The 229,531-nt window shown below is 35.9% G+C and overlaps 3 protein-coding genes across 3 annotated transcripts; 1 reads left to right on the forward strand and 2 right to left on the reverse strand.

Moving 5' to 3' along the window:
* Window positions 1-31,676: 31,676 nt before the first annotated feature.
* LOC149414733 (ATP-binding cassette sub-family F member 1) lies at window positions 31,677-60,061 on the reverse strand. Its single transcript, XM_089643481.1, has 20 exons — window positions 59,701-60,061; window positions 58,531-58,635; window positions 54,714-54,794; window positions 53,575-53,619; window positions 53,142-53,201; window positions 51,462-51,524; window positions 50,215-50,349; window positions 48,798-48,896; window positions 48,004-48,176; window positions 46,550-46,865; window positions 46,133-46,420; window positions 44,491-44,567; window positions 43,770-43,918; window positions 42,554-42,637; window positions 42,201-42,438; window positions 41,406-41,580; window positions 39,907-40,085; window positions 38,832-39,065; window positions 38,185-38,343; window positions 31,677-36,154 (listed from the first exon to the last, which is right to left on the reverse strand). The coding sequence occupies exons 1-20, from the start codon at window positions 59,957-59,959 to the stop codon at window positions 36,053-36,055; spliced, it is 3,021 nt and encodes a 1,006-aa protein (XP_089499607.1). The 5' UTR covers window positions 59,960-60,061; the 3' UTR covers window positions 31,677-36,052.
* A 1,470-nt stretch (window positions 60,062-61,531) lies between these two features.
* On the forward strand, window positions 61,532-197,321 carry crb (cell polarity complex component crumbs). The gene is made up of 40 exons (XM_089643311.1): window positions 61,532-61,661; window positions 137,281-137,436; window positions 141,328-141,542; window positions 142,820-143,012; window positions 144,035-144,283; window positions 144,387-144,500; window positions 144,768-144,893; window positions 145,306-145,451; window positions 146,593-146,794; window positions 147,996-148,124; window positions 149,854-149,966; window positions 152,253-152,406; window positions 154,001-154,179; window positions 154,787-154,958; window positions 155,759-155,863; window positions 157,481-157,603; window positions 158,379-158,527; window positions 158,853-159,048; window positions 159,447-159,645; window positions 163,382-163,564; window positions 163,992-164,214; window positions 164,798-165,040; window positions 165,192-165,404; window positions 165,856-166,108; window positions 168,027-168,192; window positions 168,855-168,996; window positions 170,375-170,467; window positions 171,460-171,591; window positions 172,080-172,273; window positions 173,117-173,332; window positions 174,706-174,905; window positions 177,815-177,978; window positions 178,444-178,569; window positions 179,548-179,894; window positions 181,368-181,555; window positions 181,980-182,107; window positions 183,906-184,065; window positions 188,389-188,488; window positions 189,931-190,177; window positions 190,623-197,321. Exons 1-40 carry the CDS (start codon window positions 61,631-61,633, stop codon window positions 190,851-190,853), a joined length of 6,900 nt encoding a protein of 2,299 aa, XP_089499437.1. The 5' UTR covers window positions 61,532-61,630; the 3' UTR covers window positions 190,854-197,321.
* Window positions 197,322-200,128: 2,807 nt separating this feature from the next.
* Window positions 200,129-203,238, reverse strand: LOC149414735 (nitric oxide-associated protein 1). The gene is made up of 2 exons (XM_089643157.1): window positions 202,080-203,238; window positions 200,129-201,971 (listed from the first exon to the last, which is right to left on the reverse strand). Exons 1-2 carry the CDS (start codon window positions 203,070-203,072, stop codon window positions 200,748-200,750), a joined length of 2,217 nt encoding a protein of 738 aa, XP_089499283.1. The 5' UTR covers window positions 203,073-203,238; the 3' UTR covers window positions 200,129-200,747.
* Window positions 203,239-229,531: the final 26,293 nt, after the last annotated feature.

Genomic DNA, 229,531 nt, shown 5'->3' on the forward strand with positions numbered 1-229,531 from the left:
AAGGGTAGGTACTCAGCGGCGTAGCTACCTAGGGGCTACGCGGGGCAGTGCCCCGGGGCCCTCAAGCTCAGGGGGCCCTCGAATCCTAACCAGAAATCTCGATCGAACTGAACTTTTGGAAATTCAAACCATTTTCAAAATAAATATGACAGGTTACAACTTGCAACCCCACTTTAATCATGACAACTCAGTTGAGAGAAATTCAAAAGTTAAGCCTACGGAATTCCCCTAAATTCAACTAAATTCAGAAAACAGCATCAAACGTTGGGATCTACTGTCAAAATTCACTGGCGAATCGGACACCACTCTAAAAAAACTCAATTCGACTAGATGGTCCAGTAGGGTCAATACGATATCTGCAATAAAACTTCGTTATTTTGATATTATCAAAGCATTATCAGAAATAGTTCTAAAGAGTCCTAATAAAGATGAGCGTAGTGAAGCAGAGAGTATTAAAACAAAAATGCTAAATTTCGAGTTCGTGCACAGTGTATTGAACGACATCAATTATGCATCCAAAACTTTACAAAAATGCGACATCAATTTGGGCGAGGCGAGCAAAGTTTTAGCAGAGACCAAAGCAAAGTTGCAAATTTATAGAAATGATTTCGAATTATTCAAGTGCAAAGCCAGTGAAACTGCAAGAAAATATGGTATTGATACCCATTTTCAAGAAAAAAGGCAAAGAAAAGTTTAAAAACATGTTGATGAATTAGCTGCTGATCACAGATTTCCAAACCGAGAAAAAATATTTAAAATTGAGATTTTCAATAATGTACTAGACACAGTAATATCTCAATTAGATACACGGTTTATTGGTATGAGTGCAGTCTGTCATATATTCGATTTTCTAACACCAACATTTTTATTACATGTTGATGAAGCAACTTTATTACAAAAGTGTGACGAATTCCAAAGAAAATATTCATATATAATAGGCCCTAGTTTTTCACTTCAATTTATTAATATTTACCATCTAGTTTTACCTCAACTAACTCAAGCATGGACTGTTCACCAATTATGTAAGGAAATAATGAGCAAATATGGAGTGCTAGAATGCGACCTAACGGAAGTATTTACAGCAATGTTATTATTCTTTACAATTCCTGTCACTTCTGCAGCAGCTGAAAGGTCATTTAGCAAATTAAAAATTATTTAAGAAATAAGATGGGCAAAACTCGACTCCGACATTTATCGCTAATAGCAATTGAAAACAAAACCGCATCAAGCCTGGATTTAAACGAAGTCATTGATACTTTTGCGAAAACTAAAGCTAGGAAAAAATTGTAAATATAATTGTTATTTAGTCAGTTGGTAAGCCCGACCTTTATATAATAAACCCTTGAATCTTATCTATTTCGTTTTATTAGCCAAACCTATACCAAGTATTAATTGTAATTTATGTTGTTACTGTTTAATATTTTTATTACCTGCCCTGCAGTCTGCAGTGCACAAAAAAGAGCTTAAGTAGCTTAGCATTTTTAAAGTGTTTGTATATTTCATATTTTTATTTGATAAAACCTAATCAGTTTACATAGCAGTGGGGCCCCATTTTTAAATTTGCCCCAGGGCCCTTGGTTACCTAGCTACGCCACTGTAGGTACTATGTTTATCGGCAGGTACCACAACAAGCTTTAAAGTGGATTTACCCGGCATCGAGGTCAACCAACTTCAGATTACATAATAATAAATCTCAATTTGGGAGGCGGGTATGGATACCGCCGCCCCGGGAACCATTCATTGGATAACCAACGCCTCTTCCACAGGTCACCTCAAGCGGCAAACCTACGGCCGGTGACTTAGTTCTTAGATCAGGTCAGGTCTCCTGTGTGGAGTTAATCTAAAAAGTTTTTATTATCATGTCTGGATGGCTGCCATGTCATCGTTCCATAACCACACGTAGAGTGTTATTTGTCGATTGAGCGTAACGAAGTCCTGTTTAAAATCGACCGTTTGGCATTTCATCTGTCTGTACATTTGTTTGTGTGTTCCGTTTCCGGTTCAAGATGGTACCCGTGTTCGATATTACATATTTATCCCGCCAGAGTTTGCACGAGCGTGGATCCTTTTACAAGCTGTCAAATCGGAATATTCAATATTATCGTACCTTTCTACCAGAAGAAAGTTTGAAAAAATAATTGTCATTAAGATAATGACGTTTCTTTGGACAAATTGTATATTTCTTTATTTAAAATTTTAAAAATGTTGTATAAAATAGTATGGTTCATAATAAGTAAGTAGGTAGGTATCTTGATAATGAGAGAAAATTAGAAATATTTAGAGGTCTACTGTTCACAGAATTACTAGTGTAGGTAGGAACTGGAAACTTACAGAACCGGTAAGAACTTGTTCGTTATTTTCCGCAATTTGAATGATCCTAATAATTGCTATTATCATCGGTATAAATATATTCGGTACGTACGTGAAGTGATAAGGATAATACACGGGGTCCCCCAGTGTTGCTATTCCGCGCCGGATTTAAGCGGTTCGAAGATATTAGCAGTCATTAGAGGCTACTTGCTACTTACACTCACATCTTCGCAGCCTGTCAGCTGCCTCCATTCGCATTCATACATTCAAACGTCCACGTACACCTACATCTTAAAATAGACATAGATTGCACGCTTTGTGGAGACTAGACTGAAAACAGTTAAGTGATAAAAACGCACCTCATTTTTAAAATAAAGTTGTCATTCGAAAAGGAGCAAAATCTTTCATAGCCTAATGCCTAATGGACCGAAAATTTACCATCATAGGAGGGGGCGGGGGGTGGCTAGAGAGAGCTAAGAAAACCAGTTCCTTTTATCCGTTTTCAATTTATTCGTGGGCCAAGGGGGTGGGGTTTATACAGCTTGACGTGGTTAACTTTGCAGTCGGTTGTGTCGCAAACTTATGTATATTTTCTAATACCGTAATTTTTTTTAACACAACAATCATATTAAAGCAAAAACAAAGCGCCGCAGGTGAAAATTTATTTGTCTCGAAAGCTAAACCAATAAATTCTGCCTATTTTATTATTCTAAAATATTAAAATAACCAATTTTGAAAACAGACAGAAAAAAGGGTGTTACGAAATCCTTAGTTTTTTTTATATTTGATTATAGCACCCGGAAATCCGACCGATTTAAAAAAGAAATATCTTTTGTAACTTAAATGTTTTCAGAAACATAATTTGGAGGTGTATCTACTATTTTAAAACGGATCCCACGCAAAACATCAAGATATCGGGACTAAATGTTTCCACTGAAGCCTTTTACAAAACAGAACAGAAACCTTTTGATATTTTTTACAGCTAATGTGTTGGGCTCGCGGGCTGGGTGTTGCTTACCACTACTCTACAAGATTTTCCCGCTCGTACTACGAGTTTCTGGATACCGTGCATATTATTATTCTAGAAAGTGTTGTTGAATTCTTGTAATCAACTTTAAAACCGTTTTATAAAAATCAGACTTGTGCCCTTTCGCATAATGTCGCCTTATTTGCTACACAGACAGACTTAGATAGCACTGCCACCAAAAATAGTAATTTTCTAGAAGCTACAATCAAAGATCAACAAATTATCTGAAAGCAGATTTTACGCGATTCCCCGTGATGTCAATCGGCCGGTTCGCACCGGTTCAATCGAATCGGTTGAATATAATTGTACATCGTTCGGTAAACCGGTTGCGTAAAACATTTCAAAATAGAAAAGAAATGGCACCTATTTATTTATCTACGCATTTTTTAAAAGACGGCACCATTCAAACTTCTATACCTTCTATCTTCCTTATTGTTGCGCTTCCCTCTTCTTTAGCGGGTGATGGACACTGCAAGGCAGGGCCAGCCCTGTGCAGGTGCTCCGGGCGCCGACCGGTCAGGGAGCCAAGGCGCTGATAATACAGGGTTTTCCAATAAAAGGTGTTATTTTGATATTCAAAGAAACTTTTCCCCTTAAAAGATCAATGGTTTCGTTGCTTGTGTGGCACGTAGCGCCATCTTGTTGAAAGTAAGCGTTGTCCAGATCATTACCATCATCTCTCGATAGCGCAATCCATTCACCGTAACTGTTGCTCCAGCCTTATTTTCGAAAAAGTAAGGTTCAATGACTCCGCCGGACCATAAACCGCACCAAACAGTCACACGTTGAGGATAGAGAGGCTTTTCAACAATAACTCTTGGGTTTTCCGAGCCCCAGATGCGACAATTTTGCTTGTTGACGAAGCCACCGAGGTGGAGATGGGCCTCATCACTCAATATGATTTGCATTTGATTCACTCAGTGAATTTAAATAATTTCAATGCGTTGTTGAAGCGTGTATCGATATTCCATTTTTATTAATGACGTAGTTTCTACTTGTCAAATGTCAAAAAATGACAGCTTTAAAAGTAACATCTACCGAAATAGCGGGCTATTCAAAATAACACCTCTTATTGTAAAATCCTGTATATCTCTATATCCCATCGGAGAGTGGTTTATTTATGCATCCCATAAACCTAACCTAACCTAACACAGCGCCCTTGAGGTTTTCACTACTGCCAGGCTGTTTGGGTCAAGTCCCTGTGCTGGCGCAATCGGGGCAGTCCGCTCCGCAAATATACAAATCATCCAACGATTGCAGTGATCACCTACCTAGGCGTATACTAGTTTTGATAAGGGGCGTCAAAATTTTACCCGCAACAGGCGCCGTTTGGTTCAGGGCCGGCCCTGCAAGGCTGTCTAAAGGTTGACTAAAGTAGGATTAATTTTTTTTACATTAACCCCATTCAGGAGGCCCTGGGGAAAATAATTTCCCTCTGATGCTGGGAAGAGGGTCTTTTTTAAGGAAAGGAAGGAGACTAAGTTCTGGGAAGGTAAAGGGTATGAGGGGTGGGTAAGAATCTAGGGATCAGTGTGTCCAGGAGTGACGGACACATGAATATATCCATCCCACTGCGATGGGTCGAGAGACCAGTCGGAGAGGTTAAAGGGTATCTCCAAAACAGCCTCTCCCGATTTAAACCAACATGGCGTAACACCCCTAAAATCAGTCACGATAATGCTTTTGACCGTTAAAATGTCAAATCTTTTCTATGTACATTCTGGAGTCCTCTCCCATCGGAGGTTGGCTATCATGTTGGCAGTCTTCGCTCGCGACTGCAGCCCAAAAGAAACAAATCTGCGGAACCGCACCCATATCAGCCACTATTTGGCACTGGGTTGATATCGGGACCGAAAAGTAAAGTTCACTATCACCACGATTTGCTCACTAGCACACCATTTGTGGGATTTTCTCCTGTTTTTGTGGCTTTCTCTGCTTCATCTTACATTCATCTTTCCTTGGATAACCTTGTATTTGTCGTTCCTCATAATAAGGGTCAAGATATTGGAGAGTACTTATCTTATTTTTATGGTCATTCGAAGAAGAACTTCAAAATTGTACCTACATATCTGTCCAACTAATGGGTTTTCCAATAAGAGGTGTTATTTTGATATTCAATCGTAAAAGATCAATGGTTTCGTTGCTTGTGTGGCACGTAGCGCCGTCTTGGTGAAAGTAAACGTTGTCCAGATTAATACCATCCAATTCCGGCCATAAAAAATCATTAATCATCTCTCGATAGCGCAATCCATTCACCGTAACTGTTGCTCCAGCCTCATTTTCGAAAAAGTAAGGTCCAATGACTCCGCCGGACCATAAACCGCACCAAACAGTCACACGTTGAGGATAGAGAGGCTTTTCAACAATAACTCTTGGGTTTTCCGAGCCCCAGATGCGACAACTTTGCTTGTTGACGAAGCCACCGAGGTGGAAATGGGCCTCATCACTCAAGATGATTTGCATTTGATTCACTCAAGTGAATTTTAGTAATTTCAATGCGTTGTTGAAGCGTGTATCGTTCCATTTTTATTAATGGCGTAGTTTTCTACTTGTCAAATGTCAAAAAATGACAGCTTCAAAAGTAACATCTACCGAAATAGCGGGCTATTCAAAATAAAACCTCTTATTGGAAAACCTGTAGTTTAGGGTATTTTGTTTTGAGGAAAGGTACGCTTAAGTATCCACATTCAAAGACTTCTTGCGTGTCAATGCTTGGTTTAGAGTCCATGTCCCGGATAGTCCGATATCCTACCTTTGTGTACTATCAGCGCCTTGGCACCTTGGCGCTTTGGTATATCGGCGCGGCGCCCGGAACGGACTGCTACAATTGCGCCTCCACATGGCCGGCCCTGCTCTACCTTCGTCTTCAGCCAACGGTTCGTACATCGTTACAGTGACAGATGTGTAATCAAGTGCTGTCCGAAGAGTTGGCTAAATAAGTACTTCTTAAAAAGTTGGTATTTATTAGGTATATTACAACTATAAAACTAATTTTTACTTTTGATTTGGTTTACTGCTTTGATCTGTAATGTAGTAACTCATTGTGGGCACGTTATTTATGTTATTTAAGGTTTAAAGTCCAATTATCATATCCTATTAAAATGTATACTGAATTTAGGGCGTAAACAAATAAAGTAACAAATTCGTAACCAGAAACCAACCAATGTTTCGACATATTTTAATTAGAATTTGTATCGTTTGGACTGAACAATCACATTACAATTAAAACAACAACAAAAAGATGATTAACAAAATAATCATCGTGATAAATGTAATATTTAACAATTTTAGCCAGTATTCAATACCTAATGGCTAAATTAATTGGTCATGAAACTTTTGTGAGATTCTTCTTTGCCGCCAAAATCACATGTTCATTTTAATTCGTGAATTATCTGACGTGTGTGAATAATTTCGAGTAAAGTTTTGTAGTTTGAATTCTTGGATAAACATGGACTTTTGTCTACTTTCTACTACCTACAAATTCAACAATAAATTTGAGTGTGTTGACTCAATATTTATACACAGAATTTTAAACAATGACATTGACTGTACTGAACTTCTGTCCCTTATTAACTTTAACATACCTTTGAGACGTCTCAATGTATGTCGTGTACGTACACGACATACAGTGCTATTCCACACGCTAAATTATAAAACAAATGCAGCATCTAATTCTCCAATTAACCGAGCTCTTCACACTCTAAATAATATTTGTCTAACTCTAACATTGACATTTTTTCGGATTCACTGCCCAAATTCAAACGTGGCATCATGTCAATAATTTAAACTATTCAATGCGCATACGTACAGACACACACGCACACACAAACACTCACAGATACATTACACACGTCACACACACACACCTATTAACTACACAAGTCACCTGGTAATTAAGTAATAAACATACCACTTAGCAGACATTACAAGGAAACATAGCATAGGTACCAAACATGAAGTATCTTATTCCTGTATATTGTTTCATCTCTGTAAATCGTGTACTGTTTGTTTCCATAATATAACATAAAAAAATACCTAATATTCATGTATCATGTATGTAAACCTTCCGGAAGAAATTCTCTAAATGATAGTGAAAACCCCATCAAAGTTCGTTGCGTAGTTTAGAAAAACTAAGCACACAAACAGACAGACAGACGCGGATAGCGGCTTTTTTAATACTATTTAGAAATTAGAGATTCGATGGCGTTGACGTCACGCCAAGTGACGTTGCTGACAGTCGTCTTACCAGACATTGGCGTTGTAGCCAGTTGGAACCATTTCGGGATGTGCGGTTTTAGATCGTTTTTTAAATCAATAATTATTGCCTGAATTATGCCTGTAAATATTTTAGTACGGTAATCATCAGAATAAATCTTCCACATAATTTAATGTTAATGAAGATACGCATTGTCCATATTTAAAAGTCTATAATGCATCGCTTTTTGTTCTGTGATTCGTTCCATCGGTAAAAGCGTATGTTTTGTTAAATATTTCGGCTGACAACAACAGATTTGGTCATGAGTTCGCGGGTGGTGAAACAAAAATACTAAAAATATCCAGCACTGGAGCATAAGGTTATCTCAAAATTCTGTTTTTCAGTGTTTTTCGCTGTCCGCCTACAAAAAGTAACGAACGCGTACAATTAATTTTATCTTTTAACGACGAGATGACGTAGGTACTTCTCAGTGTAAATGTAATTATTTTCATTTCAGCGAGATTACAAATCCAATTAAAGTTCCGAACGAGCCAAATCGAGCCTCTTTGATTTGTGAAATTTTGACAGAGATTTTTAAATTGTTGCATCACTAACTTACACGAATGGAAGTCTCAGGGTTTATTTATGTGAAAATAGATACTTCCGCCAATGTCGGAGATGTAGTTTGTGATATATTTTGTAGGATTATGGGCGTATATAAGGGGAGATATTTAGGGGGTAGAACCTACCCCCATCAGCCTCAGAATTGCGTAGGAAAAAAGAGAATATATGATACATAGCTATTATACATGACATTCCTGGAAGATACAACAATATTATTGGCACCCCCTCTTCTCCCTAGCTCTCCACCAGGGTCATACCACCCCTCATGTGAATGCTATAGCTATGCCACTGGGAAGGATGGTCGACTACTAATGTAGTCGACCAATGTCGACTAGTATACTACTAGGTACAACATTGATGAACAGATTAATTTAAATAATATCTAAACCAACGAACCATCCCGCCCTTTCCGCAGGGGTAGGCAGAGAGGAAGGATCTCCAAACAACTCCGTCTTGGCACACACACACACACACTCCTTGCCTCATTCACACTCATACTGTCTCATACATACTCTTCTCTTGTTCCTACTCCTTACATAGCCCGACTCACGTATCTGATTCACTTGATCGTTACATGTCTTCCACTGGCGTCTCGGACTTTTTCTTCCATTCACATTTGTGTCATAAAATGTTGTCCTTACACTCCTCTCTTCGTTCATTCGCTCAACACGCCAAAACCATATGAGCGTCCCTTTCTCAATCTTACTCATTACGCTTACATCAGCCTTAAATTCTTTGCGGATCTCCACATTCCTCACACGATCATACATGGTTTTACCACACACACGCCTCAGGGATCTCTTTTCTACAGAAATCAGTCTACTTTCATACTTCCTCTGCCAGTTCCATGCCTCGCTGCCAAACATCGGAGTAGGTAACAGAATTGTGGACTTCGCTTCTTAGTATAATATCATGAAATGTTTAATTTACTGCCGCGCCGGGTATGGACGGAAAAATTGTGAACACGTGTTTGTCTTGATATCCACCCGAGCGTTTTTTTTTGCATATAACGTCTTGAGCGATCGCTTGCTATAATGTGCCTAATTTATAGAACCTAAGAATATAGAGGAAACGGTGAAATCAAGGTGGATTCATTGACTTTAAAACGGTATAAAATATACCATATACAATAAATTATAAACAGTGACATCAGAAAATATACAATTAACAGAAACTCTAGATGGATATAAAAAGTTAGAGATACAAGTACATGCAAAGCTTAGACTAGGTTAGATTAGTATTGATTGAAATATATGATAGTATAGATACATGATATAATATATTACAATAGTTAAAATGTATGCATTTATTTTCAGGTTTTGGTTGAAAGTAGGTAAGTGCCAATCAATCGCCGTATTGACTATTATTATTGACCCAAGTTTCCTCAGTTGCCCCAGGCAGTTCATTTTATATACCTACATATTTATTTGACTTTTTACGTAAGTATGTTGTCATATTAATATTTTGAGAAATGGTTTTAATTAAATAATATGATAAATATACATATATACAGGGTGTATCGGCACGTACCCGACAAACTTTAACCAGCTTTTCCTTAGCACATTTGGAGTAAAAAATGTTATAGGCACTTTGCTGTCCGGTAACATTTTTTTTCAATTAAAAACAAAAAATTATAAAAAAATCCACACTCCGTCACTGTCATTGGCATTGTTTCTCGTGTTCAACAGCTGTTATTAGCAAGTGTGTCAAAAAGCGTCTTACCTCTTTCATATACACTAAATAATAATAGTTAGAAATGAGACGAATGGTGCCATGCCATTTCGTTGTGATTGTAAAAGCGCGCCAATGTAGGTACGTACGTATATTATTCAACGAAACTCGAATAAAATATTGCCAGATGGGTTTTCAAACTGTGACAAAGGATAAAACAGTGGTGACATGTGGTGAAAATATGAATGATAATTTTTTTATTAAAAAAAAATGTTACCGGACAGCAAAGTGCCCATAACATTTTTTACTCCAAATGTGCTAAGGAATAGTTAGTTAAAGTTTGTCGGGTACGTGCCGATACACCCTGTATATGACACCAATCGCTCGATATTATGGTCTGTCTATCTTATTTGTGTGTCGATTGCGAAGAAATTAAGAAGTTTGAAGAACCCACGTTGTTTACTGGAATATTGATGCAGCCTCCAGACATGCAGACGTGCTGGATTGCGGGTAGCACCGGACACCAGTCCCAGCAGTCAGCAGACACCAGACACCCGATGTAGCAATGTGATATTTGGGGCAACAGATAAGAAAATGTCGAGTTTGCTCTCCGCCTAGCAACCGAGCTGCGACTAGCCAGTAACAATTTCAATCTACTCTAGGTTCAACAGACAACAGGCTATACATGACTTCCACAGGTGGTGTCTGCTGTCCTTGGATTTTAAAATTATTTTATTAATGTGCGCATGACGTAGGGGTTAACAAAATGAATGAATACCAACCGTACAATAACGGTTTACAACAATATGTAAAAATAAACAATTATTTTACTACCCCCTTACTCATAAACCCTTACATAGATGGCGATAAGGTTTAAATTCCCGCTTAACACCATCCGCCTGTTTTGATTTATGCAAGAAAAAAACATGGCCAAAAAGTGCCTTTCATTTTATTTTGTTGATGTTCAGGCATAAATATTTTTTTTTCGATCATTTTATAAATAACTTAATTTGCCACATTATACAATAAAATCATAACCGAAAATGGGTTCGTAAGTAGGATATTTTGAACTTTAAAGCAGTTTTCACAGGCCTATACATTATTTTTTTCTGGACTTATAAAAAGACTTATCTAAAAAATACTCGATTATTTCAAAGGCCAAGATGTATTCTATTCGCAGTATTTAATTAAAGCATCTGAAACATTTCTAGGCGACCAAATTTTCAAACCAAAAACACATGATTTTAAATTACTACGTAGTGCATCGCCTTAAATATTTGCAGAGCTGATGAACAATTGTGTTCATTTATTAAAAAGGCCCTGAGTGTGGTTATCAACAACAACAAAAAGCAATCTTAAGTTAAAAGAGAGATTCAAGTAATTTGTGAAATTCTGAGGGTTATCGCCGAATATGCTAATGTAATCTTGCTACTACAGTGGATTTTATATTGTAGACAAATTCGCACAAGAGTTTGGGAGAAGACTAACTTGGTTCGTTGGAAAGGAATATAGAAAGTTTCGGGATTTCTTAGTAGACGGTGATTGGATACATAATATCTGTTACTCCTAAATACATCTGGCTATTCAGATCTAGTCACTAAACACGGCTAAAGCCTCTTCAAGCAAGGTTTCGGTCCTGATTGGTGGCCTTTCACCGTGGCGATACGGAGAGTTTATCTACCAGACCAGTACAACTTCTGATCGAATAATTTTGAATACCTACTTGAAATGCTCTCATTAATTTTCAGAGGGTTTTATTATAATTGAAATGTGGCGAAAATTCATCACTATAATGAAAAATACGAAAATGTTTTAAAAGGTAAATAGGGTAGGTACTTTTTTGGATTTTTGTCAACAGCCAAAAGTTAGTGAATAAGGAACTCCGAACCCTTTTTTATATTTTTTATTAATAATGATCCTCTAACTTGAATATCAGTATTTTTATTGTTCAAATTATTGACTATATTTTGTAAGGGAGTCGAGATGTTTTTTATTCGTAAGATTACCCGCTTTTAACATTGGTAAAATGTTAGCGTCTCGTCACTAATGTTGTTGTACTGATCCATAGTGCAAAAATACATCCACGACCGCATCTGATAAACAATTTACCGGTGTTTAAAATCCTGCTTTACTACGAAAGAAAAATACATTGTAGACCATAGATATATTACTCACGTAGACTGGTTGCGATGTCAGAATAAGCAGATTCATTCGTACCAACAAATGTGATGAAGTTTTATTCAATTTTAAATGACGATTTATAGATTCTACGAATAATAATATATGATAAAACTTATATATTCAAAATCGGCGTTTATTGATCTATATGAAGATATTAAAATATTTTTCACTGAAGTTCCTTATTCTGAGAGACCTGCCTCGCATACATACCTCACATTAATATTATACATAATATCATAAGTGAGAACTAAAACTGTTTTTATTCATTGTTTATTTTATCGGTGATATTTTAAATTACATTGAACTTTCTACAACTATGTCTACGAACGGTACCTACAGTAAAGAACAACAAATGACTGTTGTGCGTACAAAAGGGCGCACGTTTTCCGGAGAGCTGTATTTGTATTTTCCGTCTGTAAGTAGGTATTGTTTTAATAATTATTATCTGTTCATAACAGTTTGTCTGACTATTCGGAGTAAACTGGATATAACTGGACCCAGTGGAGATACGGATACTGTAAGGAGCGGATTCTGAGAAATCCATCACAATCTTTGCTATTTCATGGTCTTATTGCGCGACAGATGATACACTAAATAAGATGCACATGGTGTTCTGATTCTGGTGGTATAGTGTCACAGTAAAGATCTTGGCATGAAACAACTAGTTGAGGTCTACCCGGCGTTGCTTGGTTTGGAGTCAAGTTTTGAGGTTATGAATTCTAGTGTACTAGTGTGATGGATGTAAAATTATTGTATTTGATAAATGTTTGTTTCACTTGATCCTGCCATGTCTTCCTCGAGCGTTCTCGACTTCTTATACCATTTACTTCCACATCCTTTCTTCGTTCATCCCATACGCCACTTTTCACCACACATAAGTATTTGATCATGCCGGCGTTCCCTACTTATTCAACCATTCACTTCCATTCACCTCTTCAGATATAGATATTGTTCACGATTGCCAATGACAATATTATTTTCTAACATAGACATATGAATATTAGTAGACCTGCCCTAAGTGATTAAAAGCGTATTATTCCCCACTCCCCATACCGGTTTCAATGGAGCCGGCTGGGCTCGCGTATGGCCTCAAGTGAATTTAGAAAACGTGACGTCATCATTCTTGTGCGAACTATGGTCGAGGCATCATCGGTTCATTTTACGAAATAACACGGCAAATTCGTGACTTGTACTATGAAAACCTTTAAAAATAGATGTGAAAAAGAGAATAAACCCAATTGTCGTATTACATTCCATATATAAGCATTATTTTACTTTATTTTAAGCATATTCACATCGCATAATATGGATCAGTTGTAGAAACATATTATACTATCACATCGAGACACGTCTGGACGTGAAACACAAAGCTGGTTGGTTGCTGGGAAGTAAATTATGAACATTTATAAAAGTGTCTTAACTAAATACATAAACGAAATATTCGACTCTGAAAATAGAAGAAATTTATTTTGCCGAATTTGGACTTCGCAAATTTGTTCCTAACGTGGCGAGTAATTTGCGCTCCCATGTAAAAATGTCTATTCATTCAAAAGCAGATTTTACTTTTAAGAACTAAATGGTGATATTATAAGGCGAGATGCCTATATACTATCAGATTGATTTATTGACGAATCACAGTCAGCTTTACCCTCTTCGTTCTTCAACAGTTGATTTTACCCCTCATCCTTAATTTCTAGTCTATTAATATTCATATGTCTGTGTTTTCTAATGTCAGTTCACGTTGACTAAAGTGCGGTTGCTTGGGCGCAACCGGTCAGTTCGTAGAGAAGGTTGTCTGTAACCATCGAGAGACAGATCTAAATTTGGGGAAAAGGAATTTCCACATCAAAACGATCAAACGAAATCAAACAATTCTTTCACCGGATTTTACTTTCCTAACGGTTTCATCAAATTTTCATTTGAGGTAAATCAGAGGTTTCTGCACGCCAATTCACCAAACGTAGTAAACCCTCTATTGTTTTGAAACGTCAAAACAATCTAATAACGCCGATTATCGTCGATTAACGTCGTACAACGACAAATAATGTCAAATAGCGTAATGGCGAGGTTATAACGACTGCGACCATAAGGGCGTGAGCACACAGAGAGCGGTCAGAGTTCTGCGTTCTAGTGACCGTTGACCGCTCAAGAGTTCCAACGCACACAAGCGGCGTTCAAATTCTCGCGTTCTAGTTTCGTTTGGGTCTTTGAATATGCAACATGTCACTAGAAAGTTCATCATCCGTGAAAATATATTGCTCTTGTGGAGCTTAACAGCTTCTAAAAAGAAAAGAAAGTATTGGGTGCACCCAATCAACACAACGCGAGAAGAACAAGGCGAATTTACTAATAATAAAATTTAAATTTACTAGTAGCAATTTCAAACCAAGCTTCGACTTTTTTTTCGCGTTTTTTATAATTTACATCACTTAAATCGTATAACAAACTCCTTTCCCTAACCAATTCAATTAACTTTTCTGTGTTTGTAACCTCAAACATCGCGGCGTTCTGGCGTTCTCTGCCTCGGCGGCAAAAGAACTCTTAGAACGCGGCGTTCCGTTTTGACCGCCGCGGTCTGACTGCCCGCTGTGTGCGTTGTTGTTATAGTATCAGTACATTCTAATGAACGCCGAACGCGGAACTCGGAACTCGGAACTCCTGACCGTTCTCTGTGTGCTCACGCTCTAAATAAACCACTCAACTAGGAAGGTTTATAAAAAAAAAAACGAATGCTAGTCTGGGGGCATTTTTCCGTCATGTATTCGACCGAATTTGTCTCACGGCAACAGAAAAATAACAAACACCAATAAGGTCACGAAATTTAATTAAAAGTACTTGAGCTTAAGTTCTAGAAATTGAAGTTTGAAAAGTGAGATAACTGCCCTCGGAAATAATACACATTGTGATAATATATTCTTATTTTACTGAAAGGTGACCTATTAATTCATTCGTTAAAGGCTGCAATCCCGTTTTCAGCCGGATTACCAATAATTTGAAGAGATTCTTAATAAATTAGCAACACTCATTTTCCTCCGAGCAGCATAGCGCAAGTTGACAAGGCCCACTGGGAAATGATTTCTTCAGGGTCTCCTCTGTATTTTCTCCTTCGTATAGTTTCCCTGTCTGTACACTCTACAGAGGCGGTGTTGGTTAGATAAAAATTAAAAATACATTTATTTTCCCCATAGGGACGGGCAATCCCAAGCAAAGTAATTTATGCCGACCTTTTTGCATGGGTGCATGGGTTCGCTGCTTTGATGCGCCACAGAATAGCCGGGACGAGTCAGCGCTACCAGAGATGGAGAATTTCACTCAAGCCACCATAAAGTCCTAATGTGCTCATCAATGTATTGATTATTTTATTTTTATTTATTTCTTAATTCATTTTATTTTTATGTATTAACTTAAATGTAAACTTTTATGGCAGGCAAAGCATTGCACACACCGCTCTGTCCAACTGAAATAAACATTATTTTTTTAACTACCGATTTAGTTGTCCGGGTTAAATCTTCCCCAAAGGAAAAACTTAACCCTTCCACTCACTTTTCCACAAATGATCATCTAGTCAATCAACATTATGTAAGTGCATTATATAAGCAAAATAAATACAAAACAATACAAGAACAACACGTCAACTCACCAGAGATCAAATGGGAAAATAATTCACCGACTCCAGATATTTTCATATCAGAGGGTTCGGCTCGGTAGAACTTCTAACAGGGCCTATAAATCCTACTGATCCCTCAACATAAATATTTAAAAAATCTTTCGTTATCTTACATGTATTCAAAATGACCGACTTTTGCATCTTTATATATAATTTTTTTGATAGATCTAATACGCCTAAATTTTTAATTAGAGAGCTAGGTATAATGCCAGTAGCCGAAATAACGAATGGTAATATTTTTATAGTCTGAGAATGCCAAATTCTTTTTATTTAATTTCCTAAATCTGTGTATTTTCTTATTATTATTATTATTTTTACATAAGACCCTTTCGGCTCCTAGGCCCCAGAAGAGCCCATTTAAATTGGTAATCTCTTCGATAGAGAATTTCGATGGGTGGTTACCTATGCACAAAGACATGCCCACAATTCACTTCTACGGATTAATCTCTTCAGAGGATGTCACGAAAATCCGGTAATTATTCATTGTGCATAACGAAATTATACATTAATTATTATTATATAATTTGGGATGCTGGTTTGGGTACCGCCGCCCCGGGAACTATTTATTGGATAACCATCACCTCTGCCATAGGTCACCCCAAGTGGTTCGCTACGTTTGGTGACTTAGTAGGGGTGATCGGGTTCATCTGGTGAGGTGTGTTCAGGAAGCGCCTGGCCACTAGCTGCGTGGCGTGCCAGATCGAGAGAACCTGGTTTGGGGAGACCCTTTGACCTCTCCTACTGGTCTCTTGCGCCATCGCTTTGCGCCTCAGTGAGGAATATATTTATAATATGTCACTCCTGGGCACAGTGATTCCTATATTCCTACCCAACCCTCATACCTTTTACCTTCCCAGAACTTTCTCTCCTACCTTTCATTAAAAAAGCCCCTCCACACAGCATCCAAAAGATGACACAGGCAATTAATGTAAATGAAATAAAATGTACTTATAAATTAAGTGAAAGCTTAGAATTAGTTACGGAATATGTCTATCTTGGTGTTACAGTAGATTGCTTTTTCAAATGGGACAAACATATTAAAAAAACCTGTAAAAGACTCAGATCAATTGCTGGCAGAATGTACACATTAATTTTTTTCCTATCAATTGAAACACTTAAAATAATTTATATGTCAATGGCAGAATCTATTATAAGATATGGATTAACCATATGGGGAAATACTACTATAACCAATCTGAAACAAGTCCAAGTTGTACAAAATGCAATTGTAAAATGACTAGTTGTCCCTAATATTTTTAAACAGACACATAATACACCGTTGCTGTTTCAGAGTGCCAAAATTTTACCTGTTAAGGCTATTCTATGGCAAAAAATCATAATTCAGTAAATATTTACCCCGCAGCATAAAGAAAAATTAGAACATAAATACAGTACTAGATTCACGCGCAATGACGGGTTAATAGTTCCGAAATTTAATAATAAATACGGACAGAGAACGTTTGAATACAACATACCGAAGATATTTAATTTATTATCTGACACTATAAAGGAATGTAAGTCCATGAATAAGGTTAAATATATGGTGAAAAATTGGCTATCGGAAAAAAATATTTATTTTAATATGTAAGAAAAATTGTATGAAAAAAAATGTTTATTCTCTAGATAATATATAAGATGTAAATTATAACTTATAAAAATGTATATGTAACTAAACTTTAAGCACCTGTTGACAAGCCAATTCAATTGGCTTAGCAGGACTTGTTGATATGTATTAACTATTTATTCAATAAAAAAGCACATTATCGTTGAAAGTAGGTACATACACAAGGTTTACACTACCTACCATGTGTATGTTGAAAACAAACATTGTTATCTGTTACCGAGGCCGTGTGGGGTCTATTACACTCGTCTATAAGTAATATTATTAGGTGTAACTTTATAATAAACCTACTGAAGTTCCCAACGTTGCCCGGGCTTTACGCAGACTTTATCAAATTCTCATGCGACCTTCTTATTTCCAAGATTTGTAACCTTTGAACTGGGGAATTAATACAATAGTTAGTTTTAGATGAATGAACAAAGAACAACTAAGGTCACGTATTATGAATTGGTACTCGGAACGTTATTAGCTTAGTTAAGTCAGGTATGACAGTATGTATGTATGACAGTACCAAATCGCTCGTGGTTTTTCTCAAACTCAAAGCAAATTTGAGTTCATTGAACCAGTTTTCACGTAGGACTAACGCACAACACAGACAACCAAAATGGCTGTTTGATTATTTATTTGGTACAAGAAGAATTCCTAATATAAAATTTCAACCTGTCTAATATATATATATATTTTCATCTGATTTTAAAGATTGTCAAGTAAATCAATGATTGATAGGTAGGTGTCTATCGAAAGTTACAAAAAAGCTTTTCAAACTAGTTTGAAACACCCTCCCGCAGTCCCCTCTTACCTCGCAAATACTTAAAACAGTGGTGTAGCTATAGCATTCACGTGTGAGGCTCGACTCTGGTGATGGGGATGAGCAAGGGAGAAGGGTGGGGGTGGAAAATAATTGAAATTCCCCCGACTGTTTCAAATCGTCAGCTTACCAGTGGGGTTAGTTGTGAGAGTGGAGGTAGCGGAGAGGAGAGAGAGATGGGGCAGATCTGGTCACCAAACACGGTTAAGAGGAAGCTACAAGCCAAAAATGTGTATATTCTTGGTATACCTTATACTGTAGGTAATAGGCAATAAAATCCTTTGACAAACGGAGTCTTCAACGTTCGATTTCAAGCACAAAACTGGTTTTTATTTATTTTGTAAATAATTTTATAAGAAAGCAAAAAAGTTAATCAAGTGAAACTGTCACAGATAACCTTAGCTATAATACTGCATTTTTAAAAAGTTGTTTCCTTTTTGCGTTCATACATTTCTATTGAAAAAAAAAATTATTAGCTTACATTTATATTTTTTATTGAGTAATTTATTATTTCACTTGTATTCTACTCAAGCGAAACGATAGGAAAATCTTCAATTTATCTAAAGGATATTTTTGGTAATCATAATGTACGTTCGTTGTATAATGTAATTCGTTATAAAGATTAATCAAAATATTGATTTAGCATTAAGCTTTGTCTTAAAGCCAATTCAAACGATGTTTCGACAGAAATGTTTGTAGATTTGTACTTTGCTCCATTGATATTTAAAAAAACAATAATGTGAACTCACCATTTAATTGCTGCGAATTTTGTCCCAGTTCAAAAGTTTTCATACGATATTATTGTTATTATATATTAATCTATTTTCACAAATTAAATATTATTATTATGCTTTGCAGAATTTACTAAACATTTTCACAAGGAGATGCGGTTTGTGATAAGATGTGTTCATATTGCTGACTGTGTGGCGTTGTAACCTCTCTTGTCACCTCCGCGACACACTTTTAACTGGTATGACATTCATTTTAAACTTGATCAAAGTTCTTTCTGACACTCCAAATGCTCATCACACGTTTTGCGATATCAAATAGCTATTTAGTGGGTTCTTTTAAATGAATCGGTCTAAGGACCCAAAGTGAAGTTGGTGTTATAACTAGTTCTAGCAGGGCGCCGTTTGCACTCTCTCGGCTCGCGCTAACCGTATCTTCGACTGTCGGCCTTTTTTTCAAAAACGAATAATTTGTTAAAAATGTTTTAAAAAAAGACTCGTTTGACGGGTAGTGGGACGGGACGTGGGGTATTATGATGTAACTGCGAGAGGATGCAGCCTCATAATGGGAGTTTGTCTAAATAAGTTTGAAGTATTTCACAGAAATTCTAATGTAAAATAGACAATTAACTGCATTTTGTTTTTATTTATTTATTTATTAACACTCTTTTTAGGTGCTTTTACGTATGAATACTAAAAATGGGTTCCATGATAACTCAACACAGTGACAATTCAACACACATTTAAAAAGTGATATAGTCATTAGAAACGATGAAAAATTTAAACCTAACCTAACCTAAACCAACCTAACCCAATTAACCCAGTTAATAAAGTTTTTGTTTCATCACTTTCCATGACTTTATATATATATATAACTTTTTAAAGATGTGATGAATTATCGTTTTGATGATTTATCCGGTCACCCTAAAAATGATAAAGGTTTTGTTATACATAACTAAACTGCCTTTTGTTAAGTGATAAATTAAAGATATCCACTTACTCGGTATAATTATTTCCGGAAACTGAGGAATACATATGGTAGTTAGTCCCGGAGTTTCTGATAATTATTACATTCGAAAGTCCCGTTGAACGACGGTTATAGATCCGTTTCGGCTTTTGAACAATAATTAGGACAAGTAATCAGCAACTATTATTGCTAGTCATTTGATCACAATTCCATAAATGAAATGGACCTATAATTAGTACGAAATTTTAAATTTAAAAAAAAGGCGTTACTGAACAATTTTCTATAATCTATGAGCCGGACGGGAAGCATGGATTAGATTTTTATACAAATCAACATATTCATTCTGAAATTGATGAAATTTTGCACTCTTGACCTTTAAAACATGATGAAGGTCAGTGTTTACTTGAGATTTCGAAAAATCATCCCATTTTCCCACCCCTTAGAGCAGAATGTTGATACTTACTATAAGAAAATTACTGTCCACGTCTGATTTCGAAAAACTCTTTGTAAAACCCGGGCAGCGCCGCGGACTTCGGCTAGTTCATACACAAAATACCCATAAATGAGAAAATTATATGCTACACCTATACCACATACCATCGAATTATCTGTTTTCAAAACTATTTCCCATGAGAAGTCCAATTCCAATTTTACTCGTTTATTGAGACAACGCATTCAAACAAAAAAATTAGAATATTGACCGAGAAACTTACTTTTTTTTTCGTTCTGTAAGTAGATACTAAATGAATAATATAGTATATGATTTTTTTTTCTTATTTGTTTTTGGGGTGTTATGCCATTTTGCGCTAACTCCTTATTTAGCCAACGTTACAGTGTCCATCACCAAGGCAGATGTATGACACGCATCTGCTCTGATGAATGACACTGCAACTAGCGTTGTCCGAAACGTTGGCTAAATAAGTAGTTAGCGCAACACGGCATAACACCTCAAAAACAAATAACGAAAATACTTTCGCCGTGAAAATCTTAAATTATATTTTAGTATATGAGTTGTCCGATGTAACATATCTTCTCGAGCAGGGGGCGGTACCAACTACCGATCTTTGCTGGGGGCATTCGACCAACTTGTGTCTTATAATACAATGGCCGGTTTAAATATATGATACGACAGAACCGAACTCTAACTGTTTTGTTCACAAAATAAAGAAGTTCATTTCTCTTCAGTGATATTAATTAAAGCTGCTCCCAACTAGTAAATAAATAAATGGCAAAATAAAGTGTTTGTAATCAATCGGGATTTGGACCTACCCATCAAAGGATTAGCCCTTTAGACGGATCACTCAGTTTCCTATAATTATATTATTATTTCCGTTAATAATAAAAAATAATTGCACATTAATTGTAAATGTGTTAAAAAGCAAAACGAATACATTAATATTATACATTATATACACACCAGCGTACACATAACTATACATAGAAAAAAACAATGCAAACTATTTATTTATTTTCTAAGAAACAAACAGCTTTTATATAATATACAATGATAGATATAAATATACAAGTTAACTGAAGTCAAGCCACAGAAGTTTCTTATGTTAAAGTTCATTAGAAATTAAGTTTTAGTATCTTAAAATTAAGTTGGTGTTAAAGGAAGGGGAGAGGAAGAGGAAAATAGGAAGAGGATAGGAGATGCTCCCGATACATTCCATACTCTCATATTAATAATCGATCGTACGCATTACTTCATATCGATATTTCTTTAGGTTATTACCAAAAATGTCAATGCTGTAAAATTTTGTATTATATTGTGCACATATACGAGGAATTGGGGAATTTTTTTGAATGTTTGTTCTACACGAGGGTAGATAAAATAAATCAGATTGTCGGGTTGATCTAGGCGGAATATGAAGATTTATTAAATTGGTAAGTTCTGGTGAGTCCAGAAAATTATTTACGATTTTAAACAATAAGATTTGATCAAAAATTAGACGTCGCGTTTGTAGGGAGTTAAAATTATGAAATTTAATGGATTAGGTATAATTTGAGAAGTGTAAGTTTAGTTTATAATTTATGTGTTTAAAATTTTTTTTGAATTCATTCTATTCTTTCGATATGGGCTTGGTATAAAGGAGTTGAGATCAGTGTACAGTGTTCCAGGTGCGGGCGAATATATGAGGTGTAAAGGGAATATAGAGTGTTTATGTTGTGGAAGGGTTTTGCTATGCGAATTATAAACTATAGTAATAATTATGCGCAAACATGATCATGTTAATACTAGAGTCAAACACCAATAATTAATCCAAACAATAGGCGTACCGTGCGTAAGTACTGCCACGTACCTCATCACAAATTACTAGAGATGTGCCGATTATGACTTTCGCCGACTAGCCGACTAGCCGATTAGTCGGTTGTAATAAGACCGACTAGTCGGCCGACTAGTCGGCTAAGCCGATTACGGTTTCGGGGATAGTTCTAGGTACCCTGAAATGTCGCGCATGGCCAAAGTGTACCTCTGCTGTCCCGCAAGTTCTGTTTACAGTGAGAAGCTGTTCTCAGAGGCCGGAAACATATATGAAACAAAAAGAAATCGATTGCGACCAGAAAGGGCAGAAGCTTTAGTCTTCTTACATCATAATTTACCCTTAATTAAAAAAATATAAGTAAGTTATAAAAAATATAAGGAGATTATGATATTTTTGGTTGTACCAATTGTGACTTTAATTTGATTAGATTATGTAGGTATGGTTATAAGAAATATGTTTTTTTCATTTTTTTTTGTTTTTATCAAACAGTTCATGTTTAGAATTTTTATATATATATATAATATATACATATATTACTGTGCATCTCGTACATACAATCTTGCTTTAATACATATAACTGAGTTTGTTAATTTAAAAAATCTACTTTTTATTTTAATAATAAGAAATACTTATAAATGTTCATTGAAGATAAGAAGATATTATGTTGTTTTTTATGTTAAATAGGATAGATACTAATTTTGTTCAATAAATGTCATAATTATGTTTTCTTTACAAGCAAGTAATTTTAAAAACTGATTACCAAAGGAAAGATTGCTTTACATTTTTAATGTGTAAGACTGATTATAAAAAAATATATATAATCAAGGTTTTTATTTCATGTAGTTCCCCCGCATTCATATTATTGAGAAATACATACAACGTAAGAAGCCGGATAGTCGGCGCTCTTTGCCGATTAGTCGCCGACTAATCGACGACTACAATAGTGGCCGGATAGTCGGCTTTACCGACTAGTCGGGACATCTCTACAAATTACATAACGAAACACATCTTTATGAAATCAGCGGCTATCGGAGGCGGGCGCTATATCTGCCTCACTAGCGTATTATTGTACTGCGTTGTGTAGCCGGCCGCGTCACACTGGTTCAATGAGTTATAAGGTGTCCTAGTGAAATACGAAAATATGAAAAGGTACAACTTTAAGGCTTATACCTACTATTGAAGTTAGTTTAAGTTAAGCTATTGAAGTTATATGATAATTTGGTTGCATGGCTAATTGTATCTTTTCGTCTTTCCCACCTCTTTTTAGGGGAGGCACAGCCTCCCCTGCCTCATTGTACTCTCCGCCACAATGCGAACGCAGGCGAGAAGGTGATAGACGCCCTAGAAATGTGATGCAGTAGTAAAATACACAGAACAGAAACCAGGCGAACTACTAATGTATCCATTTTAGAAAAGCCAGGCATCCACAGTAGGCTATCAACTGTCTGCACACAGCTTATTCTAATGCTACGTGTATACATATACATACGCGAGCCGAACTGCCGAACTGAACCTCAACTTATGGGAAATGAACAAACCAACCGTAAATGGCGTGAAACGGCGCTTGCAGTTGCTTCGTTCCTTTCCCGTAATTCGTGGCTCGGCTCGAGTTACGTTTCGTAAATGTATACGTACCATAAGATAATTTCGACACACTGCTCGCCAAACTGGGAACTCAAACCTAGAGAAACATGAGGACCATGAAGTCACTGGCAAACTATTTGGCAGGAAAAGCAGATTCAGCAGATGAAGATCACCGATGCGTTGGTGTTTTTTTTACATTAGCCGGAGCTAATTTATATTTTAAATTAGCTGTGTGGACACAGAAGTCCCTGAGGGAGAGAGATAGAGAGTTCTAATGGAGAGGTCAAAAGTCTACTTCAACCAGTTTTTCCCGATTAACCGGCCCACTGACAGACAGACGCATCCGCAGCCAAGACCTGGACAAACCCGGGCACCCCTACTAAGTCACCACACGTATCGAACCACTCGGGGTGATCTATGGCAGAGGTGTTACCCGCCTCCCAAATTGAAGTGATCAAATATCAGCTATGTCCGGAACTAGGATGTACTTGATTCTCTACTCAACGCAGGACCGCGAGGATGAGAGGATCGTTGTCCACCAATGTAATGAGGAAAATACCAAATAAGAAGAAGAAGACGGGAGGGCGAGTTATATAACCGATGCATTTGAGAGAGAACTGGAATCTTTATCTATTGTGAATGACGTGATGAATATGAGTCCGGCCAAGTCCGGCCCTGTTGGAGGATTCTGCCTATTAATAAGTAGAAAAAAGCGGGTTCTTTGTATGGGGTCCTCTCTTCATTCAAACACTATCCCGCCGCGGCTGATAACTTTTATGTATAATTTATTCGTTACCTTCTTTGATTGAATTTTTAGGATGGTCATCTTTTTGTAAAGTTGCTAGGACAACTACTGACTTTGAATCTGGGGGTTTCGAGTTTCTAGTTTCGAGACCGATTCCCGTTTAACTACATACAAATTAAGATTTCTTCTGTTCTTGGAATTTTATTTATAACTAGCTGTACCCCGCCACGCGTTGCTGTGGTTCAGTCCATCTGCGCAGATAGAGAAACAATTGCGCGTTTTGCTTTCACGTCCAAATGTAATATCTTTAAAAAAATGTTACCGGACAGCAAAGAAGTGCCCATAACATTTTTTACGCCATATGTGCTAAGGAATAGCTGGTAAAAGTTTATCGGGTACGTACCGATACACCCTGTATATAAAAAGGTTCCATGATAACTCAACATACTGACAATTCAACACACTTTTAAAAAGTGATATAAAGTCATTAGAAACTATGAAAAAAAATAACTAACCTAACCTACTTAACCCAGTTTACAAAGTTTTTGTTTCATCACTTTCCATGACTTTATATAACTTTTTAAAGATGTGATGAATTATCATTGTGATTATCCGGTCACCATATAAAAATCACGTGTCACTGTGTTCGTACACGCTAATCTCCGAAACCGCCCAACCGATTTCAATGAAATTTTGTGAATGTACCTATATGAAATACAACAATATCCAACAGATTGAAACAAGGGATAGTTTTAAACCCGATAAGTGGCGCTGTTGTCGATGTATATATATATTTTTAGCTTTAATATGCAAAAATACATACAAACACAAATTTTAACTTGTCCACACCCCCCCCAATATTTTTTAATTCAATTTTAAGTTTTTTTTATAGGAAAAAAGGGTGGTAATTCATTTATAAGTTGTGTAAGCTTTATCTATTCATATTGGCAAAAGACGGATAAACAAAATTTATTGTTCACCAAATCGCACTACATTAAATTAAAATTCATGCTACAATTAAAATAACAATATTGTGTAGACTAATCAATCTTTATTTAATTCATTTATAACATTTAATTTTATAATTTGATCGATATCAAATGAAACGTCAAAACAAAATATCTACGATGGATGTGACTTGCGCATGTATTCTATGTATGTCAAATGCATAGAATATACGACCACAGATAAAAGGCAGTCTATATAAAATGTAGTGTTTTTATACAGGTTTTCCAATAAGAGGTGTTATTTTGATATTCAATCGATCAATGGTTTCGTTGCTTGTGTGGCACGTAGCGCCGTCTTGTTGAAAGTAAACGTTGTCCAGATCAATACCATCCAATTCCGGAAATAAAAAAATCATTAATCATCTCTCGATAGCGCGATCCATTCACCGTAACTGTTGCTCCAGCCTCATTTTCGAAAAAGTAAGGTCCAATGACTCCGCAGGACCATAAACCGCACCAAACAGTCACACGTTGAGGATAGAGAGGCTTTTCAACAATAACTCTTGGGTTTTCCGAGCCCCAGATGTGACAATTTTGCTTGTTGACGAAGCCACCGAGGTGGAAATGGGCCTCATCACTCAAGATGATTTTTCGATGGAATTCCGGATCATTTTCACGCATTTCAAGGACCCAATCAGCAAAGATACGACGTTGTTGGTGATCGGCCGCCTTGAGTTCTTGTGTTAACTGATCTTTACAAATCTTCATGCAAAATACGGTGTAATGACGTTTGTGGAATGCCTAATTCCAAAGAACGACGAGGAATGGACAAACCTGTGTTTTCTTCAACACTTTCGGCTACAGCAGCAATATTCTCGGCTGTTCTTGACCGACGTGCACGGGTTTTATTCTTCACATCACTAAGTTGTCCCAAGAGCTCGAATTTTTCCACCAATTTCTGTATTGCGGTCCGACAAGGTGCTTCACGAAGACCCAAAAATGTTCGAGTTTTACGAACCGTCTCTGCCAAATTTTCACCATTTTTATAGTGAATTTTAATAATTTCAATGCGTTGTTGAAGCGTGTATCGTTCCATTTTTATTAATGGCGTAGTTTCTACTTGTCACATGTCAAAAAATGACAGCTTCAAAAGTAACATCTACCGAAATAGCGGGCTATTCAAAATAACACCTCTTATTGGAAAAGCCTGTACAATAAGGCGGGTCTGTGACAGGACAACGTCTGCCCGGGCCCACTAGTAGGTATATAAAAACATACGCGTATTGACGAACATTCATATTTTTATGTATGTAGATGTAGATAGAAGATTCAATAATCTACCAATGTACGTCTCTTGTTTATATTGCCATTTTCGTTCCGGATGATGTCATTTTATTAGGTGAACCTACACGGACCTACACATCGCAAATAAGTGATATCGATTAATAATAATCAATTGCACTTACAATAATTATTTTCAGAAAATGGGATTTGTACCCGCTGTCAGCAGGAAGCGACTGATCAATCATAATCAAAGAAACATAACTTTTCCACTTTTTTTACATTTCTGGGAGGAAAAGCGTAAAAAACCGTTTTAACTCAGGCCTCAGCCATATTTTGACATAAATTCAGAGTATTTACGCTTATGTTTTAAATAAAAATATAATTTTTGATATATTCAAAATTTGAATGCGAATTTGAATGCATGAAAAAAAAATTTAATTGACTCACCTTCCGTTTTTTGTGACAAAAATTACTGATAAAAAAATGGTGACCGGATAACTCATCAAAATGATAATTCATCACATCTTTAAAAAGTTATATAAAGTCATGGAAAGTGATGAAACAAAAACTTTATTAACTGGGTTAAGCAGGTTAGGTTAGGTTAGGATTAATTTTTTTTTTCATCGTTTCTAATGACTTTATATCACATTTTAAAAGTGTGCTGATTGTCACTGTGTTGAGTTATCATGGAACCAAAAAAATATACATAAAAACACATAAGAATTTATAAGATAAATGTATTACAAACGTTATTGCCACTTATATTTTTGTTGTTACATGTAAAAATAATTAATAAAAAATTCACGAAGTTTCATAATTTCTTTTCGAATTGCATTTGACGGCCGGCATAGTCCAGTGGTAATTCATTGGACTGCCATTCCGAAGGTCGCGAGTTCGAACCCGGCGTGCGCAAATAAATTTTATTTGATAAATTTGTGTTATTTCACAATTAATTAATTAAAATAATATATAGTATATTTGCGGCAAGTTCCAGAGTGGAAGATACTACCAGTATCGCCCTGGTGTAAGACCACCATTCAGAATTGAAACGTTGCTCCAAATGGCTTTAGCCGTGTTTAGTGACTAGATCTGAATAGCCAGGTACTTCCCCACCTTCCTCTTTCCCTTCCCCACTTACCTTCAGCCTCACAACATCCCCCAATTGGGGATGCCATAGTCTCACTGGCTCCAGACGGGAGCAGTTGGGACTCTTGTGAGGTATTCAAAAATTTGGAACCTTCGGATTCATAAAGGTGGGGCCGGAACTGATACAAGTAAGATGCTCCCCGTATACCTTAACGAGGCAATAATAAATACATGTTCAAACGTAAAATACTTGGGGCACATTATTAATCAAGACCTATCGGACGATGGCGATATCGAACGACAAAGGAGAAGCCTAAGCATAGTGTCTAATATGATTGCCCGCAGATTCTGCAAATGCAGCAATACCGTTAAAAAATACTGTTCAACGCATTCTGTACTGACCTGTATACGTGTGAGACATGGTGTCACTACCGAACTTGCTCGATGGAACGACTCCGAATTCAATATAATGACGCCTGCAGAATCATATTGGGATACCCAAGATACAGCAGCGCATCGACAATGTTCACGGAATTAGGACTAAATGGATTTGCCGGCCTGATGACACCGGGTCACTGGAGCCAGGATGCAGCCTACCAGCACCAAGCGCCACTCCTGAGTGAGCGCTGGGCCCAAGCTCACTCAAGACCACGCCCTGCATAGTTGTACTCTGTTGTGAATTTATTCTTCTTCATATATTTTTTAATTTTTCTCACACCTATTGTACAAAAAATATGTATATCTATATTAGACGTGTGGGATTGCACTAAACTCCGCACATCCTGGAATAAAAAATATTATTATTATAAAGGGGCATATTTTATTTCTTCCATGGTTAACTTCTAGATTTGAATATAAAGCGTGGTGTTTCCTCTGTCTAACACCGTTTAGATCATAGTTCTCACCGTGACAGTAAGGGAGATATGAGTTGTTCCCAAAAGCGAACAAATTAGCCTGAATCCTGAAGGGTTACATATTTTACTTAAAAAAATATATATATTTGTACCTACTAGCCTTGTAGTTGCAATGCTAAGTAGAGTAAAAATATTTGCAGATTAATAAACCGCATAGTGTTAATCTTCAAATGTTCATAATAAAAAATGTAATTCATTCGCTAAAATATGATCAAAATGTGAAATGATGCAGCCTAGAGATAGCCATCACGGTGATAAGGTTCCTACCTACGTGTAGCTATTTAAGTACTTTGAATATAATTGTCATTTAGGTAAGTAATCGTGACTTGTAATATTTGGGTCAAAAATACGAACGGACCGGATTTAACCGGTTATGCGTCTCAAAGTTGAAAAGATTTGTATTTTTGATTGAGATCGTCTGCTCACTGCTGGGTGCGAGATAAGCCATGATAATAACCAACAACAAACCTTGAGTGTGCCAAAATAGCTTAAATTATATGAAAAACCCTATCTAATCTGATGTGATGTCAAGCCAACTTCCACATTCCGTAGTTGTCCATAATAATTAATAATATTAATATTAGGTGCAGCTTGGCATGGATAATTTTGCAGGCTGTCTAAAGATAGGTGACTATTTATACTCAGTATGTACTGGCTTTTGGTCATCTGCCCTGGTTAGTAGTTATCCCAAACCAGTACATAAAAATATCCAACAATGGAATATTGTCTATCCCCAAATTTCAGAAAGGGCCATCAAGCCGCGACATCATATCAGTGAAAGGGGAGACAGAACCGAAATCGAAACACCTCCAAATATAATCTACGAAGGTTGTACAAAATGTAGATTCAAAAGTTTCCCGCTTGAACTACCATATACATCAGTAAACTAGTGGTACAAGCGGGAAACTGGTAAATCTGTAAAACCAGAGTTGATACGAAACGAGAATGAAATTATTGATAAAACCAGTGACGATATCAGTGATCTGTGATGAAAGCGTAAGTATATCTGTTATGAAACCTGTGATGAAACCAGAGATAAAAATCTGTGGTGAAAACAGCAATGATATCAGTGATGTAACACGTGATGAAAACTGTGATGAAATCTGTGATGATAACAACGATGATATCAGTAATGTAAACTGTGATGAAACCAGCAATTAAATCTGTGATGAAAGCAGCAATGATATCATTTATGAAACCTGTGATTAAAACAGAGAACAGATGAAATCTGTGGTGAAACAGCATTGATATCAATGATGTGACACATTATGAAAACTGTGATGAAAGCAGCGATGAAATCTGTGATGATAATAACAGCGATGATATCAGTGATGTAAACTAACATAAGCCCAGCGATTAAATCTGTGATGAAAGCAGCAATGATATCAATGATGTAAACTGTGATGAAAGCAGCAATGAAATCTGTGATGATATCAGTGACGTAAACCGTGATGAAACCAGCAATGAAATCTGTGTTGAAAGCAGCGATGATATCAATGATGTAAACTGTGATGAAAGCGAATATGAAACCTGTAATGAAAACGGTATTAAAATCAGTGATGAAAACTGTGCTGAAAGCAGCGATGAAATTATGATGAACACAGCGATGATATCAGTGATGCAACCGACGATGAAATCTGTGATGAAGTCAGTGATGAAATCAGCGATGATATCAGAGATGAAACATGTGTTAAAACCAGCGATGATACCAGTAATGATAAAAATTATGAAACCTGCGATACTATCAGTGATGAAAACTTATCTAGCTGCTTGTTATGGATATTTTAGAAGAGGTGAAGAAGAAATTAGTGGGAAGAAGTAAAGAAACTATGGGTACGAAATTGGATTAACAGAAGATATAAAATTGGAACTACGAATTCTCTTCTCAAAATGCATTAGAAGATCCCAAAGAATACTTCGAAACTTTGAGAATGACTGAAAGGTTTTTAATTTTTTTGTTAATAAAATGCTGTCACAAATTCAATGTAAGGATACCCTTTTAAGGAGTGCATTTCTCGCGCAGTTTGCTTATGCTTATAAAGCGGACACTTAACATACCATAGGCACTCAAGTTGTAAATATGGCATTACAAGTTTTAGAGTTTAATCTTCGCTCCAATGAAATGACATTTTTGCAGCAGCTAATGAACACTACTAATACAATGGAATCGGACTTGTTTAAGGCTGGTTCGGACTAGGCTAGTAATTTAGTATCTAAATGTGTCTGAACAACATAAATTTAGCCGAGCAGTCAGTGGTTTGGTCGATTCAATCCATTTTGTTCTATTTTTTAGGGCGAGTAGCGCCCCCCACCACGTTTTACTGCTCACTGGCTCAACCACTAAAAAGGCTGGTTAAATAAAATAAATTACATGTTTTTTTGGAAAATTATGTACTGTCTTACCAGATAATCTATCGTATATATAAATACAGTTCTATGACTATTGAAAATGAAAAATTATGTCAATAATTTACCTTATTTCAACCGTTCGGTGGCCGAGTTGACATCGCGTTTGGGTCCCACCCAGGCGTAGTGTGTTCAATTCCTCGGCTGGCTAAGTCCTCCATCACAACACAAGCAACATTTTCAGCTTACTGTGGTGGTAGTAGATTTTTAAATATTGTCAGGTTATTCATAACCCGGGAATATTTGTCTTTCTTTAAAAAAAAAAAAAAATGTCATTTGACACAGAATTTTCAATGCACTTTTTCACGGATAAAAAAAATCGGTGACCTAAAATGTCATCAAAATGACAATTCAACACACCTCCAAAAAGTGATATAAAGTCATGAAAAGTGATGAAACAAAAACTAGGTTAAATAGGTAAACCTAGTTTTTGTTTCATCACTTTTAATGACTCTATATCACTTTTTAAAGGTGTGTTGAATTTTCACTTTGATGAAATATCATGGAACCAAAAAAATCAATGTTTTCAAGTGCAAATGAAAAGATAGAATACAAGAGCATTTTTTAAGGTTCAGTATTATATAAGTTGTCATTGTATTCTGAGTGAAGTTCATACATATTTAAAAATAAATAAAACAAGACTGTAAGAATCAATAATTATTTAATGGACAAATAATAAATAAACATTGCGTATGAATGTACAAATCAATTGCCTATAATTATTATCATACATTATTATTTCTCAGACTGCGTTTTAAAAAAGTGACCTGACTACCATCACATAAAATACACATATTATACAAACAGTTCTCCATTACATTCGACATAACATACAATATACCTACAATTTATTATCCTATCTAAAAACTAAGTTTATTTAAACAAGGTAAACATGATGTTAATATAGAAAGAGTTGTGCGTCAGAAGATGTATGGTATTCTAGCATCTCTGCTTGCGCCACTAGATATAGGAATACAGAAGTAGCCAGGTTCTGGTTTTTGGGGGGATTCATGAAAATTAAAACCCTCAAAAAGCCCTGGCGTGGCGAGGGGGGTAACGTAAGATTTTTACAATACATCGATGTAATAGTGGACATTACACAAATGCTTCTGAAAGAAACGTTCCGCGCACCGTGCAGAAAAGTGCAACAATGAACTGCGCTGTGAAGAAGCGCGCAGAATGGCGAGCCTAATACAGTACAATTACATCTATTTTTAGTTAGTGTAAATCTGTATTGTAGTAGGCACATTTAGTTAAGTAATGGCACAGTTAAAAAATAATCGTAATCTGATCACGGTGATAGTTATTATGTCTTGAAGGTAACCGATTGAGGGAATCATCGACGGCGAGTGGCAGCGAGCTTTATTCAAAATATCGAGGGGGAGTGAACCCCCAAAATCCCCTGCGGCTATGCCCACGCGCTACGTGTGATGGTATACATGTATTAATATTGTAAATTTGGCCCCAAAATGGCCGACGTTTGTCAGTTTGATTAATATTATGAATAAAATTATGACTTTAAGTCTACATTAGCAAAAGTCCGTCCTGCACAATTGGACGTCTTAAAAAGTAAAAGTTTGCGAAACGCAACAAACAAATTAACCTTCCACAAGCACAAGTTACCAAACAAAACATGTTCTCATACGGTGTCACTGACTAGCCCCCTAAAATTAGCAACAGTAAAACTCTCTTACCCAGAGTTAAGGCGATGCACTATGTAGTAATGCAAAATCATGTGTTTTTGGTTTGAAAATTTGGTCGCCTAGAAATGTTTCAGATGCTTTAAATAAATACTGTGAGTAGAATACATCTTGGCCTTTGAAATAATCGAGTATTTTTTAGATAAGTATTTTTATAAGCCCAGAAAAAAATATAAAAACCTATAAAAACTGCTTTAAAGTTCATAATTTCCTACTTATGAACCCATTTTCGGTTATGATTTTATTGTATAATGTGGCAAATTAAGTTATTTATAAAATGATCGGAAAACATTTAAATATTTATGCCTGAATATTCACAAAATAAAATAAAAGGCACTTTTTGGCCATGTTTTTTTCTTGCATAAATCAAAACAGCTGAATGGTGTTAAGCGGGAATTTAAGCCTTAACGCCATCTACGTAAGGAGTCTTATTGATGGCGGCTCGATTCAAAATATTACATGACGTAGTGCATCGCCTTAAATCAAATGTGCTGAGAAACGTCCCATACCACTTATGGTGTCTCGTTCATTAATCTGTAGAACAGTAATGAACAGTAAGTGCTGCCATCTACTTTTAATTTTAAATATCATTTTAAGAGTCGTACACTAATCACTTAACTCACACCGGACAAACTAATTATCCAGTTTGCCGGCCGGTATATCACATTATATACCTCACTAGTGGTTAAAAGGTTTACCGAAAACAAATCTTCTTATGCGAGTTCCGTGTGGGCCATTTTATAAAATCAGTTTTCAAGGGATTAAGAAAAGCGTGTATATCTTACGTGGGTTATTTATATATAAGTAGTTGTTACTAGGAGAATTTGAACAGTGGGGTTATTCAGTTACCCCTAATGGTTATGGGAAAGTTAAGCTATTGAATGTTAGTATTTAAGAGTTGTTGGTTATTTGTATGTTAGCATTACACATTGCCTATTACGTATAATGTTGAAAGGTAGGATATTAAAATGGCGCTTGTATACAGGTTACAACCTAACCAGTGATCCCTGACCTTATTCGGAGTAAAAAATGTAGGTTAAAGTTTGTCAGGTACCTCCCTTAACACCCTGTATACGTAATGCGTTAAGGCCATAGAATTAAGAACACAAGAAATGCGATGTTTGGGCATGTTTCATCATCCAAAGGCCAGACCGATCGTATACAGAACTGTGTTTCATCATCAAGAAATTTTCATTTAAATCAAATGTAATGGCGATATACGAAGTCAAACAGTGTAAGAGAGACAGAGTGCATGCTAAATGGGCTAGAACCAAAAGATAATAAGTCAGTGCGACATCGGTTTCCATTCAAATCAACATGGAAGGCATTTTTAGCGTGTATAATCGATTCACCAAAATATTAAGTAAGAGGATTAAATAAATGATCGTAAAATTAATTTTGCATACCTATTTATGCAAAAAAATAATTCCTTTTGTAAATAAGGCTGAAATGACTTCTAGGCCTTTATTCCATAGGGATACGCAAATATCCGATACTCGATGATTCAAGTATCTTGACGACTACAGCCGTACATCCCGGCGGAGGTTGGTACATATAGGCTCATGTTACCGACATTTTGTAAACTTGTCGGGGATGCCAGTCTCCCGTGACCAGCCAGTCGAAGTCGTTACCATGGTTCCATGATAACTTAACACAACCACAATTCAACACACCTTTAAAAAGTGATATAAAGTCATCAAAAGCGATGAAAAAAACTAACCCATATTAACCTTTTGAACGCCTTAATTTGCTCCGTTTTATCTATACCCGTACGCGGTACATATTTTCAAATACCTATGCACGCAATTAAATGTTAAATTATAGCATTCTGGCATGATTTATTGGACTATATTAGATTTATTGGACTAGACAGAACAGATTATTCTCCACAATATGAAAACAAATCCTCGTGTGTCAACACTCTTAGATGTTTATAAAAACAATAACATAAAATTTCATACAATATCTAGTATCTTTTGAATGTGGTCCCGCCATTCACTCGGCGTGTGTGTACTTAGGTGATAGACACAAGTGGGACACCATGAGCACTTATCATTTTTAGTTATGAAAAGTTGTGAATGACATACTAGTACTAACGCCATCCGTTGACAAAAATGTAAACTAAAGGACTAAAAGGCGCGAAGAGGCGCACTTGATTATCAATCTTTTTTTATGAAATACAATTTTATTTTTGAGAAATTCTTGTAGATGTCAGTATCGTGATAGTTCTACGAATGTTCAAGTGAGCAAGAAATACATTCATGACGAAAGAGCGCTGGAATATCGGCCGTCAAAGTTTCCGTATCAACTGTTGATACAGTCGCGTGTGAGTATAGACTTTTTGCCGTAACAACAGTTGATACGGCCGCGTGCAAAGACTTAAAGGTGTGTTGAGTTATTCGGTCACCCGTTACCACACACGTCATCGAGATTTTAAACACAGCGGAGCAATTAATAAATATGAGTCTATCATCACTTGTGTCAGACATTTTCTAACAATGCGTGTGCTTTGACCGATCGATGGCTGAGTTGACATTGCGGTTGGGTTCCACCCAGTCCTTCATCTCAACACAAGCAACATTTTCCGCTCACTGTGGTTGTGGTTAGGAGATTTTCAAATATTATCATGTTATTCGTAACACGGGAAAGTTTGTTTTTCTTTTTAAAATAAACATATATTTTTTTAAATTTTATCTAGAAATAAAACAGTCAACAAAAAATGACATGTTGTGAAAAAGGTTATAAAAGCTAGTTTGGAGGTGGTAGCGATGCGAGTCTCGTGATTTCAGTAGTGACGTGTTCAGACTGTATGCGACAAGTTGTTTGCAACGTGAATACACGACATCAGTATCGGATGATTGCGTATTCCTGTGGGAGAAGGGCCTTACTCTGTTCACCATGAAGAAATCACTGGTCAACCAATGTATTATGAAATTTTTATGCAATGTGTATAAATTGCAAGCACCAACGAGGAATATATGATAAAATTAACCATGCTAAGTACTAAACGCTTGACAAAAAATACCCAAATCGTATGCAAATCATAATTTGTTATATCCTTTTACGAAATTTATAAGATTATTTTTTAAATTATGACTTCGCGGTGAACAGGGTTAAGCATACAATTTATAAAATATGTCATTTACCAAACTGAGTCATTTAAAAAAAAAAACTGTGATCAAATTGAAAAAAAATAGCATAGTTTTACATTTACATACAAAAATTTCATAATTTTTTCGCAACCGATACGCACTTTTAAAGTCGTACAAGTTAAACCTAAGGACACAATTGTTAGCACGCTGAACAATATTGCTCAGTTTCTATTGTAGAATGGCTGCGTTTGCGGCTATTGAAGGTGAGTTGATAACTTCACCAAGACTATCCAACAGTTCTTTCCTATAGTCATCGAAGTCCCCATCGATCTGAAATTATTCAAAAAATAAATATTATATGTATGTAGTCGGCGTCATAAACTAGCAAAAAACTGAGGGCAGAAATATGATGTTAGCTAGGAAATTTTTATTTATTGTTAATGGTCTTTGTAAAACTGTTATACACCAATATATCATTACAGATGTCTATGTTATCTTCGGAAGTGCTGCATGGAGGGCCTTTGTAAGGGTTCTGGGAAGGAAAAAGTAAGAGGGATGGGTAGGAATCTGGGGATCAGTGTGTCTAGGAGTGACAGACGTATGAATCCATCCCACCCTTGGACTTATACAAACCTCACCCCATGGACACAACCGGACAGCTCTGCTAAGTCACCAAACGTAGCGAACCACTTGGGGTGACCTGTTGCATAGGTGTTGGTTATCCAATAAATGATCCTCGGGGCGGCGGTCCCATACCCACCACCCAAATTGAATTATACAGGGTTTTCCAATAAGAGGTGTTATTTTGATATTCAAAGAAAAATGCCATTTTTTAATATAAATGATCAAATGTTTATTCCATTATGAAAAGGAAGGTATGCTGTTAATAGTGAAAAATAACATCAGTCAAATGATCACCACGACCACGCCTACAGGACCATATCCTTTTCATGAAATTTTCCATAACCAAATCGCAAAGTGGCTGCCTTATGTCCTCGATATCCTCACGAATTCCATCTTTGAGGTCTTGAATCGACGCTGGGCTGTTGGCGTAGACCTTCTCTTTCACGTGGCCCCAAAGGAAGAAGTCGCAAGGTGTTAAATCACAAGATCTCGGTGGCCAATTGTGATCACCTCTACGAGAGATAACACGGTACGGAAACTTTTCCCGTAAAAAATCAATGGTTTCGTTGCTTGTGTGGCACGTAGCACCGTCTTGTTGAAAGTAAACGTTGTCCAGATCCGATTGACCATCCAATTCCGGCCATAAAAAATCATTAATTCCTTAATTAATATTCAAAATAACACCTCTTATTGGAAAACCCTTTATTGGTATATCTAATATACTATATATATGAAAATACCAAAGACAACAATATCAAATTAACTTCCAGGAAGTGACATTTTTGTGTTATGTTACGTTGGTACAACTAGAAAAGTTTAATAGGAAATAAAACAATTATAAAATATAATTATAAAAAGGTTAAGTTTTACTATTTTGTGACAAGCGTCAAAAGACAGTCGCTAAAATTGTCTATAATTGAAAATGTCAATGGTCAGTGCAGAATCGTTAAGCAGTTGAGTCGCTCTGTTGATTGGCGCGCCCTGATGGACAGAAGTCCTCGCTTTCGGAGCATAACAAAGTGCATGGGATCTCCCAACAGTAAACTCGTTAGGCACACATGAGTTAACCTCTTCCAACATAGGTAGATTAAGTATTATGTATATTTCCTCATATACAGATATAGGTAAAGCATAAACCTCTTTTGTAATCTTTCTATTTCTAAGATGTGGTTTTGTTCAGAAGGAGCCCAAATGAGAATGTATACAATGAACACTAGAAAATGGATGTTACAGGATAAAGATGAATCAAGAACTTGAAATCTTAAAGATCATGAGACCGTTCTAAGATTCTGTAGGTCATAAAGATTTGCAACGGACTGGTCATATGGAAAGAATGTCTGATGATATAATGCCAAAGTTGTGACCGTGTTTGATGTGACTGAGGAGGAGGTGGATAGACTGTGTGGAAGAGGATTGGAGCAAAAAGGGAAGGACGTAGAACTAGAGACTAGAGGCGAGTGGCGAGAGACTGTAACCAGTGGACAACATTTTTGGAGGAGGCCAAATAAATGTTAAGGAAGCCAAAAGTCTTGCAGTTTTCGAGGGTTATGTCTCAATGATGTGAAGTCCAAATATAAGTATGTAAAAAAAAAACACCACGGGATGTAGTGCCGTTATGATGACGAAATTGGAGGAAATATTTGTACATAGTGAAATGGGACTGAAAACATGAAATATGTGAAACATAAAACCAAAGCTTTACTGTAAATAAAAAAATATGTTAGTTTTTTGTTTACCTCATTAATAGTCTGTTCTTCAATGACATAAAGCGTGCACTGCGTCTCTCGAATCAACCGTTCGTCGTGAGATACGATGACCACTCCTCCCTTGTAGGCGTTGATAGCCTCTGCCAGCGCGTCGATGGATTCAATATCAAGGTTGTTCGTAGGCTCATCCTGAGAAATAAAAATTTTTAAAATTACGATTGGATTCTCAAAAAGGAACCCAAAATGTAATTGATGAATTGAGTGTAATTAAACATTGAATAAAAACAGTTCTTCATTTTTCAATTCCTTTTGGCCATCTGGAAAGAAGTTTGTACATTATGTGTAGCTAATTTAACATGAGGAACAATTATAACCAACCGTTTTGTGAGTAACTCGTTGTTCGTTGCTCAGATCTTGCTTGTTATAATCAAGTTGGATTATAATATACTTAAGTATAGTATAATAAAATTATATAATTTATCAATGTAAAATAAAGAAAGTATTTCACATAAATTCCATTAAAATGAATGCAAAAACCCAAACCACTAGGAGGGGCTTGTGTAGCATACTGCCATCAGAATGAATGAGAAATGTCAGTAGTTGGAGGTATTACAACTACATAGTTGTAATACCTCCAACTACTGAATACATATTCTACAGTATTTGGTTGTACTCACCAAGATGATAACATCGGGAGCGTTGAGGGTGAGCTCCGCCAGGGCCACTCGGGCCTTTTGCCCCCCACTCAGGTCCTTCATCTTGATGATGTGTGCGTGTGACACCAGGCCGAAGGAACCCAGGGCCTTCCGGGCCTTCTCGTGCTGCAGCCCAAACAGGCGCTGGAGGTACTCCGCCGGCGTCTCCTCGGCTGTCAGGTGCTCGCCTGAGTGCTGGTCGAAACGCCCGATACGCTGAACACAACACAAGGTTAACCGAGAACATAATTTTACTGCTATAAAGAATATAACAAAGTTGAGGTAGGTACTTTCTAATGAAATAATTTGTGAATGTGTTCCATTTTTCAATTGTACGAAAAGAATGCAAAGCTGTTGTTTTGACAGATGAGTTATTGGAGGGAAAAAATAGCAGTGAGAAAGTGGGGTTAGGAAAAGTTTATGAATGATGGAAGGTTATTGTAAATAAAGTGGAAATGATTAATTAAGTGTAATTTGAGAAACAGGGAGAATTTTTGATTTATTTTCGTCTTCAAATTATTTTTCAGAAACGGCTTAACAACACAAATCTTAGTACGAATCAGAAGTATTTGAGGGAGGCATATCTCTGCTAAGATATGTAAACTTCATTGTAGGGGTATGATGAAAATATTATTTTACATTACTTTTATTTTCATTACTTTTATTTTCTTTAATAATGAGATCAAAGTTATCTGAGAAGATGCTAAGCAAGTGCAGCATTTGGTAAACTTTGGATTTTGGAGAGATAATAATAATAATAATTAGATATAGATATTACTATTATAATTTAATGAGCAGGCATCATTCTGCTGATGCCCTCATATCTCATTTCACAAAATGTTTGTGGTTTAGAAATGCGTAGAATTTAGATACACGAGGTTTACATAATATCTTAATGTCAATATTATGTCTTCACAAGTAATACTCCGGAGACTTATGAAGAAAATAAATACAAACCAGAGTTTACAATATTTTCTTCTTTTTCAGATTTTTTTAATGTTAATGTAATATAATAAGAATGTTAATATGTTAAGCGATGATCTAGTTGATTTCTTACCAGGCGATGGTTCCTGATCAGCTCCCCCTGGAAGGGAGACAGGTCCCCCACCAGCAGCTTGAGGAAAGTGGACTTGCCCACTCCGTTGGGGCCCACGATGGCAATACGCGATGACAGGTCGATGCCAAACTCCACCTTCTTAAATAGCGGCTTCTGGCCCTCGTAGAAGAAATCCACATCTGGAACACAAACATTAGGTGATGATCCAATGTTAGTCCAGCCACCCGTGTCTCCTGGTTCCCGGGGTATTTGAGCAAAGGACAAAGATAACATCCTACTAACTGTTTTGGACCATATGAATATTTAAAAATTAATTGATTTGATTGATTGATGAAAGAATTTTTCCCCCCCTATCCAGAAAAAATAAAAATTGGCAGTTTTCGTTTTCCAATTGCTGGCAATACTGGCTTTGCATGGTATTTTTTCATTGGATTCTAGCTACTTATTCAGGCGGTAAGTAGCCATGTTTATATTTCAACTGTGTTGACGTTTGCGTTTAACCTCAATTTGGTATTTATTGTATACTGTGTATGATTTGTTATAAGTGACGGGCGTGCTTAGGGGGTATTTCACTATCTCTGATTATGTTCTGACCAAGCACTAATCCGCGGATTAGTCATTTTTTCGTTTTCACTATATCTGAATAACGCTAACGCTCGGGTTAAAGTTCGATTTGACTAATCAGTGCTCGAACTTCACGTTAGGCGCTATTCCTCGAATCAAAGATGGCGTCAAAACATTCCGAGTTTGACAGCTGAGAAGTGAGTCGAATTTTGTTGAATGAGTTTGAATGCTTGTATGATCCATCCTGAATTATTTGATTGTGTTCAAAATAAGAAACAATGTATTAATTCGACACGAATCTATCTAAAATGACCTGATAATCAACATAACATAACCAAAAAAATGCACACTTTGCGGTGTGCGGACTGTGACGCATGACAGCCGTGGCAGTAGATGGAGTAACTGCAAACATTTTGCGATGTTGCCAGACTATTTCGAGTGTTATCTATCCGGAAGCTCGAAACAATGGTGAAACGGTCGCCGTTGAATAACGAACTTATTCCGATCTTTAAAGCCAGCCAACGGATAGCTAGTCAGATATTTAGCCCGACATAGTGAAATACCCCCTTAGAGTTTCAAATGATTTCAAATAATTCTAATAAGGACAGGTTGTTTCTCAAAAAATTTAACAATTCATCATATTTCAAAGTTGATTTTCAAGTTCTGTGAAGGTTCTGTTATTATATCATTATTGCCCAGTTGTTTCACAACACTGAAATGGTGAAAGAACTTGAATAGAACCTTCACAGAATTGTAACTCAATATTGAAATTTGATGAATTGTTCAAATTCTGTAAAACAACCTGTTGTTTAATTAACTTCCTTAATAGTAAATATTTGAATTCAAACATCAATTATGTTTTAACACTGCCATTTTTGATTCAGGTTCGAAATGGTTTTTAAAGTGACAAGTGGTGGCGGCGTGACAATACTAACTGTGCAGTCCCAGGATGGGCGGCTGCATGTTGGGAGGGTCGGGGAAGGAGAACTTGACCAGGTAGTCCTTGGGGCGGGCCAGCAACTCGCTGGGGCCCGTCTCCTCCTCCGCTTTCTGCATCTTGCTGCGTCCCTTCTCCTGCTTCCTCGTGAGGGCTTCCTTCGTCTTCTTCTCCTGTTAATCAATGCAAATACATATTAAGATTATTAAACTTGTGAGCATGGTTGGCACTAATAAATAATTATCCAAAATACTAAAATCCTAACTAACAAAAAACAATCCACCATGAAGTGTTGATACCAATCCTAATGCATGGCAGTGACGCGTGGAACTGGCAGAAGCATATGAAAGTACAATGAATGCTGTAGAAATGACTTCTGAAACTTATGTGCGGTAAAATTTCTTATAACCATGTTAAAAATGTGGAGATCCGGAAAAAATGCATGGCTGATGTAAATGTAATGGTTTAAGAAAGGGAAGCTCAGATGGTTTGAGCATGTAGAGCAGATGATCGAAGAAAGGAGGGTGAGAAGAATATGATGCGGAAATTAATAGTAGAAGAAATCAGGGAAGTTCATCATAACTAGTTCCTCGGAGCATCTTCCATTGAAATACCGGTAGAACAAGAACAGCATTTCCCCTGGCGCTGTGATTGCAATCCGTTTTAGGGGTATCTACAAAATAGACCACCTGTTTCTGCACGGAGTCTTTTCAGGTATTTTGGGCTAAAGACCAGAATGTCAAATTCTAAAGTGAGACGCATTAGGGCTAGTAAGTAATATATATCAACATACGGCAGCCTTCTTTGAAGTGCCGTGCGCCTTGAGCTCTTTGATGCGCTTCTCCTGCTTCTCGTACTCTTTGTTCTGTTCGCGCCTCTTCTGCACAAACATCTTCTTGAACATGGAGTAGTTGCCTTTGTAGTAGTGCAGCTTCAACTGGTCCAGGTGGATGATCTCGTTGCACACATTGTCGAGGAAGGACTGGTCGTGGGACACGATCAACAGGGTCTTCTTCCAGCCCTGCAGGTAACTGAAATTACAACAAATAGATTCAAATTAGATCCCGACCAAAATCCTACTTCATCGTATGTTTTTAAAACTCGGAATTGACTTAAAACAGAAGAGAAATGGAAATATGTAATTACTTGTCAAGCCAGATGACAGCGTTGAGATCCAGATGGTTGGTCGGCTCATCAAGTAGGAGCAGTGTTGGTTCAATGAACAGGGCTCTAGAAGAAATCAAACAAACATTAGTATGTACTCATAAACGGATCGGACCCTAAATCATAGAGAAACCAGGCAACTACTCAATATGGACACTGCCATCTCAGGAGATATAGGCAACTGTTGAAAGTGGAAAACACCAATTTATGCAGGAAATATGAAGAGTATGAAGAGACTCCAATTCACCTATGGTGCCAATGTCCTGCTCTGATGGGATCAAGGCTCAGCTACCTGAGAAGAAACCAGGAGACATAGCTCAATATGACAACGCTGGTGAACTTTATTAAGTGGACCGGGATAGACTTAAAGGAATGAGGTGAGCAACGGGAGATGACAATGGGCCCATGGCACGAGTGCTCCCGAAAACTATCCATAAACTGTCTAAACTTCAGTAAATAACAATGGTCATGATTTTAATATTATAGATGTCAATTTCACATAAAACAGTGATATGTTAACAAAACAATACAATGAACATGTGCCGCATAGTTGGCTCCTATCGCCTTCAGCTCTGTGTCTTCCAACAGCAAGTTTGGGGGTTTTCATAGAAATTCAAATGCAACATTATTATCAAATGGCCAATTTTTTTTTTTTGCATTTGAAAGGTCCCCGTTAAACACTGATTCCAGTCTGATTTCATCTTTAGACCAATGTTTAATCAGCAGAAAAGCACAACTGCCATGTTGTTATGTTTGTCGGCTGATAACGATTTCGTAGAAAGCTTAAATGGACCTAGGATTGGCGTTTAACGAGGATCTTTCAAATTAAAAAAATATACAAAAGGGCGCTGATTGGGCATTTGACGACAATGTTACATTTGAATTTCTGTAAAAAACTTCAACATAAATTATTCACGCAATGTACAAAATTATTAATATATAAGTGCAGACCTGTGAAAAATCATGGGATATTATAATTCCAATTTTGAAATAGACAATTCAAATAATTTTCTACTAAAATATTGTATTCTAGGTAGGTACCTACTTAATCACTTGTCTGAATTATTCTTCATGCAATCAGTTCCAATTTTGAAAATGACACTTAAATGAAAAGCAAATTTGATATCATTGAATGTGAATAATTTCACGCAGGAATAACGCCCACCACATACAATTGACATTAGCATGTTTGATGTACCTAGCTAGGGAGACCCTCATTCTCCAGCCTCCGGAGAAGTTCTTGGTGGCGCGGTTCTGCATCTCCTTGTTGAAGCCCAGACCGGCCAATATCCGCCGGGCTCGCGGCTCCGCAGAGTCGGCTCCTATCGCCTTCAGCTCTGCGTACACCTGCCAACAAATAAATCACGCACATGATAAACAACACACTTTCGAAGATTAAAACACGGCCATTCACATAAAACTAAATTGATTACTATCATAAACTGAAGAGAGAATTTAGAAAAGCAAGGAAGCCATTGTTCTTTAACTCCTAGGGACCAGAGCCCTGCATTTCCAGCGTTGAAGAATCGTGCCCACGCACCTTATTTATTGATTATATCTTCGGCTATGACTTCTACTGGGTTAGTTAAAGATAAAAATCACTTTATCAAGTATGATATTGTCTACGTGTTGTGGCTTTAACTAAAATATCATTCAATTTATTAAAGTTTGTTAAAATCGGCCTCTATGGGCTAAGTTAATGCAAAAGGACTTTATTTATGGTTCTTAAAAATTGACACTGTGGCCACTTCCCAATGTTTCAATGGTTTGTGAAAACATTTTGTCACGGGAGACCCGCTTTAGGGGGTCAGATCTGCTTGTGGTGGTCTCTCACCAGGGTCGTACAGAGAGTATCTTCCACCCCAAAACGTACCACTGAATGATAATACACAATACAAAATGAAATTGAAGATACTGACCTCATTTAATCTGTCTTGCTTGGATAACTTTCCCTTGACCACAACGGCTTCGAGTTCCACGCACTCTTTCATCAGGGCTAGAAGAATAAACAGGTTCCTAATAAAAAAATATTCTTTTGGACTAGTAATATTTTAGAAAACACTGAACACAAAACAGCTTTGTAAACATTGTACTACAAGTTTGTAGAGGAAATATCGTTAACCTTCCAGTTTACAAGATGGTAACTATGTTAACTATCTTCTATAATATCTCCGTAAGCTTTCAAAATTATAGCCTTAAATTGCAACAATATTACAAATTTTACAAAATTACTTTTGAACAACAAAAAAATTTCATTCAATTCAAAGGAGCCCAAATATTTTCAACAGATTTCACTTTCAAACTGGTTTAACCTTATGTAATCGAGCGATGGATATTTCCAGATGTTCAGTTTTCAATTCAGTCATTAGATTTTAAATATCATACCTCCAAATATTAATAATGAAACATATGCGATTTAAAGCCAATAAATCCACCTAGATTTCCTCATTTATCTCGTATTTTGCAGGTTTTTTTTAAACTGTTAAATTTATAAATCATTTTAATTTCGGTAGCCATTGCTCGAGTGGTTAGAACATTGGCCTTTTCAACACAATCTAGCCCATCATGCTGTGCATTTTGACACAATGTACATATGTGTTTTAGTGAACCTAATGGATCACAAATGTGACATCCGCGTAGAGGGATAGCGGCCGATGGATCACATATGTGAGAGCAGCGTAGATCAGGTTAAATACATATAATTAATATATACACTAGCACACTACGCTACACTAATACACTAGTGGTTATTCAATCTATACATGGATAATTGTACACAAGAATTGAAAGAGGTGGGATTGGGTGCGAAATTGAGTAATCAGAAAGTATGTTGCCTGTTGTATACTGATGATGCAGTGCTGATTGCTAACAGCATGGAAGATCTTCAGTCTCTCGTGTCTAGGATGAACGAAGTATGTATGAAGAATGAGTTAATGATGAATGTAAGTAAGTGTTAAGTCCCGATGTTTGAGAGAGAGAGAGTACGAAAACAGCGTGCAATATAGTTGTGAATGAGGAATACTTGGAGCAGGTGGATGAGTTTGTGTATTTAGGAAGTATATTTATGTGAGATGGGAAGGCTGACAGAGATATTGAACGAAGTGTAAATGCAGGTAACTCCATTAATGGAGGACTGAATGCAGTTGGCGCTAACAAAAAAAGGTCCAATGAAGGAAAGCTAGTAGTCTATAATTGGTGACCGAGTCGGTGGCAGAGTTGACATCGCATTTGGATCCCACCCAGGCGTAGTGTGTTCAATTCCTATGACGTAAATGAATATATGACGTAAATGTGAATGGTAGCAGAAGTCAGGGACACCCGAGGAAGACATGGCACAATCAAGTGAATCAGATACTTGAGTCAGGTCATGTCAAGAGTCAGAATAATAGAAGAGTATGTATAAGACAATGTAAGATTGTGACTAAGCCAAGGAGTGTGTGCCAAGACCGATTTGTTTGGAGGTCCGTCCTCTCTGTCTACCCCTGCGAGGAATCAGCGTGATGGTTAGTTAGTACATTGGCATATTTAAAAATATTTGAACTTTAAGAAGAGTGTTCAAACCTGTTCGTTTCACGTCGCTTTTCAGCACACTCTCCACGGCCGTGAAGTCATCGGCTACCACCTCCTGTTCGCAAAGCAATATGTCGATGGTGGGCGGTATGGCGAACGCCCGCGTGGCCAGGTGGCGCAGCAGCGTGGTCTTGCCATGACCATTGGGACCAACCAGTCCATAGCGCCGCCCGTTTGCAATCAAAAGGTTGGCATTGACGAACAGCTCGTTGCCCTTTGCGCTGATGGTGAAGTTCTCAACTTTGATGTCGATGGCGTTTTCCAGTGCTGCCATTTGACCTGGAAATTCAATGAGATGCAATCAACCTTTTTAAACAGAAGAGTATGTACTAGACTGTAATATATGAATGCGGTAGGCACAGGTTGTAATGCTAATTGGAATCAGAGTTTATTTATTATTTAAATTACCTGCTGTTTTTTGCATCTGACTAATAGTAAAGTTACTATCCAATTCGCTGGCCCCCTGTCCACCCTTCTTGGTCATCAGCTCCATTTGCTTGTCGTACTCCTGCTGCTTCTTCAGCTTCTTCTTGTCCTTGTGCGTCAGCTTGGTCAGGTCCTCGGCGGGAGCCGGGGCTGCCTCCGCCTCCTTGGCCTTCTTGTCTTCATCATCCTCGTCGCTCAGCTCTGCCTCCTCTTCCATCTCCTCGTCGCTGGAGATGGCACGCTTCTTGATGGACTTCTTTTTCAGCTCATTCTTTGAGAGGGTCTTTGATTTTTTATCCTGAAAAATGATGCGAACTTCTGTGAGGATTGAAGCAGGACGGAAAGGGCAAATGGCGAGGGACTGACGGAGTCAAATCCCCCTGTAATTAGAACCGAAATATTGTGGCGTCATACGTTTGCCTAACTATATCCACCAATGAAAAAACTCTGAAAATCTATGAAATAAACTTTCAATGTTTTTCATTGGTGTATAGTATAATAAGTAGGCTCCGAATGAGAATTCTACTGTCTATATATTGGCATATCTATGGTTTTTTAGGACCAATTTATTTCATACAAAGAGCCCGAAATTATCAATCTATAGAAGTTGATTTATGGTTCACGATGAGTGGACATATAGAGAGGTGGTGCTACATTTCTCCAGGAATTGCTCGGATAGTGGCATTGTTCGCAGACACGTGAATGAAAAACATCAGTTACACAGTATTAATTTAAACTTTGGCTCCACCATTTTACTTTTTATTAATTTTGTCATTATGTTTAAATGACGTAGCGCCCATTAGAATCATTATTTTAAACGAAAGTTGATAATACCTCAAGCCACAAGATTGTTGTAATCATTTTTTTCAAGTGAATTTAGTTTTTAATGCACAAGGACTCTTGTCTTGTAATAAATTCTGTCCTAATGTAAAATTTTCGCTGTCCGCCAGCTGATTCTATTTTTGAGATAACTTTTTTTTTTTTGCAAAATGATATTTTTGTAAATTTTACCGCCTCACCAGATAATATATAATACATTAAAGGATGGGGTGAAACTTATAAAAAACACAAAACTGCTTTTCATAACACAAAAATTAATAGTAAAAATAATTCTACTAATCCGTCAAATGGATACGGCGGGACTCAAGCGATTAATAGCTTAGCCAAGATACCAAGAGATGTGCGACGTATGAACTAGACAAGTGAGAACGAGTAACGAGCAATAGTGTGTGATTACAAATATCTGAATATATATTATTACAATCAGATTTTATTCATACACCTTATTTTGCTCTTTTTATGAGATGCATTTTCATATATTTTGGAATTTTCTTAGGTCCCTGGTTTTGTATTATAGAGTTTGATGGGCCTTGTTAGATCTGTTGCAGCACTAAATAAACAGCATTAAAATGAAAATAAAAGTTCCGTAGCTGTACCTTCTTGTCCTTCTTCTCCGCAGCCTTCTCTGGCTTGACCTCTTCTTCCGCCTTAGTCTCCTCTATCTTCATCTGCACCAGCTCCCGCTCTATCTCAGCTAAATCCTCCTTCAGGTCTTCGGCTAAATCCTCCTCTGGCTCCGACTCCGACACGGCCTTCTTCTTCGGTTTATCTAAACATAAATCAAATTAATATTGACAAATTTAGGTAACTGATATTCTGTTACATATATGTCTTATCTTCTTCTTTAATTGTTTCCTCATTGCAAGGATCGTGACCCCCTCTCCAATATCCCTGGTGGACAAGGCTTCTAAACTCCTCGCAGTCCTGCGCTGCGTGCAGAGTCAAGGACGCCGACAGTGTGTTTCATGTTTTTCTCATAATTTTCATCTTGTTCTTCATGGAGATACGTATCTATTACGAATGCATTCCTATTTTGATATACCTAGTACAGCTGTATTATGATACTTGATAACCCAAATTTAATGAGACTGTTTATTGTACATATATCTATTTTATATATTGTTCAAGTTTTAATAAATGTTTTCATTGTTTAAACATGTTTTTTGACGATTCTATTAAAAATAACCCCGATTAAAAAAGTTTATGGTGAGATATTAGCTGTAAAATAAGTGAAAACGAGGTGGCGGTAGATTTCCGCCCTGCGCTCACTAGTGATAAAAAAAGGCCCACCCGGATAAGGTTAAATAAAAGAAAATTAGAAACATACTTTTTTGGACGCGAGGTCTAGTTACCCATACAAACAAAATAATTATTTAGGAAAATAACTCACTCTTTTTCTTAGAAACTGGTTTTGCAATTGGCTCCTCTTCTGCGTCTAACTTGAGCTCCTTATCGCTGTCACCATCCGACCAGTCATCCTTCTTTTTAGCTGTAAATATGTACACATAAACATTAAACAGTGACGTTACAGCAAGATCTAGGAGTTACCATATCAGAAGACTTGAAATGGGAGCCGCATATCGCTAGAATTTTCAAAAGGGCAAATTTGATTAGATTCAATAAATAATTTATTCAATCAGGAAAATCTTCCTTTAACATGGGACTTGATGTTAAAAATATACATCTCCTGGAATACGCTTTCCAAATAAGGAGACCACATTTTACAAAAGATACAAAGCTAATAGAGAGAGTACAAAGACGATTCACAAAAATACCAAGAGCTTTAAAAAACTGGCAATATGAAGATAGACTCAAGGAACTAAGAATACCACATCAAAAAAAAGAGGTGCTTGATTGAGACTCAAAATTATATCTGGACATTATAGTTGCCCTTGCATTCAAGAAATCTTCACCAATAACAAAATTATATCTGGACATTATAGTTGCCCTTGCATTCAAGAAATCTTCACCAATAACAAAAATATAAATCAAACATTTCCTTGCAAATAGAGTAGTGGAAGCATGGAACAAACTTCCACAACATGTCATCCATACTACTAATATAAACACTTACTTGCAAATAGAGTAGTGGAAGCATGGAACAAACTTCCACAACATGTCATCCATACTACTAATATAAACACTTACTTGCAAATAGAGTAGTGGAAGCATGGAACAAACTTCCACAACATGTCATCCATACTACTAATATAAACACTTACTTGCAAATAGAGTAGTGGATGCATGGAACAAACTTCCACAACATTTCATTGACCAATTTAAAGCTCAATTAGATTCTTATTTGGAGAGAAGGATTAATTTATTTTAAATTTAAAACAACTCAATTAGCATATTGCGCATCTTAACAGAAAATTATTTTATTAACAGTTTAAATTCTGGACTAAATGGATTATAATTAACAATTTACTAATTATTCATGGATAAAAGTCGCAATTTTACACATCAATCTCAATTTTTTTTTTTACATACTATCTCAAAATCACATGTTTTGTAATTAAAAAAAATCATATTAATCCCAATCTTCTATGTCTTGGAGAAACTCATGTTGTAAGACGAAGGAAAACAAAAGTCGGCAAATCATTTCAAATACAAGTTCGCGAATAATGCAAATCGTGTTCGAATTTCGGATTTACATTTGCCGAATGGATCAATGAATCATCGTAGAACTTTGCATTGAAATATTGGTAGAATAAACAGTATTGCTACTTGATGTTCTCAAGATTCTAATTTGTATTTTTATATCCAAGATAGCTCTGAAGAAGACAAATGATTTAGACTACGCTTACCTTTGGTCTTTTTCTTCGGCTGCTGCTTGGCCAGTTTCTTTATTTCCGGCACGGAACCAACGGACTTCTTGTCATCTTCGGACTCCTCGCCCTCGTCTTCGCTGGACTCTGCTTTCTTTCCTTTCTTGGCTACAACTGAATTTTAAACAATTGAGGAACTTTGGTATCTCTAATCCCTTCTTTATCTGCTGTGTAAATATTACTTCTGTAGGTTTTACACAGACAGGGCTACACATAAAAGTTTGAACACTAGTTACAAGTGAATAGGTACTACGCATTTCTAAAATACTTTCCATGCGTTTTACTCAAAACTACATTTTTATCATAAGTCATTATTGCATCCAGTTTCTCAATTATTAGCATTTTGTTACATTTTATTATATTACATATTTATTTAGTGATTATACATTACAAAATAATAACAATAATGTTTATAATATATTAACCCCAGTGAGTTTTAAAAAACTAATTTCGGGAAAGACAACATTAATAAAATAAAAGAAACTTATTTTTACATCAGAAAACGAATTTAAAAGGGAGTTGAATGAACAGTGTGTATAGATTTTAAAACAGAATTTTAACACAGTAAAATGGAACATATTTCATAAATACATTAAAAGAAATAAAAACAGAAGTTAGAGAGTTCCAAAGAAAGAATGTGTCACTCAAATAAAACTGCTGAGGAAATAGCTTTTATGTATGAGTTCATATGAGTTGTGTAGTTGCAAAACCAGCTCTGGAAATGTCTGCAAGTTTTCATACATTAACTAAAAGTAATTCAAATAAAATTAAATAAATATATAATATTAAATTTTTCATCAAATATCAAAACATTAATGCATATACATATAATTATTAAGATATTTAGCAAAAAATTTATATTCGAGGTGTTCCAAACAGATTTTAGCTACAATTTCTCGATTTCAAAAATATTCCAAAGGTTGTTTTTTTCAACTCTGAGCCTCGTACATTCATTTTTAGGCCCTTTTAATCCAATTAAACTATTTTAATCTTGCATATTTGGATTTGTGACCGCTTCAGAAAACTTAGTGAAACAGAACAAAAGTAATTCTACAAGCTGCGTGATATACATATGGATTATTATTATTAATTCATTAATTAACGCCATTAATCTACCGAAACTCGACAAAAGGATAGTAAGAGGAACATTCCCGGGTTAACGCCAGTTACATAGCATTGTTATTGAAGCCGTATATTGGGATTATGTTAAGAATAAAATAACTAACCTTTCTTTCCTTTGGGCTTGGTATCTTCATCATCAGACCAATCATCATCCTTTTTACTTTTGCCTAAAAACGGAAAGATTATTTCATGAAATTATCACATTGTAATCAATGCTAAAACATATTAAAAAATTACTAATTTTTTTTTTCAAAACTTCAATTATTAGTGTATCGTGATACTTTTCAGAATACTCTGGGCGAGCGGTAAAATTTTATATTTCATAGGAGCCATAGACATTACAAAAGAGCAGCTTGCCCTAACGTAAAATCTGGATATCATTTTGACAAGCTAGAGACAAAACTACCTGACCATCTTTTTGGCACCAGGGGGGATCGAGAATGCTTTGGATAAACTAAGACATCAGTCATTCGTTGACCGCCGAAGAGCACACATTGAAATAACAAGACCCTGCGCAGAAAAGTAAAGTATGCTAAAGTAAGGTAACTATTGTGGGACTTTTCTGTAAAGGGTCTGAATGTTCGTTTTTAACTGAAACGTCTACAAATCGGGTTGCGTAGCGATGCAAAAATGGGTGAGGTGAGTAAATTATAACAGATTTGTAAAAGTGACTAACTAAGGACAGGTTGTTACACAAAATTTGAACAATTCATCAAATTTCAAAGTGGATTTTTAATTTCTGTGAAGGTACTATTCAAGTTCTTTCATCATTTCAGTTTTGTGAAATAATTGGCCAATAATCTTATAATAATAGAATTTGAATAGAACCTTCACAGAGCTAGAAAATATGAAATTTGATGAATTGTTCAAATAGTGTAACAAAATATTCAATTTTCGAAGCAAGCCAGAACTTTTGTTTACCTGATTTGCAATTTACAGTTAAGGTTTTAACGCAGCCGGCAATTTGCGCTCCATTGTTAAAGGACTAATTATTTGTACACTGTTATCGCTCCAGAAAAACAATCAAATTATAGATTATGAAATAACCAAAGTGCAAAAACGTGAAAAATACTGCATAAAAAACTGTGTTAACCACTATTGTTTTACGCAATTCCAAGTACGAAAACTGTTAAAAAACGTCAGCAAATGGTGTTCTGATTTGACAGTTGCCGGGAACAAATTTCGCAACAACAATAACATAGTGAAAAAGTTTGAAACAAAGTTCGGATATGCCTCCTTTTGATAAATCTCACTGTGCTCAACGCAAAAAGGCAACACATGAAAAAGATTTACGCTGTGCCAAGTGCAATCTATGTTACCATACAACATGTAGCTGCTTAACTCGTACCGAATTACAAGCACTCATGGCGAAATCGTCACATACATTGTCTTGTTGTTCACGCTCAAACCAGGATGAAATCCTTATAGACAAACTGAGCACCAAAGTAAAAAAAAAAACAACTTAAGAGCAAACTAACAGAAATAACTAAAGCAATATATTTCTCTTCTAAAAAAAATAAATCGAAGTTTGTAAGTAGATTTTATTTTGGAAGACCAAATACTGATAGGACAATGAGTTACCTGTACATTGTCGGATTCATTTATTGATCACTTAAAAGGGAGACGGTCACGCCCTTTCCCTTATTGAGAAGTTTATTGTTTTGTATGTCTATGATAGGAGTGCTGTATCAGACGTGCAATACAGCTGCTTACGAATGGTAATTTCTTGTTGTATCACACATATGATACAATCTCATTCAAAAGTTTAAGAAAAAGAATAATACCTTTCTTCTTAACTGGCGCTTTCTTAGTTTTCACTTCCTCTTCATCTGAACCATCCTTTCCTACAAAATAAGACAATGAATTAGAACAGGATAACCTATCAATGACCAGCGATATAACTCCGTATAAACTGTATTTATTTATTTCAAACCATATTATAAAAAATAATAAAAATAAAAATTTAGTGTTTTAGTGTCCTCCCATACTCTGTTACTCATGCGGATTCCGATATTAATCACACGGTTATTTAATACTTTCATGGAATTTTTAACTAAGGTTAGCGTGGCGACCCATCCAAAAAAAGTAGACACATATTTTGTTGTTCATTTAAATAAGTTTGATGTTTGCGGGAAAATTAAAAAATTAACATTTTATGCATTATATGGTTTGAAATAAATTATAAATCATATTATATTATTTTCTGTGTATTCTAACCTTTCTTAATTTCATCTTCCGAGTCATCATCCTTTTTGCCTTTGCCTGAAAACACAAAATACAATTCAATACATAAATCATTTGATAGTATTATCATTTCCAATGTGACTCTGAGATGTAACATGCCAAGTAATGGGAAAATTCCCAGAGATTTACTTTTGGGGAATAATCTAGGGAAAATTCCCAGGAATATCCCCAAAGGTGTAACATTGTGAAAATTTTAATTTTAAATGGAGAAATTCCCAGACTAATCAATATTGTTGTCTCCTACAATGAAATTGAAAGTCATTTACAAATGTATCACATTAATTAGAGCATGCTGAGGACAGAACTATTTTTAATTTTTGAATAATACCGAATAGTACCGAAGATATAAGTCATCAAAATGTTGATATTTGCGGACGGCCGATAAACATGTGATGTCATGGTACATACAATGACGGCGCAGCGGTACTGCCATTCGAATAGTGTGATATCACGATTGTATTAATTTTACCCAAGTTTCTTTGAAAGCTCATAACTTTGCTAGCTTTGGATATATCTAAAAACTAATTTTTCTGTCACTATCAACTCCATATAATTTTTTTTAAATATTGAAATAACCTCATCTATATAAATAACCTCATCTATATAAATAACCTCATCTATATAAATAACCTCATCTATATAAATAACCTCATCTATATAAATAACCTCATCTATATAAATAACCTCATCTATATAAATAAAAATGTTGATTTGTTCAAAATCTTAAATCTCCTAAATTTCTTCACCGATTGCTTTGAAATTTTGACACAGCGTTGCATTCGAATAAGCGTGTATTTTTATATACCTATATTATATATATGTCACCTGTGACAGGTAAAAACTTGCTTTTTTTTACAAAACAGCGAAAACTGTTGAATAAACATGCTTTTTTTTTTAACCTTCCATCTGTTAGATGTAATTTTTTAACGCGCTATTTTTTCTCTATCTGCACAGACAGACTGAGTCACAGCAACGCGTGGCGGGGTACAGCTAGTTTAGAATAACTTCCTTAGTAATTCCCGGGTGCACTTTTTGTGTAGTGCACTGAGCGTGCCAAATCTAAAAATAATACATTATACTTGAGACGCAAATTAAAATACAATTTTAGGTACCTTTTTTCTTAGCAGCTTTCTTGTCGGGTTTCTTCTCTTCCTCTTCATCGTCCGACCAATCATCATCCTTCTTTCCCTTGCCTATAAAAAGATACACAACAATATGAGAGGCTTTCGACATTCATGAAAACAGAAGGCACCGCCAAATAGTAGGCAGTAGGTATTCTAAGAAAATTATAATGCAGAAAAAACTAGGTGTACTAAGTGTGAGACATCGAAATATTTACAATACCTTATTATTTATATTTAAGCTAAAAAAATGATGCTCCCGAAATACATGTTTAAGAATGTAAATTTTAATTTTGCAATACATGGCTACCCCACGAGAAACTGTGGAGATTTTAGACTTCCAAAAACATATTTATCCGGAACCCAAAATAATCTCTATTTTAAAGGATTTAAGATTTTTAATGAGCTACCGACAGACGTTAACCTTTCCCTTACTGTGCTTAAAAAATCCACGCGTTCCGGTGCTGTGTAGTCAATACACATCTCAAAATAAGCCATTTAATAATGGAAAAATATTAATATTCATAGCTAATCGCTTATGTTTATTATATTTTATATCAAAAGTGATAATAATTGTAATTTAATTGCTGAAAACATGAAAAAACCATCAGCAGATGCTAAAAAAACGTGCGAGGGGTCCACATCTAACGACGGTCCACGTCTGACTGGCTGGGCTGGCGGCTGGCACACACACAGCTGTGCGATCGTAGGTATCGATGGTCTAAATCAAAATACAACTGCGGACGTGTGGATTTCTCATGTTCCCGCGTAGCGAACTAAAGCGGGACATCAATGGCGTGTCATTTCCTCGCACACTCTTCGCGTAGCAGTATCACGCGGTTGATTGTATTGGTGTATTTGTTTCCGGTTTTTAACAAAAATCTCTGGTTTTTAATTGAATTTGAAAACTATATAAAATTTTATTTTTATTCAGTGAATAAATGTATAGCGGAGGAATACCTAAAATCTGAACCCAGAATTTATTATATTTATAGAGTTATTAAAGTTATTAGAAGCAATGCTTAGTAAATACACACCACAGATAAGGAAAGGTTAAAGAAGCTAAAAGCCTTGCTGCTTTTCGTGGCTTATGCCTAAATACTATAAAGAATAAGTTTTAGATGTATTGCAAAGTGTCCTTAATGTCATAGAAATAAGTTGTTAAAAGGCTTACACTATATATAAAAATGTATTTTTTTATAACTAAATAAAAACATACAAAAAAAAATAAACAGCTTTTTTTTAAATGTAAGGTTTTTTAAGTTTTTACCGAGAAAGATGCGCAAAAGAAGCTTCTCTTATAACTGGTGTCAAAACCAGTTTCGGCTCGTGTCTTTTGAGTGTGATAGAGTTCGAAAAATTTTACATTATTGATGGTGTTTAACTCAGAAGATTTAATTTAAGTACAAAAGAATACAAAAACACAACATAAAAGAGTTTGTAGTGAAATTGCAAACCTTTCACAAGAGATTGATTCATAAAATTTTAGTTTAACTAGATAAAATTTATAAGAGCAAGACGAGACAACTAGGTCGCAGTGGCGGCTCATAAATTCCGTGCGGCTCACGGCCAAACTGTAATTTTGTGAAAATATTCATACAAAAAATAGAATTTTCGAAAAAAAAAAAAAAATCGTTTTCAGCTACAACAACATCAATAATGAAATTTTTTGTAATATTAGCACTCTAGTACACCAGGGTGGCCACAAAAAACGGATTTCAAAATTCCCTGATAATTCCAGGTTTTCCAGGGCAGTTTCTATATTTTTCCCTGATATGTTTTATTTGGTATAAGGACATATCGTTCAAAATTTTATTTTTGAAACACGATTTTCATCTACGCCAGAAAATTAGAACAGATACATAAATAAAGGGAATTCCGTCATTTAAAGCATTTATTATTTCCTTGCACCACAATGATCTATTCAAAACAAAATACACTTATTACAAATTTATGATATTTCGCCTGAAGACAATTTGTGTACAAATGAAAAGACCAGACAAAAATAGACAAATAAACAAAAGTAAGTACAGTAGAACCCCGATAATTCGAAAAAACGCGTAATTCGAAATTTTCGCCAAAAAAATTTCCGCAGAAAAATTTTTTAATTCGAAATTCGTTAATTCGTAATTCGAAATTTATTTTTGTCCGCGCACGAAAATTTGTTCGTGAAATTCGAAAAAATTTGATTTTGGCGAAAATAAATCATAATATTTCGTAAATCTGAATCTAAAAGTCAGCCGTGGCGGTAAAACGCCGAAAAATGTATTTTTACGTGGTTATACATCGTCCTAATTAGTATTATTATTTTGTAAATCTGAATCGATTTACACTGGAATGTTGTATTTTTTCAAATTTATTTCGAATATCCGAGTTTGAAGGGCCGAGTTTTACGCGGATATATGTCGTAGTTTTACGAGTTTACACCAAATATCTGTATTTAAAGGGTCGGCCGCGACGAAACTCGGCCGCGAAATTTCGATTTACGCGTAAATGTATCCTATATTTACGAATTTATTTCGAATATTTGAATTTAAATGGCCCGCTGCGACGGAAATCGGCCGCGAAATTTCAATTTACGCGGAAATATATCGTATTTTTACTACTTTACTTCGAATATCCGATTTAAAAAATACGCCGCGACAAAAAACTGCCGATAAAACTCGATTTACGCGGAAATATTTCATATTTTTACGAATTTACATCAAATATCTTAATTTAAAGGGTCGGCCGCGACGGAAATCGGCCGCGCATTCTCGATTTACACGGAAATATATCGTATTTTTGCGAATTTTTTTCGAATATGAATTTTAAGTGCCGGCCGCGACGGAATACGGCCGCGAATTCTCGATTTACGCGGAAATATATCGTATTTTTACGAATATCTCAATTTAAAGGGTAGGCCGCGACCGAAATCGGCAGCGAAATCTCGATTTACGCGTAAATATATAGCATTTTTACGAATTTATTGCGAATATCTGAATTTAAAGGGCCCGCTGCTACGGTAATCGGCCGCGAAAATAAAGAAATAATTGGTATTAATACGAATTTACAACTAAAATACCACCCGGATTTGAAGAGGCGGCCGAGAAAATCGATTTTCGGCGTTTTTTTTTTTTTTTTCATAAAAATTCGAATTGCGTGGGAATTAATTCGAAATTTGATTTCTGATGTCCCGTGGATTTCGAAACGACGTTCTACTGTATTGACACTTTGTAAAAATGTTGATAATGATGATCTTTAAATTTTATTACGGCCGTACTGGGTGTCCGACCCTTTTGACACTTTGTTGTAACTTTGCTAGCTTTTTCTTTACAGATTTCGCACCTACATAGTATAGGGGAAAAACCAAAGCGGGTGGTTTACGACATGATTGTGTTGCAAGGGCTATTTACGAAAATAATAATAAAAAAATACCTACTTATCTAGTTTGTCTTTGTCGGCATATCTTTTGTTACACACGCCGCAAGTAAAAGTAATAAAACACAACTTTGGGACTTCACAAATCGTAAATAACGAATTTCGTTTTATTTTTGGAATTCCCTGATATTTTAAGAATATTTTAAAATTCCCTGACATTTCCCTGATAATTCCCGGTTCGGTAAAATTCCCTGATAATTCCCGGTTTTCCCGGTTTTCCAGGTCTGTGGCCACCCTGTACACCCAAAAGTCACGAGCCGCCACTGCTAGGTGGGCGATCACGTAATGACTGGGGTCCGCCGGCATTAGTATTGCAACCCTCAGAAGTGACCAGTGCGTCAATGACGCAGCGACACTGATGCTACTGTCGCTTTGCTTGAAACTTTACCTTTAGCCTTCTTCTTCACAGCCTGTTTGCCAGACGGAGGTTTCTTTTTCTCTTCTTCGGAGTCACCCTCATCCAAAGATTCATCGTGGGCTTTTTTCTTGTTAACTGCAATCAAACAAAAATTATTATTCAAATACAATAAACAGATTAGGGTAAGGAATTGAGAAAGAATACATAGATTCGTAGTGATAAACTCTAGACCTAATATAATCGACAATACAGGTGAACTCCAAGAGAAAGGGAAATTACATGACATTTTGTCAACAAATTTACATACATTAGTGGTAGTGCAACACAATCTCATGATACCATTCATTTTTTGTCATAATCATCTTTGGCTCATTGAAGGATTAAATATTTTTTACCTTACATTCTATCAAAGTTATGTTATTCTAGCGAGACCTGTGAAAAAATCACAGGATAGTATAGAGACACAAGTGCTTACTGAATCTATCTCCTTGAAACGTGTTCCACTATTATCACACGAGTAGAAGTGCGTGGGGATTCGATAGTTTCCGGTCATTCAGGAGATTAAATTAGACTAATTGGCTATAAAATATATTCCTGAAAAATCTGTTACAATTTTGAAAATGACAAATTTCTCTTAAAATATTATATTATAGGTAGGTACTTTAACGCTTGTCTGGATCCTCCAAACAATCACTTCCCTTTTTTAAAATTAAGCTTATAAAAAAATTCTAGAGTTCATTGAGACAGAGTTACAGACAAGGGTACAACCGAAATTAGTATATCTAACTATCCTGATGCGGGAAAAGTAAATTGAACCAAAACTCTGCTGTACAAACCGAAAATACCCTACAACATTCAGTTCATACAGCACTTTTTAAAACATTTGACATTGTGTGATGTATTATTATTACATGATCTCGTATTGGTCCAGTATCAGAATGATAACTCGAAGGAAACGCGAGTAAAGTAATAAAATCAGCAGACCACGAAAAGAGTAATCTGAGATAGACAGAACTCTGAAATAAATTGTCAAGCTTTGTTTCGTGAATTTATTATTTCTGATCCAGTCATAATCGAAGGGCCATCAAAAACTATTAATAGCGGCCTCTATACAATCAAATGAGTTTGCACATAATATACCACAACATGAAAAAGACAGCATAAACATCGCCCTGTACAAATGTAATAAAGTCAGCTAACCTTTTTTCTGTGCTTTCTTTTGATTTTGTTTGGCAATCTCTTCCTCGTCAGAGTCTACAACAGGTTTCTTTGGCTTGGATTCTTTCTCTTCATCATCGCTCCAATCATCTTTCTTCCCCTTGGCCTTTTTCTTGGGCGCCTTTGCTGATTTTGACTTTGAGGTTATCTCCTCGTCATTATTTCCAGCTGCGACCTTTGGTTTATCTTCAATTTCGTCGTCGAAGTCCTGGTTTTTCTTCCCGCCCTTCTTTTTAGACATATTTAATGGATTTGTCTAAAATTAAACACAATTGTCACAACATACACGATAACGTGGCCTTGCAGGATTGTAGACAGATTTCAAGCGAAACGTCAGAATTCAGAAATGCCAGACTGCCAGACTTGAGTAAAGGTGTTACCAGTGTAAAAAACAATTTCGCCACATTCTTAATTTTGACTAACTCGGTGGTCCCAAAACGTTTTCGATTCGCGATGCCCGTAAAAAAACTGCCACGATAAAAACGTAAAAAATACATTTTATATCAGAACAAAATATTAATATCACTAACAATTATGGTTAAACTAAATTAAAATGAGTCGATTATTAGGTAAGTCTTCAGATCTACCGGATCTGCCCTGATGATGGACACTGCAACGCTGTCCGAAACGTCGGCTAAAGAAGGAGTTAGCGCAACACGGCATAACACCCCAAAAACAAACAACAAAAAAGAGTCGATTATTAACTTATTTATAATTTTGTAAATGTTTTTGCAGTTGGTTTTGTAGATATCCGTTCATTTATCCGTGCTGTTGGCCATAATAAGAATTGACGATCCGTACCTTATATGTATTTTATCTTCTTTTTTTCAGTTAGAAACAAAATGTTTACATGAGAGCGTCAAACAAAATAAAATTTACGTATAAATATCTTAAATAAATGTGTTTACGACGAGAAAGATACATTATTTGCATGAATCCCAATATACCTACAGAAGCCGTACCCCCGACCAGTCATGTTATTATTATTATTATACTTTATCATACATTGTTTCCCAAACTTCGGGTCGCGACCCGGAACAGAGCCACGAAAGAAAAAAATACCAGATCGGGTCCATTCCTTCACGAAAGACGAACTATATCTACCCACTTCCATAGAGAATCTACCGAAGCTCAACGGCATTTTTTAAAATTTTGTATATCATGACACCATCTGTATATGAATATATATTTTTAAATAATTTTTGAGAATATCAATAGTTGCTTTTGGAACATGATTTGAATGTTTAGTTTATTTTGATATTGGAGTTGTTAAAATTACATTCAAATGATGGATTTTTTTTTTCTAGAGTACGTAGAATGTGTTTCATTAAATTTAAACAAAGCGACAGTCCCGACGCACGCATTTGACTAGTCTTGTGGTAGTAAGTTCCAACATGTAAATAATAATATGTTTATTAAAAAATAAAAGCTAAAGGAATTTAAAAATAACATTTCACATCACATCCCATCACCAAATACCGAAATAAGTATGTTTGATTAAACATAAATATCAATATTATTATATGAATCACGAAAATAAATTATCTTATAAACTCGCTAGATCTAGGGAAATAAAAATAGCAACATTATGGGTGTTGTCAGTTAAAAAACATATATTTACAATATTTCAATCAACTATACCTAATGAAATCCGTTGTTTTTACAGAAAATTAACACCGGGTACTATTTATTTTTTACTAATCGTATTTAAACATAATATTTTGTTAAAAGAATACTTTTGTTAGATTTCAAAATATATCAGACACACGGTCAGCAACACTGATGACTGAAATTTACCTGCTATTTTTCCAACCAACTTCAGTTCAATCATGGCACCTAATTGAGGTGTTGCTGTCTGTTTGTGTCGTGTTTTTTGTTATTTTTCTTTTAAATGTCGCCGTTAAAGTGAACCATGGATTATTTTGGAATACTTATCTTATTCGGTAAGTCTTTATTTACATTTAACTAAACCCATGTAGCTAAAATTCGTCGAATATAAGTGAAATGTATACGGAAAGTGGGCGGTTGTTGGAATTCGTTTACCTGTAAATCGCAAAGGTGTACAATAGACAGATTTCAAAACCGTCAAGGCATAACATTAAACGTTGTTGTATTTCACCGTTCGCTGCCTTTTCGAGGCTGAATATCGTTGATCTTACTAGCGTAATTGAAAAAAGTAAAGGATCATTTTGAAGAGTTGGGTACAGGTAAATATGAATTAACGTGGCCGCGTTTTGATAGATCACGTTGAAGGGTCAGGTGAATGAATCACACAACCTGTGAGCCAACAATAGTGCGTTATTTGATTTCAATGTGTACGGCTTAGTACCGTATTGTTATTATTCGTTTTTCACGTTGGAATGTAAAAAGTAAACTTTTTGTAAAGTTGACAATTTGTGTAAATATTATCGTTTTTCCGTTGAAGTTTTTTTTTAATTTTTTAAAAGACGTAAATGAATAGCTTATCTCAGTCTTTAATGTATCGAGTTATTTTACGACAAATTTTAATATTATATCTTGTTGTTACTGTTTGTCCCTTTTGAACGGCATAACCACGGTTTGTCAGAACAAGACAAATAGGTATGATGCATGGATGTATTGATTCGTTCGTTGCAGAATCGACTAGTATTTCTATCATGCTATCTAAATACTTTCCACTAGTTTTATTTAAATAATGTGAATTATTATATAAAAAAATGGTTTTGTCTGGAATGGCAATGAAAATCTACTAATTGAAAATAAAATGACTTGGGTATTTATTCGTTGAAATGCTTCGCATATAAATAGGTACAAAGTAACATCTTATCACTTTTGATGTCGATTTCTTGTCTTAGGTTTCGGAAGTAGCCGACTTCCCGTACAGATTCCCGCTGAAAGAGATATGAATTCAAATATACATAAGTACCTACCGAAATACATGATTATTATTTAGGCTGGATTTAAAGGATGTTTTATTGTGCAAGTTGTCAGGAACACTTCCTGGTATGACTGCCTTAAACACATGCATTCTATAATACATCTTCCCTGATGATGGATGCTACAAGACTATCCGAAACGTTGGCTCGAGAGGGAGAAAAAATGCAAATTGTTTACCTAAGAGTACGTCAAAATCACCTTCCGTCTGCACTTAGTCCCAACTGCCCCCTACTAACCGGAACCATTGAGACTATGGCATCCCCATTTGAGGGAGGGGAGGAAATGAGGAAGATAGGGAAGTACCTTGCTATTCATATCTGGTCACCAAACACGGTTAAAGCCGTTTCAAACAACATTTCGATTCTGAATGGTTGTCTTTTATCTAGGGCAATACTACACCATCTCATCTCTTCTACAAATTCCCGGAAGTAGGAACCGCCGAGTTATGCGTGTTTTTTATGCGATTTTTTGCAACCTTGGTGAGGTAATCCGGATGATATTTATGTTTGTTTACGAGTTGCTTTCTTTATTTATTGTAATACATAATATTTTTTATTGTGCATAGTCAACGGGAAACTAGGTACCTACCTGAAATAAATGATCATGAATCATAACGATTGTTTATGGTATAGTGGTATTAAAATATAATAATTAATTATTGGGCTACTTATTTTAACACCATTATACCTACATGTTTTGTTTTGTTTTGCAATACTCCAACACGCAATCACAATTTGTATACTCCCGTTCGCCGTATACAGAATTTAGGTAATCACTAAATATAAACAAGTCTTTTAAGAATTTATATCGGCAAGCATAACAACAAATCTAATTAAACAAACTGTCTATCTCTGCTTCGACTTATTTAATTTTATTATTGTACTATGCCTAATCCTATTATATACTATTTTTCCATCTTGCATTAGATTTATATATATAGCTGAGCGTGGAAAATCAAGATAAATAAATAATGTTTCTTTTATAATAGTACGTAGGTACATTCGGTGGCATTATTTATATATTTTACGATTTGGGAGGCGGGTTGGGGTACCGCCGCCTCGGGAACCATTTATTGGATAATCAACACCTCTGCCATCGGTCACCCCAAGTGGTTCGTTACGTTTGGTGATCTAGCAGGGGTGTCCCGGTTGATCGGGTGAGGTGTGTTCAGGATGCGACTGGCCACCAGCTGCGTGGCGTGCCGGATCGAGAGAGCTGATTGGGGAGACCCTTTGACCTCTCCAACTGCTCTCTCTTGCACCGCAGCTCGAGGGATTTATTTATTTATTTTCATTTAAACGCCGATAGGGCTTTTACATACAATGCAATTATGTTTTCTAAATACAATAACAATAAAGAGTTTACATAATATATAAGAATATACAGATTACATAAAATATAAGATTTAACAATGCATAGGTTAACAAAATATAGGTAACATGAAACAAGAGTTTACGAAACTTAGGTAACATGAAATTTAAGTAAATGAAATAAAAATATATGATCTGCCAATATCCTCCAAATCAATTGAATAAAAAAGGATGAAATTGTTGTTCACATTAGCCTATAAACTATGTAACTCTAATTAACAATCTCTATTACGCAAGATTAGGAAAGAATCGACAAAAAGTCTAATAGAAAAACATTTAGTTAAGTATTACAATATTAAACCAAGTATCACAATATTAAGTCAAGTACCACAATATTAAACCAAGCATTATAATATTAAACTAAGTATTACAATATTAAGTTAAGTATTATAATATTAAACAAAGTACTATAATATTAAGTTAAGTACTATAATATTAAACTAAGTATTATAATATTTATTTGTTTAAACGTATTTTGTAGAGTAGTAGAAATAGTTCGCACATTTAATGTTTGCCAAGTTCATATTTGACATACAGATTTAATAATAATGTGTTTATAGGCTGATAGACACTCAGTACCGTTAGTGTTCACGCAATATTTATTCCCTGCACTGTGTAGTCGGTTCATTACTGAATTTATTTCTGCTTTGGTACCTGCAATGTTACAATGGTAAGGTACCTTCTGACGAACCGTTCTACTAGGCACATGATGGATCATACGTCCGTCACTCCTGGACAAACTGATCCCTAGATTCCTACCCATCCTTCAAACCCTTTTCCTTCCCAGAACTTTCTCTCCTTCCCAGGGTCACCTTCTTTTCAAAACTAGAAGACGCCTAGGTAGGTGATCACTGTAGTCAATGATATTCGGATGATTTGTAGTTTAACCGAACCCGCACCTTCTGATGTCCGGTCAGGTGCTCTGGATCACTGAGCTACGTCGGCTTATTTCCAACACGCCAAATAATTCAATATGTACTAGTACTTCAATCAACAATTACTGCCTATTATATTTTTTTCACCTGTAAACAACCAACTTTATTTTGTAGGAAAGGCTTTGTTAGTGCTTAATTTTCCACTAGATGGCGTCGAGACATATTATATCTACACTTGTTGGTGTAATATTTTGATTTGTCAAATATTATTATATATATTTTTTAATGATAAACTAATGTTTATAAGAAAACTTTTTTTATGCGTAGCACAAAGGATAATAAATAATTACAAGTAATAATTAGTCGCCTGAAATATCCATACAAATCGAAGATATTTATCTTTACTCGGGGATATATCAGGTTACTAATTATTGCTTATAATAATTTGATATACTATATGTCACTATCGGAACGCGTTAGGAAAGGGAATAATTACACCCAGAAAGAGGTGGGTAGGTATTTCTGTATACGGTAGATACTCCCCCATAACTGCTGTGTAGCCATATACAGGGTTTTCCAATAAGATGTGTTATTTTGATATTCAATCGTAAAAGATCAATGGTTTCGTTGCTTGTGTGGCACGTAGCGCCGTCTTGTTGAAAGTAATCGTTTTTCAGATCAATACCATACAATTTCGGCCATAAAAAATCATTAATCATCTCTCGATAGCGCAATCCATTCACCGTAACTGTTGCTCCAGCCTCATTTTCGAAAAAGTAAGGTCCAATGACTCCGCCGGACCATAAACCGCACAGTCACACGTTGAGGATAGAGAGGCTTTTCAACGATATCTCTTGGGTTTTCAGAGCCCCAGATGCGATAATTTTGCTTGTTGACGAAGCCACCGAGTTGGAAATGGGCCTCATCACTCAAGATGATTTGCATTTGATTCACTCAAGTGAATTTTAATAATTCAAATGCGTTGTTGAAGCCTGTATCGTTCCATTTTTATTAATGGCGTAGTTTCTACTTGTCAAATGTTAAAAAATGACAGCTTCAAAAGTAACATCTACCGAAATAGCGGGCTATTCAAAATAACACCTCTTATTGGAAAACCCTGTAGTTCCCGCCTCAACTTAGTACTTAGTACCCGTACCCGGTACCTACCTACACCTGCGCAGGGGTCAGGGGTGTGTTACCACAACAACCGAATTATTAAATACACAAACAACTTTGCAGTCGGTGGCGTGTAGATTTTGTGAATTAAAAAATGTAATTAATTAACCCTTGATAGACCGGCATACAAAGTTATCTTTTACAGCTCCCGTTTTGTGATTTTTCATAAAAACAAATTATCCTATTATTATTATTATTGATACACATTGCTTCATCCAGACTCATGCGTCATCTCATACATACTCTTCTGTTATTATGACCCTTGACATGACCCGACTCACGTGTTTGATTCACTTGGTCGTGCCATGTTTCTTTTTTTCCTTTCTAACTTATGGTCTCCATTATAAATACTGTCTCTCCAATAGCTTCAAGAACAAGAACAAACTAGGGACTGTCGGGGGCTTTATAATCTTATAATAGTGGCTTCATTTTAAAAACAATAGTAGAGTCTTGACTTTAGAACCGATAGACTGGTCGTGCCATGTCTTACTCGTTCGTCCCCGAATTCTTTTACCATTTCTATTTCGTCTCATCTATTCTCCTTACAATCCTTTCCACTTTCTTCCGCTCCACATTTGTCCAAACCATCTAACCGTCCCTTTATTAAAATTTTCCATTATTTATTTATTTATTCAAACGCCATAAAATGGCTTTTACAATACAGCGATAATCTAGTTACAAGCGTACAGTGGTAAACAGGATAATAACAGCAATAAATTAAAGAACAATTAATGTGTACACAAAAACACTATTGCAAGTGCAATAAAACAATGCATAATTCAAAAGAAATATATACCAGTCTAACAATAATTGAATTATTGAAGACAATATTAGTGATTTCTAAACGAAAATCAGAAACAGAAAAATCAGAAAAGGATACGGTCACATCTAGGACACGAACCCAGGACCCTTGTCTTGCCGGGGCACTGCTCTACCAACTGAGCTAATGGGACCCTATCTCCTTCGGTCACTTTTAACTGTATCATACTTCGAATAAGAACTACCAACATTGTCTTCATTTTTTCACCGCACATTTTTTTATTGGCAACTATCTTTATCTAATTAAACTATCTATCAATAATTAAATATTACAATTTGAGGTTTTACTCAATGAAGTTATTCCAAAAAATAAATAACAGTAATTGAACTAATTTATACTAGGCATATTATGCTATCTTCTTAACGATTTAGGAATAAATAAATTTAGACTGGTATTTTGTAAGCTTGCACTTTATTAATATTATACTGTTGATTGTTCACAATTAACGTAATATTAATAATACGTACTTATATAATTACTCTCGACCCTTCGAATGTGAAAGTACCCACAGTATCAACCTTCCCTAGTATATCAGTACATAGTACGGTGCAGTATTAAGTAGGTACTAACCCTGAATCTACTCTGTCTGCGGCAGCTACTCGTATAAGGCGGCATTACAAAAGCAATACATAAATACAGTGCAGTATTCAGAACCCGGGTTCTAATCCGGGCTTTAGAATTTACATTTGCAACCTGCTCTCTCTACACCTGTCACCGTGTACCTGCGACCTGCCACCCTTCTGTATGAACAGTACCTACCCTGTCTCTATTTACCAGCGGCGTGCTAAGATTTCTGATAAAAATATATTTGTTCTCTAAATTTGTGTCAGTTTTAATGTCATAATCGTTCCATCATAAGAAATTGTTCCTACTTGGAAAATTTCGGATTTTGATTAGCCATCTGTCAAATCAAATCAAAATGTTATTTTTTTTATTTATGTATTTAACGCCCAGAGGGCTTTTACATGTAGGAGATACAACTTTGATGACAGACAATTTTGAAACATGAGAAAGAAATAATAAAAATAAAATTACATTAAAAAATAATATATGCAAGAAACAAAAATAAAAAGAACATAAACCCAAATTAAAAAAATACAGCGATTTGACTGGTTTACAAAAATACAACTTCCATTTAGGTATAGTGTTGAAATAAATCTTTTATAGTGTGAAACCGTTGTGTTGGGGAGTTCGCAATGTAATTGCGCTTATGTGTGTTGCAGTGGAATAGTGTATTTTGTCGTGTTGTTATTGTAGGTATTCGTAAGTTTATGAGTTGCAGAAGTTCGCAACAGTCGAATTTAGAACGTCTTGAACGCGTTGTCCTCCCCAATACATCAGGTGTCCTCGAGTTATTTTTTTTTACTTTGCTTCATGAAGATTTGTAGCGAGAGCTACGAGATTTATCTAGAACGCTCGCACATACAAAATTCATTATAGCGGGAACACTTCAGACGCAATGCGAAGCGATCGGCGTTCCTACGTTCCTACCTACTGCCTACGAGTACTTGCCGCTGAGCGAACTACCTATGTCAATACAATTTCGAGTTTGACTTACACTAATTACATTTAATAAATCGGCATAAATCGTTTTTCTCCGTGCGCCACTGAGGATTGTGGGGCATTCTGGATGTGGGGCAATTTGTACAATCCCACAGAAGTGGAATTACACAGAATTCTGTATGTTAAGATTGTACGCATATCGTATCAAACGAAGCACATAATATTATAATGTAACTGATAACGGCGAGAACTGACCTAGTGTAACTTTTATAGGATTACCTCAGGGGCAGAGACGGTGATAACAATGTTTACTTTGTTTATATAGCTACATATATGCTTCAATTCTTTTAGGTCATGATTTATGACTCTGCAAAGTATTCGCACTGAAAATATATTATTGCCTATTTATATGGCGATTACAAATGACTATTGCTGATTTATTAAAATCCTGTTAAAAACGTAATTGCAGGCCATTTCCAAGTACATTAAGAATATATCGGAACACATGTTCATGCAGCTGTGTTTATCCTAATAAATATAATGACGAAATGCGAAAATATTTTTGTTTTTTTTATGAACACGTGTTCCGACATCCCCATAACGCACTTGTGTTTTACTGATAGTTTATTAGGAAACCTGTCAATTCATTCGTTAAAGGGCTGCATTCCCGTTTTCAACCGGAATACGAATAATTTTACCAGATTGTTATTAAATTAGCAATATTTTATATCGGGATAAGTTTTCTCCGCGCATATTATAGTTATTTTTGTACACGAGAGAAAATAATGTATGCAATCAATCGGTATGGAAATTGCTTTTGGATATGACGTCACGCACTGATTGCGTCCTAGCTAGCCATACCTAGTAGATTACGATCCAATGGTAATTGCGAATTTCCACATTTAGAAAATGGTGAAAAGGTGATATGGCCCACTTGGCTTATGGATTGGCCGAGGGATGGAGAAAGGTTGTGAAGTGAACCTGGCTATGGCTATCCTATCCTACTTCTTCTACCTTCTTCCTCTTCCGCCCACTAAATCCATACACTTATTTTTGGGTGGTTGTTTCTATGGGTTTTCTCATAAACTCTCTTAATCGATAAAAAAACTCCAGCTTCAACAAACACAGATTGACAGTGGCTCTGGTGTCTTAATTAGCAGGCGGTTGGAATAATCAGGATCCCGACCTTGAGGTTGCCACCTTATTGCAAGTTTAAATATATTTCACAACGGTCGCTTACGCCTGTTAATTATAATAGTTTTTTTAAATATGAACGCGCCCCCTCTATCATTCGTATTTACATAAATATCTCCCTTCAAAACCATCTTCAGTAATCTTCTTTTTCTTTTTGAACGCTTATAAAGATCCTCACGGTCGGTAACTATACCGCTGTAGGCAGACTGATAGAACCTAAGCGCAAGCCAAATACTAAGTTTGGTGATCTCGCTTTCTGAGCATCTGGGCCGAAGGCTTGGAATAAACTTCCTCAGGAACATCCATAACAAGTCCAACAGAATTCAGGTCTCAACTAACAACTTACCTTTTTAAGCTGCCCATATCCTTAAATTAAATATACCATTCCTAGAAGAAAGTCCAATTTTTGAAAGAATATCCAATTTTCCAATTATGTCCTAAATCCTGTATCTAAATTTCGCTAATATACAATTAGTTAACGTTAGTTAAGTGTTAATATCAAGTAACCTACCAGCTAAGTATTGTACTGTATGTATAATATCTCCATATATAGTTAGTGATAACATAGATCATTGCAGAAATGTATTATATATTTGTACAGCGCCCTTGAAGTGATTTTGCACAAAAACTGCGCTATTCAAATCGCCCAAATATGATTTATTTATTATTATTATGTAGAACGAAACGGACAGTCTATAGTCGGTACCTACTCAGGAATGTAATGAATCGGATGGGTTGTAAGTTGTCAGGATTACTACACGTCGGCGAAAGTAAATATCTCCGATCTTATAAAGCAACTGAAATACCAGACCTAACACAGTTAAGATCGTATCGCTCGTGCAAGATCATTAGATAGTGGGTATTATATGTATTATATATGGGACATGCGCGATATATAACGCTTTAAGTTACATGATAAGGCTTTATATTGAAACATGAATTCTTATTATCTCAAGCAGAACAATGAAAGGGAGCTATAAGACTGCTAAAAAAATGCTCTACTCAAATTTAAAGGAAAAATGAGTAGGTACTCTACTAAACATCCCAAATTTAAATCATCTTTTGGTCAGAAAAACCATAATTTATGTGCTACAGAGTATATTTCAAATGAAAATAAAAACACCATTAAGATAAAACAATATCTAAATATGGCTAGCTAATCATGATATGACATCTATACAGCAACCTACAGTCTGCCTCGTAACAGGAATACCAGGTGAGGAGGACTGTAACATTTTGAATAAAGCCGCTAACAATAACACCCCTTACGTAGATGGCGATAAGTTTTAAATTCCCGTTCAACACCATTCGTCTTTTTTGATAAATACAAGAAAAAAACATCGCCAAAAAGTGGCTTTTATTTTATTTTGCGGACTTTCAGGCATAAATATTTAATTGTTTTACGATCATTTTATAAAGAACTTAATTTGCCACATTATACAATAAAACCGTAACCGAAAATGCATTCGCAATAGGAGATTTTGAACTTTAAAGCAGTTTTTATAGGCCTTATTCATTATTTTTTCTAGGCTTATTAAAAGACTTAACTAAAACATACTGGATGATCTAGTAGGCCAATGTGTGTTCTACTCGCAGTATTTAATTAAAGCATCTAAAACATTTCTGAGTGATCTAATTTTCAAACCAAAAAACATGAATTTGCATTGCATCGCCTTAACTACTTTACTTTGTATTTTTTAAATAGTTATTAATTAATCTTAATATATAAATTAATCTGTCTTATAGTCCTATTCTAGACATATATCCAGTTAACCGCTCTGTTCTTCCTGGAATTCCCGTAATTACCCCTTCCACTTTGTCCACCCCTCCCTCAAACACTTAACATTTTTGTGTATATATGTCAATATTTTGTGTAGTAGATCAGTTTTTAATATTCTCCTGACGAAGGAAGGGTTCTTCCGAAACCGGTAGAGTGAAAATAAAACAATAGTGGTCAAAAACAAATTTATGTGTTTTTATTGTATTAAAAAAAATCATTTATTTTCTTTGTTTTAAACCACTTTATTGAGTTTTATAGGTCGAACGGTTTCGGTTGCACTCAACCTTTTTCAGGACAAGGATTTAAAAAAAAAATTAAATAATGTCAAGCCACAAAGTGTTTGCTTTCTTCGATAACCAATATATATTATAAACGTAAGTGTACAATGTGCGTGTCGCTAAAACTTAGAAACGAGTTCCAGTACGATCGAGGGAGTTATATGATGTGGTAGCCCTCTATCCCCAATTCATGAAGAAGGTTCCTGTTTTTACCTGAAGGGCGTGCTTTTTAAGATATAAGGGCTGGATGTTTCGCCATCTAGATATTTCAAGAACAGTCTAGAACATTTGTTTGTAGTGTAGTGTTTAGAGATGTTTACATGGTTGAAGAAGTTGGGGATGCCCGAGGAATACTTAATGCAGTGTCTCTGCACTGTAATGAGATACGCAGTCTAATTAAAGTCGATGTAATGTAGTTTAGTTAGTAAAGAACCCAAAGTGACGTGTTTATAGCAGGTGGTGGCAGCTTGTCTGACCAACGAACTTCTGAGTGATACTAAACGCAGTAAATCTCAACTATGTCCACTGGCCCTAATTCAGTGTCTCAGTTACTTTTCTTTTACTTCTCTTTCAATTCATCTAAAAATCTTCTATGCATCCGAACATACCCGAAGGATTTTAACGAGGTCATATTTGAAGTGAATAATACAAATGTCATTTTGCTGTCAGATGACATTTTTTTCAGTTTAAAACAACAAAAAATCCATCACACGTCGCTACTGGGGAGAGCCTAGCGGATCACGTGATATGCACTCTGTCTCTGATTTCAAAATTTCTTCTGTTCTTTTTCCAAACAAATGCACTCGATTTCAGACTCCTTGCCATTGTTCCAAATTTCAAACCTTTTTCCAGTAAGGTGGTGATTGGAGATAGGTGGAACTGGATAAATGACATTCCAGTAAGAACTATGCATATTTTCATTTCAAAACAAAACAGCCTGGTTAACAGATCACGACATATCACCATCTTCACTTCAGTAAGAAGTCAGAGATGCCTGATAAAGAATTTAGCGTCATCGAAGCATTTTGGGGAAAAAAAGAAAATTAAGAAAAAAAATCTTGGATGCTGCCAGGATATGTTTTGTTCAGCGTTCTGTATGGTTGCAGATATTCAGCTACGGCTTACGGAATAATTATTTACAGGTAAAGGAGGAGATGCGCTGCGCATGCGTGACGAATGGCAGCGCATCTCCGATGTGTGAATGTGAATTAATCAACAAACAATTACCTCAAATTAATTAATTATTACGCTAAATTTTATAACGGAGAATAATAATAGGTACTCTCAGAATCGCTCTTCCAAAAAACCCAATATATAATGACGATATATTTTCTTTATTCAGGATGTAACCAGTAACCACATCGTCTTAAGGCGATGCACTACGTCGTGTAATATTTTAAATTGAGCCGCTAGCAATAACAAACCTTACGTAGATGGCGTTAAGGTTTAAATTCCCGCTTAACACCATCCGCCTGTTTTGATTTATGCAAGAAAAAAACATGGCCAAAAAGTGCCTTTTATTTTATTTTGTGGATGTTCAGGCATAAATATTTAATTTTTTATCGATCATTTTATAAATAACTTAATTTGCCACATTATACAATAAGATCATTACCGAAAATGGGTTCGTAAGTAGGGGATTTTGAACTATACATTATTTTTTACATTATTTTACATTATTTTTTTCTGGGCTTATAAAAAGACTTATCTAAAAAATACTCGACTAAAGGCCAGGATGTAATTATTGAATATTGATCTAACAAAATAATGAAATTATTGATCTAACAAAAATAGCGATTTTATTATAATACAAGTGTAGGTATATTCATATGTATTTAAATTAACTTTTAAAATGACCGCCTCAACACAGGCTTGCCGCTAGCCTAGTGAGGCAGGTTATGAGAAACTTGAACCTTTTCTATTTGTTACATACTACCTATTGTTTTTTTTTATATTATTCTTTTGTGTTGTTAATTCTATTTACTATCAAATTTATACACAAATGTACACTACGGACACTTAACATGTATTCTTAGTTATATTTGCAAATTTCTTAAATAAAGATATATTATAACATTTTTTATTTAAAAAATAGTATTCTCTTCTTTACTATGAAAATATAAAATAAAAAGTTACCTATATTAAAAAAAACTATTTGGATGGGTTTAAATTTGATTTTTAAACGACCGATTTACGTCGGAACACATTCCGGCACAAATACGATTTTTTTTTAATGTTTTAATTTATATTTCATTGTATTTACACAGTAGGTTGGGAAATATAATTTTTTTAATAATAACCACTAACTCACAATGTCAAAATTGCCTCTCAAATGGCAATATTTTCTAATTTAAACACAAATAAATAAGCAGCACATACCCGAACTAGGTAATTGCTATATTTTTAATTTAAAAAGATATTATTTCGTTTGGTCAAGTATTTTGGCCACCAATCTAAATTTAAGCTTTATATGCAGAGGCGGTTCCTTGGTACGTGCATTTGTGCATTGCACTGCTTATTTATTTATTTATTTATTTATTTATTTATTTATTTATTTATTGGATAATTTGTATAGCGCCGCTTTTGTGAGATATCACCTCAGGGGCGCTTTACAGTTGATGCAGGTATTACAAAAAAATATAAATATTACAAAAATAGAGTGAAGTTAAGTTAAGTAAAATTAAGTTTAGGAACAGGTGACACGAAGATAGAAGATGGAGACTCTGCAGCAAGAATCCTAGGTGGTGAAGAAACTGGGCCAGCTGCTGCAGCGAAAGAGTCCACCGCGTTCACCAACAGTGCCAGCATGAGGTTCGTCATCCGTTCAGGCATGTGTCTGCTGCTAATAAAGCGCTGACACACTATCCTCTCACAGATACCAGACCTTGGCAGCACCGCTGTGACATTCTACGAAGATAAAAGATGGAGACTCTGCAGCAAGAATCCTAGATGGTGAAGGAACTGGACCAGCTGCTGCAGCAAGAGAGTCCACCGCATCCAACTACAGCGTCCAGGTATGTATCTGCTGCTAATAATAAAGCGCTGACACCTCACATGAATAAGAGACCCTGGCAGCACCGCTCTGACGTTGGGCAAGTCCATCATTTATCTCCATGTAATCCTGTTCCTGGTAATTGTTGAAGTGGTGCATTCTGCCCGCAATAAAAATCGACAGTTCACAAATTACCCTGGGCTTAGAAAAAAAAACTTGCCACGGTCCAAACTTCCCCAGTTTCCGAGAATCACGTTGAAAACATCTGGAGTGCATTTACCGATCGCCGTTCGTTTCGAATGTCCAATATTTTTGAGCAAATGTCCGATTATTCACTTTTAAAACACTGCACTCAAATCACATATTACAAAGTTCTAATAATTATAAAGTTTATTTTTATTTAAGTTCAAATGTTGATTGATTGATTTTACAAATAATTTCAAAGGGATGTTGCCTCATTTCCCTTGAAAATACAAAGCGGTTGTAGGACGCGTTAGGACGCGTCCTGCTGCCACGAAGGGCAGCTTGCTTGTCTTCAATCTCCACATAACAAATTACAACGACATCTGTGCCCCAGTGATCGATGTAAGAAATTCGTAATTCCCGTCAGGTCATTATTTGAGCTATCTTCAAGTAAAAAAATCCCGCCCAAGAGCAAGCGGACGTGCATACCCAGATATGCACAAAACCAACTTTTACCATACTACTAAAACAGCGTCGGGCAGTATCGAGACAGCCCGAAGTAGCCGAAACGGTGACATGAGCGAGACAGATTACACTCTTAACGTCAAATTACGTGTTAGAGCAGTGCAGATACATAACCCATCCGTGCATTATCGAAGTGTTTTGACGGCGAGTGAATTTTGCATCACTTTGATCATGCGTAATCCAATGCGTTTGGAATGGATTCGCTTAGAAATACTAATGTTCAATGTTAACGCAACAACATTAACACATTGGAACTCGTTCGCGGTAAAATCAAACGGTTTCGCTATATTTTCAACGATGAATTGAGAGTCCTTTATTTTCGAGATAATTTTGTATTATTTAATCAGTTATTTTACAAATATAACTTAGAAGATAGAATGAATTGCAGTAGGTGTTCCCATTCATTAATTTGCTCCACCTAAATTACAGACTAGGTATATTTTAAAAGTGAAATGCACTGCTGGTAATTACAGTCACGGGCCGCTTCTGTTTATATGACGAAGATTGCGCAACCGTTCCTCTTGGCGATGCCATACGTAGTAATGCAAAATCATGTGTTTTTGGTTTGAAAATTTGGTCGCCTAGAAATGTTTCAGAGAGTAGAATACATCTTGGCCTTTGAAATAATCGAGCAAAGTCTTTCTATAAGCCAGAAAAAAATAAAGTATCTACCTTCAAAAACTGCTTTAAAGTTCGAAATCGAATCTACTTTCGGTTATGATTTTATTGTATAATGTGGTAAGTGAAGTTATTTTACTTGCATATTTAAATATATGTGTCCTACTCGCAGCATTTATGTAATTAAAGCATCTAACCTATGAACACATGATTGTAGTGCTTCGCCATAACAGACATAATTCCCTTAAACAAGTTTGAAGCTTTTAAAAAATAAATATCTTATTTTTTAAGATATTCTCTGTAGATTTGCGGAGCTGAAAAGTAATTAATAATATGAAATTCCCTAATAGAAAAAATGTAAAGTATGCTTCGAAAATTATTAAAAAAACATATTTCGTGTTATAGAAATGAAAAAATCACATTGTTTCTTTAAATACAATTATGACATTTTTCGATAGATTATTTGCTTTTTTTTTAAATAACGTGTTTTATTAAATATTTTTGCTTATACCCATTAATTATAAAATTTAATAGTTTTTTAATATTTATTTATTTATTTCACGCCTATAAAGGCTTTTACATACATATATATATAAAAATATTTACGAAATTATTCACGAAAATAGTGCAGGAAACGACTATTTAAAACAATTGCAAAAAAAATAAAGTCAAAATATTTTTTTCCGTTTCAGTTGACAAAATTATTATGTGTTGTTCAAATTAAATACCTTTATTAAAATATTTCACTACTTGATGAAAAAAAACTTCAATAGGGTATGCTTATATTGAAATTGATGTACTAAATATATCAACAACATCGTAGTATTTGTTTCCTAGCTGTTGAATCCGTCGCATAGGAGTGTGATATTGGGACGTTGATATAGAATTGCTACAATAATATGGTAGGTACTGTCTTGTAACTGACCTGCTTGGAGTATGAAAAGAGATTACATATAATAAATCAGGGGTATCAAACATTCAATTAATGATTTTATACAAACAGGTTAAATCGGAAATAATTCTACGATCAGATAATTTTATTAAATTTACTGAACAAAGTACGTTATCGTAATTTAGGTTTTCTCTAGGAATGCCAATTTTAAAATACCTTTATGCTTTATAACTAGTCACAATTTGATCAAAAGCTAAAACTAGTCGAGAATCTGTTTTTCAATGTTTGACGGCAGTTTAAATTCACCAACCGACCTGTTGATTTCCTCATCTTATCTTCAATTTCCTAATGTACCTGCAGATAGAATCAACTTTATGTACTGGGGCTGCACATCTCATAACATAACAGATACACAGTTAATTGGGTAAGTTTGTGTCGTCCTTTCTACCTGAAATTATTAATTTTATGAAAAGGAGTTTGAGAAATGTTTGGAATCAAAAATCGCGCATTTTAAAAACATAATTAATTAAATTCAATCCCAAAGGCCTATCGCCTTCTTGGATGGTTGAACAACAGAACATAGCGGAAGTATTATTAGGAATAAGTTAAAACTACCACCGGATTGCAACACTACTACCAAAAAATATTTTTTTAACATCTTACAAATTGCCCTAAAGATGGAAATCGGCTGTCCGAAATGTTAATAGTAAATAATTTATTACGTATTCGTAAAAGAGTGGTTTAAAACAGATGTATGTGTTAAAATTGTAAAAAATGTAATACTAATAATTGCTAATTTATATTAGGAATAATTTATAATATTTTAGGAACACAAGACAAAATGTTACATTTTCTGCAACACATACACAAACAACTATCAAACACACTCAATGACCAATAGGATGCATGATCTGGGCAACAAGTTTGGGGGTACTATTTATATAATTACTGACTTGTAAAATTAAGCTTAACATATTTTTAACACTTTGCTGAATCCTACAAATTATAGTATCGCAGATAATTTTAGTGATTTGTCTAATAGTATTGTTTAAGTTCCTATTTTATTTAATGTTACAGTTATTAATATTGTTTGATATTTAGTTTATCAGTTTAAATTACTTCATGCTTTAGATCTTTTTGTAAAATTTTCGATAGTCCATCAGGCATCTTCTTTCTCGTATTCTATGTAAAAACCTAGCTGGGCGTAAAACCAAAAAAATAAAATAATTTATCGCCTTATGACCATTACGCGATCTCATAACTTATAACAACTAACCATCACGCCGTTCCTCCGCAGGGGTAGGCATAGAGAGTAGACTGCCCCACAAATTTTGGCACTCCTTGCTTCATTCACATTCCTTCATTGTCTCATACAAAGTACTCTTCTGTTATTCTGATTCTTGACATGACTCGACTCAAGTGTTTGGTTCATTGGTCATGTATTACTCAGGCATCCTCGACTTCTATCATTCGCGTCCGCCTCATATATTCTCCTTATACTCCTTTATTTAGGTACATATATTATATGTAACATCTAAAACATCATTATTATGACTAATATAATAACTAGTTATTATTTAACACTATATGGTCGGGCATTTCACCGCCAAATTGGGGGCGAAGCGCAGGTGTTTTTTAAATTTTAGCGCCAAAATTAGACTTTCCGCAAAATATTCATATCTTATGATCTATTTGATATTTTTCCATAAAACTTTCAACTTTAAAAAGATGTCTCTAATTATTTACTTATGTATGTATACTTTATGTATGTGTAATTCCTTTTTGTATGAACAAAAACTTTCTACGTTCTTGGGAATCGTAGAAAAAACAGTATTTCACAATCGAAATAACAAATCGAAATTTATTCATACAAAATTATAAGATTATTTAGAAATTTTCAATACATATAAAAAAACTATAACCTAATAATGCTTCAATGTGTGATAGCGTTCGAAACACTTTCCTTTACGCAGGGGCACATTGCAAAACTTGCACATGTACCACGTTTCACTGCGTAGTTTGTGTTTATTTTTTTGTTGTGTTTCAATCTCATTGTATTGACAGGTAGATAGATCGGGTACCGCCGACAATAGAAAACACATGACCCCGCACCCATTTAGAACCCCTTGTTTACAAGTTTCCCGCTCCTTACCGCTTTGCGCAAGAAAACGAGTAAACTCGTCTCCCGCGTCTTACTGTAAAAAGACGTATGACGAGTTTTCTCGTTTCCCGCAAAGAATGTGTTAATTGCAACGACGACGCCAAGTTTTGTAACAAAGTTAAAAATATTGCATATTTTTAGTAACGCCTTGGTGTACAAAGGACGTAGCCCTTAGACTTGCCGCACTTATTCTGTTGTCAACCTGTCAGTATTTACCACATACTATTTTAACTTCCACACCGACAAGTTAATTCAACAATATCTTTTATTATTATTAATTTCGTAATAAACAGCCACCTCTTGTCTTATTTTTAGCCGTCACGCGCAACGTTGATCGTGCCCTGCATTACAAATACATACTACCTATTCTGAATTCTGACAAAAAACGTTAACTTGCTAGAACAGGGGTTCTTAATCATTATTATTATGGGTTTCGTTTGTGGAAATGGTCAACCGGCCTTCATATATCACATTAACACTGGCCAAGTATTTAACGTTTGTAATAAAATCCTAATAAATCACAGACATAGGAATTAATAGACGAGAAGATAATGGCGAGGGGTAAAATCAACTGTTGAAGAACGAAGGGAGTAAGGCTGACTGTGATTCGTCAATAAATCAATCTGACAGTAAATAGGCATCTCGCATTATAATATCACCATTTACTTCTTAAAAGTAAAATCTGCTTTTGAATGAATAGACATTTTTACATGGGAGCGCAAATTACTCGCCACGTTATGAACAAATTTGTGAAGTCCAAATTCGGCAAAAAAATTCGGTTCTATTTTCAGAGTCGAATAATAAGTATTTAGTTAAGACACTTTTATAAATGTTCATAATTTACTTCCCAGCAACCAACCAGCTTTGTGTTTCGCGTCCAGACGTTTCTCGATGTGATAGTATATGTTTCTAAAACTGATCTATATTATACGATGTGAATATGCTTAAAATAAAGTAAAATAATGCTTATATATGGAATGTAATACGACAATTGGGTTTATTCTCTTTTTCAAATCTATTTTTACAAGTTTTCATAGTACAAGTCAACATTTTGCCGTGTTATTTCGTAAAATGAACCGATGATGCCTCGACCATAGTTCGCACAAGAATGATGACGTCACGTTTTCAAATTTCACTTGAGGCCATACGCGAGCACAGCCGGCTCCAATGGAACCGGTATGGGGAGTGGGGATAATACGCTTTTAATCACTTAGGGCAGGTCTACTAATATTCATATGTCTATGTAATAAATGTAATATTTCTGACCTTATCTAAAAACTGCTTAAGGCGATGCCATACGTAGTAATGCAAAATCATGTGTTTTTGGTTTGAAAATTTGGTCGCCTAGAAATGTTTCAGATGCTTTAATTAAATACTGCGAGTAGAATACATCTTGGCCTTTGAAATAGTCGAGTATTTTTTTACATAAGTCTTTTTATAAGCCCAGAAAAAAATAATGTATAAGGCCTATGAAAACTACTTTAAAGTTCAAAATCTCCTACTTTCAGTTATGATTTTATTGTATAATGTGACAAATTAAGTTATTTATAAACGGATCGAAAAAAAAATTAATATTTATGCCTGAACATCCACAAAATAAAATCAAAGGCACTTTTTGGCCATATTTTTTTCTTGCATAAATCAAAACAGGCGTTAAGTGGGAATTTAACCCTTATCGCCATCTACGTAAGGGTTGTTATTGATAGCGGCTCAATTTAAAATATTACACGACGTGTGCATCGCCTTAAGAAAGGTTATAAATATACTTTCAAATTTTACTATTATAAATTAATTTTTGATTTGTGGAAATTTAAATTGCTAACATTAAACAATATATAAATGGCTCCCCTTACATTTTTTGTAATTAAAATTACTGATAATATTTAATAAAAAATAAAAACACGCATTTTGTTAGACAAAAGAGATGTACCCCGCCTCGAGTTGCTGTGTTTTCAGATAGAGAAACAATAGTGCGTTTTGCTTTTACGTCTTTAAGTTGTTTATGGCGCTATTTTTTCAAAAAAGCACTTTTATCTCTAACGTATTCGAATGCAACGTCATGTCAAATTTTCAAAGCAATCAGTGAAGAACTTTTGGAGACAAGATTTTGAACAAACGAACATTTACATTTTTATTTATAAATATAACTAATATAAACTTTATTACAAACTTTACTGTCACCTCACTTTAGGTCGTTTCGTATAAAAATAAATAAAAATCACAAAGTATCAACTAAAATTAAAATCATAATTTTCTTTTAAATTGCGTTCGGAACAATTGGTTACATAAAGGTGCACATTTTAATTCTTCTGTGGTTAATTTCTAGATTTGAATATAAAGCGTGGTGTTTTCTCTTTCCAACACCATTTAGATCATATTGCTCACCATGACAGTAAGGGAGATGCAACGATTTAAATGAGACCATATGAATCGTTCCAAAAGCGAGCAAATTAGCCCGAACTGTTAAATATCTATAGTCATTACATATTTCAATTTGGTTTCCTACATTATTCTGATAGTATTTAATCTGTCTGTTCTGTGGACCCCACAAAAAGGTTGAGAATCCCTGGGTTGGAATATTTATACTATAATAATGTATTACCTACTTAGTGTTGGTACCCATTCTTCGCTGTTATAGTATGGTACAATATCTTCATGATTCATGATTTAAGCTCTTGCTGTATACAGTATATAGGCGAGACAGACGACATGCGGGAATGCTGTGATTGTTTTACCGGTATTTTAATGACACGCGCTCCGAGATATAGCGAGAGTATCTGCTAACGGATCAGTCTAAGAATTACTTAAATATGTTTCTTCTTAATATCTGGTCAACTTAACATAATTAACCGAGCTTAGCGAAGACCTGTTTTAACTCGACCGTTTTGCATTTCGTCTGTCTGTAAATTTGATTGTACGTTCCGTTTCAAGATGGTTGCGGTATTAATGGCATTTTTTCAATATTACTGTACCTAGCTTCCTGAAAGTTTGAAAAAAATAATTGTCATTGAGACAAATTGTAAAATTCCTTATTTGAATTTTTTTTAAATGTTACATAAAATATCTATGGTTTATAATGAATTAGGTAGGTATTTAAGTACCTACTTACAAATCTTATGATTTCAGAGGAAATTTTCTTTTTGATTTATTAAATAAGATAAAATTAGAAACAAGCTATTTTGGGCGCGGGGTCTACTGTTCACAGAACTTCTAATTAAACAGGTAAATTTTCTAGTCAGTATATTAGATAGATATTGCGACTTTTTTGATATTGTGTGCATCTGTATATTTCTTTAGCGCTAATTCCGAATATTGATAGTAGGTATATTTATTATTATTAGTACTAATGCATGACAGGAAACATCTGTGGACTGTGCATTTACCAAGCGATGATAAGCGACCAAGCGTTGTTTGGGTATTATAGGAAGTGTATTTCTTTATTTTTTGGCTCGGTTTTTAGCGTCCCTGGGGAGGAAGTTTCAATCCTCAGACAAACCAAAAAAAATACCTATTCATAAAAATAGATGTAATAAAACTTTGTTTTTACGAGTTGATTTTTTCTATTATGCTATTTAATTTCTTGCATTCAATAGTTTAGTTCACGATATTATTGTTGCTACGGTACGCCACAGTGCCAGTGTTTGGTTTGTAAATGCGCCTCGTGACCAGAGCTGGCTAGCCCGATATGTCCCGTCACGTTTCGTGCGCGCGCATGTCATCGCTATGGTCAATGGCCGGCGGTGGCCAATTCGCACATTCGTCTTGTAAATGTGTACCTCTGACTCAGATGGTTCCGTTGTTACCTTTCCCGGTCACAACCAACTGATCTGTCGGCGGTAGGGCCGTATTTTCTCAAACATACGTATTTCAAAACTAACCAAGGGGTATGCAGAGAGGATAGACCGCCACACAACTCTGTCTCGACACACACTCCTAGCTTCACACAAATGCAAACATGGCATTTTTTCTGCATGTTCTACCATCTTAGTCACACAAATGCAAATATGGGATTTTTTCTGCAGATTCTACCATTTTAGTCACACAAATGCAAAACATGGCATTTTGTCTGCAGGTTCTACCATTTTAGTCACACAAATGCAAACATGGCATTGTATCTGCAGGCTCTACTATTTTTGTTATACACATGCAAACATGGCATTTTGTCTGCAGGCTCTACTATTTTAGTCACACAAATGCAAACATGGCATTTTGTCTGCAGGCTCTACTATTTTAGTCACACAAATGCAAACATGGCATTTTGTCTGCAGGTTCTACCATTTTAGTCACACAAATGCAAACATGGCATTTTTTCTGCATGTTCTACCATCTTAGTCACACAAATGCAAATATGGGATTTTTTCTGCAGATTCTACCATTTTAGTCACACAAATGCAAAACATGGCATTTTGTCTGCAGGTTCTACCATTTTAGTCACACAAATGCAAAATGGCATTTTGTCTGCAGGCTCTACTATTTTTGTCATACACATGCAAACATGGCATTTTGTCTGCAGGCTATACTATTTTTGTCATACACATGCAAACAGGGCATTTTGTCTGCAGGCTCTACTATTTTTGTCATACACATGCAAACATGGCATTTTGTCTGCAGGCTCTACTATTTTAGTCACACAAATGCAAACATGGCATTGTATCTGCAGGCTCTACTATTTTTGTTATACACATGCAAACATGGCATTTTGTCTGCAGGCTCTACTATTTTAGTCACACAAATGCAAACATGGCATTTTGTCTGCAGGCTCTACTATTTTAGTCACACAAATGCAAACATGGCATTGTATCTGCAGGCTCTACTATTTTTGTTATACACATGCAAACATGGCATTTTGTCTGCAGGCTCTACTATTTTAGTCACACAAATGCAAACATGGCATTTTGTCTGCAGGTTCTACCATTTTAGTCACACAAATGCAAACATGGCAATTTGTCTGCAGGCACTACTATTTTTGTCATACACATGCAAATATGGCATTTTGTCTGCAGGTTCTACCATTTTAGTCATACATATATTATGCAAACATGGCATTTTGTCTGCAGGTTCTACCATTTTAGTCACACAAATGCAAACATGGCATTTTGTCTGCAGGCTCTACTATTTTTGTCATACACATGCAAACATGGCATTTTGTCTGCAGGCTATACTATTTTTGTCATACAAATGCAAACATGGCATTTTGTCTGCAGGCTCTACTATTTTTGTCATACACATGAAAACATGGCATTTTGTCTGCAGGCTCTACTATTTTAGTCACACAAATGCAAACATGGCATTTTGTCTGCAGGTTCTACCATTTTAGTCACACAAATGCAAACATGGCAATTTGTCTGCAGGCACTACTATTTTTGTCATACACATGCAAACATGGCAATTTGTCTGCAGGCACTACTATTTTTGTCATACACATGCAAACATGGCATTTTGTCTGCAGGTTCTACCATTTTAGTCATACATATATTATGCAAACATGGCATTTTCTCTGCAGGTTCTACCATTTTAGTCACACAAATGCAAACATGGCATTTTGTCTGCAGGTTCTACCATTTTTCATAATTTAACTCCTCGGGCAATTTGTTCGCTTTTGGGAACCGCTGAGAAATCGTTGTCTCTTTTACTGTCATGGTGAGAAATATGATCTAAAAACGGTGTTAGAAAGAAAAAACACAACGCTTTATATTCAAATCTAGAAGTTAACCAGAGAAAAACTGAAATGTACACCTTTAAGAAACCAAAGGTTCCGACCGCAATTTGAGAAAAAAATATGAAACGATAAAAAGAGACGTGGCAGTAATATTTGTTTATAATACGTTTGTCCAGTAAAATGTGTGAATGTTTGAGCCTTTGTTTCGTTATCGTTATCAGTAATCAGTGATTAGACGAAACAACGTAAGGAGGGCCATTTTTAAAACATTTTTTATTGAAGAAAAAATTAGCGATTTTTAAACGAAAATTTTAAACAGTCCTGGGTTCAAGTCCTAGACGTATCTTTTTCTGATTATTCGTTTAAGAATCGCTAATAGTACTGTCTTTAATAATTAAATATTACAATTTGAGGTTTTATTCATTAGGTTAGTCCAAAAATAAACATTTTTGCCATCAAAATTTTAATTTTAAAAAAATTAGAAGTTTGTTTCTAATAAAACAATTTGAAACCTTATTTCATCACCTTTCAAAAACAGTTTTTAGTTATCGGAAACATTCAGAGATATTCCATTTGTTTGAATTTAATTGCAATGCGGAAATACACACAAATATGCCACAGCCATTTTGTCGGTAAATTTAGTTAAATTTGATTGCACAACAACGTCTATAATGAAATGCACTTTTTAATATTTTCTCCTTTTAATTGCTCTCTCCTACCGGAATTTTTATCCTATCGAAAGAACTCTATAGAATTGCAGCATTTTCGAAGCCATTGAGGTGTAGCTATTTCCTTTATCATGTTTCCACTGTTCCTCCCCTGGATTATCGGTTGGCAAATTTTATTTTGTGGATATCTCAAATTCAATTGGAATCACTTGATCGTGCCATGTCTTCCTCGGGCGTCCCGGGGCGTCGTTCTTCTGTAATTTTGGTTCATATTGGTAACCTAGATTGCTATTTTTGAGAAATTTCCACTGAAAGGCGAACAATATCCCTAGCTTCTTCAATTTCCTTAGCTTCTTCAATATCCTTATCTTCTTCAATATCCTTATCTTCTTCAATATCCTTATGTTCTTCAATATCCTTAGCTTCTTCAATATCCTTATCTTTTTCAATATCCTTATCTTTTTCAATATCCTTAGCTTCTTCAATATCCTTACCTTTTTCAATATCCTTAGCTTCTTCTATATCATTATCTTCTTCAATATCCTTAGCTTCTTCAATATCCTTATCTTCTTCTATATCCTTAGCATCTCCAATATCCTAATCTTCTTCAATGTCCTTAGCTTCTCCAATATCCTAAGCTTCTTCAATATCCTTATCTTCTTCAATATCCTTATCGGCATTTCAATTTCTCGTAAACATGTCGTGTACTTCCTAAATACACAAACTCATCCACCTGCTCCGAGTATTAAGACGTGGAGTTTGTTGTGTGTCGATTTTCATTCATTTGAACACATTGTTATCATTTAAATTTCGTAATCCTTGCCTGCGATGAAAATAGGCCAACTATTAACTCACTCTTTGTGCATAATTCGTCCATCTCAGTAAAGAGTGACTATAGATCTTAAAATATTCATTAATAATTATAAATACATCTAAATATCTCTTTAATATTAAATTTTAGTCGTATAGTTCATGATTTATTTTTGAGTCAAGCTCCAATAAGGAAGGTTTTCCAATAAGAGGTGTTATTTCGAATAGACCGCTATTTCGGTAGATGTTACTTTTGAAGCTGTCATTTTTTGACATTTGACAAGTAGAAACTACGCCATTAATAAAAATGGAACGATACACGCTTCAACAACGCATTGAAATTATTAAAATTCACATGAGTGAATCAAATGTAAATCATCTTGAGTGATGAGGCCCATTTCCACCTCGGTGGCTTCGTCAACAAGCAAAATTGTCGCATTTGGGGCTCGGAAAACCCAAGAGTTATTGTTGAAAAGCCTCTCTATCCTCAACGTGTGACTGTTTGGTGCGGTTTATGGTCCGGCGGAGTCATTGGACCTTACTTTTTCGAAAATGAGGCTGGAGCAACAGTTACGGTGAATGGATTGCGCTATCGAGAGATGATTAATGATTTTTTATGGCCGGAATCGGATGGTATTGATATGGACAACGTTTACTTTCAACAAGACGGCGCTACGTGCCACACAAGCAACGAAACCATTGATCTTTTACGATTGAATATCAAAATAACACATCTTATTGGAAAACCCTGTATAATCCAATGTAAAATTGGAAATGTCCAAATTGTAGTTAAAATTCCAGACTCATTGTTTCCGAATATGATTTAGTACCGAATTAATCGCTGCATCCGTCGCGTCGGTTGCCCATTGTTTAGTGGTGTTCAGCTGTCGTTAACTGTTTTTAACCGTAAGCCGCGGAACTTACACGAATATTTACTTTAGCTAAAGGCATTGCTGTATTTATTTTTAGATGAGACACGAAGTGAACAAATAGGTTCCAATTACGTTTCTACGAAATATTAGTACGCAATAGCGCTTCTAAAAGGCCGATTTACACATTGTTCATCGACTCAAAACGAGTATTACCTATTTAATTTTCGAAAATATTTCATTTATATATAAAAACAAATCTTGGAGTAATGTTTTTTAATACATTACCAGAAATATAAACATCAATTTTTAAATTTCATCTAATAAAACTCACTGAAAATATAATACTCTAACACATAAATAACGAATATAATAACATATCCCCCATACACACAAGCCTAGCTTTATTATGGTCGTATAACATTATGTGAAATGATTAATATCTACAATGTACAAGCCTAGCTTGGTGGTACATCTTATATATGACATTATGTGAAATGATTGATATCTACAATGTACAAGCATAGCTTGGTGGTACATCTTATATATGACATTATGTGAAATGATTACTATGGATAATGTAACAAGCCTAGCTTGGTGGTACATGATATAACATTATGTGAAATGATTTCTATGGACAATGTAACAAGCCTAGCTTGGTGGTACATCTTATTTATAACATTATGTGAAATGATTACTATGTACAATGTAACATATTTTCTGTAAATAATGTAACATTATTTTTTTATAAACATTTTTCAAAAATGAGGTCTGTGGCATTTTTATGATTTTACATGCCTGTGAACGTACAATGCAAAACGCAAAGTGTAGACGGTATTAGTTGTAGCCATGTACACCCAATAACCGTTGCCGTACTAGCCAGTATCCATTTTGTCAATCGAAATTGCAGAAAAAATACTATTAGTAGGTTTGCCACCCCTGGAGTAGTTGAACCGTTGAATCACCTTAATCCATTAATTTGATGGTAATTTTAACAAGGCGTTGAACCGAAGCACCGCGGCTTAACAATATAACTTGAGGTGATTTTTCACAAAAACGGCGTTATGTATTCAAATGAATTATACTTAACCCTTTCAGACTGTGTGTAAATTTAAAAATACATAGATATCCGATTTTTTTCCCTCACTATCTAGACTCTAGATTCTAGAGCGATAAAATCATTGCGGATTTCGTTTTCCAATTGGCTTGCGTGCATTTTTTTAATTGAATTTTAGCTACTTGTTATGGCGATAGCCATTTTTATATTTTGATATGTCATTTTTGTGTTTAAGTTTCGCGGGTATTTTTTCAATTGATTTTTATGTATTTTTTTTTTTAAATTTAATAAAATGTTATACTTTTGGTATACAGTGTACGATATATCATTTTGTGTGAAACACGCCCTCTGAGACCTAATGTTCTTTCAAATGCAATTAGTAATAACTTAAACATCTAAAATTTAAAAATCATTTTACCAATTATTATCATGCATCAAATATGTTTTACCACTGCCAGTTTTAATTCGGGTCTGAAAGAGTTAACTTTTGTCGCAATGGTGTTCCCGCTTTTATAATTTTTACGAATTTTTACGTTTCATTTTGTGAATACGTCGCAAAGATTCCTCTACGTTTTGTCGGCTACTGATTACTGGTTTTATTTTTATAATTCAGAAACATATCATACAGAATAGACAAATATTAAAAATCCACTAATCTAACAGCATATGAAGTCTAAATCTATCGAAGGCTCATTATTTATCTTTCAAATTACTGCTTTACTAACAACGTGATTATTTTGATTACGATTATAATCGCAGAGAAAGGTTACAGCGATTATTCGCTCAAGATTAATCTTAATCTGTCTGACCTCGACCTCTCGTCTGTCCCCCTTTCTATTATCTATAATATTCTCATCACTTAACCCACATTATATTGTAGCTCTTCTATTATTTATATTTAATGCCCGATGCACAAGTAAATGGCGATTTCCCAAGAAATCTCATTTCATGTTTATAGTTCTAAATATGTTCATCAAATATTTTAACATTTACGTTTTTTGATATAAATTTAAGTCGTGCAAATTATATAGCCCTTGATAATTGGATATAATTCACCATTCTTTGATTTTTCAATCTGTCATTTGGTACGCAATTATATGATTATTTGCATATACGAAGAAAACTTACTGATATTAAATATTGTTAATTTATTAAAAATCTGATCGAATCATTCGTTTTCCTGTTAAAAACTGATATATGTGTACACTATTAGACCCTGCAATGCTTGGCTATTAGATAATCTCTTTCTCGGATGCAACAAGTATTAAGTTCTCGTAGTTCTTAGTTCTCGGATTCCAACATATAAGGATGTCGTCTACGTATCGGACATAATATACTATATGTTTAGCTAAGGGAGATTTAAGAATTATATTTTCAATATAATCCATAAATATCTGCGCTAGAAGTGGACTTGATTAATAACGGCTATGAGGCAAATAACATTGAAAAAATAATAAAAAATAAGAAATATAAAAATAAAATCAATTTAATATATCCGGTAAATAACAAAAATATGGAAAAATTTGCATGTCTCGAATTCCTCGGCCCAATATCTGAAAAAATTGCAAAAGAAATTAAAAAATGTGGTTTAAATATAGCTTTTCGAACAAACAATAATTTAGGAACAAGCCTTAAAAACTCTAAAAGTAAAATCCCTATACTCAATAACAGTGGCATATATGAATTAAAATGTGACCACGCCGATTGTAACGCCACTTACATCGGACAAACGGGGAGGGCATTCTCAACTAGATTCAAAGAACATATACGATGTTATAATAATAAAAACACATCCTCAAAATTCGCAGAACATCTCTTGGTGAATAATCATACCCCACTTAACAACAAGGGTCCTAAACCATTGCATATAGAAAAAAAGGGCATTAGATTAAATTTACTTGAACAATTAGAAATCAATAAACGAACGAATGACCCAAATTTAACACTAATTAATAAAGTACGGAAAATAATTTACTCACCACTTCTCAGTATTTTCACAAAACCCAAGCAGTATAATGCACCCAAATAATTCATAGCAATAAAGTAATTAGTAAATAATTAAGAACTCATTACCATTTACTGAGGGGAAAACATAGATTGGTTTAACCAACAATAGATCATGTCATCGGTTTAAAAAGTAATAAATCAATGTATGCACCTTCAAAATTTACATTTGAAATAGTATAAATACGTCGTCTCAATGTGGACTAACCACAGTTTGAAAATGGCCTTGTAAGCCGAAACAGCTGTCACAATAATAAAAAACTAAAACACTTGCAGAACTTAATAATAATATTATCAAATTTAATCTAAATTAAATTTATAAAAAAATTAAATGGAGTTCTACGAACTAAACACAAAAACAATAAATAAAAAAGCCTTGGTAATGTAAGCGCCCGAAAATATTTATTTTACGACTTGATTTCAAAACATCGACTTTTCTCTTCGACATCGACTCCACTTTCTGTAAGTGTAATATGCGTGTACTATATATATACATAATAAACCTTCCGGAAGAAATTCTCTAAATGATAGTGATAACCCTATCAAAATCCGTGGCGTAATTTAGAAGAACTAAGCGCACAAACAGACAGACGCGGATAGCGACTTTATTTTATACTATTTGGAGATTCGTCCAATTCAAATACCTTGGCAAATGACTACAGAAGGTTTCGTGCATATTATTTCGTTGGTCACTGTCTGCAGGAAACGTCGCATTTCTCCGGATACCAGATACAAAACATTCCACGGTATTAGCAAATCTTCAACCGTGATCCCGATCGTTCGAAGTGAATCATTGCTCTAACCGTGTTTATCATTCAAAGGCAGGCAATTCAATAACACTGGTTACCTATCGCGAATTTGGTCAGTACCTAACTGAACACTATTCGATTCATATTGACTTTATGTTTCATAAAGTATCCCCCACCGGGATTTCCTGCGCTGGGGAATATATTTTACACTTTCCTCAATTTACATTATAATATAATCTAATACCTATTACACCAGTTACGATGTGATATTTTTATGTATTTCTTAATACTTAACACCTTACAATGTAAATCTAAAACCTAACATAGTTTGTTTTGATTAAAATTATATTACTCGGATCTTACACCAGTTGTCTCACTTCGGCCAATATGTGTTAAATTGCAATATTCTGTCAATTTCGGGACAGATCTATGAATGTTTTATAATATATTGAATTTGTAGAAGAGCAGAGATGTGCTTTATTTCAAATAAATCAAAATGCAAAATGGGTATTTTCCATTTTGCATTTTAAATGCTTTTCTAAAAACCATTTTGCATTTTAAATGCTTTTCTCAATGCATTTTCCATTTTAAATGCTTTATTGCAACATTCTTCATACTATCTCCACGCATATTTTTTTCATAAGCCCCAAATATCAGTCGGTCCTCAACCTCGCTATGAGAGATAATTTACATTTGTCAAGTTGCTCCCTGGTAGGAGCCCTGGCAATTGAGTGATACCATTACAAAAAATACTGATTCAAATACTAAACAAGGGGCCATGACGCTGTAATATTAAATGTTAGATAGCAGTTTCTATGTTTTTACATTGGCAACAGTAGTCCCGCGCAATTTTTTTGTGGTTTCATAATCTGTAGTCGTAGTGTTTTTGGATTTACCATCATGTAATATGGCCATGACGCTGTAATATTAAATGTTAGATAGCAGTTTCTATGTTTTTACATTGGCAACAGTAGTCCCGCGCAATTTTTTTGTGGTTTCATAATCTGTAGTCGTAGTGTTTTTGGATTTACCATCATGTAATATGTTTGTTCTACATTGATGTCCATTATTAAATGACAAAATTGTTTAAAAATTCTATAATTATTTTAATTGTTTAACCTGAGAAACCATTTTGCATTTTCAATGCATTTTGAAAGTAGGTGTTCTGCATTTTGCATTTGAAATGCTTTTGTAAAAACCTTTTTGCGTTTTGCATTTTCAAATGGAAAAGTTTTGACCCATTTCCATTTTGCATTTCAAATGCTTTTGGGTACCCATTTTGCACATCTCTGTAGAAGAGTGGTAATCTGTTAAAAGTTTAATGCCATAGTAAATGAAATCTCTCTGTCCAAATGCCTTGTGCATTTTTGCTTGTTGGATGTAAGTTTGATTGAAGGATCTAGTGATATTGTTAGTTGTGTATTGTATTTGTGAGTATAAATAATTACGGTTGTGGTACAGAGTAGGTACTTTGTGAATGAGCGACAGATTATTTTTTAATGATAAACTAATGTCTATACGACCAGGTTTTATGCACAGCATAAAGGATAACAATCAATAAGCAATAATTAGTCGCCTGAAATATCAATACAAATTGAAAATATCTCCCGAGTAAAAATAAATGCCGCCGACGGGAATTGAACCTGCGCCTTCTGATGTCCGGTCAGGTGCTCTGAAGCTCTGAGCTATGTCGCCTTATTTCCAACCCGCCAAATGATTCAATATGTACTAGTACCTCAATCAACAATTACTGCTTATTATATTTTTCCACATGTAAACAACCAACTTTATTTTTGTAGGAAAGGCTTTACAGGCAGGGGTTCAATTCCCGTTGGCGGCATTTATTTTTTCTCGGGAGATATTTTCAATTTGTATTGATATTTCAGGCGACTAATTATATTGCTTATAATTATTTTGAGCGACAGATTGTTAGATTATTGTAAATTTGGTCAGATCAAGTTCATGTACTTTGAGTGTTATTTTCAAGATGGCTTGTTGTGTTATAATTGGGGGATTTAAAGTGGTGTTTGCACTTGCCCATCCAATTATTTCACATTCTAATAATTATGGACTTATAGCGGCGTAGATTCTAATGAGTTCTCTTTTGTCAAGAACATTTCATATTATTTTAAAAAAATATATAAGTTTTTTTTTTAAATTTGTTAATTGAACAGTTTATCTGTTCTGTCGATTTAAGATTTTTATCGATTTCTGTGCCCCTTCTACCTTATTGTGGTTGACATTGTCTGATGACGGACAGTCGTATATTCGTTTTATATCTTGGAAATCATGGATTACCAAATTAAGGCGATGCACTACGTCGTGTAATATTTTAAATTGAGCCGCTATCAATAACAACCCTTACGTAGATGGCGATAAGGTTTAAATTCCCGCTTAACATTATCCGCCTGTTTTGATTTATGCAAGAAAAAAACATGGCCAAAAAGTGCCTTTTATTTTATTTAGTGGATGTTCAGGCATAAATATTTAATTTTTTTCCGATTATTTTATAAATAACTTAATTTGCCACATTATACAATAAAATCATAATCAAAACTGGGTTCGTAAGTAGGAGATTTTGAACTTTAAAGCAGTTTTCATAGGCCTTATACATTATTTTTTTCTGGGCTTATAAAAGGACTTATCTAAAAAATACTCGATTATTTCAAAGGCCAAGATGTATTCCACTCGCAGTATTTAATTAAAGCATCTGAAACATTTCTAGGCGACCAAATGTTCAAACCAAAAACACATGATTTTGCATTACTACGTATGCCATCGCCTTAAAGTTCGATAATTCATCTTCCGTGTTATTTATTCTGACAGAAGTATATTAAATTTTCTTGTGTTAAAGTTTAGCCATTCCTTGAAATGGAACAAAACATATAATTTGATATGGATGCAACATTTCAATACAAAATTTCTCGTAAGATAGTTATGTTGAGGTGTTCACGTTTTAATTCCAACATTTTAGATCTATAGCTACTAGTCTGTCGGTGAGAAAATGGCTGTAAAAAAAGTACAATGTTTGCAGTTTTGAAGTGCATTAAGGTTGCCAGTTGTCACGCATTGTATTATATTAAGCATAGTCATATCTGCTGACACTAATCTCGGGGCACATGTTCCGAATTCCCACAGCCAACCAACCAACCAACCAACCAACCTTCTGGCGATTGTGGATTGTTCACTTTGAAACAAATTAATACGACTAATTGAAGTTACGTAGCATTGGCACTACTTAGGTATTATTATAAGGATACTTACGTGTGTACAATTTTATATTACATGGTTATGGTTAAACTAAAAACTTGCCTTCTGTCATACCCTTAAATTAAATATATTATTCCCAAGAGAAAGTCCAATTATATGCAATTTTCCATTTATGTCCTAAATCCTGTATCTAAATTTCGCTAATAAACAATTAGTTAATGTTAATTAAGTGTTAATCTTAAGTGACCTACCAGGTAAATATTGTACTGTATATAATCTCCATATATAGTTATTAATAACATAGACCATTGCATTGTAGAAATATATTACATATTTGTACAGCGCACTTGAGGTGATTTTGCACAAAAACGGCGCTATAAAAATCATCGAAATATTATTATGTTTATGTCTAGTAGGTACGAAGCATGCAATTGTATCAAGTATGTGGTTCACTTAATAATAATATTTGGATGATTTGTATAGTGCCGCTTTTGTGCAAAATCACCTCTTGATCTTGCCATGTCTTTAGTGGGAGTCCCCGACTTATTTTACCATTTACATTCGCTTCATATATTCTCTTTACACTCATTTCTTCTTCCTTTCCCTCTACATGCCCAAACCACTAAACGAACGTCCTGGTGAAAGATGAAAATAGCAATTAATAAATTGTCGACAAGAAATTGCAGTAACAGATTGCTTGTTTACCAGATCTTTAGTAGAATTTCGATATTTAACATTGTTTTTGTCAATTTCACAAGAAGTAAGGAAAATCCATTTATATAATAGGCATATAATATTCTTAGAAATATCCATAATAGCTTAAGTGGCTTGATTTAGCCAGTTTGGCCATGTTGTATTAACACAGTGATGCGCAAACTTTTTAACAGAATAATAATAATTGGATGACTTGTATAGCGCCGTTTTTGTGCAAAATCACCCCAAGGGCGCTGTACAAACTTATAATACATTTCTACAGTGATCTATGTTATTACTTAACTATTTATGGAGACAATATACAGTACAATACTTACCTGGTAGGTCACTTGAGATTAACACTTAATTAACATTATCCAATTGTTTATTAGCGAAATTCAGATACAGGATTTTCATATACAGGACATAATTGGAAAATAGAATATAACTGGACTTTCTCATAGGATGGTATATTTAATTTAAGGGTACGACAGCTTAAGAAAATAAGTTTTTAGTTTAATATATTTTAAAACAAAACTTTAACTAGGTAGGTGGTAGGATTCTAGAAAAAAGTATACTTTTATTTATTAATTTTTATTTGGTTTTGTTTGGTACTGATCCACACAGGAGGCCCTCAGGAAAATAATTTCCCTCAGGGCATATGTCATATTTGTGGATGCTGTGTGGGAGTCTTTTTTAAGGAAAGGAAGGAAATGAAGTTCTGTGAAGGAAAAGGGTATGAGGGGTGGGTAAGAATTCAAGGATCAGTTTGTTCAAGAGTGACGGATGTATGATTTTTCCCTCCCGCTAATGGGCGGAGAGACCAGTTGGAGAGGTCAAAGGTCCTCTCCCGATCTGGCATCTTGGGCAGGCGCATCCTGAACACACCTCACCCGATGAACCCTGACACCCCTGCTAAATCAACAAACGTAATGAACTACTCGGGGTGACCTGTGGCAGAGGTGTTGGTTATCTAATACATGGTGTCCGGGGCGGTGGTACCCAAACCCGCCTCCCAAATATTATATCTAATATGTTACTCCAATACCGCTCATCTAATACCTTTACAAACATTATATGTTCATTCTGAAGCAGCATCACGTTCATTGGTCAAATGCATTGTAACCTTAAGTTGTTATAACATTTTATCTAGTCTAAGGATAGCAATAAGAGCATTTTAGAAATATAATATATATATATTGACATCTACGGCGACGATATTCAATAATATTATTTTTCTATTTATAAAAAACTGTTTATTTATAAAGAAGTTCTGATGCAAAAAACGGTTTTTTGTAAATTGCGTAATATTATTATTAAGTATATAAAAGTGAACTTAAAATTAAAATGGCGTTTTTAAAAATAATCTTGATAAATATAAATAAAATAAGCAACTTTTAGATTTTTTATTTAGCAAATTATTAAATTAATTACGTAGGTACGAAACGTGCACGCGGGCCGAGGGTTATGCATCAATGTGTCGTGGGATTTTTTAAGTGTCAACTGATAATAATAATTTATGAAAAACATAACTTAACCGCTGCACTTAAATTGGGCTCTGAATACATTGGAAGTTTTGAAGTGACACAAGCGAAATTCAGGGCAGTCGAATCTTAGGACCTCTTCAATAATTCATAATCTATATTTTGCTTTAACTTTATAGTTTTAAGCACTGACTAAATTTATGTCAGTATTTAAGTCACTAGTTATAATTAGAAATTTTAGTTATATTAATTTCACTAAATATGTATTTTTTGTATGTGATTTTTCACTAAAACGGAGCTATACAAATCAGACAAATATAATAATAATTATTAAGTATTGTTGAAATGTGTAAGATTAGAAAGGGACGCTTAGATGGTTTGGGCATGTAGAGCGAATGAGCGAAGAAAGGAGTGTAAGGAGGATATATGATGCAAATGGCAGCAGAAGTCAGGGACGCCCGAGGAAGACATGGCACGATCAAGTGTCAGAATAATAGAAGAGTTTGTATGAGACGATGAATGAAGCAAGACCGATTTGTTTGGCGGTCCGTTCTCTCTGCCTACCCCTGCGTGATGGTTAGTTAGAAATGTTCGACCACAAAATACTGTAAATTTAGGAGCCCTGCTTTGGGCACTTAACCTATTATTGCTCGACGGGTTCTGTGAAGTGGTCCATTTGATGGATGATTTACAGTGTCATCTGAGGCTGACACTTCTGCAACCTGCACTCTGCGCTCTGCACAGTGCACTCACCGTCTACCCAGCTGCAGTCTACATCTGTCTGGAATCAACCTACTTATTGCATATTGCATTCCCCTGTCGGGAAATGGGCTCGATAACTCTGAATAGCTAACTAACTACTAGTACTAATACGAACTTAGTAAATATGAGCAAACACACATAATAAATTGTTAATAATATCAGTTAATATCTACATTTTCAATTTTGAATCATTGAAGACAATATTAGCGAATCTCAAACGAAAAACCACTGAGCTAATTCGGCCCTATCACCTTCGGTCATAACCGTACCATTCTTCGACTAAGAACTACCAACATTATCTTCATTTTCTTTATTGGCTGCTATCTTTATGTATGATTTTAAGATTCTTCCTAAACTAAATGCAGTCTATCACATCGCCTTTTTATAATAATTTGCTATCATTTCTGCTTTGCATAAAAAATCTTGTCTTAAAAACATTAGCTTATCATTAAAAAATAATAATTGAAGACAATATTAGCGACTCTCAAACGAATCTTTTTCTGATTGTATTTCTGTTTCAAATCTTCGTTTCGAAGTCGCTAGTCGTCTTCATGGATTAAATATTACAATTTGAGATTTTACTCATTAAGTTATTCCAAATAAAAATTATATATTTTAAAACTTTGAACTTATACCAAATATGTAACTTACTTCTTGGTATGTACTTAAAACTTAATAATAATAATGATATTTGGATGATTTGTATAGCGCCGTTTTTATGGAAAATCACCTGAAGGGCGCTGCAAAAATATATAATACATTTCTACTTTCTATTACTAACTATATATGGAGATAATATACAGTACAATACTTACCTGGTAGGTCACTTGAGATTAACACTTAATTAACATTAACTAATTGTTTATTAGCGATATGATACAGGATTTAGGACATATTTAGAAAATTAAAAATGATTAGATAATTAGTATAGCGCCGTTTATGTGAGAAAATCACCTCAAGGGCGCTTAACAACTTAATTTATCCATTTAATTTATTTTCCCACAGATAATTGTAGAAATGCATCATATATTTGTACAGCGCCCTCGAGGTGATTTTGCTCAAAACGACGCTATACAAATCATCCAAATATTATTATTACATGAGCACCTATTTTGTGACGCGATTCCAACAGATTTAATTTATATTTGTTCTATTATAACGAACATCTTTAATTAATTATAGAGATTAATCCTTAATTAAATTCGTCAAGAAAATCAGTTGTTTATTAGTATCAAGAATATTGCTGGAACATTTGGGTCGACCAACTCTAATCAATTAGCCATTTTCCGCGTCACTAGTCACGAGTCGATAATAATTACGAGCATAACGTAATCGTTGATATTATTAATTCAATTACCTGTCTTCTTTTATAATAAAAAATGCTTGGCTTTTTTCTATTTTTGGATTTGTTCGCCTCAAACTTGTATTATAATATCTTTGGCCTCAAAGGACGCTTTACAAAACAGTAAAAAATACTGTTTTATTTGTATGATGTCGCGTAATTTTTCTCGCGATCTTATTTTATCACAATAAATTTATAAGATTTTTTAATTCGTTTGATGTTATTTCCTGACAAGGATATGGTTATTATATGAAACACGCCTGGATCCGTCAATTCCACAATTTAATAAAAAAAACTTCAATGGTGTAATATCCTTGATATTAGTGTATGTGCTCACCCCTAGATAGCACTAGATTAGTCTATTAGGTTACCCATATAAGGCGTTAGCTGTCGTGAGTAATAAGATAATAAATAAGTTGAGAACCTTAAGGCGAAGCTTAATGCCAAATCACTATTTTGATTAATCTTTATAAAGAATTGGTGTACATTATGAATACCAAAAAATATGCTTGAGATAAATTGAAGGTTTTCCTATCGCTTCGCTGGAGTAGAATACAAATAAAAAATAAATTACTCAATAAAAAATATAAATGCAAATTACTAAAAAATATATTCTTTAAATAGAAATGTATGAACGCATAAAGGAAACAACTTTTAAAAAATACAATGTTAAAGCTAAGATTATCTGTGACAGTTTCACTTGATTAACTTTTTTACTTTCTTATAAAATTGTTTACAAAATAAATAAAAACCAGTTTTTTGCTTGAAATCGAACGTTTCTAGACTCGGTTTGTCATGCGATTTTAATGCGTATTACCTACGATATAAGGTATACCAAGAATATACACATTTTTGGCTTGTAGATTCCTCTTAAGGTCGGAGTCCATATTATTTAAACGGCCTGCCAAGGGTTTTATTTAAGTTACCAGTTACCAAAGCTAATGAACCCCAGGAAGAGAGAAAGAACTGAACCAAAAATGCCGACCTCATCTATAAAAACTTTTTTATTGTGCTTGTAAGTTCTCTGTTTTCTTTTTCCTATAATTTTATATGCGTAGATACATGTGTTAGGATGTATTTAAGTTAAATAACACCACATTTTGATTATTTCGACGAAAATTTTGCGTCGACCAATTTGCAAAAATGTATGCGGCGCCCCTGGTTGTATTGATTTGAGCCTGATACGCCCACCAAATGTTATGTACATCGATATGATAAATATTTGGGCGATGGTTATATTTATAACACAAAGTAGCTGTCAGCGGTTAATTAGCAGAACAAAATGCCAATTTCTTTACCTTTACAATAGGTACAGACTTCAATTTGCAGAACAAAAGCCTCTTTACCTTTACGCTTACAGTACAGACTTCAATATATAGAACAAAATGCCCCTTTACCTTCATGCTTACAGTACAAACTTCAAGTTGTAGAACAAAATGCCCCTTACCTTTACGCTTACAGTACAAACTTCAATTTCTAAGACAAAATGCCCCTTTCTTTACCTTTACGCTTACCGACTACAAAGTAGACATATGGGGGGAATTAAATGAATGAATCAAATTCAGTCTCGTGTCACATTCGATGTAATTCTGAATTTGACACGGGATAAAGGTTTAACGTGAGTAGCGACGTGTACCTGGGAATATTCCCCGACTAATTTAAATTGCCCGTGAAAACCAGTGAATATTTTGTTTTCCTTCAAAATATTATTCTGAATAAGGAAATGTATTTATTGTATTTAAAAAGTTAATAGCAACAGAGAAATTAGTTTTTCGATATCTTCTAAAATTACGAAGTTATGAGCTTACGAAGTGAACATGGATAAAACGTATGCAATCGTGTCTCGTGACATCATACCAGATACAATACACAATTCGAATGGCGATGCTGCAGTACTAATACGCCATTAATTAAATGTACCTTGACATCACATGCTTTTTGGCCGACCGCAAAAATCAACATTTTTACAGCTTATATATTCGTTGCTATTCGGTATTTTCCCAAAATTCTGGAAAGTTCTATCTTCAGCGTGCTCTAATTCATTATGGTACATTAGTAAAAATTTCATTGTAACCTCACGGGAATTTCACCATTTATATGAATATTCCCGTAATATTCCCCAAAAATAAATTCCCCGGAATTCACCCATCAATAAGTGTGAGCATTATTCCTGCCAAGCCAAAATGATGTATCGAACCGATGCAAACGAATGAATTAATTCACTTGACTATGTGAATCAGAATGAATCGTTTCATTACTGCGAGTGAATCTGCCCATGTCAGAGAGTGCCGTAATCCGCGAGAGCGTGCGACTATCGCATCGTGTGACAGTTAGTCAGGGAAATTGATTCATTCACATACGTGTTGTGGTGTTATTAAGTGTTCAAATTATATAGAGGTACAGTTAAATCATTTTAAAGGTGTCATGTTTGAATGTATTTGTGCACACCGATATATACTAGTCCCAGCGAGAGATCGTACTTGACGTCATCGTTTTAGTACCTTCTGTCCTTTTCGTTTTCAAACAAGACGCGTGAGAAGGAAGAGGACGAACATCGATGACGTCCATAGGCGCTCTCGCTGGGACTAGGAAATCGATAAGTAGTTTCAAAAAAGTTTTTCGAACTATTTAGTTCATAACACCCACATGCAGTCCTCTCTTACCCCGCAAATAATAATAATTGGATGACTTGTATAGCGCTTTTTTTGTGCAAAATCACCTCAAGGGCGCTGTACAAACTTATAATAAATTTTTACAGTGATCAATGTTATTAGTTATTACTAACTACTTATGGAGATAATATACAGTACCTACAATACTTACCTGGTAGGTCACTTGAGATTAACACTTAATTAACATTATCTAATTGTTTATTAGCGAAATTTAGATACAGGATTGAGGACATAATTGGAAAATTGAATATAACTGGACTTTCTCTTAGGAATGGTATATTTAATTTGAGGGTATGACAGCTTAAAAAGGTAAGTTTTTAGTTTAGACCTGAATTCTGTTGGACTTGTTATGGATCTTAGTTCCGGAGGGAGTTTATTCCAAGCCTTCGGCCCAGATACTCCGAAAGCGCGATCACCAAACTTAGTATTTGGCTTGCGCTTAGGTTCTATCAGTCTGCCTACAGCTGATGATGTTGCTGATCTAAGAGTTAACTCCCTCAGACCAGTGTTTTCCGGGACGCATGGTTCAGAGATGCAGGGTGGGGCTATTTCATGGATGGATTTAAACACCATCCAGCACAGTTTGTACTGGATTCTTTCAGGGCACTTGAGCCCAAAGATACTGGGTGCGTAGCGACGTTTACAGAGGTAGACAGAGATGGTAGATCGCTTCACAACGCTATATCGGCACACACTCCTCGCTCCATTCGCATTCGTATTTCATCTCATACATGCTCTTGTGTTATTCTGACTCTTGACGCGGCCCGATTCAATTGTTTGATTCACTAGATCGCTATATGTTCTCCTCGGGGCACCGGACTTCCGAATATTGGCGATGCCATACGTACTAATGCAAAATCATGTTTTTTTGGTTTGAAAATTTGATCACTTAGAAATGTTTTAGATGCTTTAATTAAATACTGCGAGTAGAACCCATCTTGGCCTACTACACAATGTAGTGTTTTTTTATATAAGTCTTTTAATAAGCCTAGAAAAAAATGTATCAGGCCTATAAAAACTGGTTTAAAGTTCAAACTTATATTAAAAAATCTCCTACTTACGAACTCATTTTCAGTTACGGTTTTATTGTATAATGTGGCAAATTAAGTGCTTTATAAAATGATCTTAAAACAATTCAATTTTTGTGCCTGAACGTCCGCAAAATAAAATAAAAGCCACTTTTTGGCCATGTTTTTTTCTTGTATTTATCAATAAATACGGATGGTGTTGAACGGGAATTTAAACCTTATCGCCATCTACATAAGGGGTGTTATTGTTAGCGGCTTGATTCAAAATGTCACACGACGTATGGCATCGCCTTAAGCTTTCTTCGTTTATCCGCTCTGCATGCTCAAATCCTGTCCCTTTATTAATCTTAACAATTACGCTTACATCAGCTTTACATTCTTTCCGGATCTCCACGTTTTTACCACACGTACGCCTCAGAGATATCTTATCTACAGCATTCAGTTTACTTTCAGCCTTCCTCTGCCAGTTCCATGCATCGCTGCCATACATCACCAAAAACTTTAAAAATGAAAATTATAACAATTTTCTGTTAACGTATTATGTAATTGCCTTAATTTTTCACTCAATCAGTTCCAATAATAAAAATGAACATTTTGTTATAATCTCGGTTATCTTTTAACGATATTTATTAAAAAGCATTCAGCTAAGCTTACCTACCAGCTTACATGTGTAATACTTAATTCCCTTTTAGTTTACTGTACTTCTATTCAAATCAGAGGTTAAAAGAACCGTTGTTTTAAACTGTAAGCGTGTTGTCACGTTGTCAGTGGGATGCTGGATGATTCTGATCCGTGAACAGTTAGAACGGTCGATTAGGAGGTAATGTCACATGCGTTCGTAGTAGACATTGCAATCTGAAAAATCTGGATTTTCACAGTGTCCGGATTTTAAAAGATGAAATCCGGATTATTGGTATTTGAAAATTTTAATAAAATAACTTATTTTCAACGCAGTGTCATTAATATACAGGTGAGGATAAAGTGCACCAACTTCGGGAGGTGATTTTACAAGATGGCAGAAATAAAAAAAAAATCTTTTTTTTTCAAATACATCTTTTTGAATTTCATTTTCGTTTTCGGTAATGAATTAATACAAATCTTGGAAGCTGAAATTAACCCTCTTCCCGACATCCGATCGAGCTGAAACTTGGCAGATAGACTCGTTGTCGATGGCAATGCATTCTATCAACTGTTGGTGGCAATCATGAACACACCCGGATGATTCTCTGAATGAATGGATGACATTACAGCTGTTGTGCTATACAATCGGCTCTTGGTAGGAAGGTTCAATCCTTAGTCCAACTAAAAACGGTTTTAAATGACATAAAATAGATGTACTACAATAAAAAAAATGATTTTTTTTATCACGGGTTGATTTTTTCCCAACAATAATATTTTGCAATAAAAATAATTCAACTTTTTAACCTAAAAAGTAGGTACAAAAATTGGAATTTAAAAAAAAATATGATGTAGAAACTCCCTTGTGGGGTAAAGTTGGTGCACTTTACCCCCCCCCCCCCCACCCCGGAACACTTTTTATTATTGAAGCGACTCGTCCAGCGTGTTTATGGGCGTGCAACACCTATTTAATATTTGAAATATACGGATAAGTATAGTTGTTGACTCAATAAACAAATGTCACATTAGGATGCACAAACTTTGTGACATAACATTTAATAAAGATTTTGTACGAAGAAGTGCGCTAATTTTATTGCTAGGAAATATTACCATACCCATACTTTAAATTTTATTTATGAGAAAAAATGTTTTTTGTTGATTTTTAATACATAATAACTTAATTTGACAAGGTTCCTACATCATCTTATTTCGTAAGACTATTTATTATGTAGGTACCTACTCCATAATTTACAACTTTTTTTTTTCAAACAGCTGTTTTTGATGAAAGAATTGGAATGGGTATGTCATTTACATAATGCCGAAAGAAATTTACTATACAATTTTGATTGTTAAAGTACTGTTCTAAAATCCGGATTTTTTTTAAATACGGATTTTGAGTATCACGAAATTCTAAAATCCGGATTTGCAATCCCTAATTGGTAGTTGCTCACTCGGCATGCACTACGCAGATAAAGAGATTGTAAAATACGCAATTTGAGATTGAGACTATTCAGAGAAGTGATAAGCAGAAACGGTTCCTGTACATAATTTATTCCAATGAGTTCAAGAATAACATTCCTGAAATGTTGATCACATTGCCAAAAAAACATAAATAATGAGACATTTATTTCGAAAATTAAAATAAGTCAGGTCATTAGTGGGGACAATATGCATTAACCCACAAACCGTAGCAAATTAACCTGTCTATTTATATAAAGACTAGCTGACGTACCTATACCCGGCGTTGCCCGTAGTTGTGAATGGTTTGGAGTAAGGTTTTGAGGTTGTGAATATTGTGCCCGAAAATATATTTTTTACGATTTTATTACAAAACATCGACTTTTTTCTACTTTATATAAATATAATATGCATGTATTATATAAATAAACCATCCGAAATAAATTCTCTAAATGATAGTGATAACCCTATCAAAATCCGTTACTTGGTTTTGAAGAACTAAGCGCACAAACAGACAGACGCGGATGGCGACTTTATTTTATATTATTGAAGCATATATGTGGCGAGCGGGCGTGTATGATTTTTATTCAAATTTACAGTTTTATTTCGAGATTGATGAAATTTTGCACACTTGATCTTCAAAACAAGAGGATGGTACTGTCTACACGAGATTTTGAAAAACCACCCCGTCCGCTTTTACCACCCCTTAACGCTAAAATTCTATACTTATTGATGAAATAAGAGGATTACATCTGATTTTAAAGTACTCTGTGTAAAGCCTGGGCAATGTAAAGCATTTAGGAATAAAATCTAGTTAGTCAGGACAAAAGTTTTGAGATTGTGAATACTAGTATACCTAATAAGGTGGAAATATTGTCATTCTAAAGATTTGAAAAAGTTGACTTTTTTAAGTTTTTCTTTCTTTCGATCGTGCCTCGTCTTTCTTAGCCGTACCCGACTTCCACCATTTACCACTGTATGCCACATTTTTACTGTTGAAAATCTACATTACAAGGACATTTTTTCGACTCTGTATCTCATTCCAGTGCAGAGATAATGCGTCAAGTCTTTGTCAGGCGTCCCCGACTTTTTCTACCATTGAAACTACTCTCTAAACACTCTTGACACTAATAAGAGCAAACCTTGAAATTTTCAGCAAATTCGGCCAGTTATTTAATATCAAATTAATACTTTTATCATCCTTCTCTTTTAGACTTGAGCGTTTTACCGTAGAAATTTTGAAATGCACGATTTTTTACAAATATCTTTTGGTTTGGTATTAAAATTCTTCCGCGGCAAATGTTTTTTGTGTGTGTTGGTTTTACAATAAAATTCTGCGTTTTTCTGCCGTTCTGTAAAATTATAAAAGTATTGGTACGAAAAAAAATTTAAACAGATTAATATATTTTATGTGCATGCGCGAACCAATAACTTACCTCAATATTAAAAAGCATAACGCGTTAAAAGAGTTTTAATTGACAATATTGAAAATAACGCCATCTATCGGTGTAAAGTTTCTAAATATATGAATAACCAATACATTTTCAAAAGTAGGGGTACGTCAAAGAATAATAATTGAAACTGTTATTCTTGTATGAAACGCGTAATATGAAGGTACTTTTGTAAGCATATTTTTTAACAGCGATAAATGCAGAATGAAGACTTCATATAAGATTTGTAATAAAACTCAGCGTAGATGATTCGCTGCATGGGCATGAACTGGCTTAGATAAGTTATCATGAAGGGTTTATTAGTATCAAATTGTCATTTTTCGTTCTCCAAAATCCCAAAAGTTAAGAAAAATTCTGCACGCGCTTTTCAAAGTGCATCTCAAATTATCAGTAATCCGGTTAAAAACGGCATTGCAGGCCGTTTCCTGATAAACTTTTGGTAAATTCAGAAATACATCGGAATACGTGTAAGTTCTCCAATTATTTTAGTGGGTTTTTCAGAAAGTTTGAAAATGACCTTGAATGCCGAAACAGCTGTCACAATACTTAATAACAACTTAATAGTAACATTATTAAATTTGATTTACATTTACATGAAATATCTTCCTAATTCCTATATGTGTATATAATAAAGACTCGGTACGACAAATTATCGGTAAAATCACTCTAAATTCCAATCCCCTGTCTTTCTGCTACGGACTACGAACTGGTACGTTACGTAAGGTGAGGCGATCACGTGAAATGAAGGTCGCCACGCACGCTGGTTAGCGTCAGCACGTTAGCGGTAACAGTCATTGACTGGCCATCGGCCACTGTTTACATCTACTACCTATATACTACCGTTGCTCGGACGGTAATACTTATAGTACTATATTTTTTCAAATAATAAATTAAGAAGGAAGAAAAAATCAAAAGGCATTCTACATAAATATTACGGAGATCGCGCTGTCGCTGCCCTAAAGCTTGGAACATAAATAAACCACTTACTAGATCGATATATTCGGGCTTTTTGTATGAAACAAATTGGTCCTAAAAAACCGTAGATATGCCAATATATAGACAGTACAATTCTCATTCGGAGCCTACTTACTATACTATACACCAATGAAAAACTCTGAAAGTTTATTCCATAGACTTTCAGAGTTTTTCATTGGTAGATATAGTTAGGCAATCATATGTCACAATATTTCGGTTCTAATTTTCGATCGGAGTTATATCCTGGCTTGGACTAAATAATGTACCACAGATAAACACTCAATTTCTTCAGATAGTCATAGAGCTTTATTATTTCAGATCCAGTCGAGTGGGCAAAATGTTAAATAGGTGGAATTCAAAGTTTAAAAGCATATTATTATAGCATGTTAGTATTTCTTTTTTTGAATTTCTATTAAAAATAATGCTATTAAGGACGGGTTGTTTCGGAGAATTTGAACAATTCATCAAATTTCAACGTTCGTTTTCGGGTTCTGTGAAAGTCCTATTCAAGTTCTGTTATTATATCATTGTAGGCTAGTTGCTTGACAAAACTGAAATAAAAACAGAACTTGAAAATGAACGTTGAAATATGATGAATTGTTCAAATTCTCCGAAACAACCCGTCCTAAGTGTCCTTAAAGCTGGTTCAAGGAACTCCAGAACTGTAGAATTTAAATGTCAACTCAAGTATGTCCGAAGAAACCTTCCTACCGAAGCGACAAAACTATTTATCAACTCTTACGTAGGCTCACGTCTCGATTACTGCAATGGCATTTATGCAAGCCTTCCAAAATATCAAATTGACAAAATTCAATCAGTGTTTATTGCAGCAGCACGGCTCATAACCGGGCTTTCTAAATATTCGCACATTTCAGAACACCTTCGAAACCTTCACTTGCTCAAGTGCCCTGAAAGAATCCACTACAAATTATGCTGGATGGTGTTTAAATCCATCAATGAAATGGCCCCACCCACCCACATCTCTGAACTATGCTTCTCGGAAAACACTGGTCTGAGGCAGTCAACTCTTAGATCAACAACATCATCAGCTGTAGGCAGACTGATGGAACCTAAGCGCAAGCCAAAACTAAGTTTGGTGATCGCGCTTTCGGAGCATATGGGCTGAAGACTTGGAACAAACTTCCTCAGGAACTAAGATCCATAACAAGTCCAAAAGAATTCAGGTCCAAACTAAAAACTTACCTTTTTAAGCTGTCATACCCTTAAATTAAATATACCATTCCTGAGAGAAAGTCCAATTATATTCAATTTTCCAATTATGTCCTAAATCCTATATCTAAATTTCGCTAATAAACAATTAGTTAATGTTAATTAAATCTTAATCTCAAGTGACCCACCAGGCAGTATTGTACTGTACATAATCTCCATATATAGTTAGTAATAATATAGAGATATTTAGAGTTATTTGCTGGGCAGTCTAATCTACAGGTATTTTAATGGAGCCTGCTCTACGGAGCTAGAAGCATTTAACCCCGGTGCACCGATGCACGTACGTGAACCCCGACGCACAGTAGCGGTGCCCGTTCACAGTTGATTTTGGCTTCATGAGGATGGACCACTTCTTCGATTCATTTTTGTGTAAGACAGCTCGTATGTGGAATGAGCTCCGGCATCTGTTTTTTTCCTCCTTCGTATAATCCGGACCTCTTAAAGACCCACATTAATTAATCCCTTTCTACAGCCCCTACCCTCGCCTTTACAGACAGGGGCGCTCTTGTGAGGTGTCACGTAAAAAAGAGGGGTGTTCCATTACGTTGGTTTGGGCGGACTCTGCAGATCTTTATTTCTGCTGCGAAGAAGATTGTGTGAGTAATCTTATGTGAAAGCATGAATTTTGTGCATTTTGACACTATTTCGCCTGTACTACTATAAAATTGTAAATCTGTAGAGAAAATAAGACAAGATTGAATAGCTTGTATTGTTCCCTGGCAAGCAACATTCTCCATACATTACACGAGCTATCTAATTTCCCAATCTGTGCCACAAGTGAAAAATCAATTTCACACAATGGTGTTCGTTCTTACTATCCATTGTTACTATATTATTACCACACATCACACGAATGTATACCAACCAACTTTCCTATTAGCTGAATTACCAGTCTGCTCTTCTCTGCTCTGCTGGAAAAGCGGTCTGTACGCATTCACTATCAAGCGGAAGTGTGGCTTTTAATATATAATGAACCAATACTTATGGTAAAGGAACGAAGCAACCGTAAATGGTGCGAAAAGAAAAAAAAACAAACTCCCTCCCTCCCCTTTCTCGCTTGCTGAACCCGCCCACGAATTATAGGGAAGGAACGAAGCGACCGCTAACGGCGTTTTGCACTGCTTGCTTCGTTCCTTTCCCATAATCCAGTTCGCAAATGTACTACAGTGTCCATATGATGGTGAAACCTGATGATGGGCATTGTAATGCTGACCGAAAAGAGGAAGCGCAAGACGGTACAATGTCGTGAAAATCTCAAATCATAATCGAAAAATAAATCGATAAAAAATATATATAATAATTAGTTATAAATGGCCGAGTGGTTAGAGGCGTTGTCCCTGTAAGACGGAGATCCTGGGTTCGATTCTCAGTTGAGACCGTTACTTTTTTATTTTTCTATGTCTTGTTCTGTATCATGTGTCATTTAGATTTATTAGTATTATCTTCTTCAATGAAAAATAAATCAGTTAAATTATTATTTTTTTTTAAATTTAATATAAATCAAATTTAATAATATTATTATTAAGTTCTGCAAGTATTTTTTAGTTTTTGTTATTGTTAAAGCTGTTTCGTCTTTCAAGGCCATTTTCAAACTGTGGTTATAACCACGTTTAGACGACTTATTTATATGATTCTATTTTACCCCCTCCCAATTTATAATAATATTATTAAATTTGATTTATATTAAATTTTAATAAAAATAAATGGAGTTCTGCGAATTAAACACAAAAAAATAAATACAGTTAAATTATATTAAAACAGTTGATAAACCGCTTTACAGTTCTGTGGTTTTGGAATTTACGACAAAACGGAACTAAATCATTTATAATCCATAAAATAAAGTTATTGTTATTACGGTAGAAGTAGAGAGGTCTGAGAGAGAAATTTATTGTCCGATGGGATTGGTCCGAATCGTCTTGGTCTACTTTTCGTCTGTCCATTGTGAAACATAAAATAATGCAAATCAAACGCACACCGACCAGGGTTGCCGGAACGGTTCCATGATAACTCAACACAGTGACAATTCAACACACTTTCATTAAAAACGATGAAAAAAATTATTTTTTTAGCCTAACCTAACCTAAATAACCCAGTTAATAAAGTTTTTGTTTCATCACTTTTTATAACTTTTTAAACATGTGATGATTTATCCGGTTACCGCCGGAACATATATTTATTAGAAATTTTACTTGTTTATTTTTCACATCTTTTATTTGCATGGTTTGGACACACTGAACAAAAAAATATTCCTAGAACTGTGATGTAGGTACACCAATTTGTAAAAAAACGGTTGTTGCTATTTTACTATACGTTTCGACCCCAGACAATGGAAGATGCTCTGAGGAACTAGCGTCATTGATCCCTTCGGCACCGGTGCGTAGTCGGGATACACGCCAAACGCGCGCCCAACATTTGTACACGGTTGAAATTTGTCGCATGAGAACGGGTCGCTTCTACGATTCGTTCTTAAGTTCAACAGCTCGGCTGTGGAACGAACTGCCGGCCTCTGTGTTTCCTCCCTCCTACAACATGGGACTCTTCAAGACCCATGTTCACTCCTTCCTCTCCACAAAAAGACCCTCCACACAGCATCCCCAAAGATGAAATAGGCCCTGAGGGAAATTATTTTCTTCAGGGCCTCCTGTGTGGAGTTAATATATTTAAAAAAATACAGCCCAAATATTGTTTTCGTACAGTGGGAATTTGTACCTGCTAAGTACGTAGGTTATCAGCATATTATATATTAATTATTATCATTTTTTCGTAGTAATTTATATGTAGCTTCTGACAACCCTGTACAGTAGGTACCTATCGCAAAGGCCCGGACATGCAACAATATGTTGATCAATCTTACACTCATTTGCATTCCTGGTCTAATGACGGACAACACCAGTGAAATTTTAGTTTTTCCCAGTAATTATTATTTACATAATTAGTTGAATACGTGATGGTCGATTTGACAGGAATTCCTAGCTGACGAGATACTTACGATGTTGCAAAAAGTTTAGATTTCGTGTTTATAATAACACGATGTGGTAAAGAGATTGCATCTATTTACCATCTAATCGGTTTCCTATAACCCAGGGGTCTTTAACCAGTGGTCAGTAGATTTGGAGGGGTCCACCAGAGATAAAAACAACTGATTATATTTAATTATTGAAGACAATATTAGTGATTCCTAAACGAAAATCTGAAACAGAAAAATGTACGGTCACATCTACTACTCGAACCCAGGACCCTTGCATTGCCGGGGCACACAGTGGGCTGAAAATCGCCTTTCATAGACATAGAGAGTTGAATTTTCAAGGGTATTTTTTTGGCTAGAAATGGATTCTGCTGATCATTACTATGCTATAATATTTCGTATGAAGCAATTGCGTGTACAAATGAAGGAGTTATCATTTTTTTAAGAAAAATTTGTATGGCACTGACATTAAAAATGAGGTTATCTCTGGAATCATACGGTTGGCCATTATATCCTTACACACAGATATACTACTATTTATTTGTATTTTTTTTGACATACTTTGTATTGTGGCGCAACTTGCGATTTTTTTTTAAATCGTCAAAGTTAAAAAAAAAACTTTTTTTATGTTGATGATTCATTTTAATACAAATGCTTTACATATGAGTAGGCTTGCAGTGTAAATAAAATATTGTAAACTAGACAAAGCATCTTTATGTATCATCGCAATATTCAACCCGAACTACATGCAATCTAGACAGTGTCTTTAGATAAACATATATTATTTTTATGTTAATGTGTGACATCTATCGATTTTTCTGCAAGTCTAGGATGATTTTTTTATATATTTATTTTCAATGATTAAATATTACAATTTGAGGTTTTACTCATTAAGTTATTCCAAAAAAATAATAATATAAATTTTTTTCATAAAATTTGGTTTTCATGTTTACATTTCAATGTTTCTATGGTGAACTTCTAGATTTGAATATAAAGCGTATTTTTTTCTCTTTCTAACACTATTTAGATCATATATCAAACCATGGTAGAGAGGGAGACACAACGATTTCTTCATAGAAATGGATCTCGTGATCATACGAGCTCCTTCCGAAAGCGAAAAAGTTACTCTTAGGGGTAAACCTAGTTTGTTCTTATTTGTTTTACGTTTTCCAAAGTCATCAATTGGCTCTCAAAAGTCGTTCATTTTAACCGTTTGAGTGCCAAAAAAATTCATACAGTTGCTTGTAAAATGCCACCAAAAAAACACTATTTTTTATGAAACTATATATTTTTTTAAAACCCCATAAATTCTTTGAATTTTCAAGGATTTCGATGATTTTTTCGGTGTTTTATTAAAGAATATTGGTTTAGAATCACGCGGAGGAAGATCCCGAAATCCAGGCGTTTCGAAAAAAATGAGAATTTTACGTACAGACGTACGCGCGAATCAGAACACGACTGACGCAATCGATGGAAATCGACGATCGGCAATCTTCGTTAAAACACGAATCGACGAAAATCTACGATTGGCACCCAAACGGTTAAGATTTAGAACAATTCCTTATCCTTAAGCAGGACCGGAATCGCAGTTAACGAATTGGAATGACCTCTCAGATAACAGTAAAGGTTGAGAATCCCCGGAATAAGTGATGAAACGGTTCCTAAACTAGATGGATTGGAGATAAGTGAAGAGTTGTGTGTTCACCGGTTCCAGTAGACTGGCTGTCCAGTGCCCGCTGTCCAGTGCCCGCTGCCCGCTGCCCGCTGCCCGCTGCCCGCTGCCCGCTGCCCGCTGCCCGCTGCCCGCTGCACCAGACAGGCTGGCGTAAGGACAATCATACAAACATGATATAAGTGTAGATAGTGGTTGTTCGATGCATCAATACCTAGATAATCGTTATTACAACTAAGTCACGGCGAGTGAACAACTATGCACAATGAACCGAATCATATATAAGTTACGTAATTATTATCATCTGTTCAACTGACCAACACACTACACATTGTTAAAAGTTTTATATAATAATTACACTTAATTATGTTTTATTTATATATAATATTTACATATAATAGTAAAAAATATACAGTATTTAATACACATAACTAAACTGCCTCAGTAACAATATTTTGTATTTGTTAAGTGATAAATTAAAGATCCACTGACTCAACTACAATTATTTCCCTCCATAAGTATTATTGGCAATGAGGAATCCATCTGGTGGTTAGTCCCAGAATTTCTGCACTGAAATAAATCCCGACTTCTACTATTACGTAGTGGAATCCGAAAGCTTATCAATGCAAAACAATTCTATCAAATGCATCATTTAGAATTTTAAGTCAATGAAAATTATTCTGTCCGACAATTTAAGCATATTAATTTAAAAGAGTGTTATAAATATTTCTACAAAATTGCTAGAATATCCATTTTGAAACTTACGAATTTATTTTGTATTCTTTCAATCGCTTGTACATGAATATTGTAATGTGTGTTCCGGACGACAGAATTGTACTCAAGTTGACTTCTAATAATGGCAAAATCTAACAGCTTAAAACACTTAATACTGTTGACATTTCTGGTTAACCTTGTTATAAATCCCAACATTTGTAAGCCCTTGTTAGACATTTATCCGTAATAATTGTTGTAACCCTCGCGTACCGGAGGGGGTTATAGACATCCCCAAACGAGAGTTTTATGCGATATCTTTGTTGTTTTTTACATCAAATACTCTATAATTTAGTTAATCCTAGAAAAAAACATTTGTAATCCCTTGTTAGATATATATCCGTAATAATTGTTATAACCCTCGCGCACCAGAAGGGGTTATACACATACCCCAAACGAGAGATTTATGCGATATCTTTTTTGTTTTTTACATCAAATACTCTATAATTTAGGTAATCCTAGAAAAAAGTATTTTATATTCGCCGTTACTATTTTTTAAGATATTAACTAACTAACCATCACGCCGTTTCTCAGCAGGGGTAGGCAGAGAGGACGGACCGCCAAACAACTCGGTCTTGGCACACATTTCTTTTTTAAGATATTAAAAATGTAATATCTAGCATATGTGAGCGAAATTACCCTAAATGGCACCATGGTGATTGGTGTGAGGGACTTTATTAAAAATCAACTCGTAAATTAACTTTGACATTTTTAAACATCGTGATGACGGTTTAGGTTTTGCAAGACACGTATCTCTATTAAAATCCTGGACAAAATGTGTAATATTGGTGATAGATGATATTAATGGGTTCCAATTATGTCCCCTGCGTGTGAACTGTATGTAAATTTCTCTAATAAACAATAAATAAATAAATAGGCCTTAATATAATTTATTTTAAATTAATTACTATTCATTATCATAAACACCTCATACCTCGATTTATGTCAGGTCTTATACCCCTTAATGAGTTTAATAACTCATGGGAATACAACATCGTTTGTTGTATGTTTAAAAAAAAAAAAAAAAAAAAACCTAGTATTCATTCAACTATTACTACACTAGTAGATATTTCTTTTAATTATGTATTGTTTAACTGCACTTCTATTGACAACTGTATCACTTGCAATAATATTTTTGTGTACACATTACTTGTTTTGTAATCACTCTATTGTAAAAGCCATTATGGCGTTTAAATAAATAATAAATAAATAAGTGACCTTCCAGGTACTTACCGGGTCATGTATATTATCTATACATCTACATTCGTCGCAGCATCAAGTTAACTGGTCGAATGCATTGTACGTATAGTTTTTTATTAGTGATCGACGAACCGGGCGGTGGATGCAATCTGTTAGCCAAAGTTGATATCGTAGCTTGTCCAGTCTATGGTTAGTAATAAGATAGAGCATTGTAGAAACATATTTCATATTTGTACCGCGCCCTTGAGGTGATTTTTCACAAAAATGGCGCTATTCAAGTCATCAAAATATAATTATTAGCTATGATTATGACCTATATAAAAGGACTGAGTAGAAAGCTCGTCACAAAACCCATAAATTTCCTGAGTATCCTGAAATATCGGCCCATATATTAAATATAAAAACTTGTAATATTTCCTACATAGGCCCAATAATAACTAAATGGTTGATTGGACTGGGTAGAGGAGAAACTGATAAAATGTTAAAAAACGTCACATAATAAATAGACATAGTATAGACGGTTCCATGATAACTCAACACAGTGACAATTCAACACACTTTTAAAAAGTGAAATAAAGTCATTAGAAACGATGAAAAAAAATTTTTTTTTAACCTAACCTAACCTAACCTACTAACCCAGTTAATAAAGTTTTTGTTTCATCACTTTCCATGACTTTATATAACTTTTTAAATATGTGTTGAATTATCACTGTGATGATTTATCCGGTCACCAGTATAGACATAGACTAATCACACACTATATGTATCTTCCATTATTCTAATTATTGCTCATACACAATTGAAACATACACAACAGCTCAAGTTCGACTCTATCATAAGATTGTAACGATTGAACATCACAAATTAAAACATTAATGAGATATATTATAGACATAGACAAATCACACACTTACTTTCACATATTTTTGGTTCCTTGGAACGGGCAATTTGTTTAGTTAGGAACCAATAATTTCGACCTGATAACATACAATAATCTATAATCACTAAAAATATTTTAATTATATCTTGTATCATATTGTACTGTGTGTAAATCTAAAGGAATAAATAAATAAAAATAAATAAATATAGCAAAGTGCATAAATTTGAGCAAGTCGAACTCCGAGTTGAGGCGCTTCATTACGCTATAAATTCCTCGACGTTGTGACTGATGACTGATGATGCGTGAAGAAGTGATATAAAAACCTAAACTCCGTGGGACTGTGAGGTAGTGGAATGGCGTGAGTGATGCTGAGAAATGCGGAAATTACGGAGCTGAAGGTATGCAGATCAGATCTCAGGCGAGGAGGTAACCGTATGTCAGGCACGTAACATCGTACACACTTTAATAAAATAATGTGTTTTTAGCGAAGAAGTCACTATACATTCTGTTATCTCTATATTACCTGTAATGCCACATTCCTTGTGCTGGAGAACAAACCACAATATGTACAACTTTAACAGTTAGTAGACCTCCAGTCTAAAAATGTGTTTTTTCTTTATTTATGAAATACATGGTATTTAATTGACATTTACAAGACGTTGATACATAGAATCACCACACCATACTAGGGCAGTAGTTTAATGGTGACCAATACATTATAGTTATTTTGTATAAAGTGTAAACAATATAATGTAACATTTTGGGCCTTACTAATAAACGTGTTTTAAACTCTTCTTCTTCTTCAATGGCGCTACAGCCCATTTCGAGCCTTGGCCTCCTTTAACATGAGCCTCCACCGCCCTCTGTCCTCGGCCGTCGTCTTCCAATCTGCAACATGGAGTAGTCCTCTGGCATCTTTCCTGACATCTTCCTCCCATCTCAGCCTAGGTCTGCCCGCCTTTCGTTTGCCTCCCGGGTGTCCTGTTAGAACCTGTGTTTTAAACTCTACACAACCGATAACCAACCCTTAACGTAGAGTAATGGTTGTTTCACAGCTGCAAAAAATCAAAAAACACGCCCAATCAATATCGAAATTTCCTCTGAAAGTATAAGCTTCTTAAGTAGGTACTTAAACACCTATGTACTTAATTGATAAACACTTCGATTTCACTTTTGAAAAAAGAATTTTCACTGAACCATTAAAACGGCCACCATCTTGAAACCGGAACCTGAACTTACCAAACAAATTAACAGACGTATAAAATGCCAAATGGTAGCTTTAAAAAAAGCTTCGCGGCGCTCAATAAATACGCCCAAAAAGACTTAATTGATAAACACTTCGATTTCACATTCGATAAAAGAATTTTCACTGAACCATTAAAACGGCTACCATCTTGAAACCGGAACCTGAACGTACCTCAAAAATTAACAGACGTATAAAATGCCAAATGGTAGCTTTAAAAAAAGCTTCGCGGCGCTCAATAAATACGCCTAAAAAGGGCAAAGAGAATTTTCAACTTTTTCTATAACTTAGCTTTTTAAAATTATAACTTGATTGTTGTTCTTTAAACGTTGTATTCATAATGTCAAATAAAAAATCGTAACAATAAGAAAAGATCACATTTTTACATTCAAATAAAAATCTTTACTCAGTTGTAAACTGAGAAAAAAACAATACATACCCTTTGCAATAACATCGAGCAATAATAGTGAATCAAAATACGCAACAACCGTTTCAATTAATTGTCATGGTATTTATTTAGTTTATTGCGCATTGCAAAATTAATTACCGCGAAAATACGCAAAACACGTTCATTATAAATTATAATTGATCAGGCGTTTTAGACGCTGGGCTTATTATCGAGCCAATATACCAACAATTAACAGCCATTCTTGTAAATTAATGTAAATAGTATCCTCACAGTGGCAATACGTTAATTTTACAGCCATCCATCATAATTTAGGTAAGTCACCTCATGCAGCTGTGCCAATAGTCAATAGAGCAGGAGCGAAGAACCTATTTACTTCATTATTTTTCATAGCCTTCATAAAACGGTCGTTTACCAAAATATTACAGAGATGTAGAACAAAAAAGCTACGGTACAAGGAAATGGTAAAAAATATACATAAACAAAAACATAGTTGTGTCATGTGTATTATACAGGGTTTTCCAATAAGAGGTGTTATTTTGATATTCAACCGTAGAAGATCAATGGTTTCATTTCTTGTGTGGCACGTAGCGCCGTCTTGTTGAAAGTAAACGTTGTCCAGATCAATACCATCCAATTCCGGCCATAAATCATTAATCATCTCTCGATAGCGAACCATTCACCGTAACTGTTGCTCCAGCCTCATTTTCGAAAAAATAAGTTCCAATGACTCCGCTGGACCATAAACCGCACCAAACAGTCACACGTTGAGGATAGAGAGGCTTTTCAACAATAATTCTTGGGTTTTCCGAGCCCCAGATGCGACAATTTTGCTTGTTGGGGCCTCATCACTCAAGATGATTTGCATTTGATTCACTCAAGTGAATTTTAATGATTTCAATGAGTTGTCGAAGCGTGTATTGTTCCATTTTTGTTAATGGCGTAGTTTCTACTTGTCAAATGTCAAAAAATGACAGCTCCAAAAGTAACATCTACCGAAATAGCGGGCTGTTCAAAATAACAGCTCTTATTGGAAAACCCTGTATTCACAAAAATAATGTTACATAATTTATAGAAAGTATAGTTATTATTTCAACTAATTTTATACTTAATAGACTTATCAAGTGCCAAGTATGGGTGAGCTCTTACACTAATCAATGATATTACACTTCCCTTGATCACTGTTATTTTGTAAGATATCTTGTTCAGTTGCGGAGTTGTAAAAGTAAACACGAGTATGTATGTGAAATCTTTAGTAATCTTCTTCTGCTTTTTGAACGCTTATAACGGAGCCTTAATAATTAACAAAAATCTCAAAGCACTGAAAATCAAAGTGTGTGTCAAACATGCACGTAATGACATTATTGTGTTCCGACTGTTCATAACGTCATAACTAGAAAAGGTCGATCGGAAAACACGACAAATCAGACGCATACAAAGGTCATAGTATTTACGAATATTTTAGACCATTCGATAAATTGTCTGTAAGTCAACGGACAACGCAACATCGTTTAACCGTTGAGTAAGTTTAATTTGTAATATAGTGCAGTGAAAAAGATTTTGACTGACCTGGAAAATTTATTGAGATTGAATAACAAACATAGGTATGAGTTTTATTGAAAGTATGAGTTTTATTGAAGGCATGAGTTTTATTGTAGGTATGAGTTTTATTATAGGTACGCTTTTTATTGTAGGCATGAGTTTTATTGTAGGTAAGAGTTTTATTGAAAGTATGAGTTTTATTATAGGTACGCTTTTTATTGTAGGCATGAGTTTTATTGTAGGTAAGAGTTTTATTGAAAGTATGAGTTTTATTGAAGGCATGAGTTTTATTGTAGGCATGAGTTTTATTGTAGGTATGAGTTTTATTGTAGGTATGAGTTTTATTGAAAGTATGAGTTTTATTATAGGTACGCTTTTTATTGTAGGCATGAGTTTTATTGTAGATATGAGTTTTATTTTAGGTACGCGTTTTATTGTAGGTATGAGTTTTATTGTAGGTGTGCGTTTTATTGTAGGTATGAGTTTGTTGTAGGTATGAGTTTTATTGTAGGTATGAGTTTTACTGTAGGTATGAGTTTTATTGTAGGTATGAGGTTTATTGTAGGTATGAGTTTTATTGTAGGTATCAGTTTTATTGTAGGCATCAGTTTTATTGTAGGTATGAGTTTTGTTGTAGGTTTGAGTTTTGTTGTAGGTATCAGTTTTATTGTAGGTATAAGTTTTATTGAAAGTATGAGTTTTATTGAAGGCATGAGTTTTATTGTAGGCATGAGTTTTATTGTAGATATGAGTTTTATTTTAGGTACGCGTTTTATTGTAGGTATGAGTTTTATTGTAGGTGTGCGTTTTATTGTAGGTATGAGTTTGTTGTAGGTATGAGTTTTATTGTAGGTATGAGTTTTACTGTAGGTATGAGTTTTATTGTAGGTATGAGGTTTATTGTAGGTATGAGTTTTATTGTAGGTATCAGTTTTATTGTAGGCATCAGTTTTATTGTAGGTATGAGTTTTGTTGTAGGTTTGAGTTTTGTTGTAGGTATCAGTTTTATTGTAGGTATAAGTTTTATTGTAGGTATCAGTTTTATTGTAGGTATCAGTTTTATTGTAGGTATGAGTTTTATTGTAGGTATCAGTTTTATTGTAGGTATCAGTTTTATTGTAGGTATGAGTTTTATTGTAGGTATGAGGTTTATTGTAGGTATGAGTTTTATTGTAGCTATTAATTTATTGTAGGTATGAGTTTTATTGTAGGTATGAGTTTATTGTAGGTATGAGTTTTATTGTAGGTATGAGTTTATTGTGGGTATGAGTTTATTGTAGGTTTATAGTGTCTGTACGACCCGGCGACACTTAATCGTTTTTTTTTATGTTTGAACGCATTGATGTTTTTTCTTTTCTTTTTTTTTAAATTTGTGTTCTAATGAATTAATACAAAATATTTCAGAAATCATAACTCCTTTATTCACCACGAACCAAAAGCAAACCTTTTTCTTTTTTCCAACAAAATATTAATGTTTTTTTAAAGGAATGCGAATCTTGGAAGCGGAAATTAACCCACTTTCCGATATCCGATCGAGCTGAAACTCGGCAGATTGATTCGTTGTCGATAACAATGCACTGTATAGAGTGTGTATGTGATTGCCACCAAAAGTTGATGGAATGCATTGTCATCGATTCATTACCAACAAAATTGAAATTCAAATAGATGTATTTCTAAGGAACCTTCTCTTGGATTCTGCTTCGTGACATATAAAGAGAGATATAATTCACATTATACCAAGTAAAAAAATCTAAATTTGCTCTTAGGTTTGCAACCCCTGTATTAAGAGTGTCTGCAACATTTCTCTATTGAAACTGAATAATTCGATTATTGAACGCTGGCTTCGGATTAGAGTGAGTTAAGTTGGAAAATTATAGAAAAGCGGGGAGGCTAAGCTCATTGATTTAATAAACCCATAATAATACGGTGTAATTAATAGAATTACCTACTAGTGATTAATTCCGCCGGCCATTGCCATATATAATATGTATCAAACATTTAAAAATACAGAATTCCCGGTTACAAATAACCTGACAATATTTGAAAATCTCCCACTACCATCACAGTAAGCTGAAAATTTTGCTTGTGTCTTGTGGGGGACTTAGCCAGTCGAGAAACTGAACGACACCTGGGTGGCACACAGAAGCAATGCCAATTCACACTTACAAAAATGTAAATGTAATTTTATTGTCCGATGATATTTTTTTTCTTAAATAGAAAAATCACGCGTCGACACTGGATACGCCGTTACAGCACAGCGGGTCTCGCGACACGCACTTCGTCTCGTTTCAGCAACATTGGACATACTATACAGAGCGCGTATCACGTGATCCATTGCGACGTCTGGCAGTGTCATGGAAAATGACATTTACAAGTTAAACTCCAAATATGCTCAGGAACCGCTGGTTAAAATTCTTCTGGTACGTGCTGATGTACTCTGTAGAAGTAATCATTTTTTTGTATTTTTTATGTGACACCTCACAAGAGCGTCCCTGCCTGTGCAGTGTACAGACAGGGGAACTATGACACCACCCGGTTGGGCGGCGTTGTGAGGCGGAATAAGGTAGGGGCTGTAGGAAGGGATTTGTTAATGGGGGCCTTGAAGAGGTTCGGATTATAGGAGGGAGGAAAAACAGATGCCGGTAGCTCGAATCAAATCATAATCGAAATTAGTATTATTTTAGGTTTTCTGTAAGATTATGAAGGAAACGGTAAAACGAGCGTGGAGAAATAACAGTCGGTGTTCACAGTCGATATCCGCTGCATGATTGCGAGTCTCTTTTATAGGTATTTTTATAAAGCACTCATGTGCCCACAGGACATAATATGGTGGTGACATATCTACCTACCTAGTTCCTCTAATTATACATTATACAAGTATTACTGATTTATTCTTGCTGCAGAGTCTCCATCTTCTATCTTCGTATCACTTGTTCCTATACTTCATTTTATTTAACTTAATTTCACTTATTTTTGTAATATTTATATTTTTGTAATACCTGCATCAACTGTAAATCGCCCCTGAGGTGATATCTCACAAAAGCGGCGCTATAAAAATTGTCTAATAAATAAATACATTAAAAATAAATTTGTATTTTACTCAAAGTTTATCACGAAACCTATCAATTCTTTCGTTAATGGCCTGCAATCCCGTTTTTAATCGAATTACGAATAATTTGAAGAAATTCTTAATAAATAGCAATACTCATTTTTCTCCGGGTACAATACAGGGGAGCTCTTAAATTTTATATATTCAGAAAGCCTTTTCGTAAAATGTTCCTTGTATCTTATAAGCCTAAGCCAATATTTACAGTGCACGGGAATTCTGCATTTGTGCAATCGCCTACTGCAGCTGGGCAATCTTTACTTTACGTCTTACTAAACAATCCTAATTAACTAATCGAAGAAGCACACTGAACTGAACCGTGAGGTCCTTGGATGGAGGTCACTGGATCAACATCAGGCAAAGTGCAAATTAAAATGTATTCAAGTGTTTTTTTGTCACGTAGGTATTGGACAATACTGTTAAAATTAAAAATGGTATATTTAAGTATTTGTAAATACCATTGACTAAATACAACATATCAATGGTAGGTACACAATATTTGCACTTTGTTCAGCACTGGAAGCATTGTTAACTGTTATGTACAAAAAATGAATGAATACGAAGGTATACCTTAGTAATTATTTTCGCCCAAGTTTGTCTGTCTGTTCCGTTATCTAATTAACCACCTAGCGATGAGTCGTTCATGAGTGAGCCGCACAATTAAGCTAGTTCTTTTTGGTGAGCCGTATTCGTACGACTCCCGGTAAACCGTACCACGGCTCAATTGAAAGGTTACTCTTTTTTATCAGAAGATACGAGGCGGCGCACAGTGGGTTGAAAATCGCCTTTCATAGACATAGAGACTTGAATTTTCAAGGGTAAATTGTAAACTGGACAAAGCATATGTAAAGCATTTAAGCATTAAAATGAATCATCAATTTTTTCAACTTTTAAGATTTAAAAAAATAAAGCGCAAGTTGCGCCACAATACGAGGTATGTCAAAAGATACAAATAAATAGTAGTATGTAGTAGTAGTGTGTAAGGATATAATGGCCAACCTTATGATTCCAGAGATAGCCTCATTTTTAATGTCAGTGCCATACAAATTTTTCTTTAAAAAATGATAACTCCTTTATTTGTACACGCAATTGCTTCATACAAAATTTTATAGCGATTCCATTTCTAACCCAAAAAATACCCTTGAAAATTCAAGTCTCTATGTCTATGAAAGGCGATTTTCAGTCCACTGTGCGGCGTACCGATACCAAGAGTCGTACGATCATTTAGACGCTTACTCTGGGAGCTGGGAGCCGTATCGGGCGAGTCGTATCGGGCGAGCGCAGTATTCTCATTGTTCATACGCTCTGAGTAACGACTCCCGTTCGTTGAACCGTCGTTCAATTGAGTCAACTATATGAGCCGTACGAAAGTATTTATTTATTTTTTTATTAACAATATAAAGTTTTTTTACAGTTTTTTTTTCCGATATCTGTCTCACTAGGATAAACCAGTGTCGAGACAGACGTATTGAGTACATAACTTAATGTTTACATATTATTTGATACATTATAATATTTCATAACATAAATGACAATGTGAAAATGATAAAAAATAAATAATAATAATAATAAATGATAAATTGGTTAATCAGCATCTAGTACATAATTATGAGGGGATATTTATACAATTTTTGATCTTGGATCTGTCTTGGCTGATGATCCAAGACTTGATGTCTGTTTTATATTTCGAAAAAATTTCGTTCAGTCTAATGGCTAGTGGGAGAGCATTATATAGTCTTGTTGCAAAACATCTAAAATTTCTCTGGCCAAAAGTTGTTTTAGCGAAAGGGATTTGCAAGAGATTGTGTCCTTTGGTTCTAGTATCACGAGCAGTTTGGACATTGTCGAAAGTAGTTTTGTGTTTGAAGAGGTATGCTAGTATGTTTTTGGCATAAAGTTGCCTAATGTTCATAACACAGATTTTCCTAAAGATTTCATCCGATTATTATTGAGCTGGTACCGTGGCTCCCGCTGTTAACTCTTGACAGGCCAAGATACCAAACGTCTGTAACCAAGTGGGTCTTCCGACGACCCCATGCATTTTTCTGTCTTACGGGCTTTTAAACTATAGAAATCCCAATTATTAATGGTAACTTATGTATTTGCGCAGGAATACGTAAGATACCAAAATGATATGTCAAGCATTTAAGGAGGGTAGTGATTTTGGGTACTACCTACTCCTCCACTTGGCTGCGGGATAGTTAATAAAAGTAGTCGTGACTCACCGCTACACCACAGTGTTGCGTTTGTGCGAATGTTTGCACTCTTTAGGTCGGTATAGGCGTTTGAGGCCTAAAAGTCATTGTTCGCCATCAGTGTATCCCGATTTCGGCCTGAAACAAGTTACCACACCGCACAAAAGAGAGATTTATTTATCAAATGCCGTAATAAACTAATTACCCCCGTTATCATGTGGAACACCAGAACAGTAGCAATAATATTTTCTCCGTAACAATATACAATATCTAATAAAAAGTTTCCCAGGCCCCGCTGTCTACCGCGCGATCTCTCCGCTCTTCGTGGATCATCTTTCTTTCACTACAAGTACAATACCTGCAACGCCGATAGATTGTGATTGTTATTTTACGGCTTTGCATCGAACTCAATGCAGTAAGGTCATTGCACAGATTGTTCGGATGATAGCCAACCTCCGATAGGAGAGGGGACCAGAATAACAGGAATAATAGTGGTTACTAGTTATATTACCCGGCTAAGTTCGAGTTTTAACACTATTTGTGCAAAATCTGTTGTCATATTGATGTTAAAAAAAATTGAGCTAACTTTTGTCTTTTTTTGGTTGTTTCACAAAATTTCAACAAATCATCAAGTTTTTCATAGTTCATTCAAGTTATATAAAGGTTCTATTAGAGTTTTGTTATTATGTCGTTATTGGTCAGCTGTTTCACTTATCTGAAATAGTAACAGAACTTGAATAGAACTTTCACAGAACTTGAAAATTAAATTTGATGAATTGTTCAAATTTTGTGAAACAGCCCGTTCTTTAAGTTAAGCTCTTATTTTTGAACGCTTGTAACGGAGCCTGAATTTTGTAAGCTGAAAAAACTTGCAGAGAGTAAAAACATGTAAATTTCCAGGTTTAAAGGTTAATATTAGCTTCGCATTTCTTTCGGAACTACTCATTCGTTATTTGCTATAACCATACATGGTTTTTATAAAAAAAAATTTCAATGTGATCATTAAAAAATTAAGAGATGCAACGGAAACAGAAATACCACAAATTTTTGTATAATCTAGAAAGGAAAATGGTCACAAACCGAGAGATTAAAAAAAGATACCATTGGCTTCTGCCGATTCGATTTCCTGTGAGTTAGAGATAAGCAAGGGAGACCAGGAACGAGAGTGACAGTGGACAGTTGTAACAAACGCAATACTAAATCATTATTTTTCGATTAATATCTATTACGAATTGAAGCTTTTCCTGTATTTTTCCTTTTTCTCAGAATAAAATTTGTTAGTTACTTTGTAAAAAATATGTGTAAAGTAATTATTTTTTCATTAGAAATGTTTGAACGCATATATAAGAAACGACTTACGACGAAACAAACGAAATCAATATTACGGCTTAGATTATTTGTGACATACCCTTGATCAACTTTTTTGTTAATGTTTATTATTCACCAAATAAATAAAAACCACTTTTGCGTTTGATATCGAGCGTTTCTAGACTCTGTTTGCCAAGCGATTTTTATGCCTGTTACCTATATTCGTTCCGATATAAGACACATTGAGAATATAATCATTTTTGGCTTGTGGCTTTTTCTTATTGGTGTTGGCGAGAGGAATAAAAAAATAAATAAGGAGGGCGAAAATTGAGTGTTTGGAAGGGTAAATATAATCGATATTCATGTTTTAGCCAATGTTTTGACTTATGTACTGACGTAATTTTATTGTCATTTTTTATCGCGAATACCGGATAAGAGTCCCAACTGTTTGGAGCCAGTGAGACTATGGCATCCCCAATTGGGGTGTGTTGTGTGGGTGAAGGTAGATAGAAGGGGAAGAGATGGGGAGGAGGAAGGTGGGGGAATATATTGGCTATTCAGATATCACTAAACACGGCTAAATCCATTTTATTTATTTTTATTTTTTTTATTTAACGGCAATATAGGGTAACGTAAAAATGATACAATATTAAGTAAAAAAAGATATAAAGTGATGTAGTTTGTTCTCAGTCCTTCTCACTAGGTATTCCTGTTCCGAGGCAGACTGTAGTTTGTTGTATTTGTGTTGATCGTGATTTCCTCATCTTCTAATTTGTTGGTTCCCACAAAATATAAAATATATGAAGCGAAAAGTATTTATGTTTGTTGTCTGTAGGTTGCGTTGGGGTTACTTCATAAATTTAATGATTTCCTCATCTTCATGTTTAGTTAGACATAATTTGATGTCCTTTTTAAACTTTTCTCTATCCTTGGTGTTTTTAATTTCAATAGGAAGGGCATTATATAATTTTATAGCATGGAAATAGTGGTTTTTCTGGCCGAAAGATGTATTTAATTTTGGAATGTTTGGTAGATTTGAGGATTTAGTTCTTGTAGTGTAGGTGTGTTGTTCAGCAAGGTGTTCATATTTTTCTTTAAAATTGAGTAGTGCATTTTTTGAGTACAGTTTTATAATGCTGAACACGTTAAATTTTAAAAAATTTCTTTTGATGGAGTCTTTATGGGTACTTTCAGGATTATTTTTATTATTACTTTTTGTGTTTTAACGAGCTCCTTCATGTGAAAGTTTGAGGTGTTTCATGTTACTTTTCAATGCTGATTGGTGGCCTTACACCAGTGCGATACTGAGAGTATCTTCCACTCTGGAATGTGCCGCTAGTGTACTATATATATTATTTTAAATTAATAAATAGTGAAATTACACAAATTCATCAAATAAAATGCGTGCTGAATATAAAATTTAACCATTGGGGCGTAAAATATTTACACGGTTGTAAATATTTTATATTATATTAACACAATGATACAACCGACCCAGTTTTTTTTACTGACAGAAAATTACCCTTCCCTACAGTTACTGTACAGACAAGGGCGCTTTTGTGAGGTATCACACATAATTTATTTATTTAAACATTAATGAATCTGAATTAATTATTTCACTCGTAAAACACATAAACAGTCCAATTCTTCTGACGTCAATGGTGGTACATTTAGACTTTATTCAGCCGTGCACAACTGACCCGTGTCATTTATATAGTAGTTAAATAGTACAGGGTTTTCCAACAAGAGGTGTTACTTTGAATAACCCGCTATTTCGGTAGATGTTACATTTGAAGCTGTCATTTTTTGACATTTGACAAGTAGAAACTACGCCATTAATAAAAATGGCTTCGTCAACAAGTAAAATTGTCGCATCTGGGGCTTGGAAAACCCAAGAGTTATTGTTGAATAGCCTCTCTATCCTCAACGTGTGACTGTTTGGTGCGGTTTATGGTCCGGCGGAGTCAATGGACCTTACTTTTTCGAAGATGAGGCTGGAGCAACAGTTACGGTGAATGGATTGCGCTATCCAGAGATGATTAATGTTTTTTTATGGCCGGAATTGAATGGTATTTATTTATTTATTACACGCCCTAATGGGCTTTTACACACAAAGTTCAATAGTTGAGTATCACAGTTATTATAAATTCTACAAAATTAAAACAATAAAGGAAACATAATACAACGAAAAAAGAAAAAATATTAAATGTTACAACAAAAGCATATAATAAAATAAGATACATTAGTAAAAATGATAAGAAGTCTCACATAAATAGATATTCAAAATAAAAAATAAAAATATATATATATTGCGGAAATTATAGATGTCTATTTGTGTCTCGATATATAAAAGAATTGAAATAAACAATATTTATATTGATTATTTTTAAGATGAAATATATCTCCCAGATCAGAATATTTATTACCGAAACTATGAAGTCTTTGAAAGAAAGGTACTTCGAAGAATCTTAGGAGCGGTGCGAGAGGGAGAGGCATGGAGAATCCGCCACAATAAGGAGCTATATGACATCTACCAAGCTCCCAGACTCTCTACTCATTTACGGCTCCAAAGACTAAGATGGGCCGGACATGTGCACCGAATGCCAAGCACACGTGTACCAAAGAAGGTTCTAACAGGACACCCGGGAGGCAAACGAAAGGCGGGCAGACCTAGGCTGAGATGGGAGGACGATGTCAGGAAAGATGCCAGAGGACTACTCCATGTTGCAGATTGGAAGACGACGGCCGAGGACAGAGGGCGGTGGAGGCTCATGTTAAAGGAGGCCAAGGCTCGAAATGGGCTCTAGCGCCATTGAAGGAGAAGATGAAGTCTTGGAATCGGGGAATTTCGATAAGACAGTTTCCTGGTGTTGTATTGATCTGGACAAGTTTTACTTTCAACAAGACGGCGCTACGTGCCACACAAGCAACGAAACTATTGATGTTTTGCGATTGAATATCAAAAAAACACCTCTTATTGGAAAACCCTGTAGTATGTAGTTCAGTAGACACTAAAGTATGTGTGTTGGTTTTTATTACCCTTTTTCCTGGCTTCCTGAATAGGTAAAACAAGCTATAACTAGTTCAACCAATTACGCACCTAGATCATTATGATCGCAGGACAATGGCGTCGCGATGCCTTCACTAGATTACGTCTTTATTTTAGTCTTCACCCGATTGTTACGTTACCGACGATTACGATTTCTTACCGAAACCGGCTTAGGCCATTCGTACACGGAGATACTTACAAGTGACTCGAGTTTCGTGCGCGTAGCATACGCGCCGCTCATCAGTATCTGCCATGCTATTTCGCTACGCGACGCGTCGACTGTGGGTTTGGCGTCAGTTGCACGCTACTGACAGTGCTGGTAGCACGCTACGCGAGTTCCATTCGCGTCTGCTACTCGTTTGACACAAATGACGTCCAACATGATTTGAATGTTACATTTTGTTCTGGAGGTGGGAACATATACATATTTATATAATTATGTATAATTTACCGGAATACATTAGAAAGGATTAAGGCGATGCACTACGTCGTGTAATATTTTAAATCAAGCCGCTATCAATAACACTCCTTACGTAGATGGCGATAGAGTTTGAATTCCCGCTTAACACCATCCGCCTGTTTTGATTTATGCAAGAAAAAAACATGGCCAAAAAGTGCCTTTTATTTTATTTTGTGGATGTTTAGGCATAAATATTTAATTTTTTTCCGATCATTTTATAAATAACTTAATTTTCCACATTATACAATAAAATCATAACCGAAAATGGGTTCGTAAGTAGGAGATTTTGAACTTTAGAGCTGTTTTCATTGGCCTCATACATTATTTTTTTCTGGGCTTATAAAAAGATTCATGTAAGAAATACTCGATTACCTCAAAGGCCAAGATGTATTATATTTAATTAAAGCATCTGAAACATTTGTAGGCGACCAAATTTTCAAACCAAAAACACATGATTTTGCATTACTACGTAGTGCATCGCCTTGAGCGAAGAAGGCGTGGATTGTTGGAAAGAATAGTCCTTTTGACACCATTCTGATGTAGTTCCTTGGCGTCGACGAATGCCGTACAATTAACGTTTATTTCGTTAATTTTACGGGTGAACTCAAAATCTTCTTTTAGATCGTTTTTATGTTTGTAATTATAAAGAAGAATAATATTATTGTCTTCGTCGCTAGAGTCAGTTGACATCGTATTAATTCCACGGCAGCACTTGAAAAAATAAGTTCAGTATATATCACGGGAGCGCCGTGTACGATACCAGCTAAAGATTAGCATATCGGTAGGGTAATTGTGGTTGCGTCAGACTGTCAGTTTGAAAATGGCCTTGTAAGCCGAAACAGCTGTCACAATAATAAAAAACTAAAATACTTGCAGAACTTAATAATAATATTATCAAATTTAATCTAAATTAAATTTATTAAAAAAAAAAAAAAAAAAAAAAACCTCTAAGTCTTTAATTTTAAGTCGATAGGTACAATAAAAGGGTTGAGGTTTATCTGGCCACTAAACACTTGCGAGTAAAACAAAAAGTATGTATATTTAAAAGCTTACTTTTGTGTGAAAACGGGCTTTATAAAAATGCTGGCCTTTTTTAGTTAAAATAAACATATTAAAAATGTATATGTTGCCGCCCAGACACGTCTGGCAGATGTGAAACATCGAAATTAATGTTTATTGAAAAGTAAAGTTTTAATATTTTTGATAATAAAACCTTTTTTTAAATCTGTATTATTAAAATATACACAAATAAATATGTTACAAATTAAAAATTCATCATAATTTAGAATAGATCCGTTGCCAATTTTAGTGGGAATTGAAGCAAATATACCGCACAGAGTTTGGGCGGAAAGAGCCGAAGAGTTACGGGGCTGGCCGAATGAAGCGTCGTTCCGTGAAAGAGTCGGTTTTCTCCCCCTAGCCCCGCCAAAAGAAATGAGAAATTTTAACTGGAATTCCTCATTGTGATTGTTCACGAACATTCATTGCAAAGGACTGGCCGAATAATCAGGTTGGCTCGGTGACACCAAGTTTGTAGTTACGCCACTGAAATTCCAGTTGTTTAAGAATAGGACTATAAGACAGATTAATTTGGTTATTTATTATACTGGAGTTATTATTGAGGGCTTTTCTGATTTCAAGTAAACTATGTTGCAACGATTGTCCATCGTTCTACATAGGTAAGACAACTAGAAATATAAATATTAGAATCACGGAACATTTAAGATGTTTAAATAACAATAATTTTTCGGAGTTTGCCAATCATCTCATTTCCACCGATCATACTTTTAGTAAAGATACAGGGGTTAAAATTCTTCACCGTAGTAATAAAGGCAAAAAATTAGATAATTTAGAAGCACTTGAAATCAGAAAAGCCCTCAATAATAACTCCAGTATAATAAATAACCAAATTAATCTGTCTTATAGTCCTATTCTTGACATATTTCCAGTTAACCGCTCTGTTCTTCCTGGAATTCCCGTAATTACCCCTTCCACTTTGTCCACATCTCCCTCAAACACTTAACATTTTTGTATTTATGTGTCAATATTTTGTGTAGTAGATCAGTTTTAAATATTCTCCTGACGAAGGAAGGGATCTTCCGAAACCGGTAGAGTGAAAATAAAACTATCGTGGTCAAAAACAAATTTATGTGTTTTTATTATAAAGTAATTTTTATTTGAATAACAGTTGTATACTCGCATTCGCCGTATGCAGAATTTAGGTAGTGATTATAAGAAGTTTGTTGACATATTCAACGCATCAATTACTAAATATAAACAGGTCTTAGTAGAATTTATATCGGCAAGCAGAACAACAAATCTAATTAAACTGCCCAGCTCTGCTTCGAAATTATTTATTTTGGGTACTATTCCTTACAGTATTTTGTTCTTTGTGTTAAAAAAAATATATTAAGAAAATTTCGGGGACACCCAGGAAGACATAGAACGTAAAGCGAATTAAATAGATAGGGCCAATCGTTTCACTGCACATGAACAGTTCACCAAATTTTCAAAGTTAATATTCAAGTTCTGTGAAAGTTCTATGAAATTCTTACTATTCACGTTCTGTGAACAACTGGAAAATAAAGGAATAATAACAGAACTTGATACGACGAAGCATAATATTATTGTTGTTGATAGGGTTTTTGCGAATTTCTATTGCCTACGTAATTAGGTGAGCTGGATTAGTTTTGCTCCCCCCGTGTTTCACATCTCGACTCATTGGTCTGACCAAGCAAAATCTCCTAGATCACAAGTCCGGTACACTGAATCAAATCAGCCTCCTATCTTGTATAGAAACCTCCAAAAAATATTTTTATTAATTTATTAAAATTTACTAAAACATTTAAGGCGATGCCATACGTAGTAATGCAAAATCATATGTTTTTAGTTTGAAAATTTGGTCGCCTAGAAATGTTTCAGATGCTTTAATTAAATACTGCGAGTAGAATACACCTTGGCCTTTGAAATAATCGAGTATTTTTTAGAGTCTTTTTTAGAGTCTTAAGTCTTTTTATAAGCCCAGAAAAAAATAATGTATGAGTCCTATGAAAACTGCTTTAAAGTTGAAAATCTCCTACTTACGAACCCATTTTCGGTTATGATTTTATTGTATAATGTGGCAAATTAAGTTATTTATAAAATGATCGAAAAAAATTAAATATTTTTGCCTGAACATCCACAAAATAAAATAAAAGGCACTTTTTGGCCATGTTTTTTTCTTGCATAAATCAAAACAGGCGGATGGTGTTAAGCGGGAATTTAAACCTTATCGCCATCTACGTAAGGCCTGCTATCAGCTCAATTTAAAATATTACACGACGTAGTGCATCGCCTTAAAAATGAATACATCGAATAAAAAAATTAAAACATAAATTTTTGCAGAATCTCATACAAGTTATGAGTGTCCCGGCCTTGTGATGTAGGAAGGAGGTTTTGGACCAAGTCGATAAAGATCTTATATTTTTAGCTTGCATCAGCACTTGGAAACTTTGTGTGTCATGCGTCATGAGTAAATAGTGATTTTAGTAAGCCACGCAAACATCGAATAGCCCGATACAGAAATGACCAATGACCATTGTGTTGTGCACCGCGGAGTTCTGTTATGAAACATGACATTAAAATCGTGACTTTGTTATCTACAACTTTCAAATAAGATCGAATGAATCAGCTATGCGTGATCCCAGGAAGAATATACTAAGATAAGTTGTGGTGCAGGATACTACTAATGTACTAAAATACAGGGTTTTTCTATAAGAGGTGTTATTTTGAATAGCCCGCTATTTCGGTAGATGTTACTTTTGAAGCTGTAATTTTTTGACATTTGACAAGTAGAAACTACGCCATTGATAAAAATGGAACGATACACGCTTCAACAACGCATTGAAATTATTAAAATTCACTTGAGTGAATCAAATGCAAATCATCTTGAGTGATGAGGCCCATTTCCACCTCGGTGGCTTCATCAACAAGCAAAATTGTCGCATCTGGGGCTCTGAAAACCTAAGAGCAATTGTTGAAAAGCCTCTCTATCCTCAACGTGTGACTGTTTGGTGCGGTTTATGGTCCGGCGGAGTCATTGGACCTTACTTTTTCGAAAATGAGACTGGAGCAACAGTTACGGTGAATGGATTGCGCTATCGAGAGATGATTAATGATTTTTTTATGGCGGGAATTTGATGGTATTGATCTGGACAACGTTTACTTTCAACAAGACGGCGCTACCTGCCACACAAGCAACGAAACCATTGATTGAATATCAAAATAACACCTCTTATTGGAAAACCCTGTGTTTGATATTTTAAAATACCTGGTCGCATGCAGAGATGTACTTTATTTAAAATAAATACATTTCAAATGGAAATGCAAAATGCAAAATGGGTATTTTCCATTTTGCATTTTAAATGCTTTTCTCAATGCATTTTCCATTTTAAATGCTTTTTTGCAACATTCTTCCTACTATCTCCACTCATCTTTTTTTCATAAGCCCCAAATATCAATCGGTCCTCAACCTCGCTATGAGAGATAATTTACATTTGTCAAGTTGTTCTCGGGTAGAAGCCCTGGCAATTGAGTGATACCATTACAAAAAATACTGATTCAAATACTGAACATGGAGCCATGACGCTGTAATATTAAATGTTAGATAGCACTTTCTATGTTTTTACGTTGGCAACATTTATCCCGCGCAATTTTTTTGTGGTTCATAATCCGTAGTCGTGGCATTTTTTGATTTACTATCATGTAATTGTTTATTTATTTACCATCATATATTCGTTCTACATTGATGTCCATTATTAAATGACAAAACTGTTTAAAAATTTTATAATTATTTTAATTGTTTGACCCGAGAAACGATTTTGCATTTTCAATGCATTTTGAAAATAGGTATTTTGCATTTTGCATTTGAAATGCTTTTCTAAAAACCATTTTGCATTTTCAAATGGAAAAGTTTTGACCCATTTCCATTTTGCATTTCAAATGGTTTTGGGTACCCATTTTGCACATCTCTGGTCGCATGTGACTGTCAAATGGTCACATTGCGGTAACTGTCGATCAAAGCACCGCTCGTTTTGCTAATCATATTATTATCAAAGTACTGTTGTATCAGATACCAGATACATACTAATATATACTAATAAGGTATTGCTTCTTGCTTCTCGATTGATACTGCATATTCCCAGGTATTACTCTCGACTGAAATGTATTGGTTTTAACGATGTTTTCGTGGCTTTTGGGTCATTTATGCCTCCGACGGTTTTGAAAATAATCACAAGACGTTGTTTTTTTACCGGTCACCAAAAATATGTACTTTTGAGTGAGATACTATATTTACGCATGGGTCACCTAGGGCAGTGCTCCGCAACCGGTGTGCCGTGGCACACTGGTGTGCCGTGAGCCGGACACAGGTGTGCCGCGGTCAAATTCAATGTATTTGAAATTTTACAATATTTCATTAAGTATTTAATAAACAATGACAAAATATTTTTCATAATATTGTTCATTGTCTGATGATAAAAGACGTATTCACAATATATTAGAAACACTGATTAGAAAACTGTTATTGGCTGAAAAATTTGCGCTTCAGATCAACGAAACAACCGATATTAAAAATAAAGCACAGTTGATAGCTATTGTACGTTTCGTTGACGAGGACTTTATTAAAGAACATTATTTATTTTGTAAGGAGGTTCCAGAGCTAACTACCGGTGAAGAATTTTTTCAAGTAACACATGATTTCTTCAAAATGTATAATATTAAATGGAGCAATTGCATTGCTGTTTGCACAGATAGCGCTATGGCAATGACGGGTAGTAAAAAGGGTTTTGTCTCTTGTGTAAAACAATCTTTGAATCTTTGGAATACTCTGTGCAGAAATGGGAGCCAAATATGAATCCTTATTGTTTTATACTGAAATTCGTTGGCTATCCCGAGGCAAAGTTTTCGCTAGATTATTTGAGCTTCGTCACGAGGTGTGTGAGTTTCTTTTAAATCAAAATATGCCCGAACTATATCAGCACTTTGATGATAATTACTGGATAGCTAAACTTGCATACATGGCTGATATATTCGATCATTTGAATGAACTTAATAACGAACTTTGGCAGAAAGAGTTGCAAAAAGGATATTTGGAAATGTACCAAAGGACCAACCATAGTACAATTGAAAACAAACAATTAACTGTGGATCTGGCCAAACAACATTTAAGTATGTTTCAGCAGTAATTTGGTCAATATTTTTATTCCATTAATACGAAACAATACGATTGGATTCGAAATCCTTTTGCAACCAATGCAATAAATTCAACGGAAGCACTGCCTCTGCAAATTCGAGAGGAATTTACAGATTTAAATAATGACATGACATTAAAACATCACTTCTCCGAAGATCCATTAGATGTTTTCTGGATTTACATTAAAAAAGAATATCCTCGCATTTCCGTCAAAGCATTCTTAACACTACTTCCATTTTCAACGACATATTTAGGTGAGCAAAGTTTTCAACGCTTGTATTAATTAAAAATGATAAGCGGTCATGCTTAAAAGGTCTTGACCAAGAACTTCGGGTTGCGCTGTCAAATATCGAGCCGAATTTAAAACTTTTGTGTTCATTGAAACAAGCGCAGGTTAATTTAACAATTAATCACTAATTAATTTATTATTATTTTATAATAATTATTAAGATTGCGTAAAAATAAAAATGTTATAGTTATATGCATGTATGTAGGTATACTTTTCAAATAAAAAACAAAAAAAATATTGTAAAATTTGTGTATCAATTTAATACCTATACATATATTTTAGCTTTTGGTGTGCCGCGGAATTCTAGGAAGAAATTTGGTGTGTCGTAGGTGAGAAAAGGTTGCGGAGCACTGACCTAGGGAATACACCGAATTCAGTAATATAGTCCTTATTCATTTAATGAATATCATGCAACTTTCATTAGGTACCTACAAGTCCGGCCCTGTGCGGGCGCAATTGGAGCGGTCCGCTCCGAGCGCCGAACTGTCTAGGCGCCAAGGCGTTGATAATACCTAATACCTAACAGTCCTAACACATCACTCTTGAGATTATTTTTCACAAAAACGGCGCTACACAAAAATACAAATCATTCGAATATTATTGACTACAGTAATCACCTACCTAGGCGTCTTCTGGTTTCGACAAGGGGCGTCAAAACCTTATTCGCGCCATGCACCGCTCTGGCTTAGGGCCGACCCTCGGAAGGAGAGGAAGTTCTGGGAAGGAAGAGGGTGTGAGGGATGGGTAGGAATCTAGGGATTACTGTGTCCAGGAGCGACAAGGGGCGTCAAAACCTTATTCGCGCCATGCACCGCTCTGGCTTAGGGCCGACCCTCGGAAGGAGAGGAAGTTCTGGGAAGGAAGAGGGTGTGAGGGATGGGTAGGAATCTAGGGATTACTGTGTCCAGGAGCGACAAGGGGCGTCAAAACCTTATTCGCGCCATGCACCGCTCTGGCTTAGGGCCGACCCTCGGAAGGAGAGGAAGTTCTGGGAAGGAAGAGGGTGTGAGGGATGGGTAGGAATCTAGGGATTACTGTGTCCAGGAGCGACAAGGGGCGTCAAAATTTTACTCGCGTCAGGTGCCGCGTTGGTTCAGTGCAGGCCCTGGGTAACCACAGTAACTACTGCAAATTGTAGAAAAAAGAAGTTATTATAGCTATGGGAGAATTTCTTCTCCCCCATCTCATGGAATCTGTGTAAAATGAAAAAAAACATTTAAAAAAATTATGTTTAGTGTTTAAAAATATTATTATTTAATTTAAAATGGAATGTTCCAATTAAAATTGATAATAATAAAAATAACTAACTAACTAACCAACCATCACGCCGTTTCCCCGCAGGGGTAGGCAGAGAGGACAGACTGCGAAACAACTCGGTCTTGGCACACACTCCTTGCCTCATTCACGTTCATACATCGTCTCATACATACTCTTCTATTGTTCTGACTCTTGACATGGCCCGACTCAAGTATCTGATTCACTTGGTCGTGCCATGTCTTCCCCGACTTCTGCTACCATTCACATTTGCATCGTATATTCTCCTTGCACTCCTTTCTTCGCTCATTCGCTCTACATGCCCAAACCATCTAAGCGTCCCTTTCTACTTACATCATGCTTACATCAACCTTGCACTCTTTGCGGATCTCCACATTCCTCACACGATCATACATAGTTTTACCACACATACGTCTCAGGGATCTCATTTCAACAGAATTCAATCCACTTTCACAATACAATAAAAACTTTAAAAAATACTTTTATTTATGTGGTGTTTTTTTTCTTTACTTTATAACTATTTTTTTTCTAAATCCGTATAGGTAATTTATTTAGATACCGTTGTTTTCTTATTTAAATTCTCAATAATAAACTTAGGTAAAATATGGTTTTCTGTTCTTCAAAACAGGGTGTTTTTTTTTATTTTTAAATTATGGTTTTTAATTTTTGCAATATGGCATTGCTACTAAACTTATATATCGAATTTATCAATATCATTTCAGGCCACCAGGTCGCATCTGGGAAAACAAATATTTTATTATAAAATCTGTTTGAATTTTAGTACACATGCTCATAAAGATTGCAAATTACCAAAAAGTGAAGTTTTAACATTTTTTACTATAACTTGCATATTTTTCTGAAGGTTCTGCATAATATTATAATGTATATTTGGTGTATTTGTTGTGTGGTAAAATAAAAAAACTGACATTTTCTTCTATTTGTTGCAGTATTCGCGGTGCAATGGCACTCGTGCGCGCGGAGCCCATCACCGCCCGGCCTGCCCGAAGCGCGCGAGGCCTACATGAACGGCTCCTCATACATGCGCATGTCTTACACCATCTCTCTGCATGACCACACGGGCATCAGCTTCCGCTCCTGCACTGGTGAGTTCACTAACCAATCAGCGAGGGCTACACAAAAGGTTCTTCTTCTTTCGTATGGTGGATCTAGATCTTCGAGCCAGTCTAGGGCCTCCTGTCGATCTCATCTATTCCTCCGTGGAATGAATGGTGCGGGCATTCGTTGGCAAATGTTTGGTGATCTGCACCGCATCGCATTCACACATCGCTCCAACTATTGTTTAATTACACCGGATGCCCTGGGGGAAAATTTTAACATGAGAATGTCATCTTTGAGGATACTGTGTGAAGGACTTTTTAAAAAATCACCCCCTTAATTAGCGTATTTAGCCGGATATCATATCTGTTACCAAATAAAATTAAAAAAGGTCTATATTATAGCCTCGTACACTCACATTTAAACTACTTGATTGAAATCTGGGGAAATGTATGTGAAACATATATAAATGAACTACAGGTAACACAAAACAAAGTAATCAAAAAGCTATTTCATTTCAAACCTAGAACATCAACAAAAAAATTATATATGGAAACAAAAAAATTAAAACAAAAAAATTACCAAAACGCCTTTTGCATCTAATCCTAGAAAACACTTCCTTGCAAATAGAGTAGTGGATGCTTGGAACAAACTCCCACAACATGTCATCGATGCAACAAATATAAATCAATTCAAAATTGGATTCACATTTGAAGAGAAGAAAGGACTTAGTTCAAACTTAAAACAACTCAATTACTGTCAAACTTGTTGTGAAATCAGATATGAGCGCATCAGCAGAATGCTGCCTGCTCATTACATAATAATAATAATAATAAAACTATTAAAATTAAGATAATTATATGAATATAATAGTCTCCTTAATTACAAAATAAATAATAAACTCATACATACAAATACAGAACTCATTAAAACGTCCCAAGTACACACACACTTTACACGGCAACACGATAAAATACATTTAAACACCATACATACTCATTATGGCAAGCAATCCATTGGTTACGAGGGTAGCAACATATATAATTGCTTCCCAGACGAAATTAAAAATGTAAAAAGTGTAGGCACATTTAAAAAAAAATTGTTCAGTTTTATGCTCAGTCTACAAAACAATGAAAGTGAATAATATCGTTGTGTAATATATTTATGTGTAATGTATTCGTTATTTCTAGTTAAATAAGTGAAAAATGTAATTTTCTTTTATCTAGAATAAAAAAAAAATATAAAATAAAAAAAAGGAGAGAAAGTTCTGGGAAGGAAACGTGGAGGGAGGGGTGGATAGGAATTTGGGGGTCAGTGTGTCCAGGAGTGACAGACATGAATCATCCCTCCCACTGCGGTGCAAAGCAAGGTCGAGAGAGTCCGGCTGGAGAGGTGCAGAGATGTGCAAAATGGGTACCCAAAACCATTTGAAATGCAAAATGGAAATGGGTCAAAAATTTTCCATTTGAAAATGCAAAATGCAAAATGGTTTTTAGAAAAGCATTTCAAATGCAAAATACCTATTTTCAAAATGCATTGAAAATGCAAAATGGTTTCTCAGGTCAAACAATTAAAATAATTATAGAATTTTTAAACAATTTTGTCATTTAATAATGGACATCAATGTAGAACAAACATATTACATGATGGTAAATCCAAAAACACCACGTCTACAGATTATGAAACCACAAAAAATTTTCGCGGGACTAATGTTGCCAACGTAAAAACATAGAAACTGCTATCTAACATTTAATATTACAGCGTCGGCCATGTTCATTATTTGAATCGGTATTTTTGTAATGGTATCACTCAATTGCCAGGTCTCCTACCAGGGAGTAACTTGACAAATGTAAATTATCTCTCATAGTGAGGTTGAGGACTGACTGATATTTGGGGCTTATGAAAAAAAGATGAGTAGAGAAAGTAGGAAGAATGTTGCAAAAAAAACATTTAAAATGGAAAATGCATTGAGAAAAGCATTTAAAATGCAAAATGCAAAATGGTTTTTAAAAAAGCATTTAAAATGCAAAATGGAAAATACCCATTTTGCATTTCCATTTGAAATGGATTTATTTGAAATAAAGCACATCTCTGGAGAGGTGAAAGGGTCTCTCTCAACCTGCCTCAACCGAACGCATCCGCCCTCCAGACCTGGACAAACCTTACCTGTTAAGTTACCTATGGGGTGACCTATGGCAGAGGTGTTGGTTATCCAATGCATTGTGGGAGCACAACGGCCGTAAAGCAACTTATTCCATTGATGGAGGAGCAGAGTTTACGAGGCGGTGAGAACCCAGGCTCTCTCTCATTGGGGTCATATATGAGATGGGTATTTGTCACGTCAGCCGATTGCCACCCAAGTTTCCACCTGTCTTTAGGAAAAAGAGCTCAACCTCCTTTGATCGGTATCCCTTTATACTGTCAGCCATACTCAACTCAAATCTGATAATCAAAATAATATAAACTTCCCAACAACTAAAATCACACAAAATTTTTAATTAAAGCTTTTTCAGTTTTCAGTTATTTAAAAAATATTTAAATTGTCAGGTATTTTTTTTACACAAACCCCACATGGGAGTCTCTCAGGAAAATTATTTCCCTCAAGGTTGGGAATCTAGGGTGTCCAGAAGTGACGGACATATGAATATATCCCTCACACTGTGGTGCAAGTTGATTGGTCGAGAGAGCATTTGGAGAGGTCGAGGGGTCTCCCCAAACCAGTCTCTTCCGATCTGGCACACCACGCAGCTGGTGGGCAGGCACATTGTGAACACACCTCACCCGATGAACCCGGGTACCCCTGCTAAATCACCAAACGTTGCGAACCACTTGGGGTGACCTATGGCAGAGGTGGTGGTTATCCAATAAATGGTTCCCGGGGCTGCGGTACCCAAACCCGCCTCCCGAATTGTAATATGTATAGTTAACACGGACATACATAATATGCCATTTTGAAGAAAACCATCCTGTTTTTCGTCAGGTACACTGTCCAAGCACCCAAGCACTGTTTCAGCTTTCAAAGCCCTATTGATAACTGGGGTTAACATTAATAAAAAAATAATTTCTATCTTCTTCTGATATTATCTTGAAGAAAATTTTTTCCCTACAAATATGTAAAACATAAGCATTTTTGACTTGAAACTTTTTTAGTAAAATTTATGAATATGATTTTATAATAATGTTAAAAAATTAAAATACTTACGTTCTTGTGTGTTTTATGACAACTCAGGACGGTGACAAATCAACACGCTTTTGAAAAGTGATAAAGTCATTAAAACGTGATGAATAAAAACTAACCTAATGCAATCTAATTAACCTTTCTAACCAAGTTTTTTTTTCACCACTTTTCATGAATTTACATAAAAACTAGCCTATAAACCTAATAGCCTATAACCCACTTTTCATGACTTTATATAAAAACTAGCCTATAAACTTAACCTAACGCAATCTAATTAACCTTTCTAACCAAGTTTTTTTTCACCACTTTTCATGACTACATAAAAACTAGCCTATAAACCTAATAGCCTATAAACCTAATAGCCTATAACCCACTTTTCATGACTTTATATAAAAACTAGCCTATAAAACTAGCCTATAAACCTAACCTAACGCAATCTAATTAACCTTTTTAACCAAGTTTTTTTTTTCACTACTTTTCATGATTTTATATCACGAAAGTGTGTTATTTGTCACTGTCCAAAGTTGTTTGGTTATCGTTCAAGCAATAATAACTTGACTCCTCTGGTAAGCAATCGTTGCCAACTCCCCTCTCCCCCACCCTCTCCACCGAAGCATAGGAGGGGAGGTATTAGGGAAGAAGGTAAATGGTATGGTGTATTAAATTGCAGTCCATGTAACATTGCAAACATGGGAATGTGGCCCGGGAAGAAAAAAGGTTGAGTATAGCTGCTTTATGTGATTTTGTTTTCGTATTCCAGGTGGCGAGCTATTCTCCCAGCGCCAGGGCGCTAAGGGCTACTCGATACAGCTGATGGCGCTGGCCGACCACGTGCTGTTCACAGCCAAGTGGCCGGGGCGGCCGCGCGCCGAGGTGCGACTACCGCTGCGGCCGTTGGACAATCGTTGGCACTACGTGGGTCTGGTTTACCGCCCGCCAGAGCTCACGTTGAGCGACGAGAGCGGGCACAGTGTGGTCAGTGGAAACTCTTTACTTACTCTTTCTTCCAAACTTCATACACATGCAATCGCACAGTGCTGCCATCCCATTAAATGACTAGGGACAAAATACAAAATATAGTTAAAATAAATGTAACAAGATGTTTCCTTGGTAAATAGCCTCCATACTTAAAACAAACACAAACAATGTTGATAAAAAAGAAACAACTGATCGAGTTAGCACTTTTCCAACGTATTGTTTCTAATACGCTTGTTCATCGTTATCTTTGATTATTTATGAAAAATATGTCATTGCAAAGGAGCATCATGCATCAGTCATCCAACCTGTCGGATTATAATTTATTTGTGCCACTTTTTATTTTGTTCCTATGCTTGTTTGAGATAGCGGCAAACTACTATATACTTAGGCCACTGCGTTGATAGACACAAGTGGGACACCATAAGCACTTCTACACGTGATAGTTCTACGAATGTTCAAGCGAGCGGGAAATAAATTTATGTCAAAAGACCGCTGAAATATCGGCATTCAAAGTTTCCGTATCAACTGTTGATACAGCCGCGTGTGAGTATGGACTTATTGCCGTAACAACAGTTGATACGGCCGCGTGCAAAGAGTTAATCAGTAATGGCATTTGACAGTCCTTGTCAACTGAAAGTTGCTTCATTTTATCAGTCCCTAGGTCCAGTGATGCACAACCTTTTTAGCCGGAAGGCCAATATATCCATTTTAATTTGTTTGCGGGCATGGTTGACTTTGCTAACATATTTGTATTTTATATGTTATAATAAATTAATCATAGAATTACAAGCAATGCAAAAATTTTCTGTCTCCAAGGGGTCAAACCAGAAAATGCTGTTGATTTTTATCATTCGGAAAGTCAGATTCCAAACAAAATTCTGTCAGGAAACCTTTTATTTAAATGCTTCAAATGATCTCAACAAAGAGTTTTTTTCTGCATTTGAGGTAATTCTAGAATATATAAGAAAGCTTGTTATTTGGAGCGGCTGATTAAAAACTTTGAAGACAGATTAAAGTTTGCCGCCAAACCCTTTTTTAAAACGAAACCGTCAAACATCTTACAGAAATTTTTTGATATTTTATTTTGCCAAGGAGGCTATATGAAAAGTGCGTCACTGCCTTAGATAAAGTTATCAATAAAAATTGTCTTCAAAAATTCACACGAAAATCAAAATTATTGTCAGCTTTAATAGAAACTTTCAATTCCGCCTCATTGAAATTAAAGAAAGTTTGTGATATAAGATTTTAATTTGATTTCGAATATTATGTTATAGGTGGTGGCCAACGCCACATACAATGCGGACATTCTCAACACGCCGGAGTTTGAGAGCGACCAGGCTGTGCTGCAGGTGGGCGGCAGTCAGTTCTCCGGATGCCTGCTGGAAGGGCCGGGCCTGGTCTTCAACACCTCGCTCATGCAGCACTGGAATGTGCAGCTGGGCAAGTGCCCGCTCTCCACTGACAAGTGTAATTATATACATAACTACTTATTAACTATTAACTACTTATTAACTATTAACTACTTATTAACTATTCTCTAGAATACCTCGTTCCAATAATTTACAACATGTTACCATACTCAATAAAAAGCTGTGAATTGACTCACAGAAGGAAATGTATGTTAAAAAAATGGTTATGTGAAAGAATTTTTTTGTATTAATGTAATTATGTGTACATTTTATGTACTTGTTAAAATTGTATATGTATTTAAGAAGTAATTGTTAAAATAACCCGTTGACAAACTGATATCAATCAGTTTAACGGGACTTAATTGTAAAAAATGTATTTTTGAAAGTTGATAAATAAAAAAAATAAAAAAAAAAAAAAACACTCCCTACTCCGAAGGGGGTAATACACTTACCCCAAATGAGAGTTTTGTGCAACATCTAAGTTGTTTGTGTTTCACAACGTTTTCATTGTTTCATTTAATTTTGTTTAATGATTGTCTTATGAGTGAAAATGGGAGATGGGAGATGTTTGGTTAAGTCGGTAGTCAGCAACTAATATCTGAGTGTGGCTTAAGAAGGAAAAAGGAATATTAATTCTTAGTTTGCTGGCACTAATTTTTCGTCAGTTAATTCTATTTTCGTATTAACTTGCTTGTTTTCTGGACACAATGATGTTTTTTTGTAAATTATACAGTCTTACCAGATAATGTGTGTAATATTCATAAAAAAAGTATATCATCTACCACAAGTAGTATCCCCAGATTAACTAGTTATATTCAGAGAAAAGATTTAAGAGGATAAGAGACACGGCCGCTTCACGATTTTATGGGGGACTCTAATGACACCCCTTCGGATCATACTTAATTTTTACCTTATGTACCTAACACCACAACTGTAATATATTACAAAGGTAATGTTATAATAATGCTATGTAGGCTATGCCAGTCTTACAGGGAGGATTCCCGTGTCGAGGCAGACAATTAGTATTATTTAGTAGTAGACTCTTTTGATGCGTTACTTTAATTCGGTGTTTACCTGCAGGTGTGGACAGGAAAGATGTGCTCACGACGCCCCCAGTGGACCACTGCTACCACGAGCCGTGCATGCGCCACGGCGTGTGCCTGTCGCGCGCGGACCGCTACGAGTGCCACTGCGCCGCGCGCTATTCGGGCAACAACTGCCAGATAGACAACGGGCCGCCCTGCAACTCAGACCCCTGCCTCAACGGGGGCCACTGTGAGGAGACCAAGCAGGGGGACTACGTGTGTACCTGCTCCCAAGGATACTACGGTTACATATCACTTATTATCTCAGCGCGCACGGCGTGTGAGACCTGACTTACAATATGATGTAGATTTTCTCAGCAGATGTTTAATTGATTGATGTGTTGCAGGCACCAACTGCGAGTACGAAGTGCACCCCATGTGCACCCCCAACCCATGTCACAACAACGGCACCTGTCGAGTGCCGGCAAGTGCCGATAGCTACCAGTGCACCTGCGCTATAGGTGACTATCCTCTTTAATACAATATATACAGTGAAACTCGTTTCAGAAGTTCCATTAGTTCACGCTTGAGAAGGTTGGTTTTTTAAGTCCCTTCCAATACATCATCATAAAGGTGAGCTAATTGCCAAACGGTAATTTCTGCCAATCAACCAACCCAGGTTTTATAGATGTCTTTGTGTGTGTAAGAAAATTAAATGGATGTGAAGCATTTTGCTGGTTGCAATAGAAGTTGTACAAAGTAACAGTGGTATTAACAAACCTTTCCAGGCTTCACGGGTGCCAATTGTGAGGTGAACATCGACGACTGCCTGACGGCCCCACAGCCCGCTTGCCAGAATGGAGGCTTCTGTCAGGACTCCCTCAATAACTACACCTGTATATGCACCAACACAGGTAATAAATATCATCCTGGTACCACTAATACAATATCTCATTTTATAGCCGTGTCAGCTTTGCAATTCAAACCCCAAAATCGAACTACAGTTTTACAATATTGAAAACCTACCTACCTACCAACTGCGTGTTGGGCCAGATCGGGACTTTTGACCTCTCCAGCCGGGCTCTCTTGACCCATCGCTTTGCACCATGGAGGGACTCACACGTCCAATACTCCTGGACACACTGGCTTCCAGATTCCTACCCACCTCTCATGCATTTTTCTTTCCCAGAACTTCCTTTCCTTAAAAAGACCCTCCATACTGAAAATAGTTTCCTCAAAAATTAATATAAAAGCGCCCTACTTTTTTTGGGATTGTGCAATTCGTGTCATTGTCAGATTTCTCAAAATTAAATAAAATGCTTCCAGGTTATTCGGGAGCACGGTGTGAGATCAACATTAACGAGTGCGAACTACAGCCCGGGCCGTGCCTGAACCACGGAGTGTGCTTCGACACGTATGGCGGGTACGTCTGCCACTGTCAAGCCGGATACTCGGGCAACAATTGCCAACAAGTGGGTGCACTTCTTTCTAGTATTCATCTTAATCTAGGTTAATCGCAGCACAGTGCAAGATGAACATCAGCTCGGACTGTGCCTGTATGTCAAACCGGTTACTAATGCAATAATTTCCATCAAGAGAGTGCCCTTCTGTCTAGTATTCCTCTAAAACGCAGCATAGTAAGAGATCAGCATCAGCTCATCTAGAAGTGTGCTTGTATGTAATTATATACATCTGTCACTGTCAATCAGCATACTCTGACAACAATTAAGTGTCCTTCTGTCCAGCATTCATTTAAATCTGAATCTTCAAGTTTTAATGAAGGTCTAACTAATATTGGGTGCTTTTACAATTTCGCACAGCGCGGTAACAGCACGGCACGGCTTGACGCGATGATATAACAGGAAAGTATGGGTTTGTTTGTTTTAACTATCCTCTCGCGGTAACTCTGTCTGATGCCAACAAAACATGACGTTGCCATAGTTCACCTCGCTCCCAGTAAAACTGTGATGGTAATTTTGAGAGTGTAGTGTGTAGACAAGGATAATTTGACACGTGAGGTAGGGTTACCAGTTGCCGTCCGTCCTGATATATTTAGACTATCACCTTTATCGAGCCTTCTGTCCCGACAAAACCTAAAAAAGTCCTGTCAAAACCTATTTAAAACTGCACAATGCAGCAATGCTAAAATAAATTAGAAGCAATGTTAGTGGTTTCCATAAATTATGTGGTTGAAAAAAACCAACTGGGTTTTGGTGGCGCAATTTTTTGGCTCTGATTAGTTACAAGTGTTAACTTAACTGTAAATGTAGTAATATGTTAACTCTTGGTGATACTTGCTTACTTAACCGCCCGGACTTGCTACTAATAAAAGTGTTAATCAGCCTATAAGCGGGAGAGACCGACTTTGAGTCATGGTCCAAACCATTTTTTTTCCTTCCTAAAATGTTGTTAAAATTAATATATTGAGGATGGTTTGGATAGTTCATATTCAAGTTCTGTTAAAGTCCTATTCAAGTTCTGTGAAAAAATAGGCCCATGATGATATAATAACAGAACTTTAATTTTAACTTTGAAACTTGATGAATTGCTCAAATTCTTTGAAACAACCTGCTGTTTAATTTACTTCCTTAATAGTAAATATTTGAATTCCAGAACCAGAATGAGTGCCTCTCGTCTCCGTGCCAGAACGGCGGCAGCTGCTCCGACCTGGTGGGCTCCTTCCACTGTCAGTGCGGCTCGGGCTGGGCAGGCCCCCGGTGCGCCCAGCGCCGGAGCGTGCGCTGTGCTGACTGTCCCCCGCACTCGGCCTGCCAGACTGACAGGGGTCAATGTGTGTGTCAGCCTCCTTATACAGGTGAGACTATACCACTTGACATATCATTCAGACCAGGTGGGCCCCTTCCACTGCTATTGCAGCTTGACTAAAAATGATCAGTTAACCATGAACAAATGGCGTACGCATTTGGCGTGTATCACAGCGGCGGTTCTTTACAGGGGGACAGTGGGGACAGTCTCCGCTAGATATTCCCAAACTTACTTAAATATAGTCGATGCTTTGTCTGCACTACAAAGAATGAATTCTTTTAACATACAAGCGATTAACATTTGCAGAAATATAATTTAAAAATTTATTCTAGATCATTTTTTAGCAACAGGCGTCTGCTCCGCGCCATGTGTTGATTATCTTGAATGTTGAAGGTTACTAGCGACGACCAGCATGTAGCAACGCAAGTCCTTTGATGCATTTCTCAGTGTGCAGAACCTACTGCGCACGTGGGGATATTCCACTGTGTCCATCTAGCATTTGGGTACATTCCTTACTTTTCTTTCTCGATCATAGGCAGTACTTTAAACTGCGCATGCGCATTTGTATGTGAATTTCAATTCGCTGGGTGTCAGATCATTATATCCCCTCGTCACATAGTTTCGGGCAGGAATCGCATGTGTTCAAATTAAGTTTGATGATAATCTTGCTTTTAGGAGATATTTCTTTATTTTTATTATTCTGTCTTATAAATTGGTATATTCAGGTATATCAGGGCCTATGTCATCTTTTGGTATGCTGTGTGGAGGGTCTTTTTAAATGAAAGGAAGGAGAGGAAGTTCTGGGAAGGTAAAGGGTATGAGGGTTGGGTAGGAATCTAGGGATCAGTGTGTCCAGGAGTGACTGACATATGGATTTATGTGATGGGTCGAGAGACCCATAATAGTCTCAGGGTAGTGAGATTTCAGTTACACAAAAAAAGTCAACCCCACCATCGAAAAAATGCTCGAGCTGCCACTGATCACAGCTGTTTACCGGTGCAAAAAGGTATCAATGACACTAGATTTTCAGATACCAGTAGAACAGATGCAGCTTTCCCGCCTACTGTTGTAAAAATGCCCGAGCTGCCACTGATCACAGCTGTTCACCGGTGGGAAAAGGTAGAACAGATGACACTAGATTTTCAGATACCGGTAGAATAGATGCAGCATTCCCGCCTACTGTTATAACAATCGCCAATTTCTGCACAGGGTCAAGAGTTTAATATATTAATGGAGGTTTTAATTCACAGGAACTCCACCAAACTGCACCATAGCTTCTATCATAGAGTGCACCACCAACCCGTGCCTGAACGGGGGCACCTGCGCCTACAACAATGTGTTTGATTCCTTCAACTGTTCCTGCCCAGCTGGCTTCACTGGTAAGTCAAACTTTGGGACATGATCTGTTATCGTTATGATTATTCATCACTTGTAACAGGGGTTTCCCACACTTTGTATAAAGACATCTCGTACAAAGCCACTTTTGTGTTGCAGTCAATTCTACATATATATATACGGTATGCAAGATTTTTACTTCGTGCCCAGCACTTTTATTACTTTAATTTACTGTTTACAGAACAACAGAAATTTCCCTTCCACTTTTTGTAAAAAACTAAACTTTCCATTTAACCTGTAAATCCACTGAAGTCGTGCAACACTTGCGTCATCCCTTGATATGTAAATGCGCATTAGTGTTGTACAAGGGATGGGTGGAACAATTCTGTTTTGCACACTAAATGAAATAAACTATCAAATATCTAGAAGCACACATACTTTTATAAGTATTATGTACCGTTATTATTTTAAGTTCGATCTCGTGTATGTTTTTGCCTTTAAGAGCGTGCTCTAAAACCGTCCTATGACTGCAAAGCAATATTGATATCAAAACTCAATCTTTGAAGTCAGTTCACGAGTGACATACTGTTTTGTATGGCGGAACAAAATAAATAAAATCAGAAACTTTGAATGAATTACAGTGAAAGTCTAGAGTGTCTTTAAATGCTTTGGGTGGTTCTTTATCTTATTTACTCTGAGATTACGGAAGGATTTTTAGTAAAACTGTCTTTATAGGTGCAGATAGAGTAGATATGAAAGCATTTTTTTAACATTTTACCCAAAGTTTTCGTTTCTCGTAACTTTAGACATTTTCCTAACTACCTGTATAGAATTCGTTGATAAATTATTTGTAGTATTGCTTGTACTAGAATGGTGTAAAGTGACGTTTAGCGGCTTATTTTAGAACCCGTCCTTAATAGCCACTTATTCCGGTATATTATCTTTTTCTTCGTTTCCTCTTAGTTTTTTTTTATTTGGGCTAGCCACTTCTACACTACCTTTTTATTCTGTTTATTTACACACAATTTGGCTTTGGTCTTGATATATTTTGACAAACTGTGGATTGCATTAATGTTTGACATCTTATCTGCCAAGGTTCTATCCTATATTTGACATTAGTAGCTTCCATTGAAAGAACAATGTGTTGGGCTTACTGTAAATTCACAAAATCAAGATGTGAAATGTTTTCATTCATAATTTTCAGCTTTCTATGTAGACGCTTTATTCAGTTTATGCTTTGGTTTTAAATATTACATTTGGCATGTTATGTTCATGAAATGCTTTTTATGTTAAATAAACATTGGTAAGATATATATTTTTGCAATGCAATATTATTATTGGGATTATATTATTCAATTTCTACGAGTGCAAGTTTTGTACCTACTTTTTTAATGCTTATGTTTTTAGAATGAAATTTACGATTTTGTTTCCTAAAATTATTTTTTGTTTGAAATGAATTTATGTTTTGTAAAATGATGCCAGAGCGGTGACGCATTTATCGTGAAAATAATATTTCAAGACCTAACTGAGTGCATTTTGAAGATTTGTTCAAAAACTAAAAAGTAACTAACCGTCACACCGTTTAGGCAAAGTAGGCAGATGCGGTAACCATTACACTTACATCATCAGCCTTTTTAACACGGTCAATACAAAGTTTTACCACACATACGCCTCAGCGATCTCTTGGAGTATTTTCTCCATAAATGCGCCACTGTGCACCTCTGTGGATGTTGGGCATGTAGCGTGTTGCTTGTTGTTTGTGTCGACGTGTAGGTGTTTATTGCGAGCAAGCCGTGATGCCCATGTCCCTGTCTGAAGCATTTGGACGCAGTAGTGCCGTGTGCGCGCGTTTGCCGTGCAAACATGCATCGTCGTGTACGCAATACGTAAGTAGACCATGGGTATAAGCTATTAACGATAAATATTAGCGTACCTTATGCGGGAAAGGTAGATTTACCCATTCATTCAGTTGACTGCTTAACAGCGGGTCGTTAGTTCGGCCTGTCGTACTTTAAGTACAATGGGTAATAAATCATTAAATTTATGGCACTGGAGATGTGGCAAATTTTTTTATGATTTGGCACAAGTGAAAACAATAATCATTTGTAATATAATACAGTGTTTTACGGTAACTTAAAACATGACTGTAATACCCAACACTGACTTTAATTTCTGTTTTAGTCGTTTTACAAAGTATTCTTTAATTTTAGATAATTCCCTCATAGCTTAGGTGCGGAGAGTACTAATTGGAAAAAATTTCATAAAAATATATTATGCATTATTTTCAAAGATATAGTGGTTTAAAATAAAATCATTTTATTTCAAACTGTGCAATTGTTTTCGCCCGCTGTATGTTGCCATCACCGTGGAAAATGCCCGCATAAAGTGTGTTAACCTCTCGGACAAAGACTATTATTTACTTTGTGTTCCTTTGCGAACTATCAAAACGTGAAAATTTATGTGATATTTACGAGTTTTGTTAAAAGCTTCATAACTCACGTTTTGGGAAACGTAGCCTCATTCTAAAAGATGTTTTGGAAAGATTATGAAATTCACTATCGTATTGTCGTATTGTTATACGTAAATATTTGCGTTTCTAAATATACATTTTCTGAAAACGTCAAAAATATGTAAAAATCGCTGACCATTATTTCAAAGCTGTGAAAAATGTACTTTTTTCTGAGTATCATAAAGAAATAACACTTTATATATTGAAGAAATATAATTAAAAACTATTAGTCACCTCAAAATATTAACCGTCCAAACTAAAATATTTTTAATAAATTATTTAGAAACGCAATAAATTATGAACGAACAAGATGACAGATCCAATCGACTTAGATAATGCACCTCTACATTCCATAGATATTCTTGAATACAGACGCGTAGCGTTATTCATTATCGATACTCTGTTTTTTAAATCATGGCAATCCGTATACTAGTGATGGAAATAAATCGATTTTTGTAAAATCTCGTGCGTTTACGTGAAAAGACGTTCTAATATCTTGACCGCTATTATCATATTTACGTCTTTTGACGTTCTAATGTTCTGAGTGGTTAATATGATTATGAAATGTTCAAAAACTTTGACACAAATGTACTTGGTGGGTTTGATTCCCTTTATCCAGACTTCAAGTGTTCTATTTTCTCTTAATTGAAGAAAGAAACAGTTTTTATTTGAATTTTATAAATTAAGTGATTTCATTCAATACGGTTAAAAGATGCTTAGATTGGTAAATTTTTTTTTTATTTTTATGATTATTTGTTGTGCTACTTATTGTTTTTTTTTTGTCATGGCATGTTAATTTAATAGAAAAAAATTATTGTACTAGTGATTCTAATATATCATTCTTGTTTATTCTAATTACATTTAAAAACATGATTTCATTTAGTTGATCATTCTGTGCTGTATCCGAATAATCTAAAAAGTAATCAATAAAATTCATTACTTTGAAATAATAATTTTGTTTCTGGGTAGCAGTTTATGAAAATTATTATTAATAAAAATAAATATGTAAAACTTTATAATTCCTGCAGGGTGATTCCGTATCTATTGCATTATATCGTTAAATCAGTCGCATGTAATGTACAAAACATGGAGTTCTGATGAAGATTGATCGAACGAGGATCAAGACACCAAAGAAGTTCTGATGATGTAATTACATGTAACAGATTTAACGCCGATTTAGAAAACGCAAAAGATACAGAATAACCCCCCTGCTGTATTTGAATGTAAAATTATTAATCTGGTCCTGCCATTTTCCTGTTGTAACTTCGCTTAAGAAAAATAAGGATAGGTTACAACTAAGTTATCAGCGGTATGTTTAATAACACTTATTTATGCTTTGTAACTTATTGTGTGTTTTTGATTTCTTTTTCATGCACGCTCAATCGATAAAACAAACAAAATCGTAATTTGCTGCACAAACACCACTGGATTTGTTGTTTTACGCACTGTTAAACATTTTAATGGAAATACTCAAATACGCCGACAAAACACAATCAAAATTAATCAACAAAATGGATACCTTTGTGTGAAAAATCTATTTTTAAATATTTTTTCATTCCACTGAAAAAAATGTTGCCGTATTAAAAAAATGTTGCCACATTGGAAAAACATTTATTACCATAAAAAAATATTTGTATGGCTATTGAATTAAAAAAATGTATAGCCCGGAGGCTTTTATTGCAATTGTGAACCCGGCTGGACCGGTATCACTTGTGAGACGGATATAAACGAGTGCCTCTCCGAGCCTTGCCAAAATGGCGCCGAGTGCACGCAGCTAGTCAACAATTTCCACTGCCACTGCCCGCCTGGATTTACTGGTGAGTACCTTCCTGTTGTTTTTTATGCTTTGTTTTTGAGGTCTATACTACACATTAATTATGGATTTTTTTTACTATGATGATTTTTGTTTCATCTAGTATAATTTGGGGAATTTTAATGTCTATTTAACAAGAGCAATGAATCTCTTAATTTGACATTTTATACTTTTTAGCGGGGTACAAAACAGAATTCATATAATGAATGGACAAACATAGTGGGTTTGAAGGTTAATGGAATAGTTCTGCCGATAGAACAGTCGTCCAAACTAAGATTTTTTTTCTTAACCCCTCCGACTTTTCGCGAACTTGAAGCTAAGATGTCTTTACCGAAATGTCAATTTCACGAAAACGTTGTGTTATTACCGCCTCACAATCAAAGCTCTATAAATGAAACATTACTGAACGGAGCCGAATAGTAAAAACTGTTTTAGAAAGGTTACAAAATAGGCTTTCAAATTGTTGTATCATAAATAAATATTAACATTTATAAATATTTAAATTTAGAATGGAAACATGAAAAAATTGTAAAAATGACTCACCTGTAATGTTTTATGTAAAAACGATACTAAAATCACGGATAATGTTAAAAAAAAACACTTATTTCATCGTACAAATGTACAATAAACAATTCTGTCACTTCACTTTTTGACCATTTCATACAAAATATATTTTTAAAAAAATAATTAAACTTGCGAGGCGGGTCGGCACGTCAAACGGCTTTCTTGGCGTCGTTTTACGATTTGGCGGGTAAAATTTGCTTCCACTGAGTAGGTCTTTTTACGGGTTTCTATGGATAACTTTGAATAGAGATGTGAAGCTTCATTCAATACGAATATTCTACTTTTTGTTTTAGGGATGTCACTAGAAGAATAACGGAGTTATGACGATTTTTGTGGAAACACACGCGTTGACGTGTAAATACGCTTATTGTACTTGACTGATATCGTTATTTTATCGTGTATATCTGCTTACGTTGCTGACCGGTTAATATTGTTTCAATATTTAATATCCTGATAACTGTTTTTGGGTAAATTATAAACTCAAGCCTTTCATGCAGTTAAAATTATCTGCAACACATTGTTTCAGTATAATAAACAAACAATATTAGTGTGAGACAGAGATTACATGACAACACATCACACTCAAAACAATTCTCCTATTTTCCAATACATACATAATATATAGAAATTTTTTGACGCAGGTTTTTTTTTTTTTACACAGGAACGTATCCCAAAGATTCGGATTAATAGTAAAAAATAAAAACCCACAGGAAATTATGGAAATAAAACATTTATATATATGCGTGTAGTTGTGATTTATTTTTGGGGTATTATGCTATATTCTTCTTTAGCTAACATTTCGGACATCATTACATTGTCCATCATCAATGTGTAATACACGTTTGCCCTGATGATGGACACTGTAATGCTTTCCTAAAATTTGGTTAAAGAAGGAACTAGCATACAGGGCATAATACCCCAAAAAAATCATGTTAATACTTTTAGCTGAGAAAATCTCAATAATAGAATCCATAAAATTAAAAAAAAAAAAAAAAAAATTGTGATGTGAATAGTAAAGATTCAATCTCCCGCAGGTAAGAGCTGCCAGTCCATCATAGACCCGTGCGTGGGTCACCCGTGCCAGAATGGAGGCGAGTGTTTTGCCGGGGGCAACGGAACGGACTTCATGTGCAAGTGCTCGCCCGGCTTCGAGGGCAGCATGTGCGAGAAGAATATCGATGACTGCCTGCACATCACCTGCCCCGATCACCAGGTACATACATACTTACTTACTTTATAAAGATACAATAATTTTTATCAACATAAATAGATTCAATTTTAGACAATAGCCGGGTAGTTCCTACGGTGACCGGGTATCTCATCAAAATGACACTTCAACACACCTACAAAAAGTGATATAAAAGCATGAAAAGTGATAAAACAAAAACCTATGTACCTATGTAACCTATTTAACCTAGTTTTTGTTTCATCACTTGTAATGACTCTATATAACTTTTTAAAGATGTGTTTAATTGTCATGGAACCCATGGATCAGATTTCCTCATTGCGTATGCTAACAGAAGTTTCTGGCAAAAAATCCGAAACTTTTCTGTGCTTTTGTCGATCTATGACGATTAATAGGAGAAAGCTATGAAGCTTCAATGTATTAATGTTAATGTGAAACTAATTACCACGGCGATACCAAGTAATGCCGATTTCGGAACAATTATAATGCATTCAGATCTGAGATTATGATGGACGTTCGACATACTTGGGTTGACTCTTTCCTTTCTGTAGAAAGTTCCCTATACTTGGGGTTTCATTTTTAAAGTATGCACTTACATATACCTATATTATTATGTCCTTCCAATGTGTTTTAGATATGCTATGACGGCATCAATTCGTACACTTGCCGTTGCCCGGACGGCTACTCGGGGGAGAACTGCACACAGAAGACGGACTTCTGCGCGTCCTCACCGTGCGTCAATGGCACGTGTCATGAGGGCGGCAACGGGAACAACTACACCTGCCAGTGTGAGGACGGATTCACCGGTAACAACCTTTTGTTAAATTGCTATTCAATATAATTTTTTTTGGATAACCATTAGCCCACATATATTATAATACTTACTAAAATATCCAATCTAGAATAGGCTATCAACTGGATAGGCTATGTTGTTCGCCAAACTGAGAACTCAAACCTGGAGAATCTGTTTGGCAGCAGGAGCAGAGGAAGATCACCGTTGCGTCAGAGTGATCAAGTATCACATGCGTCCGGAACGACGGTGTCCTTGGCTCTCCACGCAGCCCAGGACCGCAAGAAGTGGAGGAGCCTCGTCCACCAAGGAAATTATCTCTATCGATTTCTATCGCCATATTTTGATGAAAATGCGTTACGTATATTTAAAGGGTTAATTTGGGAGGCAATTATGGGTACCATTTATTGGACAACAAACATCTCTGCTATAGGTCAGCTCAAGTGGTTTGCGAAGTTTGGTGATTTAGCAGGGGTGGGTGTGCCTAGGACTTAACGGCGGATGCGTCTAATCATCTACTGCGTGATGGCCGGATCAGGAGAGGTTGGTTGAGTGTGAAGCTAATGTAAAATAAAGAAAACAACAGCAAAATGACGATATGAGCTTTCAATGTGAACTTGGGTAAAACGCATGCAATGGTGTCTTGTGAAGACACCACTCTGTACAATTCATAGTTCGAATGACTTCGCTGTAGTACCGGCCGTTTTCAAAACATGAAATTTTGTAGTAAAAAGCGTTGTCTGAAGAATTTTATGCAACCTAATTTCGATCTTTGTTGTGAACTCCTTGTTTAATTTCTTATTTCTATATTTTCAGGGCGCAACTGTGATATAGACATAGACGAGTGCAAGATACCTGGAAAGTGCAACCAGGGTATATGTGTCAATAAACCAGGATCATACCAATGCTACTGCAAGCCTGGTTAGTTTTGTTTTGTTTTTTTTTTAATATATATGTTCATATTATTAAGGGGTTACACCACCTTGGAGCTTGGATAAAATAGGTATAAAAATAAAAATAAATTTCAACAGCCAGAAAAATAAAAAATAATTTTTATTTTACACGTATACGTATGAATAGTTATGGACATATGAATAATTTGAAATAATACCATCAAAAAAAATATGTATAAATTAAAAATAGCGGAGCCATGAGTTATCAAGTAGGAACCTCTTTTGAAAAGCCTTGCTGATGGTGTACTTATTTTCTCTGTCAGGCAACGTTTGAAAAATAAAAAATAAACTTTTTCTTACTAAGAAAAGTAATAGCTAAGATGTAGTGAAGGGAAATTTAAAAAAAAAAATTGTAAGTATCAAAGCTGTTTTAAAAAAAACTTAGGTTTTTATCGATATTTTAAGTTTAAAAATTTTATAACTTATGAACGTGGCATCCAATCAAAAAAATCTTATGCTACATCTTAGATAATATTATAAAAAATATGTGCTGTAAATTTTAACAAAATTGATTAAGTAAATCTTTAGATATCTCATACACCGGTTTGAAAAAAGTAGTTTAGAATAAAACGCAAAAGAAAAAACAGTACAGTGTCTTAAAACCAAATATTTTTTTAAATTACCTCCTACGATTCCTGGACCGTACATGAGACATCCATTGTTGCCGTGATGTCCTCTGACTCCTTTTGAGCAGATCTTTTCAATTGCCCGCCCTCTTTTGTCTCCTGTTGGCTATAGATATTCGTCCGATCGCTACCTGAGTTTCGGGCCGACTTTGCCGCGCTTACTTCTAATTGCTATTAACTTCGCAAATAATTTGAATTTCATTATGGATAAACAATATATAACACAAACAATATATATGTACAGCGCCCTTGAGGTGTTTTTGCACAAAAACGGCGCTATACAAGTCATCCAAGTATTATTATTATTATTTAAAATATTCTTAAAAGTATAGACACTTTATCAGTCAAAATCTCAAGTTGGTGTCATCCCTTAAGCAAGGCAGTTTAATGTCACTGTGGTTATTCAATCTGTAAGTGAATAATTGTATGCAAAAATTGAAAGATGTGGGTTTGGGTGCGAAAATGAACAATCTGAAAGTATGCCTGTTGTATGCTGATGATGCGGTGCTGATTTCTAGCGGTATGGAAGATCTATAGTCTGCAAGTATGTATGTATGAAGAATGAGTTAATGATGAATATAATTAAGTCCAATGACATGGCGTTTGAAAGAGAGAGTACGAAAACAGCGTGCAATGTAGTTGGGAATGATAAATACTCAGAGAAAGTGGATGAGTTCGTATTGATTTATTAAAACAATTTAAAACATTCATCAAGGTTTTTTTTACCGTTACCGGTTTCAGCGTATCACGGCCATATTTCTACTGGTACAAGGGGGTATCAGGGGTGGTAAACAATGATTTTATTTAAATTCTATCAATCAGTATTGTTATATCCTGCTTTTGGATGTCAAGATGTTGTTTGGAGGTCCATTCCCTCTGCCTACCCCAGCGGGGCTGAATTTCATTGGATAGTTAATTTACATATTATTTTATTTAACCAATTTGTATTCCCGTTACAGGTTTTACCGGTGAACACTGTAATGTAGACTTTGATGAATGTCTCTCCCGACCGTGTCAGAACGGTGGTTCCTGTGTCAACAAAATTAACAACTACGAGTGCCTCTGCACACCTGGATTTACCGGTAATTAGATACAATCAATTAATGCATCTGTCATATTATTCTATTATGTACTGCAAACTGTATTAGTAGCATTAGTAGCTAATTAATTAGAGAAACTACTCGATATGGACAGAAACTCGCTGAGGGAACTGGTAGGACTACTAACGGGGCACTGCTATCTCAGGGGACACATGCATTGGGAGTGGAAAACACCAATAGATGTAGGAAATGTGAAGAGGATGAAGAGACTCCAATTCACCTATGGTGCCAATGTCCTGCCCTGGTGGGAACTAGGCTCAGTTACCTGGGGAGACATACAGTAGAACCAGAAGACATAGCCACATACCCAATAACAACCCAGGTGAACTTTATTAAAGGGACTGGGTTGTTGTTAAAGGATTGAGGTAAAATGGGAGATAGCACAATGGGCCTATGGCCTAAGTGCTCACGGGAAACCGCTCACCCCTCTTCGTAAACCGCCAGCCCATTATCTGGGTTCTACTGTAGTTTTAGCTATCATTGTTCTTGACTGCAACACTTGACCTTAACACCACTTGTCGAAACATGTTTTTGGACAAAACTTGTGGGTTATCTGGAAGTATACATAACTCTTGTGAACTGATATAGATATTTAATTGTTGCTGAAATGCCAGTAAAGTATAATATATAATTATAATCTGTTGCTCGGTCTGCCGATGGACTGAATCTATGTCTTAAGAAATGACCGGATCCGAGACTATTTAGCAGATCAAACTATCACAGTATTGAGTATTTAGTCTGTTTTGTACTTGTCCAGGTAAGGACTGCTCCATCGACATAAATGAGTGTGAGTCCAACCCCTGCATGGAGGGCTCCACCTGTATAGACGGTATGGCTACCTTCACTTGTCTCTGTCGGGAGGGGCTCACTGGTTCCACTTGCGAAATCAACATTGACGATTGCGAGGTAATTATATCTTTAGTTCCAAGTAAAGTCGAATATTCTCTAACTCTTCAATCCGGTGCCCCCATTTTAAAATACATACAGATTCAACACATTCATTTTAAACTCAGTATTTCTATTGAAAGCATAAACTACAATAACTTGATGGAAGAACTAAATTTTATTCAAATTCTCAGATCGAAAAATTATATATGTTCAATATTGTAAATGGTAGTATATACAGCCCTGATTTAATTAATTAACTTCTTCTACCATTAAATTCCTTGTCATATATTCTCCTCACACTCATTATTATATTATATGTATTAACCTTTCTTTTGCTTTCCAGTCGTCTCCGTGCCTGAATGGAGGCGCTTGCCAGGACGGGTTGAACAGTTATGCCTGCAACTGCTCCGACACAGGTCACACGGGCGAGCGCTGCGAGACCAACATTGACGACTGCGACCCCGACCCGTGCCAGAACGGCGCCGTCTGTCTGGACGGGGTCAAAGACTATACGTGCCAGTGTTACCCCGGATACATAGGTAACAACTATCCATGTTTAAAAATAGTGGTGCGCCAAATATAAAAAAATATAGGCGAAATTCGCTTCTCTGTCGAATTTCATAAAAAAGTGATTTTTTGACTGTGAGTCGTTTAGGTGATATTGTTTCTTCGTCGATGATATTTTCTGAAAGTGCACAAATTATACGTGCACATAAAAGGTTCTTGCTCCGTTCCTTATTAATTATATGTACATGTACATCTTCTTCCCCTTGCCTTATTCGGGTCACGGACCCATCGCATCGACAAGGCGGCTCCAGGCATCCCTGTCCTGCGCTGCTTCAGCGGCCTCTGTCCATGGCAGACCCAGCCTCTCTGGACGTCTTCCCTCCAGAATAGCACCTACCTGTTTATTCTACCATATTTAAAATTATTCCAGGCAAGAACTGCGAGATAGACATCTCGGAGTGCGAGTCCAGTCCGTGCCAGTACCGGGGCGTGTGCCTGGAGCGCAGCAACATCTCGCTGTACCAGAATGGCTCCATGGACCCGCACAATCCTATCTACGTGGATGAGGAGCTCAACATGCTGCTGCCCGCGCACTTCTACCAGGAATTCAGCTACGCCAATGCCAGCGGGTGAAAATACTATACTTATTCATATTTATAACTGTTAGTTCGTTGTGGTATACTGTTGGCATTTTCTCCTGGTTCCACAGGTATCTGAAATTTACGCCCATCAATCAGAGACGATGTCACTATAGATAATTTTTTTAATTTTTTTTTTATATATTCAATAATATTGTTATTGGGTTTATAAAAACAGTTTAACAGTTTCAACAATTAAACTGTTTTTATAAACCCAATAACAATATTATTGAATATATAAAAAAATTAAAATTAAAATGGAGTTCTACAAATTAAACTTGATAACAATAAACTATAGATCATCATCATAACCTCGCTACATCCCAGGATGGGATTTGGCTTCCTCCACAATGTTCTCCACCAGCTGTGGTCCCTCGCTGTTCATCTCCAGTTCTTTATTTTTATTTTTTTATTTATTTATACGCCTATTGGGCTTTTACATACATAGTTCATAAAAAAATATTCTGAAGATTGTAAGTTTACAATAGTAACAGTAATAATACATATAACCATATCCATTTGACATATTATAGTTTCAGTGCCGGCAACCCGGGCGTTTATTAAGTAAATGCATACAATAATTATTTGTAGGTATAAACCTGTTGTACAAAAATAAGAATATGTATTGTTTACAAAATACCGAGCGTTTGAATGGTTATCGTGGCCTGTTAAATCGAGGGCGTTCGGTCTGCCATTTTACATACATATTTTAAATAGTTTATATAAAAAAATATTGTGAAGATTATAAGTATAGAATAGTAAAAGCAATTATATAACCTTCACCATTTGACATATAAAGCAAGCAAAAAGCAAATGGAAACATGATAGTTTGTAGGTACATATAAGCCTGTTGTAAGAAAATAAGAATACGCCTACTACTAAGGTATAAAGACGAAAATTGTTTATAAGAATGTTAAGTTTAGTAATACTAGGTAGTAGTTGTATTAACATAATATGTATGCGACACATAAAAGCTAGTGTATATATTTATTCATTCATTCAATTATCTTTTCACGAACTAGCGGGCTCCATAAGCCAGCCAGTTCGTATATTGATAAATAGAGACCGGATTATATGCATTTGCATATTTGCATATGCAAATGCATATTTAGACCCTTTTCAGCGGTAGTTGCATATTTTAGCAAATAATTTGAGATCTTGCATATTTACGCTTGATATCGTTCAGATGCCTCACATAGCGACATTATAGACATCAGATAGCAAGGCGCGCGGCCAGCGAAGAATGATAACTGATCTTACTGATCGCTACGGCCGGCGGCCGGAGCGGGGGGGGGGGGGGGGGGAACCTCTCTCATCTTCGTCTGCGCTCGCGCCTACTCGGCTTAATTCGGCTAATTGCCGAAAACAATTCATTCATTCGTATGAGGGGTGATTTGGTATATTTTTATGGTAATTCAGTGAATTGCGAATTTTGTTTTTGACTGGTCGCACGCGCTGTTCTTTAGAGTTTCGTCTAGTGTTTTTTTTGTTTGCACGAAGTTGTACATTGTGAAAGTGAACCATGCCCCCTGATAAAAAAAGTGCCCATACGTGGATAGCTGAATATCCTGGAATATTTACATACGACGGAAAAGTTTTATACTGCCGAGTTTGCGAGAAAAACATTTCTAGCACAAAAAAGTTCCAAATAGACCAGCATGTCAAAACCAGTGTTCATATCGCAGGAGTGCAGAAGAAGGGCCCACGACAACAAGTTTTTACAGTGGCAAGTAGCAGTAACAGTTAAGTAACCTCCAAAGGTAAACAACAAAATCACTTTAGCATGGATCTATGTGAAGCATTTCTTGCAAGCAATATCCCTCTATACAAACTGACAAATCCTGCCTTGAAGGATTTTCTCAGAAAATATTGCATAAATCAAAATATACCGGATGAATCTACTTTACGTAAAAATTACATACCATCAATTTATCTACATGTGCTGGAAGAAATACGCAATGAACTCAAGGATAACATCATATGGATTTCAGCTGACGAAACCACCGACACTTGCGGCCGTTACATTGCAAATTTGATTATTGGTGCATTAAAACTTGAACCTTCACCTTCCTATTTGGTGGCCTGCAGAGAACTTGAAAAGGCAAATCATTCTACGATCGCCAGATTTGTGAATGAGGGTATAAAAAAAATATTTCCTGAATCTTCTGCGGATGAAAATGTGTATGTGTTGCTCTCAGATGCTGCCCCCTATATGATCAAAGCAGGCAAAGCCCTCCAAGTATTTTATCCCAATTTGATTCATGTGACGTGTTTTGCTCACGGAATTCACAGACTCGCCGAAGAAGTGAGATCCACGTTTGCGAATGTAAATAACCTGATTTCATCAGCAAAGAAAGTGTTTCTTAAGGCGCCTGCTCGTATAAAGGCCTACAAAGAAAAACTGCCAAATACCCCTTTACCTCCTGAGCCAGTAATAACACGTTGGGGTACATGGATCGAAGCTGCGATGTTTTACCATGAACATTTTGAAGCCATCAAGGGTGTTATCAATGACTTCGATAGTGCAGAGGCTTTGGCAGTTTTCCAGTGCAAAGAATCGTTTGACGACGCCAGTATTAAAAAAAACCTAGCTATGATTACCACTCATTTCGCCTACATACCTGCAAGTATAAAAACGCTTGAAACTCATGGATTGGCGTTGAATGCATCTATTCAGGTTATGAAGGAAATTCGCCTTATGAATTCCTCGTTGCCAAAGCTATTCCCGAGTAAACTCAAAGAAAAATTTGAAAATATACTGAATAATAACCCAGGGTTTGAACCTTTGTGCCAAATTGATAACTTCATCAACGGGGCAGGTGAAATTTTGCCCGGAACAATAAGTTCAAAAATCGCACCCAAATTTAAATTCTGTCCAGCCACATCAGTAGACGTAGAACGTTCCTTTTCCGCTTACAAAAATATATTAAGCGATCGTAGACACAATTTGTCTACAGAACATTTAGAACAGTACTTAGTCATATACGTTTTTAAAGTTAAAATCTTAATTTTATTGTTAAATACATTTTATAATTGATATTTTCTAAAATATAATTGTTATCCTTGAGAACTAATAGCTTACTAAAATAAAAATAAATATGTAAAAATACGACTTCCTGTATTATTTCATTTTGCATATTTTGACCCTTTTTATGGATTTTCGTGCATATTTTAGCTATTTTTATTGCATATTTGCATGCATATTTTGGGCTATTTTTGTTGCATATAATCCTGTCTCTATTGATAAATAAATAAAAATAACTTTTTACTAAATGATTACAGTAATTACATGTGAAATAATAATGCAGTTGTAGTAATTTCAAGAAGACTACACCTATAATTGTGTCAATCTTGAGGAAATAATTCATTAAGAGGTGCAATAGCTAGATGTTTATTTTTTTACTATAAGAGTTCTAATATATTGATTTTAAATTTGGAAACGATAGACATCGATTGAACTATATTTTATTATCCCTGTCCTGCTTCAATTCCCTTCCACGCAGTCTATCCACCTCTTCCTCAGTCTACCTCTGCTTCTACTGAGGCACCCACTTGGTCGGCAACCTATCATCAGTCATTCTTTCTACATGGCTGGTATCACAGTCTTTGGGAAGCACAGAACCTTACAATGGTTTCATACTCTATAAGATTTTCAAGTTCGTATAAATGAATGGGTGTTTTTTCAACCTTACATTTCCTCTTCAGCTATTGCTTTTTTTGATTCCAGTTTCGAGTGCGTGTGCATCGTGGGCATTACGGGCGCGCACTGTGAAGTGAACATCAATGAGTGCGAGTCGTCCCCGTGCGCGCCATCGGGCGCGTGTGTGGACCGCGTGGGGCGCTACGATTGTGAATGTGAGGACGGCTACGAGGGTGACCACTGCCAGAAGGATATCGACGAGTGCGCAAGGTTTGTTCATATACTGATTACATCAAAGAACCAACTTAACCTTCTCACGCAGTGGCAAGACCGGACCTATTTAGCGATAGCCCCTAGAATTTCTTGAATCTCTGGTTTTAACTTGACTTCACTCGAATCAAACTTTATCCCGTGTTCTTTTTTGCTATTGTTCACACTTGTTTTATGTTAACATATTGTTGTACACCATTATTGGATAGTTGGTATTTATACTTTGTTATTTCTTTGTAATTTTTTGGTTCGTTGACCATCTGTCTGTTGTGTACATTAATAAAGTAAACTAAAAATAAATTGTATATAATATATACTAAAGCCGCCTCCACACACATCGGGATTGAACAACGGGCTTGACCTAAGGAAAGGACGATCGGCTTTCAGTTTATGTGGTCTGTAGTCTAATAAGTTTTTGTTGTTGTAGATACAAGCCCTGTGTGCGGGGCAAGTGCCAGGACCGGCGCGCCAACTACTTCTGCGACTGTGAGATGGACTGGGGCGGCAAGAACTGCTCCGTGTCTCTGCAGGGCTGCTTGACCAACCGCTGCCTCAACAACGGCACCTGCCGTCCCTGGCTGTTCGAGGAGACGCAGCACCGCTTCAACTGCACTTGCAGCGCCGGATACCACGGAGACACCTGCGAGATGGTCAGTCAGCTTACTTTTATGTATTTCACTTTCTCTTTGTATGTCAGAGTTTTGGTAGTTATTAACTTGCCTTAGGAACCTCTCGGTGAGACAGTGAGGCTTGGCAAAAAACATTTTAAAATTAACAAAGGAAAAAATCTTATCGTATTCACAGCTGAGAAAAACGGATTTAAAAATACACTTTTGTAGTAATGTATTTTGTATTCATATTCATTCTCGTGCTGTGACTGCAAATATTCATGTACAAAATTGTTGTATTGCAAAGCACATTTGGATTCACAGCAGTAAACCAAAACCATTTTCGTGTTCTGAATGCAGCTATTTATGTAAGTATGATGTCTTCAATTTAGTCAAAACTAGCTAGGCTACTAGTAAGGCTAGCCAACATATTTCAATGTAAAACAATAAGGATTCATTGCAAGTTTTGCCGTGAATCTCGGCATAGCTCGGTGTTATTCTAAATGCTACAAGATACTTACTTTTTGATGGCCTATATATATAGCCTGTCTTGATCTTCATTGGAGTCTATTTAGCTTTGTGTGGGATTGCACCAACCAGAACTTAATTTGTGTAATGTTTACAGATAACCACAATGTCCCTGGGCGGGCACAGTTATGTGGTGGTCAACACTTCGCGCGAGGAGGGCTATGATATCCAGTTCCACTTCAAGACCACGCTGGGTAACGGACTGCTGGCTATTGGCAAGGGGCTGACCTTCTACATCCTGGAGCTGGTGAACGGGCGTCTCAACCTGCACTCCAGCCTGCTCAACAAGTGGGAGGGAGTGTTCATCGGCACCAATCTTAACGACAGTCACTGGCAAAAGGTAAACGGATTGTATCGTAATATTACTGTAAAAAGGCAGAAGAAAACACCTTACAGATAATGAATGTGCCAGAATCTTACACTCGCCGTCGCTACAACATATATTGTATTGTCGAGCAAGTCTAAAACTTTGGATTATTTTTGTTTCTCAGGTGTTTGTGGCCATCAACTCGTCCCACTTGGTGCTGGCTGCCAATGAGGAGCAGACCATCTACCCCATAAACCTGAACGAGGGCAGCAACAGCTCACACACTTCTTTCCCTACCACCTACCTCGGGGGCACCATCCCAGCTCTCAGCCGCCTGACGCATGGCCCAGCTGCCTTCATAGGCTGTGTGCAGGATGTCATCATCAACGGCGAATGGGTGAGTAAGGTGTTTGTGGCCATCAACTAATCCCACTTAGTGCTGACTGCCAACGAGGAACAAACCAACAACCTGAACGGAGCTGAATACTTATTTCCACTTCTATTACATTCCAATTCTGTTACATTTAACATAATATATCTTTGAAAAAACCTTCCATTCTGTTCCCACCAATTGGCTAAACTTAAATTTCTAGGCATGAGGATGACTTCTCGCTTATTCTTATTTGGAAAGAAGAAAGGATTAACTTATTTTTAAATTGAAAACAACTCAACTATCAATAAACTTACTTTGAAATCAAACACGATCACGTCAGCAGAATGCTGCCTGCTTATTTAATATTATTAATATTGTATAATCAACCTTAGCATTAGCTGTAATGCTTTTCCTGCCATTTTGAATGAAAAAAAATTCATTACATGTCAATAGTTCTATTTCTCCCTTTTTCCAGGTCTTGCCCAGTGCGGACAACTTGACAGATTCCACAGACCTAACGACTGCCGCCGCCATCACATCGCTGGTTCCAGTGCCGGTGTACTCAGGCACGGCCTCCTGGCTGCTGTACGGCGTGCAGTCCACGTGTCCTCGCGTGGAGCAGTGCGGCCCCAGGAACCCGTGCCACTCGGGCGGGCGCTGCACGGACCTGTGGACCTCCTTTCACTGCACGTGCCAACGCCCATACCTGGGACATACGTGCCAGTACAGTAAGTGTATAGATCTCTCACTGCCTTCTGACTTCTGCAGTCTACTAGTTATAATACAAGTTAAGTGTAATACATAATATTGAAGAAGAAAATAATAGTAACAAATCATTCGAAACATGAAACAGAACAAGACAACAAAAAATAAAAAGTTAAATGTCTCAACTAGGAATCAAACCCAGGATCTGTGTCTTACCGAGACAACATCTTTATCCCCTTAACCATTGGAACCTAATTATTATACGTCATAGGGGCCGTTCAAGTATTACGTAAGCAGATTTATTACAATTATTTACCCCCTCTTCCCCCTTGTCACCAAAAGTAAGCAAAGCTCTTACCCCCCCTCCCATGCTTACGTAAAAATTGGTACCTATTTGCATTTTTCTGTTAATGTATTCTGTTTTATAAACAATTCAACTTTGGCGAAAGTGGATCAACGGTAACACAAATATTAACTTGCTTTGATTTGCTTACAACACGTCAAATCGTCAATCGTACTGAAACGAAACAATAGATTGATGGAGGAAATTTTGACAAGTGAGTAGCGCGCGCTAATTCCCCCATTCGCTTCTGAGCTAGTACCTAAACGTATTAATTATTTGTGGGAATCCCCGAATATGTATTCTGTTTTCAAACATAGACAATGTGTGGGTTGCCAATGTGTAAAAAAAAATAACTACTGCTGAGCAGTGCTGACGTAATCACTATCTCGACCCCCCCAACCCCCCATGTCATCAAAAATAAGCAAAGCAAAGACCCCCTGCCCCCCTATAGTGCTTACATAATACTTGAACGGCCCCATATTTGTCAATCTCATATTTCAAATTTAGAATTAACAATATTATCTTGCAACTAATTTTTCCCAAATTATTAACAGTTATCTTTTTGAATGATCACAAAGTTCTAAACAATTGGTTTGTAACCTAGATAGTATCTCGGATAAACATATCTGATTTTTATTTATTCGGAACTTTTTTTAAAGTCTAAATAAATATGTCAGAAAGTTAGTCCAATAAAAAAATGTAATACATCATTTTTTTTTGTTATAGCGCGGTGACGGTTTACATATAGTTCCCGGGAGCACTTAGGCCATAGTCCCATTGTGCTATCTATCTCCCATTTTACCTCAATCCTTTAACAGTCACCCGGTCCCTTTTATAAAGTTCACCAGGGTTGTCCTTGTTTGTGGCTATGTCTTCTGGTTCCACAGTGTGTCTTTCCAGGTCTCATCTCTTCTCTCCAATCCCCCTTGGTTCCCTTAAGGCCCCACAAGAGAAGAGTTCACGGAGGTGGCCTCATTTCTCCTCTACACTCCACCTTGGTTCCACGAAGGCCCAACGACGGAAGACTCCACTACCCCTTGGTTCCCTAAAGGCCCCACGAAGAAAGAGAGCCTCATCTCTCCTCTCCACTCCCCTTTGGTTCCCTGAAGGCCCCACCTCTCATCTCTCCTCTACACTCCTCCTTGATACAGAAGGAGTCTCCTTGATTCCCTGAAGGTCCCACGACGGATGACTCCAATCCCCCTTGGTTCCCTGAGGGCCCTGCGAGGTAACAGCATCTCATCTCTCCTCCACTCCTCCTTGGTTCCCAGAAGGCCCCTTGACGGAAGAGTCCACTCCCCCTTGGTTCCCTGAAGGCCCCACGAGGGAAGAGGGTGTTTTCTATTAGTCCAATTTTCGTCCCACGAGTATCTAAGGAAATAGAAGGTCCACTCCAGCAGAGCCTAAGTGCCGGGGTAAGGTCTAAATACTCCGAGATGCGACCAGAGGCACTGTTCTCCAGGTCATTCAGCCTGAGCACGATACCTCACACCTTAAGCTCAAGCTTGGGATGGCTATTGCAGGTCGTGTTTCCACTACCTGAGCGATGTGTTCACCACACTCCCTACGCTTGTTTATAATGTTTGTTACAATTCCAGATGTGACGGCTGCAACCTTTGGCTACGAGAACACCACGGATTCGCTGGTCACGGTGGCGGTTCACGACATGGCCCGGAGAGCCGTGCGCTCCATCGTCGACATATCCATGTTCATCCGCACCCGCAAACCATCAGGCCAGATCTTCTACCTGGGATCCAAGCCCAGGTAACAAACAAACAAACAAACACACCATTCAAAAACTACAAACTTAACAAGTTTAAAATTTTAAAAAGTCTAAAAGTTTTTACAGTTGTAAAGATTTCATTTGAAAATATATTGTTGTGTTCATTTAAAATATTTCTCCACACAATATTCTACTTTAAAAGTAAGACGTATAAACAATATTATAGATTGATACTGACCCGTGGTAGGTACCTACTTAATCGTTTGTCTGGATTTGAAAAGAATATTTTTTAATCAGATAATTTCCTTAAGATATTCACCGGTTACAATTTAGAAAAATTCAGGCTTACATATGGGATAGTCAGTATTTTTCAAACAATCAGTTCCAATTTTGAAAATGACACTCAAATTCAAAGTAATTTTCAGTTCATTGAACCAGATTTCTTGAATAATTGCTTTTAGTGTATTTATTTTTGAAAGGCAAATATCTTTTTTATAAAAATTTAGCTTCACAAATCCTACTATTATAATATCCCATGATTTTTCACGGAACTGCGTTACGGTGGTATAAAAATATTGGACTGTTTGAAAGAAAATGTGTTGTTTAAATACTGTTTTAAAGTGTCAGTATTACATATCAGTTTTGTTTTGGGTAGTGTCTTGTTAAAAGTAAAGAATTTTACATCTATGTGTCTGTTTTTCAGAATTGGTTTCTCCGAGGAAACGTTTGTGGCGGCATCCCTCAACAACGGAGAGTTGCTGGTGCGCCTGCAGTTCAATCAGACCTCGGAGGCCTATACTGTTGGGGGGAACAGGCTGGACAATGGGTTCAACCACCTCATACAGGTATGTCAACTTTTTATTCTCGTGCCATATTTTAACAATGATTCTGTCAAGTAATATTTTGAAAATTTGACGCCATAATTTGGGCAGTAATATATATTATTATCTCCCTTACTTAAAAACGTAGTGTAAATATATGGCAGCGCTTAAAGTCTGAACAGTGAAAACTAAAAATTCTTTTTGAAAGCTGATGAAATTCGTTTTAAAATTTTAACATTAGAAATAAACATATGTTTTGAAATATTTAAATTTTGTGTGCAAAATAAAAAAAAAAAATTAAAATGGCTCAATTTACAATAACTAAAATTACGGAAAATGAAAAAATATTTTAAAACACACACATTTTATTAGACAAATGTACACCAAACGTTTTTGTCATTTCGTATAAAAATAAAGAGGTCGGACCTTTGGTTTCATAAAGGTGAACATTTTTATTCTTCTGTGGTTAAAATTTAGATTTGAATATAAAGCGTGGTGTTTTCTCTTTCTCATACCGTTTAGATCATATTTCTAACTGTGACAGTAAGGGAGACAATGACTTCTATGAGACCATATTCATTGTTCCCAATAGCGAACAAATTAGTCTGGGGGTGTTAAGGCCGGCTTAACTATACAAATGTTAAACCGGCGTATAAGAATCTAATTCCTCCATTTCTCCTACGACATTATATTCATTAACCACAGATGCTTGAATCCCCAAATTGTCAATATCATCGGACGGCAAAACGACATCTATTTTTTACTCTAAATGTTCTCAGGAATTGCTGGTACAGGCTGATACATCCTGTATATCGTCGGCTGTATGAATATCGTAGACTGCATAACTCCGTTTTTTTCAAAAATAAAATTTTAGTGCCATTTGGTGTTAAAATTAGTCCCGCTTCGAATAATAAAACTCGTAAATTCGTGAAAAATTCCACTGTTATTAAACACAAATTAGTAATATTTCCATGTTGCCAATTTGTAGAATTAAGTATACTTCCTAACTCCGTTTTAAAATAGAAAGCCGTAAATTACAAATCTCTAATGATAGAAAATATTTACAGAAAAATATGCTATGTTCTGAAAATAAATAAAAGAGTCATCCAAGTATTATTATTATTATTATTAAAAATAATGACATGTCTTTCATGTTACGCTTTCTACGAATTAAGCAGAAATTATGCAATTAGTTTGACCAACATAGGATTTATGGATAAAGGAATTTTTAAATTTCCTACAAGGCCACGAACCACTACTGCTGATTACTTATAAATGTTATTGAATAAATGGGGCCAGTATGAAGACAGCTGATGATGCAGTACATGATAGAAAAATAATGAAGATCTCCGCTTCTCACCGCCAGTGGCCGACTAAAAATGGTTACATATTTATGTTTCAGGTTGTGCGAAACTCTTCCTTGGTTCAAGTGAAACTCAATGGCAGTGAATACTTCAGGAAGCCCATCTCTGCTACGGGACAACTTGATGCTCAGGTAATTCATTTTTCTATCAAATTTTCAGTGAAACCTTGAATTGAACTTCCTCCCAAATTCAAATCAAATGTAAGGACCGTTACACTCCAAAAGTTATCCATGTATATCTGCATAAAATATTCACAATATATTACAGAATGATTTAATTAAATGCACCCACATTAAGCAGGTTTTCTACACCACCACAAGAGGACTACAGTGTAAGAAAGCTAAATAAACAAGGTATCGTGAGTGCAGCAATAAATTACATTATTTTAATGCCTAAGGTTGGTAGGTACGGTTTTGGTACTCATTTTAACTTTTACCATTCTGGCCTTTTCAAAGTGTCCATCTGACCATGCAGAACTTTTCAAAGCCATCTGTCTCATCATGTGGGACTTTTCAAAGCCATCTATCTCATCACATGGGACTTTTAAAAGCTATCTATCTCTTCATGTGGGACTTTTCAAAGGCATCTATTTCATCATGGGGGACTTTTCAAAGCCATCTATTTCATCATGCGGGACTTTTCAAAGCCATCTATCTCATCATGTGGGACTTTCAAAGCCATCTATTTCATCATGCGGGACTTTTCAAAGCCATCTATTTCATCATGCGGGAGTTTTCAAAGCCATCCATATCATCATGCGGGAGTTTTCAAAGCCATCTACCTCATTATGCGGGTCTTTTTTTCACAATGTTTAGACCAGATCTGAAAAGCCAGGTATTCCCCCACTTTCCAATTCCATATCTCCTTCCCCTCCCCACTACCTTCAGCCTCACAACATACCCCAATATTGGGGATTCCAAAATAATAGGTTGGCTCCAGATGGTTGGGTGCATATTATGTTGTCACCAGTTTACATTCGGGCCCAGACAGTCCAGTGAAATTTATTGTGTGATCAAGAAAGAATTTCGATATTTGATAATTTTCTAATCTCATGCAGTCAGTATTGTTTGCTTTGTCCACCATTATTTTTAGTAAGTTTATGTATGTTATATGATGGTTGCAGGTGCTGTATTTGGGGGGACAGCCCATAGCGAGTCCCTCCGCCAGGACGGTGAGACAGGCAGACTCCCCCGTGCCGGAGCCCGCTCCTCCCACCATTGAGGATAACTACAAGGGGATCATTCAGGATGTACAGGTTAGATTTATTTTTATATTTCACTTGTGACACCTACAAATATACCCATCACCTTGCATCGAAGTGGGAGGGATGGACTATTTGACCGGTCGGTGGCTTAGTTGACATTGCGTTTGGGTCCCAGCCAGGCGTAGTGTGTTCCATTCCTCGGCTGGCTAAGTCCTCCATCACAACACAAGCAACGTTTTCCGCTTACTGTGGTGCTAGTAGGAGATTTTCAAATATTGTCAGGTTATTCATAATCCGAAATTATTCATTACTCCTATACAGATTCCTACCGACCCCTCATACCATTTTCCTTCCCAAAACTTCCTTTCCTTAAAAAAACCTCCACACAGCATCTCCAAAGATGACACTGTGGGAAATTATTTTCCGCAGGGCCTTCATTGTGGAGCAAATGTATTAAAAAAATTAACAATTGCCGTGCCCTCCATTTTTGTCTACTATTTCTTGACACTGTATTGACTTTTGTAATGTTATGTTGGCAGATTTCCAACGGCTCCCGCACCATGATCGTGGAGTTCTTCCCGCTGAAGGTGTCGGAGCTGAAGATGCCCCCGGAGTTTGGGGTGGTCACCTTCGAGGAGCGCACCGTCCTGGAGGGTGTGGTCTCCGACGACAGCTGCGCCGGCTCTCCCTGCAAACATAACGCCACCTGCAGAGTCACCTGGAACGATTATAGGTTACTACATACACACATTTCTTCATCATCATCTCAGTGCTATTTCCCAGGGTGGGATTTGGCCTCCACTGTCTGCCGTCCCTCCCAATTCGCCTCCAGTCCTCCATCCTTCTGTTCTGCTTCAATCCTCTTCATCGGCCTGCCTCTGGGTTGCTTCCACTGACCTACAGAAACTTACAGGAGTCTCATGATCTATCAGGTTTCTCGTTCATGATTTATCTTTATCCTGTAACATCCATTTCCTAGCATTGGTCCTAAGATTATTTGTAGAATTTTGCACTCAAAGATTGATCTCATCAATTTGCGTTAGGCACCATGTCTCACATTTCTTAGCTGCTTCATTTTGAGATTGTATGAGGTGTATGTATGATAAAACCATGTATGATCGTGTGAGAAATGCGAAGATTTGCAAAGAATGCAAGACTAATGTAAGCACAGTTAGTAAAATTAAGAAAGGGACACTTAAATGATTTGGGCATGTAAGAGCGAATGAACAAAGAAAGGAGTGTAAGGAGAATGGAACAAACTTGCACAACATGTCATCAATGCTACTAATATAAACCAATTTAAAGCTCAATTAGTTTCTTATTTGGAGAGAAGAAAGGATTAACTTATTTACTGTTAGACTAATTGTTAAATCAGATCTGATCGCATCAGCAGAATGCTGCCTGCTCATTAAATAATGTGAATGGTAGTAGAAGTCGGGGGCGCATGAGGAATGCCACGTCGCACTGGTCTGTCCTCTCTGCCTCTGTAGTAGATTTTCAAATATTCATTCAGGTGATTCGTAACCTGGGAATTTATGCCTTTTTGATTTTTTTTAAATGTATATGTCCGTTTTAGTTGTGTGTGTCCCCGTGGCTACAAGGGTAAATCCTGCCAAGAGATGGAGTTCTGCCAGCTGCAGGACTGTCCTGCGGGTTCGTCCTGCAGAGACCTGGACGACGGCTACGAATGCCTGGCCAATGCAACGCTGGACGGGCGCGGGCCGCCCATGCTCTACACACCCTACCCCAACACCACGCAGGTCGAGGCCGACTCTATCACCATCATGTACAGGTAGGTAGCAGAGGAAGTTGCTAGTGGTGCATAGATGTAACAAATGAATTAGTGTGGGTACTGTAATTTATTCCCTCCAAAAAGTTACGTTATTATTATTAACAAGTTATTTTGTAAAATGATTGAATAAATAAAACTGCACAGTCAGCGTTCGCAAAATCATCTCGATAGTGAAGGACATGCCATTATTCATCGCTGAATATCTCGCAAAACTGTTTAAAATCAATGTGCACGAAAGCCAATGTTTGAATGTTGTAGTGCTAACATTGTAAATTAGTATTCCTGAACGAAATCCTTCCAGATGCATTGGATTGCGCATGATCAAAGTGGTGCAAAATTCAGTCGATAGTGCACGGGATGAGTTATATATCTGCACTGTTCCAACACGTGATTTGCCATTATGATTGACCGATAGTTTTGTGCACAACTGGTTTGCGTTTTGCACAGGACTTGTGTACTTGAAGATAGCTCAAATAACTGGCGGGAATTATGTCTGGAGCATATCTTTCGATTATAAGTGGGGCAGAGATGTTGTTGTAAGTTATGTGCACAAATGCAAATACCAAGGAACCATCTCTAGTAGGTTAGTGCTAGTATGATGGCGTGTTCTGCCAGCTATAGGCTGTCCTGCGGGCTCGTTCTGAAGAGACCTGGATGACTATGAGTGCCTGGCCAATACCACACAGGTTGAGGCTGACTCCATTGTGTACAGGTACGCTCTCCTGTATAAGGCTCGGTCACAGTTGTTGCTGCTACTTGAATAGTAGTGACAAAATCGCTTCATGTGATAAGGTTCTCGCTGTGAGTGACTCAACTCGCTGCTACTAAACGTAGCGATAACTCAATGAGAACCGATACGCAGCGCTATCGTCACTTCGTTTGACATCTCAAATCCCTAGCCACTAGTTGCTTCTCTAGTTGTTATTGGTATAGACTGTAAAACATTTAAGTCGTTACTACCTTCTTGCAGTTCCAGTAACTCCATTCTAGCGATTACAAGAAGTGGCAATCACTCACCGCGGCAACGTAGCAGCAACAAAAATCGTAGTTAGTAGCAGGCTGGTAGCATGGTAGATGGTAGCATGCTACCATGATGGCATATTCTGCCAGCTGTAGAGAGTTCAACCAGCTAATTTGAAGACCACAGGGGAAAACAAGTAATATCAATTCAAGACAAGTTTACACAAATCAGAATTTATTGTTTGAAAGTCTGTATTTTGTCACTGACATTTGTTGTTAATGCTTTTTTCCACCGTCATCAGTAGTGATTTTTGTATATTTGCATGATTCTTACCTGCCATAAACAACCAAATATTTTGGAATTTTAATTTCATTTGTACACTTCACTAATACCCTTAATTTGACCCCTCTAGATCCAAGAGTGGCGGAACCCTCATGCACATTGAGAACCCGACAGGAGACTTCCTCTCTGTGTCGGTGTTCCGAGACCAGGTGGCAGTGGAGTGGCGCCAGCAACCGGAGCAGCTCCCGAGAGTCCAGAGGTTCCGCAAGCAGAGTCCCGACTATGCCTGGACCCGAGTGCACCTGCTCATTGCTGATAAGACTATAAGAGGTAACTTGACTCTTGTGCATTACTTTCTTTTTTATACGATGACCAAACAAGAGTTACAACTTCCTGCAGCAAAGCAAGTGGGACATTGTTAGGAAAGAGAATTGATACGGGAAGGCCAGGGCCGCCTGCTCAACTAAACATGTCTTAGGACGGGTTGTTTCGGAGAATCTGAACAATTCATCAAATTTCAACGTTAATTTGCGAGTTCTGTGAAATCTGTTTTCTAGTTTTGTTATTATTTCAGTTCTTTCAAACAACTAGCCTATAATGATATAATATCAGAACTTGAATAGGACTTTCACAGAACTCGCAAATTAACGTTGAAATTAGATGAATTGTTCAAATTCTCCGAAACAACCCGTCCTTAGTGTACAAACATAAAGGACGCAGGTTTTGGCTTTCAGATTATCGGCACTGAGTGCCTGAGTCCGTTGGCACTCAGGTTTTCATTTTCTATGTCCGTTGTGGAATAGAAAATGTGGGTAAACTGCGCCATCTGTGAGGCAGCCCATCTGCTGTCGAGCTGTCAGTTTGTTTTAACCCTTCAGGGCTCTGGCATATTCTGTCAGATGGTCAGATTATTATTTCTCACCTTTCCTTTTTTCAAACTAAAATTATTGATTAGACAAATATTATTATAAACTTTATTGCCCCCTCAATTTTTTATTGTTAAATTTTTTCCAAATTGCGGTTAGAAACTTTGGTTTCATAGAAGTTTACATTTAAATTTTTCTGTGGTTAACTGTTAGATTTGAACATAAAGTGTAGTGTTTTCTCTTTCTAACAATGTTTAGATCGTATTTCTAACCATGACAGTAAGGGAGACACAATGATTTATATATACCTATATGAGTTGTTCCCAAAAGCAAACGAATGAGTCACTTTAATTAAATTAAAACAAATTAATATACTTTATCAAAAAAAAATTACGCTAATAAAAGGACCTTCATAATAGTATTTTAAGTTTTTGATTCACTGTATATTTGGTAGATATTTTGACTAATTATTATAGTCAGGAATAACTTTTTCTTAAAAAGAAAGATGGAAAAAATTTGTTGCAAATGATATTGTTATTTCTGAATTTGAAATATGAAATCGATAAATATGACGCTTAATAAATAGGTCCCAATGGTCGAGTGGTTCCTGAGAAAGATATCCTGGGTTCGATTCCTAGTTGTGACTGTTATCTTTTTATTTTTCGGTGGTAGTTGGTATTTCTATTCCTCCGTTCATTGTAAATTCAGCACATTTTGAGTAAAATCTGCAGTGTATTTTGACACTAGAAAATAACCATAACTAACCGGCATCACCGGCGAGTACGAGTTAAGAATTCATTCCGGTAAAGCTTATCGGTACTGTTACGCGTGAACACATATCTGAACCTGCTTTTAGAATGTTCGGTCTCACACGTTAACAATCAAACATTCTTGTTTGCACGCCAGTCAGCCGTCCATGAGCCGACTAATCAGGAAGCCGGAATATTTGCCTTCGTACACATACGCAGGTTCAATTCTGAATAAAACTTCAATGTGTTTATAATTACATTATTATTATTATGGGCAGCAACAAATGCCAAATTACCCAACTGATAATGCCTCACCTCATGGCTTTGGAACCTACGTGACTGGTACCAGTGCAGTTCTGTTTAATTATTCCAGGGGAAGATTGTCCTGATAATACTAAAATGTTTCTTGTCTTTTATGATCACTTGACAACTATTGTAAAGTCCAAACGTGAAAGTTGTAACGGGCAATCTGATTCAACTGACTAAACCATAGTGTATTACTTTTATGTATAGTGTTGGTTCCCACCTATAGTGTTATTATGTCCTCGGTTTCTACAATACTCTACAGCTAACGCCATCTACGGGTAACCTAATGACTAATATACTGCCATCTCTGGGTGAGCTCATACACAAGTATCATAGATATCACATTCATTGAAACCATATGAAAGGAAGTAAGTAGAAAGTTTGTAGCTCTAAAACAATGTGTCTTTGGGTAATTATTAAAAATCACACATTTTTAATGATTATGTTAGGTTTCCTTGAAATTTTGCTGATTTTCGAGAAATAGGTAAAATTTGATGGCCACCTATTTATTTACAAGAATATCAATTATTAATACATTTCTGGCGGGTATTTTTTGCCCTGGCATTACTCTGTCTTCAGGCGAAAATAAAGGTCCCGCGCGAATTTCTTTAATTTGTTTTAAATCGCTATATCTTCCAAAATAATTTAAATATTTTAGTAAAAATTTGTACGTTGACTCAGCAAACCCAAGCTATAAAAGTACTAAACGAAAATTGAATATTATTTGAAATGCGACTCAATTAAACTTGTAATATGTTTATTACGGTCCGCCTATCGATATTTGCCCAAACCTGCTTTCTCTAAATACACCTGACATCTCTCGCTCACTTGTACATAGGATTTGATTTTGTGCGTAAAAGAGATAGAGATTCGAATCGGGTTTCACGGTCATAACCCTCATTCTATGAATTGAATTATTACAATAACAAATATGTTATCTAAATATATCCTTTTGTTGAAACACCGATGTAAATGAAAGGCACGACGATAAATATAAAAAGAAGACTTGCATTACGATTCGATGATTATGGACATATAGTTGGGACCTTTACAAAGAGATTGGAATATAATATTCATATAAAAACCTTGAATAATTCCTTATTTTCTGTCATTGAAATGAGGCCAGCGCAAAAGGTAGAACTACCCTTCCCACCGTTAAGCATCAATCGACCAAACGGGTAGAACGGCTGAAGTGTGTTAAGAATAACTTATTTAAGTTTCGTGGAGACAAGTAAGGAATTTGTCAAGCTAATGTATTCACTATACTCCTGTTAGGTAACTGTTGATACAATATATTTATTTGCGCTGTGTGTGTCAGGTGGCTTCGGAGAGTGGATGAAGGAAGAGTCACCGGCCTTCACAGCGGAGTTTGACCAGCAGTCCTGGCTGGAGCTGCTGCTGAGCGGGGAGGTGCTGCTGGGAGGCGTGCGGCCGCCGTGGGGATCAGCCAATGCCACCATCCGGCCGCACACCGTGTCGCCCGTGAGTATTACTAGCTTCACTCCAAAATTTGTTGATCAATGTGAATACATTCATGCGTACGAGGCACGTAATATGTAAATACAATAAAATATCTGGACATATTTGGACATGTGCTCGCCAAACTGAGAACTCAAAACTTGGAGAAACTCAGTCATTGGCAAAGTGGAAGGCAGAAGAAGTGGACAAAGGTCACCGATCAATCTGTGATAACAGGCATCCGAAACTTCGGAACCTTGGCTCTCCACGCAGCGCAGGAGCACATGGAGTGGGGGTTAGGATCCTCAGCATTGAGGAAATGACTCAAGAAGAATGTAAATAATGTAATTGTCGTTTAGGGGGAGGCAGGCCAGCTGATACATCTTTAGAATCAGTCTGAACTTGCTTTAAGTTTGTTCAACTTATTTCAAGTTTTAATTTACTAGGATTCCTTAATTTAGGGGTTTTATATATGTTTGTTTTCTCCAGGATAATGACAACTCTTACGGAGCCAATACGGTAGACTTTGGCTTCTCCACGGAAGCAGGGATGCAGGATGATGAAGCGGTAGACTTCTGGACGGGAGGCGATGGAACAATCGGGGAGAACTTTAAGGTAAGTTTGCCTTCATCAACTTTATTCACAACTACTTTCATCCATCATCGTAACCAATAAATAAATGTTTTTTTCTAATCACAGAGTTAGTCAATTTACACATTCACCAGTAATATTTTTTTACAGACCGTGAACTATAGTCATTTTACTTGTCCAATAACATTATTTCCGACTCCCATAATCTAAAACTTAAATTTTGCCTGAAAAGGTACGGTTCTGTTAGAAATAAATATGCTTTGTACTTACTTGTGTTTATTGATACCAAACCATTCAACTGAGTAAACAACGACAAATAATAAGTTAACGTTAGCTGGTACAAGGCTCGTCACGGAGTGTCGCTCCGCACTGCATCTCACGCCACCTCCGGTCTTCTGGATGGTGGAAGTAAGGATGTAACACTACACATCCTTAAAGATACTATTAAAAAATAATTTATCGGAATTTATAAGTATGGTAGTTTATTTACTATTTTTATAAATGTATAAACACATTATCTGTAACATGGTAAGGTACAATTAACAAAAACAAGTTACTAAATTTTATATTATTAAGTTATTACGAAAGTAGAATAGGCTGGCGCATGGCGATAGTTTGTCGATAGGTGCTATTGTTGAAAAGAAAAAACTTATTTTACTTAGTTTAAGGGAGATATTTACATGTGTGTATATATAAATTACATGTGAATGTACATACACATTATGCAATTTATACAAATACATAATGATATACACCTACACGTACATTATAAGATAATAATAATATTAACACAGAGAAACAAAAATTGAAACATTAACATATTAACGTATATAATAACAAAAAGTATAGCTTAAAGAGATAGATGTAACATAATATAGAAAGTATAAAAATAAATATGCAATTAGAAAATAGTTAGTATTAGAGATTATAGTCTAATACAAACTATTTCTTTAACTAACTAACTTATTTATTTGTTCTAATGTAATACTTTTGCCTCAACAGGGTTGTCTGGGAGAAGTACGCATTGGCTCCATCCTGCTCCCTTTCTATCCTTTGGAGGAACTGTACCCCGATGCAAGCATACTGCGCAGGCGCCAGCGCTACAACCTGCTCTCCCCGCGCCCGCCCTCCGGCTGCGACCTCTGTTTCGAGCGAGACTGCCTCAACGGGGGACACTGCCTCAACGCGACCACCAGCTACACCTGCCAGTGTCCCCTGGGGTACGCGGGGGACGACTGCTCTGTAGACGTGGATGAGTGCATCAATGCGCACTGCGCTAATAACGCAACGTGCGTGGATGGAGTTGGAAATTACACATGCATCTGTCAGACGGGATGGGAAGGTTGGCTGTAAGTATTCTTTATTCAGCTTACTTTTATGGTTAGGTTAAGGAGATGACCCTGTCAGATTTTCAAAGCTAGTCTGGAGTCTCAAGCAAGATACCTGATCCAATCCGTTTCTTTAATTTCACATTAAGTTTTAGTAATTGATTCAATCCTTTCTTCTCTCCAAGTGAGAGCTTTAAATTGATTTATATTTGTAGCAGTGGCGGTTCTTCCCTTAGGTCAATTGGTGTTTGACCCCCCAAAATTATAAGACAACAATAATAATATTCAATTATGTGCATCAAAACAACTGGTCTTATTCTTAATTTATTTAAAATGTACTGCGAAACAGCAAAGCTGCAAGCGGCGGCGGCTAGTGACTAGGAGTGACATCTGTTGTCTCTAATAGAAGCTAGAAGCTTTCATTCACAAGTCCATACGATTCGCTGGGTCAATTTAAAGAATGTCCACTTTCGCATCTTCTGTCCCTATGCGCGCCATAGAATAAACGAGATGGCACTATAATTTTTGTCGAAGTAAAAATTAGGTACCGAAGAAAGCTTAGGGACGCTTAGGTCATGACCGTGAGGGAGACAACACGATGAATATTATATGTTTTACAGAGATGGTGACATAAACACATGTCGGTTTTTCATTTTACACGCTTGTATTGTGTAGAACAATGGTTGTTTTTCAATTGGATAGTTCGGGAAAGGTTTAGAATAATTATTTATGTTGTTATGAAAACAAAAACAAAAAACGTAAAAGATCACTGTCAAATAGAATCAAACTCTTATTTTATTTACTTTAATGTTGTGCAAAACTAAATTAAAACCTAATATCTTAAAAATAATTTGCCGTAAGTACATACATGGATTGTGTATTAATTTCCAATTTACTATATTAACAATTTTTTTTTTCTTTTAAAAAGAAAGACAAACATTCCCGGGTTACGAGTAACCTGACAATATTTGAAAATCTCCTACTACCACCACAGTAAGCTGAAAATGTTGCTTGTGTTGTGATGGAGGACTTAGCCAGCCGAGGAGTTGAACACACTACGCCTGGGTGGGACCCAAACGCGATGTCAACTTGGCCACCGACCGGTCAAAATATAGATAATAATATATGGACTTTTTTCACAATATAAAATAAAGATTAGTCACACATTTTTTTTCAAATGACCTACCACTACTGGATCCTTAGAGCCGCCTCTGATTTGTAGCATCAATGACATTTTGTGGAAGTTTGTTCCATGCTTCCACTACTCTATTTCCAAGGAAGTGTTTCCTAGAATTGGTTGCAAAAGGTGTCTTATTCAGTTTTTTTAGTATCCACAGAGATTTACTTTTGTGTTGGTGGTGAAGATTTTGAATTAACAGACAGATGTAATCCAATCATCAAAACATAGACGATGGAAAAACCGGAAGATTAATCTGTCTATATATGTATATCTGGACAGGCCATTGTCTCTTTAACATGAGTATTTACTTACAGTTGCGATATAGACATCAACGAGTGTGCCTCTTCCCCCTGCGAGAATGGGGGCACCTGCCACGACGAGCCCGGGGGTTTCTCATGCGCGTGTCCCGAGGAGGTGACGGGGCCCCGCTGCGCCTCCCCGCGCCTGCTCACCTGCCAGCACCGTCCCTGCCGCAGGGGCTCCACGTGCCTCAACCAGAAAGGTAGCAAATACATAAATACTTGCGATAGACCAAGAACCTCAATTGTTTCTTTCAAATGACAGTCTCTAAAGTTAAAATAGTTATGATTGGTGTCTAACCTATACAGAGGCAACGCATGGCATTCTTGACTGCTCTGGTATATGAATATAAAAAACTCAGGCTTATCGATATATGAACATCGGGCTCCTTTGGTCTGCCTGGGAGTATGTACTAGATAGTTCAAATGATCTGGCAGGAATCCATTATGAGTGGGGCATAGATGTTGTGTGAAGTTGTATGAAGACTGAAGACAAGCAGTGCGCTGCACTTATGCACGTACTAAGGAACTGCCTCTGACCTCTAATATATGATATATATATGTATGTGGATCCAATATCCGAATTTAATGCAATTTTTCAATGTGAAACCTTTTGTACGTTTGCAGATGAGATAACTGGCAACAACTTCACTTGTGCCTGCACGCCCGGCTGGGAGGGGGTGCTGTGTGATACGGCGTATTGCATAGTCAAGCCGTGCCTCAACGGAGGCATCTGCGAAACCAACCCTGAGATGGTAAGTACATCTACATTTCAGTTGAGTGTGAGTAAGCCGTTCACTGTCAGCGATAGTTTTCTACAAATGATAAGATGTTTGTTAGTATTTTCCAGCTTTTTTCCACCGGTTGTTATTTCTCTAATTTATTTATTTACGCCCTTAGGGCTTTCACGTAAAATTACTCTTAATAAATTATATTAGTATATTAAAATTTACATAACATAAGTATATGTTCTTATAGCCAGGCAGCCCCAATGGCACTGGGAAGTAACCAATGTGACTCCAGATTAGTGATGGAATGCAGGACTGTTCTTTCAGAACTCGCTACCATCAATAAAATAACCCTATTCTGGGACATAAAGTTATTGAGGGCAACGAGCGAGCAGACGAAATAGCAAAGAAAGGGGCGAAAGCACCACTTGTAGGATCCGAGCCGGCCGTAAGTGTAGCAGCTTGCCACACAAAATTACATATTGATAGGTGGGTCAAATCCCAGCACTGCGAAGAATGGGAGAGGGCACCTGGAATGAGACAATCCAAAGTACTCATAAAAGGACCAGACCCTACACGAACCAAGAAAATACTCAATATGAACAGAAACTCGCCGAGGGAACTGGTAGGACTACTAACGGGACACTGCTATCTCAGGAGACACATGCAGATATTGGGAGTGGAAAACACCAATAGATGCAGGAAATGTGAAAAGGATGAAGAGACTCTAATTCACCTATGGTGCCAATGTCCTGCCCTGGTGGGAACTAGGCTCAGATACCTGGGGAGACATACAGTAGAACCAGAAGACATAGCCACATACCCAATGATAACCCTGGTGTACTTTATAAAAGGGACTGGGTTGTTGTTAAAGGATTCAGGTAAAATGGGAGATAGCACAATGGGCCTATGGCCTAAGTGCTCACGGGAACTACGTGTAAACCGTCTCGCTTTAAAAATAAAAACTAAAAATTAACGTAATAATAAAATTAATGATAGTTTAATTCTCAGCTACATGAATGGGATATGGCAATGCGGAATTTTTACAAGCTATGAATACGGTTAAAAATTTGGGGAAGATTTAAAGTTTATTTTGAAAAACCACACAATCCGTAACGGTGGCTATGATGTCATTATAACATAGCCACTGGCTGGTAAGACAGCTGTCACCAACGTTGCTCGGCGTGACGTCAACGGTGCCGAATTCATGAGTAAAAACGAACACATAGTTAAGTCAATAATGACACATTATAGAAAATTTATTTGTGAACATAAAAATAATATAAAAATACTTTTTCGTAATTTTTTTGAGAGAACAAAACGGTGAAAATACCGTGTTTAATATATTAATATTGGCACTATAGCAAACAATAGAACATAACAATTAAAGATGGGAATAAAATGAATCAATGTAGTACAACAAATACAAACAAAAGAGAAAAGAAAGTATTGATACCTGTCTACCGTAAATAATTAAAATTACCTTTAAAAGAAAAAGCCATGATAAAAATGAACATAAAAAGTAAGTTATGGATTGTATATTCATAAAATATTAGCGAAACAAAATGTTTTATTTAAGTTTTAGTAGGGAATAAATGGAACTGAATATCAATGGAACTGAATTTATTTCCATGTCTATAAAGCCTTTGGACTGGGGAATGAATGATATAGTTTGTTATCGACGAATAAACAAAGAACAACTTTGAAAGTCTCGTGTTACAATTTGGTACTCGGAACGTTATGTGGGTGTTTGTGTGTTGGTTAGCCCCCCAGCTGTAAGTGTGGCACCGTTATGTCTGTAATTGAGTTTATTTGTGTTGTTTAGCCCCCCAGCTGCAAGTGCCCTCCGGGCTTCACAGGCCGGTACTGCGAGATCAACATCGATGAGTGTCGTTCTCCAGGCCCGGGGCTCGCCACACCGTGCCTCAACGGTGGGCGCTGCATCGATGGCATCGCCAGCTACACCTGCGATTGCCAGAACACTGGTGAGTTCTACGATGATTATATATATATGAATATGGTCACCCAATTAAAGATGCCTGCATTATAAGTCTCGCGTATTAAAACACTTATAAACTTATTTTAGATTTTACACAACCGATAAACAATCATTTACGATACATTATTGATTGTTTATCAGTTGTGTAAAATTTAAAACACGTTTATACGTAAGACCATTACTTGGCAAACTGAAGTATGCGCATGAACCTTTATGTACCGCGCAGCTTTGCCGAAGTTACTCGGAATGTTTGGGAAATCTAGAATTGTGATTGGTGATTTTTTCTGATTGACCCCGCCTCCTACTGAAATGAGTTTCTGCGCATCAACCATCAAACTTTTTTGCCAGACTCTTAACAGTTGTGAAGAATCTTTGACCACATCACAACTTTCTGTTTTTGGGCTGCAAAAGCACAGGTATAACTCATTTTATCCCATGTCCCATAGAAGACAAAAGGACAAAACATTGTCATTTTTATAATAATACTTTGAAATTATTTTTTCAATCTTTTATACACGTACTGCGACACTAATTTCAACACTTCTGTTAGATCCCTTTCGTCACGCTAAAATAATTAAGTTTTATTAATAACATTACATAACACAAAAAAGAGAAAACTAGGGAGGATAGTACTTACACATGAATAAGTACATAATGACAAAAAGTTCATTGGAAAGATAATGTCAAGTCAGAGCCTGAACAAGGTTTTGACAAGGTCCATGATTTAAGTCATATTAATACAAAATACTAAGTTTGTTTGCATGAAGAAAAAATCGATTAGGCCTTTCGTACACAGAGCTACTGCTTTATACTACAAGCTACATGACTGTGACGCCACCACAATATTACTCTTTAAAGCTGGTTTCCGTACACGGCGTTACCTAAATTATACTCAACTTGATAATTTTGTCACGTGCGGTCATGGAGTTAATACGATGTCAAGTCACTCTAGCAATGAAGACAATATTATTCTTCTTTATCTTTTTATAAGCACAAAAAACAATCTAAAAGAAGATTTTAGGTTCACCTGTACAATGAAATAAATATCAACTTTAGGGCATTTGTAGCCGCAAAGGATCTGAATTCAAATCATGTTCAGATACCATTTCTGTCAAACAAGTAGCAGTTGCATAAGCAACTAGCGTAGCGTGCTATCAGCCCCCACTGTCAGTAGCACGCAACTGACGTCGGTATGACAGTATGGCGGATACTCAGGAGCGACGCACAAAACTCAAGTCACTTGCAATCTCAAGTATGAATGGCTTTAGACTGACACCAAAAAATTCACATAATTTTATTATGTTTTAATGATTTCAAAATTATATTGTATATGTGAATATTGTCATTTTTAAAGAGAAATCATAATATTTTGTTATAATATCAAATATGTTTTACATTCTTTGAATACAATGAACTGTAATCTCAAGCACCTAAACAGAGAAGTATGTACTGTACATGGATACCTAATATAGACAGACCACCATAAATATTATTGAAATGACATTACATGTCACAGTTAGTACTGCGCGCATCATAAGGTGTGGCCAAGTCATTGAATACAGTTTCATAATCAATTTCAGTGTACTTTTAAATTAAACACATAAATTAGTTGTTTTCATTACAAGTGTTGCCATTCGTAGCTAGTGTTTTTCTGTTTATTATATTCTTTAACTGTCTGAAATCGATTTCTTATATTTTATACGGAAAGAAAAAAATTAGATACAAAATACATTTTTATTGTTATCTTCAAATCTGGTACTTGACATAAATAGACCCAAGGGCATGAATATTTTACAACATTTCAAATTATGTATGTATAGGGTGTCCTATAGATATGGATAGATTGATTCACCTAGAGAACAATTCAGTCTGATTCATAACACCAAATAAATCCATTTATTTGATTCATTAATTTGGGAATTCATTCAGAACACATTTTATGAATTTAATTCAAATTATAATTTAAAACATAAATAACACCGATTCCAAAATAAACTGACTTGTGTTGTGAAAGATTTTTTATTGAATACTATGCTTATTTGGAATTGATTCAAATGCATCAAAGGACTGAGTTAATTACGTACAAGTAGGCACGATCAATTATGAAAATCTGTTGGCTATTTTCATACTGTTTAACTGAAAAGTACCTACTTATTCTGTGGCATGAATGGGACAGAATATACATACATTTCATACTGACCTATAGCAAACAGCGAACACACTACATACAAGTCAGATAAGATAAGGGAGATAGATTTAATAACGGATTTGATATCGCTTGATAAGAAAACATATTTTTAATTAGTATCTGCGGCAGTGTACATTTACAAAATAAGATTTTTCGTCTGCCAATTTATTTTTGCACAAAAATATCCACAAGTTTTATACGACCTATATTTAAAATGTGTTTACTTAAGCCATTATTTTTGAAGAAGTATTTACTTTATGACATTTTTATCTTTACGAGACAATGTTAAAAAGTCATTCTTCTATGTGTAGTTTCTACATTTCAGTTCAGTTTGTTCCAATATGTTGACACGACAAAAATGTAACACATGACTGTGTTTAATAATAATTAATGATTTTATTTATATTATGCATGCGAAAATGAAACATTTGAAAAGTGTGTTAAAAAAATAAATGTGTTGTTAAAAGTGCATTGTTTTCCGTCATTAAGGCAGTGTATAATCTGATATGACTAATTCTTAGTCAGTTTTGCAAAGAGTTACAGTTTGATTTTAGTTATTCTATTTGAAAATTTCTTAAATTATATTATTATAATATAAGACAATGTTAGCGATTCTTAAATGAATATATTCTTAAATAGGTCTTTGGTTCGTGTACTAGATGTGACCGTTTATTTTTTTCTGTTTCGTTCGAGAATCGCTATTATTGTCTTCAATAATTTAAATATTACAATTTTAGGTTTTACTCATTAGGTTATTCTATAAATAAAAAAATAAAAATCTTGAATTAACAATATTTTATTGTAGAAGAAGATATTATTAACAAATCTAAAATAAACATGATGCATAAAATGGGTATAACCTTCAAAAAAGTTTTTAAAAAAATCCTGAAAATTCATCATTCAGACTTTTAGAAAAAGTTAATAGGTATCCCATATAAATAAGAATCGGATATGTTTATCCAAGACACTATCTAGGTTACAAACCATTCATAAGAACATTGTGATCATTTAAAAAAATAGCTGCCAAAAATATGGGAAAAATTAGTTGCAAGATGATTAGTTAATTAATTAATTAGTTAATTAACTAATCATTAGTTAATTAATTAATTGGTTAATTAACTAATCATTAGTTAATTAACTAATCATTAATTAATTATTTTATTAACTAATCGTTAGTTAATTAACTAATCATTAATTAATTATTTAATTAACTAATCATTAGTTAATCAACTAATCATTAATTAATCATTAGTTAATCAACTAATCATTAATTAATCAACTAATCATTAATTAATTAGTTAATTTTATTTGAAATTCTTAATTTGAAATATGAGATCGACAAATATGACGTCTAATAACTAGGTCCCAATGGTCGAGTGGTTAAGACGCTCTCTCGGTAAGACAAGAGATCCTGGGTTCGATTCCTAGTTGTGACCGTTTTCTTTTTCTTTTTCCGTGTCTTGTTCTGATTCATGTTTCGTTTAGATTTCTTAATATTATCTTCTTCTTCAATGATTACATTGATGGGTGAAAGCTTAAAAAAAGTTAACTAAAAAGTTTCTTCCTAAACAATATTTTAATTTTTATTTTTTTGGAATAACTTTATTGAGTAAAACCTCAAATTGTAATATTTAATTATTGAAGACAATATTAGCATATATAAAAGATAGTTGCCAATAAATAATGTGCGGTGAAAAAATGAAATATTGTTTGTAGTTCTTATTGGAAGTATGATACAGTTAAAAGTGACCGAAGGGGATAGGGTCTCATTAGCTCAGTGGTAGAGCAGTGCCCCGGCAAGACAAGGTTCCTGGGTTCGTGTCCTAGATGTGACCGTATCCTTTTCTGATTTTTCTGTTTCAGATTTTCGTTTAGAAATTGCTAATATTGTCTTCAATAATTAAATATTTTAATTAATGAACAGTGACAACAAAAAGTGCGACCATGTTACGACGCAAAAGAATTGGACACAATGTGCTAATATTTATTAAAACATATAAATAATGACTTTAAAATTGTTAAAAATGAGTGTGGACGATATTGTTTCGTGGCTGGGGTGTTTGCGGTATCCCCGACCGGTGTCGGTAATGCAGTTAGTGATTGTGGGTTTTGTTGTGGCAGGTTTCTCGGGCGCCAACTGTGAAGAGGACATAGATGAGTGTGCGCTGGGGGTGGACTGTGGCAACGGAGGGCAATGCATCAACTCCATTGGATCTTACACGTGAGTAACCAAACCCATCACCAACCTACAATTAATATCCAATGAGATTTAGTTACTTTCTCAAACTACTTAAGGCGAAGCACTACTATTATTGTTAATGCAAAATCATGTGTCAAACTGTAGTACAAGTGCTGAATATGTATTAGTTTATTTTCAACTTAATATCATGTAATTTATTTAGATGTACGCTTTTACATGGCAGACAGAGTATTGCACTCACCGCTGTGTTCAGCTGAAATAAACAAACATTATTATTATTATTTAGATGCTTTAATTAAATACTGCGAGTAGAACATCGCTCGCATCATGCCTTTGAAATAATCAAGCATTTTTTTGGTATCTTTAGATCTCTAAGGACGGGTTGTTTCGGAGTATTTGAACAATTCATCAAATTTCAACGTTCATTTTCAAGTTCTGTGAAAGATTTTTTCAAGTTCTGTTTTTATTTCAGTTTTGTCAAGCAACTAGCCTATAATGATATAATAACAGAACTTGAATTGGACTTTCATAGATCCCAGAAATGAACGTTGAAATTTGATGAATTGTTCAAATACTCCGAAACAACCCGTCCTTAGTCTTTTTGTAAGCCCAGAAAAAATAAAGTATCAGGCCAATAAAACTGCTTTAAAGTTTAAACCTGACAATATTTGATTATCTCATACTACCACCACGGTAAGCGGAAAATGTTGCTTGTGCTGTGATGGAGGAGATAGCCAGCCAAGGAAATGAACACACAATGCCAACTCAGCCAATGACCGGTCATTATGTTAGGAAGAACTTTATATTGAGGTACCTCATCTTGGAAGTTCTTCAGTCGGGACATTCTTGAGACATTTATTAATTTATTCCAACCAACTAACCATGATTCCTATTGGGAATAGTAATTTAGTAACATTTCCACCTGGTGTGAATGTAAATAAATCGACATGTTTCCACCAAGATTCTATTCACATTTTGTCAATCTGTAAATAAAAACTAATAAAACAGGTCTCCAAGTGAGGTTAGGCGGGAAATGGATAAACGTATTAGAGGGTGTCAAAATAATCCAGAAATTTGATAAAATGCAACTAAAATTTTTGATTACCGTGGCAACACTGATTTTAGAACTCTGAATAATGTGAGATTATGTTTGACTTCCGAATCTGACTTGTTTGACTTGACGGGAAAAATGACATAACTCAATTTTTCTTCACACAGTTTTTATTTTGATTTAACATCTAAGAAATACTTATTTAATAAGTACATTTAAAAAACACCAAAAAATTTTCCAAGCCATTATCACACTAGTGTTAAAAATGACAACAAGTTTGTATATTAAATTTCCTTAAGATATGACGTAGAATCATTGAGTGCTTTTTTTTAAGTTTCACCCATTTTCCTTTCAACCATTTTGGTATTGCCATTTAAAACCATTTTATAACAAACTGTACTAATAATTCCAGATGTCGCTGCATGCCGGGTCTATGTGGCCCCAACTGCAGGTCCATCGACCCCTGCTACGAGACCTATCAGCTGTCTGCAACAGAGCCCCACATCACAGCGGACGGGAGCAACGGCACGGGGGCGGCGCGTTGGGTGCGAGGACCTTGCCAGAACAGGGGTGGCTGCCGGGAGCTCTGCAGCCAGGACCAGCCACTCTACGAGTGCCAGTGCGTCGATGGCTGGGCCGGCAAGAACTGCACAGAGCAGGTAACGTAATATTATACTCTGTTACTATTACTTCATAGTTAAGTATGGATGCAGTTTTTGTAATTTTTTAAACTTATTCTATATTTTTTGATACAGTAGAATGAATGAAAATTATTGTGATTTATAAACCGTGTATTACAGTATTTGAAATGAAGTTCTGTTAATAATAATGAATCCAGCTCACCTCCCACGTCTGACACTGTTTATTAATCCGTGGGAACCATTCATTGGTACTCATGAGTTCACGAGTTGAGGTCCAAATCTTGTCGGCGTAAGCACAGATACTCTTCCAACAGTCCTCTTCCTCACAGACTATCCACCTCTTTTCGTTCAGCCTCAGGGTCGCTTCCACTGGGCACCCACAGAGTCAGATATAATAACCAAAACTATAAGTGTAGGTAGGCTAACAGCTGCGATAGTTAAACACACATGTTCTGTATTCCAGCTGGTGGTAGCCGCTTCTAATGATGGCGTTCCCATCGGCATCATTATCGGCTGCGTGGTGGGCGGGCTGTGCGCACTGGGCGGAGCGGGGCTGGCGGCGGCGTGCGTACTAGCGCGCACCAAGCGGGCCACGCGCGGCACCTACAGCCCCAGCGGACAGGAGTACCGCAATCCCCGCCTCGAGATGCTCGACAGTGTGCTCAAACCTCCGCCAGAGGAGAGGCTCATATAAATACTAACTACAGACACTGCACTACATAGTGATAATGGGACATTAACCTAACTACGCGACTGTGGCATATGTGATCCGTGAAGTTTCACTATAGCAGTGGGTCAAAGTGCCACGTGATGCGATAGATTGCGTTGAAAAGGCCAGCATCATCCTGGACCAAAGAGCTGCTCATTCAGGATCTAGATGAATCACTGAACGCCAGAACTATAATATTTGAGTTGGAGTTCAAAATGAATCTCATTTGAAACAAGAACAGTATTTAATAATAAAATGCAATTTTAAAATATATGTATTTATTACTATTGATGCGTGGGATAAATTAATAACATATCTTTTTAAGTGTCTTCGTAAATCAATAATTGAAATTTTCATACCTACTATCAACAGAGGCCTTGATGCAAATACTTTCGAAAAGAACTGCACAACAAAATAATGTTTTGTATTTGAAAAGACAAACACAAGACCTTTAAAGTTTATTCCAAAGGAATTACGATGTGCAGAAAAATATGTTTTGTAATTATTATTCAAATTATTGTTTTTAAATGGTTTATTAGTTCTTGTTTTAGAGAAGATGAAAATGATTTATTTGTATCTCAAATCACACCAAATAGGCGAGGGGTATAAAATGATTATTTATCTTATTTATTTATCTAAAACAAAGTGACGAATTGAGTGTCTTAAAAGTGGCTTATTTTATCTAGTAATAAGAAATAAATTACCTTATTGTGTGTAGCAAATCGAAAAACCAATTAACTGTTGTGTTGAAAACTTTCAAGAGACTTAAATCATGTTTTTATTTGCGGCTATCAAAATTAATGACTAAAATTCATCTTTATATATTGGTTTCCTATTTGTTGGATAAGTTTGACAGTAATAATATATATACATTTTTAACCCTTAGAGCCTTTATGTTTTGCAATGTCAAAATGTGGATTGCGAGAAAAATATTTTAGATTCCAGATAAATTCGATGTTTTTTAAAGTAGATGAAAGAATTTTTAGATTTAAGTATTACAAATTGATATATTATGCAATTAAAAATACAAAAATTTTAAGACAAAGGTATTATAAATGTTGTTTCATACAAAAATATTTATTAAAAAATTTGCAAACCTTGAAATGCTAAATGTTGTTTCATAGAATTATTTAAGACTTTTCTTTTTTATAATACAAAGCATGTTGCTCTCTCTTTCTAACACTGTAATCATATATCTCACCGTAATACAAAATGACTTATCATGAATTGAGTCCATATCAGGCTGGGAGAAATATCTCCCAAAAAGACTATGGGTGTTTGACGTCTGGTAGAAATATCTCCCAAAATTGCTCTAGGGGTTATTAAAAATAATATATTTTTTTATTAAATTAGAAATGGAGTCTCACTATTTGAAATGAATAGTCAATACAACAGTTGGGCCTCAAACGCGGGAGATGACTGAATCCATTTGTAGGTTATTTTTTAACCTAAAAATTGACTTGGCTCTTTTGATATTTACGTCAAGTTTTATGTAGTTTCATGTTTTAGAAGATTTTATTGGTAGACCACGAAATGTTGTATTTTAAATATAACTTTTATGAATGCAGTAATGCTTTATTTGAGTGTGGTTTCAAGAAAAGAATATGTAAAAAGTATAATATTTGAATGCAATTTTTTTATAATGGTATTTATTTATGATTAAATATAGTTTAGATGTTATGCAAATGTATTGTGAAATATTATTTGAAATGAAATTAATATTTTTTATGTGACCAAAGGGGCATTCAATTTTCCAATGCTATTGAATCTAAATAATTAACAGAAATATGTAAAATAATTATGAACTATTTTTTATAAGAAAGTTTACATTTGTAATATTGTTGGTTGCTAGCCTGGGCACCTGGCAAACAATTTATTTCTTTATATCTGCAAATATATTATGTAAGTGTACTTACTTATATTCATTGTTACATCAATTTTTTATGTTTTGACTGATCGGGAATATTAAAAAACATATATTAATATGTAAACAAATTTAACAATTTTTTTTTTATTTAACTTTGAATTCTTTGTTTATTTAGAGATGTGTTAGATGAGCATATTGTTTAAAATTTTGTGTATATGTTTTATTCTTTGTTGTTTCATAAAATCGGACAAATATCTCCATAATTATTTTTGTTTATTTTTTTGGAATAACTTCATGAGTAAAACCTCAAATTGTAATATTTAATTATTGAAGACAATATTAACGATGCCTGAAAGAAAATCTGAAACATAAAAATCAGAAAAAGGTACAGTAACTTGCCTAATATTGTCTTCAATAATTAATTATTTTTGTATTTATTAATCTTAGGCCCAGTTGTTTGGCTGAAATTCAAATGTAACATTGTCGTCAAATGGTCATTCAGACATTCGAAAGGCTCCCGTTAAAGGCAGATTCTAGGTGCGTTTAACGTCTATCAAATTTTAATAAGCTGACAAATTTAACAACATGATAGTTGTCTTCTTCCGATGATCACAATTTGTTCAAAAGCTGAAACTGCATTTTACAGGTACCTTTCAACTGTCAAAAAAACAGAATGACCATTTGATGACTGTGTATTTGTGCAAAACAACTGGGTTAATCTACTTGTAATATAAGAGTTGTTTTATATATTTGAAGAATGCTAAGTTACCTAACAGAAAAATGAAACCTAAAACCATAAATTGCCAATATATTAAATTATATATAATGAGAACAACATCACAAGCTAAGATCAACCAATTGTGCCTTTTTAATTTTTATTGCGTGAAGTATTTAAGAAATTTTTAACGTTAACTCCACCCAGGAGGCCCTGTATAAAAATAACTTCTCTCGGGACATGTGTCATCTTTGAGGATTTCGTGTGGAGTAGCGATGGGTCGTGACTCATTTTTTTAAGAGCCGGAGCCACGGTACTAGCTCGATATTTGAGTACGGTTCAAAGAGTCGAATGGAGCCGTGAACTCAGAGCGTATGAGCAATGAGAATCCTATGGCTCCCTCAATACAGCTCCAAGCGTAAGTGTAACGATTGTACGACTCTTGGTACCGGCACGCCGCACGTACCACGAGAAAAATAAGATGCTAGATAGTTAGTAGATGTAGGTACATATGTCCAGATGACGTTCACGTCCCTGAGTATGTAATAACAATACTAGGATAATTTTAATGGCGCTATTTTTCTATAATATTTACTGATGAAAAAGAGTAATTGTTCAATCGAGCCGCGGTTACAGTTTACCGGGAGTCGTACGTAAAAAGAGCTAACTCAATCGTGTGGCTCGTTCATGAACGTCATCGCTAGTGGGAAGGGCTTTTAAATAAATTGAGACATCCTTTTGGTTGATATTGCATGAGAACAGAGAACATAAGAAATAACGTTGATGTGGAAAGCTGTTATAGATTTCTGATCATTTCGATTTCTTCATATTGTGTATTTGTATAAAATATATCTAACCATTACTTATTTGTATTAGAACTCTTGTAAAATATGAATCCTGCAAAGTTATTATCAATACCCTATTAATTGACATATTAGTAGTATGTAATATCAAGTTATTCTCACATACAGTGAGCCATTAGCAAAGTATTAACGGTAGACACCCCAACGAGAAGTGTTTAATGTTATTGTGTACAAAACAATAAATTGTATCCATTTATTAAATTGGAGTCATTATTAATTTATCAATAGTGACTCCGTGCTGACTAGCCGAGGGAAAACTTATAAATTCTAGTACTAAATCTATATTCATTAAATTATACATATAATATTCACTATTTAACACTATTATTTGAGTTTGCCTGTATAATATGTTATCACTTATTATCCCAGGCTTTTTACCACATTTACTCTTCCCAGACCAATACGGAATTTACAAATAAAATTATTGTTTTGAATTAGACTGTATATGGCTACGATGTGTACTTTTAAACGTAAAAGGTGAATGCGTAATTATTTTGTGCAGTAAAAATATGCCATATTTGAGAAATTGGGTTCCATGATAACTCAACACAATGTGTAATTCGACACAAAGGTTCAAAAAATAATATAAAGTCATTAAAAGCGATCAAAAAAACTAACCCTTATACGTAACCTAGTTTTTGTTCTTCTTTAATCACTTTTCATGACTTTATATGAGTTGTCAACTTAAAAAACCCGCTCTGGATCTGTAGGTGTCACGTAAAACTCTTTGAAACACTTTCAATTTAAAAAGGATATACCTTCTCTACTATCTCTATTATCTATATAAATAAAAATGTAAATGTTTATTTGTTAATAAACTTAAATCTCCGAAAGTTCTTCACCAATTGCTTTGAAATTTTGACACAACTTTGCATTCAAATACACATGTGTTTTTACATACCTATAATATATAGATGTCACGTGTGACAAGTAAAACAGCGCCATTTTTTGGACGTAAAAGCATGGCGGGGTACAGCTAGCTCTAAAATAAAGTTGCTCTCCGCATATGTTTGTTTGTGTGCTTAGTTCTTCTAAACTATGCAATGGATTTTGATCAGCTTTTCACTATCATTTAGAGAATTTCTTCCGGAAGGTTTAGAAATACATATATACAGGGTGCGGCAGAGAGGACGGACGGTTTTAAAAAAATCATAAAATAGTTAATTTTTACTCAAAAACAAATTTATTGATGGAATCAGGTTCGCGAGGAAATAGCATTTGAGACAGTCAAGTGTGGAAAATCACATCAGGCATGTGGTGGCCATGGTGGTGGTAGTGCTGGAGGCGTTCTTGGAAGTTCGCGTAGACTCTCTCCAACATCGCTCTCTCAACTTGGGCGACTTCCACGCGAATTGCGTCCTTCAATTCGTCCAGAGTTCGGGGCTTGTTCTCGTATACTCTAGCCCTCTTGCGGAGCTCCTCTTGGTCTTCTGTTGATCAGTTCACCACGCCTGCGAAGTGATTCAACCCAACGAAGGATGGTGTTTCAAGAGGGAACAGCTCTATTCCGATGAATGTTGAAGTGGCGACGAAACTCACGCTGTACGACGGTGAGTGACTCATTATTTCGGACGAAACAATCATAGGCGAAACCGCGGTGCTCCACCGTCCACGGCTCCTTGACGACAACTGGTAAAACAATGCTAGGAACTAATGAGTCAAGCGGCACCCCCCCACCTCTCTCGTAGACGGAGGTGGAGAGTACTACCCATCTCAAAAGCGTCCGTCCTCTCTACCGCACCCTGTGTATACAATACTTGCATATTATATTTATAGGAAGTAGAGAAAAATCGAGCAACGACTGGTACACGTCAGCTAGTTTATGCTAAATATCAACATAATTATACGCTAATCTTTTGATTTGTAGCGAAAAATATCAAAATATATTTATTTTAAATTTACTTAAGGCACTTTTTGTGAATGTATCAGAAATAGCAGAAATTTCCTGAGTGGGTTTTGCAAGTCGACGACTCATTCACTTGTTACCGAGAAATATCATGTACTGTGTGGGCATCTAGATTGAAGGTTATTTGAAATTCCCCGGTTTGTCAGTTGTTTGTACCACTAAAGTAGCCGTTAAGTGTAATTATTGTAGTTAAGAAAGAAAGCGTGAATATTCTAAATCATCAGTATATTGTATAAGCTGGTGCGGTGTCAGGTGCCTTCTGTCTGTATGTATTACCATTGCCTCACTGCTGACACCTAACCTACCTAACCCAACCTAACCTAACCTAACCAACACCTTTACCTTACCTTACCTTACACTCTTATTACCTTAGCAAGCAACAAACTAACTATATACCACAAGTCAACAAGTAATACATACACATTTATTATGTACAGTAGAATCTCACTAATTCGCCATAGAAAATATAAATGTGCCGAATAACAGAAATGTAAAGAAAACTAGAAAATAAAAAAGCATTAACACCCTCAGGCCTGGACAAAATAATATCATCTTGCTTCACATTCAATTTCAAATAGATTCGCTGTTTTTTAACCTATCAAAAAGTGAAATATGTGTGTACTGTTTTTGAAAGCAGATAAACAATCCTTACAGATTTGATAACAAACCAACATATTATGCAACTAAACATTTTGAAAGCTGTTTTTTTTCCTTTTAAACTGTGTTTACCACTTACTAAAAACATTTAACTAGACAAACGTATACTAGCCATACATTTTAGTTCTGCAATAAAATTATTGTTTTAAATAAAAACAAAGATTTGTGTTTGCTCTGTCTTTTGAAGTATCTAATTCCACCTAAAAAATAATTATAAAAATTCTTAATTTAATTTTTTACATATAATACCTACCATTGTTACGTCGATATAAAAGTTGCATAAGTAATATGTACCAAGGAAAAAATTGTGATAGAGAATCGGAAATAAAGTTCATTTTTTTGTACAACTGGAGGCCTACTCAGATTCATTGAAATCAGATTGTAATGACTCTTACATTGTACACCTACCTAGATATTTCACTTTTATGTAGATGTTCCACTTTGGGAAAATTAATCATTTTCAATTCTTGAAAATCAGAATTATCCAATTCATATTGTATCTATCTCTACATAGAGAAAAAGAATAAATAAAAATAAACAAGAGTTTTTAAAACACCAAAAAAACTCTTTGTGGGAACACTCCTCACATGCTCTCTCTTTCTAAATCTGTTTATATTATATATATGACCGCAAGAGAAAAGGAGAAGAATTACGAGGATGTTCCATTTGGTGACAGTTTTGATTTTTATTAATAAAATTTCAGTCTTTTCCACAAGAATGTGACAGCCTCAGTTAAAAGGTTAATACATAAATCAGTTCCAATTTTTTAAATGTCACACTTGTACAAGGAAATTATATTGTTACATACGATTTTTTAAATTTTATGAGCAGTGACAAAACTTTTCCTGTTGCTTGCTGAAATAATTTTGCTTTCAGTAATTGTTTTCTTAATTGCTCAAACCTTATTTATGTGAGTGAGATTCTACTGTATAACCAATATGTTGGTTGCAGCATGTCGCCATGTAAAGAATATATAAATAATGTAGAATACATTCCTTCTTCTTTGTATTATGTAATATGAAAATAAACCCCTTTTACTAATCATAATTATTATATTGTAAGACTAGGATTTATTTATTGGTTTGCTTTAAAAGAGATGGATGCACTACATATTGACATTTCAAAGCTAGTCTTCTCTATTATTAGTTTTAGTCAAAAGTTACTGCAATTAAAAAAGCTTTGATTTCTTTCTTGATTTCAATCTAAGTGATCAATCATTCCACTTATCGTCGCCGGGCGCGTAATACCTCCAACGTGAAAATAATTATATTTTACAGGAGAGTGAAAAAAAACACCAATTTGGCAAACAGCGGGAAAAAGGAAGGTGGACCTGCAAATAATAATATTTTTTAATGTAAACATTAAATAAAAAAAAATAATTAAGTTTCTCTTCGTTTTCTTGTTTAAAATGCGTTTTTTCACTCTTTGGTAAAATTTTAACTTTTCGTATTGGAGGTATTATTACGCGCCCGGCGACTTATGTTAAATTTAATAATTATAGTTTAAACATAAATATAATTTTATTTGCGGCAGTTATATACTTAAACAAGTAGGTACTTAATTATAAAAGTATTGAAGATAAAAGCAATAAAATGTGGTATTTAAATTGTGCACGATCGTTTTGTTTGTACGTCGGGCATCATTATTATTTTTTGTTAAAAAGTTCTCATAAATAATATTTTTATTTTAAATCCTTAATTTTTGCTCCTTGTTTACCCAATGTTTCTGTCCATCATCGGGTCAGATTTTCAGATTAATTTTAAGATATCAGATTATTTTTTATTTAAAAATAATGCATTCCAAAAACGGGTTCATATGTATATTTTTTTTACTCTAAAGAACGATTTGGTATTGATCGTTTGGTATAGAAAAGATGGGACGGACATTCCAACTGATTCTTTCTGGCTGCCTTCTGTCAACTCTATAAAGAAAAAGTTTGTACTATTTCTTATAAAAAGTTTTTGCCACTCAAGATATTTTGAGAAAAACCTTTTTTATTTAACATTTGAGTTTTCACTAATAATTTGATGTAAATTTTGAGCTATTCTCTTGTTTTTTTTATCAATGATTGATTTGAAATTTACCGTACGGTGGCATTTCTCATAAGATTAAATTAAAAGAACCAGGAACTATATTTAAACTTAACGAATAAATCTTATTTTACAATTGAAAAAAATATGTTAACTTTTATTTAGATCATTGTTTGACGCAACCTATAAAATATTGTGTAAGCTCATTTAGATTATAATTATTATGGTTAAGTATTGTTTGTTGTAAATAATGAATTATATTAAACAATGTGACCGTCCATTAGTGCTACCTTTGTACATTCTCTTTTGTATTGTATTTTAATACACGATGTATCTCGTAGCTTGAAGTATTTACTGGCCAAGTATTGTGGCTTATAAATATTAATGATTGAATAAACAAACAAACAAACCATTTCTGATATTAATTTTTTTTGTATTATAGAAACACAACCCTAAATTAACAAAAGGATGATTTATAGTATTTGCAATATCTGATTTCACAATATGTTTAACAAGTTGAGTTATTTTTAATTTAAAAATAAGGAAAATCATCCTGCGGGTCAGAAAGGAATCGACAAAAACCGAGTGCTGTAAAGACGCGGGAAATGTTGCATGGTCTCCGCAGACAGCAGATAAGCTATATAGCTCAGTAAACTGTCGATGTTGCAGATTTCTGTTGTCAGTATTGCAGATCTATTACCAGCTTTACGCTGAATGTCGTTTTATCATCTGTCAAATTCAGACATGCATCGAGTACTATATTCAGGTCGAAGTCTCTTAAAAATCTCCGTTATCAATTGAAGATTGATGTCTCGCTCCATGTTTGTTTTTGTGCATAATTTGATTGCGAACACGACTGAATGGCGGTAGCGCTTAAATGTCAACAACAAGCTGGTGAGTCAAGTCTATCACCGAGTGGAAGAGGTTGGGGAATGTTTTGCGATGTTATTAACGTGCCTAAATAATAAATTCTCAAGAATATTTTTAAATTATTTTACTGACAAAAATAAATGTTATTGATAAAAATGATAATGAGAAGTTCGTTGTGTGATATCGGCGGTGAGTCTCTTGCCCCACAACCCGTGGGCCCTGTCTGCAGACCCCACTAGAAATATGTATATGAATCGGTTGGCTCTCGGAAAACTGCATTTGGTTTTTGACGATTCTTTACCAACCCGTGGGACAGCTGCTTTCCTTCCTTCTCTCCAAATAAGAATCCAGCTTTAAATTGGTTTATATTTATTATTATTTACATCTTAGAAAAAATAATTAGGTTCAGACTTTAATTCAACAAATTCATATAAATATATCCATCTGCACACTTCATACGCAGGCATTATTTCAGAAACCTACAAGAGAATACAGAATAAGTCGGGCCAGTAGTCTCACAGAATTTGAACAATTCATCAAATTTCAAAGTTAATTTTCAAGTTCTATAAAGCTTCTGTTCAAGTTTTGTAATTATATCATCATTGGCCAGTTGTTTCCCATAACTGAAATAATAACATAACTTGAAAATTAACTTAACTAAATAATTAAATTTGATGAATTGTTCAGATTCTGTTTAAAATTCTAAACTTATCGATCATCTATATAAATAAAAATGTTAATTTGTTCAAAATCTTAAACCTCCGAAGGTTCTTCACCGATTGCTTTGAAATTTTGACACAACGTTACATTCGAATATGGTTGTTTTTATATATTCCTATATTATATAAAAACAGTGCCATCTGTTGGACGTAAAAGCAACACGCACTATTGTTTCTCTATCTGCACAGACAGATTGAGACACAGCAACACGTGGCAGTGCAAAATAATAATTTAAAGCCAGAAAGCACAGATCAGTGATATCCCCTGCAGTAAGAACTCCCCACATTGTAGGCCGGAGTTCCCTGCACTCTTTTCCCCTTCATCTTGGACGCGTGTTGTATTAGAGCAGGCTGCCTCACATGAATTCCTCTGCCTTCTGGAGTCCAAGCCCGCAGGGAGAACTCGTGCTTGTGTTCCCCGGACACCGCCACCCAGCCGGCAGACGACAACACAACATCCACCACTGCCTTCGTCCACCCTTCAGGCGTTCCCGTGATAGTCTTCTCCCAACATTTTAACTCTGGCCAGTTTGACATGCGTTCGTCATTTCCTCTCGGAACTGCAAAGTAATCCGTTCCCAGCAATTCCGAGTAAACTTCGTCAGCATGCTTCGTTTTGCAAATCGTCACCGGCAGATGGCGCGATGAAAACACAGTAAACTGAAGAGCCTTTTCACATTCAACGAAGTCTATTCTCGCGAGTCCAGCGATAAACATCGTCGTGCCTTTGTGAAGATGAAAAGTGCGCGGGCGGATCACCGCTTTGGGCAGCGTCAGCATCAGCTCTTCCACCGTGAGAAGTGTTATAATCTGATCAGGATGAACCACTCCGGGAGTATCGTAGCACCACTTGCTATCTTTATAGGCGTCAGAATGTTCAGGGATTCCCATGGGTTGGCTGGCTTGTACGAACCCAGATTGCATCGTGTAGGAAAAGCCGTCGACAGCCGGATCCACAAACTTATCTGGGTTTACAAAGGTTCTTCCAATATGACCGATGAGGGTGGCGTATTTAGGATTGTGGGTGTCTTTAGCCATCATCTGCCTGTGTTTAGTTTCCGCCACCCTTTCGGCTCTCTCTGCGTGCAGTCTCCGGGCTCGCGCGGTGACGCGCCAGTCCACCGGGCGCAGGATGGGGAATTTCAAGAGATTCAAAGTGGTGCCGGGCCATAGACTGATGGTGGCTCTCTGCATTAAGTCAATTGCTTTTTCTTTGCAGTAATCAGACTGCAGAAGAGCGTTAAACAGAGTGCTCTTGCCGACGTTGGTGCAACCTATGAGATACACATCTCCCTGATACTTCCAGATGCTCTGAAGCTGCGTGATGAACTCTTCCACTCCGTAGCCCGTTTTGGCGGAGATGAGAGACACGTACTTGATGTTGGCCTCAGAGATGGAACTGTTCTTTATAGAATCGTGGAGACAATGGCGGATGTGCGTCAGATATCCCTTGCTGTCCTCCGGTAACAGATCCACCTGAACAAAAATAAAACAACATTACTTTCTTGTCACATTTCATTCAAATATTTAATGTGAATTGTGGCAGATAACACAGTTTTAGGAAGAGAAAATAGAATTCTGTACTTTGTTGCCCACGATCATGACAGGCCTCTTGGTACCGATTATTTCCATAACATCAGGCCACACGGAGCAAGGGAAGTCCAGCAAATCCACCATCAGCACGACCAGCGCACGCTTGGGCCGGATCTGCTTCAGCAGCTCGGGGTAGTCAGCGGGGTCCGACGTCACGTTGAGAGCCACGTTGTACTTGTCCAGGAAGTGGCAGCGCTGGCAGGTTATCTCATGCAGTTGGTTCTTGGTGCGCCCTAGAAAGATCTCACTGGGGATGTATCCGGGAATGGAGGTATCCTTGCAGTGCAGTAAGGAACCACAGCCGCCACACTTCACGCTGCTCACCTCGATGTAGGGGTTCGGCGTTCCGTACTGAGTCTGTATTTTACCCTTCTCAATAGTTTTTTTAAAGTATTCTTCGTCGTCAGTCGGAGATTTTTGTTCAGAATCAAAACTGGAGTAGCTTGATTGATTGGAATAATTGAGTACATCTTTGCTAATTTCTGTGTTTGCAATGGCTGAATCATCGAAATAATCGTAGTCTGTCATCCAATCCTCGGGTGCTTTTCGTGTAGTTATAGTTCTCGATTTGGGGTTTGGTTGGTAGGGAAAATTGGCGGTATCTTTGGGTGAAGATATTTCTTCCGCTTCTGGTGTGTAATTTATTTCTGATAGTGTTTTTTTGTTGGTGAAATACTTTAATGAGATGGGTAGCGGTGATGTGCGTTGTTTTAGGTCCAGTTCTCTTTTTTCTTCTCGTTTGGAGTAGAATAGACCTCTATAATTTTGTCTTTTGCCATAACTGAGACCCTGATATTCCAAATATGAATTAAAAATTAATTTATCGTGTATGTGTCCGGTTCTCTGGTCTTCGTTTTGATTGCGTGCATCTCGGCCTTTATCTTTCCCTGTTTCGGGAACTTCAGAATGATTTAGGAAAGTAGCATACACCCTATGATGTTTTTGATAATATAACCTCAAAAAAGTTTTTCCCGTTTTGAGCATTTTAGAATGAATTGGGAACACTTAACACTACATTCGTTCTATTTATAAATTCTGTATAATTCACTCTCTGTGGCTACTTTTCTAGAATACTAAAAATATTTTGATATTATGAATAGCAATTACGGCGCAACGCGCTGCACCATAGATATACACTCACCGCCATAAATAAACCACTCTGCGCTGACAGTTGACAGATCATCAGGGTTGCCAATAGGTATATTCTAAAATACCCACAATAGAGGTTCAAAATTCCCAAATTGGGAGAACAAAATAGCAATTCCCCTCAATTTCCCCACAAGTTCCTTTCCCTCCAAAATGAAACAAAATTCTATTGAAATTTACATTTCTAATTAAGTCATTTTCAGATTTTCTCTTCAGGCTTAAAAAATAGAAATTTCTTTAAAACCTTGCTGCCGAAGAAAACGAAATAGTAGTAAGTTCTCACTTGTAATAACTTGCTGACAAACTGCTTGGGCAGTTTAGAGGGTATAAATAATAATTTTTACAAAAATGGTAAATATAATTGTTCAATATGGCTAAAATACCCGCAATAGTTGTTCAAACTCTACACAAGTTCCTTTGAAAACTCTCCACAAGTTCCTTGAAATTAGCAAATTATATTTTCAATATTTGGTCATATTCGGATTTTCTTTTTCGTTTGGGCTTTAAAAATAGAAATTTGAATGAAAAGTTACTGCTAAAAAACTAAATCATAGTTACATTACAACAATTATTGCAAATATTTTTTTCAAAATGGTTGGATAGTCAAGAAATACCGAACACTTGAAAAATTCCCGCAATTTGAGGGATTCCCCACGAATTTGCAACTTGCAGATCATTTCATAGCAATTTAGTGATGGTTAGAAAGTTTTTAACTACTGAAGAAACTGATGGTATGCCCAAAAATTTTATTACCCTAGATTTCAGACGGAAATTTCTCTACACTTCGTACCTTCTACAAAATTTTCCGGAATATTTCGACATTTTCACGGAATGTATCAAAACTTACCTGGAATATTTGAAATTTCCCAAGAATTTTACCTCATTTCGTCAATATTTCATTTTTTCCCCAGATTGTTGTGCTTTTATCAATTTCCCTAAAAAATATTTTTCTCCACCACAGCTATGGAAATTTATGGGGATACGGTAAGTACATTGCCATGGCAACTTTTTGGTCAGTAGGTACTGCGAGAGTGGTATATTTATGGGTACTGCAATGGTACTGCAAGAGTGGTTTGTGGTACTGCATTTGCAAAAAAACGGACAAAGCCAATGTTCTTTTCGGAAAAAAAGGAATTGTGCCGCTCGAAAGCTTCTCAAGATTGAGTTGAAGTTCGAAAGGAACGATCTCGATCGCTTCTCACTAGGTATCAGAGGCGGATTTGCCCTTAGGCCTATGTAGGCCCGGGCCTAGGGCGGCCAGGTATTAGGGGCGGCCAATCTTGACAAAAAAGTCACAGATGATAACAAGAAATGACTTCCTAAGTACCTAAATATTGTACGTACGAAATAGCGATATGCAAGAGCGTGTTCACACACAGCACACAGCGCGCCCCCACGCCCCGCAGCCGCCCTCGCCACACCTATCATGCTCCGTCGCTCGCCCGCTCGCGTATTTCCAATCCCTACCGTGATTCAGTTGCGCTAGTGTGCTAGTGAACCGCGTTAGGTATTGTTATGCATAATAGCGTTTTCACACACAGAGCTATAATATGCGTGGGATGGCGTATTTCAGCATATCGCTCGCCATACTTTCCAATTTGGAATGTACGGCCAGCTTCTTCTTCTTCTTCCTAGCACTATCCCAACTCATTGCCTAGGTAGGCTGTTGGGGTCGGCTCTTCTCGTTCTCAGGTTATAGCTTCTTCGGTTCTGAGTGTCGCTTTCATCTAGGCCGTTTCTTTGTAGGATTTTGGAGCATCGGGTCTTCCAGGAGTTCTTTGGTCTACCTCTAGATGACTGTCTTTGAAGCTCTATAGACATTGCCTGCTTCACTGTGTGGTCTGGTGGTCTCCGTCTTATGTGCCCATACCATCTTAACTGTCGTTCCTCTAGCTTACTGTTTATGTCAGTGACACCCAGGCTACCACGAATGCGTGAGCTTTTAATTTTATCTTTTAATGATACTCCTGCCGTCCATCTAAGCATTTGCATTTCTGCTGATTCGAGTTGCCTAGAGTAGGAGTTGTACATAGTCCAGCATTCGGAGCCATACATTATCGCGGGTCTAACAATAGTCTGGTATGTCTTTCCTTTAAGTTTTATTGGCATTTTCGTGTCGCACAAAATTCCTGTTACGGATCTAAATTTCATCCATCCCACTCCTATCCTATGGTTGACATCCGCTGCACATCCTCCGTCTCTGTGGATGAGTGAGCCCAGATACTTAAATGAGTCACAGTTGGCTAATGTTACTCCATCCAATTGCATCGAAGGAGTTACAGCATTTGGGTCTTCAAATGGTAAATACAAATATTCCGTCTTTTTCCTGCTAATTTTTAGTCCATTATCCTCCAGTACGGCCAGCGATATGCCGAAATACGCCATCCCACGCATATTATAGCTCTGTTTGAACACGCTCTTAATCACCTTACAAAAGCTATAATAAATAAATAAATCAGAGATTATAAAATAATGGGGGGGGGGGTGGAGGAACAGGTCCATATGATGGGTACTGAGAAAGGGGCGGCTACATGGTCTGGGGCCTAGGGCGGCCAAGTCTGCAAATCCGCCTCTGCTAGGTATAAGATATTAGTTCGTAGTATATCTATGTTACACAGATATTTGAATAAAAGAATCGATTTTTTTTTCAACAGTTAACAGTTTCTGGCTTTCACCATTCAGATGCTGTAGGCCATCATTTCAAATTATGGGAAGGTGAATTTAAATTATTTTTTTTTATTGGCAAATTTCAACATTATATGGAAGATTGGAGTCGAATTCAGACTTAGAAGAGATGAAGTTTGTCAGTAACAATGTGATAGGCAGAAGAGAATGATAAAAAACTTCGTGGACGCCCGAGGAAGACAAGACACACTATCTATGCACTGAAATTTTAATTAGAGTCGATCTAATGTAGTTTTTTTAACACTAACGATGGGGTGTACTGGAGTAAATCATGATAGTAAGAGTCAGAGAAGCCCGAGGAAGATATGGCGCGATCAAGTGAAATAAATACTAACGTATGATACAATTAGGCGAATGTGATGAACGGAGAAAGGGGTGTGAGCAGAATTTATGACGTGGAAGTGAATTATTGGACAAGTCGAGGACTCCCAATGAAGTCAGGGAACGATGATTTTGAAATGCCATATTACCGAGATTTCATTTCTGATTCCAGTTCAGAACATAATTCTTAGAACGAACCCGTAGATCCTGAGAAAAATGCTTCCATAATTGGAACCCAAGTCTTGAATTTGTGCCCTTTATATGGTGATTTTTTCACAAATGCCACATTACCGAGATTTAGTTACTGATTCCACATCAGAACATCATTCTTAGTGCGAATCCGAAATGTCAGTCCGTTCGGCACCATAGATCCTGAGAAAACGGCTTCCAAAATTCGAATACATGTGTATTTGTGCCCGTAAAAATGACGAATCTTACACAAAAATGCCACATTATTGTTACTGATTCCACTTCAGAATATAATTCTTAGTACGAATACGAAATTTCAGTCCGTTCGACACCATAGATCCTGAAAAAACGGCTTCCATAATTTTAATCCAAGTCTTGCATTGGTGCCCGTTAAAATGGCGATTTTTTCACAAATGCCAGACTTTCCAGATTTTGTTACTGATTCCACCTCATAACATACTTCTTAGGCGAATCCGAAATTTCAGTTCGTTCGGCACCATAGATTATGAGAAAAAGGCCCTCAAATTTGGAACCCAAGTCTTGCATTGGTGCCGGTTACAATAATTATTTTTCACAAATGCCACATTACCCAGATTTTGTTACTGATTCCACTTCAAAACTGAATTCTTAGTAGGAATACGAAATTTCAGTCCGTTCGGCACCATAGATCCTGAGAAAACGGCCCTCAAATTAGAATGCAATTTTCTCCTTATGACCGGACCTCTTGGCCTTAGTATCAAGGACGGGTTGTTTCGAAGAATTTTAACAGTTCATCATAATTCAACGTTCATTTTCGGGTTTTGTGAAAGTCTTATTCAAGTGCTGTTATTATATTATTATAGGTTAGTTGCTTGAAAGAACTGAAATAAAAACAGAATTTGAAAAAATCTTTCACATTTTTCAATATTTGAAATTTGATGAATTGTTCAAATTCTTATGCATCCGTAAAAATGACGATTTTTACCCAAAAGTTAAATTATGCATATTTTGTATGTGAATCCACTTTACACAATAATTATTAGGAGGATACCAACATTTCGTTTCGTTCGGCGCCTTAGAGCCAGAGAAAACGGCTTTCAAAGTACGAACCCAAGCTTTGCATTTGTGCCTGTAAAAATGAAGGTTTTTCTGAACAAACAACTTAAATATATAGGGATATAGGAGATATCATCATTGAATCCACTTCAGATCATGATTCTTATAGCCTAGGATCCCGATTCAGCAAACCCCACGTCGTCACACATATGAAACTATACTTTGTAGTGAGAATAGACGTATAATAAGCCTTAAAAAAGTTGGACTGCCGGTGCGCCTCTTCCGGGGAAATAGTAGTTTCGCAGTCATGGAAATAGTGAGCGATTTTTTTCGTAAAAAACATCATAAGTTACATGAACGGGAATGGTTTCTTACGATAGGGGTCGATTAGTAGATGAAAAAAACATCATAAGTTACATGAACGGGAATGGTTTCTTACGATAGGGGTCGATTAGTAGATGAAAAAAACATCATAAGTTACATGAACGGGAATGGTTTCTTACGATAGGGGTCGATTAGTAGATGAAAAAAACATCATAAGTTACATGAACGGGAATGGTTTCTTACGATAGGGGTCGATTAGTAGATGAAAAAAACATCATAAGTTACATGAACGGGAATGGTTTCTTACGATAGGGGTCGATTAGTAGATGAAAAAAACATCATAAGTTACATGAACGGGAATGGTTTCTTACGATAGGGGTCGATTAGTAGATGAAAAAAACATCATAAGTTACATGAACGGGAATGGTTTCTTACGATAGGGGTCGATTAGTAGATGAAAAAAACATCATAAGTTACATGAACGGGAATGGTTTCTTACGATAGGGGTCGATTAGTAGATGAAAAAAACATCATAAGTTACATGAACGGGAATGGTTTCTTACGATAGGGGTCGATTAGTAGATGAAAAAAACATCATAAGTTACATGAACGGGAATGGTTTCTTACGATAGGGGTCGATTAGTAGATGTAAAAAACATCATAAGTTACATGAACGGGAATGGTTTCTTACGATAGGGGTCGATTAGTAGATGAAAAAAACATCATAAGTTACATGAACGGGAATGGTTTCTTACGATAGGGGTCGATTAGTAGATGAAAAAAACATCATAAGTTACATGAACGGGAATGGTTTCTTACGATAGGGGTCGATTAGTAGATGAAAAAAACATCATAAGTTACATGAACGGGAATGGTTTCTTACGATAGGGGTCGATTAGTAGATGAAAAAAACATCATAAGTTACATGAACGGGAATGGTTTCTTACGATAGGGGTCGATTAGTAGATGAAAAAAACATCATAAGTTACATGAACGGGAATGGTTTCTTACGATAGGGGTCGATTAGTAGATGTAAAAAACATCATAAGTTACATGAACGGGAATGGTTTCTTACGATAGGGGTCGATTAGTAGATGAAAAAAACATCATAAGTTACATGAACGGGAATGGTTTCTTACGATAGGGGTCGATTAGTAGATGAAAAAAACATCATAAGTTACATGAACGGGAATGGTTTCTTACGATAGGGGTCGATTAGTAGATGACAAAAAATAGGCCTGCCAACTAGAGGTGGGTCCTGTGTGTACTTTTCGTTATAATACCTAGTAAAAATACTGGTTACAAAATACTTGGGGATAATATCTGGGACTTGGGATTGGGACGGAGAGTAACGGGGACCTGAGGCGTGCTGAGCACTGAGCAGGGAAGTGGTAGGGAGGGGAGAAACAAGCAGGAATAACAGATAATAATAAGTTTGCAAGATTTTTATAGGTACTTTCGTAGTGTAAGATAGTTTACATAATTTTATATATCGGAGTAGGTAATAGACACTACGTTTGGAGTAATTTTAAGTACATTAATGTTTTCAAAAATAATGTATTGTGTAATTGGGGAGCACGGGACTAGTTTTTCTCACAGATATTTACAATAAAAAAATAAAAATTTCCGAGCAATCCGATCGGATGTGCGAGCCTTTCAATGAAGATTTTTCTGTAAAAGTAACTGAAAAGGCTTGGGTTCGAACTTTGAAAGCCGTTTTATCCGGGTATGGCGCCAACGGACTATTTTGGTATCCATCTAAGAATTATTTTCTGAAGTGGAATCATTTACAAAATATGCATAAAGTAGCATTTGTGGAAAAATCTTTTTTTTTTGCGCGCACAAATCCGAGGCTTGGTTCAAACTTTGAAAGCCGTTTTCGCGGGCTCTACTGGGCCGAACGGAATGAAATTTTGGGTACCGACTCAGAATTATGGTCTTAAGTGGATTCAATTATAAAATCTCAGTAAAGTTACGTTTTCGGAAAAATCTTCATTTTTAAGGGCACAAATGCAAGTTCAAACTCTCATTGCCATTTTCTTGGGCTCTACGGCGCTAAATACAGATAAATTTATTTTATGTTACAATCTATCGTTTGGATATTTTTAAGATTCTAGAAGTAAAGGGCACGACAAAGTTGAATTGTGCTGCAAACACGGCAGTGTGTTTATGAACATATAAACCATTTATAAAAGAAAAACAGTTTTACAAGCCTCGAAGATAGTTTACTTAAGAAAAAACATCGCTTCGTTTCTATTAATATTTCATAAAAAATGGATTGAAGTCGGAAGAAGTACTTTAAAAATGAAGTTTAAACACGCAAAATGGCTTATCACAGTTATTATTCTTCCTGTAGTGATGCGTGATGAGGGACTACACGGTAGACTAGAAAAAAATTGTTTATGCTCGTCAAAAAGCAAAACAAAAAAAATAAATGTCTTCTAAATTCTCGAAGTCCACAAATGAATTTTTGCCCAAACGAGCAACGAAGATGGAAAATATTATGAAGGATCATAATTTAAAACCAATCCCATATTATATAACCCCGGGAAGCTCTAGCTTTCGTAATTAACAGTAAATTCACCAAGCAGCAATATCTTATTATACGAAATGGGGCAAAAAAACAGTGAGCAAATATTTATCCCCTCATTTTTTTTTTTTGCAACAATAACATTTGGCTGTCATCAGTTGTTTTGTTTTGCTCTATCTAAAATTAATTTTTTTCCATTCTATTTTGTTTTCTGGCCAAAAAAAAAGTGTAGTGTGTTGTGCCTTGAGGTTTCTTCTCCCTTCTGATCTTCCAGGAGTCACTTTTCGCTGCTGATTTCCAGATATTTATAAACTTTTTTACTTCTGTCATTTTTCATACTATTATTGTAGTTGTTTACTGTTGTGAATAATGGAGGGAGATTTCCCTCCTGGACCCCCTACAAAGCCCCCAGATCCCTCTCCGGACCCCCCAGACGGGGAAAATGTAGAAATTTCTGACAGTAATTCTGTCATTTTGACTTCTACCAAAAAAAGGAAATTTACTCCTTCTTCCCCAATAAAACTTGACTCGCCTTCGACTTCACAGTCCCCACCAGCACTTTCTCAACTTCCTCCAACAAACTTTTATTCTCCTCATTCCCGTGGCCCATTCATAGTATACGCCCAAAAAACTGAGCAAGGAAAAACCATCCACCCTCTTGAATTTGGCAAATTCCTATCAAATAGCAAGAATCTTTCAATCAAGCCTGGAGGTGTAAAAGCCGAGGGTCGCTTCCGAATCTCCGTCGAATTCCTCTCAGGGTCAGCTGCCAACAGTTTCATCAAAAATATCTTCATTTCATCTAATTCAAAGTTCAAGGCATATATCCCTACTTTCAATGTCACTCGCATGGGCTTGGTCAGAGGTATCTCGACCGATCTGTCCATCGAAGAAATTCTGTCTTCACTTTCAACCCCCCAACACATTGGCAATCCCATAAAAGCCAGGAGGCTAAATTACAAGGACTCCTCTGAGGGTATAATTTCTTGGAAGCCCTCCCAATCTGTCGTTATCACCTTTGAAGGTCAATCTCTTCCCTCCCATATATATTTATTCTTCAACTCATTACCAGTTGAAATGTATACTTATCCCACCACTCAATGTTTCAATTGCTGCCGTTTTGGTCATACCAAAGCTGCATGCAGATCTCAACCCAGATGTTTTAAATGTGGAGAAAACCACGCAGCTGACCAATGTCCTTCTTCATCCTCACCTAAATGTTTTAACTGCTCAGGCTCACATACAGCTATCAACACATCTTGCCCAGAACAATCTCGCCAAAAAAATATTAAAATTTCTATGGCCTCTCAGAACTTGTCTTTTCTGCAGGCTTCTAAACTATTCCCGCCTGTCAAAAAATCATTTGCTGAGGCTTTATCCAGCAACTCCTCATCCAACTCTCTTCCCTCCACTACAACAACTTCTTCTCGTTCAACTAAATTCACATACAAAAACGCTATCTCTAAACCGGCTCCTGGATACGATCAGCCACAACACAACTCACTACTCTTAAATCCCAATGGTTCACCTCTTTCAAATGCCACAAATGGGTGTGCAAATAATTATAATCCGTCCTCAATGAACTCTCTTAAACTTTCTGAAAAACTCTCCCAAGACAATTCTTCATTTATCCAAACTCTTATTATGCTTCTAATTGACCTTATTTCTTCTCAAACTAATCTACCGTCCAACGCTGCTACTATTATTTCCACATTAAAATCATTTATTCAAAATGACTCTTCAGGATGTCAGAATACTTCAGTGGAATAGCCGAAGTGCTATTTCTAACAAATCTGATCTCCTTAACCTATTAAATTCCAACATTATTTCTTTGGCTGCTATCTCGGAGACTTGGTTTACTCCATCCACCCACTTTAATGTGGGAGGGTATTCCTGTCTCCGCGACGACCGCCCGGAAGGTTCGGGCGGCGGTGCTGCCCTTTTTATTAAAAAATCCATATCATTTTCCCCAATAAATAATATCAAACCCCCCAATGCTGACTTTCAAATGGTTGCAGCTAAAATAAAGGACACATCCTTTATTTCAGTCTATCTTCCCCCAACAGCCCACTTCAATAAACAAACTTGGTTGCAAATTGTAAGTCAACTAAGCCCTCCTTTCTTTATATTAGGCGATTTTAATGCCCATTCCCCCGTCTGGGGTTCTGCTTTCTCCGACCGAGATGGTCGAAGTGTGATGGATTTCCTAGATCAATCCAACCTTTTCCTTTTGAATGACGGATCTCCTACTAGGATCTCACGCCCCAGCACAAACCCCAGTGCAGTGGATCTATCGATATGTTCTACTAGTCTGGCTTCTCTCTCCTCGTGGGTGGTGTCCCCCGACCCTTGCTCCAGTGATCATTTCCCAATCACCATTACTTATCAAACTTCTTTCCAATCAGACAAGTCTCATATTTCGACAAAAATTAAAACGAAACACACCAAATGGGATGAATTTAACTCTCATATGGACAAGTTCCTATTAAATTCACCCGCCACCGATATATTTTCCGTCAAAGATGATTATAATAACTTCAAATCAATGCTCATAACTGCAATAAATAAATCAAATCCTCCCCCTAAAACTAAATCTCTCAAAAAACTCCCTCCAACTCCCTGGTGGGATGAGGAATGTTCCAAAGTAGTAAGAATTCGGAAAGCTAAATCTCTTTCCTATCGTTACAATATGACTATGGAGAACTATCTTATATACAAAAATGCTGAATCCAATGCCAAAAGGGTATTGAGGTCAAAAAAAAGATCTGGGTGGTACAACTTCTGCAGTTCAGTATCTCCGAACACTCCAATTTCGGAAGTTTGGTCTATGATCCGAAGATTTAGATCCTCCTTCAGTTCACCATCTCCTCGAGCGTCTCATTCTAAATGGATCGATGAATTTTTGGACAAAATTGCCCCCCCTTCTGTACCTAACTTAGATGAAATAACGCCCATCTATAATACTCCTATGTCTAATCATTGGCTAGACTCTCCGTTCACCTTAATTGAGCTAAAAAATTGTTTATCAACAGTCAAGGACTCATCTCCAGGCAGAGATGGTATACCTTACAGCATAATCAAAAATAGTAATGATAATGTTCTAAACCACTTCTTAAGCATCTTAAATAAAATCTTCCAGACTGGTATAATGCCTGATGACTGGAGTTGTCAAATAATCATCCCTATTTTAAAAACAAACAAATCACCAAATTCTGGATCCAACTACAGGCCAATCGCTCTTTCATCCACCCTCAGTAAACTTTATGAAAAATTAATTAAAAACCGATTAGAATTTTTTGTCGAGAGTAAACAGCTTCTCTCTCCATCTCAATTTGGATTTAGGAAAAAAAAATCCACTCAAGATAACCTTGCCATCATCAGTACTGATATTAATTTATCAATTTCTAAACAGGAAGTTTGTCTTGCCGTCTTTATAGATATAGAAGGCGCCTTTGACAATGTTTCCATCCCAATCTTGAAAAAAAAACTTCTAGGCCTTGGCCTTCCCCCCATGTTTGTTCAATCTATTATTAATCTATTTCTAGATAGAAAAATTTTCATTGAACTTCCAGATATTTTTCCTCAAAGTAGGTCTATTTGGAAGGGTTTACCACAGGGCGATGTATTGTCCCCCTTACTGTATAATATATACACATATGATATGCATGTCGCTATTCCCCCACAAGTAAAAGTTATTGAGTTCGCAGATGACATAGCTTTCTTCTTATCATCCAAAATCATCCCTCTCGCCGTCAAATATCTTAACGAAGCCATGAATGCCCTTTGCACATGGCTCACGTTAAATGGTCTTGAACTTTCAATCCAAAAGACTCAGTGTGTCACCTTCTCAAATCGCCATAAAACCCCCCCGTTCAAATTTTATTTAAAAATTCTCCAATCCCCAACGCTTCTGAAGTAAAATTTTTGGGAGTAACATTTGATAGGAAACTTAAATGGTCTTCCCATATTAATAATTTAGTTACTAAATGCGAAAAAAATTTAAATATCATCAGATCATTATCTGGCGTTTGGTGGGGTGCTCACCCTACTTGCATTAAGTTGCTTTACAACGCACTTATTCGAAGCCATCTTGACTATGCCTGCCCACTTTTTAGTACTGCCTCAAAAAATGTACTTGATAAATTAGACAAAATTCAATCTAAATCTTTGCGAATTATAACTGGAGCGATGCAATCGTCACCCATCAATTCCCTTCAAGTAGAATGTTCTGATCCTCCTCTTTATTTAAGGCGTCAACTATTTGCTGACAAATTTGTTCTTAAATGTTTAAATTCTAAATGTCATCAGGTTATCCCCAGCGTCTCGTTGTTCATTCACTCAACTCATTCATCTACAATCAGAGCTTCAACTAAACCTCTTCCTGACATCTGTAAAAATTTTAAGTCTCTCTCAGAGCTTCACATTATCCAAAATGATCTACTTCCCTTATACAAATTAAAATATAGTCACGTCACCCTATCCCCAACAATAATAGAAGGGATCGGAATCCTTAAAAGTCATTCCAATCTCCCGGCCCGAACTGTCAATAATATGTTCAATGACATTATTTCATCTAAATGGCCCAACTTTTCTCTTTTATTTACTGATGGATCCAAATCTCCCGACTCTCCTAACTGTGGTATAGGTATTAACGTTTACCACAATAATTCTAATGACAGAATATTTCATTCAATTTCAAATCAATTTTCAATATTTTCAGCCGAGTGCATTGCAATAATAGAATCTCTCAAATATATAATCAAAAATAATTTTGAACATTCCCTCGTTCTCTCTGACTCTCTCAGTTCCCTCCAAAAACTTAAATCCAGTCCTCTTCTTCATCCTGATGATCACTTTGTATGCCTTATTCGAGAGATGATAGCCTCCATTCAAAGCTCTGGTAAAACTGTAACTCTGATTTGGATTCCTGGACATGTTGGTGTCATGGGTAATGATATTGCGGATGCCTTGGCAAAACAAGGAGCGTCCAACCCTGTTGTTACCCTCGTAAACCACATTCCCCTATCTGACATTTTTTCCATCATCAAAGATAGATCCCGCAATGTTTGGTCGGAGTATTGGCACATTGCTAGTCAATCCAAGGGAGCCTGCTATGCCTCAATACAAAGGACTATTCCATCAAAACCGTGGTTTCAGCAATTCCCTCATTTTTCCAAAAAAGAAATTTCTTCACTCATTCGAATGAGGATCGGACATTGTTCCGTTCCTTCCCATCTTTTTAAAATTCACGTTGTTGACTCCCCAGATTGTACATTCTGTGGTCTAGAAGTGGGAACTTTAGATCACATATTTTTTGGCTGTCCCTCTCTAAACAAATATCCTCTCTTCTATCAAGCCTTATCTAAAATTGCCTCCCCTCCATTCAACATCTCATCTCTTCTAAGTCTGAACTCGACTCCAATTTTCATTATAATTTTGAAATTTGCCAATTTAAATAAAATTAATATTTAAATTCACCTTTCATTTCTCAATAATTTTAAATGATGGCCAAGAACACCCTTGAAGGGTGAAAGCCAGAAATAATAAGAAAAAAAAAAAAAAAAAAATATTTATCCCTCATACAAAAAAAAATAAAAATCAAGGATGAGTGTTATCCCCAAGAAACAACCATCACTCGTGATAACGGTGAACTCGTGATAAAAATCAGAGAACTTCATACTCGAAAAATAACGCATATCTGCACAAATGAAGATTTTTTTCGTACACTACTTATAAGTTCGGATCCTATAATATCCGGAATAACCACAATATCAACAAAACATTCCGGTGTCTTAAAATTAGTATGGATTCCAGAAGTTCCAGGGAAGAAAATACAGAAGTCTGTTAAAAATCCCACCGTGGAACATTAGCATTTAATAATAGTGACGATAGCGACTCGGCCAGTACTTCATAAACAAAAATGTGTTTCGGTGTTGTTGTTATATATTATGTTAAAAATATAATTTTAACTAATAACTTAAAATAAGTACTTCGTTATGACTTAATCAAACCATTGTACTATATGCAATTAATAAGTAATTAATTTTGTTTGTCGAAAATTCTGTAACAATGGCTACAATAAATGTATATTTTGTAAAAGTATTGTTTTTATTACCTTGTGACCCTTTTTCTATGAAAAAAATATTTTTGTCTAGCTAGATCGGGATTTGGGACCACTAACTTACTTCCGCATAACTTACTTCGAAGTTGTGCAGAACACCCAAACTCCATTTAGGCGCCTGTTAAAACACGATTCCGCAATCAATTCTACTTCAATGCTGTGCAGATTGCCGAAATTCCATTTGTCTAGCGCATTTGTTTTCTAATCTGCACTGCTTTGAAGCAATGCAGATTACTCCACATGCAAGGGGCAAATGCGCCTGTTGTTTAATCCCAAATCCGCTATTTGCCAATGTAGATTGCCTGAACTCGAGTTGAGAGGCGCAATTGATTGGAGCTTACCAAAACACGAACTCGCAATCGAAACTACTTCTAAGCTAAGCAGCTGGTCTGAACTCAAGTTTTAAGGCGCGTCTAATATTCACCTGCCAAAACACGATTCCGCATTCTTTACTACTTCAAAGCTACGCAGGTAGTCTGAACTCAAGTTTTAAGGCGCGTCTAATATTCACCTGCCAAAACACGATTCCGCATTCTTTACTACTTCAAAGCTACGCAGGTAGTCTGAACTCAAGTTTTAAGGCGCGTCTAATATTCACCTGCCAAAACACGATTCCGCATTCTTTACTACTTCAAAGCTACGCAGGTAGTCTGAACTCAAGTTTTAAGGCGCGTTTAATATTCACCTGCCAAAACACGATTCCGCATTCTTTACTACTTCAAAGCTACGCAGGTAGTCTGAACTCAAGTTTTAAGGCGCGTTTAATATTCACCTGCCAAAACACGATTCCGCATTCTTTACTACTTCAAAGCTACGCAGGTAGTCTGAACTCAAGTTTTAAGGCGCGTCTAATATTGACCTGCCAAAACACGATTCCGCATTCTGTACTACTTCAAAGCTACGCAGGTAGTCTGAACTCAAGTTTTAAGGCGCGTCTAATATTCACCTGCCAAAACACGATTCCGCATTCTTTACTACTTCAAAGCTACGCAGGTAGTCTGAACTCAAGTTTTAAGGCGCGTCTAATATTCACCTGCCAAAACACGATTCCGCATTCTTTACTACTTCAAAGCTACGCAGGTAGTCTGAACTCAAGTTTTAAGGCGCGTCTAATATTCTCCTGCCAAAACACGATTCCGCATTCTGTACTACTTCAAAGCTACGCAGGTAGTCTGAACTCATGTTTTAAGGCGCGTCTAATATTCACCTGCCAAAACACGATTCCGCATTCTGTACTACTTCAAAGCTACGCAGGTAGTCTGAACTCAAGTTTTAAGGCGCGTCTAATATTCACCTGCCAAAACACGATTCCGCATTCTTTACTACTTCAAAGCTACGCAGGTAGTCTGAACTCAAGTTTTAAGGCGCGTCTAATATTCATTCTTTACTACTTCAAAGCTACGCAGGTAGTCTGAACTCAAGTTTTAAGGCGCGTCTAATATTCACCTGCCAAAACACGATTCCGCATTCTTTACTACTTTAAAGCTACGCAGGTAGTCTGAACTCAAGTTTTAAGGCGCGTCTAATTTATTTATTTATTTATTGTTTGAAACATTTACAGAGTGTTAAAAATTATTACATTTATATTATTTCGGTGGGAATGTGCACAGATATTAACACCCCAATTAAAAATGTTCACAGCATGCGTAAACAAGGTTTAGTTGATATTAGGCGGAGATAGATGCTAGTAGTGAAAGAAAAAAAAATACAAATATAATAATAATTAAAAATAAATATAAAACATGAATATTAAGTATGAAATATAAAATATAGTAAATGTACAGAGAAAGGATAAGGAAGAAAAGTAAAGAAAATAATAAAGCAATTATATCTCTTAACTGTTCTCCATAACATATCATGGTAGAAGATGGTTGATTTGTTTTTTAAAATATGCGAGACTGTTTGCGAATATATCTATAAGGTCGCATTCAACTGTATTGTACAGACGACACATTCTAGATAGTGGATTGAAATATGCAATATTATTATTAAATATATCAATATGGAATATATTTTGGCTCCTTAAATTATGTCTATTAGGGACTTTAATATGAATATTGCTCAGACAATTAGTGGTAAGAAGTTTATCATGAATAATTTTATATAAACATATTAAGTCTGCAAATTGTCTTCTTTTTTCCAATGTCGTAAATTTGAAGTTTAGTAGACGTTCTTCATAAGATTTGAGTGAGGCATTTAATCCAAGTTTATATGATAACAGTCTTAGGAATTTTTTTTGCACAGATTCAATACTTTTAGAATATTTTATATAATGTGGGTTCCAGATAACACTCCCATATTCCAATTTGCTTCTGACCAACGAGTTGTATAATGTTATAATGGATTGGGGGTATTTAAATGGTTTCGATATTCTATGAATGAATCCAATCATTTTCATTGATTTACTTATAATATCATTTATGTGTACATCAAACATAAACTTTGAATCAAGAGTGATTCCTAGATCTCTTATAGTGGTGACTGCATTTAATCGTACATTATTAATGGAATATGCAAAATCCTTTCGTTTTCTGTTACGAGTAAAAGTAATAATGTAACATTTTTCAATATTTAAAAACATATCGTTTTGAATGCACCAGCTATTTAGTGTGCAAAGGTCTTCTTGAAGCTTAATATGATCAGAATCAGTGGAAATTTTGCGGTAAATCTTGAGATCATCGGCAAATAGAACAAAATCACAGCGTAACATGGGGCCAAGGTCGTTAATAAAGATTAAGAAAAGCAGTGGGCCAAGATTGGACCCCTGGGGTACGCCTGATGTTACAATTATGGGGGGTGATTCGTACCCATTAATAAGTACTAATTGTGTTCTATTTTCTAAGTAAGACTTAAGCCATCTAAAAAGATCACCGTGAATACCTATTCGATCAAGCTTCTGTAGTAGAATAGAATGGTTAACTTTATCAAATGCCTTTTGAAAATCTGTGTAAATGGCATCTACTTGAGTTCTTTCATTGAAAGCATTACAAACATAATCACAAAAGTCAAGAAGATTTGAATTTGTAGATCTGTTGGGAACAAACCCATGTTGATTGATGCATAATTGTGGTTTAAAGTGTGAAAATACAGAAATATATATTATAGATTCAAAGACTTTCGCAAAACAAGATAAAATGCTGATTGGTCGGTAATTTTTCACAAAAGATTTATCACCAGATTTATGTATTGGAACAATATGTGCATTTTTCCACAAGTCTGGGAAAGTTCCTGAAGATAATGATTCATTATATATTAAAAGAAGTGGGTTAATTAACGCGCTGGAACAACATCTTACAAACAAGGGAGGTATTTTATCAGGTCCTGGGCCTTTAGATGTATCGATTTTTTCTAAACAAGATTTAATGGTTTCCTTGCTAACATTGATTTTTCCAAGATTAAATTGGTTGTTTTGTGAAACTTTTGGCATGGCAGTATATAAAAAGGGATTAGATTGAGTATAAACGGATGCGAAATAATTAGAGAAAAGATTGGCAATGTGTTGTCCATTATCTGCAGATATAGAATCCAGGTGCATTAATTTAGGAATGCAATTGGTAGTACGCAACGATTTTGAGTATGTCCAGAAAGCTTTTACATTTACTTTTATGCCTTGTTCAACAGAATTTATATATGATAAATAGCATTCTTTTTGCATTTTTTTCGATCTTTTTCTTAGAATACCAAACTCAGCATAGTCTAGTGGGTTTTTATATTTATTGGCCCGCAGTCTTACTTTATTTTTCTCTTTGAGGAGCTTAATAAGAGACTGACTAAACCATTTGGGGTAGTGATTTCTTATTTGTGTTTTTTTTTTCGGGATATGTTTATCAATAATATCCCACAAAGTATCGTAGAATAATTGTACCTTATTGTTGACATTCGAGTTACTGAAAAGTGAGATCCAATTAACATTTGACAGATCTAGACGACAAGCTTCATAATTTCCTTTCTTAAAATTGTATTTAATAGGGCAATGATTATCTTTTAAGTATTTCAGTTTTTCAAATTTTAAAATCATTTCGAAAGGGGGATGATGATTGTCGACTTTTGATAACCTTGTTGTTCTAGACAGATTAATATTAGTTTCATCACAAAAAAGTAGGTCAAGAATATTAGAATTTCCATTAAGAATATAATTGAATTGGTGAAGGTTACACATTGAGGCCAAGTTGACAACACAGTGAGCTTTATGACTAGTGTAGTTGGACGGAGCTAGTGTTTTGTTGTTATATGCTATGTCAGGTGTCCATTTAATCTCAGGTAAATTAAAGTCGCCGATAATTATAAATTTAGATTTCGGATTACTATGTTGTAGATAAATATCCTGAATATTCTTGATTCTATTACAATAATCATCAACAGATAAATTGGGAGGAATATATAATACACAAATGTAGATAAGTGAGTTAGAATATTCGTGCGGTTTTATCGATAACCATAAATCTTCTCCATCACTTTCCCAAGATGATTTTCGTGTTGTTATTAATTTTTTATCGACTGCTGCTAAAACTCCACCGCCTTCTCTGGATGCTGAACTAGTGGATTCGCGATCTCTTCGAGAAACTAGGTAACGCTCGTCAAACAATTCATTACTAAATATTGATGAATTTAACCATGTTTCAGTGAAGCAGATTATATCGTAATTGTTGATTGAAATTTTATTTTTTATGTCATTTGTTTTAGTTTTGACTCCTCTAACGTTTTGATAAAAAAAAATCAGTTCCATTTTGTTTTGTTAAGATTTTGATAGATTATACATTCTACAGATAAATTAAATTGGGAAATTTAGGTGAGAGAAACCAAGGAGTCATGATCGCGGATCAACAGTACGTAAGCAGAGTTTTCATTTTTTCGTACAAATATCCGTCCATTTCGGATCCATACGAATTTATGATGTGTTTCTTTGGCTTTCATCCTAGTAGCTGCATACAGGGCCTTATTTGCGGGAGAGAGATGTTCACTGACGTAAATTGGTGATTTCGTGCCATCGATGCCTATGTGTGTAGAATTTAGTTTGTTCGTCTTGTTTTTTTTATTGAAGTTGGCAACTGCAGCCAGCACTTCATTCTTTACCCTCACGCTTGGAAGCTTCACTATTATTGACTTGGGTCGGCTGGATTCAGGATGGACCTTGGGGACCCGATGTAAGTGAAGTATTTCAGATTCAGCAATGGGACGGGAAATTACGCTTCCAAGTTGTTTGATGATGGATACTAAGTTCTCAGATCTATTTTCAGGAACACACTGAATCTCTACATTGGTTTCTCTGGCCATCTGTTTAATTTGGGATACGCGCGTGTTAAGATTACGCATTTCTGTGTGAAGCCTCGTATTTTCGGCCTGTAAGCTTTTGATGGTGGCTAGTGATTCCGAGAAAATTTTTTTTAGGTCCTCGTATTCAGCGGAGATGAAGTTTACGGACTTTTTTAACTCCGGTAGAATGTTGAGTTTGTCGTGAAAAGATTCGAACTCTGATGCAATACATCGTCGAACTATAAGCATTATCTGCTCGACATCCGGGTTCTGAGGCGACTTCATACCGCACGCAGGAGAAGCAGTAGACACTCTGTTCCCGCTCGAAGATTGGTTGACTTTCAGATCATCTTTGCAGTCAATACAGGTCCAGGTATCACGCTTAACACCCATCTTCCTAAAGTTAGTTTCTTTCATGTTCACACAGAAGAAATGGTAGTTAAGCACACATGTAGAGCATTTAATGCCATCACCGGAGAGTATTTCACTCTTACAGTGTTTACAAGACATATTTATATAAAATAATTTATTGACACGAGATGTTTAATTTTTAGCGCCTGTTGGTTGGCAAACTCCGCAGCACCTTTGATAACTGATACCGACGCCTGTTGGCGGGCAAGCTGATGGTAAGTTTATTTAAAAAAAAGAGATTCGCCGGTGTAAGGATCGAACCCCGGGCGCTGGCGAGTACAGTATCGGATATGGTACATTAACCCACGTTGCTATGGGCCTCTTATACGGAGTGGCGAATTTTGCTCTTATATTCTTCGGTGTTGGTTTTAGCGAACTTGTAATTATTACGATATTTCAAATCAATTATTGTGACATTTGTAAATATATATTTTTATAACACAATATTGCACTTAAATAATGCTATTTATACACCGTTAAACGGTAAGAGCGGATAGGATGGTTTAGTTCTTTTACACTGCACAAAATAGTGTGTTTTTTTAAATATAATAGTGTACAAGATAGCGTTTGACGTTTGACGTGCGTGTTTCACTTGTGAGACTTGTTTTTTAAATTGTTTTTTTTGTAGCTTGTCGGTAGAGAACCGGAAAAAAAATAATATTCACCTGCCAAAACACGATTCCGCATTCTTTTCTTCTTCAAAGCTACGCAGGTAGTCTGAACTCAAGTTTTAAGGCGCGTCTAATATTCACCTGCCAAAACACGATTCCGCATTCTTTTCTTCTTCAAAGCTACGCAGGTAGTCTGAACTCAAGTTTTAAGGCGCGTCTAATATTCACCTGCCAACACACGATTCCGCATTCTTTACTACTTCAAAGCTACGCAGGTAGTCTGAACTCAAGTTTTAAGGCGCGTCTAATATTCACCTGCCAACACACGATTCCGCATTCTTTACTACTTCAAAGCTACGCAGGTAGTCTGAACTCAAGTTTTAAGGCGCGTCTAATATTGACCTGCCAAAACACGATTCCGCATTCTGTACTACTTCAAAGCTACGCAGGTAGTCTGAACTCAAGTTTTAAGGCGCGTCTAATATTCACCTGCCAAAACACGATTCCGCATTCTTTACTACTTCAAAGCTACGCAGGTAGTCTGAACTCAAGTTTTAAGGCGCGTCTAATATTCTCCTGCCAAAACACGATTCCGCATTCTGTACTACTTCAAAGCTACGCAGGTAGTCTGAACTCATGTTTTAAGGCGCGTCTAATATTCACCTGCCAAAACACGATTCCGCATTCTGTACTACTTCAAAGCTACGCAGGTAGTCTGAACTCAAGTTTTAAGGCGCGTCTAATATTCACCTGCCAAAACACGATTCCGCATTCTTTACTACTTCAAAGCTACGCAGGTAGTCTGAACTCAAGTTTTAAGGCGCGTCTAATATTCACCTGCCAAAACACGATTCCGCATTCTTTACTACTTCAAAGCTACGCAGGTAGTCTGAACTCAAGTTTTAAGGCGCGTCTAATATTCTCCTGCCAAAACACGATTCCGCATTCTGTACTACTTCAAAGCTACGCAGGTAGTCTGAACTCATGTTTTAAGGCGCGTCTAATATTCACCTGCCAAAACACGATTCCGCATTCTTTTCTTCTTCAAAGCTACGCAGGTAGTCTGAACTCAAGTTTTAAGGCGCGTCTAATATTCACCTGCCAAAACACGATTCCGCATTCTTTTCTTCTTCAAAGCTACGCAGGTAGTCTGAACTCAAGTTTTAAGGCGCGTCTAATATTCACCTGCCAACACACGATTCCGCATTCTTTACTACTTCAAAGCTACGCAGGTAGTCTGAACTCAAGTTTTAAGGCGCGTCTAATATTCACCTGCCAACACACGATTCCGCATTCTTTACTACTTCAAAGCTACGCAGGTAGTCTGAACTCAAGTTTTAAGGCGCGTCTAATATTGACCTGCCAAAACACGATTCCGCATTCTGTACTACTTCAAAGCTACGCAGGTAGTCTGAACTCAAGTTTTAAGGCGCGTCTAATATTCACCTGCCAAAACACGATTCCGCATTCTTTACTACTTCAAAGCTACGCAGGTAGTCTGAACTCAAGTTTTAAGGCGCGTCTAATATTCTCCTGCCAAAACACGATTCCGCATTCTGTACTACTTCAAAGCTACGCAGGTAGTCTGAACTCATGTTTTAAGGCGCGTCTAATATTCACCTGCCAAAACACGATTCCGCATTCTGTACTACTTCAAAGCTACGCAGGTAGTCTGAACTCAAGTTTTAAGGCGCGTCTAATATTCACCTGCCAAAACACGATTCCGCATTCTTTACTACTTCAAAGCTACGCAGGTAGTCTGAACTCAAGTTTTAAGGCGCGTCTAATATTCACCTGCCAAAACACGATTCCGCATTCTTTACTACTTCAAAGCTACGCAGGTAGTCTGAACTCAAGTTTTAAGGCGCGTCTAATATTCTCCTGCCAAAACACGATTCCGCATTCTGTACTACTTCAAAGCTACGCAGGTAGTCTGAACTCATGTTTTAAGGCGCGTCTAATATTCACCTGCCAACACACGATTCCGCATTCTTTACTACTTCAAAGCTACGCAGGTAGTCTGAACTCAAGTTTTAAGGCGCGTCTAATATTCACCTGCCAAAATACGATTCCGCATTCTTTACTACTTCAAAGCTACGCAGGTAGTCTGAACTCAAGTTTTAAGGCGCGTCTAATATTCACCTGCCAAAACATGATTCCGCATTCTTTACTACTTCAAAGCTACGCAGGTAGTCTGAACTCAAGTTTTAATGCGCGTCTAATATTCACCTGCCAAAACACGATTCCGCATTCTTTACTACTTCAAAGCTACGCAGGTAGTCTGAACTCAAGTTTTAAGGCGCGTCTAATATTCACCTGCCAAAACACGATTCCGCATTCTTTACTACTTCAAAGCTACGCAGGTAGTCTGAACTCAAGTTTTAAGGCGCGTCTAATATTCACCTGCCAAAACACGATTCCGCATTCTTTACTACTTCAAAGCTACGCAGGTAGTCTGAACTCAAGTTTTAAGGCGCGTCTAATATTCACCTGCCAAAACACGATTCCGCATTCTTTACTACTTCAAAGCTACGCAGGTAGTCTGAACTCATGTTTTAAGGCGCGTCTAATATTCACCTGCCAAAACACGATTCCGCATTCTGTACTACTTCAAAGCTACGCAGCCAACCAGAACTCCAGTTCTAAGGCGCAATTATTAATCTACTTTGTAGCAATACAGATTTCCTAAACTCATTTTATTTGTTTTTTAGGTAAATAATACAAAACATTAATATTATAATGCAATTATTTATTAAAATTTAATTAATTACAGTAATAATATGTTAATATTTTCTGATATATTATATTTTATATCTGTATAGTATATACATTATTCGCACTTTAAAAACTATTATTTATAATATAGTAAGGTTGTTAATCTCTCAATCATGACGCAACTCTTAGAAAAATTATAATTTACTGATAATAATTACCATAATTTAAAGTTTAATAATCGAAACACTGCGACTTCCAATCAACCAACCAACGTCACGAATTGAGCTAAAAATCATAAGATTCGTATAGTTTTATTTACATTTGTTACGCTGTCCCACAACGGAAATAATAATATTACAGGAAAACACATTCTCAAAGGCTTCTGAATTTCAAGTGAATGGCATAGTTCAAAATTTAAAATGATAATCTAAACAAGTGATACCCATTTGAATTCCACTTTCTATTCTGTCCAATTTAATCAAAAAGATAATGTTGTTTTCTTGTTTCGTACGTTCTCTTCCGCCTTGAGCCAATACAGTTGCAGTCGCACCATAGAAACACAGGGAAATATGCCATGACAAAACTGCAGACTATCTAAGCCACTACGCAATAAAAGTTATGCGTTTGGTGTGCAGGTAGGAACAATAGCGGGGCGCCGCTGTGCGCAGATGTGTAATTGCAGTAGTTTTTCATACTAATAATGATTCATCCATCTCCCTTGTTTCTATTATATGATACTGCAAAGCTGTGGAAAAATATCGGCTCAAGAAGGAAGAGAAAGCACAACACAATACTTTAGACTAGAAATAGGACATTTGCATTGTCGTTAGCCAACCTAAAAATGTAATTGAAAATAGTGAACCTACACAAATGAAGAAATACGTTATAATAGTTGTAGTTGAATATTTATTAGAAACTAAATTAAACATGGAAGCCTTTAGAGAGAGTTTGATCTGCATAGTTCTACCAACAATAGCAAGTGTGCCTCGTCCCAAATAAGCACTATTTAAATTTGTATTCAAATATTATACAGGTTTGAATATAGTGGTGGCGAAGACATAATCGTGTCTCGTCAGGGAAAACAATAGCAGGGTTATTGTTTGTTTCACCTGTCAAATAACAATTGCATATTATTAACAACAATGCAATAACATACTCTAATCGACAGCAGTCAATTTACAAATGTACACAATCATTTTCACAAGAACCGGAATCAAAAAAAAATACTAGCAGTCAAATAAAGATCTAATTTGAGTCAAATGGTTAAAATAAAGAGCAGATTTGAGTCAAATAGTTAAAAATAAAACAGGATTTGACTAATACAATACAATTTGATATATTTTTTAAGCTGTCAAATTCGGTTTACAAAATGTCGTTTACACTAAATATAAAATAGTGTCAATACCGAAATTGACTGTTTCATAGCGTAAGTTCGGCCCTTATTAAAATAATTGACACAATAATAAAAACTATCGTTGGTTATAGTTATAGACCGTCCAACTGAAAGCCACTTGGGAATGTGATAAAACTATCCGCTGCTGGAACTTGTCCCATTTACAGGTTTGGTATTTTTATACTAGAATTTACTTTTATTTTCTAAATTCCAAAATTACTTAAGAGGAAGTAGCAAGGAAGTTTACCGTTATACAAACTACAAAACAATGCAGTAGACGCTAATACTACAATTTGGACTGACAAATGCTGTTCCAGTGTTTAGCTCTAAGGTGTTTTGCACAAATTATGTAACATTGTCGTCAAATGGCCAAACAGCACAATTTGGTTTTATAACCTCTCGACCGATAGCTACCCTAATTTGGGTAGGTGATTTTTATGAATTAAAATTGATTGAAGCTTGATTAATTTCTTTATCACCGATGCTAAATTTTCACCGTACGCTGATTCTATTTTCGTAATAACTTACTCGTTTTTTGCAAATTGTACTACCGTCTTAGAAGGTTAATGCGTTTATATATTTATGAAAATAGTATACAAGGTGTTCGGAGGTAAAGTGCACTAACATCAGCACTACGTGATTATACAAGTAAAAAATATGATTACCTTTAAGAAATTCCAAATTTTTAAGGTAGCTTTCAGATAAGTTAAATTATTACGAAAAATAAACATTCTTCTATGGACAAATATTTTTATACAAAGAAAACAAACGGAATTTCGAAAAAAGTTATTTAACTTTTTTACTTCTATCTTCATGTAGAATCACCTTGAGTGCACTTTACCCCCGAACACCCTGTATAATCTACCATAAGTAGTTTCCCCAGAATATATTCAGAGAAATAATTTTTAATAGTATTCTTGGATACATGCTGACGAACAAGAGGTTAACCTTCTATCAAATACCAAAAATGTCACTAATTTTCATTTTTAGAAAATATTTTGTACCATGAAGTCTGCATGTAGACGCCATTTTAAATTGTTTTCTAAAAATTTAAATAGTTTATATGTTAAATATGTGACTACAGAATAGACCAGTAAACCATAGACAACGTACAGAAATAGTAAAATTCAATATTGCCACAAATAAGCCCAAGGCGGGAAATCTCGGTAACAGTACAGAATTCGCGACTTTATAAATTTGATTTCGAAATAAATTTATAAAACCTAAAAAAGTTGGATAAACGGTGAAATATAGACGGATTTATTGGCTTTAAACCACAGTAAGCAGTTTATATAACATATTTGGGATACTATTTTTTAAATGTGCGCGGCCGAATCCAAAATTGAACGCCCTGAAATTTCTTATCACTCGAGTGGTTACACTGTTAAAACGTTGATTTTAGGTACATTTGATGACAATGTTACATTTTAATTTCTGTGTAATGCTGACCTTAGTGTGATAATAGGCGCAGTAAAATGGTGTGGATGTAGATTCTAACGCAACCAAAGTAATACAATTTAACAAATTTTTAAACATAAAATAATAATTTTATAACTATCTAAGGCTTGTGTATTGGTTGAAGCAATACTGAGACTTGTATTAGTTAATTTCAGTTTTATTCATGCTATTATCATTCTCAAATTTATATTTATTTTTGAAAATGCAGATTCCATAGATTAATTTTTATCATTTTATAATAACTCTACAGTCTTTTTTTAGGATGCTGGGTGGAGGGTTTTTCGAGGAGAGGAAGGAGCGAACATGAGTCTTGAAGAGACCTATATTGTAGGAGGGGGTAAACATAGAGGCCGGCAAATCGTTTTACAGCTGAGGTGTCGAATTCAAGTCGTAGAAACGACCCGTTCTCGTATTATGTAACAAATGTCAGCAGCATACAAATGTAGGCGTGTTTCCCGACTGTGTACCGGTGTTGAAGGAATCAAAGAAGCTAGTGCCTTGGAGCATCTTCCATTGAAATAACGGCAGAACAAGGTCAGCATTCCCATTTGATGCCTACGCTCTTAAGATTGCAATCTGTTTGTCAGAAGAATCGTTCAAACGGATCGGCCATGTCTGCACAGAGTCAAGAGTTTTTTCAGGTATTTTGAACGCACAGGGTCAGCAGTAGTGTACTATTAAAGTATCTACGGGGCCCGTACATTTCACTTGCTTCTGAGAGGCTAGCTTGACTCTGGCTTTGACGGGGCCCCCATGCCTGAGCTGGTCACTTAGAGTTACACCAAGTATATCGATGGAAGGTATGTTGGGAAGATTGCTTCCTGCAGGAGATTAGATTATCATTTCACAATGTGCTTCCGTATTACGTAGTGCAATACGTATTACAGTAGCCCCCCGACTTATGTAAAATGCGACTTCCTTATATACATAAATTGACAGTTATGTAAGTTTGCTTCTATATTGGCTATTATATTGTTCATACTTGTATACATAGTTTATATCCAAGTAAATACTGCTACATGACGTTTCAATTATAAAATAATACTGCGTAAATAATTTACATATCGATATTCCAGTTCATTACTCCGACATGATGGCCTACGAGGTTGAATAGTTACGATCTCTGGTTTACGAATCTGGCGGGTTCGAATTCCGGCGTGCCCAAGTAAATTTTATTTGATTAATTTGTGTTATTTCAAAATAATATATAGTATATTTGCGGCATTATTATTAGGGAACCAAGGAGGAGTG

Source organism: Hesperophylax consimilis, chromosome 19 (assembly GCF_061612785.1).
Source record: "Hesperophylax consimilis isolate HC1 chromosome 19, BYU_Hcon_1.0, whole genome shotgun sequence".
In the NCBI taxonomy this organism is placed as follows: Eukaryota; Metazoa; Arthropoda; class Insecta; order Trichoptera; family Limnephilidae; genus Hesperophylax; species Hesperophylax consimilis.

Excerpts from the sequence above, each read along its gene's own strand:
- crb (XM_089643311.1), top strand. The coding sequence starts at position 61,631 with ATGGATTATTTTGGAATACTTATCTTATTCG. Across the intron at positions 145,452-146,592 it reads CGGGCAACAATTGCCAACAA|AACCAGAATGAGTGCCTCTC; the intron begins GTGGGTGCACTT and ends TTTGAATTCCAG. Across the intron at positions 166,109-168,026 it reads GGGACATACGTGCCAGTACA|ATGTGACGGCTGCAACCTTT; the intron begins GTAAGTGTATAG and ends TTACAATTCCAG.
- LOC149414735 (XM_089643157.1), bottom strand. The coding sequence starts at position 203,072 with ATGCTCAAAACGGGAAAAACTTTTTTGAGGTTATATTATCAAAAACAT. Across the intron at positions 201,972-202,079 it reads TCATGATCGTGGGCAACAAA|GTGGATCTGTTACCGGAGGA; the intron begins GTACAGAATTCT and ends ATTTTTGTTCAG.
- LOC149414733 (XM_089643481.1), bottom strand. The coding sequence starts at position 59,959 with ATGTCTAAAAAGAAGGGCGGGAAGAAAAACCAGGACTTCGACGACGAA. Across the intron at positions 53,202-53,574 it reads GGAAGATGAAATTAAGAAAG|GAAAGGATGGTTCAGATGAA; the intron begins GTTAGAATACAC and ends CTTATTTTGTAG. Across the intron at positions 43,919-44,490 it reads AGCAAGACAGATTAAATGAG|GTGTACGCAGAGCTGAAGGC; the intron begins GTCAGTATCTTC and ends ATTTGTTGGCAG.